We start from the raw sequence: 288,358 nt of genomic DNA on the forward strand, positions 1-288,358 counted from the left end.
GAATGGGGCTCTGCCAGGTAAGAAATAAAGAGCAAGGATAAGGGTGGAGGATGTGTCAGGGGAGGGGTGGGGCGAGATCATCAGTCCACAGAAAAGAATGTGTGCAAAGTACAAAGGCTTGAAACATCACGATAGTTGGGGCAATTACAAATATTTCAGCCTTTCTGGATGGAGGGCAAGGAGAGAGGAAAGATAAAAGGCTGGAGAATCAGGCAGTGGGTCTTCGGGGCCCTGGGCCATGTAAATGTCCAGAATTTTGGGAACCACTAAAGGCTGCCTGATGGGAGTGAGATCTCTGTGGCTCCAGGGTGGACTGTTGATGGACAAAGGATTATCTGGAGACAGAGGAGGCTTCAGGAATCCTGTCCAGGGATAGGAAGCCCAGAACCCAGGAGACCAGGGGACAGAGTCAGGAGTGTAGAGAGATGAAACAGTACAACTGTCCTTGCCATGTCTAAAAAACAGGTTGCTCCTGGTGTAGGCATGTGCTCTTCTAAAGGAGGCAGAACTAACACAAGTACAGGTGTCTTCCTCCTAGGATGACTGTTGGTCTTGGGGACAGCAAGAAAAGAGGGGCAGGGGAAAGTGAGGGGAAATGTGCTAGGGTATAAAACAACAGCTTCCAGACAGGTAAGAGGTAAAACATAAAGACTAAGCAGACTGAGCAGGATGAGGGTCTGCGGAGCTTTAGCATTGGAGATCTCTGAAAGGAGAGACCCAGGGAGTGGGTTTCCTTGTCCATGTGCCAAGAGCTGGTCCTGAAGCTCTCCGACCTGGCCCTTCTCTGCTGAGCATGATTTGCTCAGTAGAGCCCCTTGTGGCCATGTTCTGTTCCTGCAGGTTGGTGCTTGAATGAGGGGAGCCAGGACCCAGACTGAGTCACAGTCATCCTTTCCCTTTGTCACACCACAATTTGCCTAATGCTGATTCACTGATCATCAGCCCATCCCTCAGGGACAACCTAGCCTGCATCAGATGGCCAGAGGTGGGAGCTAGTAAGGAGGATGTGTCTCATGCAGCTTGCAGCAAGGTCCTACCCCCTGACAGTGTGGTGGCAGCACATGGATCAGCCATAAGACAGGTAGGACCCCTAAGAAGACAGGGATTCTGACTCAAGGGGACAATGAGTAACCACCCAGAACAGAGGTGGGAATGAGGTTAGCCTATAAGTCATTTGAGAAACAGTTATCAAGTGCCTCCCCCCAACACACACACACACACACAGAGTAATACAAACCAAGGTGGGGTGGTGGCCCTCAGGGAAGTGTGTAGAAGAAGGCTTCATGGGGAAGAGGAGGTCTGAGCAGAGAGATGACAGGCTGATCACTCTTGGTACAGACAATGGCATGACAAAGAAAGGGGTTTGGGAGATTAGGGCATGTTCGTAGATGAGGGGCAAGTGCAGCAGGTCCTGGGAATAATGTGTAATGGCCTCAGGGTATGAGCAATGGGAAGGGGAATGAATTTTGGTGGAAAACAAGGATAGAAGAAAAGATCATGACATAGAGGAGAGGCCCAGAATGCTGCATGACTCTCCAGAACCCCCCAATCTTCAATACTATGTAAGAACTATAATCCAGGCGTGAGGAGTTTACACAGCTGGGTTCTCCAGAGCAGAAGGGCAAAGGAAGCCCAGACTCTTCCTCTTTGCCAATTTAGAGAATTTGAAATGCATGATGGAGGCCATGTCTTCCCCCACACTAAGTAGGAGCTATCCCACAGGTATGCCGAGGTATTGGCACCCTTCATCCTGGGGACAGCTGAGGGATGAGGTCAGTAGGTGTTGATTGCCAGGAGCCTCATCCGGTGCCCCAATGTGCCATTCCAATGTTGTCATTTTCTACATGTGCCATGGTCTCTAAAAGGCTAGGAAGCATCTTTTCGGACAGGCATACACATCAGGACGGTGCTACTCTGCTTTTTTCCCCCCACTGACATAATGCAGTGTGCACTGATTCTAGCAGAAGTCAGAAAAAAATGGACAAACTCTTCATAAAACTTCATAAAGCTAAATTTGTTCTTTAATGTTTTATTTTGCAGCATAACATACATGCAGGAAAGTGCATGAGTCCTGAGTACACCACTCAGTGTTATTTCAAAAAATGAACACAAAATGAGCCTCTGGTTAAAAAAAAAAAAAATTAGAACATCCAAACTCCCCATCACGTTCTCCTTCAATCTCTACCCCTAAGGACAACCAGTGTCCTAACTTCTAACACCATAGTTTAATTTTGCTTTCTTCTTTTTTTTAATATTTATTTTTTAGTTGTAGTTGGACACAACACCTTTATTTTGTTTACTTATTTTTATGTGGTGCTGAGAATCGAACCCAGGGCCTCACACGTGCTAGGCAAGGGTGCTATCCCTGAGTCACAACCCCAGCCCCAATTTCACTTTCTTTTCAACTTTATATAAATGAAATTACAAAGTAAAGTATGCTTTTGACTCTGGTTTCCCTCAACATCATGTTTATGAGATGTGTCCATGATTTTTCTGGAAAGTTCTATCGATTGTGTGAGAGTACTACAATTCTTCTATTCATTCTATCCTTGATGGATATTTTTGTTTGGTTTCCAGTTTGGAGCTATTAAGAATATTACTGCAGGCTGGGGTTGTGGCTCAGGGGTACAGCTGCTTGCCTCACATGTATGAGGCACTGGGTTCAATCCTCAGCATCATATATAAATAAATGAATAAAAGAAAGGTTCATCAACAACTAAAATAAATTGTACTTATGAACATTTTTAAAAAATGGAAAAATGTTCATTAATACCTATTGGGTATATACTTAGGAAAGGAATTAATGATACATGTACTTTCAGCTTCAGTAGATACTGCAAAACTATTTTTCCATATGCCATTTACACTCCTACAAGGAACGAATAAGTGTTCTTTCTGGTTGTTCCACATCCTTTCTGACACTCGATGTTGTTTATCTCTTGCATTTTGGTCTTTATGAGGGAAGATAATGGCTTGCATTTTTCTTTCTTTTCTCCTCCTCCTCCTCCTCTTCCTCTTCCTCCTCTTCCTCCTTCTTTTTGGTGCTGAGGACCAAACCTAGGACCGTGCTCTACCACTGAGCTACAAGGTTGAAGATAATGGCTTTTATCTTCTTCTTATGATGAAATGTGTTTTTCAAAATATACGACACTCAAGACCCTAAGTTCAATTCCCAGCACCAATACCAATGTGTGTTCGCATGTGTGCGTACCTATAGAGTATGGCAATTTTGTTATAATGCCCCTTATGGACAAAATTAAAAGTTGGCTTCCAAACTAGTTTCAAAATATCACATATATTCTAGACAATTTTTATCACTATTTGAAACAATAGTTTTTTTGTTTGTTTTTAAAACTTCTACTATCCTGTTCTGATACATTTTATTTGATAACAAACCATTTATGGAGGGTTAGGATGGATTGTTAGTGGAGGAATTGAGTGTGGGGTTGTACTATATTTTGGAGGGTCTTTTTTAGATTTAATAGTATTTTTAATTTACTTAGGAGGTATATTAGTGGTGTTTGGTTATACTACGGCTATAGCAATGGAAGAAAACCCAGAGACGAGAGGATCAAATGTAGTGATTTGAGGGGTTTTACTATTAGGATTTTTAGTGGAGTTCTTAATTGTTATATTTTATAGTACTGTATGATGAGGTAGAGGTTGTAATCGAGTTTGAGGACTCAGAGAACTGAATGATGTTTGAAGGGGATGAGTTAGGGTTAATTCGTGAGGATTCAATGGGAGTGGCAGCTATATATAGTTATGGAAGTTGATTAATGGTTGTAGCTGGTTGATCATTATTTGTTAGTATTTTCATTGTAATTGAAATTACACGTGGAAATAGAGTACGGCTATGATTGCTAGAAGTGTTGAGGTTAGGAATGATAGAAAATATAGTTTGATGAGGCCTTTTTGGTTTGAGGTTTTAATAGAGGCTGTAGAATGGAGGTTAGCAGTAAGTGTGGGGATAGCTTTTTCTAATCAAACTAGGTCTAGTAGGGTCGATGAAAGTTTTTGACTTATGATGAGGTTGAGGTAGAGGTTTGAGCGGTGGATAACAGTAGGGAAATAACCTAGAAGGTTTGAAAATTTTGATGCCTTTGAGTACATTTTAATTTTAAGGTAGAGAGTTATTGAGTTGAGTTCTATGGCGATAATGAATCCTAAAATGGTTACTAATGGTGCTGTAAATTTTACTCCAAAACTTTGTGACTTACAGCAACAATTGTTTTCTTATATCTCAAGGATTCTTCTACATCAGGAATTTGGGCAGGGCTCAGCGGGATGATTCTTCTTCTTCATGGAGTATAAAGTGAGGTTGCTCAGTAGTACTTAGTTGGATCATGGGCTGGTCTGCATCATTCATTTCCGGACCCTCAAGGGAAAGGTCTAGAAGGGAGACTCAGCCTCTCCAGCACAATGGTCTCAGGTAGTCCCAAGATAACCAAGGGGATGCTGCTTCTGACCAAGCCTCAAATTCACCTGGAATAATTTCCATCACATTTCCTGAGTTCTTTAAGTCGTAAGAGTCATAAGGTTGGACTGCATTCCTCTTGATAGGGAAATAGAAAGATCACATTGAAAAAAATAACATGTAAAAGATAATATGATCATGACTCTCTTTGGAAAATACAGTTTGCCACACACCCACTACCCATCCCCTACCTAACAAAGTAATCTTGGCCATGGTGGACCCAAAGAGCACTAAGCCAGGTCAGCCACCTCTATGATTTCCACTTTCCCTGTCCTTATCTCTCTCTGTCCTTCTCTCTCTCTGTCCTACAAGCTTTACTTCATTCACTTCACTCTTCACTTTATTTTCTCTTTCCCCTATTTTCTCTTTCCCCTCTTTGCCCCATGCTGTCAGGTAACTAAATTCACAAGGACTCCCACTGGATGTTTCTTATCCCTTCCTCCCCACCTCTTCCCACCTGTTGTCAAACTCTTTGATCCCTGGGAGTTAGAGAGACTCTTAGGACACCTAGACTCTAGCACGTCAAGCCTGGTTGTTGAAGGGTGTTGACTGATCCCAGATGTACTTTACATATGAGGAAGTTGAGGCCAAGAGGAGGGACTTTCCCAAAGTCCTACTTCAAGTAAATAGCAGAGTTCTAGTTAGCAGAGCATAAATCATAACCTATAGCGTCTTAAAGAATATCCACAGCTTCCTTTCCATTTCTGTCTACCTGAAACTAAAGCTGCTTGTTTCTCTGTTTTCAATTCATCACCTCACCATCTCAGTGTCCTTAGGACTCTTGGTCAAAGGGCAAAAACCAAGGCTGGCAGGCCTCCATGACAGAAAGGCCTGTCCCATCTCTGGCCCCAGTGCCATTCTTTAGAGATGGATGAGTGGCTTGTGGATGGAGCAAGTAGAGAGGAACAATGCCCCTCTGGCCACACCACTGATCTCAGATGTAGCTACTTTTTTTTTTTTTTAATGATCCTGAAGTCCAAGGATTTGCTGAATTCTGACATCAACATGCAGCTTATAGACCAGTTTTGAAATATCCAAGCATCCAGGGAGGGTGAATTTAGCTGACGACCACTGAAGTCAGACTGAGGATAAACCTGGGATCATATGAGCCAACAAGACATAATTCTATGACTGATCCCAAGAGACAGAAACTCTATTATACTAAAATTTATTTCTTGGGATAACACCTCCAAACACGAGGAAACTAGGGCCCAGAGTAAGTATTCCAAGCTGAGCCACCAAATGTCCCACGGCATCAACAGCTGGATTGTAAAGGAAAGAGCAAGGGCAGGAGGAACAACTGGGGGCTGGCACGTTACCGTGGGGTCTGAGTAGTTAATAATACAGAGAATGATCCACGAAGGAGCCTTTCAGAACTTTTTAAAATTCACCAGTTCGTTCCTTCCAGCCACAAGATAGCAGCTGTGCAAATAGGCTAAGTGTGACACAGAGGACTCTGTGGATAAGAAATTGGTATGGCTGTAACCTCCTTCAGGAGGGCGGCCATGTCTTATTGTTTCTGGGTCTCTGGAAGGTTGAGAGCTTGGCAAATATTGGAGGCTTCAGAAATGTTTGTTATAAGACAAGCATGGTGCAGCCGGGCAGTACTGATCTGTCCTGTGGCATTCGATCCGTCCATACATCCTCTTCTCCAGGACTCTCTCCAGCAGCCCCCCACTGTCTGAGTGGGAGGCTCAGAACAGGGAGAGACACCACTAATGACATTTAGTCCTTCCTATCCACAAATTCAAGACTAACAGACCCTACTGAAGGAGCTGCCGTCGGAGAATGACAGAACAAACTATGAAGGGTCCCATGCCTTTCTTCTTGCTGGGCCCCTGCCTGCAACCCTGTATTCCCTTCTGCCAAGAAAAGAGAGGGGCGGTTTCTTTTCCTTAGACTCCTCTTTTTGGGGAGGGTGGATTCTGAAAAGGAAAAAAAAAATTATTGAACCGGAAGAAACATCATCGGTTTATGCTGCCATTTCCCAGCCTGTGGTTGGCCAGCACCCACGCCTGGCCCTCATCCACATAGCCCACTGCTGTGGCCGCAGCAACTTGAGTTGAAATTATAAGAGCAGCTGCTACACTGGGCACAGAGCCAAGAAGTTGGGAGCCCATCTGTGTTTCTCTCCGAGCTCTGCAAGCTTTTCAATGCCTCTTATTTGGGGCCACGATGTCTAACGTTAGTAGTATCCGTTGAGTGCTTCCTCTCTGCTGGCTACTGTTCTAAAAACTCCATAGGGATTCTGGTGTTTTGTTCTTGCGCTACAACTGAGAAATAGGCATGATTATTCCCATTTTACAGATGAGGAAACAAAGGCACAGAAGAATTAGAACTTCTCCTAGGCCCTCCTTGGTGAAGCCAAAATTAAATCCAAAGGGATTTACACTGGAGTCCATACTCCTGTCCCCATCACTGGCTGACTCTGTAGAGAGCGTGGCCTTAGGAGTTGTCTGGCCTACACTGTGGCATGTGGCCGGTCTACAGTCAGTAGTCAGTAAACTCCATGTCTCAGAGCATGGGGTGCTGCAATAGATAACCACCCTGTCCTCAGGCTGTGGGGACTACCTCACTTCTGCCCTAGCTTTCAAACTTTTTTGTGACACTCTAGACAGTCCCAGGACAGACCCATGAGGTGACTAAGTCCCAGCAAGAAACCCCAGTCTAATACCTGCCTGGCCCTGGGCACCCCAGCTGGCCACCCACTCTCTAACTTTGACCATTAACTTCCTCTATAACCACACCCCTCTCTGTTCTCTGGCAGCCTGGCAATGCTTACCCATCAACTTGCCTCTACTTACCCCCGGCTTTTGCTCCTCTTCCCTCTCCCATCTCTCTTCTTTTCCTTCTCCGGGCCTCCTCTTCCCATGGACTGCCTTGATCTCTAGTCAGATACTCAACCACTCGCCTTCCATATCTGCTCCACCCTCACCCCCAGCTCTTTCCCTTTTTCCCACTGTCTACTCCAATTCCTTGACCCTTTCCTTTCTCCCTTGTTCTCTACTCAGACCTCAGGATCCCTCCACACCCCAACTTCTGTTCTCCCCAAGCACAATTTCCACACCCATCATGTGATTCTAATCCCTCTCCTAGGTTCCTAGAGTCCAGAAAACAGAGGACCGCCTGATCCACTAGTGGATCTGCAGGCTACGGGGATGACAAAAATCTCTTGCCAAAAAGTCAGAGCTGTGGCTCTCTCTGGGACGGGGCCTGCCTCCCTCTGTCACTTCCCAGGGGCACAAAGACTTGAGCTTATTTGCATTCACTCCCTGGCTTGCCTTGACTCAGAGGCCAGGACTGGGTGGCATGCTAATGTATTCAAACTAAATGCAAATGAATATAGAAAACTATGTGACCCTGGATTTACTGGAAATCAGAGGCTCCCCTGACGGGAAGACTTGGGGAAATTTTGGAATCTACTTCCCAAGAGAAATTTTAAAATAGAGTGGCCTTCAGCTGGTGTGGGAGATGTGGCTGGAAGTCATTAGAGGCAGGCCCACTGATGAGGTTCCATGTCCATCTCTGAGCATCTGGTTGCCAAAGTTCCTCCGTCTCCTCTCCTAGCTCTGAGCTCTGGTTCATCTCCAAGTCCTGTCAAAATCACCCAGTGGAACATGCTGAAGAGCTCAGTACCCAGCGTTACTGCCTTTTTGGAAACTAGTATTTTATTTACATCTCATTTCCCATGTCGGCATTCAGCCCTCTTGGGTATGGTTGATCAAAGGAACAGAATGTTCTGGCCCCAGGCCTGGTGGCTAGGAGATCTGGATATTCCTATAAGGAAGATCTCAGAGGATAGCTCTGGGGCATAGCCACTCAGGCACAATGAGTTAGGCATCTTATTTCCTGAAGCAGGGAGAAAAAGGCCTCTCCAAAAAGAAAAAGAGAATAAGGTGACCCTAGAAGCCACAGTCCTTTCTTCTGACCCCAAACAGAGATAGATGGGCTGAATAACCCCAAAAGGCAGAAACTAATCTTTTCTTAAAGATCTCAAGGGAAGGAAAGATTCTTCCAAAATTTTTTCCAAGAAAGAGACTTCTAGTTCCATCAGAATGCTTTTACTTGTATTAACCTAAATTCTTGGTTCTACAAAGGAAATCATTTTATTCTGGTACTTTCCTTCAGGTAACTAGAGAAGAGCTGCTCCTGGCCATTTAGGTAAAACAGAAAACCCTTAACACATGCTGTGAAAAGACCTGAAGACGAATTCCTCCAAGATGCAGGGACCACATCCTCACTCCCCTGAACCCTCTACTCCCAGGTGATGGGTCCTTGTAGGTACTAATTTGTGTTCCCCTAACCAAAGAGAAAGGTTGCCAAGGGCCAAGTTTCAGCTAGTCAATACGTAGGGTTGCCCACAAGAAGGAAATTGTGTTCCTCTGTTCATTTAAATGGGAAGTACACATGGCATCTCAAGCACATTTTGAATACTATCTCTTTTCAGTTTCACAATGATCCCATCAATATGCATTATTCCCATCATACAAACGAGGAAACTAATGCTGAGAGTTAAAGTCATTCGTTCACAGTCACATGACTGCCATTCTACCAAATATAAACTAATATTGACCATAGTTTAAGCATGGCAGAAATAGCTCAACGTCATTTTTAGAAGAGGAGACAAAGAATTATTGATAGGAAGAAAGAAGGAAGAGTTACCTAAAGGCTTGTAAAAATTTTCTATTGAGTTAGGAAATCTTACCAGAATAATTTTCAGGAGCTAGGAAGCTCTCTTCTTTTCTCACCAAACTTTTCCACAGAGGTTCTATGCTAGACAGTTAGCTATTGGCCTTGACACTTTGTAACTGCTGAGCTCTCTGGAAGGGTAATCACAACTCTTACTAATCAATTGTACATTATTGTGCCGTAGGACTTGATGGAAACTCATTTATTGAGTCCTTACTATCTGCCAATCACAGTTTCCAGATATTTCAATACATTATTTTATGCAATTTGTTTTTGTACCAGGGAGTGAACCAAGGAGTGCTTAATCACTGATCCACACCCTCAGCCTTTTTTTGTATTTTATTTAAAGACAAGATCTTGTTGAGTTCCTTAGGCTAGCTCTGAACTCACAATCCTCCTGCCTCAGCCTCCTGAGCCTCTGGGATTACAGGAGTTAACCCTGGCTCTGCCACTGTATTCAATGTTTACATTTTACAGATGGGCAAGTTGAGGCTCAGAGAAGCTTAGAATAGGTCATGGTCACATCAGCAGAAGTTAGATCTGAACTCAGCTTTGTGTGATTGCAAAGCCTTTGCCCACTGCACTCTGCCAGTATTTCAAAAACTAGTTGGCTCTTGGGGATCAACAGGGTAGTTAAAAACACAGATACCTGGATCTGGCTGCAGAATTTCCTGAATCACTCTCCTAGGGTCAGAGCTCAGCAGTGTGTTTTCTCAAGTGGTGATGATCCATGTTTGGGACACCAGTTTGCTGATTGGTGGGAAAGAGAAAGGGTAAATCAAGCAAGGATGCTGAGGGAATAAGAGGGGGCAGGGATAACAGAAAGGGGCCTTCTACAGTGTTGCTTAGGGTTGGCCCTGTTCTAGCAAACACCGGCACCTATTTCTGAGGAGTTGAGACCCCGACTTTGGAATATGAAGAAACCTCAAATCAGCCAGGCATGGTGGTGCACCTGCAAAGTCTGCTACTTGGGAGGTGGAGGCAGTTGGATTTCAGGAGTCCATGAGCATGAGGCCAGCCTGGACAACAGCAAGGTCCCATTGAAGGAAGGAAGGAAAGAAGGAAGGACCAAGCCTTTGTTCTCATCTGCTGTTTCCTTATTCTTACTTCTACTATGGAAAAGGGACAGGGGACAGATGGGATTTGGCTGCAAAGAGGCATCAGCCAGAACTATTTTTATTTTTTTATATTTATTTTTTAGTTGTAGTTGAACACAATTACTTTATCTTATTTATTTATTTTTATGTGGCGCTGAGAATCGAACCAAGGGCCTCGCACGTGCTAGGCGAGGACTCTACCGCTGAGCCCCAGCCCCTGCCCCAGAATTATTTTTAAATTCACCAGAAATAAAGAAGGAAAAGCCTGTAAGCCTGTCACCTTTCAGAACGTGTTAGTCATTTTCCTGTTTCAGAGCAACAGCCCCGGTTGATTTAGTGCTCACTGCTTCCCGTGACCACCTAGCACAGCTGGAATGAAGCTGCTGCTTCATGAAGAACAGAGTCAAGGTGGACGGGGCGGGGGGTCATTGCTCAGCCACAGGAACCAAAGGGGACAATCCCTTGTCCACTTTCACCATACAATTTGTCATCTAAACTGCTCAATTTTGAAAGTGAAAGTGGGTGGAGGGTTATCAGTGATTTCACCAAAACTGAAGGGTAGTGGGGCGCGGTGGTGCTCGCCTGTAATCCCAGGGGCCTGGGAGACTGAGACAGGAGGATCACAAGTTCAAAGTCAGCCTCAGCAAAAAGCGAGGCACTAAACAACTCAGTGAGACCCTGTCTCTAAATAAAATACAAAAGATAGGGCTGGGGATGTGGCTCAGTGGTTCAGTGCCCCTGAGTTCAATCCCCAGTAACCCCCCCAAAAAAACCCAAAAACAAAAAACTGAAGGATAAATCCTAAACAAACTAGGATATATGATCTCCATATTCATCCAAAACCCTGGGGCCAAATATGTTTCAAATTCAGATTTCTTTGGATTTTATAAAGGCAATACTATTTGTGTGGGGGGGTGGTGAGGGGGGGGAGAGTGTGAGTGTGAGTGGGTATGCCCATTTGCTTGCCTATAAACACCCGAGGGTGGTCTGCAGCAGCACCTCATAATCAAACACGTATTTCTGCAGCAAATGCACGAATATCAACACCAATGGAGCCGTATTTAGAGGTGGGACCTGTAGGAGGTGAGTAGGCTGTGAGGGTTCTGTGCCCTCCTGAGTGGATGAAGGCAGTTATTTCGGTAGGAGGTGCGTCATCATCTCAGCAGTGGAAGGGATGTCATGCATGGAGCATAGACCACTTTTACCTTCCCATCTCCTCCATGTGCCCCACACACCACACCTGAAATCACACAAGCAGCTAGTGTGAACCTTGATCTGGGAGAAAGAAACCACCAAGGGAAGAAGAATGGGGATCGATTGAGGGGCAAGGAACACCTTGCCTCCATGATGGTGGGACAGAGAGATGGGGCTCAAGGTCTAATGGGGCACATTGTCAGGAAAGGTTATCCTGAACACGGTGGTCCAGAGGCCAGGCGGGGTTTGGCAGGCAGATGAACACAGCTGTCACACCTGGGCAAGGAAGAGTCTGTGATCTGGCCAGGGAGGAAGAGGGAGGATGCAGTGAGCACACTGAGTGAAGGTGTATGAGATCAGCAGGAAGATTTGGGCTGAAGGAGACTGAGGTACAGAGGGACCAGATGGCAGAAAGGAGAGGGCAGCCTCCTCCCCATCCTCCTACTTCCTTTTCATCATGTCCAAGGCTCCAGAGCTGTCTCCAGCCTAGTGGTCTGATCACCAAAGGTCAATTCCTCTTTTGGAAGGAGGAGCCTCTGAAGATTCCTCCAGGAATGGCTTAGGGGGTTATTAAGTGGACCTGATAACATGGGAAAATTTGTTGTTGTTTTAAAGAAGATGATTAAAATTTCATAGTGACTGGATGTGACTATTCAAGAATGAGTTTAATTCATAAGAGAATTTTTTTTCAGTTTTTCTACATTTTAATAGTAGAATTTTAGGGAGTTTTGTTTTGTTTTGTTTTGTTTTTTTTAGGTCTCATCAGCAACATCAAACAAAAAGCGTCTCAGTACTCTACAGGGTACAGAGTGCTGCCAAGCACCTTAGAAAGTTTACATGACAGGAAGAAGATAAGGTTCTTTCCTTGAGAAGTTTCCAGTCTGGAGATTTGACAACTCAGAGTTTCAGTTGAGTAAACATTTTATTAAGGCAAATTCTTCCTTTCCTAGAAGAATTGTAGACTGAATTATTTTAGCATCTGGAACTAACCCAATCAAGATGAAAGACAAGACTAAATCTGGTTGAAAATTCTTTCAGGCTCATATAGTTTTTATTAACACTCACCTAGTAAACAGAATTGACCCAACAGACAATTGAAAATAAAGACCAGGATCTCTTGAAGCGCAAGAGCCAAAACAACTGCTACTTGGTTGAAAAAGCAAATATTGGAAGGTATGACTAGGGTTTACACTAGTTTAAAAATAGGCCAGGTATTGACACTGCATTCCTCTCATGCATTGTTCATTTAAAATAGTGAATATTAAACTATGTGGATGCTATAGCTAACAGATATTTTTTTAGGCAGTGCAATAATTGCCATTATTGGGTTCTTTGCCACTGTTCGGTGTGTACCAAAGGAAGGAACTTACATTTATGACCTGCTTGAATTGTAACAGTTGTAGGCGAGGAGTTGACATTTCTCACATGATGGCTCCTTCGAGGTTCAGGGTAGGAACTTTTGCTGTCAATAAGTGTACGATTTGAGCTCTACCCTGAAGTCTCCATCACAGATGTCACTTAGGACCAATTAAAACCCACCTCAAGGTCTGGGGTTGGGGCTCAGCAGTGGAGCGCTTGCCTAGTATGTGTGAGCACTGGGTTGGATTCTCAGCACCATATAAAAATAAATAAAGCTTTTTAAAAGTCCACCTCAACAGAAACTGTGTCTTTATTCTTTCTAAAGTCAGGAGCAGCTAGCTTAGAGCTTTCAACGCTCACTGGCCTGGCACCAGCTTGGGTCTCCCCTCACGTTGCCAAGAGGGTAGCCTTGCACACCTGCGCTGCGTGCCCTGTGTGTGCGCATGCGCACAACTGGCCATGCGCTGCACTACCTCATCCCTATAGCTACCACCCTGGACCAGCCCCACCATAGGTCCCTGGGTTCGAGGCTGATGGGACTGATGTGTGAATATATGTTCGATTCATTTTAATCGGAAGTGGTGTATATGACCAGGTAAGTTTTATTTTTTTTAAAGTTTTGCTCGAATAAAACAACTTGCAGAATCCAAGACACTGGCTTCTCCTTGCCCAGCCCATTCAACCATATCCAAATCTCACTCTGCTCCCATCAGTGTCTTTCTGGGGGCCTCCCTCAAGGACCACCCCTGGGAGGTAGCTTCTGGAGACAATGTTCCCTCTGATGTTGTCTTTAAAAAAAAAAAAATCTATTAAAATTTCTTGAAGTTGTAAACAGCTCAACGCACCGCAAATTTGGCTGATAAAACAAATGTTCCTGTTGTAATCAAGTTAAATTTATACAAGTTAATAGACTTGCAAAATGATATGAAGCAGAGTCATGACCTTGATCTTGCTTCTTGGTTATTAAGCATGGGGACACAGATAAGCTCAACCACTGCCTCCCCAAATACTGTTTGTGTGTTTTGTTTTTTCCAAGCCACAGGCTTAAAAAATTCAAATTTCTGGATAGTAGCCAGGTAAGGTAGCACACAGCTGTAATCCCAGTGCCTGGGTGTGGGGGGAGGATGAAGCAGAAGGATCACAAGTTTAAGGTCAGCCTGGGAAATTTAGCAAGACTTTGTTTGAAAAAAAAGTAAAAAGGACTGAGGATGTAGCTCGGTGGTAGAGCATCCCTGGATTCAGTCCCCAGCTTAATTAAAAAAAAAAAAAATCCCCGATATTCGCCGGCCTGGCTTTGTTGCCTGGCTCTGTTTCAGCCGTGCTGCCTCCAGCTGCTCTTTCCTAGTGGAGGGGGATCTCCTGGGGTATGAGGTCTTGGTTGGTGGCCACTTTGGGGTCTGGAAAGGCCAAGTCCTTCTCTCTGCACCCAGGTATCCAGGTTATAGGTGTGAATCCCACCCTGGGCCACTACCACACTTCTGTCAGGACTTTAATCTTGAACAAGTGACACAGCCCAGAGGCACCAGAATTCTTCTGGGTAATGAAGAATTCAAGCTGGCTGTTCTGGCCCAGAGGTATTTATTGTGCTTCCTGTGTCTTCCTGCCTGTTTCCTCCAGACTCACTCCATATGTCCCTTTCAATAAACTTCCTTCCTGTTTACAACAACCGGACACACTGTTAGTTTCTTGCTTCTGAAAGCATTCTCCCTGGCTGAGACAGGCACTGTCGGTAACCCACCCAAGAGTGGCTTCCCTTTCCCTTTCTTGCTTACAGGACCCCACGTTTTCATTTGTTCAAATACCTACGTGGCAGAGTATGTGAATCATGTCTGTTCACCAGTCCCCTCCCCTTGTCTAGTAATGGATCTAAAGTTTGGCCTGAGATCCAATTTTGGCCAAAGAGACCTGAGGGGAAGCTGCTGGAAGCTTCTAGAAAATATTTTCCTCACAGATTGGGTCTCTGCTCCTTGTCCTTCTGCTTGAGATATTGCCACGTGGAACTTGGAGCCATTGTAGCCATTTTGCTACCAAGAGGGAAGACAGCGGCAGCCCTGAAGAAGGCGGAAAGAGATCATGGACGTGCTCATGCCCTCAGTGATCTCTCGGAACCACCGTACCAATCCTGGAATCACCTCCCTCTGATCTGCAGGTTTTCTGTGCTGAGTTAGCCCTTAACGTCTAGTTATCTTATGCTTTTGTAGCTGAAACATTCTGATAAATTGATTGTTGAATTTCACAGTTTTTCCAAAAATAATTAATTATATTGTTGGAGAAAGAAATCTGGAAAATCTGAACGCCCAAGGCAGGGGGCACTGGTGGGAAGCCATGGGGATGGAGCCTGGCGCCTGGCGCCTGAGAATCATGGACAAAAGAACAAATCAGCACCTTTACCTTGGGCTCCATTCACAGCCTCCCAGGGTCTCTGCAGTCTCCAGTGTCCCCACTGAGGGGACATGGGTAAATACTCCTAGTTGTTTCTGGTTGGTTTCATGTCCTGTTTTTTTTTATGCCACTTCACAGTTTTTCTTTTTTCTTTCTTTATTTCTTAGTTTTTGGTTTTTTTTTTTTCTTTTTTTTTTTTTTTCACAGTTTTTCTTGCAGCTGTGCCTGAGTCAAAATGAGCTTGGGGAAAGACTGGCAATGAACTGTAGTGCTTTACAAAACTTAAAAGAGGGAACCAAACCCAGTGAGAACTGTGGTCAAGGACAGCAGCTGGCTGCAGAGGTGTCAGTGTGCTTTGATTTCTTCAGAATAGTGCTTCCTGCCCCAAATCACAATTCCTTTACCGGAAGTCAGTGCTCCAAATTCCACAATTGGAGACGCAATGTAAATACTCCTGGGAGACAAAACTCCTCGTATGCTCTTTAAGGTGAATTTTTTTTGGGGGGAAAGGTACTGGGGATTGAACTCAGGGGCACTCAACCACTGAGCCACATCCCCAGGCTTATTTTATATTTTATTTAGAGACAGGGTCTCACTGAGTTGCTTAGCACCTCGTTGTTGCTGAGACTGGCTTTGAACTCATGATCCTCCTGTCTTAGTCTCCCGAGGTGCCGGGATTACAGGCGTGCGCCACCGCACCTGGCTTAAGGTGGATTTTTAATGATCCTTTTGAGAGGGCTGACATTAAGAGAAATCAGAGGAGAAAGGACCAGGTGGGTTGAAGGCAGCAGCAAGTACATTTTTTTTTTTTAATCCAGAGTAGACCCTGCAAGTCTGTTCTTGCAAGAGGATAGTGGGGACAGTTATGTCCCTTCCAGAAAGAAAAGTAGGGTGAGGGAGAGGCCAGAGAAGAGAGCATCCAGGTGTGTCAGGTCATACTGTGGAGGATCTGGAGCACCCAGAGAGCAGTGTATAGTCATTGTAGTAGTAATGACCACTGGAGGTACCCGAAGAGGAAAGTGACACAACCCAAATACAGAGATGACAAAGTAGGTCTTTTAGAGTGGCTGGGACTGCCCCCAAGGAACTTTGGATAAGGAGAAAGGGCAGAGAAGCACTAATCTTTGCTGAGTATCCTTAGGCAAGTCACCAAATTGTCACCTCGCGTCAGCCTTTCAGCAGACCGCTCAGAGCAGTTCCCCTATTCCACAGGATCTGCAGGGTTCCGAGTTGGGGTGGACAACCCACCACAGTGGCTCACTCACTAGGCAGTGCCGGGTGACCCTTCCCTGAGCGTGAAGGAGACCACTTGCTCCTCCTACCCTCTAAGCCCAGGCTCTGCTCCCCGCCCCCATCAGGACTTCTTTTCGGGTTGTAAGTCATGAGGCAGGACTTCACAACAAAATCCGGACAGTGGACAGAGAGGTGGGATGGAAGGTGGAAGAAACAGATGCAGGGGTAACTGTACTTTTCAATTATTCCCCAGGTGCTTTGGACAAGAGTCTGAGAAGGGGAACCCTCGAGGAGATGATGGAGGAGAAGAGACAGGAGGTGGAGGCAAAGAAGTGAGAAATAAAGGCCTGAGGAAGGGGCCCGGGGGCCTTCCACACTTTCCCAGTCCTCACTTTTATCCACCCCCCCCCCAACCTGTGCTTCTTGATTCTCTTTTTATCTCCTAAACAAAAACACTTAAAACCAATTCAGTGCTCTCCCCTGCAGGCCAGCTCTGTCTGAGGAGCCCTCTCTCTGTCCCCCAGGGTGGTGCCTCCTCCTCCTTCATCCCACATCCCTTCAGGAACCCTGTCCAGCCTGGCCAACCTCAGGAACTTCCTCACTATTCTTTCCTGTGGTCCCAGAAGAGCAATGAGTCTTGGGAACTTGCAGGAAAGCCCTTTCTCCCCTCCTCCCACTTCATTTAGGCCCCAGAGTTATATCCTGACCTCTAGCTGTTTGCCTGGGCCCCAGAGTCCACAGCAAAGGACAAGGCTCTCAGGGTCTGGAATACATGAGGAGGCCCACCCTTCACAAGCAGACTCGGCTCAAGCCCTCTAGACCTCAGAAGGTGGGCAGAGGGCACCGCTTCTTAAGTCTTTTTTTCCCTCCCTGCAGGCCTCTATTCCCAGAGCCCAGCACACCCTGGGTTCCTGGCCAGTGTTTATAGAGTGGAGAATGAAGGGACCTATAAGGAAAGGTGCTGAGATCAGGGAGGCTGTTGGGTGCAGGAGACTCCAGCCTCTCTGGCCAGCACCTCGGTGAGTCATGGGGCTCTCTGCACCTCCAAGGCAAAGCTACAAAAACCATTAGCTCTGACTCAAGCCCAGCTGGCATGGGGCAAGTTTTAGTCACCCTGGCTGCAGAGTTCACACACTGGGCACCCGTCCCTTAGACCAGCAGCCTCGCCTTCTGTCCCAGCTCCCGAAACCAGACAGTCTTCGGCCTTCCTCTGTCCAAGTAGGGCAAGGCATGGAGTGGAAGCTCTTATCCTAGGGACTTTGACTTACCCACCTGGGTACCCCCAGGGACAAGTTCATAGTAGTAGTTGCCTGGTAAATGTCAAAGGAAGGAAAATGGAGTTTTAAAAAAACTTTGTTATGGTATGAATGTCTATTCCCCTCTGTATGTTGAAATCCTAACCTTGGTGGTATGAGAAGGTGGAGGAGATTAGGAAATGAAATCCATGCCCTTATAAAACAGATCAGAGACTCCTCAGGCCTTCACCGTGTGAGGTCACAGGGAGAGGGCAGTCCTCACGAGACTCTGAATCTGCCAGCATTATGATCTTGGATTTCCTATTCTCTAGACCTATAAGAAATAACTTTCTGTTGTTTCTAAGCCTACAGTCTGTAGTATTTTGTTCTAGCAGCCCAAATGGTCTAAGACACTGCTCAAGAGTGTACCTATTTTTAAAACATAGATGTCACTCAAGCCAAATAGCAGTCTGGAAGGCAGGTCCTCCTGTGCGGATTTTGCTGATAAAGAAAGTAACACAGAGGAGTTAGAAGACTTCCTAAAGATCATGAAATATTCTGGTAGCCCAAACATGGTGTGGTTTTTCATATCTGGTCTTTTTTCTCTAAAGGCCCTGTTTTTGTTCCACCAACCATAAAAACCCAAACAGATCTGGGGTCTGAAGGAAGGACCCAAGGAAGGGAACTCTGGAGTTTCAGAGCCCACCCAGAGTTAGTGTTCTTCCCCTCCCCCTACCCAGGAAGGGCAGAAGGTGAGCTCTGGGCAGGAAGGGAGGCAGTTTCTTCTAGCTCACCATTAAGGCATGGCTAAGTCTGGGTCTCTGTGTGGCCTCTTACATGCCGGGGTTGGGGAAGGGAGCATTCTTCTGAGGTCTAGAGGGCCTGAGTCGAATCTGCTTGTGAAGGGTGGGCCTCCTCATGCTATTCCAGACCCTGAGAATCTTGTCCTTTACTATGGACTTTGGGGCCCAGACAAACAGCTAGAGGTCAGGATATAACTAGGCTCTAAAAGGACCAAGTGTCTCCTGGATGAGAAGAGAGGCACTCAGTGATCCTGGCAGGGAAAGACCAGCCTGTCGTTGACCCCAAAGCCAGTTGAATGGGTTAAGAGAATGTGCTCAGACAAGAAATTGGTCAAGACAGAAGCCTGCAGAGGGCAGGGCCCAAGGCTGATTCACAGCACCTACCAGCCTCCACAGCATGCTCAGTATCTGAGAGGCAGCTTGAAAGGGCCCCAGTCAGTCAGGAGACTCCAACTGAGTCTATGCCCTGGGTCCTGGGGTCACTTACTTTTCTGAAAGTGTCTTTCTCATTTGTAATCTAGGGGTCATTATACATGTCACTAGATTGTTATGAGTGTCTAATGGTGTGTTTGAGTGAAGCACTGTTCAATACAGCGTATAGAAGAAATGGAAAGAAGACATTTAATTCACATTTATTAACATTGGACAGTTGGTGTGACTGGCTGGATGTTAGGTTCGCAGCTTTCATTTGACTGAATTTGGGGATATATATTCCCTAAAGTCTCCTTTTTCTTTTTGACTTGGGTGGCTGGGGAATGACAATAAATGTTAGCTGAAAATCTAGTAGGTGCTAGATTAGTTCTTCTCAAAATTTCCTCCCTGGACAGATTGTATCAATATCATCATCTCCTGAGATGCAAATTAGAAATGCAAATCCTGGGCTGGGAATGTGGCTCAAGCGGTAGCGCGCTCACCTAACATGCGTGTGGCCCGGGTTCGATCCTCAGCACCACATACCAACAAAGATGTTGTGTCCTCTGAGAACTAAAAATAAATATTTAAAAAAAAAAAAAAAAAAGAAATGCAAATCCTTCAGCTCCACTCCAGACGAACTGATTCAGAAACTCAGGGTGAAGCCCAGCAACTAGTATTTGAAGAAGTGACCAAATTATGCAGATGCACACGAAAACCACTGTGCAGAGCATTTTACATGAAAAACCTCATCAATTCTATAACGGCCTAAGGAGGTGAGGTTAATGTCCCTGATTTACAGAAGAGAAACATGGACTATGGAGAAGTGAGTGGCTGCCCCCAGCTCCTCACCTGGTAAGGGAACCCCAGGCCTGTGCAGTCCTGCACTGCTGCCCTTTCCCCCTTACTGATGCCTCCCAGGTGTTGGGGGGATTTGTTCCAAGAAGGACAGAAGTGGCAGGCAAGGGTTGCTGGTGATAATGGAGCATTCTCCTCTGTTGGTGGAACAGCCAGCAATTATTCTGTGGTTTGTGAGACCAGCTGGAGTATTATCATTTATGAAAATAGAAAACTATTTAGCACTGGGACTGTCACCCTGTTGAACTGCAGCTCAGAAGGCATTAGTAGTTTGCCATATTCCCAGGGCACCTGCCATCTGCCAAGCAGGAATTTCAGCAGCCCACAGGCCCGTCCTATTTCCTGACCATGATGATGCATCATCGATGTGTGGCTGAGTTCCTATTACTTGAAGGTATTGTTCTAGAGAATTTGCAGCATATTCCACACAGATAAGAACATTGATGCCTAAAGAGGCTTAGGGACGAATGCTTCTAAGCAAGTGGGCAGGGCTCTGGCCTGCCCACTCTGAGGATGATTGCTCCTTTTAAGCTATCCCGTGAGAAGCCAGGAGGGCATGGGGGAACAGAGTTTCCTAAACCAGGTAAATCTGATCCTGACCTGAGATCCAGCATCCATGCTTCTTCTCCTCTGGGCTCCCTACCGCAGGAGAATGCTCACTGGACCCACTCGCAGGTGGGGTCTGCGCCCCAAGCCCTGAGTAGAAACCCTGTGGCCTCTCCGCAGAGCAGAAAGCGCTGAGAGGCCAGTCAGTGGCCACAAGATGGCGCTGTGATCCAAGCGACTCCCGGTCCTGCCGATACCCTCTCCCGGGACCCAGGACCGGGACCCCGGAGCGCATCCGGACCCTGCAACCTTTCAAAAGAGCCGATCCGAGGACTCCGACCACAGTTGCTGAGGGCGCTCCCCACTCCCCAAGGACTTGTCTCCGCTCTCTGCGGGTGCTCCACCAGGGGCCCCGCTCATGGTGGAGGCCGCAGCAACACGGAGCGCTGGAGCCCGGGGCAGCTCCCAGGCAGCCGGGGAGAGCGGCTTCTCCCTGCCCGGGCCTCCCTTCCTCGTTTCCCGTGGCTCCTCCCCAGCCCAGCCAGCCAGTCCCAGCCCTCTGCTCTATATCACTGTACAATGTGAGCACGCTCACCACTTTAGATATGGCCCAACTAAACAGCAAAGATTCAAGTTCAACTTCTGGATTTACCATTAAAGGTGTGAAGACACCGAGCAAGTTCTTCAACCTCTTTGAGTCTCACATTTCTCTCCATCAAATGGGACTAATACTAATACAACCCCTTGGATTGTTGGAGAAACTAAATACCTTCAAGTTGAATAAATGAAATACCTTTAAATACCTTAAAATGGCGCTTTGATACATAGCAAGTGCTCAATAAATATTACCGTTATTATTTCTTTTTCTCTGACATGGGGTGTATCAGTCATTTGGCACTTAATAGGACAGCCTTGTGTTTGCTGGTGGCTGATTTCTCATATAGGAGGTCCCATCAAGGAAGGCAGTCTCTGGAATGTTTGTACACTAATGCACCCACCACAGGCCCTGGACTGGTATGTGGTAATGAGTTGGCTGTAGTATCTGACCCCAAACCTCGGGTTGCAATTCTGCTTTCATCTTGTCTTTCCTCCAGTGGTGGTTCTTGCACAGACCTGATCATTGTTAAGTGAACCCTTCTGCTTCTCTGCATCAAGCAGGTGGTGCCTAGTTTTGAATGGCTAGAGCTGTGAGTGGCTTTGTTCTTCTCTAGGTCAAGGAGCAGCTTTGGGAGGTGGGGGGGCAGGGATATGGTGGAGGGGGTTGATACTCTAGCAATATGTTTTATTTTCACTCAGGATATAAGAGAGACTGATCCATGCTGAGGCCTCCTTGGGCAGAGGAGAACCTGGCTCTAGAACCTTATCCTGACCCAGGTTAACAGGGTACGTCTGACCCCACAGGTGAACAAATCGGTTTTAGAGTTGAAGGGTTTCTTAAGGGATTTTATTCATGTCTTTTCTAACTTTTCCATTTATAAGAGTCAGGTCTTTCCTCAACATCTCTCTATCTCGTATGACCCCAGTGTCTAGGAAGGCTTTGTGGTAAGTGCACGATCATGGGATGTATGTTGACTTGACACCCTGACATAATGGCTCAGGGGCACTTACTCATGTTGAATCTCAGTCAGATCTTTCAGGAAGCTGCCATCCAACTCATTAACTTTCATCAGAGGGCCCTGCTGAAGCTCTGCTCAGATCACTCAGATATCATTAAAAAGCTAACCACATATGCAAATGAGAGTATGGGAGGTGTGAGGCCAGCATAGGGTAGAAAGTGCTTCTGGTTCATCTAGGAAGGCTTCCTGGTGGTGGGGGTGGGGCTGCCGAAGTTGGCATTGAAAAAAACGATGCAGTGTGACCGAGACCGAGTGGGAGGAGGGTGTGATTTTAGGCTCTAACCCACCCTTTCCTGGTTCAGGTCCTCACTTGAGTCATTCCAGAGTTCCCCTGGCAGCCACACGGGGACCATTCCAATGTGTGACATCTCTCGGGAAACAAACTGAGTTCCTGGAAAACATTATCCACAGAAAACAAACCTACCACCTCCACCCCGAAATCTTTCTTAGAAATTCTACCTGCCTACAGCTGGGTATGAATAGAATGGAGGTCAAGGAGTAAGAGATAAGCAACACCAAGACAGGGAGCCCTGATTACTATCTGGTTTCCAATCAGGGACCCTTAGTGACTTCTGTGCTCTGGGGGAGGACAGAGTCAAAAATGAGAAATATGAGTTGAGCCCAGAGGAAAGGATGGAAGGGCCAGGGGACACCCTAGCCTCTTGCTTAGCTGGCAGAGTGGGGCTAGCACAGGATTCTTCTCTTTCGGGACTTGGAGAAGGAAATCTAAACCAAATGTGTCTGATTCATTTGCTGTGAATTTGTCAAGCTGATGTTTGGCAAGAGTCCTTGGAGGTCTTGGAAGAACTCTTGATTTAATTTGATTTTTTTTTTTTTGTAGTGCTTTCCCTTTGAAATAGAAAGTCTGTTTTTGCCAAAAATAAACTGAAAGAAAAAAAAAAACTAGAGTGATGTTGGATCAGAGCATAAGAAGAAATTAAGATTTTTATCCTTTGAGTTGTCCTATTTTTAACTTTGCAATACAAACAAGTAATAACTGACATTTAATCCTGTGAATTGGGCTCTTTTATTATACCCATGTTAAAAATTAGAAAATTAAACCCAGAAAAATTAAGTAAATTGCCCAAGTCCACATATATAGTATCATATAGTGGTATCCTTATAGGTGTGCATAGTGCTAAGGGTTCATAATACTTTAAGGAGCTTATGGAAATATTTTAATTTCTTTTAAAACCATAAAAAAATAAATTTTAGGTTAAAAGAAACTGTTTTGGTATATAATACTAATATATTTGCCTTTCCAGCAACACAGCCATATAAATTTTTTTTTTTTTTTTTTTTTTTAGAAGAGGGCTCTGGGTAGAAAGAGAACAGCAACAGCAAGTATTGGGTCCCTTGTGGAGGTAGACCACAGTCTGCAACGTGGCTTGGACTCCACGTCAGCCCCTCAGAGCGAGCCAGACCTCTGCCCTAAGATTGAGCAGACTGTGTTTAATAAAGTGCTACAGGGTGTGGACTAGGTAGGTCACATGAGGCTTCATGAAGGAGCTGGGGTTTGCAGAGAAAGAGGGTTCAACACAGAGGAAGGAGATGAGAAAGGGGAAACAATTCAAGGAACAGGGAATTTACTGTATGGGGGGGGGAGATTATTAACATTCCATTTCAAAATTACTTTTGAACTTTATTCTTCTAATTTCCCTCCAAAGACCCACATTTAACTATTGCTTGTTTTCATTCTCTCTGTAGCCATTAAAGCCCAACTCTTACTTAAGCTCACAAATGATTGTCTTATATCATCCAAGGGTAAATGGGACTTTTGTTTTTGTTCATTGTTCTTTCCTGTTAGTGATTAACTCCTATCCATTCTTGAGCCATTAATGTCCACCAGTGACAAGGAAATGGTCCGAAAGGTCGAAAGAAACCCTCTCACTTCCTTATTCTCACATCAAAACAATCCACCAAGCATCACAGTGTGGTTGCCATGGAGAGGACTGATAGTTTACAAATACTGATAGCTCCACAGAACTACAGCTTGATGGGATGTCTCAAGAGGCCAGAAGGAAAAGGGGCCCCTCTGACAAAAATTAATTTTTAACTTTTGTCATAAAAAAAAAAAAAAACTTCAAGAAGAGTCAATCACTGGAGAGACTAGTTTACTTATTTGTTCTCTGTCTATTCCAGGAATAACTTTAGGTTGACTACAAAAACACATGCTGCAGCAAAATTAAAAAACAAAAATAAATAAAACAAGAAACAGATGGAATGAAAAACAGTCGTAGGAAAAGTCAGACATCCCCTGGGTGAGATTCATGTACCAAGACGCACAAGGGGGAACTGGGTTAGGAGGCCCAGGCCGCAGCTTGTGGGCACAGTTCACAGGAGGGTCATGTAGACACATCCATCTTCCATCTGAGGAATGAGATGATGTTCTGGACGGGGCCTTGAACTCTCTGTGAATGCTTCTAGAAATTTAATGTGAGTAATTTGGAGGAATTGCTTGACTTTGGACCAGCATCCTGCCACCATGTTTATTCTTTGCTTTCCACAGGAAGTGTAGTCTCTGCCTGTCCCCAACACCAGCCATCCTCAGCTCTCGGGTCACACATCTTCTCCTCTCACCCTACACATTCCAGCCACTTCCTATCAAAAACCTATCAAAAAGAGATAACAACCTCTGGGTGCGGTGGTGCACACCTATAATCCCACTGGCTCAGGAGGCTGAGGAGGGAGAAGCACAAGTTCAAAGCCAGCCTCAGCAACTTACTGAGGCTCTGTCTCAAAATAAAATACAAAAAGGGCTGGGGATGTGGCTCAGTGGTTAAGTGCCCCTCAGTTCAATCTTCAGTACTCCCCCACACACACAAAAAAAAGAGAGAGAAAATGCGAGCTAAAACCCAAAATTTCACAGCCAAAGATCTCTACTAAATAAGAATAGTTAACATTTGCCTCATATTAACTCCGCCAGGCACTGTCCCAAGTATTGTATGTGTGTTAACTCCTTGGATTCTCAAACCACCCAACGATGCAAATACTATTATTACCTGCAATTGACAGATCAAGACACGGGAGCATACAGAGATTAAATATTGTTCTCAAGGTCATACATCTGGGGGCAGAACTGAAATCTGAACTCAGTTTGGCTCTGTGCTCCCTCTACTTTGCAAAGTAGACCCAATTGTTAACCTTACAGCCTTCTAGCTGGGGGATGAGACATTCAGCTCCAGAGGCTGAAGTCCAGGTTTTACCTTGAGCTCTACAGCTACAGCCTACTGTCCCCTCCTGGGGGTCACAATTGGCACCTTGCACTTTGTCCAGGCACTCATTGATGTTGTGGGTCCCAAAGAAAATCCAAGACTTGAAGGAGTGAGGAAGCTTAGGACAAGTCTTCCTCACAGTAGAAAACATGGCCAGGAATGGGCTGGGGCTGTGGCTTAGCAGTAGAGCGCTTGCCTAGCAGGAGCGAGGCCCTGGGTTTGATCCTCAGTACCACATACAAATAAATAAATAAAATAAAGGCATTGTGTGCAACTACAACTAAAAATATTAAACTATTAAAATTAATATTAAAATTATTAATATTAAATATTGATATTAAAAATATTAAAAGAAAACATAGGCAGGAAGCTAAATATTCTAGGTAGCATCTTGGCTGGTCCATAGTTTCATATTATTAGCAATAATAATTATTTATGCCTATTCTAGGCTTTCTACATTCTCCTCATCTACATTCTCATCTAATCCTCAAGTTGACATGCAGGGTAGGTATCAGTCTCACTATACAAGGAAGAAATTGGGACCCTGAGAGTATGGCTGGTTTCTCTCTGAGCCCCCACAGGGCCATAGCACCCCTGTTTTCTACATGGCCACCATCCATGTGCCCTTGTGCCCCTGAAGCTCTTTGGCACAGATTAACAGAGAATCGTCCTTTGCTTCTGTCTCTGTGTCAAACTGTTGCTTCCTTGAAAACCAAGCCTGTGTTCACTGTTTCTCATTATGTCCTCCCCCTCCCAAGGCCAGGCCCCACCTGAAGTCCACTGTAGGTGGACCCTAGCTAGCTGCTCCAGCTTCACACTCAGGGCTGCCTTAAACAACTGGCAAACCTGGTGGAAATGCAGAGACAGGGAACAGTCCCAGATATGGTCCCTGCTCCTTCGCCATTCCCCCCAATCCCTCACTGAATGTCCAGAGGGCATGGATCTGCCTAACACCCCAGAAAAATGCCTGCCCAGGGGCCACTAAGACGCAGCCATGTAAATCATCATGCAAATAGGATGGGAGCTGTGGGACTGGTTGCCAGAGCCCTGTGAGTCCTCTCACACCCACAGAGAGCCCAAACCCTGGCAGGAAACCGCCCCCCCCCCTCCCGGCTCCTGCAGCCTCACCCCTGCCTGATGACTCAGGGAGAAACCAGGCAGTAATTCACCCAGCGGCTTCCAAAGGCAGCTTCTCAGCCTTCTCTGCCAATCTTCCTGCGCTCCACCCCCACTCAGCCCAGACGGGGAAGGTGATAATACTCAGGCTGTCCTTGCAGGGCAGAGAGAATGATTGCTCAACACACATCCAACCCGGGAAATCCTTGGGCCTGAGGGGTCTCCGAAGGAAACTTGTGACGGTCCTGGCTTAAGACTTGGGGAGGTGTCCCCGTCGGGATAACTCGCAGACTTTTGACAACTTAGAGATGGGGCAGAAGTTTCCTTTTGTACACCAACGAGGGGACGAATTTGTAAGCAAACAGATTCAATTATTTGCTCCATTATTCAATGTATACATGAGAACACACTGAAGAAGAGCTAGGGAAAAAAATCCTAAAAATGGCCCACAGGGGTGTCTAGACCAGCCTGGGAGAGAGTCGGGCATTTCCAAGTTTTTTGGGGGGCCTTAACTTTTAGCGGAAAAACAGACTGGAACTCTCAATAAGTCTTATTCTTGATTGAAGCAGATTCCTGGGATCCTCTTCCTGTCAACCTTCTGTTGTAATAGGGATGGCACCTTCTGGGAAACTGAGGCAGTGAGAAGATCCCCCTCCTTTGAACTCTGATTCTTGCAATCAGTCGGAAATGTTTCAGACATGTTGCTGAGAGTAATAGGCACGAGTTTATTGAAGGAATAGCAAAAAGGGAAAGGGGACACTCTCAAGGGAGAGAGTGGGTCCTTTCAGAGAGTAAGGGACAACGTGCCTCTCCTGCACCCCAGTTTTATTGGGGATCCCAGAGAAGTTTGGACTCTTAAGTCCACCTCTTGACTTTTGACTGACAGCAGGGTGACGTCAGACTTTCAAGTCCCCACTGCCATGACTCTGGCCCATGCTAATGGGTTCTAATTGGATTCTTAGCCATAAATTCTTGCAGATTTTATGGTTAGGAGGAATTATCCTTATCTCCCTGAGTGTGGGGATCCGGTCTATGAAAAAGTTCACAAAATCTCTCCCTTCAGAGTAACTCTTATCAATGCTATTTCCTGTCTGCATTTCCCTTGCAGATAAACAGGTTGTTTGCTGAGGAATGTGACATATCCTGTCCACTTAGGCCAAGCAGAGCTGCAGGTAAATTGCTTCTTGGAAAAGCAAGCAGGGGTGGGGGATCAGCAGAATGGACCCATTTTGTAGGATTATTCCCTCATATCTCCTATTATTGCCACCACTCATATCTGTCTCTCCCCATCACTGTCACTCCTGTCATTGATAACACACATCCTTGAAAGAAATAGAAGTCCTAGGGCTTTACAACATTTAAATAATTCACTTTTTCAAAAACTCAAACCACCCTCCCTACCTCAATTGTTGCATATTAATGAGATGACCTCAACGAAGCACTTCTTAACAATGTCTTTGGCTTTGGAATGTATTGAGTCCTGTGCTCTCAAAGTCTGGTCCCAGCCAGCAACGTTGACATCACTGGGGGCTTACAGAACCGCACAGCCTCCTGCTGGGGGTCTTCTGGGCCAGGAACTGCAGTTCAGCCAGACCTCCACACTTCCATTTGCATCAAAATCAAGAAGCACCCGTTCACAGAGACTAACTTTCCTTTCCGAGTTTTGCTTTCTTCTCAGGGATGCTCGCGGGGGGCTGGTTCTCTCTGAACATGCAGTCATGTTCTGAGGGCAGCCACTGCTGGACCTGGTGGAGGCTGGGGGCAGGTCAACCTGAGGCCTGCAGGGACACATGGCACAGGTAGGGGCACCCACCATGACCTTGGCAGCTGGCCTCCAGGTTGGGAAGAGCATGGGAGTACTGTTCTGAGAGTCCTGTTGAAGTCCTCTCTTCTGACTTTAGGGGAAGGAGGAATCCCTCTCAAATCCTTTAAGAGACTCCTCTGGCTGTACCCTTTTGTATTCTCAGTGTTGCTGAGAGATCCCAATCGCCCTGGAACCAGCTCTCAGCCTCTTTTGTGGTAAATTTTGCAAGCACTTCCTTTGGAATGCATGCATTTACTAACCTGGTAGCTGAGTCAAAAATTCAGCATAATTTCTTGTAGAATATGTACTAGGAAAAAAGAAACCAAGAAAACTCTTTGTGTTTATCAGTATTGGTTCAATAAATTACAGTACATCCATACAATGAAATATTATGCAGTAGGTAAAAAAGAACGATGTCTGCCTCGATGTGTGAATGTAGAGGATATTAAAAATGCATTATGTGAAAAAGCAAGTATCTAGTATTATCTCCTGTGTCTAAAGGAGAGGAAAAGATCTTCAGATATATTTCTTTATGTGCATATAATATTTCTAGTTGTATATAATAGAAACTGGACTATTCACTGCTTCTAAGTAAGGAACTTTAAGGGCCAGAATTGGGGGCCTGGTAAGAATTAATTTTACTGCATATTGTTCAGAACTTTGGAATTTTTTATAACTGCATCTATATGTTGTATTTGAAATTCCCAAATAATTATACAGTCTTTTGAAATGATTATGAAGATTAATGAAGCAAGATGAAAAAAAATTTTTTTTTGGTTTTTGCAAGATGGAAAATTTTTATGACGTAAAGTGAAAAAGCAAGAATCAAACTGAGTATATGCATTTCAATTTCAACTAAGATAAGCAAATAAAAGAAGACTTGAAGGAAATGAATAAAAATTTCAAGTAGTTTTATTATAGTGCTGGGACTTCCTGTACTTACAGAAATCAACTATATTGAGGTCTACTTGATAGCCTAAATACAAAAAGACGTCCTTTTAAAGTGTACATTTGGAAGAATTTTGGCGAATTTGCCCTCCCATATAAGCATAATACTTATTCCCCGTCATATTAAATCCTGATCTGCAAACAATGATGTGTTTTCTGTCACTCTAAATTAGATTTAGTTTTTCTAAAATTTCATATAAATGAAATCATATTATATGTGCTCTTTTGGGATCCCAGTTTCTGTTGCTCAGCAGATTTACAGCCATCCTCTCTGTCTCCTTAGTAACAGAATCCTAGGCAATATACTTAATTCTTCCTAGCAACTGGATGGATGGTCATATAATAAAATGATGGCCAATGAAATACAAGTCAAGGGTAATTCATGTGGCTTTTCTGGAAAAGCCTCTGTAAAAGTGAAGAAGAGATAACCCTTTTTCTTTTCTTCTCCTTTTGAACCTGCTGTTGGCCTGGAATACAAACCTAATGGATGGATCTCCAGCAGTCATCCTGGAATAGGAGGTGACCTTAAGAATAAACAGAAAAAGAAAATGAGTCTGGTTTCTAATGACACAGTGGAATGGCCCTACCGGCTTGACTTCCAACCTCCTAGGTTGCTTTTATAAGAAAAATTATATATCTTGTTTTATGTACAAATATTTAGGGGAGGATTTTTGTTGTTTATAGCTGAAACTTATCTAATTGTTCCATAAGCTTTCTAGCACTACCTATATATATTATGTCTATATTTAATTAAGAATTAGTTTAAGGGGCTCCGTTGGTAGAGTACTTGCTTTGCATCATAAGGCCCTGGGTTCAATCCCCAGCACCAGAAAAAAAAAAAAAAAAAGAATCCTAGTTTAGCTTTTAAAATAAACCTTCACGCCAAAATTTGAAGAATATAGATGTGGAAATTCTTAGCAAAATATTGGCAAATTGAGCCAGGTGCTGTGGCACACTCAACTCAGGAGGCTGAGGTAAGAGGAGTTCAAAGGCAGCCTCAGCAACTTAGCAAGGCCCTAAACAATTTAGTGAAACATTGTATCAAAATAAAAACAGGCAGGGAACATGTTAATTTTACCTGGGTACAATCTCTTGTAACAAAATTTTTTTAAAAAATGGTAAATTGAATCCAGCAATATCAAAGAGAATGATACATAGTACATGACCAAATGGAGTTTATCCTAGGTAAGGAAGATTGATTCTGCACTCAAAAATCAATGTAATTCATCACATTAATAGAGTAAAGGATAAAATCAAATAATCATCTCAATGAATACAGAATTCAATGTTCCTTTCATGATAAAAAAAAAACTCTCAATAAACTAAGAATAAAAGAAAACTTCTTCAACCAATAAAAGGTGATGCCGGAAAAAACTATACTTAAGCACGTTATCAACAGTGAGCGACCAGATGCTTTTCGTTGTAAGATAGAGAGCAGCCCATCTACTAAATACTGTACTGGAACCCAGCAACATATGAGGCAAGACAAGGAAATAAAATGCTTCCAGTTTGGAAATAAAAAAGCAAACCTTTTTTTCTGTTTCGAGACAGCATCATTGTGTACACAGAAAGTCGTATGGAATCTAAAAAAACGAACGAAAGAACCCCAGACCTGCTACAAGTGACTTTAGCCAGGTTCAAGGACAGGAGGCCCATCTACAAAATGCTCTGATTAGGACATGGTTTGCAGGTGTCTCCCCAGGGTTCGTGTTGGAAGCCTGGTCCTCAGAGTGGCCATGCTGGGAGGTGCGGGACCTTTAAGAGTGGGAGCCTGGGGAAAGGTGACTGCAGAACTGCTCTGGGAAGAAATTAACCTACATCTTGAAGGACCCTAGTTAGGTCCCTCAAGAACGGGTTGCTATAAAAAAGAGCAATACTGGTCCCATCTCAGTCTCTCTAGCTTCCTACCTTGCCATGAGATTGCTCTTACATGTGCTCCTGCCACTGTGATGCCATGGGCCAGGGGGCCCTTGTCAGAGCAGATGCCTGTGCCATGAACCCAGGACCTTGCATGTGCGAGACGAGGGCTCTACTGCTGAGCCATAACCCCAGCCCCTGTGTTTTATTTTGACACAGGGTTTCACTGAGTTGCTGAGAGCCTCACTGACTTGTTGAGACTGGCTTTGAACTTGTGATCTTCCTTCCTCAGCCTCCCAAGCCACTGGGATTATAAGCATGTGCCGCCGTGCCTGGCTCTCTCTCTTTTTCATTTTTTGGTGCTGGAGATTGAACCTAGGACCTTGCACATGCTAAGTACACACTCTATCACTGAGCTACAACCCAGTCCAAATCTTTTTTTCTCTATCAAGTACCTAGCGTCAGGTACTTTGTTATAGCAACAGAAAATAGACAAATACCAACAAACATACCAGCAAAGAACAGGTGAAAAATTAAAACTTTATAAATCCCATTTACAACAACATCAAGAAAAGCATAACACACTGAAATCTGTGAAAACCTCTACTCTGTGTATTACAAAACATGACTGAACAAACTAAAGAATATTTCAGTAAATGAACAGAGGTATCACGTTCTTGGATCAGAAGACTCAGTCCCATCAAGATATCATCTCTCCCCGAGTTCATCTGTAGAAGTAATCCTGTTTTAAAAAAAGAGGGGTTTTTAGATGTTGACAAGCTACGTGAAATTTATGTAGAACTTTTGAAAGAGTAACAGTAAATCTAAAATAGAATACAATGAGACCACTCCCGTGACAGAGACACACAGGGTTCTACAACACACAGAGGAAGAAAGGAGAGTTGTGATTGGGTGACTCAAGGGAAGCTCCTCAAAGGAGATAATGTCTGAGCTGGAAGTTGAAAGATGACTAAGAACTTACCAGATGGAGATGTTGAGGAAAGAGATTGACCGCCCAGGCTTCGCTGATCACAAGGAACGAAAATACATGCCACGTAGTCAGATGAGGTCCCTGCCTGTGGAACTGCTCAGGAGAGAGCCTCATGGAAGCCCTGGGTGGGACCTCACAGGTCCTGGGCCAGGAGGGCTTGCATTGTCAGTCTCCCCTCCTGGACTCGGCGGCAGGAACCCCTACATCCTTAACGCCCATCCCCTTACGCCTCCATCCTGTCTTGTCTCCTCCCGCGGTCGGCTTCATGCCCTTGGTCTTCCAGATTTGTGCTGGGAGAATAGGATAGACTAGAACCAGGTGGGGTTCTTTGGCCAGGCAGGGTTGGTTTTCAGCACCACGGCCACAGAAGATTTTTAAGCAGGGGAGAGACACAATCAGATTTGACTTCTAGACAGACAATCTGGAGGTGGGTGGAGAGACCAGAGGGTGAGTGAGATAGGCCAGGGAAGAAGGCATTCCCAATAAGATCCAACAAAGGTCAACATCAGTGGTACTCAGGGAACCTGGGGACGATAGAGGTTTTGATGAAGGGATGATTTAGAGAGATGTGGGCCAGTTAGGGACCCAACAAGGGATGTGGAGCACAGGAGGCGGTCAACATGTGGGCCTGGAGGGGCGGAGGGCGAGGGTGGGATTCCTGGGGCCGATGGAAACGGGCTGGGCTCCAGGAGAAGCTGTGGTCCTGGAAGAATGTGGCCGCTGCCAGGCAGGGAAAGGAAAGCAAGAAACACCCCACAGACTGCTCCCTCCTTCCACCTCCCAGTCTCCTGCGGGTGCCTCCCACAAATGCCATTTGGAATCCAGCCATCAGGGGCAGGCACATGGGAAGAGAAGGGTAGAGAATGGACGATGGGTGTGGTCTCCAGCAGGACCACATCTGGAACACCTGGCGTCAAGCCGTGCCGGGGTGACTGCATGGAATGGTAGGAAAAACCACAGCACAGGCAGTCAGGGTCCCGGGATCCCTGAGCCTGTGCACAGTGACTGTCCGGAGGGGCATACCTCTAGCATCTGGGGTCCCAAGTGCTCCAGCTATAAAAGGAACAGCTTGAACCATGTGAAATGCAAATGCTTCCAACAGAGGGTCCTTGTCCGTTGGTGAGCTTGCCCTCACCCAGCACAAGCTGGGACTGGGCCCAGGCACACAGAGGGTGCTCCAGATACGGGGAGCTCCAGAGATTGACAGGACAGGCAGGCATCTGGGATGAGACCTGGTGCTCCCCTCTTCTAGCGAACCCATGGGACGTGCAGAGTCAACCAGGGACTTTCTTAAACGTATTTTTCACTGTGGTGAGGTACATTCAAAGAGAAAGAAGAGTGTATTCATCTCCAGAGAGCAGCAGCTTCGCAGGCCTGCACTGCTGCAGCTCCGAGTCCCGTTGCCCCCCGCTCAGTTCCTGATAACTGAAGATGAAACTTGAACAGCAAAAGGGAAGTCTCCTGTCTCCTGCAGGGTATCAAATCCTGTTTCTAGATGGTTTCAGTTCTTAAAGACACAGGATTCCATATTTTCTCACCCCATGAGCTGGAGGCAAAGGGCCGTCAGTAACCACCAACCGCATTTGCAGGGACCTGGGGTGAAAGGGAGGTGTACCGCAGAGCCATTCTGAAATCCAGGTTTGAAAGGGGGGTCCCGATATTTCTGATATGTATCATCTTTCTTCTTATAAATGTAGAGAACTGGCCTGGGTAAGTGCACAGATTTGCTCAGTCTGCTCTGGGCCCCTGCACGCCTCTTGTGCTTTTACTTTCTGAATTTTCTGTGGGGGGTTAGATGACTCAGCAGAGTGCAAACGCCCATCTTCATTGGAGGAGAGAAGATGCATGCCCATTGGCTTCAGGGTCACCCTCAGGTTGGCCTCTGGGAGTTTTGGCTCCCTTTTGAGGGTCATGCATCCTCTCTGGTCACTGGGAAAGCAGCCAAAGGTTGGGGCCTTGCTGCCTTCCAAGGATTTGTTCATGAATACTGGTCGGTTATGTGTTCTGCAGTTGATTAAAGAGGATAGAATAGAGGAGGGAAACATGACAAAGAGAAAATTAAGAAAAAGAAAAGGTGAGACAGGGGTTAGTGAGAATGAATATATACAATAAGGAGAACAGGTGTTATGTCCCTGGGAGAAGAAGAAAGGGAAACATTTGCACAAAGATTTCCTTTAAGTCCAAGTTTTCTGAAGCAGACCACAGAGCAGGTGCCTCAAGATACTATGGAATCTTCCACATGGGGAGCCTGTCATTTTCTTTCTTTCACTTTTTTAGCTGTCGGTGGACACCGAACCTTTATTTTGTTCACTTGTTTTTAATGTGGTGCTGAGGATCAAACCCAGTGCCTCACACGTGTTAGGCGAGCGCTCTACCACGGAGCCACAACCGCGGCCCTCCAGTTATTTTGCTATGCATTCATTTTCATGAGCAATGACAATGGATAGGATGACATAGGATGCACATCATGACTCACAGGCAGAGTCATGGGAAGCACAGGGGGAAAGCTTCTCATCAGATTTGCCAGGGGGCAAGAAGCCTTTGGTGAAAGTAACATTTAACATGTGACCTGAAGGACACTTAGGAGTTGGAGAGAAAATGAGGGGGATGAACAGCATATTTGAGAACCTGATTCAAGGTACCATTCCCCAGGAGAGCAGAACGGGTAAGTTGTCCCCGAGACCTCTGCTCATGGAAATGTCACTCATCATCAATAACACTGCCTGAGCCAGGTGTGGTGTCGCACACCTGTAATCCCAGCAGCTTCGGAGGCTGAGGCAGGAGGATCACAGAGTTCAAAGCCAGCCTCAGCAACAGTGAGGCACTAAGCAACTCAGTGAGACCCTGTCTCTAAATAAAATACAAAACAGGACTGGGGATGTGGTTCAGTGGTTGAGTGTCCCTGAGTTCAATCTCTAGTACTCAAAAAAAATTTTTAAAAAATAAAAATAACACTGCCTGTTTTTTTTTTTTCTGGGTGTTTCTTTACACATGGGAGTAAATTATGATCCACTAATGTCACTGAGATCATTTTGACATTGTTTAAAAATAAATTTAAGAAAAAAAGGAGGCAAAATCTTGGCTCTTTTCAGATAGAAAATGTGTAGGTATCCATGTTTTCATCAACAAGGGAACCAGGTAGTTATAACCAGCTCAAAAGAGAATCTGAGGGACAGGCACATTTACACACTTAGTATGCAGAAATGAATGGGCAAAGGGAGACAAGTTGGTTTTCCTGGGGAAGATGAAGGGAGGAGAGTTAATTGACCTATTTGCATGTATACAGATAAGAATTATTTTGTATTGTTATCAATCAGTTACAATTTACAGAGTTATCCAATAGCTAAAGGACACTGAAAGTCTATGATCAAATAACCTGTGTTCTGGACAAGCAGAGTTTCCCCTTGAACTTGTCCCCTGCAAGGCCAACCTACCAAATTCTCTGAAGTCCATCCATTCCTGCCCTGACCAGGACTCTGATGACTTGTGTATCCAACACCTCTGTGTGGTACACAATAAATCAGGTAGTTCTAAGTAAATATTAAGGATGTAAATAGTAATCGTTGTAGAACAAATAAAAATGTGGCAATGGTATTTACAATATTTCAGTGGAATTCAAAATACAATTAAAGAGATTTGTGTCCTGTATTTTTGGTCTCACGTGTCCTTTGTCATGAAGGATCTGTTTTCACATTCATCATTACGATGACCACGAGGCCTTTCTTAAGCAACTTTACCACTGATTTATGGGAATTCCTAATTTACAACAGGCACACTGACCCATATGAAGGACGGTAGGAACAATGGACCACGTAAATCATTAACAGTAAATCATTAGATTTCCTCTGCTCAGACTGAGACAGATCTGGGGGTGGAGAGTTCAGAAGTTCTCTGCTAAGGGACTCCTTAAGGTGTGTGTATGGGGGTGTTTTTCCCTATCTGATCTTACTCCCTCCCCTCCTCACAATAGGTATTTAACCACTAGTTGTTTGACTGGTAGTTAATTTGAAAATTATAAATAAGTAATAGTTAATTTTGTTTATATCTAGAAATGTTATTTTAGTATTTATTTTTATGAAAATCTATTCATTTGTTTTTGCCTAAGAAATTAATTATTAGAATGGGGCATTGGAAATAAAAATTATTAGACATTAACTAATAGTTCATTCACGTGTTTGCTGGGACCGTTGAAGAGCTGTGGTGAAGTACATTCACTTGTTCTTCCCATTCTCTAACCTCAGGACACTGGCCATCACCGGTGTTTCTCAAACTTACTTGCTTTCTCAATTTCAAAAAGTACTGCCTGGTGAATTGAGCCTTCTGTGGGTTTGCGACATTCTGGAAGGTTCTTTTTTGCCTTGCCACTGGCCTGGAGGAAAGACTTCTATGAAGCTCCGTGAATTCTCACAAATTTGGATCCTGCTTTCTAGGCTTCTGGGCAACCAGTGTTCCAGTGCTCAAGAACTAGTCTTCCCCAGATCAGATGGTACCAGGCAAATTCAGAGCAGAGAAGGTTATAGACCCTATCCAAGGCAATTGCAAAATCTGTTCCAGAAATCTTGATAACGTATGGATAGATTAGGTAGCAGATTGTTCAGGGAAATCAGGGAACTTCCAAGAGCATGTCTGGTCTTTCAGGATGCAAACACTGGACTCTCCCTAGCACTTTCCCTCAGGGCTGTGGTCAAAATTCTGGGTTAGTAGTCTTCAGTTCTGATCTGTGATGACATTTCTGATCTTCTGAAGAATATTGTACCAGAAAGGGTCATGCTAGAACACCCCAAAGAGCTGGTGAACTGTCTCAAGGGGCAGAGGCTTTCCTGAACACAGCCAGGACTCAGGGTATGAGCCAGTCAAGCGTGTCCACACCAAGCACACCACCACCTGCTCAGTGCAGACGTTTGGTATGGGCCACACTAATGATGATGATGTTCGTCATGGCAGTGGTGACCACACCAGTCTCCCCACGGAGAGAGATAGGGTGGGAGAATTTCATCAGGATGGGCAGTCTAGAAAAGTTCATTACTGGGGGGCTTCCTACGACACAGCGCCCCTGATCAGCATAACATCTTCAGGAGAAGGGATGATGAGGTTCAGAGCACAAGGGTCCCCACTACCGTCTTCTCTTTCTGTTACCCTCCCTTCCTCCTTTCCATTCTCCCTTCTTGCTCTTGCTCCCTGGGTCTCTCTTACAAGCCTCCTTCTTGCACAAGGGATGACTCTGACAGGACTTCCTGGGTACTGAGGGAGGGAAGGCCTGTCAGTGAGAGTTAGGGCTGCCCCTTTTCTTCTAGCTCTTTCTGGGGCAAAGCCCACAGCCTGGTGTCAGTAAATATACGTGGGTTTGTGGAGACCCCAGCAGTGATGGGAAAGAAGAGAGGGGCTTTTAGTCTCTCGCTTTCCAGTCTGTTAGAGTCATCATTCTTAACCAAGGTTTGGGGTCAAAATTTGGGGCCCCAGTTTTAGTGATGGAAACCCCAAGCTTCAAGGCTAGGCTGGTGCAAAACGGGGCAGGATAGCGGACAGGAAGTGGTGTGGCTGTGTGGGTGTGAAGGAGGGGCTTCCTCCCTCTGCGACACTTTCTATGCTGAGAGGACCTGTCTCAGTGCCTCCCCTCACCCCAACCCAGCAGACAGACACTCTGGGGCTTCATTCAGATGTTTGGAACAAGCAGCAGTGTGCATAGAACCAAGAAAATACAACCCTCAGCACAAGGGTCCCCCACTACCTTCTTCCCTCCCTTCAACTTGTCCACATCTCTTGTCTCTCCCAGAGAATAGTTTCTCAGGTGTATATGGAATTGTTACTTTTTCAGGGAACATTTGGGTTTTGAAACGTCTGTCCATCTCCAGTTATCTTGGAGGGCACTTGACCCCCAGCACCCTAGGTTAATCTATTTTTGGTTCACTGCTTCTCAATGTACGGTTCTAACATCAAAAGTGGAGGCAGTCTTGGTCCTTCCTAAATTCAAGTTCAACTTCAATGAAAACACAGCCAGAGAGGGAGGAAGTCACCGAAGTTCAGCAGCTAATTTGAGTAAAGTTCTTGAGAGCAGACAAAGCAATTAGCATATTAGAGCTAAGTGGGTGGATTTGGGGGATATTGACAGGGCTTGTAGATTAATTTGGGGACTGAAGGAATAAATCAATTTCTGAGCAGCTGGATGATGGAGGCTTTTGTTATATAAAAACAACCTGAGAAGCATCTTTGAAGGGAAGATGGTGAATCCCTGTCAGAGCTTAGAACATGCTGAGCAGGACACACTGTGAGACATTCTGTGAGGTACTTCCTGGGGATCTGGATGTACAGTCTGTCCTTAGGAGAAAGACCTGGGTTCTGGGTACAGAGGTAGCAGTTAGCAGCATAGGGATAGTGACTGAGGGTACAAGAAAAGGAGCCCCTTTATCCTGAGAAGAAGTAGGGGGAGAAAGAGGAAGGACCGTAGGAGCCAGCAGTATTGGCTGTTGGGAAGTGAAGGAGATAAAGGTTGAGGTATGGCCATTAGGCTTAGAAATCAGAGCTTACTGGTGACCTCCAAGTGGGGAATCTCTGGGAAATGGTGGAAGTGAAGGCTAGATCTTATGCCAGAGACTGAGAATCACCAAAACCAGTTCCTTCCCCCAGCCCCCTAGCACTTAGCCAAACTCCATGTGACTGAGTTCTGGCCAGAGGACTATGGTGGCCATGAGAGGAGAATCATGCACTGTCATCTCTAGGATGCAGCCCTCACCCATCCTCTATGCACACTCTCCTCCCTAAATCTCCAGTCAAAATATAAGAGCTGGTGGGGAGACTCCAAGGTCTTGGGGACACAGGTCACAAGGCTCAAGAAAAATCAGTCCCATGGGAGCATGGACACCTGGGGTTAGCTGTGAAGTGGGAGAGTAGCCAGTCAGTGACAGAAGGGATCAGAGCAGGTCAGCAGTCAGAACAGATGAGTTTTAGAAATCAGGTCAGCTAGAGGGATCCTCAAGAACAGGCAAATCCTACCAACCAAAGTTGACAGCCAGTGCTTCCTGCAGGGCCTGCAAGTGCTGGGGTTGAAACAGCAGTACCAAAATGCTTGCTGCACAATGCTAGCTTTATGTGTCTATTCTCACAGCCACATTGGCCCCTGGGACCTGGCTGAGTCCACTCTACCCAGATGGGTTGTTCACCTGGACTGTACGGTCCTGGCCAGCCTTGAGCCAACACATGCCACATTTGAACACCAGCAGAACAGGATCCGCCCTGACTCACATCCTTTTTGCACAACTCAGCCTGACTCTATTAGCTCAGCAGTCAGACCACGGGTGTTCTCAGCCTGGTTCTGCAGCTCTCCATGAACGGCCTTGAGCAAGTCCCTTTCCCTCGATGCACCTGAATCCCTCATCTGCAGAGTGAAGGGATAGACTGGATGACTTTCGTGTCTCTTGTACTAAAAACATGCACCATGCACCTGAAACAGTCGAATTCAGGAAGTTTTGGTTGGTGCTTCCAGTAAGCATTAGCCCTGTTCTCTGGCATCAGCCTTCCAATGCCTAAAGAGGGGATTTTGCAGCCTTGAGCTTATGCAAGTTAAAGGCGACCAGGCAGACCTCCACCAGAAGGGGGAGCCTCCCAGGAGAGGAGGGGGTGTTGATAACCTGCATGTCTGGAGCTAGCAATTCCTTTACCTTGGGAGGGTCTGCAAGGTGTTTTTCCTCCCTTTCTACTTTTGTAACCATCTACATTTATAACAAAGCATTTTCCTTTCTGTTCTCATTTCTTGTTCTGGTTATGACAGGATAGCTCCACCCTCCACATCCCCCTTGAAGAAGGTTGGGGACCACCTTCCCAGATTTTCTGGGTTGACTTGGTTCTAACCTTTCCTAAGAGAATAGAGTTGGACAGAACTTATGAGAGGAAATTGTTCCTTGCCTGGCATGGTAGCACACTCCTGGAATCCTAGCTCCTCCAGGAGGCTGAGGCAGGAGGATCACATGAGGTTAGACTCAGCAACTTAGCAAGATTCTGTCTCAAAAAAAAAAAAAAAAAAAAAAAAAAAGGACTAAGGAGATCACTCAGTAGTAAAGTGCTCCTGGATTCAATCCCCAGTATCAAAAAGAAAAAAAAAAATATTCCTCTTCTCATCTCCCATCATAAATTCCTCCCCATCATAAATAAGGAGACAGATTTCCTTTTCCAGGGATTCAGGCTAATATAAAGTAAGTTTGTCCTCTGATCCTATACCTACTTACAGAAGGGAAAGGTGACCTGGGAATAGACACAGCAGTTGGGAAAAAAAGTCCTGGAATAGAAAAATCTTACATGACAGTCTAGCATGGGTGTGAGCTGGCCAAGATGTAGGGCCAGCTGGGTCAATGACTTCTGAAGACGCAGGGGTGCAGCGAAATCCTGCCCATTTACACTTTGCCACAGCCCCCACAAGGGTGCCTCGGCCAACTATCAAGGATGTGGCTTTGGAGGAGATGAACGGGAGAGGGAAATAAGACCCATGAGCTATGAAAGGACACAGGAAAGATGACCACCCCAGAAAGAGGAACTGTACCGTGCTCCTAAATTCCAACAACTTGGAGAAAGGAGAGACTATATCCAATTTTATTATTATCCCAATTCTAGAGGAAATGATCCTGCAGAAACCTACTAGCTGCCAAAGCAGATGAGAAGTGACTCCTGAGGGTGGCCTTTCAGCTGGTGGCCTTTCTGCTTGCTGCTCCAGGACGAAGAGTTCGGTGCCTACAGGTTGCCACCCTGAGCCAGGCTGCGGAGGCCACGACTGGCCCTGGAGCTCCCGGCCACAGGTGACCCTGCACACAGACGCAGAGGGAACCTCTTCCCCCAGGTGTGGAAATGATCAAGGCTCCTCGCTCAGCAGAGGAGGGGCGTCCTCGGGCTTCATCGCGGTAGACAGCTGGCCACTGGGTCCGGCCGAGGCACCTGCACAAAGTTCATGGGGCAGAGCAGCAGCGGACACATCTTCTCGTGCTCCTTCAGCGCCTCGCTCAGGTGCCGCAGCTCCTCCGTCAGCTTCCCGATCTCCTTCCGCAGCATGGTGTTTTCCTGCTCCAGGCACTCGTACTCCTGTGGAGGAAAGGCAATAGGCAACTGGGTTCTGAGCCTGCATTCCCTTCCTCCGGCCTCCCAGCAGCTCTGAAGCCCACCGCGAAGCTCACCTCCTGCCGGAGAAAGCCTTATCCTGGACCCCTGTCCCCTCCACCGCTCGCATTTATTGGCTTACGGTATGTTGGCTTATGTTTTCTTCTCCTCCTACTAGGATGAAAGGATCAGAGCTCCCCCCCCAAGCAACTCTAGTGAGGAATAATTCATTTAATCAATTCAATAAACTATGTTATTTTTTATTTCATGTTTTTGAGAGAGGGGTTTCACTATGCTGCCAGGGCTGTTCCAGCATCCCACTACTCCTCCGTTAAGGAGATTTGGCTTGCTCTGCTCCTGACCCGCAGGGGTTCTCCCCTTCTTAGGCAACCTGGTGATTCCACTGCGGAACTTGTTGCCGATGCCGATGCCCGTAGTGAACTCCTAGGCTCAAGCCAGCCTCCTGCCTCGGCCTCCTGAATAACTGGAACTGTAGGGGGAGCTACTGAGTCCCATCAAAGAAACATTTATAAAAAATAAAATGCATCTATTTTAAATGTGTATTTCAATGAGTGTTGACAAATGTATATGCCTATGTTGATCAATAACACATTTCCACCACTTCAGAAAGTTCCCTTAGATCCTTTTGTGTCAGTTCCCTCCAAGACTGGCTGATCTGCTTTCTGAAGGTCTTTGCTGGATTCGCACTACACCCCCAGCACCTACCCCCAGCACCCAGAACAGACTCAGAAGGTAGCAAATGTTTGCTGATTGCCCAAATCAAAGCATCAATGCATGTGGCTTTGCTCCGGCACTATTCTGTTGTTTCCACCATATCAGAGTTCACAGAGGCTTAGAACTGCAGGGAATCAAAGAGTACCCTTTGCACAACCCACACAATGTAGAAACCTTCCATAGGTAACTAGCCCCCGCATCTATCTTGGGCTGGGCAGTCCCACCTTCAAAGGATAGCCCTTGTCATTTCTGAGCAGCTCTATTATAAAAAGCTGTTTGTTGTAGCAATCCCAAATCTCCCTCTTCTTCAAACCCACCTATTGGGCTGGGTTCCACCTAATGGAACCACATAGAGTAAATCTAATACTTTTTTTCAACATCACAGTTCTTGAAATGGTAGGGACAGCCCCACACCACTTCCCCTTAGGTATTCTCTGAGCCCAACTGTCTCAGGTTCTCTGAGTTTCTTGTGGCAGGACTACCAGTGCCTCTGCTCTCCTGAACATCATCCCTGACACACATTCCAAGTTGCCAGAATCTCTGAGAAAACATCACTTCTTGAATGCAGTGCATGATTCTGGGGATCATGCAAAGGGAAAATTCCTGGCAGAGGCCTCCTGTGCACCAGACCTAAAATGCTGGGGATTCTCCACGAGCTTGCAGAGAGCTCCGTCAGCATGTGCTGTTTTTCTGTCTCTACTTGGGTGATGATTGATATTCTGGACCTGAAGGTTACAGCTTTACATCTTTCTCCCCTGAATTTCATTCTGTGCATTTGAGCTTCTTTGAGCCAAGCAAAATCTATTGGAATCATAATTGTTTCATCTCATGGACTACTTTAAGCCATCCAATAACTTGATAAGCAGTTCTTTCTTTTCTTCATCCAAGTCATCAATAAGTTCTCCAACACCAACTCATGACAGAACCCTCCAGCATGCTAACAGCAACTATCTCAAGGCTGACAACTGTATTTAAATTTTGCTACAAAGTAGTTTTCATTCACATGTAGCTTGATTTGTATGATTAGGCTTTGTTGCCCCAGGCAGATCCTGAGCTGGGGACCCCCTCTTATTACCCATCACACTTCTTTCTTGATAGTGATCTTTAAGAAAAGTATCACTAAGGAAGTCTTATCTGATAGCCCCTAAAGAAGCCTGCAAGTTCTCATCCCTGCCCCTTTGCTCATGAGGTTCTCCTCAAGTGGACCACCTTCCTCTTTTTCCCATACAGGCCCACTACCTCCAGGAAGGTTTCTCTAATTGCAGCTTCTATAAAATCGACATCTTTTACTATGAGTTCTATTCAGGTCTTGTATCATCTTCAATCTCTCTTATAGTAAATAAAATCTCTCCCCAAAGATCAGAAATGCTTAACACCTAGGATCTTCTGCTACCCTCTTCTCTACCTCCACTCCATGCACCACAGAGCCAGCATCTAGAAGCTCAGCAACTCCTTAAACCTTATCCTCTGTCTTCTCTTGCCCTTCCCTCCCTTCCTCCCCACTGAGTACCTGCCTCCCTTTCAGAACCAGGGCCCCAGAGGAGTGGCACACAGAGATCATCTCAGCCATTCCTCCACCTCCTGCCCATGATGGAAAGGTTGGCAGGGCATTCCAAAATACTGCCCAGGACAGCAGGCCTCATTCTCCCTGCTCCTGAACCAGGCTTCTCAGAGTCAGTTTGGCTTTACTAGCACATTGGGCCCATTCTGCCCTCAGTCCCTCTCCTTGCCCACCATCCCCAGTTCTTTGTGATCTTTTCTGACCTCTGACCAGCTCCAGACCTGGAGTCAGAATTCAGTCCATAAACTCAGCAACAAGCCCTTCATGGGCAAGGGGAGGGTCTGGATGAAAAGACAGGAATAGAGACTGGCATCACGGGGAGCTTGCATGCATCAGAGAGATGAAAGAGGTTGCACATGCCCATTCACACACACACACACACACACACACACACACACACACGCCACACACTCACACCACACACAGGCCACAATAGGCCACACACACTCTACTCTGTGACTGGAACTGCCCTTCACCTTCAAGTAAAGTTGATGGTAGATCTGAATGGTTCCAATGAGATAACATTTTAACTAGATTCCAAAGAACAGGTAGTTTTCTTCCTCAGGCAGAATATCTCAAAACTGCCATTTTACGGTTATTTTTTTTTTCTCTGAGTTTCTGAGCTTTGTCTCTGGAAGCCACAAGAAGCCCTGAGGCCTAACACCTTCCTGAGGTACCACTACTACGTTCCCCAAACCTCTGCTCGGAAAGTCTTCAGAGCTGCCTGTCACAAGCCACCAAGCAGGCCCCTCGTCTGCCTTCTCCACAGGGACTTTCTCTTCTGGGATTTAGGTTTTACTCATAAATCTGCTGAGGGACTTTTACTGAGCTGAGGGAATAAGGAGAGAAAAGCAGTGAAAATCTTCAGGTGAGACCAGTTCTATAAAAATGAAGAGAAGCCGAGAAAGGGAGGAAGAAGGGGCCGAGAAGACTGAATGGAAAGAAAAGGGAAAGAATGAAAACCCGCTTCAGCAAAGAAGAGATGACTAGATTTAACATAAATAAGGAATGAGAAGAAAACATTAAACTCATGTGATTTCCAAAGAGAGGATCCGTCCAGCTTGAATCCTGGTGACCTGTGAACCTGTTGCGGGAGGGACGTTTCAGGTCACTGTGCTGCCGCCCTGGGAATTTGCCAGGTCATAGCTTCAGAGCAGAGACCTAAAATTAGAGGCAGTGAAATCACTGCAAATCCCAGTTCTGCCTCAGAAATTAGGCTGCCTAAGGCAGTGGTTCTCAGCTGGGGCAATTTTGGCAGTCCCCAGTTGAGGACATCTGAGAAAATTTGCTGATGTCTGCAGACCGTTTTGTTTTTTCACAGATAGGGGAGGGAGGTGATATGCATCCAGTGGGTTGAGGCAGATGTTGCTCCGTGTCCTACGGTGCCCAGGACAGCCCCCCAAACAGAAATTGTCTATCTCCAAATGTCAACAGTATTGAGGCTGAAAAAAACTCAAAGAGGTCGAGTGGGGAACTGTCTGGGGGTTGCCAGGGTTCAGTCTTCTAAGGAAGAAGATGGAATTGAGATTGGTAGAGAAGCTGATGTGAGTACCAAGGACCAAAGATGATAATTCTAGTGTGAAAGAAAGGAGGGGTAGGAAAAGACCACCAGGAGGATACAGCCAAACACAAACCCAGTTTTCACAAGTGAGCCAACTGAAGCTCTGCGAGGCACAGTGACATGTCCAAGGTCACATAGACTTGGGATCAGATGCCTATGTCCAGGTCAACTGCAACTCTCAGGCAGCATCAGCAATTTTGCTCTTGGTTGGCAGCGGCTGGGCCTGAATTCCCCTGTGGTGGTTACCAGAAGTAAGAGGCCATGAGATTTCAGGACTTTACAATTTACCCCTTCCCAAGCCTTAAGCTGATGCACTTCCCAGCAGATGCTGTGTCATCAGCAAGGACTGTACAAATTAGTGTCATAATCAGTTTCTGAACCAACTGGGTACTGACATGAAACATTCTCTTAAAACATGCAATGTCTGAAAAAACCATGGCAACACATACCACAACGGTATTGCCCAAGTACTTTGTCAGTTTTGTGACATTTAGGGCTCTTGGGGATGGCATTGCTGCCTTCCTTTTCTGACTCAAAATTCTTTCTCAGTCTGACATGTTTGGGTGCCTGGTCAAACCAATCTGACCCATTTCTGAGCCATCTTCCAGCTCTTCTCAGAGAGCCTGGCCCATCACTTGGGTTCCACTTGTGAATGTGGATTCCGGTGTGCGCCAGATGTTCAGAGATGGATGGAGGTCAAAAGCCCACTGAGAGGCGTAAGCGCCGTGAAGGGATGATTTGAAAACGGTGAACAGGGAGGGTCACAGACACCTGCTGGGAACTGCTTCTCATTGCCACAGTCCAACTGCCAGCCACTGACCCATGGCCTGGGGGACACTCTGAGAAGTGAGCCCAGCTTTTCTCTCCCTGGGGCTCCCCTGGCCTATCTCACTTTGATGGAATCATCTGGCTTTCAAGATGGAGAACTGGAAGCAGAGGGAAATGGCCAAGAAACTCAAAACAGTGGAAGCCGAAGGAATGTTTTCAGGTTGCTAGAGGTGACAGGGGCTCAAAAATAACTGGGTGTGTGAGTAAGGTGAACAGAAGAGAAAAGTGGGACTTTTAAACAAAGCAGGCTCTGATCATTACCCGTGGAGGTATTCAAGAAAGGCAAGTGAAGAGTCTGAGCTACTTTGACACCAGGAATTCCACCCAGTGCTGGGATAGGGGAGCCAATGAGGAAAGTCCTTTTGCGGGACTACTATCTTTAGCAGGGACCAAGCAGCTTCCCGAGCCCCCGAAAACCTCCCAGTGATCTGGCGGGTTTTGCTCTCATTGACTCCTTCCTGGATGTGACCTGGGAGCCCCAGGTGTCTCCAGGGGCTTTCTGCTGTGACCCACAGAAGTGGGCTAAGTGTTCTGCCCTCAGGTCACTGGAGCGGAGTAATTCTTTACCACATTCTCTCTACAGTCATCTGCACCTCTAGTAGGTAGATGTAGTCATTTAACGTCCTACCACTAAACTGCTGGCCATACAGAAGAGGGATTCCTGTAATCACGAAGCCTTCCTGGTAGGAGGCCGGGAATCCTCAGGGAAGGGATTTTTCATGAGGAACCTTTTGGTCCAGAGGTGATTTTCCTCTCATTCTGTAAAATGTTTGGGATGCATTTTTACTTTCCTAAGCCAGTTGCTTACCCCCTGATATCTTCTTTGTGTGTAGCTACTGAGGTAAGGTGAGGGGTACTTTTGGGGTCTGTATATAGAGGGAGCCACTGTCCTGACTTTGACACTGTGTTTCTCAACAGGGCTGCCTTGCTGAGGTGATGGGCCAGTGGTGTATATTCTGACGTATGCCTCAGGCCACACTGAGGAAGAGGAGAAGGGGGTGTTCTTTCCTGTAGGGACTGGGCTCCAGATCAAGCCACACCAGTTCTGGAAAGGACAGAAGCAAAACTGTCAGGCAACAGAGTCTATGGGTAAGAGGACAGGCAGGGGGGCCCATGGAAGGCCTCATGGTTCAAGAGGGACCAGAAAATAGCAGCTCAATTCACAATAGCTAAACTATGGAATCAACCTAGGTGTCCTTCAGTAGATGAATGGATAAAGAAAATGTGGTATATATACTCAATGGAATATTATTCAGCTTTAAAGAAGAATGAAAATTATGGTATTTGCCAGTAAATGGATGGAGTTGGAAAATATTATGCTAAGCGAAATAAGCCAATACCAAAAAACCACAGGCCAAATGTCTTCTCTAATATAAAGATGCTAATTCACAATGGGGTGGCACTAGAAAAGAATAGAGTTACCTTAGATTAGGTAGAGGGAAGTGATGGGAGGGGATGTGGGGACAGAAAGGATTGTAGAATAAAACAGACATTATTACTTTATGTGTAAATGTGAATGCATGACCAATATGCTTCTGCAACACGTACACTCAGAAAAATGAGAAATTATATCCCCTGTATGTATGATATATCAAAGTACATAAATGCATTCTCCTGTCCTGTGTAACTAATTAAAACAAATAAGAAAATTAAATTAAAGAACTAGAAAAGAGGGAATATAAAGGGATAAATGTGGTTCCCAGGCACCTGGTTCACTTGATTATCAAGTCCAACAATGTTAGAGATTGAGAGAGAACCCATGCTTCATCTGGGGGTCTTTTTTTGGACAATGTAATAGAGCCAAATGAATATTCTTCTTTCTTTTTTTTCAGTGCTGGAGGTGGAACCCGGACCTCTCAAATGCTAGGCAAGTGTCCTACCACTGAGCTACATCTCCAGCCAATAAGCTTTATGAATATTCATTCCACCTTCTGTGGTAGATGGAATAATGGCCCCTCAAAGACGTCCATATCTGGATCTCTGGAACCTGTGTCTGTGTCGCCTCACATAGCAGAAGGGACTTTGCAGATGCAATTAAGCAGAGTAAAGTGAGAGATTGTCCTGGATTACCTAGGCAGGTATAATGTGATCACGAGGGTCAAAGTTGAAGAGGCAAGGGGATCACAACCTGAGGATCATGGAAGCCTCTAGAAGCTGGAAAAAGCAAGGAAACAGATCTTCACCAGAGCTTCCAGAAAGAATGCAGCCTTGATGACATCTGGCTTTTAGCTCAGGGACAGGCATCTCAAAAGGTCCAACTACCAAAACTCTAAGATAGTAAATTTGTTGTTTTACGTCACCATATTTGTAAGGATTTGTTACAGCAACAGTAAAAAAATTAACATGCTTTCAGTGGGAAATCTTGCGATTCCCAAGGAGAGGAATGAGATCTTCTTCTTTTTGTGACCCAAAAGTAATGTCTTGCCCACAGGAGTGCTTAATAAATATTTGTAGCCTAGATCTACTTGACCTACTCCCTGAAAGATCTTGTTCAAGACACTTAGCCACCACTGTATACATAATCTCTCAGGACTTACAATTGATAATGCAGCTGACTTGGACTAGAAACTTCTCAAGGGCTCTTGTTGTCCAGCTGTTAAGACCAGTATACATGGTCTGAATGAAGGACCATGCACTAACTGTGAGCCACAAGCCCCCTCTGGGGGATATTTGGTAACACGAAGCTAGAACCACAATTGCCTCAAGAGCAAGGGGGAAGGAAGAAAGGAGGCAAAGGGTATTGCAATTCTTCTGCAAAAATTTTACAGAATAAAGGATAGAAAGGCCTTCCCTGACTCTAGTCTGGACACTCTAGTCTCTTTATAGGGCCAGCTATCCTACTCAGGAAAGAATCTGACATCTATAACTTTGCCACACTGTAAATTTACATTGGTGTGTCTTGTCTCTCTGGGATATGTGCATTCAGAATTTGTTCTCTGTGCACTGCTAGAAGACTTTTTCAGAAATTTTCTTCTCCTTCTCAATTATACATGAGTGTCTGTGCTGTCAATGTTCCAGAATGTTCTTGCTGAATCAATCTATGATGAGAAAGCTTGGCAGGAAATAATGAAACTAAAATCTTTAATTAAGCACATCTACTCCATGCAGAGACTGCCAGGAAATTCCTTGGATAGATCTCAAGTGCTTTTGAGGTCAGTTCCTGGTATGCACAGTTGTCATTCCCAGCCATGGGATTCCATGGGTTTATGCTTAAGGATTGAGGAAAATGAAATAGTTGAAGATAAATCCCAGTCTGGGGTCTGCATGTGCCCACTGAAAAGTCATGTATTGGAAACTTGGTCCTATATGCAGTAGTGTTAGGAGGTAAGACCTTTGGGAAGTGATAGGATCATGAAGGTTTTGCTTCTGTGAAAAGATTAATCTATTAATGGGTTATCATAAGAATGGCTTTTTATAAAACAAATTCTTTTGGTTTGTTTGCCCTGTCATCATGTGATACCCTCTGCCATGTTTTAATGCAGCAAGAAGGCCCTCACTAGATGCAAAGCAATGATGGCATCTTGCTTTTTGAACATCCCAGACTCTAGAACTTGAGCCAAATAAACTATTCTTTATAAATTACCCAACCTGTGGCAGTCAGTTATAGCAACAGAAAACAGACTCAGACACCAGGCTTCTGATATGAATGATAAGAAAAGTAGCTGGTTAACTATAATGTGAAGATCCTGTGAAGACAGTCTCAGAGTGAACAGACTTGACACTCCATTATGAATGTGGTTCATCCCAGGAGCCTGCAGCAGACCCTCTGGAGACATCTAAGCAAAAGGTGTGGTTTGGGTCTTGGGCATTTATTAATGTTTGAAGCTGATGTTCTGAAGAACAGATTAGTAGAGAAATAAATAAATCTTCCAGTGTGAGATTAAGAAACAGCAGAGTCTGAAGCCCTGATCAACACCATCATTTAAGAAAACAAAGATAGAAAAGTTAACAAAGAAATTTAAAAAAAAAGATGAAGAGGATCAGGTTAACTAGGAAATGCAGTCTTTTAGAGGCAAGAGGAGAAGCTTCAAGAAGGAATGAGTGAAAGGTGTCAAAAGTTTCAGCAAGATCAAGGAGGATAAAAACAGGATGAAGCTCCTGTTGGCCTCCAGGACAGCAACTTCTGCAGGGGTATATGTGTCTACATGCATTAGGTAGAGGAAGGAGAAGCAGGAATAAAATCATAGAAGAGGAATCAATAGAAACCAAAGGCACAGAGACAGCAAGCATAAGCTATTCTTTTTTTTTCTTCTTCTTCAGTACTGTAGATGGCACCCAGGAACTTGCATGTGTGTGAAGTAGGCACTCTACCCACTCTACCACTGATCTACACCCGCAGCTAAAAGTGGATACTGTTTTTAAGAAGAAGAGGTCCGCTTGGTGCGGTGGCATACACCTGTAATCCCAGCGGCTCAGGAGACTGAGATAGCAAGATTGCAAGTTCAAAGCCAGCCTCAGCAAAAGTGAGGCACTGAGCAACTCGGTGAGACCCTGTCTCTAAATTAAATACAAAATAGGGCTGGGATGTGGCTCAGTGGTTGAGTGCCCCTGGTTCAATCCCCAGTGCCAAACAAACAAACAAACAACCCCCCCCCCAAAAAAAAAAAACCAGACAAGTGAAGGAAGAAAAGAAATGGAGCAAGAACTTGAAAGGCAATCAGAATCAAGAAGGGGAATTTTGGGGGGCTGGGGTTGTGGCTCAGTGGTAGAGCGCTTGCCTATCATGTTAGAAGCCCTGGGTTCAATCCTCAGCATCATATTAAAAAAAAAAAAAAAAAAGAAGGGGCACTTTGTCTTGTTTTATAATGCAAGAAACTTAAATGTGAGAGGCACCCAGTGGACTGGGGAGAGATGAAGAGGTCCACAAACAAAGAATCAGAACACTGGGCTGGAAAGACCCAGCAGAATCAGATGTGTGCAGAATTTAGTAGTGACAAGGACAGTGTTATGGGCAGAGCATGGCTCCTCCTCATGGCTCTCATGTGGTTCTGCCTCACCACGCAGTCTCACCTCGTGGAGTTTGTCAGCCTTCTGGGTCTGCTTCTTCCGACTTCTCTGAGCAGCAACTCGGTTTTTTTCTCTCCTTCGGACCTTCCTGTCATCATCCTCAGGACTCTGGGGGATGACATTTGGGGGGGTGTGATGTCGAAGCCCCTTGCCTTGCCTTTCTCTGCCCTCTTTCTTCACTCTGAACGTCACTCACCGAGCGCCAGCATTTCCTTTATTACTGATGTTGCTCCATCAGCGGGCTAATGATAGCTTTTAAGGGGCACTCACTGCATGCTGGGCCTCTGCTTAGCTGTTAGTCCCCAAGACTGCCCTGAGAAATGTGTACTGTGGCTGTCATTTAAAAGATGAGCAATAAGAGGGCTGGAGGTGCTAAGTGTGGGGTTGCACACCTGAAAGGCTGAAGTAGGATGATTACAAGTTCAAGGCCAGCCTGGGCAATTTAGCAAGATCCTGTCTCAAAATAACATTTGCAAAAGGTTAGGAATACAGGTCGGCGGTAGAGTGCTTGCTATCATGAATGAGGCCCCGGGTTCAATCCTCAGTACTAGGGTAGGGGAAGGTAAGTGCTGCAGGCTGAAGCTGTAGCTCAGTAATAAAGGGCTTGCCTAGCATGTGTGAGGCCCTAGATTCTATAAAAGAAAGATGAGGAATAAGAAACTCAGATAGGTTAAGGAACTTGCTCCAGGTATCACAGCTAGTATGGGGGTAAGTGGGAAGTGGAACTCAGGTCTGTTGGTCTCCAAACCAACGTTCACAAACCTCTATCCCACAAAGGCGTAGGCCTGGAAGAGTTGTGGTGTAAGTGTTGCTCATCTGAGCCTGGGAAAACTGGAGGCCATCTGCTCTCTGGAACTTGCTGTGTGTCAGCTCTTACAACACCACACACTAGCAGGTACTTTTGATACTATGGGCAAATCATGGTTACATACTTGTAACTGATTGCAACTATATAACTCTTCCAATGCACACCCCTAACAATGTGCTCATTTGAACAATGCCTCACTGATATTTTGCTTTGGAGGTCAGAGTAAATAAAAAATCAAATCCATGATATGTCCTGAAAGCCTTGCTATCAATGAGATTCAGCCAAATGGAGTCAAATCCTTCAAGAGGTACTGTGAAACAGGCAGGCAGAATAACACACTTACCATGGTAAAGATACTTCATTCATTATAGGAAACATGAAAAAGAACAGCAATATTTGCTTTCCAGAACCCCATGAGAAGATATCAAGGGAGAAAAAAAATATTACCCTTAAGGGTTTTAAAAAACAAGAGGTGAATGGGGTACAGATCAAAGAAAGCTCATCAATTATTACTATTAATGAAAGCAAATATCAAAAACACCTAATAATGATATTTTCAGTTATCATTTTATTTAGTCTTATATTCTGAATAAGAAAGACACACCATCTCTCCAATTACTGAAGGTAAGAATTTCCAACATATGCAAAAATAAAAGGAGAAGAATAAACAACATACATAATAAATAGAAGTGGCCTGGGGACAATGCTGCAGGGTACAGAGATGGTGTAAAAATCACAGGGCAGGGACATGTGGTGTAGAATATGGAACTTTAGCATAAACTTTACAATCTCACTGATCCTAATTTTGTATTATCAATAAGACCTTGGGTAAATGGTTTAAATTTTCTGAATTTCCAATTTTCTCATTAAGTGTGATACATTCATTCTTTCAATAAATATAACTGAGTATCTACCATGTGCCAGGCATTCTCCTAGGCACTAGAAATACAAGCCCAGAACAACGGGTCATTGACCTCTGCTGCTTTCTGCCAAAAGGCCTGAGGTTTGGGGCTAGTGTACCATGCAATTAGACTTTGTCCTAAAACTCCCTATACACAGTATGCTCTCCAGCAGTTACTAGTCTTTGTTGAGGTTGTTATTTTTAATTGAATCTCCGACAGTGCTTGTCACTAAATCATGTCTTTCTATTTTCCATAATAAAAAAGGCATAGGACACACAGGATTGACATGCATCCTACATTTAATTAAGGCAGAAAGGTTTGCAAAGTCAGGAAGTTAACAATATCTCATTTAGACCTCATAAAAACCCTGAGATGTTGTTATATTTTTTATAGGTGGGTTAACTATGGCTTGGAATCATCAAATTATCAAGATTACTGAGCCTGCGTGGCCAAGGTGAGACCCAAACTCAGATCTCTGTGACATTCTAGTGTCACGCGATGACACTAGGTGCTTGGGAGGGGGCAGCCATAAGAATGAAAGACTCAATCCAGATCCTAAAGCAGCTGGGTGCAATGCCTCCTAATGGCCATCTCGGCGGGAAACATGATTTCAGTTTCCTGTCTGGCGCAGTTGTAAAAGTTGCTGGGGACAACGCAGAGGACTGACTGGATGGGCGTAAGGGGTTTTCACCGGCTCTGGGGTGAAATCTGCTCGCGGAGGGGTCCCTATCGCATACTGCTAGCTGAACCATCCAGTTCCCCATATGGGCGGCAACAAGGAGGCTGGATGTGGGGACGTGGGGACGTGGGGACGAACCGCAGATTCAGTCTTTGGACCGAATTCCCCCACCTGGCGCTCTAGCTCATTCCTGGAGTCACCGGTGAGAGCCAAGCACGTGAAAAGTGGAGTGGGAGCTGATCGCCACGCAGGACCCGGGCTGCGCCAGATGCCCCACGTGCGGGTGAGCGCAGGTTGCCGGGCCCATGTAGGTATAGGCGCCCTCAGGTCTTCACGGTCGGAGGCACTGAAGCTATCCTAGGCGCCGCGGACACCGAGCTTGAGCTGGGCGACCGGACACATGGGGGGGGGGCCTGAGTCCTCCCCCACCTCCCGCCCCACTCTCGGTTGTCCGGTGCTAGGGGATGCGCCCTACACCCCCGCACCTTAGCGGTCACCACCCGGAAACTCCAGCGCCCACCTCCTGCTTCCCCGCGGCGTCCCTCGCCCCTAGCCCAGCTAGGCATCAGTGCCCTCGAGCCCCTGAGGTCCTCCCTGCGCGCCTCGTCCACTACCTGCGGCTGCGGCTGATTCCCAGGCGCCGCGACGCTCCTCTGCAGGACGCTACTGTCGGTCAGGAGCCCTTGCGACATGCCGGGCGCTCCTCTGCTCCGCCCCGCCCCGCCGAGCAGCCTGGCGGAGCAGCGGCCGCCCGCCCCGCCCGCGGCGCCCTGCACGCGGGGCACTGCCTACCGGTGCTCTCGCGCCCTCGGCATCCTCGCGCCCCGGCACCTGCCGGCCGTCGGCCCTCCGCCCCGCCCCCTCGGCTTCCCGCTCTCCCGGCTCCTCCGCGCACCGCGCGATCGCGAGGCCACCCCACCCCTCCCCCAGGCCCAGCACGCTGTCCTTCCCGTCCCCAAGTCCGCCCCGCCCCCGCTGTCTCCCACCCCCGCCTGATTTCCTCCTCTCCCCGCCCAGTTGTGGCACCTCGGGGTCCCAAATCCCACCCCTGTCGCGGCTTTCCGCAGCGGCCCCTCGCTTCATGGAAGTCACGTGGTGGCTCTGAAACCCAGGGGGGGGGAACGCGAAGCCCACCCACAAGAGGTGACGCCGGGCGAGTGGGGGTCAGGGAGGCACGGCGCAGCCTTTGGGGTCCTTCGAACGCTCTAGAGGAACTCGAGTTGGGAAACTCAAGTGGGTGGATTTGGGGTTGGTGGTTTTTTTCCCCAGTCTCATCACGACATCTTCCTGCGCATGGGCCACGCCTCCCCGCCACCCCCTAGCGCGGGTCACAGCCTCGGGGGGACTTTCTCCAGGGCGATCTGTCACCTGGGAGAGCCACTCTCACTCCTTCCGCAGTCCCGGAGCCGCTGGCGGGAGGCGGGGTCAGCCCGCTTCACAGAGTCCCACTGCACACCCCAAAGCCACGGGCGTCCCAGGGCTTTTCTGCGGAGAGCACCTATCCTTTTTCACCTCGTCCCTCCCGACTGAGCCAGAGAACTAGGCGGGGCGGCACCTTGGGTGAATTCCCTGAGTGGAGGGTGAGCAGGGGCAGAAATGGTGACAGGCTTTTCTGAAAGCAAACCTGCCGCGTTGGACGTCACTTGACAGATTCGGGGATGTGGGCCCGCCACGCTAAGTTTGAAAGGACTAGATCTTTTTTCAGATTAAGGTGGCAGGTGTGGCAAGACTAGGTGTGTGAATGTCACTCTCATTCCATACTGGACACGGGTAGAGGTATGGAGTGTTTGCCTCCATTTGCCTACCTGTTAAAAATAAGAAGCCAAGATGATTGTATTCAGCAAAGGAAAACTAGTGGTTACAAGTTTGTCTTTTACTTGCTGTGAGCATCGGGAAACAAAGATAGCCTCGAATCTGGGTGGACCGGTGGGACCCAGTTCAGAAGTGCCTTCTGTGGTAGTCACTTTGGCCCTGGGCGCAGCAGTATGTGGATAGTAGACCGGTCTGTCTGATTTCTAGTGTACACGGCTCTCCGCCAGGATTTAAGACCCTCCCTTTGCTAAAACTTTCAGAGGAGCTTGCATGAACTTAGCTGCTTGGCTGCTGGCAAGAAAGCTAGTGGAGATTCATTCTGACAGGGGCTTCGGCCAACCGAGGACAGAGGAGGAGGTGCGAGGCAGAGGGAGGACAGAGAATGGTCGCAGCACTATAAACATCGTGCTGCACACAACACTAGCAAGGTTGCAGGACTGAGCCATTGTACCCCGGGTTTTCTGCCTAGGTTTCTTTTCTCATCTCCGTTTTATTTCTTCACTGAACTTAACTCATGGTTGCCTTGGGATATTACTTTTGCATCTCACTCAGAACACACAATGTGTCTAGCACAGCGCTCTGCACACAAGCGCGTGCAGTAGTCAACTGAGAGTCGCCTTTCTTGAAAAATTCAAAGACTCTAAAATAACAAGAAAACCTCTGTTGCAGATTTCATAATGTTCAGAAGTGCTTTCATTCCCCAGTGTTGGTTATGAAAGGAAAGGGCAAGGTAAAAACCCATTGGACATTTAAGTGAACTTCCATGCTTCATTCCATTACCTTTTCTGTTCCTGCTGAACAACACCACGTTCTAAGTTCTTTGGAGCCACTCCTTCCCATGTCTCTCCCCTTGGGTCCTGGGACTATGTCCCAGCACAAAAGAACTCTTCATATAGGATGAGGGTTCTCCTTGTGTTATGCTTAATGGAAGAGATCAATTTGATATACATATCATACATCAGAATTAGTGGATTAAATAGATACAGAAATAAAAATCAGGGAGAAATAAGTCCATATTAATGCCCCGGGATTAGGACAAGGAGAGGATTTTCTAAAACTATGCTTGTTAGAGAAATTACATTGGTAAGATCTGAACTATGTAAAGTGTTAAACTCTTTTCAGTGGAAGCATAACTAGAAATTTAAAACAAATTGGAAACATATCGTGCTTATGATCAAGGATGAAACTATTAAATATAGCCCATGAAAAGAAATCAGAAAGGGGCTAAAGTTGTGGCTCAGTGGTAGAGCACTTGCCTAGCATGTGTGAGGCATCTGAGTTTGATCCTCAGCACCATAAATAAATAAATAAATGTTCATTGACGACTTAAAAAAAAAAAGCCTTTATACGCAGTCATTCCCATCATTTAATAATAAAAAAAGAAAGACAAAGGAATCAGAAAAATACTGAGACAACCCCACAAAGGTAAATTGCACCAGGGACAATGAACTAGCATTTCCCAACAGAGAAAATAATCAAGGAAAATAGAGAAGAAAATGCATGTGAAAATAAGAATCCTTTTAAAATATTAAATTGGCAAAATATCTACTGGAAATTAGTAAATAGTTGCCGGCATCATTATAAATCAGTGCAAATCTATTAGAAAGCAATTGTATGATAACTTTTAAGAACTATAAAAGTCATCATTTGACTCACTTTTCCCACTTCTTTAAAATCATCCCAGGAAGATCATTGAATATACTCAGGAGAAAAATACTCTATTCACTAAAAGTTCATAACATTTTAAGAGTGAAATTTTGTAAGTAATATGAATGTGCAGTTATAGTTGAATAGCTTACCAAATTATCTCACAGTATAGAATATACCCTTAAAAGTTACAAGAATGTGGACAAATTTGTTATATGGAAGATTCATTTGAAGTGAGGTAAAGAGAGGGGGGAAAAAATGAAGATGCCAAAAATCAGAAAGGGACTGAAGTTGTGACTCAGTGGTAGAGCACTTACCTAGCATTTTTATAAATGTATAACATGTATAAAAATCTATGCATATGAAAAAAGATTGGAAGAAACCATACCAAGGTGGTAGCATTTTTTTCTTGTTAGAGTGAAATATTAAGTAATTTCTTTTGAATTCTTCTTGAACTATTAAGTAATGTCTTTTAAACTTTTTTGGAAAACTGTTTTGTGTTCACATCTTCAAACATTTCATATTCATAAGTAATACACATATGTTCATATTATTCCCTTCCCGGGTACTAAGCTCATTTGCCACATGGGAATGCCAGCACTTCTCTGATCAAGAAGAATATGTCCTACCAGCCTGTTTTTCCTGTCTTTCTGTAATATTTTCTGGTTCATTTCATCCCTCTTAAGTCAGAAGGAGAAAGAAAAATGAAAACAAAGAAGAAAAGAGAAACAAGAAAAAAATTCAAATGTCTCTTTTACTTCTTTTTTTATTTATATTTCTTTTCTTACCCTTAGAAGAGAAATGATACAATTTGGCAATTTTCTATTAATACCACAGTGACCCTGGATTACATCTTTGGGGACAGGAGAAGGAGGTACAGGAGGTTTATAGTTCAGTGGTCAATACCACTGGTGGTGAGTCACTTCACAAGAAGTCAGCTCTTTATGAAAGCAAGTCACTCATATGCTAGAAAATTCTGTCACTAGTTCACTTTTGCTTTTCTCTTAGGGAAATCGACCTTTTGGTAATTGTACTCTCACTGGTCTTTCTCAGAAGATGGTCTTGTCGGCTTCTGGTGTGGCTAAGGAATAAGAGTTGAAGGCAGAGATCACTGTGTTTACTAGAAAGAAGCCAGCCACTGTGTGTTGGTTCTAGGTGCCAGAATATGATAGTGAAGAAAAGAGTCATGCTTCGGGAGGCCCACATTGTAGAAGAGGGATACAGACCAAAAAAAAAAAAAATGTAGTGTGTTAGGTGGTTGGGAAATATGTTTTATGGAGAAATATGAAACCAGGACAAGAACTAGGGGTTAGGGGTAGGGTGAACATCAGGGAGAAGTGGGCCAGGCTGCACCTACAGCAAATGCAAAAGCCCAGTGGAAGCATGCCTGGCCATTCAGGAAACTGCAGGAGGTTCATGATTCATGTGTCTGCAGTGGATCGAGGAAGGTGTGGATACCAAGAAATGAGGTCAGAATGACAATAAGAGGCAAGGTCATGCAGAGCCTTCTGGACTGCGTGACTTTTACTTAGGGTGAGATGAGAAACACTGGAGGCTTTTGAGCAGATATATACCATGATCTGGTTTAAGTGTTAATAGACAGAAAGGGGCAAGGAAGACACAGATATTGAAAAAAGCACCCTGGTTAATCCTGTCGCAGATAATTCTGTTCAGGATAATGTCTCTTGAGCATCATTGCCAGAATTCCCATCTTCATCCCAGTGCCGGTGAAGACTAAGATAAAACCAAATTACAGCCTTTATGATAGCTATCACAGTAAACTGTATAAACTGATGCATCAATGAATATAACTCAACAAGTAATGCTCAATCAAGAACTCGATTTACTTTGGGAGGAAATGGACATACTGATAGACTCCTCTGCTTTGAACTGCTTGCAGAACTTGCCTGGACTATATATCACTTGTATGCATTGTGAACTATCGTTTGGTGCAGCGAATTGTGTTAGTGCTGGCATATCTTTGCTGATGGTGTCACCAGTGATGCAATTTTTCCAAAGGAGCCATCAATTGGCTTGGTGTTGTAGCGTTTCTGTATCCTCCTCCCTTCTAATAGTGATGGTCTAAAATTTGGGGGCCAACAGAGGTGAGGCAAAGAACCTCACCCCTCCACTGGCACCAAGGCTAAATTTGGGGGCCAACAGAGGTGAGGCAAGAACCTCACCCCCCAACTGGTGCATAGGCCTATCCACAAGTATGGCTCATAGTGACGGGTATGAACCAATTGCAGTGGTATCAACCTAAGACAGGAGGCTGATGCCTAGAGGTCAGTTTTTCCCATGACGGGTAAGAACCATATGTTGAATTGGACAACCTACCAGGCACGGTCCTTAAGCCACATTGCTTGTTGTTTAATTAATCAGAAGGGGGGAGATGCTGAGGGCCATTGCCAAGTAGGAATGACACATGGAATTTCCTTGCCAGCATACCCCACATTGCTTAGAGGAAGGACTTGTGGAAATGGATTTGCCTTGGACATTCGCTGTGACATTGCATGTATGTTTGAGAAAGGTGACCCTGCTCAAGGACCAGGGTGGATCCAGGTTTAGGGTGTATCCTGCAGGTTTTAGGAAGTATCCTGCTCCTTGGGTTTAGGGCATTCCCGGTTTAAGACAATCTGGGTTTAGGGCAGTTCCAGGTTTAAGGTTATTCCTGCTGGGAATAGGGCGTATCCTGCTGCCTGAGTTCCCGTTGAGTTCTCGTGGAATTCAGAAAGTTTTTGGGATTAAAAGCCTGGTGGAGTACGTGAATTGGGGCAGAACCTGAATTTCCCCAGAACGTGTGTAGAGGCTGGTGTGAATTAGGGAATAAAGAATTGCTGTTTGAATCTACAAAGCTGTGAGTGGCTCGTGATCTTGTGCCCAGCCAGACTGCGGCAGGTGATGGCAGTAATCCAGGAGACTGGGTATGGAGTTCGGACGATATTGGCAAGAGCAGAGGCTGAGGCAAATTTGCTGGAAGTTAGTGAGCTTCAGTTTCACAATGTCTCACTTGGACAGGTCCTTGTCATGGCCCAGAAGGGAACTAGCAATGTGGGCACAGGGTAATGAATTTTAATAAAATTTGCAAAAATGGGATATTTAAACCTTCATGGTTACGGTTACTGTTTGTTTTCATCTCATCACTCACTCAGTCTCCTCAGTAGGAGTCACTATAGGTATTTGGGGGACCCTGCATAGGAGAGCATATTTGCACATTAGGGTATATACATGTGGTTCCAGTACCTTCTATCTGAAGTCACATTTTTGCTAGTTATATGGCCTCCAGGAATATTCCCACCACTCACTGTGCTAAACCACCCAACACTATATATATTTGTACCGAGAATTGAACTCAGGGGCACTTAATCACTGAGCCACATCCCTATCCACCTCCCCACTTTGTGTGTGTGTGTGTGTGGTGCTGGGGATTGAACCCAGGGCCTTGTGCATGTGAGGCAAGCACTCTACCAACTGAGCTATATATCCCCAGCCCCAGAAATTTTTTATTTCAACATAGCATTTCACTAGGTTGCTTAGGGCACCAATCAATTGCTCAGACTGGTCTCCTGCCTCAGCCTCCCCAGTTGCTGGGATTACAGGCATGTGCTACCACACTCAGCCAACAATATATTTTGTACTAAGACATAAAAATATCCTATACCGCCAGAAATATGTGGGTGGTGAAGGAGAAACCACATTTGAAATGTGCAGTCCCAGTAGGTGTACATTTGAAATTCTTCACATCATCACACATGTAGGATTGTAAGCAGAGAATTCGGTTCTTGTTTACATCTAGTCAAAACAGAATTCTCTTCTTTCAGGAATGAAATCAACAATACAGCTTATACAATTATGAATGTAACTTAGGGGTTTTTTTCTTTCTTGTTAACAGGAGTGATACATTTCATAAAGCTTGAATTTGACACTTTACCATTTGAAAATATGTTGTAGAGCATCTCAATAAACAAGATAGAATTACAGACTTGTTCACAGATGAATAACACCATTTTTTATTATCTCTATATTTATTTGTAAATTCAAAGAACTGAAAAAAATATACAGAATTCAGTAAATGTGAAAAGCAGATAAGGATAAGCAATTGAAATAATGAGAAAGTTTTCTGACATTCATAGGCAAATTATAATAACAAATTTCCCAGACTATACCTGAAGCAATAGTTCATTCAGAGGAAAAGATAAACATCAATTGGAACCAGTGCATAGGTGTTTGAATGGTTTGATGATCCAAAAATGAGGTTGTACAAGCACAAATAAATACTGACTTTGGTAACAATAATGCCAAGCTCATAATAAGCCATAATAATGAGGGTAAAATAATGGGGGTATCAGTGACAAATTGTTTAATGAGTTTTATCATTTATAAGATTTAAGATGAATTACTGGAAAAGAAGACATAAAATGCCCTGAAAAGTGCCAACTCATGTATTTTTAAAAGTTAATAGATTTTGGGGCTGAGGTTGTGGCTTAGTGGTAGAGTGCTTGCCTAGCACATGTAAGGCACTACTAGATTCAATCCTCAGCACCACATATAAGTAAGTAAGTAAGTAAATAAATAAATAATAGATTTCCCCAAATTTGACAACTCTAAGAAAATTACATGATATTACTAATAAATAACATGTAGTAAGGCTGAAAAAAATTATCTGATTTTTTTTTTTTTTTGCATTGGTTAGGGATTGAAATCAGGGCCTCATGCATGCAAGCACTCTACCACTAAGCTACATTTCCATCCCTCAAATATATATATATATTTGGTTTTTTTTTTTTAGTTATAGGTGGAAACAATGTCTTTATTTTATATTTATGTGGTGCTAAGGATCGAACCCATTGCCTCAGGGATGCTAAGGCAAGCTCTACCTCTGAGCCACAACCCCAGCCCCCTCAAATATTTTTTAAACTCTAATTTTCATTCACTATGTGAAAAGTCTAACTATCTTTTTAGTCTCTCTAGAAAGAGAGGATCTAAAAGTAGCTCAGAAATGCAAGGCAAAGTATTATGGAAATTAATAATAATATAGAATTTTCTTAATTTGGGGGACTTGCCATCTTTTAAAATTTGTAATTTGTTGTGGCTTTTTTTAGAATAAAAAAAATAATTTCATCCCTGTTATTCAATAGTCAGTGACATTTAAGGCAATAGCTAGCTAGCTGGCTAGTCAGCTATTTAATTTTATAACTTTTAATATTTTTGATACTTGGTCACATATAATAGTATTTAGAATCAATTGAAAAAATTATAGGAGATAAAGACTCTCCATAATCCAACCACCCACACAGAGATAAGTAGGTTAATACTTATCTTTTGGCATTTCTTGCTTTCCCACATTTTTCTATGCACATGTGCATGTGTGTGTGTGTATTTATGTGCATGGAATCATATTCAAACCTACTTTTTCACTTAAAAGCATCATAAATATCTTTCCAACGAAAATAAATATACATCTACATCATTATCACTTTGTTGCTTTTTAAAAATTAAACTTTGTGATTTTGAGATATCCATAGATTTCTTGCCTTGAGACCTAGTATGTCCTGTACTCAGTTTTCCCCAATAGAAAATCTTGCAAAATTATAGCCTGGTATCAAAACTGGGAAGGATATCAACAGTGAAAATACAGAACCTTCCATCACCTAAGGAGCACTCATGTGGCCCTTTAATAGGCACAACCACTTCCAACCATGCTTGCCCTACCCATTCCTCAACCCTGGGCAATCACCAATCTGTTTCTCCATTTCTGTAATTTTGTCATTTCAAGAATGCTGCATGTGGGACTGGGGTTGTGGCTTAGCAGTAGAGCACTCGCCTAGCACATGTGAGACATTAGGTTCGATCCTCACCACCATATAAAAATAAAAAAAAATAAAATAAAATAAAGGTATTGTGTCCAACTACAACTAAAAAATATTTTAAAAAAGAATGTTGCATATAAATGCAATCTTACAGTATCACCTTTTGAGATTGGCTTCTTTACACTCAGAATACTTCTCCATACAATAAATATAACAAAGTTTATCATTTATTGTTAAGGACATTTGGATGATTTCCCAGTTCTTGGCTAGTTCAAATAAAACTGCTACAAACATTCATAATACAGGATTCTGTCTAAACACAAGTATTTATTTCTCTGAAATAAATGCCTGGGAGTGCAATGTCTGGGTCATAGAATAGTTGAATGTATAGTTTTTAAAGAAACTGCCAACACGTTTTCCAGGCTCTGTTTAAATTCTCACCAGCAATGTATGAGTGATTTCCATTTCTCTGAATGCTCTCAAACATTTGATGTTATCACTTTTTAAAAAAAGTTTTAGTCACTCTGATAGGTGTTTAGTGATATCTCATCAAGGTTTTAATTTGCATTTCCCAAGTGGTTAATGATGTTGAATATCTTTTCATCTTTGCCATCCATATATGCTCTTTCATGAAATGCTTCTGTCTTTTGTACATTTTGTAGTTGGGGTTTTTTTTTGTTGTTGTTTCATTATTGAGTTTCAGGAGTACTTTATATATTCTAGGAACCAGTCCTTTGTCAGATGTATGGTTTGCAAATATTTTCTCCCATTGTGTTTTTTAAAAAATTTTTTCTAGTTGTAGTGGACACAATACCTTTATTTTATATATTCATTTATATGTGATGCTGAGGATTGAACCCAGGGCCTCATACATGCTAGGCGAGTGCTCTACCACTGAGCCACAACCCAACCCTTTTCCCATTCTGTAACATCCCTTTTCATCCTTTCAACAAAGTCTCTCATGGAGCAAAATTTTTAATTTTGATGAAGTACAATTTATCAGTTTTTCCTTTTATGGATTATACTTTTGGTACCAAATCTAAGAACTCTTTGCTCAGCACTATACCCTGAAGATGTTTTTTCCAATGGTGCTAGGAATTGAAGCCAAAATCTTGTGTGTTCCTTTTTTCTTCTAAAAGGTTTATATTTTTGCCCTTTATACTTAAATGTGAGGTCCATTTTAAGTTTATTTTTCTATAACTGGGTAATTAGGTTGATGTTTATTTCTTTTACATATAAATGTCAAACTACTCAAGCACCATTTGTTGAAAGGCTATTTTCCTCTGTTGAGTTGCTTTGGCACTACTGTCAAAAACCAGGTTGTCCAAATTTGTGGGAGTCTGAGTTTTCTATTCTGTTTCATTGATTGATGTGCCTGTTTCTCTGCCAAGACTCTACAATCTCTATTACAATAGCTGTATAATGTGCTTAAATTGGATAGTCTGATTTCTTCTTTTTAAAAGATTATTTTAGCTTTTCTAGTTCCTTTGCCTTTTCATATAAATTTTAGGACAATCGTGTATACCTACAGAAAATATTTCTGGGATTTTAACAGGAATTTTGTTTAACATGGATAGTCATGTACCACTTAGTGATGTTTTGATCAACAACAGACTGCATTATATGACAGTGGTCCTGTAAGATTATAAGGAGATGATATCATGGGGAGACCCTCTTTAATAAAACTCGTTCAAATGTAGATATTAAGATTAAAATGTAATTAGCATGAGAAGATCGCCTACTGAGTTGTGGCCATTATATGGCAGCATATGACATTACTCATGTGTCTGTGTTGATCTGGTACAAACAAACCTAGTGTGCTTCTAGTTGTATAAAAATACAACATATAATTATATGTAGCACATAATGCTTGATAATAAATGGACATGTTTTGGTAACACTATACTATTGTTATTATTAGAGCTTTATAGTTATACATAGAAGTTGGGTTCATCCTGGCAAACTCATAAATGCATGGAAATAGATTTTAGTTTGTGATTCCCCCCGTTTTCCCTCCCCCTTTTCTTCCTGTTCTCCTTCCCCCTCCCGTTTTCCTTCCCCTACTCTACTAGACTTCCTTTTGACCTATTAATTAGTTTGCATTAATTTAATTTGCATTTGATTGGTTCTTTATGTTATCTTATCCTTCTCTTCCTCCTTCCTTTGTTTTTCTCTAGCTTCTGCTCATGAGAGAAAACATTTGACCTTTGAGTTTCTGAGTGTGGCTAATTTCCTTTATAGCGACATTCTCCATTTCCATTCATTTACCAGCAAATGCCATCATTTCTCTTTAACGGCTGAGCAGAACTTCATTGTATGAATATACCGCAATTTCTTAATCCATAGATGTATTGACTGGCATCTGGGTTGATCCCATGATCTAGCTGTTGTGAACTGTGCTGCTATAAACACTGATACGGCTGTGCGGCTATAGTACGCCGATGTTAGATCTTTGGGAAAAATACCAAGGAGTGGGATGTCTGGGAACACTATACTTTTTGATCATTGGTTTAGAGTGCATTTCTTCCAGTTATTAAAAAAGTTTACAGTATAACAGTGTGCTATGTTAACAGTAGCAGCCTTATACATCTTGTATTGATCACATTATTTTCTGTTATGGTTGATTTAATCATGTGTATGTGCTATTTGATCTTTGAGGTGTGTGTGTGTGTGTGTGTGTGTGTGTGTGTGTGTGTGTGTGTGTAAAGTCCCCTATGTGTGTAGTAGGCTAGACCTCCTAAATGTGTGTAAGTACATTCTGTGATGTTTGCACAATGATGAAATTACTTAACACTGAATTTCTCAGAACATACCCTGATCATTAAGCAATGCAGACTGTATATAAATCTGGGGAGAACTGACCAGGTTGAGTCTTCGAATTCATGAACACAATAGATGTCTCTATTTATTTCTTTTATTTCCTTTGTCAGCATTGTATAGCTTTTAGCATACAAGTCCTACTCTCATTTTATTAGGTTTACAACTATTTTTTTTTTTTAGTTTTAAGTGGACACAATGTCTTTATTTTACATTTATATGGTGCTGAGGATCGAACTCAGTGCCTCAAGCATAGTAGGTGCTCACTCTACAACTGAGCCACAACCTGAGCCCCACAACTAATCATTTTTTCCCACTGATTACAAACGGTGTTTTATTTTTAATTTCAGTGTTGCATCTAAAGATGTAATTGATTTTTGTAGGTTTATCTTGTATTCTGTGAGCTTACTGCACTCACTAGTTCTCTAAGAGATTTTTTTGTAGATTCCTTGGGATTTTCTATGTAGTCATACTATGTTTTTATTTCCAGACTTTCTGTTCAAGGTTTTTTGTTTGTTTGTTTGTTTAATTTTCCTAGAAACCAATATTAACCATGAATTGTTTAGAAGAGTGCTTAGTCTAAGTGTTTGGAGATTTTCCTGCTATCTTTCTGTTACTGATTTGATTCCATTATGATTCCATTGTGATCAGAGAATATGATTGGGATAATTCTAATTCTTTTTAACTTGTTAAGGTTTATTTTATAGCCCAGGATATAGTCTATCTTAATTTATGTTCCACAGCCACTTGAAATGAATGTGTGTTCCTTTGTTGCTGAGTATAGTGTTCTATAAAATCGACTTGATCCTGTCAGTTAATGGTGTTGAGTTCTATATTCTCACTGCCTTTTTGCCTAGTTGTTCTATCATTGTGAGATATGTTCATTTTTGCTAGTAGAGTACGTGTAAAATGTCATCCTACTCTTTGCATTTTCCTGAGTTCTAGTGAAATTAATCATCATATCAAATGTTTTCTTTCCTCTCTAATTGTGCGTTTTAAAACATGTAGTTGAATCATTATCAAATATTCAAATCTTATGTTTTGGGATTTTTGTTGTTGCCGCTGATGTTTTTTGCTGCTGGGGATTGAACTTAGGGGCACTTAACCACTGAGCCACATCCCCAGTTCTTTTTATTTATTTATTTGTTTATTTTGCAACAGAATCTTGCTAATTCCTTAGGGCCTTGAGAAGTTGCTTGGGCTGGTTTTGAACTCTCCATCCTCTTGCCTCAGCCTCCCAAATCCCTGGAGTTACAGGCATGCACCACTGTACCCGGCATCTAATTCAGTTTTTTTCCTTTTAAATTTTATTTATTTATTTATTATTTGTATGTGGTGCTGAGGATCGAACCCAGGGCCTTGCACGTGCGAGGCAAGCGCTCTACCACTGAACCACAACCCCAGTCCCTAATTTAGTTTTTTTTCCCTTGTTTCTGTTTTTGTTTTGTTTTTGTTCTCATTTCCACATATGTGATGACCTCTGTTGATTCATCTGAATAGAGAAGTCATGGTATGTCTCTGCATAATTCTCCTTGTATATCTCCACATGACACAGGGCCACAAGCAATTAGACACACACTTAGGTCAAAAACTTCAATTACTCTTCATTTTCTGACACATAAAATTTTAAAAATTTAACATAACATTCAAGGCCTCACTGGGATTCTTCTGATGGAATGAATCCATCCATGTCAGTACCTGGCTATTTCCCAGCTAAGCAGTTCTTGCCTGTACACTGTGGGCCATGACACACCTTCTACCTAAAATGCTCTTTGTCAACCAAAATCCTATTTGTGCTAAATGTGTCTCAAATGCTCCCTTTTGTGGAGGCTTTCTTGATTATCCCACTGGAAGTGATTATCCTTAACTAAGAAAGCAGGTGATGGATGCATGACTTGATTAAAAACTGAACTATAAATTTTGAAGCCATATAAGACTAGAAGGGAGTTTTAAAAGTAAATGTTCTTAAATTACTATTAAAATGAAACACAGCAGGGCACACGCCTGAAATCCCAGTGGATTGGGAGGCTGAGGCAGTAGGACTGCAAGTTCAAAGCCAATCTCAGCAAAAGTGAGGTGCTAAGCAACTCAGTGAGACCCTGTCTCTAAATAAAGCACAAACTAGGGCTGGGATGTGGCTCAGTGGTCAAGTGCCTCTGAGTTCAATCCGCTGTACCCGCACCCAAATAGATAAATAAATTAAATTAAATGCATTATAGGAAATTAGAAAAAGCTACAGAAAATAGCCATGAAAAAAAAAATATATATATATATGGGGTGGCACTGAGGATTAAACCCAGGGGAACTTAATCACTGAGCCACATCCACAGCCCTTTTTATTTTTATTTTAAAATTTTGAGACAGAGTCTTACTAAGTTGCTAAGGCTGGCTTTGAACTTGCAATCCTCCTGCCTTAGCCTCCCAATCTGCTAGGATTATAGGCATGTGCCACCACGTGCAGCCATGATAATAATTCTTGATAATTAACAATTTATGATACATTCAATTAACAAATAGTTAAAATATACTGTAACCATCCATAATCTCTTTACCCAGAGATAACTGCTGATCCTACAGAGAGATTTTGGAGAGATTGCTCTTTTTATTGCTGAGTTTAGGCAGGACCATACCTGATACTTTCGTTTTGTTAAAGACTCTGAAATGCCTTCAGCTTTCCAAACTTAATAGTGCTGATGGTCAGCAGTTCTTTGTGTTTATTTTTGGTTCCACATGCTGTTCTTCAAACCCATTTCCTCTTATTCTCTCTCCAGCAGAGGCAAAGAAGCGGTGGCCTCTCACCTCCGCCTACAGAACCAGTGTATCTCAACCCACTCTTCCCAGGGGCCAGTCAACCGAGTGTCTATCTTGGCCTTCAATTCTCATTTTCCAGTTGTTTCATCCTTTTCCAGCGGTCCTTGAGGCTGAGAGCAAGGCATATTTCCTAACAACTAGTTTCCTTGGTTATTTAAAGTTCATCTCCCTGAAAGCCAGGAGATGAGTCGAATTGGCTTGGGGGACTTCCTTTCAGTTCTGAACTTGATGTTCCTCCTCTCTGGACCTGACTTAGGATTCTGCACTTGGCAAATATTTAGTGAGCTTTACTGGTTGTATGACTCAAGAGTGGGTTCCTAATAAGAGCCACAAAAAATCAGTAAGGACAGTTCCAGGAATTTGCTTGTTACTCAGTGGTGGTGGATCAAGGAGGGAAAGGAATGGAGGCTTCCTGTCCATTTCCCAGCCACTTCTCCCCACATACATCTTGAAAGGGGTGGCCACAAAGAACAGCGTGAGGGGCCCAGTGCCCCTGGCAGTATGTTCTCCTACGTGGGATACGTCCTGGGGACTGTGTACTTCAAGGAACTCAGCTTCTTAGGCACTGCTTTTACTCCACTGGGTAGCTCTAGATAGTAGAGGATCACCCAAAATGCTACCCATTTCCTTGTTTCTTCCCAAGGAAGCCACTTTTAAATGTGGTAGCATTGAGATGGTGCACTGTTGCACCAGAGTACCCAGGAACCTAAGAGATACAGCCATGTTCTCCCCATGCCTCAAACTCAACCTAACCAGAAAGCCTCAGAGCGGGAGGGAACCCTAGGCATGGAGCGACAGTGCAGAGATGCTCTTCTGAGCTCAGGCTCCTCATCAAAGGCTCAACCTAGGCAGAGGCACTGCCAAACTTTTGCAGGAAGTGCCTGGGCTACTCATTCAAACACTGACCCAGATTGGCCCTCCTTTCTTTGTCCCCCCCCCCCATCTCATTCATCTGCCTTTTGTGCCTCTGACATTTTTTAAAGCTCATAATGCTTGCCCATGGCACTCCCAGTCAACCATTGTCTTCTCCCATCTTTCAGAGGTTTCTGAAACAGCCTCTTCTGGAAGAGGAAGACTGGAAGAGGACCTCCCTCCACACTAACCACTCCCCTCAGAGAATTTCTTATAAATTCTGCAATTTATTAGTTCAATATGTGTTTTGAATAGACTCTCAAAAAACAAAAAAGATTTTAGGTGTTGACTTCTGAGAAGTAGGATGGCATCTACTTTGATATGGAAAGACCCCATCATATCAGAGAAGCAAAGACTGCCACTCTCAGTGTGACACTGCAGGTAGTTGCTTCAACTTTGACTTCAGAACCTGAACGTCTACATTTCCACTGGTGCTTTTTATATGGGCAGCATTAGCCAGATGCTTCAGTAATATTCAGTCAACAAATGTTTGCTGGGACACCCCCACCCCATCCCCAGTATGAGCCAAACATTGTGTTAGGTAGGTACTGGAGATATCGTCCCACTGAAAGTACACTGGGAATAGTACCAGGGGATGGCTGGGTAGACCCATCAATTCCTCTAAGTATTCATGTCCTTTGCATGTCCCCTACCCCAGCCCTGCTTGAATTTGAGCTGGCTGCAATCTGCTGAATTAAAAGTATATAGTAGAAGCAACGTACCAAGTCCCAGCTTAAGACAAGAGGCCTGGCAGGTTCTGCTTTTGCCGTTTTGAAATCCCTGAGCTATCGTGAAGATGGCTGAAGAAATCAGGTGGAAGGGGAGAGGCCCTGAGGCAAAGAGAAAGGAAGGGAAGCTCAGCCATCCCCTGGTCCCTGCAGAACCCAACTTCCAGCCACCTCAACTGCATGCAGCCACATGGGTGACCACCATTAAGTCCAACAGACCAAAAATCAAGGAAACAGGACCAACTAAGCTCACCTCACATTGCAGAATTGTGTGCAAACAACAATTTGGTTGTTGTTTATGGCCACTATTTGGGGGATATATTGTTATATAGCAACTGGTAACAAGGGCAAACAAAAACAAAATCAAACTCCTAAAGACAAGAGAGGAATATACAACCTTCAAGAACAGCTTCAAGATACTTTGGTAAACCAAATATTTACAAATCTAAAATCAAGCTGAGTCATGGTAGCAACAGAACTTTTTAAAAAACTAGGCCTCTATCATGTTCTTGTATAAGAATTAACATATCCACCCTCCCTAAAATAAACTATAAATTCAACGTAATCCCAAAAAATTACTCACAGGAATTTTTTAACATCTTGGGAAAGTTGATGGCTCAAGTTCACGTGGGGAAATAAATAAGCAAAAGTAACCAGGAACTTTGTAGAAAAATAATCACGAATGGAGAAAGATACTCTTAATAGAAAATAAACATATCATGATTTTATAAAAATTAAAGTGGTTATGGTATGGGAATATGAAAAGAACAGAATAGGAGCAGACCCAAATACATATTAGATTTTATTAGCTGAAAATTGTGGCATCTCAAATTAGTGGGGACAATTCAATTATTTAAACAAGTTTTGGAGAGATAACTCTGGCTCTGTTGAATGACTCAGTATTTTTCAGAATCCTTTGCTCCTTACCAAGATAGCAATTGAAAGGGGAAGGAGTGCTGGATCTACCTGTGCAGGTTCTTGTGCCCTTCTGACCCCTCTGATTTCCACACTGATGTCCCTATCCAGCTGGTCTCTGGACATATCTGATGTTACGTGGCTAGTTTACTGGATTTGATTCAGGCTTGTAGGCCCCACTGACCACTTGGCTTAACCAAGGGCACTGCATTACCCTTAAAGTGGCTGTCACTCCCCTGTTGTGTCTAGACTAATAGGCCACTCTGCAGCCCTCAGATGCAGGGTGCTTCTGTCCCTCTCCCTGATGTCCTGGAAAGACTGCTGGTCACCCCAGTTGGCTCCTCCCACAGTCCCGCCCCTGGCTATGGAGATCTCTAAATGCCTTCTGTGCACAGGCAGATTTCAAAGGCCAGACGCTGCCCCTCTCCCTAACCAACACAACATGTCCTGTGTTGTGATGATGGATGAGTGTCACTGGGAAATGTGCTTTCTGGATGGGTCTCTCAGAGTCCCTCTGGTCTACTCCCCAGTCTCAGAGAGGCTCCAAGTCTACCAGCTTCATTCTAACCATCTTCCCTTAGTTCACCTACTGTCCTGAGAGCTAGTCCAGTAGGCCTGGGTCTTCATGTGCTACATGGGGCCAATGGACTTTAAAGAACCCCTTTCTCTATAAACAAAATGTGGCTCTCAAGGCATGCCCTGAGACTTCTTGTTCTTTCATTCCCTTTGATCCAGGCAGGGCCCAAGCTCCCCTTCCTCAGGGGCAGTAGGCCTCCCCACTCTGAAGTCAGGAGGGAGCAAAGTTTAACTGGGGAAATAAATATAACTCAGTTTAGCTGGGCTTGGTGGGGCACACCTGTAATCCCAGTAGCTAAGGAAGCTGAGGAAGGAGGATTGTGAGTTCAAAGCCAGCCTCAGCAACTTAACAAGGCCCTAAGCCACTCAGTGAGATCCTTTCTCTAAATAAAATATAAAAAAAAGGGCTAGGGATGTGGATCAGTGGTTAAGTGCCACTGGGTTCAATCCCAAGTACCCCCCCCCCCCGACACACACACACAAAAAAAAAACCCCACATATACATATATGTCAAATAAATAAATATGTGTTTATGTACACACACACACACACACACACACACACACACATATTGGTTTAATAGTTTTATGTTTCCAAAACATCCTTACAACAGGTGCCACATAGATTTAGGAAACTGATGATTTCTAGCAGTAAATCACTAAAATAACTTCTTTAATAATTTGTGTTAATATTGCCAAAGAACAGTGAATCAAGTGTGTGACACATACTTCTAAAAACTTTGTGACTCAGTTGTCTGGAGGTTGCTTTGAAACCTTATTAATTCACAATTTACCAATGGATCATTTCCTATGACTATAATCCCTAAACAGTGAGGACCATTTGTGTCCTATAATAAAGGATGCTTAGAGATGATGATTGATATTTCCCAAGCAGTTAATAACAAAAGTGCATATTTAACCTCATTGAGATAACTGGTTTTGACAACTTTGAGTGTTTTCTTAGATGTTGCTATTACTTTGAAATATTAGCTATTCATGAATTCCTGGGAAATTTAGAAATGTCTGTTGTTACTATATCATGGTATGTGTCATTGGGAAGGAGGAGGAGGAGGAGGAGGAGGAGGAGGAGGAGGAGGAAGCTGTGATATAATGGTGAAGGCATCTAGGATGGGCTTGGGCCTGGGCTGTGAGCCAGAAAGCCTTATTCTTCTCCTGTGGTCTGCAAACTGCTGGGAAGGGGAGGCTCTCATCTCTCTCTCTTCATCATGACAATGAAGGTGATAATAACCCTACCTCAAGGGCTGTTTAGAGCATCAAATGAGATGATGCATTGAAGCTCTGAGCACATAGGGAGCACTCAATGCATGGTAACTACTGCAATTTGCTGTTACCTTTAGGAAACTAGTTGACAAAATTATACTTAAATGGTTATAAAAAGATTTTTTTTTGTACAATTCTGGATACATAGTGGATCCTCTATATGCTGCTTTAGCTGAGAGTGGTGGTACATGCCTATAGTTCGATACTCAGGAGGCTGAAGTAGGAGGATCACTTGAGTTCAGAAGTTCAAGGTCAGCTTGGGCAACAGAAAGACTACATCTCAATATGTGTGTGTGTGTGTGTGTGTGTGTGAGAGAGTATATATGCTGCTTTATACAGTTCTATAATTCATACTATTTATTAATGATCTTTCACCTGGTTTTGCTGCACTTACAGATGTGGCTTTTAATCTCTTCCTTTTCTTTGGGTAATCTTTTATCTTGAACTACCAAGAGTGGAATGAAGGGTGACCTCATGTAGCTAAAACAAATTTGACATCCTGGGTTTGTTTCAATAATTTTTTCAAGTCAGATTTACAGGGAGATATGCAAAAAAAAAAAAGAGTTTTGTTAGGGAAAAAATAATGGTTTCTGAGAATTCAGAGGCTCTGATATATGACACAGTGAAGGGAACCACAGGTTGATTGGCACGTCACAGGCACCACTTGCTGAGCCCTCTGGAGGGAGGGTGGTCACCATTCACAGCAAACAACCCAGTATACCCAATCAGGTCCTCCTCTGTGGCTGCATCTCAGTGTGTCCCTCTGATTCCTCTTTGTCTACTCTGACAGCAGCTCAGGGTCCTCCAGGGAAGAGCCCCTCAGAAATGAAATCCAGTGTTTCTGGAAGGGCAGGCCTGGGGTTCGGGCTGGGGTCACAGAGTCCATCAGCCCTCACCAGGGCAGAGAGTAGTATATGTTTACCTTTTGGAACTTTTATTTCCTTTGTGTACAAACGGCAAAAGAAATGAGAAGTCATTTTAAAAGGGGGTATTTCTAAAGAAGCAATCATCTGTCAAATCTGAACATTTTTTTTTTAAGAATTGTTGGGTTGGGCTTACAACAAAAAGAAATTGCAGTAAATATTTGCCAGTAAATTACAGGAATTTCTTCATGCTCCATCACAGTTTCTACAGACAAAAACATTTCTTGCAAGCAGCTAATTCCACAGAACTCTCCAAACCCTGAGTTTCACTCTCATGTTCCCCCTAGGAGCCAAAGTGCAGGGCACTTGGGCTCCTGAGTGTTCTCAGCAAAGGGATCCCCAGCGACTGTCACTCAAATCTCCCATGACTGATGGTAAATTGCTTGTGAACAAGGTATGCGCCTTGGTTTGCTTGCATATAGTGTAGCCTCACAACTGTTAGCACACATTATTTGGAGTCACTGAGTATTTGTGGAATGAAAATAGGCATGGTGATGGGAAATGATTTTCAAATATTGTTTGGGATGCAGTTGGGAAAGATCATGAGACTCTGGAGTTGGGATAGATAGGACCTGGAACAAAGGTGTCCTGCAAGTTTTTATTACTCTGCCAGTGTCCCCCTACCTTCTACCCCATTGCAGATCAGAGATGGGCAAACAGGCCACATAGAGAATAAAAGCAAATCAGAGAGGATTCACCTTATTTTTACCATTTGAGCTCACCCAGTTTTTATCAGAGAGGGAAATGAAGCAAGATACCAAGGTCAAAGATTTCCTTCTTCTCCTTTTTCCTACTCACTCTTCTGGCAGAGATGCTTAGCTGTAAAATGGCTGAAAAGAAAGTTTCCGAAATCAGAACAAAGGAGCCATACTGTGGGAAAAGCACCAAATTCAGCTGGTACTGCAAAAAAAAAAAAAAAAAAAAAAAAACAGAGATGAGAGGATTAAAGGATTGGGGAGGAGATCCAGGCAGCCAGGACCCAAGTGAGAGGATAGTCAGAGCTGACAAATGAAGGAAACAAACCTCCAGAAGAGTTGTGGGTGTTTTTTTTTCCTTGGGGGCAGGGGAGGGGTACTGGGAATTGAACTCTCAGGGGCACTTGACCACTATGCCACATCCCCAGCCCTATTTTGTATTTTTATATAGAGATAGGGTCTCATTGAGTTGCTTAGTGTCTCACTTTTGCTGAGCCTGGTTTTGAACTCATGATCCTCTTGTCTCAGCCTTCTGAGCTGCTGGGATTATAGATATGTGCCTCAGCACCCGGTTCCAGAGAGTTTTTTTTTTTTTTTCCGATACCTGGAAGTGAACTCAGAGACACTGAGCCACACCCCCAGCCCTATTTTGTATTTTATTTAGAGATAGGGTCTCATTGAGTAGCTTAGGGCCTTGTTAAGTTGCTGAGGCTGGCTTTGAACTCAATCCTCCTGTCTCAGCCTCCCAAGCTGCTGGGATTACAGGCATGCACCACCATGTCCGACTTTTAGAGGAGTTTTGAAGGAAGAAGAATCAACTGCTCAAGTCTGATACTCATGGACCAGGAAGAGGTGCATGGAGGAGGAGATCATGGTGGCATTGGGGCAGAAATGGGCAAAGAACTCCAAACCCATTGTAGCAGAAGGTACAAGCTAGGGAGCCACCTGAGTAGGCATCAGGGGAAGTCTTAAAATCTGCAACTAGGCATGTGCCCAATGACACTGGAGCCTTTTTCTGAATGAGGTGGTCAAGGTGATGATACAAATGCTTAACCTTCACAGACTGGGGAAGCAGCTGGAGTAGAAGACCAGGAGGAGATGAGTTTTCTTATCTGGCTACTCCAGGCCTCCCAGAAGTCAAGGAAATGTGTCCAAAGGAAAATAGCAGCAGAAAGCACATATACCTTCTAGTGCTATAGAGTCATCTGAGGGGTGTGAGTAGCAACTTTTGCTTTGATATCCTGCAGGGACAGGGGAACTAGACTTTGGTTCTAGGAGTCAAAAGAGTCCTCTTGCAGGCGAGTTTCCCAGTGATTTGCCCTAAGACTTTTATACCTCCTTTCCCTCCTTATCAATAACCAGCTCATTTTCTAGGCACCATTAATAATGAATATGAGATTGTGATCTACGGGAACCAGCAAGTTAAAAATCAGCAATACGGAACCATTCTTTCAACTAATATTAGTGAAGGGCCCACAGGGTGCAAGCAATATAGAGAAACAGCAATGAATTACGGGGAGATTCTTCACTCTTGAAACTTCAAATGAATATTAGTTTCTTCTTATCCTTTTGTATAAAATCCCCAAGAATGTTTCAGTGGTTCTCTAGAAAGATATTTTTTCCCCTTCATTTTTGCATAAAGACTTGATAAGAGTATCTGTTTGTAAAACAAATAGTTAGGAGTAGGGGGAAAAAAACACTCCATAGAAACCAAAATTAAACCTCATCCAATAAGAGAGTACAAATCTTACCAGAACTAAACGGAGATAATGTAACTGAAACTCTGAAATAGTCTTTGGAGAATAATTTATTTCTTCTTAAAAATATGATGAATCATAGATAATATAGAAGATAATTCCTGTTCACCTATATTTGTCATAATTTTCAAATAATTTTAAAATCAAATATTTAAACCCAAGTATTATTTGCACATAGTTTTAAAAATCAAATCTGTAAGGCATAAAAAGAGAGAGAGCAAGATCCAGAGAGAGACAGAGAGACAGACAGACCGTGGCCTACTTCCCCCTACCTAAGTTCATCTACAGTTAACACTTTCCATTCTTAGCTCTTTATTCTGGTATCTACTAAATGATATCCATATTGAGCAGCTACTTAGAGATTATCCACTGACATCCAGTGGCAGTGGATGAGAGTTTCACCCCCAGCATTCCCATTTCAGGGCTGATACTTGATGGTCACACTGGGACAATCTTATTAACTATTCAAATATGGATATGTTATCTCTGTACTAGTTGGTAAAGGAGGCTTCTCAGTGTCCCTACCCCTGTCCCCCGGCTGTTCCGGCCCATCTGGAACACTGGTTGTGCCTAGCTAGGCCCAGTAGCTATAGGGGTTCTCCAGAATCCAGCTTCAGTCTTTGACCAATGACAATTTGCCTGTCGGTGCCGGGGCTGTACTGATTGCTAATACCCATCCTCTCAGTCCTCCAGTATAACTGTCCCAATTCTTTATTGACTTCAGATTCAATGTTTTTATTATGTCTGTATAAATATTGTTCACCATGGAACCAACTGTTACTATGATTACGTATCTTTTCTTGTATGACTTTCTGGCTTTACTGGAATAATTTCCTGACTTTTTGGTTTGTTTGTTTACTTGATAGTATATGAATAATACTATAAAATATCTCCTTTATACACTCTTTCAGGAGGTCAAGACCATCACTTTTGTTGTTGGTTATATTTTCTCCTTCTGAAAATCTCTTTTGGAGTCCTATAGATTCTTCATTCAACCTGGCTTCTCGTGACTGTTCTCCAGTTCAGTTGAGGAGTTAGTTAGTGCCTCCCTTTTGGGGCCTCCATTTCCCAGATCCCATGGCTACTTCTTTTCTGTTTACTCTTTGTAGTAGACCACAATCCTCAGTAGTGTCCCCAGACAGGAAGCTTTGGAAGTAATTTTTTTCTTTTGAGACTTTGTGTATCTGAGAATGGCTTTTGGAACATTTGATAAGTCACATTTGGTTATTAGCATGGCTGGGTATAGAATATTAGGTTACAAACCGTTTATGCTGAGAATTTACAGATTGTGATGCCTCAAAGGCTTCTAGATTTTAAGATAGTTATTCAGTTGATGCCATTTGAATTCTCATTCATGATCGCCCCTCCATCCCTACCCCCAATGGAAGTTTGAAGAACTTTATCCCCAGTGGGCTTTTCATTTTTCTGTTTATTTGTGTTTTTTTGATGGAACCCAGGGACACTTAACCACTGAGCCACATCCCAAGCCCTTTTTGTATTTTATTTAGATTCAGGGTCTTAATAAGTTGCTTAGGTCCTCGCTAAGTTGCTGAGGCTGCCTTTGAACTCATGATCCTCCTGCCTCAGCCTCCTAGTCCTCTAGGATTACAGGTGTGCACAACCATGCACAGCCTATCCCTAGTGTTCTAATATTTCTTAATGATGTGTCTTGGTGGGGTGATTTTATTTATTTATTTATTTGGTCTTTCTTCATTCCATGCACTGAATACTGAGGGGGCCATTCCATCTGGACACATGCTGTTTTCTGTTGTTATAACAAAATTCCTGAGGCTGAGTGATTATTAAAGTTTACCTTGTCTCAGGTCTAGAAGTCCAAGAGCATGGCAATGGTATCAGCTTGGCTTCTGGTGGGGGCTACATGCTTCTCCATGTATGGTGGTAAAAGTGGAAGAACAAGTTGGGGTTCATGTAAACACATCACAGGGCAAAAGAGGAAGCAAGAAAGCAAGCCAAGGAAGTCAAACTCTCTTGATAACAACCCCTTCCCAAAGGAACTACATTAATACCTGTCCTACCACCTCTGAGTGCTGTTATGTTGAGGATCAGGCCTCAACATGAGTTTTGATGAGAACAAACCACATCCAAACCATTGCACTTGGTATTTGTCAGTTCTGGGAATGTTTCTTTTATCAGTTCTATTTCTCTATTATATTTTTAAGATACCCTTTACATGTCATTCCACTCACTTTTTTAAAGTGTGATGGTTTTTAGTATATTTGCCCAGCAACCATCACTATCATTTTAGAGTATTTCCATCACCCTCACCCCCTTTGACAGCAATTTTCTCTCAGAATTAGATTTGACCTTTTCGTGTTTATTTTCTGCTGATTTTGTTGTTATTGGTGGTGGTGATGGTGGTAGTACTAAGAATTAGATTCAAGGTTTCGTGCAGGCTAGGCAAGTGCTCTACCACTAAGCCACAGTCTTAGTCTTGAAAGAGAATTTTAAGACTTTATTCAGTCCAGTCTACTTTTTGTAACACAGAGAAAAAATTTTCACTGTTTTCCTTCAACCTTTCCAACACGTCCTATAACTACTGAATTTCTTGCTTTTAATCCTCTTAGCTTGCTAGTGTTTGGCCTATGAAGAAATGTAATTTCTCTCTCTTTCTTTACAGTGTTGAAACATTGATTTTATTTTTTTCCCACATTTTTATTGGTGCATTATAGTTGTGTATAATGATGGAATTTGTTGTTACATTTGTGTGTGGACATAATATAACAACATAATTTGGCCAATATCATGCCCCAGCACTCCCCCCATCTCTCACCCCTTGTTCCTCTATTGATCTCCCTTTTTTAGGAGGTCCACACCCACCTTTCTTTTCCTTTTTCTTCTCTAGCATCTGCATATGAGAGAAAACATTCAGCCCTGGACCTTCAGAATTTGACTTACTTCACTTAACATGATGGTCTCTAGTTCCATCCACCCATTTTCTGGCAAATGATCTAATTTCATTTTTCTTTATGGCTGAATAAAACTCCGTTGTGTATATATACCACATTTTCTTTATCCATTTATACACTGATGGACACTTAGGATGGTTCCATGGTTTAGCTATTGTGAATTATGCTGCTATAAATGGGTATGCCTGTAATCACTGTAGTATGCTGATTTTAATTCTTCAGGATGAATATCAGAAATGGTATAGCTGAGTCATATGATGTTTCCATTCCTTTTTTTTAATATATATTTTTTAGTTGTAGATGGATAAAATACTTTTTTAATATTAATTTTTTGGTTATAGGTGAACACTGTATCTTTTTTTATTTTTATGTGGTGCTGAGGATTGAACCTAATGCCTCACACACGCTAGGCAAGTAATCCACCTCTGAGCCACAACTCCAGCCCTAACATTTATTTATTTTTATATGGTGCTGAGGATCAAACCCAGCACCTTACATGTGCTCAGCAAGCACTCTACACTGAGCTACAACCCCAGTCTTCCATTCCTAGTCCTTTGAGGAACCTCCACTCTGATTTCCATAGTGGTTGTACTATTTTACAATCCCACTAAAAGTGTAAAAATAGTCCTTTTTCTCCACAATCTCTCTAGCATTTATTATTTGCTTTCTTAATGACTTCTGTTCCGACTGGTGTGAGATGAAATCTCAGTATAGTTTTGATTTGCATTTCCCTAATTGCTAATGATGTTGAACATTTTTTCATGTATTTGTTGGCCACTGTATTTTTTCTTTTGGAAAGTGTCTGTTTAGTTCATTTGCCCACTTATTAATTGGGTTATTTGACTTTTTGGTGTGAATTTTTTTGAGTTCTTTATATATTCTAGATATTAATCCTTTGTCAAAAGAGTAGCTAGAAAAGGTTTTCTTTAATTCTGTAGGTTTTCTCTTCACATTCGTAATTATTTCCTTTGCTGTGCAGATTTTAATTTGATACCATCCAATTTATTAACTCTTGACATTATTTCTTGGGCTTTAGAGGTCCTACTGAGAAAGTCGTTGCCTATACCTATGTACTGAAGTGTTGATCCTATGTTTTCTTCTAGGAGTTGCATAGTTTTTGCTATAATTCCTAGGTCTTTTGACAGATTTTGATTTTTACACAGGGTGAGAGATAAGGGTCTAATTTTATTCTTCTACATATGGATAACCAGTTTTTCCAGCACCATTGGTTCTTTTTTTTTTTTTTAGAGAGAGAGAATTTTTTTAATATTTATTTATTTATTTTTTAGTTTTCGGTGGACACAACATCTTTATTTATTTTTTTTAATGTGGTGCTGAGGATGGAACCCAGCGCCCTGTGCATGCCAGGCGAGCGCGTTACAGCTTGAGGCACATCCCCAGCTCAACAACATTTGTTAAAAAGGCATCTTTTCTCCAATGTGTTTTTGGCACCTCTGTCAAGGATCAGATAATTATAGATTTGTGGGTTTGTCTTTGGGTCTTCTCTTCTGCACCACTGCTCTGTGTATCTGTTTTTATGCCAGTTTTTGTTACTATAACTCTGCAGTACAGTTTGAAGTTGGGTATTGTAATGCTCCCAGCATTGCTTTTTTGGCTTACAATTGCTTTGGCTTTTCTGGGTCTTCTTCCAAGTGAATTTTAGGACTATTTTTTTTCTAGATCTGTGAAGAATAGTATTGGTATTTTGATGGGGTTTGCAATGAATCTGTATATTGCTTTTGGAAGTATGTCCATTTTGTTGATATTAATTCTGCCTATCCATGAACATGGGAGTTCTTTCCAACTTCTGAGGTCTTCTTCCATTTCTTTATTCAGTGTTCTATAGTTTTCACTCTAGAGGTTTTTCACCTCCTTGGTTAGATTTATCCTGAGGTATTTTAGGGGTTTTTTTATTTTGTTTTTTTGAGGCCATTGTGAATGGAATTGTTTTCCTGATTTCTTTCCTGGCAGAAAGCTATTTATTGACTTTTGTATGTTGACTTTGTATGCCAATCTCTCTTCTTAACAGTGTATACTTCTTCAATATTATTGATAGTCATCTTTATCTTAGTTAATAATCTAAAACACTGTCTTTTCCAAATGGTATTTCTATATTAAACTCTACTATAACTGTATAGTGAAACTTGGGCTCTCAAGATTTCAAGCCTCAGCTGTCGGTCTAGAGCTAGATTTTTTTTTAATTTAATTATAAACATTTCCAGGAACAAAACTAGAAAGATTATAAACATCCATCACACAGATTCAGCATTACCAAGATTTTTACCACATTTGCTTAATCTATTTTTTTCTTTGATGAAATTTTGCAGAGCAAATTCAAGACATTCTATGTATTTCAATATTTAGCCCTTAAAAGGTGGGGCACTTCCTTACATAATTAAAATGAAATTATGTTATATAATCTAATAAACAATTTTTGTTTCTGCTTGGGAATTTCTGAAGTGAAACCAATCATACAGAATTTCAATACTGATAGGGTATAGCCAGATGTGAGTGGTGGGAACATGAGGTTAAGGGAATAATTCTATAAAGCCCACTATGCTGACCCTCACATGTTTCTTTTTGTTTGTTTGTTTTGGAACTGGGGATTGAACCCAGGGGCACTCAACCACTGAGCCACATACCCAGCCTTTTTTTCCTCCAATTTTTTTTAGTTGTTGATGGACCTTTATTTTATTCATTTATTTATATGCAGTGCTGAGAATCAAACCTAGTGCATCACACATGTGAGGCAAGTGCCCTACCATTGAGCCATAACCCCAGCATCCCCAACCCTTCTTTATATTTTATTTAGAGACAGTGTCTCACTAAGGTGCTTAGGACCTCACTAAGTTACTGAAGTTGGATTTGAACTCACATTCCTCCTGCCTCAGCCTCCCCAGACAGTGGAATTACAGGCATGTACCACCACTCCCAGCTACATGTTTCTTTTTAAAAAGCATTTACCTGCATCCCTGCCTGGCTTAAGTTGACAGGATATGTTGCATTCCTTAGCAAATAACCTGTATCTGCAGGAGAAATGCAGATCTGAGATGCTAATAAAAAGAATACAAGGGCTGGGGTTATAGCTCAGTGGCAGAGTGCTTGCCTAGCACATGTAAGGCATCGGGTTCGATCCTCAGCACTATACCAAATAAAATAAGGCATTCTGTCCATCTACAACTATTAAAAAAAGAATATAAGTCACCCTGAAAGGGGTGAAGGGGGGAGGATTTTTGTGACCCTTATACTGACCAGATCCCAGAACTCAGGGAGATCAGGATAATTCTCTCTAAACATAAAATCTATAAGAACAGGTTCTAATTAGAACTAGTCAGCATGGGTCAAAGTGACCTACAGTTGTCATAACAGTGGGAACCTGAAAGTCTGACATCATCTTGCTGTCAATTAAAAGTCAAGAGGTGGGCATGACTCTCTGGAAATTTCATTGGGAGCCCTCTCTGGGTCTTCCTCCAAGTGAATTTTAGGATTATCTCCCAATAAAACTGGAAAGTCAGAGCAGCATGCCATTTCTCTCCTGAGAGGACCTATTCTTTCCCTTAAGAGTGTCCCCTTTTCCTCTTTTCTATCCCTTCTAATAAATTCATGCCTGTTACCTTGAGTGACATGTCTGAAATCTTTCTGGCATGACCACAAGAAAGGTCTCTGTGCTACATCAGTCTTGCAGCAGGCCTCTACCCAAAACAACAGTATGAAGTTAGCACTGTAAAAAGAGCAATATTCTATAGCCTCAAAACAATTTTAAAGTGAAGTTTAATATCTTCTGAAATGCAAGGTGCTGACCTGCAATTCAACTAAAGCTGAGCTCAAGAACACCCACTGAAAACTCTTAAAAATACATAGTATCAAGGTCAGTCTTTGTACATTAGGTTAATTAAAAACATTATATACAAATATACAGATATCAAACTGTAACATTAAAACATAGAATGTAAAAATGCAATAAAGTGACTTTATAAGTTTTCTTCACAGAAACAGGCTTCACAAATCTAGACATTTATGATTATTAAGATATTATGAGCAACAGATATATAAAAAAATCTAAGCCATGATTAGTAAATTCCTTTGGAAGTGGAGAAATGTAGTATACATATCAAAAGGGAAACATGGTAAGTTATATGGTCCCGCCTACTTTGCATATTATAAGAGGCATCAAAAGTGCTATAGGAAACTGTAGTTAAATGTTAGAAATATATATAATACATTTTCTCAGGCTTCCATCAATGATTATCTATTTGACTTACAAATATCCTTAAATGTAAAATTGTTCAGTATTATTGCATTTATTGTACAATGAAAATTTGCCAATTAATCTGATATATACTTTGAGCTGAAAGAATTTATGTATAATGAAATAAATGAGGGCTGGGGCTGTAGCTCAGTGGTAGAGTGCCCGCCTTGCACGTGTGAGGCACTGGGTTCGATCCTCAGCACCACATAAAAATAAAGATACTGTGTCCAACTACAACCAAAAAAAAATACTAAAAAGAAAAAGAAAGAAATGAGGAATCCTAAGAAAAAATTATTAGTTTCCAAGTCAAATTATGTTAAATATTCATGAAAAATAAAATTATAGGCCAGAAACACTGGCTACTTGCCAATGTTCATTCTGAATAATAATTCTTGCACAAATAATAGCCATCTTTGTCTTTTGAAGCAAACCCAAAAAAAGCCTAAAATTAATCCCACAAATACAAATTAACCGATTTTAGAATAACAAATTCAAAGCCAGTATTGTCATTTGCACATTAGGTTGATATGCAACTCTAGCTGAGAGGTAGAGCACAGGTGTGGCATGCACAAGGCCTTGGGTCCCAACCCCAGCACTCCAAACAAATAAAATCCTACATATAAAAAAATGCATCTGCTCCTGTATAGAACTAATTTGTTTTCAGCACCAAATGAATCATCACACAGCCTCCCCCTCTTGTTTTAAGGAAAGATATACATCAAGGAAATCAATAGAATACATTACTTATACAATTCCTCAAAAGCAGCAAGGCAGCCAAGAGTTGATGGCATTTAAGGAAAGTAAAAAATTTGCACTCTTAATGTCCACTGATGTGATTTGTGCCAACTTCAAACAAAACAAACCAAAGCCCCCAAAAAACCACCAACAACAAAAATAAAACCCAATCTAAAAACACTTTTCACCTAGTATACGTGAAATGAAATGATAAGAAACACAATATTATATCATATCCTAGCACAGACTTACTATGTTTGTATCAATGACTCACTAGTAAGAATTATTTGTTGTTTAAATAAAGTCCTGTCTAGGTAGTAGATGGTAATCTAAACACTGACAGCACCTATAGTCTCAAACAAAAGAGCTTATGAATCCAGATTAATTCTCTTTGGCCGCAGTGGATACCATTTTCTCTGGGGGCAGTCCTTAGTTCGCTTTCTTTTCAGTACCACATCAGAGGTTTTCCTGGGAGCAGTCTCCACTGGTGTGGTTTCTACTTGTGTTATAATGCTCTCGGGTTTAGCATCTGGTTTTCTACAACTGGAAAAGATTTCTTGGTGGATCCTCTGGAGCTGAATGATAGGTTGCATCTTCAAAACTTGGGAAAATCCATCTCCTTGTTCAATCAATGCAGGGAAAGCCTTAAAAAAGTAACAATCAACATTAATCTCAGGTTGTAATACAAACATATGGACGCAGCACTATCTTCAGGTCAAGGCTTTTTTGAGACCTAATTTCTTGGAATTATGGATATTCTCCTTTTATCTTCAAAATAACAGTTTAAGCTGAGGAATTTTTACTAAAAGCTAAGACTAGAAAGATTTACTCTTATCTTACAATGTTTGGTATTAAAATTAAATTCAACAGAATAGAATAACAGAATTTCAGAGCTAAGGATCTAATGTCTGAAATTCTGTATTTTAGGATTAAGGAGTACTTTGCAAAGCTTAATAATCAAGAAGAGGGATCAGTACATTTTTCTTGTAAAGGACCAGACAGTAAATAGTTTTGTTCTGGAGGTTTGTGTCTCTACCATAGGAATGCAATTCTGCTGTTGAAATGTGAAAGAAACCTCAGAAAATAAGTGAATGAATGGACATAGCTATATTTTAGTAAAACTTTGTGGCTCAAGCAGTAGCGTGCTCGCCTGGCATGCGTGCGGCCTGGGTTCAATCCTCAGCACCACATACAAACAAAGATGTTGTGTCCACCAAAAAAAAAAACTAAAAAAATAAATATTAAAAATTCTCTCTTAAAAAAAAAATGGGCTAGGCTGAATTTTAGCTTGGCCTACCCTAATTTGCCAATACCCAATCAAGAACATGCTGAGAGAGAGATAATTACTAGAAAATTATAGAATCAATCCAAACCTCAAAAGAATATTACAGAAAATTAACATTAGATCAGGGGAGATTCTGAAGGAGTTTAAAAATAATTTTCGTATACTAGAAATCCAAATGTTTCCTGTTTGGATAAAATAAATATCAAACCATAAACATTTTCATTATAATAATATTAAGATTCTCCAGTTGGAGGAGTAGTATAATATAGTGATTAAGAGTATAGATTCTAGGTGAGGTGTGGGGATTGCTCAGTGGTAGAGTAAGTCCTTTTAGCATACGCGACGCGAGGCCTTGCATTCAGCTGCCAAATACTACCAATGAGAGAGAGAGAGAGAATATATCAATTCTAGAGCCAAACATTCACGGTTTAAATCCTGGCTTGGCTACCTTAGCATCTCAGTTTCCTTATCTGTAAAATGGGGGAAATATAGTACCTATAACATAGAGTTAGTATAAGGATTAAATGAAGTAATAAATGTAAAGCAGTTATATGGTGCCTGATTCACTCCAAGTAGACAATAAATGTTAGCTAGTATTATTATCCAGAACCATCTAGTGGGCTGCTAATACTCAGCCCATTAGATGATTCTGGATAATAATATCAACCTTTAATATACCTTTAATGTGCCTAATAAAGTGTTCTGAATTTTACTGTTGCTTGATACATTTACTAAACATCTATTTATTTATTTTTAAATATTTTTTTAGTTGTAGAGGGACACACAATATCTTTGTTTATTAATTTATTAGTGCTGAGGATAAAACCAGTGCCTCACACATGCTAGAGGCAAGCACTCTACCACTAAGCCCCAGCCCCAGCCCATTAAACATCTATTTAAAACTGAGAATTAAAACACATATGGATGTTGGGAGTAAATAAGTAGTCATACATTTTGTTCACTTTACACTTTTTTAATCACATAGTTTTTACCTTCATGGCTTCACTGATCACCTTAGCTATGGTTTCCCCTCTGCATTTCAGACTTTCCATTCGAGAATCTACAAAAACATCACCAAGCAATATTAGGTTTTTCAATTAAACAGCAAATCATAGAAGCATTCAGATGCTATCTGGACACAAATCTGTTAGGACCATTTGCTTTAACTTAATCTTCCTTAGATTGCCTTGTAATCTATTAAAACAAACATCCTAGTAAATTAATTTGGATAAATGAAAAGACTATAAGAACATTAAAACAGTGAAGTAAAACTAAAAGTTAGAGGCATAAGTAGTAAGCAAGATTCTACCATGAGCAGTCCTAATAGTGTGTGCTCCTAGAAGAGAGTGTAATATTCATTCTAACATCTCTGAACACCATCATCATATTTTAGAATATAGGTTAATACTTAAGCAAAAGATTTTTTGAACTTCGATATACAATCAGGCTATGGTGGTTATACTAATATCAAACAAAATAAACTCTAAGTCAAAAGTTGTTATCAAAGAGACTTTATTGATAAAAGGAAGGCAATCAATTCAGAAGCTCTATCAATTATTAACACAACAAGAGCTCTGTTTTGGTTACTGTTTGCATGGAATATCTTCATTTATTCTTTCAATTTCAACCTGTTCATGCCTTTGGATTTCAAATGACTCTCTCTAGATGGAATATAGTTCAATCATGTCTTTTTTTCTCCATTTGCCAACTTCTACTTTGAATTAGAGAGTTTTTAGTCTATTTATATTTAAGGTAATTTCTAATATAGAAGGACTTTTGCCACTTTGGTATCTTTTTTTGTATATTATTATACCATTTTTGTTCCTGGGTTCCTTTGTTACTGCCTTCTTTTTGTTTAATTTTTTGTAACATACCATTGTTGTTCTTTTTTAAAATTTTTTTGTTGTTGATGGACCTTTATTTTATTTATCCATATGCAGTGCTGAGAATTGAACCCAGCGCCTCACACATGCTAGGCAAGTGCTCCACCACTGAGCTTCAACCCCAGCCCCTATTTTTGTTCTTTTCTGTTCATTTTTAGTATATTTTCTAGATAATTTGTTAGGTTACAACTGATAACTAGTACAACATGAAAGCAATTTTCAAATCAATATATTAAGGCCTATGCTAGGTGAAAATTAAAATTCTCAGCAAGTGCTATAGTTTGGATCTTTAATGCCCCTAAAAACTCGTGTGTTAAAGGCTTGGTCCCCAGTTTGGCACTATTAGGAGATGGTGGAAATATTAAGAGGTGGGGTCTAGCAGGAGGGCTTCACACAAGGGGATTGTGGAACCCCAGTACCTTCCTCTTCTCTCTTTCTCTTACTAGCCATGAGGTGAGAAGTTTTATTCTGTTGCACATTCCTGTCATGATGTGCCAAGATAAGGCCAACTGATCGTGGACTGATACCTCTAAAACTGTGAGTTGAAATAAACCTTTTCTTTTCATAAGTTGATTATTTCAAGTATTTGTTATAGTAATTGGTGAGTAATACAGTGATTTATTTTTAAATATATGCAGGTATTTCTTTGCAACTAAAACAAACCTCATTTAAAATTTCAAATATATCTAAAGATATGATGCCATGTTAAACTTTCAGTTTTTGACTGAGCCTTATATGATACACTAACAATATCAAGTGTTGGTAAGGATATGAAGCAAGTGGAACAATTACCATGCCTGCTTATTGAAATGTAAACTGAAAAACTTTCTGCAGTAGCTATAAAGACTAAATATATGCCTATCACATGACACAAAAACTATTTCTAGATTTATATCCATAAGAAATGAGTACAAAACCAATATATGAATATTCAGAGTTGCACTACGCATATAGTCCAAATCTTCAAACAATCCAAATGACAATTAGTGGAAGAACAGAAATAAACTGTTTATAGACACATGGTAGAATACTACACAACAATGAAAAAACCTTTTTTACTACTCTTAAGACATGGATGAAATCTCAAAGAAACAACTCAGAGCTAAAGAAGGCAACACAAGAGTACATAACTGTACAATTCCATTTATACGAAGTTCAAGAACAGATAAAACAAATCTATAATGATGTAAGTCAGAAAAGTGGTCATCTCTAGTAGAAGTAGAATACTGACCAAAAAGAGGTATAAGGAAACTTTTGGGGATACTGGAAGATACTGGAATGTTACACCGAGTGTCTATAAAATTAGGAAACAGGATACACATGTGTTAGTTCCATTTTCAAATGATATGCTCAATATCTTTTTAAAGCAATAGGCCCTATTGTTAATCTAAAAAAATGTAACAAATACACTATTTTACTTATGCTTTCAGGTTCTTTTGATACTCCAAATTATATTTATTGCATAATTATAAACATAATGGGAACATTATTTGAAAATGCAGAGCTTAAAAATAAGTATATCCTTCTTTCCAACTATGCAGACACTGAATACCTAAATCAAGGTGGCAGGTACAAGTACATATGTGTATAAATTCACCAAGCTGTGCACTGCACGTTATACCAACATACAGACACACACACACAATGAACACAATATATTTTAGCATTTACTGTAGAAAGTTATCTTACTTTTACTTATATAGTAAGGCAATCCTAATCGTCTTCATTGTTACTGCATGGTTTACAAAATGATCTATCACCTGAGTGATTCTGTTCAATGTTTTATTAACAGTACCATAATTATGTTCACCAATTTGTGAAGCCTTCACTATGATTCTCTAATTGGAAGATTCTTAGAGACTAAGAACTATCAATGACTAATGTAAAGAATTCCTAAAACACCTCATTACTTTTTTGGTCTATAAACTTATATGTTGCTGAACAACAAAGCTTTCCATCTGTTACACATGCAATGCAAAAGTATATTGGGCTTGTATACAAAACGTAGTTAGGTCCTAAGTTTGAATAAAGATTGTCACACATGAATGTCTAAAGGGATATGCTAAAGTTGTGCAGGACATATAAGACATTTGTATCCCTGGCCTGAGTATGAAATGCCAGCTATACCCTTCTCGTTACTATGGTAACTCAAAAATGTCCCCCAACTTTTTAAAAAGGACCACTAGGGGGCAGTACCTGTTCCAAGGAGAACTCTAGTATTCTTTATCTTCTAGAACTACTTTGGGAACAGGAACCTCATGCTCTCATCTTATGATCTCTGGTGTCGAACACCTAACATGTAGAAGTGCACAATAGTTATGATGGAGCTAGGCTATATAATAGAGAATACTATACAGGCACAAAAGGGAGAGGTCAATCTAACAGGAAAACTGAAGGGAAAAGAAAATCACAGGTGTTGTAAGAGAGCTGCCTTAAAAGAGGATTTGGTGCTTTGAGGAGTTTGGGGACTATAGGGATAGGAGGTGGGTGGCAGAGGATATGCTATACCAAAACAAGGGAATAAATCAAGAAATAGGAGAAAACAGGAACCAGGAAATGTGATCCAGAACAGGAGACAAGTAAAGGAAATTCCCAGAATGATAATGAAAGGAACAGATAGGATGAAAGCTCTCTGCAGCAGGCTTAGAGAGTACCCAGTCCAGATTTGGAATAGGAAGGTGGAATGTTCCCAGAATATTTCCAAGAAAAGAAAGGAATTTAAAAGTGGATTTGATGGATAACCTGAAGTGTTTGGGAAAGAACGAACCAAAAAGAAAATTAAAGCAATTATCCTTCCAGAAGGGAGCAAAAAACTATTCAAGAAAGAAATACACTCATAGTAATAATTACCTGACTCAGATTGAAGAACATTTATACAGTCATAACAATATAAATACTAAATACTACTGATTTTTTTTACAAGAATGACTGAGATTTGGTTAAAACTAATGCTTGTGAGATGATTCTATTAAGAAATCTGACAATGAAAGGGAAGATTTCAGGAAAGAAATACCACATGAAAGTTTTCTTTACTTGTTCCTACTTAGCCCATTCCTACAATAGTACACATTGCCATGCCAATCTACATTATGTAATTTTAGTAACCCTGTAAGGCAAGCAGATTTCATTTGCCTTCTTTTATAGGTTAAAAAAATTATCTAATCTACAATTGAAGAGAATTAGAATTTACATCTCCTAGAATCCAAAGCATGTACTCTTCTATATTCTATATGTAACTTTCCCAAATACCACTTTGCCAGGAATTACACTATTTTCAGAAGAACAGAGGTTATGAAATATTTAAAAGTTAGCTCAAGCAAGGGTGAGGATATAGTTCAGTGGTATAGAACTTGCCTAGCATGCACAAGACACTGAATTTGATCCCTAGCACCACAAAAAGAAAATTAGCTCCAACATAATGAAAATATCTTGAAATAAAAATAATCATGCCTAATAAAGAATTAAAATAGCACAATTATGGAGTTAAATGTTTTAACTATTAACTTTATAATATTTTTGAGTTAAGTAAATTAAATTCTTTGCATTTAAAAAACTAAGCAGTATCAATAATTTTAAGAACAGAACTAAAGATTTTTAAAAAGAGACAAGGTAGGAGGAGATACATTTAAAAAGATCACTAAATATATGACTATGCTGTCTGATAATGGAATAATAAATAATTTCCAACATTAATATCTGTTTAGGAAATTTCAAAATATACAAACATCTCACTCCCTCACTCACGATTACTCTAAGTGAATTTTTCACATTTTTTAACTGTGAGAGCATATACAAAATCCCAATACAAAATCTAATTTAAGAATGTCTCACATGTAGATGTCTGGTCCATGCCATGCGGAATATGGAATAGGCAGAAGCATTCTCAATAGCCTCAATGAGACAATTTTGCCAGGCATAATGGCACAAGCCTATCATCTCAGTGACTCCAGCAGCTGAGACAGGATAGCAAGCTCGAGGCCAATCTCAACAACTTAGGCCCTAACCAACTAAGCAAGACCCTGTCTCTAAATAAAAAATAAAAAGGGCTGGGGAGGTGGTTCAGTGGTAAAACGCCCATGGGTTCAATACCCAGACTAAAACAAACAAACAAAAAAACCCAAATCTTCATGGCACCACTACTTACCCTCTTTACCACAAACAATGGTGGAATCCAAAGTTTAGGGATCTAGACTTTGCCCTGAAAAAAATCCTACCTAAACATCACATAGTAAAAATTATGCACCTGAAATGTGATATTCCTAATATCTTTTATCACCAATGTGTAGTATTTCAGCTACATTGGTATGTTCAACAAGCCTTTAAGGGGGAGCCTAAAAACTCACTCATTTCTAATAATTTTCAATTTTTTTTTTGTCAAGGGGGAATGTATTTCTAATTCCAAAGCCCAGACTTTGAACTTATAAAACATAACTACTTATAAGTGCATGGCTACCTGTAAATATTGTAGCCTAAGAAGAACAGCATTGTTAAGAAAGAAGAGGAAATGCATTTAAATCTCCTGCTTGTAGAGTTAGTAAAGAACTGAAGTATTATTAAGGCTGCTGTATGAAACTTAAAATAGCTCCTTGCCATCACATGTTTAATGAAGAACAAAGAAAAAAAAGAAGAAGAAAGAGAAAGGGGGGAGGGAGGGAGAAGGAGAGGACAGAAGGGAGGGAGAGCTCTTCAAATTAATTTCAAGGACTTTTAAAAAAAGGGCAAGATAGAGGCAATTATTCATTATACTAGTAGAATTATAAAAGGTTGTTACTGACAAATGAGAACCACATTTTATTGGTAGACAGTTAAGTTAATCAGTAGATATCTTCAAGGATATTAAAAAATGTTTGTCCTTAAAAATGTGGAAGTTAAGCACCCTTGAGAATGCTGCCTTCCCTAGCTGCTGCTTTCTAAAACACAGGGAAATGAAAAAGTAGAAATGAAAGATTGAGTAATCAGCCTAGTTTTGCTTTCGGGTTATCACAGTGACTAAAGTAGGAAACATGAACTTCCAAAGCAGGCACAAATTCAGGAATTCAGCAAAAATGTATTAACTGACTGTTTGTTTTCTATTTCCAATGTATGTTATGCATATGAATAAGCAAGATCACATAACACAGGATGACTGGTTTGTAGTGGTTTCTGAGAATACAACTAAAATCATTAATTAGAACCATGAATAGGAAAACAGCATCCCTGGTAAAAATGAAAACAAAAACTAAGCCATGATTTATGATTTTCTAGAACTTAAAGAGATCTGCTTATTGGACATAATCCTCCACACCCATTCCCACATATACCTTGCCACTTCCTTCAGCACCGTGAAGTCTCTCTAAGGCATTGTTAAACCCCTTACCCTCACTCATTTTATCTGGCCTCAGAGAAATCGCTAATCTTAGCTTGTAAAGTTCTTTCCCTTTGTTCACTCCACTGTATTCAGTGGATTTTATTCCATAAATACCTAAGCTCATTCCTGATTTAGGAACTTTGATCTAGCTCTTCCCTCTGCTTAGAGAGCTCTTCCTCTTGATGGTCACCAAATAAAATTCCTTCCTGTTACTACCACAGAAATGTGTTTCCTATCACTTAAACACATCATCTTGGCACTGATGTCACTAACTTATTTTTGTATATATTACTTTTTCCTCCCACTAGAATGTAAGCTTCACAAAGCAAAGACTTTGTGTTGCTGCTCACATTATGTCCTCCATGCTGGGAACAGTTCTGGCACACAGTAGACATTCAACATGTATGATTAAATGGACAAAGGCATAATAGTCACACACTAAGTATTTATGAGCACGGTGCTATCACACTGGCTACATATAATGTAAATATACTGGAAAAAATTTCATAGAACTTTCAGTTGTATGTGTGAAAGAGAGACTATAAATAAGGAAACCCACAAATAAATTATAACAAGTAGTATTAAAGAAATAAACATGTTATGATAAAGATCTAGGGAGACATTTTAATTAGGATGGTTAGGAAAGAACTCTGAGAGGGTAACATTTATGAGAAAGAAAACATGGGAAGAGGAGGGGAAGCATGTGTGAAAGTGAGACACCTTCAATGAACTGAAAGATGGGTAGGCAATGGGGGGCGATAGCCAAAGGAAAGTGCCTGAAATGGATTTAGAGAGGCAAGTAGGGGTCAAATCATCTAAGGGAATGCAGAGAAGTTCAAACTTTATTACATATATATGTATGTATATTTTTTTAAAAATATTTTTTCAGTTGTCAATGGACCTTTATTTATTTAAAATGGTGCTGAGAATCAAACCCAGATCCTCACGCATGCAAGGCAAGAGCTCTACCACTGAGCTACAACACCAGCCCTGTATGTATATTTTTATATCAAAAGATTTAGGAATTTTAAGCAGAGGAATGCAAATTGATTTGTGTTTTTAAAAAGTATCCTAGATTTCTAGTCAAGTGATCTTGGAAGTTCATAAAACACCCTATCTTTGCCTCAATGTTGGATACAAAAATCAATCAATCTATCTATCTACCTACCAGCACTGAGGATTGATTCCAGAGGTGCTTTACAAACACTGAGTAACACCCCCGATCCTTTTTGAGACAGGATCCTGCTAAATTGCTGAGGCTGGCCTTCAAACTTGTAATCCTCCTGCCTCAGGTTCCTGAGCTAATTAATGGGATTACAACTGTGGATCACATCCATGCCCATGCAAGGCAAAAGTAGCCAGAAATTTGTCTCCTACAAAAATGAAAAGGGTTAAATGTGTTCCAGAAGAGCAGGAAATGGAAAGTGTCCATTTCACTTTTGAAACCAAGGGCTGAGGTGAGTTTTCCCACCTTGAAAAACAGGCTGGGGGAAAAAAAAAAAAAGCCTGCCTTCCACCACTGTCAGGATCTGAAGCTTACTTAAATCTATAGCAAAAACAATGAGAAACAAATAATGCCTCAAGGCCTGGACCTGGACCAGGCCATATGCCGACTGACTGGCTCCAGTATCAATAGTGGGATATGAGCCAATTTAAGATATGGTTCTTATATGGGATTGTTGAGACCAAATGAAGGCAACCACAAAAATACTGGACAAGGAAGGGTGAAAGCAAAAACAGGAAAATAAGCACAAGAAAAATTCTATTCAAGAAGAGCATGAAAAAATTCTAACACGTGAAGAAATTAAAAACATGAAAGATGACTGATATAACTAATGTTGGGGAGAGGAACCTCCTGCAGATGAAATTAAAATACAGCAACCTGATGATGACTTCAAAAACTATTTGAGACCCCCAGGTGCAGTGGTGCACACCTGTAATCCCAGAGATTAGGAGGCTGAGGCAGGAGAATCACAAATTTGCAGCTAGTCTCAGCAACTTATCAAGGCCCTAAACAACTCAGTGAGACCTTGTCTCAAAATAAAAAAGAGGGCTGGGGCTGTAGCTCAGTGGAAGAGCATTTGGCTATCATGTGTGAGGCACTGGGTTCAATTCTCAGTACCACATAAAATAAGTGAAATAAAGGTCCATTGAAAACTAAAGAATATTTTTTGAAAAATAAGATAAAAAATAAAAAAGGGCTGAGGATATAGCTCAGTGGTAAGGTGCCTCTGGATTCAATCCTCAGTACCAAAAAAAGCAAAAAAAAAAAAAAAAAAAAGTTCTGGATTCTCCAATAGCTAAAGAAAATCAGAACACACATCACAAAAGAAAAAAAATAATAAATTAAAAACAAGTGTAATATAAAAATAGAAAAACTGATTAGCAAAATTGAAAGACTAGGATAAAGATTTTCTAGAAGATGTGAAAGTATATAGGCAGATGTTAGTGGAAGATGGGAGGAAAGAGGAATCAAGGAACAAAAACAATTTTTCAAAAAAATTCAAGAACTATGTGTATATAATCCCATTTAAATAAAATTGCCTTGACCCTTACTTCACTATATTCATAAAAATTAAGATGGATCATAGATCTAGAAATAAAACTAGAACCTAAATAAATAAATAAAATTGCCAACAGGTGAAGAAATTACCAATTAAAAACCATGAAGGTAAACTATATATTGTTGAGTGAAAAAAACATTGACAAAACACAACGTATTATGTAATATTTATATAAGAAAGCAACTTAAAAACTTCTGTGCTATCTGTGTACAAATGCACTAATAAAAACATAAAATTGGATATACCAAACTCCTAACAGTAGTTGCCTATTTGAAGGTGTATGCAATCAGGTAGCCTTAGGAAAAGAGGCTATGGTATATTATCATTTCCTAATTGTTTAAAATTCTTAATTATGTTAATTTTTAGGATAAACTTATATTTATTAAAAACACAAAAACTAACTATAGAGCCAGGCATGGTGGCACAGGCCTGTAATCCCAATGACTCTAGAGGCAGAGACAGGAGGATTGCCTTTGAAGTCAGCCTTAGTAATTCAGAGAGGCCTTCAGAAACTTAGCAAGACCCTATCTTAAAAAATAAAAAGGGCTGGGGATGTAGCTCAGTGGTAAAGTGCCCCTCGATTCAATCCTATTATCAAAATAATAAAAACATAACTATAAAAATATTTAAAATACAACCACAATTTAAAACCAAGTTAGATCTATGCCAGTTCAACCGGAGGATTTCCACCATAAATTTGAGTTAGAAGACTAAATTGTAGATAACCTGATGTATGAATCACTTTTATGTAAAATAAATTATGCCCCCAAATTATCCAGTTTATACATGCTCCTATAAAATTATATGTGCAGAGAAAAATGGTCTCATACCAGCTTAACTTTCAATATCTAAAGGAGTGGCAGATGAGAAGGGAGAGAGGACACCAAAACAAAAAGAAAAAAAAAATAGAACAGTATCCTTGATTTTAAAAGGAGAATAATATGAGCTCATCTATACAAAAATTTTTGCATTAATATTTCTTGCATGCACTTGATCTTAGTGTTGGAGCATGCCCCCTTAGCCTTGAGTAATGGGGGGTGGAACTGGCTATGGGAGGCAAGTGGGCCTCACCTTGGCAAGGAAGTGTAACTCAGGATTTGGGCATCACCCAAGGGGACTGGGCTACATCCCCGTTTGTTGTAACACAATCTCTTGCCTTATTTGGGTAGAATTTTCTATCAAATGTCTTTCCCCTAAATAAAAACAGGGATTTTTTTTTGGGGGGGCGGGTGTGCTTGCTCTCTTGCCTCTTGCTTCCCTTATTTTCCTTGCCCTCCAATGTGGGAGCTGACACCTGAGGTCTCAGAGCCGTCCCTGATCCCCGAAAAACATATTTCTTGTTTGTGTAGTCTTTTCGTTGACAGCCCAATTCACACAGAGGGACCCTGACTCCATTGCCTGCGCAGGACATGGGCAATAGTTGGCGCCTAGAACAGGGACATTCTTCGTGAATTTCAGGCATTTGGTAGGTGTGGCTTTCTCTCCAATAGTAAGAAGTGTGTGTATATTTGCAGAGTATTGTGGATTGGTTTGTGAAAGTGAGAGGAGGGAGGAAGGTAAGTGGACATAAAAAATAAAATAAACTATGGGGAATTCTTTGTCTTCAGAGAGAGAAATCTATTTTGCAACTCAGAAGACAATCAAGGGAAGGTGAGGCCCACTTGCCTCACTGCATGTGATTCCACACCCCCATTACTCAAGGCTAAGGGGACATGCTCAGCTCCTATTCAGGGCAGCCTGACAAGTTAGGACATAGAGAAGTGAGAGCTTAAGATATGGGAAAAGGGGAGGGGCAACAATAATAAACAGAAGTGATATCAGTAAGTGGTAGACTAAAATAAAGCAGGTGGAGGTGATAGAATATGACCATAAGGGTCATAAGGGAATTTGACACAGACTCTCTGGGAAGATCCTCTGATGAGGTGATAGTTTGATAGAGAATTTAAAGAAGTGAGAGAGTTGGGCAGATAGTTTCAGAGAGAAATGTGTTTCAGGTAGAGGAAAGCAGCAAGCCTGAAAGTCACAGGACTACGATGAGCTTGGAACATCCTGGAACAGCAAAGATGCTATTGTGATTGAAGCACAATAAGCAAGGATAAGAGTGAGAAAAACACCAGGGTCAGAGATGATATCAGAGAAGCAGCCAGGGACCAAATCACTGGGGATCTCCTAGAACAGGTGAAGTATAATGAAAGAAACTGGAGGGTTTTTAAGTAAGAGGTAACAACCTGATTTTGCTTTAAAAGAATTCTCTGGATATGGTATAAAAAAATAGGACTGAAAAAAAAGAAAAAAAAATAGGACTGAAAAGGAGACTAGTAAGGAAACTATTACAGTAGTCCTACTAAGAGAATATGATGAGGGCTGAGGATGTAGCTCAGTGGTAAAGTATTTGCTTAGCATACTCAAGGCCTTGGGTTCAATCCCCAGAGAGAGAGAAAGCCTATGATAAATAGAACAAAAGTATTAAGAGGTAGATTTGGTGAGTGGCAGCTGATTTGGAATGTTTGTTTCAAGATAAACCTCCAGGATCTGCTGGAGGTTTAAGGGTGTAGATATCAAACAATTTTACTTCTAATTCTGGTGACATGTTAAAAATGTGATTTAAACTATTTTTGCTTGTTAATGTTTTCAAATATGCATACATTATTTATATGATTAAGAAAAACAATACATTTTCCAAAAGATATACACTAATTAATCCTTTCCTTACTTTTGAGATTAGAAGGATATGACATGGAAGATTTTTATACTAATGCTATGTAACCAGAATGTTGGGAGTAAAATCACATACACCTTCAAATGATCCTTTAAGTAATCTGTATTCCCTCCTAGATAAAAAGGTTACCAGGTTTCTTTAGATGAAAATTAACTGTATCTAAAAAGAGATACTTCAGTATATTTTAAAGAAACAAATTTCAGTTACTGTTTTTATGCTGTGCAAAATCAAAACAAATACATGTCAATCACTGTATTTGGAAACTACTCATATTTGATGAACCATGATAATTGATTAAGCATTAAGTTCTAGGTCAGTTTTTAAAAGTCAAACTGTGAATTTTGTGATTTTAATCAACTTCAGAACAGTTTCTAATGCTTGTACTTGTCCTTCTCAGTTTATCCTGCTGGTTTAGGAGATTTGGGAAATTGGGGAGGGGAGAGAGAGGTATGAAAAAAAAGAGTTCAGAATTCAAGACAGGGTATTTCAAGCCATGAGCATAACTATTTCAATCAAATAAATCAAGGGTTTTGCTAGGTTCCCCCCCCCAATAATTGTTCAGAAATGGCATTTTTGAGTGCCAAAGGAAATTTCAAAAAGTCTGTTAGGAAGATTGCTAAACTTTTAAAATGTGAGAATAGACATTTAAAAATATGCATGACTCATATTTTTAGCAATGTCAGCTCTATTGCTGCATTTCCATGTTTGTTTGTATTGATTTTATTTATCTGTGTTTTAAGGGAGACATCTAAGTGGAAATAAAACTAGGTTCAAAGGTACAATAAATACTTATCTCTTAAGTTCAATGTAACTTTATTTATTAGATTTTATTTTGTAAACAAGGATAACTTTGTTTAATAGTATAACTTTGACTGTAATGCAAAGAACAGACGGTAACAGCAATTAGAGACAGGGTTATTATAATAAAATTAGAAATGGGCATGTGTTATAGTAATCTAGGTCAGGAGAAAGCTTTATAAAGTCTAGATTCCTGGGTCCAGCCCTAGAGATTCAAAGACAGCAGGTTTAGAGCAAATTCTCAGAACTCTGAATGAAGAGTAAAATATGAATGACTGGTAGTTAAGTTTAAGTATCAAAGGAAGACATCTTTGATGCTGTACCTTTAGAAGAACAGCAAGAACTTAATAAAAATCACAAGCTCATGCTTCATTTTTACCATAAATGAACACTGTCTTACCTGAATCAGGATCATATTTTAGATCCAATGGAGATACAACAGGTCGGTACTGTTTCTGCAAATAGCATAAATAAAACAGACAATTTAATCATATAATGTCTCACGTAATGTCTTTCAACTAATGTAAGAAAATATACTATGTAATCAATAATACCGTTTTTTAAGGGGGAAAAATATATTTTAGATCCTGAAATCTGTAGGAAAGGGAGGAAAAAAGGTGAGGTCAGGAAGTCCAATTTATATCTTTTATAGTACTGCCACCTGCTGCATACACTAAGAAATAGCACCATAAAAACAGGTATAATCAGAAAAACCAATCAAGTAAATTAAAAACAGAGACTGAATGTTTTGTTTAAGGTACAGGGCAGTCTCCAAATAATGAATAACTGCATTTCAAAAGTTCATTTAGGAAAACTCAAAATTCGTATTTCCACAGAAATGCCATTCTAAATGATAGTTGAGCTATCATATCATCACACTAAAATCTATATATCCTATGTTAACACTTGAACTACTTTAGAACTATTGGTAATTCCACAGTTCAGGCAACAAGAAAGAGGAAAATATTTCTTCTTATTCCTGCCCAAAGCCAAAAGGAGCAAAAAGAGTTTAAAAAAATGTAATAAAGTTTAAAAAAGAAAGAATTCTTTAGTATCTTCACTCCATCCATTTTACCTCACTTTTAAACAAGTACAGTGGGTACATCACCTAGGCAAGGAGGGAGACAGTAGAAAATACACATGCTTAGAATGTTTTTCTCAAGAAATTTTAAAGTGGTAACGGATTAGGTATTTGAAGAATAACTGCTATGGAAGAAAAAGAGAAACGATCTCCTTATAATTTTTTTTTCATAGAATGATGACTAAAGTGTTTTAAAGTTTTAAGCCCAGTCTTTAATGCCCTAGAACAATCCCTGAAAGGGAAAAGACTAGAAGACTTACATGCAAAAGTATGCTGATTTCAAATACTTAAGGCAAATAGTATAGAATAATCTAAAAGCAGCAAAAATTTCGTATTCAATGGGCAATGCCACTTCCAATAAACCTTCCACAATCCCTAAGGTAACATTTAGATCTAATTTGCTTTGTGGACTTATTTTGTATTTATTCCAGTCCTAATAAATCTGAAAGATGAAGGTATAATACAGTTAATACTAACATTTACAGTAATTGGAAGAAGCAAGCCTATCATTCTGCCTATCTAAAGAAATCAGTCTGAAGGAGTTGACTTCCTGATCTTATGACCCAGATGGTTGAGTTTTAAAGCAAAAAAAAAAAAAAAAATTATACATAATTCATAAAGCAAATTTGGAATTTCAGCGTTATAAATAAGTACTCAAAATAATTTTCTCCACCAATTTAACTAAAGGGTTATTCCAAAATACACAACCATATACAAATAATATTCCAAATACAAATAAGAACTAGAAAACAGTTAGAAGATAAATTTCCTTTCCCTTCCTGGTCTCAGAATCATTAAGTCATCATCAGGCTTCCATCTCCAATTTCAATTTTAACATCACCTGTGTTCCACACTTCATACGACTTAGATCAGGAATAAGTCTTAAGAGACAAATAGTACTGATTAAGACAGGAAAGACAAAGAGAACAAAATATCATCTATCTCCATGTGGTTCACATATTTTATTTTTTTATTGTGGTAAAATATACATAAAAATTAAATAAATCATCTTACCAGAGCTTCATGTTGTGCCTTTAAGGTTTTGATGACACATTCAAGGATCTTTCTGGGATACTGCTTACGTTTTGTTGCTATATCTACTATGACTTCATCAAACTGATCTTCAAGTATTTTGATGTCAGAATCTATTTCAGAAAAAAATAATAACTAAAAGAAGTTCTTAAAACTCACTATACATATTAGTATGGAAATTGTTATAAGTAAATTAAATTTAGAAAACACAAATAACTAAAGAAAACATATATGGCAAGTTAATAGACACTCCTACTTTGGTGATTAATTAATTTACTCATTCAACAATCCTTTTTTTTTTTTTTTTTCTTAGTACCAGGGATTGAACTCAGGGGCACTTGACCACTGAGCCATAACCCCAGTTCTATTTTATATTTTATTTAGAGACAGGGTCTCACTGTGTTGCTTAGCATCATGCTTTTGCTGAGGCTGGCTTTGAGGCATGTGCCACTGCACCCAGCTGAACAATCCACTTTTGAGCACCAATAGGAAGTCAGGCCTAAACCAGAGAAATATAAATGTTAATCTAATATGATCCCAAGAAACAGATAACTGCAATTGATAAATCAACAGAGGTATTAGTAAAATATCATCAGGACACAGAAAATGAAACACTAACTATATCTGGAGTTTAAGACTTTTAAAAAGAAGTAATATTTGAGCCTGGCTCAGTGGTACAGTTTTGTTATTCCAGCAACTCAGGAGACTAAAGCAGGAGGATTGTGAGTTCAAGGCCAGCCTTGGCAACTTAGCAAAAAAATATAAAGAGCTGGGGATATAGCTTGGTGGTAGAGCACTCCTGGGCTCATTCCTAATACAAAAAAGAAATAACATTTGAGCTCAAAATATAACTGTAAATCCACTGGATAAAAATGGTAGGGGGAAGGCTGAAGATATAGCTCAGTTGGCAGAGTTCTTGCCCAGCATTCACAAGGCCCTAAATTCAATCCCCAGAGCCAAAAAAAAAAGAAAAGAAAAAAAAGTAGGAGAAAAATGATAAGGAAACGCATTTTTGGCAGAGGAAAACAGTACTTGTAATAGCACAGAGTCTTGAGAAACAGAAAAATTCTAAATGCCTGCAGAATGAACTAAAGGTAAAAAGGATGAAAAATATTTAAGAACTAGACTGTAGGGCTGGGGTACAGCTCAATGGTATAGCAAGTACTTAGCATGCAAGAGGCCCTGGATTCAATCCCCAGCACTAAAAAGAAACACAAACAAACAAACAAACAAACAAAAAAACCCTTAGACTATAAAGGACATTTAGTAGCAGAGATATCCACAAGTTATTAATGTGATTATCCTCACATAAAAATAAAAAAAAAATCTTAAAGAGTTATATACCACATAAAAATAAATTAATAAAAATAAAGGTATTAAGAAAAAAACTTTTGCAGAACTCATAATCAGCTTGTCCTTATGAGTGCAAAAATTTTGATTCAGGATGTACATAGAGCTCAGAAATGACATTCTACATGAAATAAGTTCAGGTGCTGATCAACTTTATTCTGAAAATAATTTTGAAGAGTAAAAACACTAAGTAGTTATGAATCCTAAAAAACTAGGTCCTCAGCTTACTTGGTTTACATTAGATGTGTTCTGTTGTGTCAAAATCTGTTAAAAATGGATCTATTTGGGGCTGGGGTTGTGGCTCAAAGGTAGAATGTTAATCTAGCATGCATGAGGCACTGGGTTCAATCCTCAGCACCATATAAAAATAAAATAAAGGTATTGTGTCTCTCTATAACTAAGAAATAAATAAAATTTATTTTTATTTTATTTATTTTTAAAAAATGGATCTAGGGGCTGGGGTTGTAGCTCAGTTGGGAGAGTGTTTGCCTGGCATGTGTGAGGCACTGGGTTCGATCCTCAGCTCCACATAAAAATAAAATAAATAAAGGTATTTTATCTGTCTACAAAAAAAATTTAAAAATGGATCTATTTATTTTATTAAGCAGAAACTTTGTTATAAAATTTGAAACAGCATGTATATTATTTGAAACATTCTGAGAAACTGCTGATATATGTCAGCATATACATCCATATCAGGTAAAGATTAATGAAGAACATCAGGTATGCTCTTTCATTCATGTAATGAATATTTGTTGAATCCAAATAAATTACTTCTTTAGAGAGTATTATGAGAGAGACATTTCTTACTTAGAATACTTATTTATAAATAAGCAGCTCTAAATTTTAACATATCCATTAAAAAAAGTTAAATCACTAACTAAAAAAGAATAATGTACACAACCAGTTTAAAAAAAAAAAAAGTTTCCCAGCTAAACCTTTGTACGGAAGGAAAATGGTCTCTTAATGCCACCTAAGGATAAAAAAGCTGCAAAATTGAAACATATAAACAAATTTGAACAGAGAATTATTCATTAATTTAACAAACACTTAACAGGGACCTATAAGGTGCCAAGTTGAAAAAATATGAGGAGAAAAACAAATATAATTCCTGCTCTCAAGGAACTTATGTTCCAAACATTAAATCTAACTGATCCTTCTGTAACTAAGTCAACTCAGGGTAGTAACAGAGGAAGGGAAGAGGTTGGTTTCACTTATATATTCATTCATTCATTCCTTTGTTCCTTCACTCATTTACATAAGGATCTCAAGTGCCCGATCCTAGAAATCTTAGTTGCCGGATCTTAGAAATCGTAGTCAACAAAACAGACAAAAAACTTCTGCCCCAGGGGCTGTGGTTATGGCTCAGTGGTACAGCGCTTACCTAGCACCTGTGAGGCAATGGGTTCAATCCTCACCATCACATTAAAATAAAGGTATTGTGCCCACCTACAACTGGAAAAAAAAATAATAAACTTATCTTGCTAAGGGTTGCTTTAGCTATTCTGGATCTCTTATTTTTCCAAATAAATTTCATGACTGCTTTTTTTATTTCTATGAAGAACGTTATTGGGATTTTAATAGGCATTGCATTAAATCCATATAACGCTTTTGGTGGTATGGCCATTTTGACAATATTAATTCTGCATATACAGGAGCATGAGAGATCTTTCCATATTCTGAAGTTTTCTTCAATTTCTTTCTTTAGTATTCTGTAGCTTTCATTGTAGAGGTCTTTCACCTCTTTTGTTAGATTCTCAGGCTGGTTTTTTTTTAAAGGCTATTGTGAATGGAGTAGTTTTCTAATTTTTCTTTCTGTGGTTCATCGCTGATGTATAGAAATGTATTTAATTTGTGGGTGTTGTTTTTATATCCTGCTACTTTGCTGAATTAATTTACTAGTTCTAGAAGTTTTCTGGTGGAATTTTTTGGATCTTCTAGGTATAGAATCATGTCATCAGTAAATAGTGATGAGTTTGAGTTCTTCTTTTGTCTAATTGCTCTGGCTAGAGTTTCAAGGATGATGTTGAATAGAAGTGGTGAAAGTGGGCATCCTTGTCTTGTGCCAGTTTTTAGCAGGAATGCTTTCAATTTTTCTCCAAGTATAATGATGTTGGCCTTGGGTTTAGCATATATAGCGTTTACAATGTTGAGGCATGTAAAAACTACCAACCCTAGTTTTTCTAGTGTTTTGAACATGAAGGTGTGCTGTATTTTGTCCTGTGCTTTTTCTGCATCTATTGAGATGATCATATGATTCTTGTTTTTAAGTCTATTAATATGATGAATTACGTTTATAGATTTCTGTATGTAGAACCAACCCTGCATCCCTGGGATGACTCTCATTTGAATGTGGCGAACTATCTTTTTATATGTTTTTGTATGTGATTTGCCAAAATTTTTTTGAGAATTTTTGCACCTATGTTCACCAGGGATATTGGTCTGAAGTTTTCTTTCCTTGGTGTTTCTTTGTCTGGTTTTGGTCTCAGGGTTGTATCAACCCCATAGAATGAGTTTGGAAGGGTTCCCTCCTTTTCTATTTCATAGAATACTTCAAAGAGTATTGGTGTTAATTCTTGTTTGAAAGTCTTAAAGAACTCAGCTGAGAATCCATCTGGCCCTGGGCTTTTCTTGGTTGGTAGGCTTTTTTTTTTTTTTTTAAAGAGAGAGAGAATTTTTTAATATTTATTTTTTTAGTTTTTGGCGGACACAACATCTTTGTTTGTACGTGGTGCTGAGGATGGAACCCGGGCCACACACATGCCAGGTGAGTGCGCTACCGCTTGAGCCACATCCCCAGCCTGGTTGGTATGCTTTTGATGGTGTTTTCTATTTCATTACTTAAAATTAATCTGTCTAAATCATGTATGACCTCCTCATTCAGTTTTGGTAAGTCATATGTCTCTAGAAATTTGTCAATGTCTTCAATATTTTTTATCTTATTAGAGTATAAATTTTCAAAATAGTTTATAATTACCTTCTGTATTTTGGACATGTCCATTGTGATATTTCCTTCTTCATCTTTTAGTAATTTGAGTTATCGTTTTCTCTTCATTAGCATGGCCAAAGGTTTACCTATTTTATTTATTTTTTCAAAGAACCAACTTTTTGTCAATTTTTTTCAATTGTTTTTGTTTTGATTTCATTGATTTCAGCTCTGATTTTAATTATATCCTGTCTTCTACTGCTTTTGGTGTTGATTTGTTCTTCTTTTTCTAAGGTTTTGAGATGTAGTATTAGGTCATTTATTTGTTGACTTTTTATTCTTTTAATGAATGCACTCAATGCAATAAACTTTCCTCTTTGTACTGCCTTCTTAGTGCCCCAGATATTTTGATATGTAGTATCAGTGTTCCCATTTACCTCTAAGAATTTTTTTATTTCATCCTTGATTTTTTCTACTATCCATTCATCATTCAATTGTGTATTAGTCTCCATTTGTTACAGTAGCTTCTATTTTTTTTTTAATATTTATTTATTTATTTTTTAGTTTTCGGCGGACACAACATCTTTGTTGGTATGTGGTGCTGAGGATCGAACCCGGGCCGCACGCATGCCAGGCAAGCGCACTACCGCTTGAGCCACATCCCCAGCCCTCTATTTTTTTATTTTATCATTAATTTCTAATTTTATTCCATTCACAATACCCAACCTTAAACTATACTACAGAGCTATAGTAACAAAAACAGCATGGTATTGGCATCAATACATTCTATACTATTGGTCTACATCTACTATGTAGACCAATAGTTCAGAATAGAGGACACAGAGACAAAACAAATACGGTTTTCTCATACTAGACAAAGGTGCCAAAAACATTCACTGAAGAAAAGATAGCCTATTCAACAAATGGTGCTGGCAAAACGGAAATCCATATGTAGCAAAATGAAATTAAACCTCTCTCTCTCACCCTGCACAAAAATCAACTCAAAGTGGATCAAAGACTTAGGCACTAGAACAGAGACCCTGCACCTACTAGAAGAAAAAATAAGCCCATCTTCACCACATCAGTCTAGGATCTGACTTCCTTAACAAGACTCCTAAAGCACAAGAAGTAAAATCAAGAATCAATAAATGGGATGGATTCAAATTCTCAGCAAAGGAAACAATAATGTGAGGAGAGAGCCTACAGATTGGGAGAAAATCTTTACCACATGCACCTCTGATAAAGCATAATCTCTAGGATATATAAAGAACTCAAAAAACTTAATACCAAAAAAACAAATAACCCAATCAATAAATGGGCTAAGGAACTGAAGACATTTCACAGAGAAGAAATACAATTGATCAACAAACATATCAAAAAGTATTCAACATCTAGTAATAAGAGAAATGCAAATCAAAACTGCTCTTAAGATTTCATCTCACTCCAGTCAGAATGGCAATCATCAAGAATACAGGCAACAATAAATGTTGGTGAGGATGTGCTGAAAAGGGTGCACTTATACATTGCTGGTAAGACTGCAAATCGGTGTAACCACTATGGGAAACAGTATGGAGATTCCTCAGAAAATTGGGAATGGGGCCATCATTTGGCCCAGCTATCCCACTCCTTGGTTTATACTCAAAAGACTTAAAATCAGCATACTATAATGATGCAGCCACATCAATGTTTATAGCAGCTCAATTCATAATAGCTAGACTATGGAACAACCTAGGTATCTCTCAATAGATGAATAGATAAAGAAAATGTGGTATATGTATACTCAATGGAATATTCCAAAGCTTTAAAGAAGAGTGAAATTATGGCATTTACCAGTAAATGATTGGAGAATATCATGCTAAGTGAAAAAAGCCAATCTCACAAAACCAAAGGCCAAATGTTTTCTCTAATATGCTAATTCACAATAAGTAGGGCGGGGCACTACAGAAGAATAGAGTTGCCTTAGATTAGGTAGAGGGAAGTGATGGGAGGGGAGGGGAGGGAATGTGGGAATAGGAAAGATAGTAGAATGAAACAAACATTATTACTGTATGTATACATGTGAATGCATGACCAATATGATTCTACAACATGTACACTCAGAAAAATAAGAAATTATATCCCATTATGTATGATATATCAAAGTGCATAAATGCATTCTACTGTCATGTAGAACAAATAAAAAATTTTTTAAAAAAAACCACCTCTGCCCTTGTAAAGCTTACTTAGTGCTTCTATGTTCTACATCAAAAACAAAACAAATCCTATTAATTCTATTTTCTGAATCTCTCTCTTTTCTGGGGGGAGGGTACTGGGAATTGAATTCATGGGTACTCTATCACTGAACTATATATATTCCCATTCCTTTTTTTATTATTATTTTTTTATTTTGAGATAGGATGTTGTTAAATTGCTGACATCAGCCTTGAATTCACAATCCTCCTGCCTCAAACTCTGAGCCACTGGGATTATAAGGGTGTGACACTACACCTGGCTCTAAATATCTCTTGAACCTATCTTTTTCTATTGTTTTAGTGCAGGTCTTCACCTTTTTTTGCTGCACTATTGCAATTAACTCCCTATGGGCTGACTGCCTTAAATTTCTCCATTCTCCAATCCATCCCTCAGACAGCCAGCAGTTAGTTTTCTAAAACAGAATCCTTTGCATGTAATTCTACTTTAAAAAACTCATTGAAGCTAGTCAATCTTTAAAAAACAAATACCAAATGACCCCTTTGATATAAGGGGAGTAAACAAGGACAGGGTAGGGACAAAGAGCTTGAGAAGAAGATTTACATTAAACAGGGATGAAGGTGGGAGGGAAAGGGAGAAGGGAAATCTCATGGAAATGGAAGGCAATCCTCAGGGTTATACAAAATGATATATAAGAGGAAAGGAGGGGTAAGACAAGATAATATAAATGGAAGAAATGATTTACAGTAGAAGGGGTAGAGAGAGAAAAGGGGAGGGGAGGGGAGGGGAGGGGAGGGGGGATAGTAGAGAATAGGACAGACAGCAGAATACATCAGACACTAGAAAGGCAATATGTCAATTAATGGAAGGGTAACTGATGGGATACAGCAATCTGTATACGGGGTAAAGTTGGGAGTTCATAACCTGCTTGAATCAAACTGTGAAATATGATGTATTAAGAACTATGTAATGTTTTGAACGACCAACAATAAAAAAAAAAAAAAAAAAAACTCATTGAGGGCTGGGGGTGTAGCTCAACAGTAGAGTGCTTTCCTGACACAGATGGGTGAGATCCCCAGCACTGCAAAACCAGACAAAAACCTCACTGCTTCACATTGCCTGCAGGATAAAGTACAAATTCCTTAGCATATCCTTCAAGGCTACTGGAGATTTAACCTCAACTTTTCTTTCTGGCCACATCTGCCATTTTTCCCAATTCACTTCTGATATTTTCCAAACACATCACTCCTGTGTGCTTTTGCACATGCTGTTTTGTTTCAGATATCCTTGCTACTTCCTAACTAGCACACTCATTTATTTATGCATCTTACTTAACAACAACCTACTGTTAGGTCTTCTCCCACTTTCCAAAGAGCATAGTGATTCCACACCCATTTCCTTCCATAGCTGCACCATTGTTTGGGGTATATATATTTATGATTGTTATGTCTTGTTGGTGTATGGTTCCATTGAGCAGTATGTAATGTAATCTTTATCCTTTTTGATTAATTTTGGCTTGAAGTCTACTTTATTTGATATGAATATGGAAACCCTTGCTTACTTCTGTAGTCCATGTGAGTGGTATTATTTTTCCCAACCTTTTTTGCCTTCAGTCTGTGTAATGCCTTTTCCTAACGGATGAGTCTCCTGTAGGCAGCATATTGTTGGATTCTTTTTCTTAATCCAATCTGCTAGCCTATTTCTTTTGATTGGTGAGTTTAAGCCATTAACATTTAGGGTTACTATTGAGACATGGTTTGTATTTCCAGCCATATTGGTTTATTTTTATTATTTAACTTGTTTTTTCTCTTTGATTATTTTTTCCTTTAGTGTACTACCTCCCTTTGCTGGTTTTCATTGTTGTTTTTCATTTCCTCTTCATGAAATGTAGTTCTCGTTTTCTAGCTATAAATTTTTTTAACTTTTGTTTATCATGGAAGGTTTTTATTTCATCTTCAAATCTGAAGCTTAATTTTGCTGGATACAAGATTCTTGGTTGGCACCCATTATCTTTCAGAGCTTGAAATATATTGTTCCAGGATCTTCTAGCTTTCAGGGTCTGTTCAAACGGAGATCTACGCTGATAGCCACACCTACCAAAAAATGGTGAGAAAGGTTTTCCAAAATGGAGTCTCTCTGCTTCCAGCGCTGGGGTGTCTGGTAAAGTGGGAGGAGCTGGGATGGTCTTGTGCGATGGCTAGATTGCAGTCATGTGACTGGAAAACAGAGGCTCTGATTTCTGCACAGGTGGTCACAGCTCTCCATTTTCTTCCATGAATGATTAGTTCCTAAATGTCAGGACATGTCTGTTCCTCAGTTTTCCAGCATTTGGCATAAGACCTAGCATTTACCAGGTACCATGGAAGAAGGTGAAAGTATACTGTAGCTTTCTCAACTACCTCTCCTCACAAGCTTGCACCACCACATTCAGCAATTGTTTTTTTCATTTTAATGTATAAATAAAAAAGTGAATTTTGGTAACTTTGAAGAGATAAATATTATAATCCTAAGGACAGTAAAGTCTTCAGAGCGAAGTATTACCTCAATGTTGTGAAGAAAAATTATAACCACAGACAGTTTTGTGGTATGGCTGTAGTCAGCTCAAGGGTATGAACATAAAGCTATGCTAGTGACTTCAACTCAATAATATGAACATAAAGCAGTGACTTCAAGCTATGCTAGTCAGATCTGAGTGACAGCACCATGAGAACATACTAGTCTCTCTTGTCAAGGTAGCCCTTCTCTGGACATTGCTGTCCTGGCAAGGGGAATTCTGCCTCTCTTCTCACACTGATAATTCCCTATTTTTTTTTTTCTACACTAACCATTCTTTCTCTTAAAATTTTTGATCTCTTTAGATACTTGTTAGAGTGTGTGTATACATACATATGTATATAAATGATTATATATATATATATATATATATATATATATATATATATATATATATATATATATAATCAACTCTGCTGTAGGCCAAGAAAATATTCTTTTTAAGGAGTCTTCTACAAATATATGACCTCATCCTTTGCTTGGTACTAGTATACTACTTCTAAGGGTGCTTCAGTATCCACTCTAAGGATCACTTGCAAAAATAAAACTTGTTTTATAAGGAATGAATAGGAATCGTCTGGGCCTGTTTCTTTTACTTTTCTTTTTTTTTCCCCAATATAAGTGAATTTATTTCATGTTAGAGTTGTCAAATCTGACAACAGAACCATTTGCATACATAGTATTCTGGTGTTTTGTCTACTACAGTATAACAAATCTCCTGTAAACAAGTGGCTTAAAAGAACTGCTGCTTAAGTATGGAGATTCCTGGGAAAGCTGGGAATGGAACCACCATTTGACCCAGCTATTGCCCTTCTCGGACTATTCCCTGAAGACCTTAAAAGAGCGTACTACAGGGATACTGCCACATTGATGTTCATAGCAGCACAATTCACAATAGCTAGACTGTGGAACCAACCCAGATGCCCTTCAATAGATGAATGGATAAAAAAAAAATGTGGCATTTATACACCATGGAGTATTATGCAGCACTAAAAATGACAATATCATGGAATTTGCAGGGAAATGGATGGCACTAGAGCAGATTATGCTTAGTGAAGCTAGCCAATCCCTAAAAAACAAATACCAAATGTCTTCTTTGATATAATGAGAGCAACTAAGAACAGAGCAGGGAGGAAGAGCAGGAAGAAAAGATTAACATTAAACAGAGGCATGAGGTGGGAGGGAAAGGGAGAGAAAAGGGAAATTGCATGGAAATGGAGGGAGACCCTCAAAATTACACATAAGAGGTTGTGAGGGGAATGGGAAAATAAACAAGGAGAGAAATGAATTACAGTAGATGGGGTAGAGAGAGAAGATGGGAGGGGAGGGGAGGGGGGATAGTAGAGGATAGGAAAGGTAGCAGAATACAACAGTTACTAAAAGGGCATTATGTAAAAATGTGGATGTGTAACCGATGTGATTCTGCAATCTGTATTTGGGGTAAAAATGGGAGTTCATAACCCACTTGAATCTAATGTATGAAATATGATATGTCAAGAGCTTTGTAATGTTTTGAACAACCAATAAAAAAAATTAAAAGAAAATTAGAAAAAGAACTGCTGCTTATCTGCTCTCTGTTCATGGGTAGAGGGTGGTAGAAAAAGCTCATCTTTGTTCTATATAATATGGGTTGGTGGCTTGATGGACCAAAGGACCCATGATGGTTTCAATCACAGGTCTGCTGCCTTAGCTGGGATGGCCAGAATGGCTGGGGGGCTGGCAGAACTTCTCCTCTCCTTTTATAATCTCTCATTTGCCAGAGCAACTACCTTCAGCAAAGTAGTCAGACTTTTGTGATAAGTTAGCTGCCCTCTAACAGAACATTTTGGTCTGAACTATAACCCTGTAAAATTCTTATGAAGTATTAACTCTCAGAAAACCTCAGAGATAGACACTTAAAATGAAGTAATATGGAAAGGTTCTAATCCAGTATGACTTGTGTAATAAGAAAAGCGGCACCACAGACATGCATGCACAGTGAAAAGGACACAGTGAGAAAGGACACAATGAGAAAGTGGTCATCTGTGAGCCAAGGGCAGAAGTCTCAGGAGAAACCAGCCTGCTGACACGGGCCTGTTTCTTCATCTGGGGATAATACTACAGTATTTTCCAATAAACTTTAAAGATTAATCAGATGAAATCCTGTTTATAATACTAGAGAGCATATATGATGGATCAAGGTAACTACTGTGTTTCCTCCAGATTATGACTTCAATAGTCTTCTATATTAGTTTCCATTTTTATCCTCATAATTCACATAAAGAATTAAAAACAAGTGATAATGAAAACTGGGATTTAAAAGAAACATTCAAAATAAAATTAGCGACCAAAAAACAAAGAAATTAATGACAGAAGAAAAAGTTATGACACGTACCCATAAAACAATTATCTGAAGCTTCCTGCCATGCTTGCCCATTAATGCTGACATTCTCTTGCACAGCTGATTCAAAGGTCTGCAATAAATTCACAGTAGTCAAGTCACTGAAAAATTTTTTAATGCCAAATCCAAGCATTTTGTCAAAATAATTTCAGATTTGTGACCATGTACATAGAAAAGTTAGAGACTAGCCTATTAGTGCATTTATTCTTTGCAATGAAGTAAAATTCCATTTTAGTCACTGAGATGTACTGATAACAATTTTAGCTATGATAGCCATTATGGTACCTGTGAGAAAATTTGCTGCATAATTTTAGAATATTCTTGTAAACAAATAAATAAAAAAAACCTGTATATGAAATTAAAAATAAAGGCTAACAATTTGGACTCAATTGAATCCCAGGTGTACTAGTGATACACATGCTGCAGAATGAATGCCACTGTTAACAAGAGGGAAAATAAACATCTTTAAAATAAACTAAAATTAATTTCTACTTTATAAATAACAATATTGGGGGGGGCTGGGGATATAGCTCAGCTGATAGAGTGCTTGTCTCACATGCACAAGGCCCTGGGTTCAATCCCCAGCACCACAAAAAAAAAAAAAAAAAAAAAAAAGTTTTTTTAGGGATGCAAAGACCAGAAAGACCTGAGATTTGCTTTAACACAATACAAAATAAAGAACTAAAGGAATTTGGTAGTGCCATTAAATTTTTAATGCATATTCCCTATTACCCAACAATTTCACTTATAGCAATATATCCAAATGGATTAGTTTCATTAAAAAAAATTAAAGAGGATGGACTCTTTATGGTACAGAATGTTCATTTCAATACTGTTTGAAATATGAAAAATTAAGGGGAAAAATAAAATTCAATTTAAAAATCAGGAAAATTGATAAATATCCACACCAGATGGTACTTTAAAAGAATATCATCTCTATATAACACTGACGGGGGCTTGGGCTGTGGCTCAGTGGTAGAGTGCTCGCCTAGCATGTGCGAGGCTCTGGGTTCTATCCTCAGCACCACATATAAATAAAGTTATTGTGTGCAACTACAACTAAAAAAATAATCATACATCTTTAAAAAAATTGACAGGTAATAGTCAAAGACATATTTAGTTTTTTTAAAAAAAGGCAAGTCAATAACAATTCATCAGCATGACACTATTAATGTAAGCAAGCAAGCAAAGAAAAACAGAAGGGGGAGTAAAACCATAAAAGGTGTGTGGGGGGGTTTATTCCCCACCAGGTACTCTCCAAATAGTTATCTCCAGGAAGCTTTGAAGAGGGATAAGGAAAAGAAATTCAAAGCAGAATTTTGCTTAAATTTAAGCAAAGTAGAATTGCTTAAATTTAAATGCTAGTGTTTAAATTTTTAAAAATGAGTATGTGTTTTGTAGCACTTTTATAATTAAAAATAGGCATAAATCAAATAACTGACAATTATAAAATGTATATTCTACAAGGATTTTATAAAGTAAAATTTAGGTTGAAAATGTTCATAACACAATACAAAATATGTATGGGCTTGCAAGAATTTATGTATGGACTTGCAAGAATTACCTAAGAATACAAATTGTCTTTGTAATACTCACTGCAGTCCTACCAATACTATTTTTGTAGAATAAATGCTACTATATTATACAGTTTTAGATGAAGAGCTACATCAATATAATTAAAGCTTATTTAAAATGAAACACAAGTTAATTTCCTTGGTAGTTAGTCTAAGCCTTCAAAAATTTATCTTGTTGATTCACTTTAAGATCTCACTAAAGAGGATATAAGATGTTAAGCCACATTCTGCTTTTTACATATGGTAATTAAGTGTTTAAAGTACCTTAACATTTCCTAAGATCAGAGAAACTATTATTATTGCAGTCCTCTTTCAAAAAACTACTAAAAAAATGTTCTGAGGTATACTTCTATTCTTGCCTTTCTTACAAGAGGGAATAACATGAACCACTGCATATAAAACTGGAATACAAATTAGAACCTAAGGAGTTTCTCTCTCCTTCCTCCCCCCCCCTCCATGAACCACTGCATATAAAATTGGAATACAAATTACAATTACAATTTAAGGAGTTTCTTCTCTCCTTCTCCCTCTCTCTTCTCTCTCCTTTCTCTCTCCTCTCCCCTTTCTCTCCCCTCTCTTCTTCTCAATCTCTTCCTCTCTCTCTCTCTCTCTCTCTCTCTCTCTCTCTCTCTCCCTCCCACCCTCCCTCCCTCTCCCCCCCACCCCCAGCAATACTGGGGAATGAACCTAGAGGCACTCTACAACGGAGCTACAGCCCCATCCTTATTATTTTTGTTCTGAGACAAGGTCCCCACTAAGTTGCCTAGGCTGCCCTTGAATTTGTGATCCTTTTGTCTCAGCCTCCCAAGTACCTGAGATTATAGGCAAGCACCATCATTCTGGGACCCAAAGAATTTTCTTCATTCTTTTTCCATTTAACCTCTATTTTAACTCTTTGCACTGTGATCATTCATATTCACCAATGTGCTGCATTATAAGCTATAAGTTATTTTTCTTGCACAGATTGTGTGTTTCCTTATGACAGGCACCAATTCCTCAATTTATTTCCTTTTTCCAACAACTACCATCTCCAGGGCTTTGCAAAATATCCGAGAAAGGAAAGGAAAATGTGTTATAAGGACTAACTTTAACATTAATGAAATTTATAAGCAACATATGTAACCCTCTTCACTTATTTTAGACTTATAAAGAAAATGTTTTCGATCTGCTTCTAAGAGGTTCTAAAACGCCAAAAGGCCAAGACCAGGTGACTTTCCAGGATTACCCTTTCTTGGAGAATTCCTCAGAATGTATTATATGCCTGCTCCGTTCAAAAGAGGAATCAATAGACACGTAGAAAGGAAAGTTAACACGTTCAGTGTATCATTACTTTAAGTGGTAAAATGGTACCTTGAGTTAAAGAAAACATTTTTATTTCAATTAATTACGCCTGTTTTTTCTTTTATATTATTTATGAAGGTTGCCTTACATTTCTCCCGGGTCAGCACTGGTCCAAGTAATTAATAATACCCAGCTGATACTAACATCTATTCGTTCTCCCCTCGCCTTTCTCAGGTTGCTTCTACAGCAGCCTGGGCACCGTTAATTCCGCTGAGGCCTGGAGTAGGGTCTTTCTTAGCCCGGAGACCCGGAGTACTAGGTAAGGAAGTGTTAAACAGGCGGCAAACTTAGTCCGTACCCACTGCGCATCTCGCAGCGCGAGCTCCCGAATCTCCTCTGGCAGCGCGTCTCCGAGCTCTTGCACGAAGCGGCGGCACAGTTCTACCAGTTCCGTCACAGCTCTCTTCGAAGTGCAACGCACTCGGAAGTCCTCTCGGGGGTTGGCTGGGCCTGCGGTCTGGCTGTCTGTCCCGGCCACTATCTCTTGGTCCTGCGAAGGGGCGACAGCCACTGACTCAGAAGCCCCCGCCATTTTCCAGTTTGAACTGCAGGCGGGGACCCTGGGACCGGAAGTCCGAGTTCCAACTAGTGGAAGGAGCACACGTCCCGCCTGAAACTCGAGGGGACGCAGCCTAAGCGTTCCGGCTTTTGCTTCGCTGTGCATGTTTAGAGAAGTGGCGGCTGCAGAAGGGACGATGGGCGCAGTTGGCAAGGGGCTGGTGGATTGTCACTGCCACCTGTCCGCTTCGGACTTTGATAGCGTATGTGAGAACGAGGCGGGGCTCGGGAGAGTGGGGAGGTTCTCGTCTTTTCCCCGCAGATTATCTTTCTCTCCCCTCTTGGAGTGAAGTCCCCAAATCCCAGGCCTTGCCCGGGTCCCTGAGACTTGCCCGATTTCCTGCTTCACCCCAGTCATATTGATTTTTCTTTCTGGATTACAGTGAACTCTCCACAAAGCTTGTGTTTGCCGTTTCTGGTTCTTGAAGTCCTTTTTTCTACCTTCCCTGGACCGTGCTGCTTATCCCATATTCTCCGGAACACCCCACCACCACCACCACCACCATCTGACACATCGCATGCTCCAGTTCTAATGAAGCAGAGAGGCAAACTAAAAGATTAACACTCACACTCACAAAACCAGTTTATAAAGTGTTTTGCTCGCTACGTTGGAAACGAGACTGCTAACAGAGAAGGAAGAACAGGTGTCTATTTCAGGGGGCAAACTTCTTAGGAAGTGAGGCTTATGGCTGGGAAAATAAAAGAGCCAGCCAAGGCAAGGGGCTGAATACATGGCAGTTTAGTGGAGCAGGCAGGTTGCAGGTCCCCAGGATAAAATTTAGCGCATTCCATTTACCAAAAAGCTGGATGAGCCTGATGAGCTAGAAAGAGGGAGGAATGAAGCTAGACTGAAGAGGTTTGTAAGAGATGGGTAAGGTAAATCATTAAGGAATTTGAATTGCATTAGATGCACAATTTTAATTCTATTAAAAGTGGGTTTGGGAATTTAATAAGGCTGATCAAATCAAATAGCCTCTTGAAGATCATTTTGCTGCTGTGACAAATAGATGGAGGTAGAATACAAGGTAGATCAGTTAAGAGACTTTTACAGTATACAGACAAGAAATGATGTTTAGTACTGTAACAATGATCTACTTTGTGCTTTGAATATAGCCCTTGCTGCTCTGCCACTGAGGCTTATTTTAAAATGGACATGTTTCTTTCACTTTCTCTCTCCTTCCCTTTCTCTAATCTCTCCCTCTCCGGAATTTTCCCCTCCCTAATTTCAGAGCCATCAGGATTATCTTTCTTTCCCATCCTAGGCAGTTATCTGGCCTTGAGCACACACTCAGAACAGGAATAGAATAGAAGTGATTCAGACTTGGGGGATCTTAGGAGATGACTAGCTCAAGTGAATTACAATTCTGGACAGAAAACTACAGGAACTTAGCCTTTGAATCGCCCTTTTTTAAAAAAATTATTAATATATTTTTATGTGGTGCTGCCTGAGGATCAATCCAATGCTTCACATGTGCTAGGCAAGTGCTCTGCCACTGAGCTTCAGCCCCAGCTCCCTGAATCACCTCTTTAAAACTCTCCTATTCCAAACATCTTGCTGAGTAGAATATAAAAGTTAATGTAAAGTTCTTAACTATAAAGGGTAGTCTTTTAAAATAGATGCATTGACTTGTCTGTAAATTTTGAAAAGGTCAATTATGACACAACGTATGCGTAGCTAATCACAATTTAGGGTAACACTGGGATTTATGGATTATGAGATTTTGGATTCTGGAGCTTTTTCTGAGTACCTAACACTGGTTTTTTAATATTTTGAGGTTTCTGATAAATTTCTACTGTTTTATATTAAAATATGTAATGTTATATAAGGGCTTTAGTATTCCAGATAATGGGAGTGGCTTTTTCATGGTATATTGTTGTTTTACTTAATCAAAGTATTTTTCTAGTTTATTAGAAATATAAATAAACTACCCTCTCCCATTCCCCCTGATGAACAGAATCACAGCCTCTGTGACAGGAGTCCCTGGTGTTTTCTCCTTTGCTAGCAAAGCAATGAAACTTTGTTTTCCTTTCTTCTCAAAACTATGCCCTCATTATTGGATTGATATCAGAGACAAGGACTGAGCTTTTGGTAACAGTACTATAATGATAGTGGAGGAGTCTGGAAGGAGTAGATGTATTCAAGAAATATTTTAGAGATAGACTCTATTATACTTGCTAAAGAATTGGATGTGAAGAGTAAGGGAAAGGGAAAAATCAAAGTAGTCTCATATTTCACTGTAGGGAGAATTGTGGTGCTGCTTACTAGGATTGGTGGGGAGGTAAACAAAAGAAATTGGTTTGTGGGAAGAAAAGAAAGATACTGGGAACAGGTTGGAAAGCCTGATCCGTCCAAGTGGAGCAGTCATATAGTCAATTTTAAATATTGAATCATGGGTTCAGGAGAGATTGTAGCTTCAATAAAATGATTTTTTATTTTTTTTAAGTTACAGATAGACATAATACCTTTATTTTATTTATTTATATGGTGCTGAGGTTCAAACACAGTGCCTCACACCTGCTAGGCAAGTGCTCTACTACTGAGCTAAAACCTCAGCCCCAATAGAATGATGTTTAAAACTGAAAACATGAGATCCCTTAATGCACGTGGAGAAGGAAGAGCAGAGGGAGAAATCAGGAGAAGGAGGGAAGCCAATCATGAAACTAACAAGTAGCTGCCAGTGAGAAAATGGTGGTTGTGCAAAGCAAGAGTGGAAACTCTTTCAAAAAGGAAAAATTAGACAAATGAGGGGTTCCTAGTGCTGCTGAGAGGTAGAGTAAGAAGAGAACAGAGAAATATCCTTGATGTTTTTCTTTTTTAGTGCAGTGACAAAAGAAGCCAGACTTGAGAGTAACAGGAGGTGGGTCAGTGTAGGCTCCTCACTTTCCACCATCCTTTTCCTTGCTAACATTGTCATTCTTTATGGTTACTTAACTGCATCAATTTACACAGCCAAGGAGTCATTACTTATTCATCTAATTGTGATAATCTATGCTTATTTTAGGATCTGGACGATGTGTTGGAAAAAGCCAAGAAGGTAAGTCAGTACCTATAATTGTCTCTCTTGTTCTTCTTTGTCTTTCCTGCTAATCTCAAACTGTGACTAATTTCAAGCTGAAACAGTTTGAAGTTTAGATATACTATGTTGATGTTGTTTCAGTAGTTAATAATAAGTGGCATTTGTACAAATGCTTACTCTATGCCAGGAACCAAGCTAAGCCCTTTCTGAATTTTATCTTACTTAATGTTTTATAACCTTCTGAGGAAGTACTATTTTGTAGCCAACCATTTCCCATTTGATAGATGACACAGTTAAGGCCGAGAAATTAGTAATTCTAGTTCAAAGACACATGCTAGTGAAGTGATAGAGACAGATTAGTCTGAATTCAAAACACATTCCTGAAACCACCATTCTTACTAGTCTTGTATAACAGAATGGTCCATCTGTAAGTTCTTAAATTCACATTATTCTAGAGATATATTATAGAAGTTTTCTGAAACATTTTTATTTCCTAGAAAAATTATTAATTTTTGGAAATGTTTATGAAATCCATTATAACTAGCCTTTCTCAGTCTAATCAGAAAGTGGTAGAGTCTGGGTGTGGTGGCTCATGCCTGTGATCCCAACTACTCAGGAAGCTGAGGCAGGAGGATCATGAGTTTGAGGACAGCCTGGGCTACTTAGTGAGACCCTGCCTTAAAAAAGGCTAGGAAAAAGGGCTAGGGATGCAACTCAGTGGTAGAGCACTTGCCTAACATGCCTAAGGCCCTGGGTTGGATCCTTATTACTTGGGGGGGGGGGCTGGGGGTCGGGGGAGAGTAATAAAATTAGAAATGATTGCCATTATCTTTTTACATTCAGCCTAATTAGGTGGGTGCGCTTTAGAATCCCACAGGCCTAATGACCTATTTAAGCTATTTGACTGTATTCAAAACTCTGTCTACTGATCTATACAGTGGATTATAACAATACATACCTCCTAGGTCTGTGTATATTAAGGGAGATAATATTTATATTAACTGAGCCTGGGGCCTGAAACAGTAAGTACTCAGTGTTAGCCATTATTATTATATTAATAATAAAATTCTGAGTAAATAAAAATAACTAAATTTAAAATTTGAATTTGAATTAAATGTGTGATGTGTATTGTTTGGGACCCTTAACTATTCTATTTTTTTTTTCAGGCCAATGTTATGGCCCTTGTAGCAGTTGCTGAACATTCAGGAGAATTTGAAAAGATTATGCAACTTTCAGAAAGGTACTCCTTCTAATTAAAATTTTAAAGAATTGCTATTAAGGACACTTATATCAGTTATATAACATCAAATATTTATTTTTAAAGAGAATTGGAGGAAAAGTATATTAAAATAGTCCTAAAATTATATTCTTTTCTACTTTAGAGTGACACTGTAGTTGCCTACTCTATATTCCTGTGTTCTTAATTTATTCTACATTTTTAGATACAGCGGGTTCATTCTGCCATGCTTGGGTGTTCACCCAGTTCAAGGACTTTCACCAGAAGACCAAAGAAGTGTTACATTAAAGGTAATAGTCATATAAAACAAGACCCATAAAAATGATAATAACTTTTAAAAAAATTTTTTTAGTTGTAGATGGACATAATACCTTTATTTTATTCATTTATTTCTGTGTGGTGCTGAGGATCAAACCCAGTGCTTCACACATGCTAGGCAAGAGCTCTACCACCAAGCTCTACCCCAGCTCCTGGTAATAACTTTGACCCAGTTATCCTCCTCTTTCTAATTTATATTCTAAGAAAGTAATCCATTTTTTCACAAAAAAATTTGTTATGACATTATTTATAGTAGAGAAAAATAGAAACAGCCACAAGGTTCAGAAATAAAGGAATCATTAACTGACTTGTAGAATGTTAATTATAATTCAGTTATAGAAAATGAGAATTATGAAGTTATTGTAGCACATGAAAAATGTTTACTATAATAAGGAGAAAAACAATACCAAATAGTTTATTGACTATTAGTAACATTCATGTAAAAACATATTCCAAGCCGAGCACCGTAGTGCACACCTGTAATCCCATCGGCTTGGGAGGCTGAGGCAGGAGGATTTCAAGTTCAAAGCCAGCCTCAGCAAAAAGCGAGGCACTAAGCAACTCAGTGAGACCCTATCTCTAAATAAAATACAAAAATAGGGCTGGGGATGTGGCTTAGTGGTTGAATGCCCCTTAGTTCAATCCCCAGTACCCCCCAAAAATAATAATAATAAAAATATATTCCACAAGGAAAAGACTGGAAAGAAAAACACAGAAATGATAGTAATTATGATGGTCTGATAGAATTATAAATTACTTTATTCCACATTTTTTTGTCCTGTAGTCATATTTTTTTGGGAAAAAAAAGTGATAGAATATATCTAGAAAAAGAAAGATACAAAGATTCACAGGTATAATGTGAATAGGTGGGTTCTCTGAACATGAAAGCACCTCTTCAGAATTGGTCTTAAGCTATTAAATTGCGTTGATATTATACTCTCTCTAAAAACATCCTATCCACAAGGTTTTATGACTCACAGTATTCAATATGTGTTATATTTCATGCTTGTCTCCTGACTCAGCATCATGAAGATGCACAATTTTTTGAGTTTTTTTATTATATAATGGAGTTGATAGATCATTTCAAAGAAGTAATTACCTTTTGGTTACCTATGAATAAGTTATAGGGCCATCGACTTTTATACTAATGAAAGTTATTTAGTATATTCCTACATTAAAGATGGTGACAAGGTGTGATTTATATTTTTAAAAGATCCCTTTGTCTACGGTATGAAGAATGAATTCTGAGGAGGGCAAAAAAGAAAAAAGGATAGTTAGAAGGCTATTGCAGTAGTCCACGTGAGAATAATGAAGGGTTGAACCAGAGTGATAGTAGTACAGGTAAAGAGAAGTTAATGAATTTGGCATATGTTTTAGATGGCTTTTCACCACTATGACCAAAATACCCAGCAAGAACAACTTAGAGGGAGTAAAGTTTCAGAGATTTTCATCCATAGACGGCCAACTTCATTGCTCTGGGTGAGGCAGCACATCACAGGGAAAGGCCCAGTGCAGGAAAGCTGCTCAGCTCATGATGAGATCAGGAAGTGGAGAGAGAAAGAGGAAGGGACTACAAGTAGAACAGCCCTTCCAGGGCATGACCCCAGTGAACCACTTCTCCAGCCAGGATGGACTGATTAGGTCTCATAATCTAATCATTTTACATTTAAATACTCCTGCATTAACAGGAAACTTTGGGGGATACCTTATATCCAAACCATAACAGCAAATATTTTATTTCAAAATAAAATTGCTTTGCTAGGCATGGTGGCACTTGCCTGTTATCCCAGCATCTCTGGATGCTGAGGCAGGAGGGTTGTGAGTTCAAAGCCAGCCTCTGCAATTTAGCAGGGTGCAAAGCAACTTAGCAAGACCCTGTCTCAAAATAAAAAATAAAAAATTTTAAAGGCTGGGTATGTGGCTCAGTGAGTTCAATCCCTGAGTACCAAAAAGAAAAGAAAAGAAATTGCTTTTAATTCACTTCAGGTAAAAATGCTTATCCTCTTGTCCTCCTGAGTTGTTGAGTATGATACAATTAGCTAAACTGCCAGAGAATCACAATCCAAAATGTTGGAAACCAGAGCAGGACAGCACTCCGAAGGATCTCTACTATTTATATAGAGGTCTATTACCATAAGTGTTCATTTAGTTAACCAGTGTTTACTGAGCACCTACTATGTGCCAGCCCCTGCTCTGAGCACTAGAGACCTGACAATGAATAGAAGCCCTCTCATGGAAGCTAGATTTTAGATGGGACAATCATCAATTATATAAACCAGAAAACTTTCAAAGCACTAAGTGCTTTGAAAAAAAATTAAAAATGATTATTTGAAAGGAATTTGGATGGTGTTTTGCTGTTGTTGTTTAGTTTTACTTTATATTTTTTTGAGGTACTGGGGATTGAAGAAATAGAAGGCTGATATGGCTAAAGGGATAGAGAAAGTGATAATGATAGAATCAGAAGAATTGTACAAGCTATCTCATAAAGACCTTGTTTGATTTTAGTTTACATGTAATGAAGGATGTAAAGTGTGGAGTGACAAGACGTGATTTATGTCTTTAAAAGATCCAGTTGGCTATAATAATCCAAAATTTTACCAAATTATACTTTCTAACTAACTGCCAGGAAATGTCTGTAAACAGAGGGCAATGATTAAGTGGGACTCTTCGTTGAAAAGTCATATTTTTGTAATCTGAATAAGTATGGGATAAGTTTCTACTCAGACTATAGGCAGAAGTACTCACAATTATAGAAGGGTTACTATTCTTAGTTCACTAACTGGTTAAATACATTAAATGTATGTAAAGTATCGGCATAGCATAGAGCCTAGCACTCAATGTGTACTCATGAAATAGTAGTTCCCTTCTTCCATTTTAACAAATTTACTTTTTGTTCTCTCAGGATTTGGATTTAGCTTTGCCTATCATCGAGAAGTATAAGGATCAGTTGTTGGCAATTGGAGAGGTAAAGACCCATTAGCTGATCAAATAACTTTTAATCTAGACCTCCAAATGATATATGATAGGTGAAAATAATCCTTATTTTCATATCGGTGATTATAACTGACTTGAATAATTATGTTCACTTCATTCAGCTGAATTTGTTGATAGTTCCTCAGTAAGCAAGAGAGCATGGGAATGAAAGAATAGAAAACCATAGGCTTATATTAATAAGAGAAACTATTCTAATAGCATTTCTAAATACTTTGCTTTTTTTTTCTCTCTCTCTCTTTTGCTTAAACATGGGTCATTGCTTTGGTTAGTTAAAGTAGTGTGTGTGTGTATCTCTTCATAAGTAATTTAAAAGCAAACTTTAAACAGGGTATAGTTTGTAACAGTTTTATTTAAATTATTTATAATGCTAAAATATTTTCATCACCTATTAATAAAGTCCATTCCTTATTCAAGATAGAAGAATAACACTCAAACTTAGAATATAGATAATATAATGCATGCCAATATAGTGTCAAAGGAAACAGTCATCTATAATCTATGCTGTCCAGTGTGATAACCACATGTAGCTGTTGAACATTTGAAATATGAGTCCTCCAAATTGAGATGTATAAAACACATACTGAATTTCAAAGTCCAGTACCCCCTCCCAGAAAAATAATATAAAAAGTTCAGGTTTTTGTACATGTTAAAATGATATTTTTAATCTACTGGGTTAAATAAAATAAAGTTTGTTATTAAAATTAATTTCACTTGTTTTTTTTCAATATTTTTAATGTGGCTACTATAAAATGTGAATTCCATATATGGCTTATGTTATGTTTCTACCACATAGTACTAATTTATAGAATCTCTTTGGGGATTTATAAAGCCATAAATATGTAATTTCCTTTATTTTTCTGTTACAGGTTGGACTAGATTTTTCTCCCAGATTTGCTAACACTGATAAACAGAAGGAAGAACAAAGACAAGTTCTAATCACACAGGTCCAATTAGCCAAAAGACTAAATTTGCCTCTGTAGGTTTACTTATCTTTCTGTATTAATAGCTATAGAGCAAATTAAATAATGAACAAAGAATCCTCCTGAAATGGAGTTCTGGATCTCTTTTTCTCTGAATTATTGAACAAAAATAATACTTTCAGATTTCCAAGTATTAAAAGGAATTTTGTTGTTTTTAAACAGAAATGTTCATTCACGCTCAGCTGGAAGACCTACCATCAGCCTCTTGCAGGAACAAGGTATTTAAGATTCCTGAGAGAAATGTGTCTAATCTTCAAGTTTGACATTTCTAGTTCATAATATCATAGAACAAGCCACGTTTTGATTTGATTTCTTAAAGGGAAATGAATGAAGCAAGAGCAAAGATAGAAATCAACTAAGCTGATTTTGCAAGTCAGGGTACTTTTTACAAAGGCTTCACACAATATATTTAACAGGACAAGATAGAGCAAATGAAAACTTGAATCATTTATATTCCTTACTTTAAAAATCAGTAGCTCCAGTTTGGTTTCTTTTTTTTTTTTTTTTTCTTTTGGTACCAGGGATTGAACCCAGTGGGGCTTAACCACCAAGCCACATCACCAGCCCTTTTTTTATATTTTATTTAGAGACAAGCCCTCACTGAGTTGCTGAGGCTGGGTTTGAACTTTCAATTCTCCTGCCTCAGCTTCTCACTGCTGGAATTACAGACATGCGCCACTGCGCCCAGCAGCAACTTCAGCTTCTAAATCACCATGAGTAACATGAAAGAAGAAAACAAGGCAAGGCAGGGCAATCACACAACAATCATCTTGGATCAATGTTTTATATGTTTTCTGTCTATTGCTTCACAAAATGGTACTGTACTGATTGTGGCCATCATACATAAAATGCACTGTCATCTTCACGGTTGTCACTAAAGTAAAAACATCTTATAGCATTATTGTTTTTAAATGCCATCCACAGTAAAAAATTTTCTTTATTTTGAGACTCATATGCACATAAATAAAGCTAACATTTTTCATAAGCAGCACATACATGTGTATTTGTATGTAAATATATTTACTTAGCACTCAATGTGTACTCATTGAGTTTAAGTGTATGCAAGCCCATGCTTGTGGGTTATCACCTACTAAAATTGATTTCATAGCCCATTTATTGTCATAACCCATAAATAGTCACACATACCATTTGAAAAAACACTGTCAATTAATGAAGCAGATGTAATTGCCTGCAATTAAACATTGTATTTCTCTGTGACGAATATTGAACCCTTCTGAAATCACTGACAACAGGATTTTTTACAATTTTTAAATTTTTAGTTCTAGATGGACACAATACCTTTATTTATTTATTTTTATGTGGTCCTGAGGATCGAACCCATTGCCTCACGTACAAGGCAAGTGCTCTGCCTCTGAGCCTCAACCCCAGCCCCCTGAAAACATGATTTTTATGTTGACTGAGCAACTGTCCTTTAAGAACTAGAGTTGATTTTATGAAGCCAACTCTTAACTGTTTAATTTGTGTGTCATCTAGCTCTCCATTTCTTCTTTATTAGCATTTTTTTAGGAAAATAAATGTGCCTAAAAATCTTCTATTAGGGGCAATAATTTGACAATTCAAAGACTTCTGGAAAAAAAATCTGATGGTATAGGCAGTTTAAAAATTGTTTTTAAAATTGTTTCAATTTTATTTAAAAAGAATTTATTTTTAATATTTATTTAGTTGTAAATGAACACACAGTATCTTTATTTATTTTTATGTGGTGCTGAGGATTGAACCCAGTGCCTCACACATGCAAAGCAAGTGCTTTACCACTGAGCTACAGCCCCAGCCCAAGAATATTTTTTATTCTATTTATTGAATGTTGTATTTATCTACCCTGAAGTCATAGAATCTTGCCTTTATATCGCAGTAACCAAGATTTACTTAGAATTTCAAATCTCTGTTGTTCAATTTGACTAAAGAGAAAAACTTTTCTTAAGGAAACAAAGTGGAACACTAATTTATCTTTAATTTTGGAAGGTGCTGACAAGGTACTGCTGCATGCGTTTGATGGCCGGCCATCTGTAGCCATGGAAGGAGTAAGAGCTGGGTACTTCTTCTCAATTCCACCTTCTATCATAAGAAGTGGACAGGTAAATTTTTTCATTAAAAATTATCATCCGATACTTTGTGAAATGTACTTTAAAATATAGGCTTTGACAACATACTTATGATACTTTTCTAGTTACATTTCAAAAGTTAATATATCTCTCATATATATATATATATATATATATATATATATAATATATATATAATATATTACAGACCAAAATATAAGAGCTAAAATTTATAAAACCCTCAGAAGAAAATAGGTCTAAATATTTTGACCTTGGTTTTGCAATGGTTTCCCTAGCTACAACAACAAAAACATAAGCAACCAAAGAAAAAATATAGATATTAGACATTATCAAAATTCACAACTTCTGCAATTAAAAAAAAGAGACATATACTTCAAAGCATACTGTCAATAAAGTGGAAAGACAACCCACATAAAGAGAAAAAATATCTGCAAGTCATGTATCTGATAAAAATTCAGGTAGAATATGTAACATACCATTACAGCTCAATAATTAAACAAAAAAACTTGATTTTAAAAATTGGCAAAGGATTTACAAAGATATTTTTCTCAAGAAGACATCAAGTGACCATAAGTGCATAAACATGGCCAACATTATTCTCCATTATGTTAATGCCAATCAAAGGCACAGTGAGATGCTCTAGTACCCAACTCAGTTTAGTAGTTCCTCAAAAAATTAAAGGTAGATAGAAAGAAACACTGAATGTGGCAGTGGTGGGCCAATGACGGAATTCTCTTCTTTGGGTCTTTCAGAAGATATGTGATATCAGATATTTGAATTTCTTGGGACTGGGGATGTGGCTCAAGCGGTAGCGCGCTCGCCTGGCATGCGTGCAGCCCGGGTTCAATCCTCAGCACCACATACAAACAAAGATGTTGTGTCTGCCGAAAACTAAAAAATAAATATTAAAAAAATTTTCTCTCTCTCTCTCTCTCTAAAAAAAAAAGATATTTGAATTTCTTGATGGACATACTTCATTTTTGCTATGGTTATAACTAGAAGCTTAGTTCCCCGGAAGCTTTGAATAAGTTTGTCAATGAGTGTTAATATTTTAACAATAACTGTTAATAGTGGAATGATGTGAACATAGTAGTCATCCAGGTAGTATTTATCAATTTACTATTAAAACCTGAATTTTAGTTTCTTCTGGAATGATGCATGTCGGTTTAATATTTTATCTGTATTTTTCACGTTTTAATTTATTGGCTTTCTCTTTTCTCTAAGAAGCAGAAACTTGTGAAACAGTTGCCTTTAACTTCGATCTGCTTAGAAACAGATTCACCTGTGCTAGGACCAGAAAAACAGGTAAATGATTTTTCAATTTGAATATTATTTAGGTTGTATCTTTCATGTTAGCTGTTTCAGTTTAACTATGTTTTTCAGCATAGTGTAAATACAGTGGAATCCTAATGCTAGGTTGGTTGTTTACATTGAGTTTTTTAAAATTATTTTTAGTTGTCAATGAACCTTTATTTTGTTTATTTATATGTGGTGCTGAGAATCAAACCCAGTGCCTCACACATGCTAGGCAAATACTCTATCACTGACCAATTCCCCAGCCGTGTATTGAGTTTTTTTCTAAATACAGCTGTTGTGCTACATAGAATGTAATTTGTTAGGGAGCATGCCCTAATTTACACAGTGTCTAGAACCAGAAAGATTTGATTCAAATTTTGTGTCTGTTGCTGACTAGATAACTTTGGGTAAGCTTTTTAATCTCTCTGAAACTGTTTTTTTTTTTCTTTCATTTATAATATGTGGGCAAAATAATACTATACTTTAAGGATTATGGTAAGGACTACATGAAGGTACGTGAAAGCACCTAACAGTAGCTGGTATATTGTAGGTGATCAATAAATATTCATTTTTCTCCTTTTAATTAGCTTGTTATTATGTATTTCTTTCATTACAAGTATTGATAGAATCATAGATTTGTGTATCTGACCTTTGCTATAGTATCTCATTTTGTTATTGTAGACCACAAAGAATCACCTTTTAAATTTCATACTTTCATATTGCTATATTGGCAATATATTTATTATATAGCCAATTATATAGCCAAATTATATATAATTTTCTGAAAGGAAGTCATAGCATCTGCTTTTTATTTGCTTTAAATAGTGTCTGTTACAGTCACCTCATAATGTACAATTTGATAAGTGCTTGTGATGTCCATTAGATCTGTGTCTCTATACCTCCCAAATTCAGAGAACTGTCCCTCAAAATTTGGAGGTCTAGAAGCAGCAGAAATCATTATGTGATTATTAACAAATGATGATTATTTGTGATTGTGACGTGAATTATACTAATTAATATCCAATTAACTACATTTTTAGTGGAGAGGGTACTGGGGATTTCACTCAGGGGCACATGGCCACCGAGACACATCCCCAGCCCAATTTTGTATTTTATTTAGAGACAAGGTCTCACTGAGTTGCTTAGCACCTCACTTTTGTTGAGACTGGCTTTGAACTTGTGATCCTCCTGTCTCAGCTTCCCAAGCCAGTAGGATTATAGTCGTGCACCACCGTACCTGGCTAATTAACTACATTTTTGTAAATCATTTTTTATCAGAGTATAAAAGCCAGGAATGAGAAAGTAGAGGATCATAACTTCTTTTTTCTATTTGAGTATAGGTCAGAATAGTATAGAATTACTGTCCTGACATGTTAAATGAAAGAAAAGGATCTAGCATTTTTCTCCTAAACAAGAATAAATTTTGAATGCTGTTATAACTCAGTTTTTTTATTTGTATTTAGATGATTTAACAAAAACTGAGTTTGTGGCATAGTGCCTTGTACTAAGTAGGTATTCAATAAACATTTTTTGTATGTATGTATGTATATAGATGTGTGTGTGTGTATGTGTGTGTGTGTATGTTTGGTGGTGCTGGGTATCAAACCCACAGCCTCACTAGCCAGGGCTCTACCACTGAACTACATCCCCAGCCCTAAATGTTTATTCTGGAAAGTTAGAAATAGGGAAGATCATGAACAAGAAAATAAAACTATCTGCCATATTATAATTGTTACAGGCATAAACTCTAAAGTCAGATTGCTTGGGTTTAACCTCAGCTGGCCTTCTTGCTATCTGTGTAGGATGTTTTTTTACCTACTAAAAAAAGAGGTACTACTAGTAATCCTACCTGCTGCATGGAGTTATTTTGAGGATTAAATGAAATATTTCATGAAAAGTTTAGAACAGAGAGTCATCTATAAAAAAAAAAAGCACTAAATAAATGTAAGTTCTCTGTCCTTCCAGACTTTTTATATCCATGTATGTATATACATACATATATACATATATACTTTTTATATACATGTATGTATATACATATATTTCATAAAAATAGGATTAGCCTGAATGTATTATTTCATAATTTCCTTTTATGTGTGCACTTCTGCATATATTAACAAATATACTTTCCATATCATGTTTAACAACTATATAATATTCCAGTGTCAAAAGTAAATATGCAATCAGTTACTTGAAAAATTGTGCTCTATATGTGTAATATAAAATGAATTGCATTCTGCAATCATGTATAACAAATTAGAATAAATAAATAATTTAATTTTGGGCTGGGGATGTGGCTCAAGCAGTAGCGCACTCGCCTGGCATGCGTGCGGCCCAGGTTTGATCCTCAGCACCACATACAAACAAAGATGTTGTGTCCGCCGAGAACTAAGAAATAAATATTAAAAAATTCTCTCTCTCTCTCTCTCTCTCTCTCTCTCTCTCTCTTAAAAAAATTTAATTTTTTTAAAAAAGTAAATATTTGGGCTGGGATTGTGGCTCAGTGGTAGAGCACTCAGCATGGGCAGGACCTGAGTTCGATTCTCAGCACCACATAAAAATAAAGGCATTGTGTTGTGTCCATCTAAAAAAAAAAAAAAAAAAAAAAAAAAAAAAAAAAAAAAAAAAAGATTCATTCTCTCTCTCTAAAAAAAGTAAATATTGGCTGGGTGCAGTGGTGCATGCCTATAAACCCAGTGGCTTGGGAGGCAGAGGCAGGAGGATTGTGAGTTCAGAGCTAGCCTCAGCAAAAGCTAGGTGTTAAGCCACTCAGTGAGACCCTGTCTCTAAATAAAATACAAAATAAGGATGGGGATGAGGCTCAGTGGTCAAATGCCCCTGAATTCAATTTCTGGCTCAAAATAAATAAATAATATTAACCATTTAGATTGTATTATAAACAATGTGAATAACATACTTGAACATAAATTTTTGTGCACATTTTTTATTGTGTTGTTAGGCTACATTAATTACTAAGGTTTTTTAACTTTAACAATTAATTTTATTCCTCTGAATATTATCACCATGAGTAGATGCTTATTAATAACAGTAATTATTTATTTCATCAAATCTAAATGCTACTGATTATAGATACAATATGTTAAGAAAAGAAAAACACTGTGTGTTGTACTAAGACATGCCACTGAGTGTCAGTAAAATATATATATATATATATATATCCATTTCAGAGATGTTAAGATGGGGTAGGAGGAATGCATCTTGGAATCAGTGAAATTCCAGTACATAGGCTATCTGGTCTTTCCAGATAGATGGTGTTTTTCTTTTAGTCAAACTGTCATATAACCTGTGAGGTAAGAGGCCAAGCAATAGCTCCTTTTGGAGCAACTTACGCAACAAACTAAAGAACAGTTGATCCATCAGACAAGCTAGTCTCCAAGTGTTCACTACTACATATTGCTTCATATGCTAGGAACTGGGACTTTAATTGTTAATACCCCAAGGCAGGAGCATAGACTTAGAATCAATATTGCAGAGGTACCTTTTCTCCTGCCTTCATCAACTTATTAAAAAAAAAAAATTTAAAAGTAAATCAATTTAAAGGAAAAAAACAAGATGATCTTATCAGAAAAAAAGATTTAATCAGTTGTTTTTTATTTGTTCTTTTTAGGTATATGTGACAGAGTATATTTTGACATTATACAAGGATTGGAACTTATTCTAATTAGGTTCCCATTCTTGTGGTTGTACACAATGTGGAGTTACTCTGGTCAAGTATTCATATATGAACATAGGAAAGTTATGTGGGATTCATTGTACTGTCTTTCCTATTCCCATCCCCCCATCTCTTCCCTTCATTCCCCTTAGTCTAATCCACTGAGCTTCTATTCTTCCCTCCCCTACTCCTTTTTTGTGTGTTAGTATCAGCATATAAGGGGAACATTCAACCTTTGCTCTGCGGGGATTGGCTTATTTCACTTACCATGATAGTCTCCATTTCCATCCATTTACCAGCAAATGGCTGGGTAATATTCCATTGTGTATATATACCACATTTTCTTTATCCATTTATCTGTTGAAGAACTTATCAGTTGTTTTTCACCAACTCATTTTTTTTTCTGTTTTATCTACGGTCTCCAAGGATCTGCTTCCCTTGAATTATGTTTGAATTAGTGCCTATTTTTTTGTTTCAGGTACGGAATGAGCCCTGCAACGTTTCTATTTCAGCTGAATATATTGCCCAAGTGAAGGGGATCTCAGTGGAAGAAGTGATAGAAGTAACAACTCAGAATGCATTGAAACTCTTTCCCAAGCTTCAACACCTGCTCCAGAAATAGCTTCAAAACCATTCATTGCATAATCAAATCATCTTCAGGGGACAACATTTGAGAAAAAGAAATGTACAGATTAAGAATCTGAACTGAGGCTGGGTGCAGTGGCACATGCCTGTATCCCAGCGGCTCAGGAAGATCACAAGTTCAAAGCCAGTCTCAGAAACTTAGCAAAGCCCCAAGCAACTTAGCAAGACTCTGTCTCAAAGTAAAATATCAAAAGAGCTGGGAATATGGCTCAGTAGTGGCAAAGTGCCCCTGGGTTCAATCCCCAGCACACAAAAAAAGGGGAACTGAAGAAACCATTCCACAGGATACAGGTGTAAATTCTAGAGGAATATTTCTCTTTTAAGGATAACTTGACTTGCGTCCTGAAACCCTGGTTCTGATTCCAGCCTTGTGCTCCTTTTCAGTTAGCCAAGTGCTAGCAGAAAGTTGAGTAAATCCTATTGCTGTACTTTACCTTGCCCCACTAAATAGAACTACCTTCTGAACCCAAACCATCACTTCTAGGAAGGGGTTCTCCCACAGGTAGGAAGACATCAGCACCAACATGAGGAGGGAATGGGTTTGATGCCTCGCTACTTGTTTTGCTTCAATAGAACTGAACAAGTGAAAGGAAAGTCTGGTTTTTTGTACCATCAGAAATATCTTTCCTGAGTTTGTAATACTTAGTACTTTGAATTATTTCTCCTTAAGAGCACAATGTATAAGGTTTCACAGTGATATTAGATTTTGACTTCCAAGATCTCTGTTTGACAGTCACTATTAAATAGCAAGCCTAAAACTTGTGCCCCTTGGCACAAAAGTTGCGTTAATAAAACAATTTAAAGTTACAATCTGAATTTTGTCATATTTAAAATGTAAATGACTTTCTTAAAAATGTATCTGGCCTTTTTGGTGTGTAATAATATTTTGTTTTTACATTTTAAAAAACTGTAGGGGCTGGGGATATAGCTCAATTGGTAGAGTTCCTGCTTGCATGCACAAGGCCCTAAGTTCTGTCCCCAGCACCATACACACACACACATACATCTTAAGTGTAAAAACAATCCTGTAGATAGGTAGGTGGTAATGTTCATAACAACAGTGAGTGTACCCAATGCCCCTGAAATGTACACTTCAAAATGGTTAAGATGGTGCATTTCATTTTATTTGGGGGCAGTTTTATAAATTTATTTGCCAGTCAGTGGTTTGTTCTCATCCACATTGACTATCTGCAGATTTTTGAAAGTGTTAGCAGAGACATAAGTTACAAGAGTATATAGAACTTGTGTGGTGAATCTTCATCCTCATTACCTCTCTAGATAACAGCATATGGATATGGTATGGGACATTCCCTATTCCTTTGGCTCGGACAGCTTTGTTGAGCCTGATATCAAAGCACATATCTGGAGTCTCCATCTTCTTCATAATACATTTTCAGATTGTGAGTGCCCAAGAGGCACAATTTTGAGTCTATTCCATGAATGCACTTGTGAATAATGATGGTGTATTCTCAGGTCACTGCCTCATTGATGGCAAAAAGGCCCTTCTCGTTACCCTTCTTTGTGGGAGCCATTCTGCCAGGCCCAGGAATGGACAAGATGTGAAGCCATCTTTAAAATAAATTGTGAAACCACTATTTAAAAATACAAATTTACTCCTATGATTTATACTAAAATTGGGTATTCAATTTTGCTAAGCATCAAATGCTAGAAAAAGTACTTGTCATAGAAAAAAAACAACTTCCTAAAAGGCAAAATAATTTCATGTAAGGAATCTTTAGTAGATATTTTGAGGTAAATTCATTTTCAGAGAAATCAAAACTAATGCTAGGGCAGATTGTCCAAACTAAAGCAGAGTAGCTAAGAAACAGAATAGGGTATTTTATGAGTGTGTTAATCAACCTCCCATTATTCTAACAAGACACCTGAAATGATAAACTTATGAAGAGAGTATTTTGGTTCACAGTTTCAGAGGTTTCAGTCCATAGTTAGTTTGTCTCATTGTTTTGGGGCCTGTAGCAAGGCAGCACATCATGGTGACTAAATGTAATGGAACAAAGTCACACATCTCATGTCTGGGACTTGAAAGACAGCAAGAAAGGAAGAGACTGGGTTCCCACAGTCCCCTTCAAGGGCACACCTCTTTGAGGACATGATCCCAACATCTCCCACTACATCCTGCTTCTTAAAGTTTCTGCTACCTCTTACTAGCAGCAAAGGCTGGGTACTGAGTCTTCAGCACATAGACTTTAGGACGACATTTAAGATCCAAACATGGTGATGTACACCTGTAATCCCAACAGCTTGGGAGGCTGAGCCAGGAGGATCCCAAGTTCAAAGCCAGCCTCAGCAATTTAGCAAGGTCCTAGGTATCTTAGCAAGACCTTGTCTCAAAAAAGAAAAAGCATTGGAAATGTGACTCTGGTTAAGCACCCCTGGGTTCAATCCTGGGTTCAATCCCCAGTGAAAGAAGCAGCCACTCGAGACAATTCACCAGAGAAAGTTCCACTTTATTGCAAAAGGCTGTGGGCTTATATAGATCTAAAGAGAGATGACAGGGCTTAAGATAAATGGCGGGCCACCCGTTTATTGGCAAGTTCTTCCAGATATCAGTTCCGGAGCCCATGGAATTAGTTCCTATTGGGGCTAAGTTTCCCCACCAGCGAGATTTGAAATATTGGCGCCTGCGGGAGAGTTCACACCCGTGGTAATTTTTCGCGCTAGTGGAAAAAGGGGAAAGCAGGAAGAGAAACTCCTCAGGCCATGTTGGGTTTTTTTCTGGGGTGCGGCTGCCATTATACTTTTTCCCAACACCCAGTACCAAAAAAAAAAAGATTCAAATGATAGCAATGAGGTATGTAACTATTCATCAGCATTAATATACACAAAATTTCTACATTTAACAGGAGCTTATAGTAAAACCAGACTTCAGAGCTCTTCCAACTCTGTTTCTTTTTCCTGTTTCCTACCTCCTCCTGCCCACATTTCTTCTGTTAAACTCTCATCTTAATGTCCAACATAAATTACTGCATCTTATTCACTCACTCCAGCCAGGCATGATCCCCACCTTCATGTTGTTTAGTCATTTTTAAAATTTATTTATTATATTACTTATTTATAATATTCATTTCATGTATTCCATAAAGTTATTGCGCCCTTCTATAAGTGACCCACTAGATGATGACCAGAGGTTACAAAGAGGAATAAGACATGTTCCTTGTTCTCAGTTCTTGTTTTAATAAAAGAGGTAGCCAAATGGACAAGTCATTTCAAAGCAATGTGAGAAATGCCACAATAATGGAGCTCAGAGTGCTGTCAACCAGTCTAATGAAACATTCCTTTATTTTTTTCAGTACTGGGGATTGAACCCAGATTCTCCTGCATCCTGAGCAAGTGCTGGACATTCTCAGCCCCCTTTTTATTTTTTGGAGATAGGGTCTTGTGGGAGGCCATCCTCACACGTGATTTGAGTTACCTCCCTGGCTGGGTGAGAGGCGCTTGGACACAGTGGTGTTAAAGCCATCCCACACCCTTTCCCAGGTCCGAGGGCTTGTCCATGCAGAGGCGTGCCTGGCCACTGACCTGAAGACCCAATCGCTGGCCCTGACCTTCATTGGATGGGATTTTCCCTTGAATTTTTTGTTCCCCAATAAAAGCTCACTCCCTGGTGTTCTCTCTCTCTCTCTCTCTCTCTCTCTCTCTCTCTCTCTCTCTCTCTCTCTTCTCTTCTCTTCTCTTCTCTTCTGCAAATCTTGCCACCGCATTAGGTGGCTGGAGGCGGGAGCTAGGAGAAGCCATCTCAGAGCTAGGGTTTAAAGGTAAATGAGAGTCTGTCTCTTTAATTTAAAACTCACTAGCAATTTCTTATGTATCAAACCTTTTATGAAGCTTGCACTGGTCATGTGGCAGAGGGTCTCACCAAGTTGAGCCAGCCATCCTCCTGCTTCAACCTTCAGATTAACTGGAATTACAGGTGTGCACCCCACACCCAGTTTATATTCCTTTTTAGTATAGTTGTCTTGTGTATGTTTTGCACCCTGAGAGGTTGTAAGTCTTTTTTGTTTTCACCTCTTTTTTTGTACTGGGGATTGAACCCAGAGGCACTTAATCACTGAGCCACATCCCCACCCTTTTATATATATATATTTTGAGACAAAGTCTCATTAAGTTTCTGTGACTGACTTTGAACCAGGATCTTCCTGCTTCAGGCCCCTGAGTCACTGGGCTTTCAGGCGTGCGCCACTGAGTCCAGCTTTGTCTTCGCATTTTCTACATGGACTGAAAGAGGGGAAGGAAACATGTGACAGAGGTAAGGATTATGATAGGAGTGAGCAAGAGAAAGAGCAAGCAGCAAAGTGCATGATAATGAAAGAATGAATATCTTACAAGAATGATATAATTTCATCTGATTATTACTAAAACAACAAAAAAAAGATAAGAGCTAGAGTGAAAACCTTTTCTTTCAGTAAGGGAAGTCACCAGGGAGGTAGGGAGACATTTTGCCTTTTAGCCAAGGCAGGAGGAAGCTGTTTCCAATTAGGACTTCTGGAAATGAGGAAAGGAATAGAATTGGAGGTTAAAAATAAAACTAAAGACAGGTAGAAGATGGAGGAATGTTTTATAGCTATGCCCAAGTTATCAACAGAGGCATTTTGGGGTTACAAATATGATTACATATCCCAATGCTGCTGATAGAAGAAAATAAAAATTATTCTATCTGAAATAAAATATCTACCCCAACCTTTAAAAAACCTTCACAGAATAATATTCTCAGTGAACTTCAAAACAAAGCAGCAACCTTTTAAAAGCCAATCAATGAAACTTGTTATTCATATCATATATATCTGACTAGTTGTATCTTCCTTGAGCTACAAAAGTGCATATTTTAGGAAATTTTAGCAATTGGTAGTAAAGAGAGACTTATTTTTAATCCTAAGGAAAAAAAATTTGGTCACCTAGAAGAGTAAAAAGTAGAAAATAAAATTTTCTTCAACTCTCTTAAGTTTGTGTGATGGACTCCTGAAACAGAAGAAAGATTAATAAAATAAAAGCAAGAAAGTTTATTAATGCACTTTGTATGGGAGAAAAGTCACTCAAGGTAGTGGCTTAGAAGACTGCCTTAAATAGTATTTCCACAAAGTATTTTAGCAATTGGTAGTAAAGAGAGACTTATTTTTAATCCTAAGGAAAAAAAATTTGGTCACCTAGAAGAGTAAAAAGTAGAAAATAAAATTTTTTATTTTTATTCCTTTGTCTTGTTACTTCTCTAAGTCTTTTAGAGAAGTAACAAGACAAAGGAAAAACAATCCCAGGCTTCAAAGGAGGAAAACATAGAATGTAAATTTATGGACCGAAAATTGGCTCACTGGTGCCTGTCTCTGAGCTGATAAGCAAGTGTTGTAAAGAGGAATTTATATCCATTCTGTGGGTGGGAAAAAAAGGAAGGATGTAAAAAGACCTTCTGAATTTGTGAATGCTATGGTTTGGATCTGGAATGTTCCACAAAGTCTCATGTGTTGAAGGCTTGGTTCCCAATGCAGCAGTGTTCAGAGGTGGGGCAAAAAGGTAATTGAGTCTCTGTGTTGATTTTGATCTCACTAGTTAACTTCTATGCTACGAACCTCTTGAATGAAACCAGCATGCTGGTCGTGCGGTGGACTCAAGGGCTCTGACCTCATCAGTGAATTAGTCCATTAATGGGTTAATAGTTTGATGAAATTATTGGAAGGTAGTAAAAACATAGGAAATATAAATTCCAGGGGTAGTCAGCCAGCATGGATGAGGAAGAGGGACCTGCAATACAAAGGGGGCATAATATAAAAGAGCTTTTTCATTAAAATCCCCAAAGGAAACATGCAAATTTGCTGGTCTCTGCTCTTCCTCTAGGACAGGAAATGGACCACTTCACCCACCCATCACTCTAGAATAACAGAAAAGTGCAGATTTGAGTAAGGGTTTTACACCTAGGTATATGTCACCTGCCCACCCACACCACTTCATTCCATATCATCACAATCCAGCCCTCATAGGTCCTTCTTGTTCAGAAGGCCTTAAACAGTTGTGGACTGGCTATTGAAGTTTGGCTTCTGGCTCCTGCCTGGTTGTCCCTTTGGACACATTGCAGGAGCGACTTATGGAAGAGGCATTGGCTTTCTGTGGCTGCAACTACAATGGTAGGCCTAGCTGGTCTTTTCCAGACATCCCTGGTACTTGAGAAAATATCTCAGTATGGCCCGCTGTCATTGTTGCATTAGTGGGATTGACTGGGGCATTCCACTGCAGGCAGCTCTGCAGGAAGCCAGGGCTGAAAAGGAGGAGCTGTCATCAAGTGTTTACCGAGAAATCACAAGCACCTAGCAGGACAGGTAAAGGGTGAAGCACTACTGGGAGGCAGGGCGAGGGTGGCTTGACTTCCTGCCATTTCAAGTAGGGTCAGAGTCCATGTTATTTTGTGACTTTTTGAGTTTCTGATTTTAGCTTGAAGCTCTTACAAGTTCTTACAAGTTCTTAGAGGAGCACAGAATAGAAATGTGTAATGGTGGGGGTAGGGTGAGGCAAGGCAGCTTAAAGGAGGTGGTATTTAAATTAAATCTTGCACAAGTTGAAGTTGGAGAGGTAGGAGAATATGCTGAATTCAGAGAACCACAAGCAGTTCCATAAAGCCAGAGGTATATGGTGAGACAACAGGATAGGGCCATAGAGAAATGAGGACAGGGAGGTTGTTCATTGTATTGGGTAGAACCTGATTTGCTTATCTTCTCTATTTACCTTGGATTGAGCCAAACAATAGTACTATATTTGATGATCTTTATTTGAGCTTCTGTAAGTGTTAGAAGATAATTTCCCATGGCTCTCTCCTGTTTCAGTACACCAAGGGTCAACAGCACTGATAACCCTTGTTCCTGTCCTTTTGGAAGGTAGAGATATGGTTTCTTTCTGGAGCAGAGGGCAGGCTCTGGCAGATAATGTCTCCTTCCCGGCAAAGGTCAGGTTTCTTAAGCTCAGGAATCTTCCCCTGTGTGACAAAACTTCTGTGTGTGTGTGTGTGTGTGTGTGTGTGTGTGTGTGTGTGTGTGTCTACCTGGACTGCTCCCTGTTGGTCCAAGGATCTTGAGGTGGTGGGGGAGGGCAAGGAGAACCAGCCCCAGCATGAGGCTTGTGCTGCTGCTTGTCCTTTGTAAAGCTCTTTGGCTCTGAACCAAGAGTCTCATTTCTTCTGCCAGTGCCCAGAAAACTGGCAAGTCAACTCTTCATGGTTTTTGAAACTAGGTATTTGTCTTTGGGGAAGCAAAAATTAGATCTAGGTCTGGCTAATTTTTTACATACTTCATAGTTTTATCCACTCTGTGCCTGAGAAAAGTCTAAGCTGAGGCAGGGTTGTAGGCCAGGCAACTTATCGACGTCCCTTCCTATGTCAGAATACTTTGACTTTCTGTGAATCTGAGCTTCCATTGGAGGCAGAGAGAAACCATAAACAGTGCCAAGAAGAGTCTGCGTTCCAGGCCAGTCAGCACTCAGCTTGCCATTTGGAATAGGCGCTTAAGTACAAAAAAAAAAAAAAAAAAAAACACCAAAAAACATAAGCCAAGTTAAAAGTCTGAGGTACTGCGCCCAGAGAAGAAATGAGAAGAAGGTGACAGCAGCCAAATAGGATTTGGCCACAAGAAAATTCTAAGAAATTCTCACTTTAGGGATGAGCAATAAAATATAACAAAAACTTGAACTACATACATGCACCTTATTTTACTTCTCAAGGAAAATCAATCTTATTTTACTTATAAAATAAGATTTTATTCAAATCACCAAAACTGTAGGCTTGACAGAGTAAGTTAAGGTAATTGGCAAGTACAAACAAGTGTTAATTTCAAGCGATTTTAGCCTTCCACTGACCAGTGGCGTTGGTCAACATATTCCTCTGATTTATAGAAACAAATATAGACTAAAATTTAAGCATTTTAGATTAGTAAAGGGGACGTTGCTATAAAGTTTAGGTCTTTCATCTTTGAAACTGTCTTTAATAACTCAGATCCCCTGTTCAAAACATCTAAGACTAAGTGGTGGAATGGAATGAGTGAAGAAGATGTAGCATGTTTTATATGACTCAAAAATTTGGGGTGTTTTAGCTAATAATTTTGTTTAGCTTCTTTTGTTTGTTTTTGTTTTTGGTGCTAGGGAATTGAACCCAGGGCCTTGTGCATGCAAGGCAAGCACTCTACCAACTGAATTATATCTCCAGCCCCTCTGTTTAGCTTCTTTTATAATTAATTTCTAAATAATTCAGGCAAACATTGAAGAAAGATCAAAGAGAATGTATTTGTGTGTCTCTAAGAGATGCACTTCATCTTCATCCAAATATGCCATTATCTGAAAAACAAAAACAGAAACAAAAAAATAAATAAATAAACAAAGTACTTGGTATATAAATTATAATGCATTTCAAAGTTTTCAAAATAACCTGAAGGACAGAGAGGATGAATACCATTCTATAGCTGGACACTAATGCTCAGAAATATCACACGACGAGAAGCATGAGACTAATTAATGAGAGAGGCAGACCTTGAACCCAAGTCTTCTGTTTTGTTTTTGTTTGTTTTATTTTGTTACCAGGGATTGAACCCAGGGGCACTTAATCACTGAGCCACATCCTCAGACCTTCTTTATATATTTTATTTAGAGACAGGGTCTCTCTGAGTTGTTAGGGCCTGGCCAAGTTTCGGAGGATGGCTTTGAACTCCCAATCCTCCTGCCTTAGCCTCCCAAGCCCCTGGTATTACAGGTGTGTGCCACCATACCCATCCAAGTCTTCTGTTTTTAAGGCTGTACATTTAAGTAACACTGCCCATCTTTTGGCCTCCACATCTCCAAGTGAATGACTGAAGAGAAAACTTGGAGATCTCTGTCCAAGAAAACTCCTTCCCTGGTCCTCACATCACTATTGACAGGAGCCCCCAGAACTCTTGAGCACTTTTAGCAAAATCCTTGACCTCCTTCTCCTTCTACTCTCAGGGTTCCTGGGGATCTGGAATGTCCCCCAAGGCCCAGGTGTTAGAGATTTTGTTCCCAAGGTGGCGTTATTGGGAGGTGGTAGAACCTTTAAGAGATAGGGCCTAGTAAGAAGTCTTTAGGTCACTGAACACAAACCCGGGAAGGAAATTTTGAGATCCTCGTGCTTTCCTTTCTTTGGCCTCCTAGTCATAATTTGAGCAATTTTGCTCCACAATGCTTTCTTATCCTTGCTATATGACACCCCCTGCCCACCAGCAACCTAAAAGCAATGGCTTTTTCTGGAATCTCTAAAACTGTGAGCCAAAATAAACCTTCTCTCTTTATAGGTTGATGATCTCAGATATTTGTTATAGTAACAGAAAGCTGACCAATACACCTCTCCTCACCAGTTTAGACCACCACCAGGTTCAACCATCAGGACCAATTTTGTTCTATGCCTTGGGTAATAATCCTTGAATAGTTCTTTAGACAGCAATGAATCCTGGCTCAAGCAATTCCTATCCCGCTGTATCACTTCTTTATGTTTCTCCAAATATGTAACCGTTTATCAAACTTCTCTTTTTTTTTTTTAACTTTAAACAAGTTTCTGATTTGTCCCAGAAGAGGAAGAAAGCAAAACCATGGTGGTTCTGTGGAAGAAGGCCAGGTTGAATAGAGGAGATGGGTTGAAAAGATACTCTGGGATTGTTCATGGGGCACCAGGAAGCACAGAGAAAGGAGCATGCATCTGGCTGTACCCAATAAAATCTAAACTTTTTGAGGCAGGGGTTTTTATTCATTGCTGTACTGATGAGCATCTAGAACACTGCCTAACTTGCAATACACATTCATAAACAATGTTGAGTGACTAAATAAAAAATAAATGACTGTTTCTTCCTTTATAGAGGTATCCAAAGGAAAAGAGTACAATGTCTTCTAATTTTTACTGTTAATATTGAGCAAAATTGGGGTTAGGGTTGTGGCTCAGTGATGGAGTGCTTGCCTGGCATGTGTGAGGCCCTGGGTTCGATCCTTAGCACCATATAAAGATAAATAAAGGTACTGTGTTCATCTACAACTAAAAAATATTTTTAAAAAATATTGAGCAAAATGTACCTTGTAATTTTCTTCTTCCACTTCTAAAAAATATTCTACAGCAGCCTAATTCTAAGTTTTGGGGCCATCACTCAAGAGCATGATGATTGGTCTTAAGGGAATGAGGTAAGAGCCACCACTACTTCTAGAAAAGCATATGCCATGTCCCAGTCAGTATTGATTCAGTCAGCCAATATTTTCTGAGTGCCTAATTTGTGCCAGACACTGTTATAGGGAATGAGGATAAAACAATGAAAACCCACATATGATCCCTGCTTTCAAGGAGCTTAGCATTCATCAGACATTGATAGAGACATCTGGACAGGGTTGTCAAGTGGTAAGGAATGCTATTTAGACAGGATGATTTTTGACAAACTGAGGTCAAGCAAAGGTCCACATAAAGACAGAGAGAGAGAGACCCCCTGGCAGAGGGAACAGCATGTGGCCATGTTCCTGAGGTTTGTCCCAGAGGAGGAAGAAAGCAAAGCCATGGTGGCTGCATGGAAGGAGACCAGGGTGATAGAGGAGATGGGCTGAAAAGGTAAACTCTGGGACTGTTCACGGGGCACCGGAAGCACAGGGAGAGGAGCGTGCACTTTATCCTAAGTGTGGGGTGGAACCTTGGGTGAGTTTTGAACAAGTGACCTCTGTAACATAAGATCTGTAAAAGTCACTTAGGTTGTTGTGCAAAGTAAACACAGGGGAGGGGACAGCAAGAGTGGAAGCCGGGGACCCTCAGAAGGCCTCTGCTATCCTTCTAGAGACAGATGACTATGGATTGGATCAGGGTGGTCACAGTGGTTGGACTCAGGGCTGATTTCAAAGATGTTCACAGGACTTAACAGAGTGAGTAAGGGACATGAGAGAAAGGAGAGGAATCAGAGGCTTTCCTTGGTCTCTGGCCATTTTCTGAGATGCAGAAAATGAGATTAAGTGGCAGTGAGTGTGTGAGTTTGGGGTGGGGAACAGGAATTCTAGAAAAGCATATGCCATGTCCCAGTCAGTATTCAGTCAGCCAATATTTTCTGAGTGCCTAATTTGTGCCAGACACTGTTATAGGCAATGAAGATAAAACAATGAAAAACCACATATGATCCCTGCTTGAGCAGGGAATTCTGTGTTAGCCATGGTAGATTGGAGATGGCCTCAAGTGCAAGGGGCAGTCTGATAGGTGCAATCTGATATGCAAATAAATCTGAAAGTTAGAAGAGAGATCAGGGTCAGAAATAGAAAATGTGGGTGTCAGCAGACAGAGATGATATTTTAAGTACTCTTACAGGTTAAGTTCCACGAGCTATCTCGGTCAAGATCACCTAGAGATGTTTGGTGTTTTGCTGTTCTTCAATATCCACAGGACAGGAGAGGGTCAGTTTCTCTAAAGAAGATGTTATTTGGTTTAATGAATGTTTCTTGGGAGCCTACCACAGTAATATGTCTATCCAACTTTAGAGGTAACATCCCAATTCTTCATTGGTAAAACGCCTCTGCTGGTCTCCTGGAGGGCACTCTCTTATGGGTTCTCAGTCCAGTAGCAGGTCTGAAGTTCTGTTTCAAGATGGGGTAAATTCCCTGTAGGGGCAAGTTGGCCATTTGGCTGCTCTTTAGCAAATTCCTCCAATACAGATTTTTTTTTTTTTAATAAGGATGCCAACAGTTTTACCTCTATTTCTCAAGTGATCTAAACTCAGTTTAGGAACAAAGAAACCTTAATAGTATTCAGAATAAAGTAGGCACTAAAAAGATTTTTTAAAAAAGTAGCATGCCTTTTTTTCTTTAGCCCAGGTACTTTCCACTTGTGGAAATAAGAAAATAAAATGTGTTGGCCATGGTGGTGTGTGTTTGTAATTCCAATGACTAGGGAGGGTCAGGAAGAAGGATTGGAATTTCTAGACCAGCCTCAGCAACTTAGTGAGACCCTAAGAAACTTAGAGAGACCCTGTCTCAAAATACAAAGGTCTAAAGGTGTGGCTCAGTGGCTAAGCACCCCTGGGTTCAATCCTCTGTACAAAACAAACAAACAAACAGTTTTAACCTTGCAGACTCCTGAAAAAGACTCAAGTACACAAGGATCCCTGAGCCACACTTTTGAGAAGGACTAGTTTAGATTACTAATACAGATAATGTGTTAGAGTCAGCTTTTGTACGGCTGTGACCAAAACACCTGACAAGAACAACCTGAGGAGGAAAAGCTCATTTTGACTCACGGTTCCCGAGGTTCAGCACGTGGGCTGTTGACTCCATCACTCTGGGCCTGAGGTGAGGCAGGACATCATAGTAGAAGGGTGTGGTGGAGGAAAGAAGCTGAGGAAATGGCTGCCAGGAAGCAGCTAGAGATCTCCACCCACCAGGGACAAAATATAAACCTCAAAGGTACACCACTAGTGACCTGCTTCCTCCAGCCACACTCGGCCTGCCTACAGTTACCATTCAGTTAATTCATACCAGTGAATTAATCCACCTATTAGGTCAAGGCTCTCACAACCTAATCATTTCACCTCTGAACATTCTTTCGTTATCTCACGTAGGAGCTTTGGAGGGACACCAAACAGTAACACCATGTATTTACATGCCAAATTTCTATCATTTAAATTAGGTCTATACTTATCTTGTATCCATACACCATAAAGTTAAATTGCTGTTTAAATCTGTTTAGTTAAAAGGGGCAAAGATTTTTTTCTAAAATATTTAGAGGGTTATTTTTTAAAATCATTTTACTTACCTATTTTTAAAATTTTTGGTACCAGGGATTGAACCTACGGGCATTAAACCACTGAGCCACATCTGCAGACTTTTTCTTTTTCAGTACCTTTATTTAATTTTTTTTATGGGGTGCTGAGGATCAAACCCAGTGCCTCATACATGGTAAGCAAATGCTCTACCACTGAGTCACAACCGCAACCCTGGGAGTTTTTTTAATGATCTAAGATTTTTGGCTTATAAACTTTATACCATAAAACTTGTTTATGTTTACATGTGTTAAATTATGTATTGTAAAAAGCCATGTATAACCATGTAAAGTCGTATACTATGTTTGTCTTGGAGGCAGATTTTTCCCTCCACTATCAAACTTGTGACAATTAATTCATAGTAGCTATGAATTAATTCTTCTAGTTCCAAATAATTCAACCAGAGTAAAAGATTATGCTTTTTCTCTTAGAATGAGCAATACTCTTTGTAAAAGTATTTTTTGAGTAAAACATGGCTGGTGCACCTCAGCTTGAGAGGCTGAGGCAGGAGGATCACAAGTTCAAAGCCAGCTTCAGCAAAAGCAAGGCACTAAGCAACTCAGTGAGACCCTGTCTCTAAATAAAATATTAAAAAAAGGACTGGGATGTGTCTCAGTGGTTAAATGCTCCTGGGTTTAATCCCCAGTACACACCCTACCCTGCAGGAAAAGAAAAACAGGATTGTTATAGATTAATTTTAAAATACAATGCATCCTTTTGGCTTTCTATGTCACACTGCATCACTTCCCTATGCCACTTACTAAGAGCTCTGACCAAATGGAAGTCACAGTCACATCAAAAAATTAAATCTCCAATGTGGTCCATTCTTTAGCTTCTGAACTAAATAAAGCATTGGTTGTATTAAATATAATTACATATGTACACTTCTCCCAACCCTCCACAATTGAGAAAATATTACCTGTTGACTGCCTTGACTAAGAAAGAAGTTAATATTTATAACAATACCAAAATAATTGGCATTTATGACTTCTTCTTCCTGAAAAATAATACCACTACCCCATACCATTGCCTTCCACCCAACCTCCCTCCACTTTTTTTTTAAAATTATTGCTTTCAGGGCTATTGTGTGACTTTTATCATCAAAATCATTTTTCCTTTGCTTCAATTTTGTACATGAAATGTTTGCAGAAGGCAACAGAAATTGGTGAGATAGGGGGTCTCTGAAGTTCTTGGGATCTATCACAATTATGTGTAACAACTTTTTTTAAAAATGTGGTCCTAAGGTCATCAGCATCACAATCACCATAGTCTTTTGAGAATCCAGATTTCAGGACCCAGACTAGAGCCTATTGAACGAATCAGCCTGGGTCTGGGATTCTGTATAGGCCCAAGAAGCTGAGGGTCTGAACTCTGGTGGATCTTATACAAACCAGCCTAGTTTACTGATACTTTTTCCTTCAGACAGATTAAAGTATCTCAGGGTAATACCTAGTGTGTTAGTCAGCTTTCCATTGCTGTGACATAGTAGCTATGACAAAATACCTGACAAAAACAACTGAAAGAAGAAAAGGTTTATTTCGCTCATGATTGCAGAGGTTCAGTTCATGGTTAATTAACTTCATTGCTCAGGGCCCAGGTAAGGCAGAACAGCATGGTGGAAGGGAATGGTGATAGAAAGCTGCTCATTTTATGGCAGCCAGGAAGAGGGAGAGAGAAAGAGAGAGAGGGGATGGGAAGGGAAGAGGCACCTCATGAGAAGCCAGGGACAAGATATAATCCCCAGTGGCATGCATCCAATAACCTACTTGCTCCAAACTCACTCTTTCTGCCTATAGTTAACACTCAGTAGTCGGTTTCAAATTATTAATCTACCATATGGATTAATTCACTGATGAGATTACAGATTTCATATCTAATCATTTCACTTCTGAACATTGCTACATTGGATATCATGTTTTCTTTTCTTTTTTTTAACTATCTCTTATTTATTTGTTTATTTTTATGTGGTGCTGAGGATCGAACCCAGTGCCTCACTCATGCAAGGCAAGTGCTCTACCGCTGAGCCACAGCCTCAGCCCCGGATATCATGTTTTTAACACATGAATTTTGGGGGAGACACTATATATCCAAACCATAATATATAGGAACCTCTTTTGACCCCAGAATTTTTTTCCTAAATTTTCTTATGAATTCTTCCTATGAAGAGTAGGAATTCTCCCATAACATCTTACTTTTTGGTTCAAAGTGCCTTTTCTCTGGGTGAACAAAGACACTTGGTTGGACCCAGGAGCTCCTGCTGCTGTCAGGAATACCTTCATTGAAATGGGTGAAAACACATGACTGATGGGCACCACTGAAGTGCCTCTTCTGAACTCTCAGGAAGCTGACTTGATTGCTTCTTTCCACAAAACAGTTGGTTTCACGCTTTTCATTTATCTGCTCTAGGAGACGTTGTTTGCTTATTCTATTTTGATTTATTGTTTTTAATCTGTTGATGGATGACATGATAACAAATAAACTCTCAAGTCGTTCTTGCTATCCTGCAAATGAAAAAAATACTATCAGTTGCCTGCCTGACCTAGAAGCAGTATTCACAATTATATTTACGTTCCTCTTTCTCCTTCTGCAAAATATTCCTACTACCACCATGTCCCCAACCCCACATCTCACCCCAGTTTTTGCTATTGTCTCCTAAGGACTTTGTGGTTTTGGGTTTTCTTCAGGGAGAAAAAGACCAAAAAAAGTATATAGGAAAAGAGTATATTTTGTTTTTTAAAATACTATGCATTGGTTCTGATTATAATGATATTGTTACTTCTGATTTAATATGCAATATATATGTACATATATATGTATGTATATATATTAGAAAATTAAGGAAATACAGAAAAGTTTAAGGCAGAAAAGTTAAAGTCACTTTTTTTTTTGTGGGGCGAGGGGTTATTGGAAATTGAACCCAGCGGGGCTTAACCACTGAGAAACATCCCCAGCCCTTTTTATATTTTATTTAAAGACAGACTCTTGCTAAGTTGCTTAGAGTCTTGCTAAATTGCTAGGGCTGGCAATCCTCCTGCCTCAGCCTTCTGAGATGTTGGGATTACAGGCATGTGCCACCACACCCAGATTAAAGTCACTTTTGATTCAGTGGTCACCAACATTTCGGGTGTTACAAATATCCAAAATATCCAAAAGTGATTTCATTATAAAAAGTACTGAAAAAGTCATTAAGTTGCCTATGGTAGAACATAGATTTGAAAATATGTGTTAAGTACTTTGGGATTTTTTAAAAAATATTTTTTTAGATGTTGATGGATCTTTATTTTATTCATTTATTTAAATGCGGTGCTGAGAATCGAACCCAGGGCCTCACATATGCTAGGCAAGTGCTCTACCACTGAACCACAACCCCAGCCCCACTTAGGAATGTTTTTATTTGTTAAGGCCATAGATTTGTCATTTCAGGCATTTGAAGTGCTTAAAAATCAAATGTGTGAAATTTATAAGGGAAGTTTATATTTAAAGGACTTGTATTAACTAAGTTTTAAATGGACTGATTACTTCAGGGTATCTAGTCTTCTCAACTTGAGTTACTTGAATATTAGCAGAAAAAAAAGGGTTATTCTTTTTTCTTATTTTATAGGATTTGTTTATTTATATATATGTTTTATTTTGACAGTATTGGGGCTTGAACCCAGGACCCTGAACATTAAGGTCAAGTGCTCTACCACTGAGCTACATCCCTAGGTAAAGTTTATCATTCTTACTGTAAACAAAAATAACTCAATTTATAAATAGAATAACAAAAACCATACTGAAATCAAAAGTTGGCAAAAGGATTGTACAATTTTTACTTTAGAAAATTAGCATTAATTTGAAATCCACATAACTATAAAAAGTACTTTCTACACACAAGGACTGTGCTCAGACATTTAAGACAAGCTCACGTTAACATTTTTGTATACATGAACAGAATTTAAGAAGCAAATGCACAATGTGGGACTGGAAAGATTATTTTCTTTCTTTTCTTTTTCTTTTGTTCAGGGGATTGAACCCAGGGGCACTTAACCATCGAACCACATTCCCAGCCCTTTTTAATATTTGGTTTAGAGACAAGGTCTCTCTGAGTTACTTAGGGCCGCACTAATTTGATGAGACTGGTAATCTTCCTGCCTCAGCCTCCTGAGCCCAGGATTACTGGTGTGTGCCACCACACCTGGCGTGAACAGACTTTCATTGAAGTGTCTGTGATGAACTATTCACACATATCTCCCAGTGAAAACTGCCAAGAAGTGTGGGGGAATTTTCTGTTTTCCAAATTTTTCAGTGAAGAACTAACAAGAGAGTTAGGAACTATCAGGCCCCAGACTACAGAAGGCAAGAACCAGAGAGGACAGGCAGCCTGATCCCAGGAAGGTTAAAGGAGTTTTTCCAGCCTTTATAAGAAGGGGCACAAAAACCAAAGCCCAAGGCCTGTGAACAGTGGGGAGTCTAAAGAAGACTTTTTCACAAGTTAGAACCCCCCTCCATCACCTCCTCAGGGCAGCAGCAGTGAAGCAGAAATAAACTCTGCACTCAGACCAGCTCAGAGTGGAAACCCCTCCAGGGAAAGTTCCTGTGCTAGGATCCTTGCTTTGTGCTTTCAGCCCAAATTCACAATCAGGGTGTTAACCAGAAACAGCAAGCTGTGAAGCCAGGGTGGGTACAAAAAATGTCAAGGTCAGAATTTAGCTGCAGGGGATCCAGACGGGAAACACCTGTGTGTGCTTGCCTGCTGTGTGTGTACGTGTGTGTAATAAAAAAATATAAAAAGAAAAGAACCTTTTCCCCCTCTGAACTGTAGTATAATTTTTCCATTTCTGCCGTGTGTACTTTTCCCATCAGTCTCCCTTGGGAAATCCTTGAGCTTAGAATCCTTTTTTTTTTTTCACAATAATTTTTGAAGTTTGAACTCAGTTTAATGGAGGAGCCCAATAAGAAGTGGCTGACTTCTGAAAGATAAAAATCCAATAATGTTTGTTCATAAACATACAACCCTCCTGAAAATATCCCGTTGGTATTCAAGTGATTTAAGTAGACATCTTTAGATGTCGATTGAAGAAGTGAGAATATTCCTTTTCAACATTGGATCTAGTGAGTTTAACTTGAAGGAAGACAGAATGTCTTACACACTCAACATTAAAGAATTATATTGGCCTCCATAAAGCAAACTATGCCAATCATGAATGAATTATCCAGTATAATGAAAATCAAGACTAATATGGATGAAATAAAAATCTACATTTTTTATTTAATTAGATGTATTAAAATATCTCATTTTTATCATTAACTTAAAATTCCTTTTACTAATGATAAGAGTTCATCAGAAATCAAACTTTTTGAATTCTATCTCCATTGATACTTTATCATCTGCTCTGGGGGATGTATAAACAAAATGGAGACCTGACTAAAGGAAAGTAAAAAGAAAACAGAGCAATTATTTTTGATGTACTTTTGAGTTAATTTATATTTTATTAAAAGCCCATCTTCTAGGCCTACTGCAAGTGAAATGGAGATGTCTTAATTGAAAGTTCATTGAGATTATCACAGAATTCAAACATTTATAACAAATTATCTAAAAACTGCAGCTCAATAAAATTACTCAGCTCTACAAGTTAGTGGTAAGATCATGGATTTGGGGGTTATTTGTTTCAGATGCTAACTATGTTACCCACTAACTTCTTTGGGCCTCAGTTTCTTTATATATTCAGTGGAAAGAACGTCCAACTCTTAAAGTATCATAAGGACTAAAGGAGTTAAAATCTATGAAGAGTCTGCTATTGTCATCCTCAAAAAATGGTCACTTTATTATATTAATTAGGTACTTTGTAAAAAAAGGATTCATTCAGTTTATTAAATAGATGTTTTTGTTTTTTCTCTCCACTTAAATCTGTTTGTGTGTTGTGACACAAATTGACACCTAAGTGTAGCACTGAAGTGCTAGCGATTGTTCCTAAGCACAAGAAGGCTGGCATGTACCTGATGGAGAAACGTCTGTTAGATAAGCTTTGTGTAGGCATCAGTTGTAGTGCTGTAGGTCATGGGTTCAATTAATCAAGTGTTAATGAATCAACAATATCTATTAAATTAAGCAGTAACAGAAACCAGACATGGTCGTGAGAGCCTGCAGCTACTCAGAAGGCTAATGCTGGACATGGCTTGAGCCCAGACGTCTAGGCCTGCCTGGACAACAAAGCGAGACCCTCCCTCCCTTCTAACATTCCCCTCACACACATAAAAATAAACAAACCATACAAAAGATTACATAGTGATTGTTTGAAAAAATATTGTGATCAGAGGCTCATGGGAACCTAACTTCCCTAGGAACAATGGTTCAGCGTTTGCTAATTTTACTGTTTGCTGTGATTTTTTTTTTTTAGAACATAACTACTAAAAGAATGAGAATTGATTGCCTATAGAGAGAAAATATATTACTGTTTCTACAGATTCATTATTATCAATTACCTTTTATTTATTTTTATTTTTTAATATTTTTTTTTGTCAATGGGCCTTTACTTATTTATATGCTGTGCTGAGAATCGAACTCAGTGCCTCACACCTGCTAGGCAAATGCTCTACCACTGAGCTACCAACCCAACCCTCAATTACCTTTTATATACAGCAATTCAATGCCAATTTGAAATCCACCTGGGAGGATCAGCCCACTGGGATGTTACCCTGGTGATGGAATGTTCTCATCTGGGCCATCCACCCTTGTTCTATTCATAGAACCCTGGTTAAGAAAAGTTTTAGAGTAAAAGAGACTATTTATTTACTTGTCATATATCTTTGGATACATTATTCCATCTTGCAATATCAATTTCTTCACCTATAAAATGGGAATAAAGATAATGTTAATATTTCATTAAGCGGGGTGTTTGTGAGTGGTCCACTGAGGAGAGGCTGATGGGATTAAATGAGGCAGCTATGCAAAGCTCTGTGTGTTGTACCTACCATCAATTTTTATACATATTTCTTGAGCACCTATTCTCTGCTTGGTGCTATTGTGTGTATTAGGGGCAAATACTTGTCCCACGGAGAGTAGCTCTAATCTAAGGGTTTATTGGAGGTTCTCAGTCAATGGTAGCTATTTTTATTAATTTTATTAAAATCTCAAGCCTAGCATGGAGGTGTACCTAGAGTCCCAGCTACTCTGAAGTCAGAAAACAATTCTGAAGAATTGTTTGAACCCAGGAGTTTGGGACCAACTTGGAAAACATAGTAAGACCCCATCTCAAAAAGAAGAAAAAAATTCATATTTTACACAGAGAATTATTTTATTCATTTATCTGTTTTCTCAGAAGAGGAGGTCTCCATTTAAAAAAAATCTTTAGAAATAGAAAAATCAGCATTTGTATTTCACAAATACAAATATAGCCCTCATTTCTTTATAGGAATTAATAATAAGGAAAAGAAAATAATTATGGCAGAAAGTGTTTCACAATGCCAGACAAATCAGTTCCCTAGAGAGCACTTGATGGGTTAGCAGCAAGCAGCATACCAGGCCACCCAACTTTGAGGGCCCTAGAACACAGAATTGAGAGGACCAAGGCAGGACAGTTACCAAGGATAAGAGGGCATTTTTATTCATTGTTTTGTTTTGAACAAAGTTCCCCAGATAAATGCAAAGTGTTATCCAGAGACCCAATCCACTGGGTCTGTCCTGGGCACCTGTGGGACTGGCCATTCTCTTAATTTTAGTCTCTGCCAACTAAACACATTCACTGAGTTAAGTGCATTGCTTCTCTATGACATGAGTTGCTAAGAGAAAGCTTTGTAGGTACTGAGGGGAGTATAAAAGAAAATATAAGACCCAGTCCCTGGCTTCAAGAAGCTCAGATTCAAATAAGGAATAAAACAGGTGAAGGAAGTCACATTGCCAGAAATTCAGTGAGTTTTTGTTTGTTTGTTTGTTTTGATAGCAAGGATTGAACTCGGGGGCACTTAACCACTTAGCCATATCCTCACCCCTTTTTTTATATATTTTATTTTGAGAGAGGGTCTCGTTGAGTTGCTTAGAGCCTTGCTAAATTGCTGAGGCTGGCTTTGAAATTTCAATCCTTCTACCTGAGCCTCCCAAGGTGCTGGAATTACAGGTGTGCACCACCACACCCGGCCAGTGAGTGGTCTTGAATGTGCTATCAGGGTCAGAAGAGGTAGAGGCCTCCTAGATTCCAGACATGGAGAAAGACTAAGGAAAAGAAGTAGGAATTGAGTTGACCTGGACCATAAAGGATGGGCAGGATATGGCTAAACTGAGAGAAGACAGGTAAGTGTTCCTAACAGATCACCTAAGGAAGACTGCAATCTAGAAATGCACAGGGCGTGCTGGAGCTATAGAGTGGCCCAATGTGGTCCAGCTCCTTAAACCTTCCTGCCCAAAGAGGCAGTGTATTAGCAACCTCTTACTCTCAGGCCTGGAGATCAGGAATTCATTTTGCTGTAGTAGTTAACAAATATCTACTACTATCCTAATCATAGCATTCATGCACTGAATAGATATTGAGCATTATTTTTTAGATACAATGCTAGGTGCAGGATATTCAAAGATGACTTAGGCAGTTGCTGCCCCAAGAAGCTCATAGTTGTTTGGGAGACAAATACACATATGACTAATGCAAAAAGCAGTATTGTAAATGTAAATGGGATTGGGCCAAAGAGAATTATACTCACAATGAGTTTGCACATGTTTCCCCATGAGTCACCGCAAGTCATTTTGGAAATAATTCAGAGTTTATAACATACCCATTCTCTTATAATTGTTATACTGCTGATTCCCACAAATTCTTGTTGGAATAATATGGGGTGTTCAGTAAACCATAGGTAAATATATGTTGTGTGTTCGTTCCACTCGAGGGCTGCAAAGGCCTAAGGCATACTGTTTACCAGTCCCAAAGAGAGAACCTAGAGGACCCAAAAGAGAGATTTTGGACATTTTATTTCTTACTCCTCGGTGGTGGTGGATCAGGATACAATGGAGGGCTTCGATGTGCCTATAAGCTGGGGGAATGTATAGGATAGGTGCATGCCCACTGTGCAGGTGGCTTTCTTCAGATGCTTCATTCCTTTACTTTACAACCAAGGTCATTTGTGTAGATAGTCTCCCAAAGATTGGAGATAAGGGAAATGGCAGGCTCCCCCTCCCCATTTCCCTATTTACCACATTCTTTTGGAGACCTTCTTATCTCACTGCAAAATTTCCTAGGCACTGATTAGTGTTTAACCCAACAGTGTTATATTGCTTACTAATAGGTATTTTTGCCCTTTTTATTTATACTGGGTCTCACTAAGTTGCTGAGGCTGGCTTTGAATTTGCAATTCTCCCATCTCAGCCTCCAGAGCCACTGGGATTACAGGTCTGTGTCACTGCACCGGCTTCAATTCATCTTCCACAATAAGATATATTTTTATCATTCTACTTCTTCAGACAAGAGATTTCAAAGCCTTCTTAATGTTTAGAAAATAAAACTGAGGTTCCTTAACTGAAATTCAAGGCCTCTCATGATTTGGCCCAGCCCACCCAGTTTTTATTGCAGCCATACCAGTTCTCCTCCCCCATGCCATAGCCACTCTCACCTGGATGCCTTTTCTACCATCTAGAGTGTCCGTCCTCCCCTTCCTCTCCAACAACTGAACCTATTTTGTTTTCTTTCCCATGGCCCGCTCCAAATTCACTGGCTGGTCTAGCACAAGATACAATAGTGAAGTAGGTGATGTCTATTACTGACTGCTTTGCTACAGGTCAGTCTCCAACTCCACCTCTGCCACCACATTCCCTCCCTTCCAGAGCTGCAGGGACCTTGATCCACAATCTGCACCATGGAAAGAATCTACACCATGGAAAGTCTGTGTGAAAGTGTGTGTGTGTGTGTGTGTGTGTGTATGTGTGTGCGTGCGTATGCGCATGTGTGTGCGTATGCGCGCGCCCAAGGGTTTACCACGACTTTTTTATTGACTTAGAATTGCTCACTCCATTCCCTACCTTCCTTTCAGACCTGCTATCTTAGGTATCTGCTTTCTGGGCCTCATGCATGTTCTCTCCTTTATCTAGGCCTCTTTGGATCAGGAGCTTGACTTCCAGTGGCTTGGTTCCATCTGGCACATCTCTAGATACCATTTCCAGGAGCTATTTGTTCTCTCAACTGGAATCAGATAGTCCTCTGGAGTAGATGCTCCACACTGGCATAGGGAGGGAGACTGAAGGTCTATTTTTGGCATAATCTCTTCATCACTACTTCAGTAAATGAATTCCAAAGAACTAAAGCAACAGGAAGGTTGCACAATCTTTCTAGTATAACTCTAGCAAAGAAGAAATTAATTGCTTTAGGTGGGAGGGGTGAGCAGAGGCAGATTTGCTGTGAAGTTAATAAAGCTTAAATTTCAGGGTGTCTTTGAAGGTCTTGCATATCATTTTGTATTTTAATTTTGATGTCAGTTTCTTAAAAATTTTCCCCAAGATAATTTAAAAACCTGGCCCAACCCCAGGGTGGAGGGTAAAGAGCAATGATGCAGGTTTCTATTAATTCCAGTGAGCCAATTAAATTGAAAGTGAAAGTAAGAGAAAGCGAGGGTTTTTAAAGTGCTAGAACTTCAAGAAAGGGCTTTTTGTGCTAACCCATGACTTGGGAGGAATCAGCTTGGAAATATAATGCTCAGGTCCTATGTCACTAAGTCCTCTGGTCATATACTTAATCAAACTGAGAGAGCAAATCATTTCCTTTACTTGGATAAGTAACTTTACAAGAAAATGAAGAAAATCAAACATAATGTTATTTTACTTTTGATTTTTTTTGTAATCATCATAACAATCAGTGTGTTATCTAAGATGTTTGAACATTTTAGAGACCTTGGTATATTAGGGAATCTGACTGATTTGACTTTTAATTTTAAATTATATTTAATTTCACTTGTAGTTTTTATTTGGAAGGTCTGAAAGAATTTGCTTATGAAAAGCATCTTGTTGTTTTAGAGAAATTTGTTTCAATCTAAAAGTTTTGACTTATTAAATTTGTAAGTAGTATCTTACATGCTTTGGATGATATGTTAGCCTTCCATTGTTACAACAAAAAATGCCTGGGAAAATCAACTTAGAGGAAAAATTTATATTTTCACTGTATCAGCGGTTTCAATCCACGTTACTTGGCCCCGTTACTTTGAGCTTGTGGTGTGGCAGAAGGGTGTGACAAGGTAAAGCTGCTCATGGCATCCAGGAAGCAAAGAAAGAGAGGAGGGGGTCAGGGTCCCAACATCCCCTTTAAGGGCGCACCTTGGATGACCTAACTTCCTTCCACTGGGCCCCACCTCCTAAAGATTCCCCCATCTCCCAACAGCACCATCTGCTAGGGACCAAGCCTTCAACACAGGAGTCTTTGGTGGGGACATTTAGATCCAAACCATAACAGATGATTTGTTTGTTAACATTTTAGCAGTGTCATACTGGTAAATGTAGCATTTGTCTATTTCCATTGTATATATACTCTCATCATAGATGATTTTAAGCTACCAATGCTGATGTCATTGAGGGTGGAAAGAGATACACTCAATCAGCTCTCTCAAGCCTGTGCCCAACATACCACTACTTATAAGTTTGCCTTGTTATAAATGCAATGCTGTATTTCAGAATCACCAGGGGAAAATAGGTATGTATATTTAAGTTTAAATGATATTAACATGTAATTTGAAGAGACAATAATGATCTCAGAGCTGAAAAATTTCTTGTGAACTTCCCAGAAAGGCTAAAGTAATGTGAAGTAGTCAGCCCTTTGCAACTCAAAGGTCTAAAAAAATGGCAGAATCATCTGCTTTCATGCATCGGTTTGGTTTAATTGCACTGATAACCTTAACTAGCATCAAGGACAAGAGGAAGAAAAATAAACAAAAAACACACAAGAGGGAAAATCCTGGGGCTTTTTATCCCTTCTAGGAAGGCAAAAGATGCATACAAATAAAATGTCTCAATGTGGGGAAAAAGTACACATGGGAGAATTCAGCATGGTCTGTGCTCCTTAGGAGGACAGAATGTGGTGTTAGTGGTCCAAAATCTACCTCCTCATATAATGTTACCGCTGTTGACCGGTGATGAGTCCTTGTTTCCCCGATGTTGAAGAATAACACCAAAGAAGCACACCGAGGCAAGGTCAGAGTACAAATTAGAAGTTTATTAAAGGACAGCAGAAAAGACTTCTCCCGGAGGAAGAAGGGGACCCAAGAGGTGGAATCCGTGGAAGGGCTGTTGTTTCCCCTTTTTATAGTTTTGGTGATGGAATGTAGGTCGGAAGGCCCGAGGGGTGGGATACAGGTGGGCTTAATTATCACCTTCTGGGATGGGATTATCACTTCTCTGGGATGGGCTATCTCCAAATCTGTTGGGGCTGTTGGTTAACACTTCTTTGAGGTGGACTTTGGCCTAGGGCCTTTTCGGGACTTCATTAACATTCCATGAATTGTCCTGTGTTTTCCCTGAGTCATTCCCAGCATGGCCTCCATTTTAGATTTCACTCGATATTAGACCCGATTTATCTAACTTCACTGACTACCTAATTTTAAATCTGGCTTCAACAACATCATGGATAGTGTTATTCTAATATGCATCTTATCCTCCAAAGTTCTTAGATTATAGGAGACCTTTGCTTCAGAACAGCCACATCACTCTTAATGGCATCTTGAACCTTGACTCCTAGATATTCAGATCTCTTATCACTGAATGATTACTCATTCAAATCTCTGGGAATTGGCATTCTACACTAATAATATAGTTCAATCTCATCCTGATTCCTAGCCAAGTGGTGCTCTTAGTAGTGTCCTTTCTGACAGAGATTAAGGTTCATTTTATGTTATACATGTAAACACATAATATGAAGTGTGATTCATGCCTAAATTGGTTAATAAATATCTACCACTGATACCATAAGAGAAAGGAGACAGTTTAAGGATTTAGAATGACCTTTCAAGAAATACTGCTGAGTTTTCCCCTTTTCTGGACTCCATTTTTAACTCTATGGAATTTGTTGAACTTTATGAATTTTTTCTAATTCTTCCATTAGAAATATCTTTTTCACTTTTCATAAATTCTTGCAACAAAGTCAGAAGAAATCTTAAATCTCTCATAGCTCAATTTTCCATGAAATTTAGAAATCCTATTCACAACATACTTGTTCTGACTAGTTGGTTGCAGTGTTTGTTGGGGATGGCATAGGATCGTCTAGATATGTCCAGATGATATGTCACAAGATAGTCCAATTGTTGACCATCTGTGATGATAAGGAAATTGCCTCTTATTAGACCAAGGATCATTAGGATCATTAGGATCAAGCCACTGTGTGTGACCCTTTAGGTGCATCCGGAGAGCACCCTCCAGGAATAAACAACTGTAGAAGAATCCAAGCAGGTTTACATATATAAGACAGGAAATTGAACCTGAGTCAATACAATGAGAATGAGATATGACTATGAGAAACACAAAGATATGAGTTAGATGAGTTGATAATGATGATAAGTAATGAGTGATTTACTGAATATTAGCATAGATAAGAAATCAGGCCCTGTTTAAGTGCTTTACATTTATTAGCCATTAATTTCTTACAAAGATCTCATGAAGAACATTGCCTTCATTTTACAGTGTGTGAGTGCGCCCGCCCATGTGCTCCCGCACACACAGTAGCTAGTCAAAGGTCATGCAGCTAAAAAGTGAAAGAGCTTGAATCTGAACCAAGGCCATTTGGCTTCAGAGTTGGATATTTAGCCATTACAATAGATCAACTTACTGACTATAAGAGAATGCCTGTCATTGTTCAATCTTTTAATCCTCATAGCAATCCTACAAAGCAGGATTCTGTTACTCTATTACAAACAGCTAAGTAACTTGCCCAAGGTCATACAGCTAATGAGTATTAAAGTTGGGATTCAGTCCTAAGTAGTTGGTCTCTAGATCTGATGCCTTTCCCCATTACTATAGATTCCCTATATAGTAGACTCCAGATAGATGGTAATAGCATCAGATACAAAGCTTTGTCATATGCAGGGAAGGGAAATGGTAAGGTGGGCAAGAATAGGTTCCAGCAAGTAAAACATGGAGGAAAATTAGCTGCTGACTGGCTGTGCAGGACACCCAGGGAACTCTCAACCCAAATGTAGAGAAGACAAATGATCTTTAAAAACCTTCCGCATAGGAGTACATTCCGGAAGCTACCCCATGCAGAGAGAAGTTATCTACGAATCTGGCAAGAGATGATCTCCAGCTCTCACTGATAATAGGGAAATGAAATTGAATATAATTTGCCTGTTTGGGTTTCAAGAAGGGGGTGAGAATTTTGCAAATACCTGAATGTTTACTATGATTGTTTAAACAAAACGGTCCATTAAAATTCAAGCTGCTGGGCTGGGATTGTAGCTCAGGGTAGAGTGCTTACCTAGCATGTGTGAGGCATTGGGTTCAATCTTCAGCATCACATAAAAAATGAATAAATCAATAAAATAAAGGTATTGTGTCCATATTCTTAAAATAATTTAAGCTGCTGTATTCCCTTTCTTAACAGATTTTTTGTTTGTTTGTTTGTTTGTTTGTTTGAACACAGGGTCTCCCTATGTTACCCAGGCTTTCTTTAAACCTCTAGTCCTAAGCAATCCTCCTGCTTTAGCTTCTGAACAGCTGGCTCAGTAACAGGCAGGTACCACTGTCCCCGGCTTACACAGCTTTTTTAAAAGCTGCATAGAAAGTTTCATGGTACATAAAAGTATTAATAAGATGTCTGTGATAATTTGTGCTGAATATTAAGCACAGTAATTATTGTCTTTCAAAATCCATAAAATAAAGTTTCAAACTGACGCTTAAATTCATTGGATCTGATGTTATAGCTATTTTCTTTTATTCATTAAGTGAACATTGCTCAGTAATCTAAAATAATCTCCAAATAGATGCTCAGGAAATTATGCTGGGGGTGGAGTTATAAGATTTTTAATATATACATATTAATTCATTTACTAAGCAAGCAATTTTTAAAAATATTCAACAGTAAATTCTGTGCTAACTGCATTGATTCAGTAAATCTTTATTTTTATTTTTAATTAATTAATTATTTATTGCTTTTTAGTTATACACAACAGCAGAATCTACTTTGATACAATTATAGAAGCATGGAATATATTTTATTCTAGTTGGGATCTCATTTGCTGGGGTACTGGGGATTGAACTCAGCGTCATTTGACCACTGAGCCACATCCCCAGCCCTATTTTGTATTTTATTTAGAGACAGGGTCTCACTTAGTTGCTTAGCACCTCGTCATTGCTGAGGCTGGCTTTGAACTCCAGATCCTTCTGTCTCAACCTCCAGGAGAAAGCCACCTGCCCAGCGTAGGCCTTCATTCTTATGGATATACATGATGGTGGAATTCACTGTGTTGTTTTCAAAAATGTACATGGGGAAATTATATCATATTTATTCCACCATCTTTCCTTTTCCTATCCCCCTCCTTCCCTTCCATTTCCCATTATCAATCTATTGTACTTCTATTCTCCGCCCTCTACCCCCATATTGTGGGTTAGCTTCCACACATGGGAGAAAACATTTGATCTTTGGTTTTTTGGGACAGTCTCCAGATCCTCCATCCATATTTTTACAAATATCATAAAGTTATTCTTCTTTAGGGCTGAGTTTAATACTCCATAGTGTATATATGCCACGTTTTCTTTATCCATTCATCTGTTGAAGAGTGCCTAGGTTGGTTCCATAGCTTAGCTATTGTGAACTGAGCTGCTATAAAAATTGATGTGGCGGCGTCATTATAGTATGTCGATTTAAAATCCTTTGGGTATATATTGAGGAGTGGGATAACTGGGTCAAATGGTGGTTCCATTCCAAGTGTTTGATTCAGCAAATAATGAACATGCACTTTGTGCTAGATTCTGACATACATTCTCAGAAAACAGTAGCAGCGAAAAGTAACAAATTTTCAGTCCTGCCTTTATGAAGCTCACATTCTAGTGGGGAGGGAGAAAATAATCAGAAAAAAATATAAGTAAAATATAGGACATTTTAGATGCTAGTAAGTGCTAAGAAGAAAAATAAAGCAGGGTAAAAGCATGGGTGGCGGAAGGCAGGTAGTAATTAAATTGGGCAGCCAATGAAGACATTCTAATGCACTACTTATGGAGCCAGATTTTAGGATAGGTAGTTAGTGTACTTTGGTAAATCAGGTCTAATATCGAGTAAGATAAAGAAAAATGGAGGCCATTATTGAGAATAGAGTCCAGGAAACCAGAGCAGCTCTTGGGGAAATTGAAATGTTGATGTCCTCAAGGCCAGGAACCCATCCTAAGGAACTGTTAATGAAACAGCTCCCAGCATACAGAGAGGTGCTAATCCAAAACCGCCCCAGGCCCTTACTGCCCAGATTACTCCTTCAGCCCACCCATCTCCCACCAGTTGGCCTTTCCACCTGCATTCTATCACTGCAGGATTAAGGGAAACAAAGGACAGGAGTGTGGGAAGACTAAAAGATTTTAGCTATAAAAGAGGGAAGACCTCCCTCTTCCATGGATTCCGCCTTCTGGCCCCCTTCTTCCTCCAGGGAGAAGTCTTTTCTGCTGTCCTTTAATAAAGCCTTCCACTTTCCACTCGCCTTGGTGTGCTTCTCTGGTGTTTATATACTTCAGCATTCCCAGAAGCAAGGACTCCTCACTGGTAAACAGCAGTAACACTTAGGGCTGCCTGATACACTTTTATAGATGCCCAAAATAATAATGTAAGAGACAATAAAAACGTGTACAGGTTTTAGGGTGCTAGATATGGACACTTTTTAAGTCTATAAAAGGATCCTAGGGCTGGGGTTGTAGCTCAGTGGTAGAGTGCTTGCATAGTACGCGTGAGGCACTGGGTTCGATCCTCAGCACCATATATAAACAAGTAAGTAAAATAAAGGTATTGTGTCCATCTACAACAAATAAATATGTTTAAAAGGATCCTAGATATACCTAGTTTTAATTCCATTTTAATAGTAAATACTTAGGGTATCATTTTTTTTTTCAAATGTAGTTTTCCAAGGAGTGGTAGGATTCACTTTTTCTCCACACCAGGAAGCCCCCAAGGTCCTTTTTACTTAGGAGTAAATGAACTATGTCTCATTTTAATGATTTCACTCCCCACAGCCTGTAACTGGCACACATCGTTCAAAACAAGTTTGGTACCTGGCACCGACGGAACCCACTGAAGGTGCAAGTCCACTTACTATTAACCACAGATTTGGGTCCTAGAGAACGAATGAGCAACAGGGTCTCCCTTCTGCACAACACGTCTCAGTCGCCTAATGCAAACCAGCGTGGCGGAGGTGGGGGAATTCCAACTTCGCAAGGACAAATTTCTGACGAAATCTCTTGAAATCTTTTTCTCTAATCGGACTGGAACGCTTTCTGGCCTTTTTCTTCTGCCGAAATAGAACGAACCTACAGATCGTGGTCTAGAGCTTGGGTGTGGGGGCGAGAGGCCACAGCAGAACTCCGACCTCAGGAAGCCCCTCTTGGTGGCGAACACGGTACCTGTCCCTGGGTCGTTTCCCTGCTTCGACCGCCCTCTCGTTCCGGGTCCGGAGCTGCCCAATCCGCGGGCCACCTCCCGCCTGCCCAGCCCCAAGAGCCAGAGGACCCCCGGCACCCTCCCCATCCTTCCTGGAAGGAGAACACTCTCAGCAGGGTCTTCCTCTCTAGCCTCCGGGTACGTTTGCAGCCCGCCCCGCCTTTCCCGGCAGATTCCCTATTGGCTCTCGCGCCGGGAGAAGATGCCCTCTGATTGGCCGGCGAGCCGCTACCACTTGGGACGCGGCGCTCTCGGGGCGGGGCCTGACATGGAGTGACTGGCGGCCCCGAGGAGTGGGGAGGACGCGTTCACCTGCGCTCTCAGGCAGGGCTAGTGTGCGCACCACCCGGGAAGGGTAGCCGGAGTGGGGGACCCAGGGGGTGGTGGGGCTGGGGTGCCGGGAGGGACCAGGGTACAGAGGTAGGGAGGTGGGCTGGGGCGCAAAGCAGCAGCGGGGAGCACAGTGACATGGCGCGGCCAGACGCTGAGGAGGGGGCGACGGTGGCTCCCGGGCACCCTCTTGCGAAAGGATACCTTCCGGTCCCGAAGGACGCTGCGTCCGGGAAGGTGAGCGCGGAGCAGCAGAACGGGCCCAGAGCTGGCTCCCTGCTCCTGAATGGGGTCCCCAGAGACAACGCCGCTGACCTCTCCGGAGCGCTTGGCGGGCCGCAGATTCTGCTGGCGCCGGAAGAGGAGACCCAGGCCCGGCTGCTACCCACGGACGCGGGAGAGGAGACCCCGGGTGCCGAAGGGACACCGCTGCCCCGGACCGCGCTTTCCACGCGGCGCTTTGTGGTGCTGCTGATCTTCAGCCTGTACTCGCTGGTGAACGCCTTTCAGTGGATCCAGTACAGCATCATCAGCAATGTGTTCCAGGGCTTCTACAGCGTCTCTTTGCTGCACATTGACTGGCTGTCCATGGTTTACATGCTGGCCTACGTGCCTCTCATATTCCCAGCCACCTGGCTGTTGGACACCAAAGGCCTGCGACTCACCGCCCTGCTGGGCTCTGGCCTCAACTGCCTAGGTGCCTGGATCAAGTGCGGCAGTGTGCAGCAGCATCTCTTCTGGGTCACCATGTTGGGCCAGTGCCTATGCTCCGTGGCCCAGGTGTTCATCCTGGGCTTGCCCTCCCACATTGCCTCAGTTTGGTTTGGGCCCAAAGAGGTGTCCACGGCTTGCGCCACCGCCGTGCTGGGCAATCAGGTAAGGACGTGAGTGAAAGAGAAAAGTCGGATCCTTAGAGGACCAGAAAAAGCCATAATCCATGTGAGCTAGTCATATAAATGGACCTCGGGAGGCATTTGTCTATAAAATGAAGATGAGGAGATGAGTAGTTGTAAAATAAGAGGCAGTCTTGTATTAAAGAGGGCTTTTAGGCTCTTTTGTAAGGACAGAACTTTCAAAATCAGCTTACAGTGACTACCTTGTCGTCTTGCTTTGAAAATTATTTATATTGGCCTGTATGTGCTTAATGTCATAGAAAACTTGTCAGTGCATTAATGAAGTAAACTTGCATAGGTGTTATGTTTGTCACCAGTGTGTTCTTTGCAAAAGGGAGGTGGTGGATTCTGGGGAGTTTGTTTTCATTTAGAGTGGTCATTGTGAACACTATTTAATTTTATATATTAGTAGTCAGCACAGAGCTATGTATTAATGACTCCTAAATCAATATTCTGGTGATAAAGATTTCAAGGCATTACTGAGTCCAATTACTTACTTTTAACAATAAGACTATGCAAGACAAATCACTGATTGTGGAAAACATTGCAGAAAGGATGGTTTTTTTGCTAAGTCTCCATTAAGAGTCCAGATTGTAATGCCATTAGCATTTCAGAAGCATTGTTAGGTAGAATGGTTTTTGTGTGTGTTTTTAAAAACTGCGGACTGATTCTCATTATCTAAATTATGTGTATGGGATCCTATGATACTTTATGTAAACTATATCGAGTGTTCATTCAGCTTGAGAATATCTAGTTAAAAACTGGTACACCAAAACCTCCACATCTCTATACTTATATTGCCATATGTAACTATGTAACACAAGAATGTTACTTTCTCACTTCAAATCTCACACTTGTTTCAAGATCACAGGAATATTTATTTAAAATACACAAAGACTGACTCTACATGCTGGTTGCTTTATTTCCTTTTTCTACAAGTGCAGAAGAAAGAGTAGCTTGAAATATATTTGTATTCAAAATAATTTATGACTGACACTTCACTTGGTTGCTTCTGCATATTCAATGGGAGCTGTTTTCTTAAAGTATTTTACATTTAAAAATTATATTCAAGATTAATTCTTCATTGAGCATGATAAACATATCAACTCCATTTACTTATAGGCAGTCTTCCTTTTAACCACACACTTGTGGATCATCTTCCTACTCTCCTTGTGTTCTCATTCCTTCCTTGGCTCCAATAGTTGTACCGTTGCTCATTATTCCCAAGTATGCACTTTCAGCCTAGTTTATGGAATGTCCATTCATACTCAGCATTGTTGAGCACTCACTAAGAGGCTGGCAACACACTAAGTGTTTCACATGCATTATGTCATTTAATTTAATACTATAAGATTGGAACTGTTAGTCTCCTCATTTGATAGGTGATAGAAACTGAGACTTGAAGTAATGAAATTATTTTGTAATGGTCACATAGCTAGTTAGTGGTGTGTGACCACACTCAAGTCTGTCTAGTTCTTGAATTCCTAGCTTTTAATTTCTGCATCTGTACTGCAAGTCTCTAACTAGAAGACCCTTTTAAAACATAGATCAAATTATGTCGTTGCCCTGCTTTGAACTTGCCAATGATTTCCCATAGTACATAAAATGTAAACTCTGCTCTAAATGACAGAAACTAAAAACAACAACAACAAAAAACCCACCAACTTATATATATGTCTTCTTTGGTTCCTTAAACGGCACTAAGCTTGTACTTGGTTAAGGGTCTTTGTAGAAGCATTCCCTTTGCCTGGAATGTTCTTCATTTTAGGATCATGTGATTATATTCTTAGTGTCACTCAGCTCTCTGTTAAAATTCATTCTAAATATCCAGTGGCATTTCTCAATCCCATTTAGAGTTGCTCAGTCAATTTTATATATCATTATATTGTAATTCTTCATATTACATTTATCACTCTCATATTTATTATTTATGTATTTATATACATACATGTTCATTGTTGTCTATTATCCATCTCCTTTCCCCTTGACTATAATGTAGATTTCATGACAAGCTATATGGTGTGAATACACACAGCTCTATCACTACACTACTATATTATTATCATTACTGTATTTATTATAGCACCTGGCTTGTTGTAGGCTCTCCCTGAAAATATGATGAGTGCATGAAGGAACTTCAGACTCATTGCCACTGGAGTATTGCCATATCTCTTTGGAACCCACCACTCAAAATTATCTTGTGGTTCATTTCTTTTCACCTCTATTGCTTAGTTTGGCCACCCATGGTGCTTACCTAGACCATACTAACTGATCTCCTTATCTGCAGCCCTTGCTGCCTTCCCTCTGTTCTTCACAGTCTTCCTGCTCCCTAATGTGCCGATCTCTTCAGAGCACTCCCTTGGCCCCTGCAGTGACTTCCATTGTCCTTAAGATAAAACAAGACCCCCTCTAATGTGACTTGCAAGATTTTTTGGATCTGCCTCCTACCAGCTCTTTATCTCACTCCATGCCCCCCTCCCCTTTTCCGCATACACAGTCTTTCTCTGCTTTGAGCCAGACCTTGCATACTGACAATTTCTTACAAGGTCATGTTGTCCCCTTCCTGGCCTTTGTACATAATGCACTTTAGAACACTACTTCTTGTTCATTTGTCTAGCTCCAACTTCTTTCAGCCCTTTGTTTCTCCAAAAACTTTTCTTAAGCCCAAGTCTGTACAAGGTGCTCCTACAAAATATTCTACTACCTAGAATGAGCACATGTCTCAGTTTACCTGGCTTAGTCTGGGTGTACCTCTGTTGCTTGGTATAATTGCTATTGAAGTTTGTTTTACTCTGAACAGTGTTCTGATTTGGGTAATAAATTACACAGTCTCTCCAGTCTTAGAACTCTCTAATTCTCCATCACGGTACTATATTACCACAATCTGTTAGAATATCTTTTTGATTGTCTCTATTCGGCTTTTTGGAAAGAAGCAAGTGAAATATTTGTTAAACGTTATTCTTCCTACCTCAGCCTTGAAACATTTCTTGGGCCCTTCCCAATGTCCAATACCACGAAGTAGTCACTCCCCTCCCTCCTTCCTTCTAATCCCTAGTAATTACTAAACTGCTTTCTCTCCATATGTATTTACCTAGTCTGAATGTTTCATACAAACAGAATTATACAATATATGGCCCCATTTGTATCTGACTTCTTTCGCTTATCAAGTATTCAAAGTTAATGCATGTTATAGCACTGTATCAGTACATCATTTCTTTTTGTAACTGAATAATATTGCATATACCACAGTTTGTTTATCTACTCACTCACTGATAAACATTTCAGTTATTGCCATATTTTGGATATTGTGAATTATGACTACTATGAACATTTATATATAATTTTTTATTTGAATACCTATTTTCAGTTTTGGGGGTATATACCTAGGCATAGATTGCTGTTTCATAGAGTAATTTTATCCACAATGGCTGTATCATTTTATACTTATACTTTTATACTATACTTCCACCAGCAGTATAGGAGGGTTTTAATTTCTCCATATTCTTGCCAACCCTTGTTATTTTATTGTTATAGCCCTTCTAGGGGTGTGATGTGGAATCTCATTGTGGTTTCGATTTGCTTGTCCCTAAAGATTAACGATATAGGCATTTTTTAATATGCCTATTGGCCATTTGCATATATTTAGGAAAATCTCTATTCAAGTCCTTTGCTTATTTTAAAACTAGAACATTTGTCTTTTTGTTCTTTAGTTGTTAAGAGTTCTTTATTTTGGATGCTAGTCTCTTGATTCTTTCTCATTCTGTGGGTTCTTTTTCTTAATCCTGTTTATACATATTCTTACTCCCCTTCATGATTGTAAGCATAAAAGTGTAAGGACTATATTTTACATTACTTTATAGCAGAATCACTCAGAGTAGAAACTCATTATATGTTTTTTTGAATAGGAAAGAGATTTGTTGGAAATTTTCCTTTAACAATAATACAAGGACATTAGAACATAGTTTTAGAATTTATAGTATACCTTTATAAATATTAGCTCTTCTGTATGTTCTGTTAAATGGCAGTATTTACCTTTTTCTCTAATGATATGAGCTGTTAACAGGACTATTCATTTTACAGCTTGGAACCGCAGTTGGCTTTTTGCTACCACCTGTTTTAGTGCCCAACACACAGAATGACACAGTTCTCCTGGCTCATAATATAAGCATCATGTTTTATGGAACATCAGGTGTCGCCACACTTTTATTTATTTTAACAGCAATTGGTAAGTGAATTATTTTCTTTAAAGATTAGATAAATGCATGACAAAGAGATGAGAATAACTAACCCTGAAAATTTTTGTTGATACTATCACAAATGCCATTTGCTCGTTTTATTCTAAACGTGTACTATGCTCAGATAATGATGGTACAACCCTGGGTCCACTACATGGTATTTTACTATCGTAAAAGGTTTGACGACTAATCCATCTCATTTATCTCCCTACTAACTTTTCTTTCTGATAATTTCAAATATATTACTTGCTTCCTTCCCATATTTGTCTACATGGTCCGCATCTTATGCCTACCTAGCCAGGAACAAGTTTTTGTCATGAAATGAGTCAAGTAGGCTACCATCTTTCTTTTAAGATAAGTCCTCCCAAGGATCCCCAATTTTAAAATTAACTGGATCTAAAATGTTGACCAGTGGATGATCCTGGGCAGCAGCAAGCCGTTCAACAGAATTTCAAACTGTGGCAACTATCTGCTTGTTAGGCCACTCCAGCAAAGCACGGCTGCCACCATTCGTCACTGAGTCCTCTCGTCTGGGCCTGTCTCTTGAAGCAGTCAGTCAAAAGTCAGCTGCAAGCAGCCATCACCAGTTTGGAAGAAGCTTTGGGAAGGTCTGCTTTTTAAAGTTTATTTTTAATGGGAAACAATTTTAATTTCAGGGAAAAAAGGTAGTGAGGTATATGTAAGTAATAGAGCTGTTAACATAACTATAATAATGCCCCTTGGCACTCTATACCTTAAATGGAATTGGGGAAGAAAAGAACTATAAAGTTGAAAAGCCCCCTTTTCATCATTGAAATGTATAATTAAATATAATTATAGGCAGAAGTTTTAGATCTATATATTAACTTATAGCATACCCTTAATAGTAATGAAAAATTCATATTTTATGATCTCCAGATGTGAAATCCTCAGTTTTCAGAGAAATGTGTGCTGAAGACTCTAGAGTGTTCCAATAGAGACTGTCTTGGTAGATGAACTGCAGGATCCAGGTATAGGAAGCTCAGCCCACATGCTTAATTTCTTTTTTTAAGATGATGAACAAAGTGTTCTCTTGGTAGCATAATAAGTATTCTGACATGTCCGATCTGCTTGAGGTTGGTTTTTATATTTTCAGTTAATCAGAGAGTGGCATATTTGCAGTGTGCTAATTATTGAAAAAAAGACAAATTATCCCTGTACTATTTTAGCACTTAACATGGTTTTTAAAACATTTTAGAAGTAAAAACTCTCTTAAATTTGCTTTTTTAAAAAATATTTTTTAGTTGTTGATGGACCTTTATTTTATTTATTTGTATGTGGTGCTGAGAATCGAACCCAGTGCCTCACGCAGGCTAGGCAATCACTCTATCACTGAGCCACAACCCTAGCCCCTAAATTTGCTTTATCTGGTAGCCATATTTGATTTGCTAGTTGGGATAGGAAATATTGTTTTTACATGTTTCATTAGTAATAGAGATTTTTAAGGCATAAAATTCTCATTCCATTGAGGGGCTTGTGTAAAAGAACATAAATTCCAGTTTTCCTTTTTATATCATTTTCAGTTAGTTTTCTATTTGGAAGAGCGTAGTAAACTACATATCAGATATCCAAAAATATGAAATTATTATATATATGATATGTGTGCATAAATAAGATTTTTATCTAAGGAAGAACAATCATAATAGGTACAACTATCGGCATATTACTCTGTTTTGTTTTCCTCGTGTCCAAATTTTTGCTCAAGGCTCCTGAATTACTAAGATATGACCCTCCTTCCCTCTGAATTCTACTCATGATTATTTTGAAAATCCAGCCAACATGGTGTACTGAATTGGTATTCAGCAGTCTTCCTAAAATACTGTCTTGAAAGTTCAGGCCATAGAACCCTATTCCCCTCCCTCGTGGAGCATATGTGTGAATGTAGTTCATCCAGCATTTCCACTGAATTTCATGCTGGAAGAACCCCACTGTAGCCTCTCACATTTGGTTGCTGATGTGTGCTAATCATCCCTTTGAGGAAGGTCCTGTTACCATCACTCCCATTTTACATACAGATGAGGAAACTGGGTCATGTAACTTGATATAACTTTAAGTCGCCCAAGTTCACAAAGTCAGGTTTAAGCCTAGGTAGTAAATCCATATATAAAATGTTATATTCAAAATAGATCATTTTAATTTTACTTTACCTCATTTTATTTTTAATTTAAATTCCTCTTGTATAAGTGGTAATATTGTTGTATTTAAAGTCTGTAGAGCAATAAATTTGCCATTTAGCCCAAATATGTCAATTAAAATATTTTCCTGATTCATTAATGTAAGTGGATGACAGAAACCAAAAGTAATGCTAATAAAAACATTTAATACTAATGTATTTAAACACAAGTGTATGTAGCATGTAGGCATTTTACTTGTGATTTTCTTTTTTTTTTTTTTTTTTTTTGATGGTAGTGGGGATTGAACCCAGGGCCTTCTGCATGTAGACAAGCACTCTACCAACTGAGCTATATCCCCAGCTCTTACTTTTGATTTTTCTATTAAAGATATGCTTGGACTAGGCTTGTAGCTCAGTGGTAGAGTGCTTGCCCGGCATGTGTAAGGCACTGGGTTCAATCCTCAGTACCACATAAAAATAAATAAATAAAGGTATCATGTCCATCTACAACTAAAATAATAATAATTATTATAATAATTATAATAATTTTTAAAAAGATATCCATATGTAAGCTATAAACTTTTAACAAATACATTTTATTTAGGCTGTAAGAATTTCAAGCCACTAAGGCAAAGGCTCTGATTTTGTAAAATAATGTTTCTAAAAGGACAATATATTTTATATTTTAATAATTGCAAAATTCTTTTAGATATGTCATATCATGTGATCCTTTAGAGCTTATTATTGTTAATTCTGTTTTATGAAGGAGAAAGCAGAAACTGAGGGCTGGGGATGTAGCTTAGTGACAGAGAGCTTTCCCAGCATACATTAGGTCCTATGTTCAATCCCCAGCATTGCAGAAAAAAGAAAAGAAAGAAAGAAAATAGCAATTCAATGTAAACAAGGTCATACACCCTTGGCTTTTTGTTCACCTTTTTTTTCATGTAATCTTAAGTCTGACTTTACTATAGGGTATAGTTTTTAAATACAGACTAGATTTTGCTAAGAGAGAGTTTATCTGAACTAAATGATAACACTTATATTCAGAAAATAAATCTAGTGGAGTTAAAGACTGGTGAAAAATTGTAATCACCTCTTCGTGAAATTTAACTTCAGATTTGGAACATTTAGACTTCTTTTTATCATAGTGAATAAAAACCTAAGTAATAGACTTAAAACACATTAAATAACCTGCTACCTTGTAAGCAAAGTTTTACAGTCTTAAATTTTTACAACTGTGAGTATTCTGTACTAACATTGTTAATAAACAGATATCTCCTATCTAACTAAGACACAAAAAGACTTTCCGGAAAAGATGCCAAACATCCTAACAGATCAAGGATCGGATAGGGTAAAAGGAGGAAGAAGAATTGCAACAACTTAAACATTTTAATCTCCTAGTCTTTCCAAGTAAGGATATTAAGTAGTAAATATTTATGTGCTATATCTCTTCTTGAATTAGTTGTGATATCTGTAAAAAATAGATATTTCAGTTTGATACATTTTGATTATATCATAATTAATGTTTTGACCAGCAAAAAAAACTTATTTTTTTTTTTTGTTTTTTAGCAGCAAAAAGGAGAATTGGAGAATTGCAGTATTTTGCAGAAGTTATAAGGGATATTTTTTCCTTTCTCAGTGATTCTCAAACCCAGATGGCTATACTGATAGCATTTGGGGAGTTTTTTTGTTTACTATAGATTTTATCATGGAGGTTCTCATTATTGAACTTGGATAGAATCTCAAAATATGTATTGTTTTAAAATGGTTTCAGTTGACAGGTTCATCAGTTCTAACCCACTTAGAATAGGTCTCCCTTGTTGGAAGAAAGAAATTGTCACAAAAGAACACGAGGGAGGGAGAAAGAGAAAGAAAAGCAGAAATTTAGAAAATTTCACTAAAGAGGGGGAAAAAAGAAAAGCAGAAATTGTAATCTTCCAGAAATGTTACTTTTTTTCTGAATCAACTTACCTTCTTTTTTCTCTTTGAATTTACTCTATTTGATTAAATGCTAAGGTGTATGTTTTCATGAAATCTCTGAAGTAAAGGTGCCTTTACTGATCAATGATGTCTAACATTTGTGGTAATGGAGACAAGGTTGTGTGATAACCTGGCAAGGTCACTGAGTGCAAGCATCTTAGATTTAATGATACAGACTTTTCCTTCTGTTGTAGTTAAATTTTTTTTTAGTGAATAGCTTAAAATTTTGAGGGACTAAAAAGAGTAGATTTTAATTTCTGACATGCCAAATTTTAAAATGCAGATTAACTCTTTTGTCACTTAGTCATGACTTCTAGATAGCCTGTTAGTTTTCTATCTCTATAACAAAATACTTCAGGTAATTAACTTATAAAAAGAAAAAGATTATTTTAACTCATAGTTTTGGAGGTTCTAGTCCATGATTGGGCTTTAGGCCTTTGATGGGCTTGCTGAGTGGCCATGGCACAGAGAGCGTGATGGAGCAGATGGCTCACATGAGTCAAGAAACGAAAGAGAGAGAAAAGGGTTGGGGTCCCACCATCCCCTTCCAGGGCATGCCCCTGGTAACTTAAAGGCCCCCCACCAGGCCCCATTTCTGAAAGGTTCCACTTGGAGAATCTTTAGCTTCCCCAGGGACCAAACCTTTAACACATGAACCTTTAAAGGACACTTATCCACACCATACCACTAACCCTATAGAAATCTCTCCCTAGCCATCTATTGTGGGAAATTGGTAGATCCTTCCCTGCCTAGCCAAAGGAAGTCTTTAGATGTCTGGCTAAGAATGCTGTGAGATCTCTAACTAGAAACAGTACTTAAACTGTAGAGCATCAGACACCATATGCCACACTTTCCTGTCTGTTATTTCTACCCCTAGATTTTCCATGTGCCACTCAAGTAAGTGAGCAAGAAATACAGCCTGCTCCCATGAAACCACCTGGACTTCCTCAGTTCCAGATGTGTCCTTGAATCAGATGATGAACTCTGCATCAAATTGCAGAAGGAATAGTTACTAACTCAAGACAGTCCTCTCAATGTTCAGTAGTTTATCATCTTGTTCATACCCGAGGCTTACCTCTAATTACAAATTGAACTAAATTTAAAAATAGAGTCCTTGATATAGTAAAAATTAATGTTGATCAACTAAAATGAAATAATTAGTAGGCAAGATGGTGACATATTAATGATGGTTTTGTAGCTCAGATAAGTGAACTGGCCAAATCTCTTGAGTTTTAGTCAGTTTCAGAGGGCTGAGACGATAATACCAAACTGTTTTGCACTTAGAAGTCACTGAAAATGAAAAACCTCACCATAAAAGACATTCACTACTTCCTTAAACTGATTCTGTCTGCTCACTAAGAGAGATATAAATAATTATGTATTTTTACCCGGGCAATTTATTACACTTATGTTAATTACATATAATCCTTCTCATGTTCATTCCCAGCATTCAAAGAAAAACCTCCATACCCACCAAGTCAGGCTCAGGCAGCAATTCAAGACAGTCCCCCTGAAGAGTACTCTTACAAGAAATCGATAAGAAACCTGTTTAAAAATATTCCTTTTGTCCTTCTGTTGATCAGTTATGGTAAGTGGCTTTCTTGTATTTTCTATGATGTCTGTGTAAACCTTTGAGCACTGTGGATTCTTTTTATTTAACCTGGTGGTTTAACCTTAATGAAATTGGTTAGTGAACTCCATAGCATAATCACGGACTTAAATGATAAACTGGAAGCAAAAGAATCCATGGTGGATCATTTTACATGATTTCAAAATAAATAGATCTCAAAGAGAGAAGTGTTGTTTTCTTGTGAGTTCTCCTAGAGTGCAGGTCATTGATGAACTGTCATTATGACCACATGCAATAAGCATGTGGGAAGTGCTGTCAGTGGCTCCTTTCTTACACCCTGTGCAAACTGGCACTTATTTTTAACTGTTCTGTCAAAACTAGACATTAAGAAATCATATTACAGTTCTAACTTAAAAACAATTCTGGCTGGGCGCAGTGGCAACTTAGGAGGCTGAGGCAGGAGGATCGTGAGTTCAAAGCCAGTCTTAGCAGATTAGCAAGGCACTTAGCAACTCAGTGAGACCCTGTCTCTAAATAAAATATAAAAAAGAGCTGGGGCTCAGTGGTTAAGAACCTGGGGTTCAATTAAAATTCTGGTTCTTCTAAAATTTTCAAGTTAGCTGACAGTTACTTATCCTATACACTGTAGCTTTGACTGCAGATACCAACACTGGTTCTTTTCAGGGTTTTCTGACAGTTTGGTTTTTTGTTTGTTTCTTACATGAACACTATCCACATTGTATACTAACACTCCCTGATTTGTGTTTTTCTTGCCTTCGGAAGTTACTTGCTACTTCTTTTTTTTTTGTGGCCTGATTTGAACTCTCACCCTTTCAACAGGATTAGTTCCTCAGTTTTTAGTGGAAATTGCTAATCATGAAAGAGTGAGATATTTAATCTAAAGAACTCCATGTACCCGTCACTATGTAGGCTGTCACCCAGCTTCAACAGTTACCAACATTTTGTCATTCTTAATTTATATACTTCCTCTATTTTTTCCTAGAATTTTATATATATATATATACATATATATATATATATATATTTTGAGATGGTGTCTCACTGAGTTGCTTAGAAATTTGCTAAGTTGCTGAGGTTCGCTGTGACCTTGTGATCTTCCTGCCTCAGCTCCTGAGCTGCCGGGATTACAGGCGTGTGCACCACACCTGGCTTCCTAGAATATGTTAAAAGGGAATTTCAGAAGTGTCATATCATCTCATCTTTAAATACTTTAGCATGTCATAATTCCTTTCCTTAATTTTACAGGAAACCTCCCTTTGTAGTTAAACCTAAAATTTTAAAAAAGGAGGTAGAGAAATACAGTGGCTCAATAATATTAGAGCAAATTTATTTCTTAAAGCTGTCATTTAAGAGAACTTTTTCAGGGCTGGGGATGTGGCTCAAGCGATAGCGTGCTCGTCTGGCGTGCGTGCAGCCCGGGTTCGATCCTCAGCACCACATACAAACAACGATGTTGTGTCCGCTAATAACTAAAAAATAAATATTGAAAAAATTCTCTCTGTCTGTCTGTCTGTCTCTCTCTCTCCATCACTCTCTCTTTAAAAAAAAAAGAGAACTTTTTCAATACAAATTTGTATGTTTTCCAATACAAAATTTGCTTTTCAGACAAACTTAAGACCAACTCCAATACAGACATACACACAGAATTTCTCCACATGTACGTACACTCTTCATTCCAGTCTCTTCATTTTGTGCCATTATTTCCTTTACCTGAAATGTGTTCCTACAACACCTACCTTAATGTGTACTTCACTTATTGTTCATGTTGTTATTCATTTGTAATTTATTTCATCAAAAGCTATAAATACCAACTAAATATATAACAGTGCTCTAAATGCTTTGTGGGCTAGAATGAAGCATGGTATAATTTCTGCCCATAAGTAATTTATCATTAGTTGTCATGACCATTTATTGTTATCTCCCAAGTGGGGAAGATAATTTAAACACCTGAAAAGTAAACAACAATGTAGGAGGGATTTATTAAAAAAATAATAGTAATATGAGAGGTTGCGTTGTGAGTGCATGCTACAGGCCTTCCTGGTTAGGAAAGGGTGAATGAAGGAAGGGCTGTGGGTGGCAGGGAGGGCATGTGAAGAACATGGGGATAGAGTTCATTGCGCAGACAAAGGGGAAAAGGAAATGGTGTGAGCCAGGGCCTGAGATGGTACCCTCTCTGAGTACTCTGACTTCTGTGGAGTTTTGATCTCTTTAGGATCATATCACTTGGTAGTTAACTTGATTGTACACAAGTGGTTATTAAAATTATGTTTAAGGGAGCCAGAGTTGTGGCTCAGTGGTAGAGCTCTTGCCGGACATGTGTGAGGTCCTGGGCTCCGTCCTCAGTACTGCATACAAATAAACAAATAAATAAAAAATAAAAGATCCATTGGCAACTAAAAAAATATTTTTAAAAAATTATGTTTAAAATCTGTAAAGGTGTGGGGCTGGGGTTTTGTCTTAGTGGCAGTGCACTTGCCTGGCATGTATGAGGCACTGGATTCCATTCTCAGCACTACATATAAATAAATAAAGGTCTATCGACAACTAAAAGAATCTTTTAAAAAAACGTATAAAGGGCTTTCATATGTATTTAATTCTTCAAGTAATTATTTTTGAGATGGAAAGAAGACTTGATTTCTTTTTTCTTAATTTTAAGTTTTATTTATTCATACAAACAGATAATACATGCATATAGTATCAAATTCATAAGGTACCATGGGTGCACAATGGAAAGTTAGTGTCCCCCATCTCTTTTCCTGGGTCACCCACTTTCCCTCCCAAAGGCAATTACTGTTATCATCTTCAACTTGTAAGGCTATTGTAACCTTTATAATCAAAATCAGATAAGGATTGTATAAGGGGGAAATTATTAGTTAATTTCACTTATGAATGTAGATAGTAAAAAAAACCAACTAAAATACTAGGAAACTAATTTATAAAAATAATAATACATCCCGACCACATTTGGCTTATCTCAGGAATGAGAAATGTTTTAGTAGTCTTATAATATATTCATATAATTTACCACAGTAATGGATCAAAGAGAAAAATTAACCCAATTGCTGAGTGAAAGCATGTGATAAAATTAATTACCCATTGATCAAAGACTTGTAGCAAACTGTGAATACAAATGAACTTTCTGAACCGGATATATCAGGTTTGTCTGCAAAACCCCAACAGCACACATCATATTAAAGGCAAAACCTTAGAACCATTCTATTTAAGAATCAATAAGAAGAATCCCTTAGATAAAATACCTACTGTCACTTTCTATTCAGCATCCAACTGGGAGTCCTGGCTGTCTCAGAAACATAGGAAAAAGAAAAAAACAATATAAGAAACAGAAATAAAGAAGTTATTGTTTGTAGGTAACATGATTATGTAGATCAGCAGTCAGAAAACAATGGCCCTGAGCCAATTCTATCTGTTGCCTGTTTTTATAAAAACAGTTATTGCACAGTGTCTTTAGCTATTTCTGGGTTCCAAGAGCTAGTTGAGTAGTTGCATCAGAGACAACATGGCCTGCAAAGTTAAAAATATTTACAAATCTATTCCTTTACAGAAAATTTGCTGATCCCTCATCCATTAAAATAATGCAGAAGAACCTAGAGACAACTATTAAGCTAATGAATCATTGAGATTACTAGATAGATAACTGACGATTCGAAAACATTCATTGCATTTCTCTTTATATTAGCAACAAAAATATATCTTGAAATAAATAACCAAAAGAACTTTATAAAGAAAATTATAAAACATTGCAAGGCATAAAAGAAGACCTAAATGGAGGAATATACCTTTATGTACAGAGAGAACTCAAATTGATAATGACGCCAGTTTACGATGCAGGATCACTGTATTGATGAAAGGGCCAGACACAGAGACTGCTTGGGAAGCTAATTTGAGTTTACTCTATTGAAGGAATATAAGGAGCAAAGAGTTAGGAAATACTGTGAGGAGCGCAACGTCTCAATCACAGTTGGAGAAATTTCTTCGCCCACTAAACAGATACAAGTTAAGGATCATAATGTTGAGTGAAGATCAGGTCACATCTTTTGGATGAATACTTGTCACCTCCACGCCTTGTATTCTACACATAAGATTGGAGCAGTCTTGCACATGGAATAGTCTGGATAAGGAATAGCACTTCTAGGAGAAATTTTTAGAATTGTATATATACTCGGCACCCAAATGAACTAAGGAAAGCATTTTTGAGGTATGCTTTATTACTATCCCAAATATTGCCCTCTGTTACATGAAACACAGATATACCATACTCTAGATTCAGGTGACATAGCATCCCTTGCTATTAGTATTCTTATAATATATTCATATAATTTACCACAATAAAAATTAACCCAATTGCTGAGTGAAAGCATGTGATAAAATTAATTACTCATTGATCAAAGACTTGTAGCAAACTGTGAATAAAAATGAACTTTCTGAACCGGATATATCAGGTTTATCTACAAACCCCAACAGCAGACATCACACTAAAGGCAGAACCTTCGTACCATTCCATTTAAAAATCAGTAAGAAGCATCCCTTAGATAAGATACCTACTTTGTAAATTTATTTATTTGTTCTAATCGGAAGTCTTTGTCTAAACACTTGCTATCCTTATTCAGATCTGGAATAGATAAGATCACCCTTGGGTGCAGTGTAGTAGAATACACTCAGCCCTGAGCATAGACCTCATTTTATCCTCTGCTTTCCCAGGCAAATCCAGTCTGGCCAAGGGGCAACCTTGGACTCAATGGGAAGCTGAGTAACAAAGACCAGTTACCCAGGTGTTTTTGTTTTGCTAACAGGTTTTAAGACCAGCTTTAGGCTTTATCCTGAAATCTTATTTAAATAGGGATTATAATAGAACGTAACTTATTCTAAAATTCCTATGAGAGAAGTAAGGATCAAGAACAACAAAAGATAATTTTAAAATTATTAAAGATAATTTTAGCAAAGAACAAGATGAGGGACTCATTCTTAGCTACCAAGATTTATAAAGCTATGGTAATTTAGATGTCATGAATAGCAACAGATAGATGGTTAGATCACTGGAAGAACAGAGAGTCCCATGGTCTACTCCTATCTTGATGGAAGCTAAGTTATATTACCTCAATGAAACCCTTGCAGAAAATATTTAGTGGCCTGTCAAATTAAAGTTTATTCCTTGGCATGCTCCATGTTCAGTGTGAATTAGCAGCAAGGTTTTGCTCATGAAAGTGACTCAGATTCAGTCTGACATTTCTCTGCCTGCTTCCACAGCTAGTTGGGTGGAAGACAGAGTGTTACTTTTGCTCATATTTTAAGTCACGTGGCCACTCTTGGAATAAATAAAACGAGAATATTTGCAAATAATTAATGACTAGCACATTATTCATATATAAAAACTTGATGTTTGACAGAAATTATTTCATCAATTGTCCTGAGATAACTGATTATCTCGATCAAGGTTGAGCATCACATACAATAACATACACATACATAATGCCATCTGGTTTTCTTGAGATTGTTTTTTTCTTTTTCTTTTTTTTTTAAAGAGAGAGAATTTTTTAATATTTATTTTTTAGTTTTCGGAGGACACAACATCTTTATTTTATTTTTGTTTTATTTTTATGTGATGCTGAGGATCGAACCCAGCACCCTGCACATGCCAGGTGAGCTTGCTACCGCTTGAGCCACATCCCCAGCCCAGGGATTGTTTTTTTCTGATTGGTTCATAGGAGTTATTTTTATAGCAGATACTACTCCTTTGTTCTCTTATCTTTCTCAAAAGATGAGAGATAGGATTGTGGAAAGTCTAAAAATGAATCTGAAGTACAGATGATGAAATGTTAATGTTCAACAAAACTAGGTCTTAAATAAGGATATTTGCTATAGAATTTCTATATTCTTTATATTCCTGAAATATTTAATAATATATATGGAGAAATAATAAGCTTAAACCTCAGTAACATTAAAATCTCAGCTTACAAAAATTCATATAATACATTAAGATATACTAGGGTTTATACCTACTCATATGATTCCTGATAACCAGCTCTTTTTATATGTCTCTTTTTAAGTATTCTTTCATTAATGTTGATTTGCAAATTGCCTTGTAAATATTTTGATACAGGAGTAAGATCTTTGAAGTAAGATCTTTTAACATTCATTGGCTATAGTGCATTGTAGATGCTAAGTAAATGATCCATTGCTTATTGGTTGCCATATACAGTGTTGTATGTGGGGATATGATTTATGGTCAGAATATCTGAATCTAAATAATAATAGTGCTATGACAGAATTTTGCTATCATATTCTATTAGTCTATTTTCTGTTGCTATAACAAAATACCTGAGGTTGGGTGCTTTGTAAAGAAAAAATATTAATTAAACTCATAGTTTTGAAGGCTGAAAGTCCAAGAGCAGGTTATTCCTTTTGTTCTGAGGGCTTCCTGACTGCATCACAATGTGGGAGAGAGGAGAATGGGAAATGGCCACATGTGAAAGGGACCAAGAGATAGGATCAACTCACTTTTTAACAACCTTGTCTTGTGAGAGCTAATTCTCTACCATTATTAATCCCTTTCAAGGGTTTAATTAACCTAATCACCTTGCTCTAGGCCTCCCTCTTAAAGATCTCATCACCTCAATACCAGCATACTTGGGATAAACTTCCAAACCATAGCACTTCTCTCTAGTAAATTTAGGTGTTAAGTTAATCAGTCCACATTTTGAAAGGGGATGGCAGTAGTTTTTTATTTCATCAACAGTGTGGGAAATACATTATATTTTCACAGCTGTTACCTGGTATTCTGTGTTACTTCATGAACTGGAAAATGATACATTTATAATTTTTTCTTCATGTAGGAATCATGACTGGAGCATTTTATTCAGTCTCAACATTATTAAATCAAATGATATTGACCCATTACGAGGTAAGCTTCTGCTTTCATCTTATTGCATGTCTGGCCAAGAATTTTTCTTCAGCCGTCTGATCATAAGTTCAAGAATTAACACTTTGTTGCTGTAGAAGATTTACATTTGTTTTAACGGAGAATACATTTGTTTTTAAAAAAAAAAAAGAAAATTTTAAGGGTCTAATTGAATGAAGCAGCATCCTATCGGAAGATCTAGAAAGGCCCTCAACTGAGCAGAGGAGGTGAAAGGACTGAAGAAAGGAGAAAAAAGGCACAAAAGAGGATTGGTCATTTGGGGGGTACCTGGGATCAAACCCAGGGATGCTTACCCACTAGGTCACACCACCAGCCCTTTTTATTTTTTGAGACAGGGTCTCGCTAAGTTGCTAAGGTGAGCCTCGAACTTGCTGTCCCCCTGCCTCAGCCTCCTAAGCTGCTGGGATTACAGGTGTGAGCCACCGAACCCAGCTCTATAGTTACTTTACAGGGTTAAAACAGCGGGAACCCAGCTCCTGATTGGTTGCTGTGCATCTCTAGCCCATTTTAAAGTCAAGTTCGATTATGTGGCAGCTAGCAGGAATGACTCCATTCTGATTTTAGTCTAGTCTGGTGGAGTCTGTCTGGCCTAAAATAGGAGCTCAATCTGAAAACAATGATCTCTTTATTTATTTATTTAGGTACCAGGTATTGAACTCAGAGGTGCTTAACCACTGAACCACATCCCCAGCCCTTTTTATGTTTTATTTTGAGACAACATCTCGATAAGTTGCTTAGGGCCTCAATAAGATGCTGAGGCTGGCTTTGAACTCACAGTCCTCCTACTTCAACCTCCCAAGTCACTAGGATTACAGGTGTGCGCCACCATACCCAGTGATCTCCCATAATTTTCATCAAACCTATTAAATCTGACTTATAAAGCATACAATGTTGGAAGCAGAAATTATTATCTCTATGACCATACTTTACTAATGTTATTGGGTATATGGAAAAAGACAAACTATTTTAAAGGGAAATCAACATAAACATGGAGAAGTAAATATTAAATTCTAACTGACCTCTCTGCTTTCCAAAGGAAAACACAGTTGTAGTCTGTAAAAGCTATTCCTTTTTAGATATGTATAAATTACATAAGAATCCTAATAAAAATCATTGTGCTTCTAGCTATGGAGGGACAAGGAAATTTTTCCTTTTTTATTATGTCTCTTAGTATTGAATCTTCCTTCTGTGTGCTTAATTTTATCTGATTGTTTCCATGGTCTGGATAAAGGTATGGAATATGAAGGATATATTTGAATTAAAAATATTTGATTAGTTTCTTCTGCAAATTGTTTTCAGGGAGAAGAGGTGAATGCTGGAAGGATTGGGCTAACACTGGTAGTAGCTGGAATGGTGGGCTCCATTCTCTGTGGCTTGTGGCTGGATTATACCAAAACATACAAGTAAGTGAAAAATAGATGTGTATAAGTGTTGTTTTTTCTGGGGTGGGGGTGGGTTATCAGGAATTGAACCCAGTGGTGCTTTACCTCTGAGACACATCCCCAGCCCATTTCTTAAATATTTTATTTAGAGATAGGGTCTCACTGTGTTGCTTAGGACCTTGCTAGGTTGCTGAGGCTGGCTTTGAACTCGCCATCCTCCTTCCTCAGCCTCCCAAACCACTGGGACCTAAAGGTATTTTGATTTTGAAAGAAACTTTACTTTTTAATCTTAAGGGATTTAAAGTGTTACTATTACTTAAAGACCTGAGTTCTAAACACTTGTAGGTTCTTGTCACTTAGCAAATGTTTCAATAATCTAGGTATTGCTATATTTTATTGATCACATTTATTTTATCTTTGAGAACGTGGACACCTGATGAACTTCTTTCAATTTAACAATATGTATATATTCTTTTTAGAAGGATTCACTTCTATCTAAAATAGGTCCTTCTTTTATTTGTTCTTCTTAGTCTTACATGACAGTAGAGTGTATTTTGACATATTATACATGCATGGAGTATAACTTATCCTAATTAGGTTCCTGTTCTTGTGGTTGTACATGATGTGGAGTTTCCCTGGTCATGTATTCGTATACAAGACTAGGAAAGTTACATTTGATGAATTCTACTGTCCTTCCTATTCTCCTTCCCCCTCCCCTCCCTTTGTCTAATTCAATGGACTTCTATTCTGCCCCTGCCCACCCTTCCTTGTTGTGTGTTAGCATATCAGAGAGAACATTGGGCTTCTGGTTTTTTGGGATTGCCTTACTTCACTTAGTATTATAGTCTCCAGTCTATCCATAAAATAGGTTCTTTCTAGAAACATTTGACTTTTGACAGACTTTATCTTCTTCTTTCTTATGTTACAGGTTTGAAAACAATCAAAAAGCTGTTCCATCAAAAACATTTGCCTTTTTTAAATCTTTTTTTTTTTTTTGGTAGTTGTAGATGGACAGCATTATTTTTTATTTGTTTATTTTTATGTGTGCCGAGTATCTAACCCAGTGCCTCACATGGGAGAGGCAAGTGCTGTGCTACAGCCCCAGCTCCATTTGTCTTTTTTTTTTGTGATAAAAATTTTTGACTAAGATGTTTCAACCATAGCACCACTTAACTATTATAAAATGTGTAATATAAAATTGCTGTTCATTTGCATCTATTTGGAACAGCAAAATGCTAACATAAAAGAAAAAGTGAGAGACACTAATTGGGAAACCAAGAAAGGCTTTCAGAAGCAGCATCTTTTTCTGGAGGCCTTAAAAGAATTAATAGGCTAAACCGTCTCTTGTCTGCTTGGGAGGATGAATGAATGGACCTGTGAGTGAATAAATGAATAGAATGAAATAAACTGAATGAGTGAATCAGAACTGTGTCAGATATGTCTTTAAGGCCCAATGTATTTATATACTATTATCCTAAACCCTTCCAAAAGTATCTTTGACCTTGGAATTCTCCAAGATAATTCTCTCACAATTTAACAATGCACTTTTTATGGTTTCACTACTGTAAAATTATATCTTAGGGTAAGACTCATTTAATTTGTAGAGGAAGAGCTCATGTGTAAAGGGCTTCCTTTCTTTATAGTCTTTAGTCCACAGTATGTTTAGAAAACTTGGTAGGCATAGAAATGCGTTCTGGTCACCCTGACGTTCTTCTCAGGGTAACTCCCGTTCCTTCTCCCAACTCCTGGTGTGTGTATCCCTTTTGGCTAGGAATTACAGCAAGCGATATGTGATCCCTGTCCTTGAGACACTCATCATCTAAATGGAGCTATAAGACATCCACAAAAGAAACATTAAATGATAATATAATACACTAAAATTGATGTCATAAGTGCCAGTTGTGTAGGTGTAATTGATAAGGGGATTTAAAGGAGGGAATTTTGTGAGCTGCAGTGGTTAGGGAAGGCATTCGGAAGAGGTGAGATTTGATCTGAATCGTGAAATATGAGCAGGGAACTCTTCTGTATGGTGGCGTAAAAGTTATTTTGTCTATGTGAGTATCCCTTCCTATCTAAGCACTGGCTATGGTGTGAGTTTTTTTCCTGCTGTTGTTGAATCTTAAATTTAATCTTGAAAGCCCATGATTTGGTGGATAACATTTTCTACAAATAAGAAGAATGGGTGAGTTTTTTTTTTTTCCCCTTTGGTACTGGGGATTGAACCTAGAGGTGCTTTACCACTGACCTGTATCGCAGCCCTATTTATTTCTTATTTTGTGACAGAGTTTTACTAAGTTGCTTAGGATCTTGCTAAATTGCTGAGGCTGTCCTTGAACTTTTAATCCTCCTGCCTCAGCCTCCCAAGTCACTGGGATTATAGGCATGTGCCTGTGTACCTAGCTAGAATGAACAAATTTTGAAAAACAAAGATTTATTACTATTTAGATAGCGCAATGGCTAGCCACATGATTTTTATGTGCCTATGATGATCAGGAAAAAAATACTAACGGTTTTGTTGTTTTGTTTTAGACAGACAACTTTGATAGTTTACATTTTGTCTTTTATCGGAATGGTTATATTTACTTTCACATTGGACCTTGGTTACATTATCATCGTGTTTGTTACTGGAGGGATACTTGGGTAAGTGTCAAATATAATAAAGACAAATGATACCATGTTATTATAATTCTGAAGTCTTATTACTCTGGCTTTTAATTTTTTAAAGGTCATCCCAAGCTTCTATAATATTTTAAAGTCTGGAAGATTCATCCACTGCTTACTGTGTATATAAATGTGAATTATAAAAAATAGTTGAAAATTGGTTTTTGTATACTGTTGGTAAAAAATGGATAATCCTTACCTAGTCCAAGTAACTTTAGGTATAAAGATAATTGGCCTAGAAAACTAGATGCAATTTTTTCTTAGAAACAAACTCAGGAATTGCTTTGCTTCCCAATTCTTGTGAATTGGCTGGTTAATCAATAATAATAGTTTCTTACTTTCACATAGCAACCTCAAAATATTCACTTATAGAATGCTTGCATCAATGTGTGACATTGTCCTGGTACTTTTTCCCCCATAATTGTGGCTTTGTTTCCCTAGGTTTTTCATGACTGGTTACCTTCCCTTGGGTTTTGAATTTGCTGTTGAAATTACTTACCCTGAATCTGAGGGCACTTCGTCTGGTCTTCTCAATGCTGCTGCACAGGTGGGTATTCCTCAGCTTTCTCTTAAACCCTCAATGATTATTTTACCTAGTCATCTAGTGAATATTAAGTTTGACCATAGTTTTTCTTTTAACAATCTCATTTTTCAGAGACTATTTCTAGAAGCCAAACCATATGAAGAAAATGAGTTAAAAAAGTTCTGGGGAAAAAATGTACTTTTTTTTTTTTTTTTGGTGCTAGGGATTGAACCCAGGGCCTTGTGCATGCAAGGCAAGCACTCTACCAACTGAGCTATATCCCCAGCCCCAAAGTGTACACTTGAAGGAAGCAAACTTATTATTTCTCTTATTTTATTTTAGGTGTTTGGGATTTTGTTCACATTGGCTCAAGGAAAGCTCACAACAGACCATGGTCCTAAGGCAGGAAACATTTTCCTTTGTTTCTGGATGTTTTTAGGCATCATTTTAACAGGTAAATTAGGGTGTTATATTGTGTTTTTAATTAAATTTTCATGTATATTGCTTCTTAAGGGCTTTGCAGAATTCAAGGGTTAAAAATGAGATAAGAAATCAGGAAATTATTTTCTTCTAAGTATATAAATGTATTAATTTGTTTTGCTGGGAGTGATGGCGCATGCCTGTCATTCCAGAAACTCTGAAGGCTGAGGCAGGAGGATCACAAGTTCTAGGTCAGCCTCAGTAACTTAGCGAGACTGTCTCAAAATAAAAAGGTAAAAAGGATTGGAGATGGGGCTCAGTGTTAAAATGCCCCTGGATTCAGTCCCTCCTCTAAAATGACAACAGTAAAATCTGTTAATTTAAATTTTTCAAAATCAGTATCGTTACTGTTCACAGAAAACAAATCCATTTTAAGAAGCACAGAGAAGACCTGGAGTTGAGTCAAACCCCCTTAGGCGTTAGTTAACCTCTCCAAGACTCTAGACAGGAAATCCAGCATCAGCTCAGACTCTCCTATGCACATTCACAGCATAGGTCACTGCTGTGACCGTAGGAGGGGGTCAGATTTCTTCCTACCAGCAACCAAGCGGCTCAGCAGTGAACAGCCGCTGGGAGCCCTCTGAGACCAGTTCTGACACTCTCTACCTGGGGAGAGCATAAGAGCTCACAGGTTGAGGGTTCAGTCCCCCGAACTCTCCCTACTTAAACCTCATCACAGATCTGCTTTTCCAGAACCTTATGACAGTCAGGGATCTCCACAACCCTCCCCTCAAATTCTACTAAGTTCCTAAGACAGCTCACAGGACTCAAGAGAAACACTAACATTTACTGAGTTAATGAAGGATACAAATAGGCAGCCAGATGAAGAGATATCACAGGTCTGGAAGGGTCCTGTGCACTGGAGGTGGTGTGCCACCCTCTTGGCTCATGAGTTTTTATTTGTCTTCCTGTGACTCTCCATATGAGCTTTCTGAAGCTCCCCAAATCCTGTACCTTGAGGGTTTTATAGAGCCTTTATTGTACAGCCATGATTCTAATAGTCTGGGTAGGGAAACCCAGCAAGGCCTGTCTGTTCAGATTCTTCTTGGCCTTTCTTTGTACAGCAGTCCTCCCTCTAGGACAGGAGCCCTCTGGAATGAGGAAGGTCAATGACTTATTATCAAGGGTAGGTCAGAGTCAAAGTCAAAGGGGGGGGGCGGGGAGATTAGGGTTTCTCTGATCCACCTTGGGGAAGAGAAATTCTAGTTTCTATGTCCTGCCTTGGAGAGAGAGTTAGGTACCAGAAACCATGGTAAACAAAATAAAACAATGCATAGATAGAGATATGAATATATAGACATAGATTGCTAGATCCATCTCATAATATTACAACCTCTCAAGTCCCCCTTTTCTCATTCATATAGGAATAGGGTATTGAAAGCCTGCAGTGTAGGGTCACTGTAAGGATTAACTAAGGTGGTTCATGAGAAGCTCCCAGGAGGGCGTCTGACACCTAGAGAATGCCTTATACATGTTATTGTAATGTAGTAGCAGTGGTAAGAATCATGGAAGTTGTAGAAATGATATCAAATGGTTGGCTAGTTCTTTGAGGTTTTTAGGTATAACCACAGAAACATGTGCAGGAAAGGGAATAGTGTCCCATTTCCAGAGAAAGAGAATTTAAAGAACTTTTATCCATAGCTTGCCCGGGCACATAACAGATGTGATGGTAGCTTTGGAAGCAGACCTCATGTTCAGCAGTATTTCCTGGACCAGGTTGACTTTGACTGTTATTTAACTTTGTGAATTTCTTCCTGTATCCCTTTACCAAGACAAGAAACAGTGGCTAAGGATAGTCAAAAAATTACAAACAATTTGTTTGTAACTTAATTTGAGGATATAATCTCATGAATCAAAGTTTCTTTTTATGTTTGTTGGCATACCTGATCATTCTTTTTGAAAGCTTCAGTCTGAAGTCTTACCTGTGGTAAATATTTATTTTGAATATACACAACCACCTAAGGTCACTATCATTCAGGTGTGCTCAAAGAGCATTTTCTCAAAGAAAAACATTCCTATTACACAGTCCCCCCCCCATTATCCCTTGTTATCTTCAGTTAATTAACATGAAATATCTGTTATAAGTGATTCCTTATTGGTTCTTAATTTCCAGACAAGTACCATGCATCTATCAAATAGAGTGCATGAAAAATAATTTTGTACTCCCTTTGACATTTTTTTTGGTAGATTCATGAATGTTAATTCAAGCAAATCATGCCTGAAAAATTCATGTAGAAATGACAAAACGTCTTTGAAGTCAGTTTTACATTAAATGCCTTTACCATCTAATGTGCTAATTAATTTCTCTCATGTGTTGAGTATTTTAAAACTGGAGAGACCTTGATGGGCTTTCTAAAATATTGACACCAGTAATGAAGCAGGATGAAAAGGGACAGTGTGGATTTCAAGGCAAACACCGGACTTCCAGTTTCTAGCCTGACATGTGAGAAATTTGAAGGTTGCATCTGTACACTAACAACAATTTAAAAACTGAACAAACTGAAAAATCACGCTCTTTGGATCCATTAAGAGAAGTGAAGTTATCATGCAAACCATTGCCTCCAAAATTGGAGAGACCAACAGACAATTAGAGAGAACTACGGTTTACTCAAACGGAACCCTGGAGCTGAAACCATTGCTGGGGAAGGAAACCAGAGCTGGGGTTGCTGAGGTGCTGGAGGCTCAGTGTGGACAACTCTGAGATCCAGTGGGAACCTACTCGTGAGGCCTACAGGCTTTTGCAATTGTACTCCTGCTTCTGCAAGAGGAGAGAAGGAACCATTTTGGAAAACACCTGGAGCATTCTACTCATAACAAGATATGCCCTCAGAAGGAACTGCTGTAATCTGCTGGGATTTATCAAAGAATCTGACAGACCTGGGGAGAGGTAAATACCCAAGTCCTACTCACTCCTGCCTTCCCAATGGAAGAAGGAAAATATGCAACTCTAGACCTCCTCCAGTCATCCTGTCCTACCTAAGGTAGGGATGGTGAGAGGAGGATTGAGCAACATTTGTGAAGTTCACAATCCAGAAGCATATGCTCATTATAGGAAAACATATGCTTCCCCTCCCCTGCACCTTACCACCACATTACCACGGGTCTTTTACAGCCACCCTTTTGAATCCAGTTTTTCACGAATGACGATGAAGAAAAAAAATCAAAAGGCACTCCAAGGCAAAAAGCAACTTGAAGCCGTGTGCAGTGGTACACGCCTATAATCCCAGTGGCTCAGGAGGCTGAGGTAGGAGAATTGAGGTTCAAAGCCCTCCTCAGCAATGGCAAGGCACTAAGCAACTCAGTGAGTCCCTATCTCTAAATAAAATACAAAATAGGGCTGGGGATGGGGCTCAGTGGTCGAGTGACCCTGAGTTTGATCCCCGCTACCCGCCTACCAAAAAAAAGCAACTTGAAGAAACAGAGCAAGTATTGCCATACTCAAATACAGTGTGGATGTGGAATTAATCAGAGTGGGAGGTTAAAACATGTGAGTAATATGCCACAGACCACAGTGGGTGAAGTCGACAGCGTGCAAGAACAGGTGAGCATTATAAACGCAAAGGAGGACATTCTAAGAAACCAAAATATGCTAGAGACTGAAAACATGGTGACGGAGTGAAGAATGTCTCTGGGGTTATCATAGACTGGATACAGCAAAAGAAAGAATTTCTGGATTTGAGAATATGTCAGTACACACCTTCAAAACTGAAAAGCAGAAAGACCAAAATAGATCTTTTATTGACTTCCTCCTTGAGGTTATGAATTGTTTTCCTGATTTTATTGAATTGTTTGTATTCTCTTGTCTCTCTCCGAGCTTCCTTCAGATCGTTCTTTTGAATTCCTTTTCAGATACTTGATGAATTACATTTTCTTTGAGGTTTATTACTAGAGAATATTAAGCATCCTTGAGGGTTTCACGTTTCCTTACTTTTCCATGTTTCTGTGTTTAAATCTCTGTCACCCCGTTAGCAAGTAGAGTAGCCTATCACTTATCCCCTTCACAAATAAGGACCATGGCAAATAATAAACAGCTGTACTCCAACAGGAGTGATTCAGGAAGTGCACCGAAGTGGCAGCACAGTGGAGGGTCACTGTGGAGTGGGAGAAAGAGGACAGCGCCGCCTCCTGCCTCCCTTACCCTGTCTTATCTGCCCAGATGGACTTGGAGCCAGGACAGACTTACCTTTATTGGGAAAAGATAAGCTCGAGAACCTTATAGGTCCCCATTGTTCCTGCAGATGACTCCTTCGGACCTCACAGACTCTGAACAGAGTTTAGAGTTGCCATAGTTCACGTGGCTGTCTTGCCACACGGTTACAGCCAGTGTTGTACACCTTCCAACCCCGTGATCCACCCTGCTACAACTTGGCACCATCTTGAACCTGGACCCACTGCTAGAGTGCATCCCACCCTGAGGGTGAGTCGCCATAGCACACCTCCGTTCTTGAGACTCCTCTGTCATTTCACCAGGCTGGCACTGTGGGGTCATCATGGCAACAGCGGTGCCAAGACCCAGACACCTAAACCCATGCAGTGCCCCATCCCCCAGGGAACAGACAGACTAGCACAGAAAAAGCCAACACAAAGCCTGTATCCTCCTGCATCTGCCTGCACTTATGCCCAGCCCAGCAACCAGGCAGATGGCAGCCCAACCACTGAAGATCAGATACCATCCAGACCACACTGCCGCAGCACTTTGCCACACTACCACAGTATAAGCACCTGCAGCCTCGGCCACAATACAGAACCACAGACATGGCTGACAAGGAATACAGCTGAAGAAACTGCACAAAGAACACTACTGAATCTGCCCAGAATCAAAGCTGACACATACCCGATTGAAACCATAGCATCCACCACACGAAAAAGCCTCTCCCTAACAACAACACGATTCCACAAAGTTGGAGGCAGCGACTGTGGCTCTAGTTGCACAGATATAAACACAGGGACACAAGAAACACGGAGAAGCAAGGAAACCTGAAACCCTCAGGGGTGCACAGTAGTTCTCTTGTAAATAGACCCCAAAGACAAGGAAATTTATGAAAATGTCTGAAAAGGAATTCAAAATAATGGTCTGAAGGAAGCTGAGCGAGAAATGGGAGAATACAAACTAACAGTTCAATAAAATAAGGAAAACCATTCATAGAAGGAGAAATTCACCAAAAAAGATACTGTAAAAAAGAACTAAACAGAAATCTTGTAGCCAAATAATTCAATGGATGAAATAATAAATATAGTTGATAGGCTAAATGAATCAGAAGAAGGAATTTCCAGACGTGAAGCTAGACCTTTAAAACTAACTCATTCAGAAAAACAAAAAGAATGAAAAAGGGCAAGGAAAGCCCACAGGACTGATAGGTTACCGTTAAGTGAATAAATGTCCCCATTATGGGAGTGCCAGAGGTTGGAGAAATGGAGAGGGGCCGAGGAAGCATATTTAACAAAATAATTGCTAAAAACTTACTAAGTCTTAGGAAAGAGATGGACATCCAGATCCATGAAACTCAAAGGAAGTTCAATTAGACAACCCAAAGATGTTCACGGATTGGAAGAATTCACATTGTTAAGTTAAAATGTTTATACTATCCAAAAAATCTATTAATTTAATGCAGCCTATCAAACTGCCAATAATATTCTTCCCAGAAATGTGGAAGGAAAAAAAATGCTTCTGAAATTCATATGGAACCCTAAATAGCCAAGGCAACACTGAACAAAAAGAGCAAAACTGGAGACCTGACTTCAAACCATTGTACAAAGCCATGAAAACTAAGCAGGGTACTGGCATAAAAATAGACACGTAAACCATGGAACAGAATAGAGAACCTAGAAGTAATTCTGTGATCTATAGCTAACTGAATTTCAACAAAGGGAGTAGGAACATACAGTGGAGAAAAGAAAGTCTCTTCAATAAATGTTGAGAAAACACAATGTCCATATCCAGAAGGATGACAGTAGAATCCTCTCACCATATACAAAAATCAACAAAAGGTGGATTGAAGTCTTAAATTTAAGACCCCAAAATATGAAACTATAAGAAGGAAACACTTTATGACATTAGTCTGGGCAAAGATTCTTTGGATATGACCCCAAAAACACAGGCAGCAAAAAGAATTGACAGGTGGGATCACATCAACTAAAAGGCTTCCTGTCCAGCAGTGCTTACAGAATGGGGGAAGATATTTACACACTGTTGATCTGACAAGGGATTAATGGGCAGAAGGAACTAAATTCAACTGCACAATAACAATCCAGTTTTTAAATGGGTAAATGATTAGAATAGACATGTCTCAAAAGAAGATATATAAATGGCCAAGTGTATGGAAAAAATGCCCAGCACTGGTCAGCAGGGAAATGTGAGTTAGTACCGTAATGATAGGCCATCTCACCCCAGTTGAATGGCTTTTATCATAATGGCCCCAAAAAAATAAATAAATAAATAAATAATGTGGACAAGGATATGGAGAAAAGAGAACCCTCATGCATTGTTGGTGAGAATTAAATTATGGAAAACAGTATTCCTCAAAATAATAGAAACAGAACTACTATGTTGTTCAGCAGTTCTGCTTCAGAGTATATATCCAAAGGAAAGGAAGCCAGTGCATAAAAAAAAAAAAAATACCTGTAGGTTTATTACAGCACTATTCACAGTACCCATGATATGGAATCAACCTAGGTCTCCACCGTAGATGAGTAGATAAAGAAAATATGGCAGATATACCACGTGGGATATTATTCAGTAATAAAAAGAATGAAATCCTTTTGTGGCAATATGGAGGGAACTGGAGGACATTTTTAAGTGAAGTAAGTCAGGCACAGAGAGACAGATAGCTCATGTTCTCTCACGTGTGGAAGTTAAAAAAGTTGATCTCATTAGTAGTAGATTGAGAGGCTGAGGCAGGAGGATCACAAGTTCAAAGCCAGCCTCAGCAAAAGCAAGGTACTAATCAACTCAGTGAGACCCTGTCTCTAGATAAAATACAAAAAAAAAGGGCTGGGATGTGGCCCAGTGCCCCTGGATTCAATCCCCAGTACTCCCCCTCAAAATAGAATAATGGATGCTGTGAGGGCTGAAGTAGGTGGAGGAGGTTAACAGGTGCAGGGTGTACCTGGACCGGAAGAGTTCTGTCTAATGCTCCATAGTACAGTAGGGCAACTGTGGTTTACAACATTTAAACATGTATTTCAACTAATGGAGGTAATTTTATATATGTGTGTGTGTATATTTAACTTTAATTTGTTATATATGATAGCAGAATGAATTATAATTCATATTACACATATAGAGCACAGTTTTTCATATCTCTGGTTGTACACAAAGTAAAGTTGTGTCTTCATACATGTACTTAAAGTGGAGATGATTTTGCATGAATTTTGAATTTTTTACAGGCATGTACCAACTGTGCCTGGCAAATCCATTTTTAATACGAAGACACAGATGAAAAGTAAATTGATGCAGAAAGATATCAATGGAAGCATTGGGCTAACTTTTAGAGCACTGAAAATAAAATAATCTTACCTTCATCTTTTATTTCTACTTTGACTAGTGAAATTACTGAACTGTCACATACTTTTATCTTTTTTCTTATTTTACATTCTTTTTGATTAGTCCATGGCTTTTACTACCACTGTAACACTAGTAACTTACAAATCTGCATCTTCACTCCCTGACCACTGTTGTATTTTAGGTCAACACATCCAATCACATCGTCTGACCTCGACGTACCATGGACGTCTTCTGCTCAACTTTCCCAGAACTGAATTTACCTTCTTCCTATCACACCGATTCTTTTATTTTTCAATTTCCATAACTACAGCTGTCATCCATTTAATAACAGAAGCAGGAAAACTCTAAAGTCACTCAATCCCCCACCTTACCACCATTTTTTATATCTTAAAAAATATCTTACTTGTTCTTTTCTTTCTCTTTTACAATATCTTTATTTTGTTTAGTTAGTTCTTTTTATGTGGTGCTGGGGATTGAACCCAGTGCCTCATGCATGCTTAGGCAAGTGCTCTACCACTGAGCCACAACTCCAGTCCCTTACTTGTTCTTTTCTAAAATGTCTCTTTAACCTATCCCTAATATTATCATTCTTTCCATTGAGGCAGTTACTGCCTCTTGGCTGGCTAACCTCTTGGCCGGCTTCCTGCCTCTTATCTTGTTGCTGATTATAACAGCCTTCTTGTTGCTGTCCGGTTGTGCTCCCTAATGCACAGGTCTGGTGGTGCCACTGCCCTGCTCAGATGCAATGTGGGCTCTTCACACGGTGTACCTGACACCTATCATATCCTCCCACTCCCTCTTGTGCTTGATTTCCCAGTGATCCCAAACTACCTGTGGTGTCCAGAATAGGCTGTGCTCTTCCTACCCTGCTCCCTTTATTTATGTTGCTTTTATGCCTTCCTCTCCCCTTTGTGTGCTTGACAAGTTCCTGCTGATTTTTCAAGATGTAATTCAAGGGTGTCTCCTCTGGCAGGCCTTCTGGTTTCCTGGGACTGACGTGGGAACATTTTCTCCTGGGCTTTCCCTCTCCCTTGTTTATTTCTGCGACATCACAGTAGTCATGCAATGTTATGGTTATGTACATGTCAATATTTCCTTAGTTCAGAGAATCCTTTAGGAAAATGAAAGTTCTTTTTATCTTTTGTTCCTCAAATCCCATGTTTTATTCACTAATGAATGACTTATTAAATAAGCTAAAGTCTTAGCTGTTTTGTCAGGATACAAGGATTTTATTGACTATTATGGCATTAATATTGTGCTAAATATTTTGATAATTAATTAAGGTATTAAATTTTTTGATAATGCCCCAAAAGACTGTGTTGCTTGAAGAAAAATATATTCACAAAAAATTTGTTGTAACTCCATTGATGCTCCTCTGTTTCAGCATTAATCAAGTCTGATCTGAGAAGACACAATATAAATATAGGAATCACGAATGTTGAAATTAAAGCTGTAAGTAATATTCATTATGATTATACTATAGAGAAGAGTGTACAGAGAATAAGTGTGAAACTATTTTTATTTAGACAATCAACTGTTGATCTGCTGAAATAGCATATGCCAGGTGCTATACATTTTTTATATTCTGATTCTATTTACAGGTGCCAGTTGATAGTCCCGTAGATCAAAAACCAAAAACGGTTATATTATCCAACCAGCCAGAATCATCAATTTGAAGTTGAAAGAAAAAGTTACTGTCCCTCAGAAATTGGGATACAGCCTGATGATCTTTGGAAAGATACATGGACAGTAAAGCTGGGTTTATTAGTGGTGGAAATGGATATTTACTTGAAAATTACTGTATGAACTGTGAACAAATGGTTGTTGTTTTGCTGGTTAATTTAAGTAATATTTTGCTTAAAATATTTTTGCTCTGCATCATGTTTAACACTACCATTTACCTAACTAATGTCCATTTTCAGTCATACATCATGTCTGAAAGTAAACTTCTTGACATTTATTCTTTCAAAAGTGTTTTTCTTGTAAAACATGGAAGCTTAAAAGAGTTTCTAAAATGATAATATGGGAGTCTTGTCCTTGTAATGCATATAAATGTACATATAGTTTATATAAAAAATATTCAGTGGGACCAAATACACAATCTGTTCCTAACTAGCTACCTTTCTACTGTGCTGACCAGCTATCCGGGCCACCACAGTGAATGCAATATACCAACATGATGCTCCTAACCCACTGAAGGACAGTATTGGGATCTGGCATCCAGAAGACTGCTAAGATCTCTTCCCATTTCTTATATTGTTACAAAGTGTGTTGTAACAGTAACTGTCAATGACCATAAAAACTGTTCCGTGTGCAGATGCTACCATAACCTTGGTCTAAGAATCATGCTCTAATTAAGCTAAGGAGTTCAGACACAGGCACATTGAGTTCTTTTCTGTGCTGCCTTCTTATCATGAGTAAATGCTGACACTATATTTTTTAGTATCCCTTGAAACAGAGTAGTTTTATACCCAGTGTCCTTTTTTACTCTCTTCTTATTTTCAATATATAACTTTCTAGCAAGAAAATTTTATCATATGTGTTACTGGTTATCTCATGATTTCTTGTATCACATCCTATATTTTTGCCTTGAAGATTCCTAAGATAAGGAAATCTATAATAACTTCAGATAGCCCGGGTATCCCCGTGTCGTGGAGACCTCTTAGATGCTAACAGCTCTAATTTTTCAGTGTCATTTTTGTGATCATTCTCCTTTGAGGAATACTGTGCCCAGGCACACATTCCATTGATGTGCTGAGGGAGCGGATTCTTTTCTCCATCACAGAGTGTGGGTAGTCATCACTCTGTTGAAACAGTCTGCTCTTTTACAAGCTCAGGGTAAGGAGAATAGGACCAAATGTGTTTCCACAGTGCCTACCACTGTGTTTTGTTTACAGTGAGAGTTTAAATGTTGTTGATGTCCTGACTCAAGCTTATAGGGACTGTCTTTACAGTAATGCCATTTATCAACCATAATTTTTACATTATGCCCATATACACAAAAAAAGCTGATCATGTGATGAATAGGCTTGAAGTAATAACAGTTTTGATTTAAGTGAAATATATGCATTGGTTTATGTTCTCTGTAATCAAATGACTATGAATTGTGTGGAATCTGACCTGAGAGAATGTGTTATCAAAACAACATAGCTAAGAATCAAAAACTCTGGTTCTGTGTCCCAGATCTGCTTCTGTTTGTCATTGTCACTCTGGACAAGTTGCTTAACATCTCTGGGTGGCATTTTCCTGATCCATGAAATGAATGTGTTCAATTTGATTTTTTTCTTTTTTCTTTTTTTTTTTTTAAGAGAGAGAGGAGAGAGAGAGAGAGAGAATTTTTTAATATTTATTTTTCAGTTTTCAGTGGACACAAAAATCTTTATTTTTATTTTTTTTATTTTCATGTGGTGCTGAGGATCAAACCCAGCACCCGCACATGCCAGATGAGTGCGTTACCGATTGAGCCACATCCCCAGCCCTCACTTTGATTTCAAAGATCTTTTTTAAATATTAAATATCATTCATCGTGGAGTAAAACAGGTCTAACCAGAGAAAAATGTCTTTGATGATTGTTGGTGGAAACAAGAGACTTTCAAATCTCTTTTTAGCCTCTTTAGTCAGTCTGCAGTAGGTCAGGCAGAATATTCCTGATCAGTAGCTCCTTTTGATATTTACATCATAGGTTAAAATTGCCAAAACTATTTTAGGATACCCACTCCCAAATGATTGTTTCTATTTTGAAATTGTCTGTATTTAAAATAAATTTACTGAGTTCTGAGGTTTTGAACAAATTATTGATAAAAGTTGGAATACTTTCTTTCTGAAAAGTGTACACATATGTGTTGTATGTTTTTTCCTTGTTTAGAAAAGGGGCAAAAAAAGATGTGATAGAATCCACAATGAATTGATAGTTTTTCTGTGTTTTGAGTGAAAATTTCTAAGACGTGTCAAACGAGAATGTTATAATTTTGCCTAATGAAATAGGTGATCATCATCTGTATAAATTTCACTCAAATGATTTTAGGAAAAAACTGATGGTTTCAAAAGCTGTGGTGTTTATAGATATTGCAAATATAGCTTTTGCCTTTTCAGAATGTTGGAGAAATGTTTTTGAAAATATATTTGCGTGTAAAAATATGTTTGTGTGCAATAGCTAGAAGAATGCCTGTGTTTTATGTCATTATTCATGTTCTAATTTTTGCTCTTTGTACAGTTTATCTGTTTGCTTATTCTTCATTATTTCAGACTCATAATAAATTTATTTTTTTAATGTTCATGTTGTTTGCCTTTTTAGAAAAAAAGTTCTGGTGCTAAGTTATTCACAAGGAGTGGAAAGAGATTATAAGATTTCAGGGTGGACTGAGGAGGGAAAGAGGTAGTTTATGGAACACGAGGAAACAAAATCCTCCAAGTTCAGGACTAAAACAAACCAACAGATTTTATTCATTTACAAATAACTTCAGAAAATGAGGTCAGCAAGATGGCAGAAGAGGAACTTTCTATTGTCATCCTCCTGCAAAAGCATTGATTTCAATAACTACCCATGGACAGGAGTAAATTTGTGGGTATCCAAAAGTTCAGTGTAGAGATTTAACACAGAGTTTGAGCAAAAGATCTGAGAATAGATGCATTGAAGAAAGTAAGAAGAACAATTTCACGTTAGCCACAGGACCACATCCTCTAAGTGGCACAACTCAGTGCCAAGAGAAACTCACTCTGGGATTTCTCTCAGGAAAATGAAAGCATGAACACTTGTTTCCCCCAGCTGTATGGGATGCTTTCCAAGAGGGCTAATTATTTCTTGTCCCAACCAGAAGACTGAGGTGATTAATATGGCCCAGTGTTGGGAAAAGCCAGACTCAAAGAAGAAAGGCCATGGAACACATTAACCACTCTGCACATTAATCACTATACACACAAACCACTTGGGAGGCTTCGCTTTGGACCACCCTCCTGCCATGTAGACTAGGGTCGCCCCAAATACTGTGTACATCTCACCCTCTATTCTCCCAAGGCCGGCTCCCTGAACATACCCCTATAAATAGTGACTGCAGATATCTTCTGCAGGTCGTGGCTCGGCTCTGCAGCATTGGGAGAAGAAGGCACTTGAAATTTTTAAGGAGCCACCCTAGGGAAAACAAACAGGAAATTCTGAGCACCTCGCCTGGCTTTGCAGGATTAAGGGAAGACGTACAATCTTGAGAATAGGTGTAGAGCAGGCAAATCCCTAGCAAATGTCTGAAAGAGTCACAGAATCCCTAGTCAGGCTGATTGGTAAAGGCATTTCTCTCCCAAGATAGTAAAGACTGAAGGAGTGATTACCTCTTCAAACGCAGAGACAGCAACTAAGACTTCCCCAAATCAGGGAAACAGATATCACAAAAGAACACAATATTTCAGTAACAAACTAAAGAAATTAAGATTATAAAATTGCCTGACTGGGAATTAAAAATGGTTGTATTTATATATTTAGGGGTACTAGGGATTAAACCCAGGGAAAAATAATTGTTTAAGGAAACTCAGCAAAGCTACATGAGGAGACATGCAACTCAAGTCTAAAATGGAATAAGTAAAACAAGATGTTTCACAGATAGAAATCATTAAAAAGAATAGAATTTTGCAACTGATGAATACAATAGAGGAAAGGAAAAATGTCATATGAGTGTCAACATCAGATTCGACCAGGCAGAAAGAGAGCAAAAAATATGAAAAGGAATGACAAGAAGCTACAGGATTCATGTAACATCTTCAAAAAGGTGATTTTTTTTTCTTTCTTTCTTTCTTTTGGGGAATTATAAAGGAGTGGAGAAAGAAAAGTGGTTAGAAAGCTAATTATTTAAAGAAAAAAAGTCTGGAATTTTTCCAAGTGTGAAAGAGTTATGGACATCCAACTATGTGAAGCTTAAAGGTCCGAAATCAGGTTCAACCCAAATAAGACTTTGCCAAGACATATTGTACCCAAACTTTTAAAAAGAATTTCAAAAACAGTAAAAGAGGCTTATCACAGACAAAGGAACTTCCAGAGGCTGTTAGATTTCTCAGCAGAAGCCTTGCAGGCCAAGAGAATGGAATGTTCTTTGAAAATGTGAAAAGTAAAAAAACAAAAACAAAACAAACAAAAACTGCTCACTAAGAATACTTCATCTGTATTGAAGCTGAAGGGCTGTCGCTCAGTGGCAGAGCACTTGCCTAGCATGTGTGAGTGAAGCACTGGGTTTGGTCCTTAGCACCACATAAAAATGAAACAACTACAAAAATAATTAAAAAAAAATACTTCACCCAGAAAAGCTATCCTTCATAAATGAGAAATTAAAAGAAGAAAGAAAGAAAATCCCAAGTAAAAGTTGAGGGAGTTCAACTTGAAGAGAATTCTTCAAGCTGAAACAAAAGCATGCTAACTAATCCCTCACATGAAAACATAAAACTCACTGGTAAAGGTGAACATAGAGTCTAGTTCAGAATATCTTAATAATGTCTCGGTGGTGTATAGTATGTTTTAACAGTAAGATGTTCTATTCAAACCTCATGATGGCCACAAAGCAAAAATCTATAGTAGATATAAAACAGGTAAAAAGAAGGGAATCAAAGCATACTACTAAAGAAGATTATCAGATTTTTTAAAAAAAGGCAGTTAGGAAAGAGGGAAGTAACAATGGATCTACAAAATACCAGAAAACAATGAACAAATTGGCAATAGTAAGTGTTGGCCCCTAAGTAATTACTTTGAATGTAAACTGATTGAATTTTCCAATCAAAAGGCACAGAATGAATGAATGGATTAAAAAATAATAACTATCTGCCCCTATAGGAGAATCACTTTGGCTTTAGGAATACACATACTGGAAAGGAAGGAATGGGGAAAAAAATCATGTGAATGGAAAACAGAAAAGTAGAATTTTAAGTAAAAAATTGCATCAAGCTGGGGGAGGGGGACTGGGGTTGTGGCTCAGTGGTTAGAGTGCTTGCCTAGTATGTGTGAGGCACTGGGTTCATTCCCCAGCACCACATAAAAAAATAAAAAATAAATAAAAATATCCAAAAAAAAAAAAACTGCATCAAGGGACAGAAAGGTCAGTATGTAATGACAGAAGAATTAGTACATCAAAAGCACATTGCAATCATGAGTGGTCTTTTACACTTGGATAACCACATGTTGAGAGAGGAGACTGGCCGTTGTCTGGATGGATTGGCCTGTGGGAAAAAAGTGAGAGGGAAGAGCAAGGGAGGGTTAAGGATCAAAGGACTCTAATGAGGAGACAGGAAATATAAAGAGCTACTGGAGACAGAGAAGGAATCCATTGGACAGAAAGCAGAAAAATTAGGGGTAGTTTTATTAGTGAAGCCAAGGAGAAGAGAAAGGGTAGTTGCAAAGGAATTGGCACAGTGAATTTTTATACCACATAAAATTGAGTCTAATATAAGAGAGGGATTTCTGTACAGTGAAAAATCCTGAATTCTTCAAAATCCATTCTCACCCAAACTGAGACAAATAAGCTCTGGGTCATGACAGCTAGGACCAGATTTATTGGTGGACAGAATTTTCCATTGCATAATCCAGAGTGTGGGGTTTAAAAAGCTGTCCTTGGAGAGGATATAAAAATAGTGTCCCTCTCTCAGATGCTGAAAGAGAAGAAAACAAATCATTCTAGTCCACAGCACTTGATCAGTGTTTGTTCATGTGCAAGATGAGATGGGAGCCCAGGGAGGACAGGGGGGTTCCCCTCCTGCCCAGCAGACACACAGGCTGCTCTGGTTGGCGCAGGCAGGGCTTTTCTCTTCTACTGAGCAGAGGACTGGAATGCCAGGAGGCCCCCAGGTTCATTGTTTTTTTGCCTCTTATGCCTCTGCTCACCCCAGCCCTCACCTTCACCTCGCTCTTCAAAACCTTTCCTCAACATCCATCTGACGAGTTATAGAGGACCCGTAACAGCCTCAAATGTCACCTTGACTGTGTTTGCATTGTAAACTGGTTTAAGCTACATGAATAAAGACGATAGCTTCAATTGTCCAGTAAGAAACTGAATGAGGCTAGTGTCCTTTTTTGTGTCCCTGAAGTCAGTCTGCATTACATTAGTGCCTCATAACCTACAAGAACATCTGCCTTTTCCTAAGCACTAAAAATCTGGCAGCTAGACCCTTGTCAGTCAGGCACAGTGCCAGGGAGAGCCATTTCCACTCCAAAAAAATGGGGAGAGCATGCCCTCTACTGGCCATTTAATGAACTGTTTCAGAGTAGTTGAAATTTCAGAGGCTTGTGGAAAAGAGACATGTCTGACTTGCGCGCGCTCGTGTGCGTGTGTGTGTGTGTGTGTGTGTGTGTGTGTGTGTGTGTGTGTGTGTGTGTATTTGGTTGTAGATGCTTTGTGGAAGGAACCACTGATTTAGAGCCAGTCCTCTGTGTGTGTGTTTGGGGCCATCCATATGTCTAACAGGTTTGGAGATATGGCTGAAATAAACTGACATTTCCTTGACCCCAATCCTCAAAACACACACACACACACACACACACACACACACACACACATACACTGTGTTAAACAACTGAGTGGCCACCTGCACCCGGCCCCTGGGCAGCATAGCATGAGGGAAACATTAGCTATCAATGACCTTTTGGGTTTCTAGGTCACATTCAAGCAAAATAATGGGATGATCGGTGTGGCAAACAGCCCAGGGACCAAGCCTAACCCGGATGGAAGTTTGCACAGGACACAGCTTCTGCGAATGGAAGAGTGTGTGGTGTTTTTCACTGTCTGCTCCTCTGTGGAACCCCTCCAGTGCCCCTGGCCATGTTGTGACAGGAGGGGGAACTTGCTTACAGTACACCCTCAGCTGGGCCCACCGGCTTTTTCCAGTTCCCAGCTCTGCTGACCAAAGATCAAGACATTGAGGACCCACGCTGGAATGTGACAGACCCGTGCTGGCACAGGACTGGACTGTGATGGTAGCCTCAGAGCCAGGTTACTTGGGAATCCATGAAAACAAGCTCTCCAGGCTGGGTGGATGCTGACCTCGCCCCGGGAAGACTGAAAGCATGCCCCCATAGGTGACATTGCTCAGCATTTCTCCCTGTCATTCCCTGGGAGAAGAGGATGTTATTTTCACATAGGAAGGGGGACTATTGGCACAACACACTGGGGTGAACCCCTGCGGCTGCCCTGCTGGAGGCCCTGGGCCCTGCTTCCTTACCCAAGGCTGAGCTCTCACTCCCACACCACACCAAAGCCCAGGAGTTCTCAAACGTGCAGATGCCTCTGAACCTCCCAGAAGGTTTAATGAAATCGAGTGCTGGACTCTGAGGTTCTAGTTCTGTAGGTCTAGGCTGGGGCCTGAGAATTTGTATCTGTAACAAGTTTCCAGGCAGATGCTGCTGGCCTGGGGATCACACTGTCAGATTTCCCACCCTAAGTTGCTGCCCCCAGCCATGCCCCACCCTGCCACCCACTGGTGTCCAAGAGCGCATGCTGGCTGTCCCAGGGTCCCCTGGCAGCCCCAGAAGCCCCACTGCTGGCCTGATGGTATACATGACCTGGTGTTCTTTTCTTTATCGGGATGAGTGGGTTTTGTATTTCCCCCACAAAGAGGAACAATGCAGAGATTTGGTTTCTCAGACACCCCAACAGTTCCCATCCCTGTGGGTGCATCTGTGACTGGGGAGGAAAGATCCCAGATGGAGCCGCCAAGCTGTCTCCACGCCTTGTGAGCCACTGGCAGCTGCTTCTGAGGGGAAACAAACTCCAGCCCCCGCGGCAACCCCGAGAGGAGCAGGCTGTCTCCTGGTGTGCCCGGCTGAGGCTCGTCTGCTGGGTTCTTCCCTACTACGTGTCCATCTTCCTCCCCTCCCCTTTCTTCTGGACCAATTCAGAAAAGGGAAAAGGTGGGTTGGAGAAATAAGCCAAGGATGGCACTGGGTGGAAGGGAGGGGGTGGAGGAACCATCCTGTAGGGAAAAGCAGTTCCCTCCCTGGTAAAGGGAGAAGCCAGCCACACCCTCGTCTGGTTTGGAGAAGAAAGAGCCAAGGAGAGAAGAGGCCCCAGCCTGGAACTGCACAGGAAGCCCCCCACTTTGAACATGGGAAATTTCCTAAGGATCCACCAGGGCACTCTTTCCTCTGAGAGAGTAAAGGAGGGAGAGAGACTCAGTCTTGACTTCTGTATCCTAAGAATCACATGGAGGCCCCAAGACTGCTATCCTGGGTCCCACACACACAGGACAGGACTACCCTAATTTATCCACTTCTAGAATTGTCTATCAGGGGTTCCCCTCACTCTTCCTCTGCTGTATCATTTAGAAGATTATATGATAAAGACCTCTTTTATCTTCTTTAAGTGATCTCTCTCTCTCTCTCTCTCTCTCTCTCTCTCTCTCTCTCGTGTTAGAGATTGAACCTAGGGGTACATAATCACTAAACCACATCCCCAGCCCCTTTTATTTTTTGTTTTGACACAGGGTCTTGCTAAGTTGCTGAAGCTGGTTTTGAACTTGTGATCCTCATGCCTCAGCCTAGAGGCTGGTATTACAGGCGTGAGCCACCGCACCATGCTTTAAATGATCTCTTCAAATTCAAAATTTCCTCTGGGTTAATTGACAAGTTAATTGTGGGTTTTTTTTTTATTCATTTAACAAACATTTGACCTTTTGGGCAGCAGGTTGAAGTTGCAGAACCAAACAAGGACTGATGCTAGCTGGAATCACCTAGTGAGGACAGATGGAAATTTAAAGGGTCTGTAGAGAAGGCTGTGACACATGGGTGACTCCTGGGATGGGCATGTGTGGTGGGAGGGAGCCAGTGAGAGGAGAACATGGCAGGGGTCATGTTGGAACTGATTGACAGGGACCTCTATCTATTGTCCTAGTGAGACCTCCTCTTGTTTTCCACATGTTACCAAACAGAAATGTCTGCCCTTAGCAAAAGCTCCATGTGCATTTACACCTGATCTTCCCAGTTATTTTGTGTATGCCTATATGTGTGTGTGGTATCAGGGGTTGAATCTAGGAATTCACTGTCACTGAGCAATATCCCAAGCCCTCTTTTAAAATTTTATTTTAAGCCTGAGTCCTGCTAAGTTGCCCAGGCTGACCTTGAACTTGCCATCCTCCTGCCTCAGCCTCCCCAGCAGCAGCGCGGACCTCAGGTGTCTGCCATATCCAGCTCCCCAGTCCTCCTTTTTATCCCAGGTTTCCTCCTGCATTGTTGTGGCTGGCGTTTGATGCTTCCTTTCACTTCCTCGCCCTCTGGGGACAGATGAGCTCTTTCCAAGTGGGTAAGATTCTCCAAAATTTGAGAACTTGTCAAGAAGTCGTTCCTGGGTAGGGGACCAGATCCCCTGATAATTCCTTCCCCAAACTCAAATGTATTGTGTACAATAACCAGAGGTGCTTGTGATTAAAAAAAAAAAAAGCAACCCCCCAACACACACACATATAAGTTGCCAAACCCATTCTGCAGAAAAGGATTCCCTAGACCCAGGCAGAGACCCTGGAATTTCATCTGTCACCAGCTTTGCATGTGTTCCTACCATAGTTGGGCAGTGGCCATCTTTATTTTATTTTATTTTTTCTTTACCAGGGATTGAACCCAGGGGTGCTTAATCACTGAGCCACATCCCCAGTCCTTTTCTTTCTTTCTCTTTTTTTTTTGGGCGGGGGGAGGGATTGGGGGAACAGGGTCTCACTAGTTTACTTACAGTCTCTCTAAATTGCTGAGGCTGACTTTGAATCTATGATGCACCTGACTCAGCCTCCCAAGCTGGTGGGATTACAGGCGTGTGCCACTGTGCCCAGCTTAGCGGCCATCTTTTGAGGACCACTGACCCACCAGAATGAAGCCCCGGAGCCTTGAAGGTTCTTAACACCTATTTGGAGAACTGCCTAGTGCGGGAGGGTCTCATAAGAACACGTTCTGGAGAACCTGACGTATTAACCAAGGCCTTGACTTAGGAAGGAGCCCCAGACAGCCCTCTGGAGCATCCTCCAGGGCTGAGGAAAGTGTTCACTGGTGGCTCTTCTGCAGAAGGGGTCACAGGGAAAGGAAATAATCCATTAGTAAGCAATGCAGGTCAGGCTTCCAACCAAAGGGCTAGGGTCTTACTGCAGGAGGGAATAATGAAGTGCCCTGTCTGCAGAGAGCTCTACGTTTTCCAAAGGGTTTCATCCATGTTCTCTCATTTAACCACTGCAACCAATCCCATGGGGGAAGTGGCTTTGACCCACATAGTGGCAGCACCAACCAATAGCAGGGAGGGGCTTCAGTATTGCCTGGCTCCCAGTTCTTCATGGCACCTCTAATTATCCTAATAATCTAACTAAAAACAGTGTGTCTGTGCTCCTGGACCATTTCCCGGCACTCTATACTTACTGCTTCTTTAAGAGCACATGGGTGTCCCAAGTGCTTCTCATAAAACATTCTGGAGCTTTACTAATCGCAACCATCTGGCATGAGAGTAAACTCAGGCCTGGCCTTGCCAAAAGTTGCATAACCAGAAAAGAATGGAGTTGGAACTAGGGCCCCACTCTTGGGGCTCCCAGTGCAGGAGAGAGTCTCTGGGACAGGGAAGGTCAGAGCAGCATTGAGCCGGGAGCAGCTGGCAGCAGCCCCAGCCTCAGGCAGGCAGTGTGGACCTTGTCTATCCTGTGACCCTGGGGGTGACTCCAAGGAGGAGTTGGCACTGATTACCAGCCTGAGGGGAATTGGGTGCTGCCAAACACCTGGCGTGAATCTGCCATTGGTTCTTCTGTCTCCTGGTACCTAAGATGCTTGCCAGGATTGCTCTATGGCGCTGGGTCTTGTGACCCTCAAAAAGGGAGGTGTTCTGAAGCCAGTCTGTCTGAGCAACTGCCCCTGATTCCCTTGAGGCTTTGCCTTTTCTGTGCCCATCCTCAGACCCTCACAGTGAAGATCTGGGTCAGTGATGGGGGCTGGGAAGAGATGCCAGGCGTATAGAGGCAGACGCTCTGGCTTGTCGTAGGCCCCTGGGATTGTTTGGCAGAAAGTCCACCTCCTCCTCCTGAGTCAGTTATCCAGAAGGAGTATATATGTGAGGCTCTTTGATGATAATTCTGTGTTGAATAAAGTTTGCAACTTTAGATCCGTTTACTTTTCTCATGTTTATTTTAATGACTTCTGTACTTTTAAGTCTGCAGAAGCAAATTCATCTTTAAAAACTCCCTTAGTTTTGAGTGATCGGTACCATGTGATAGCTGTGGTCCACATGGTCCACCCAGGAGACAGTGGGCCATCTGGAGACCAGCAGCCCAGACTCAGCTGGGCTGAACAGCTGCACCTGGGGTTCCTGGCAGTGAAGCTGCTCCATGCTGCACCAGGGACCCCATCTGTCCCACCACTGGAGGAACTGAGCAGCTGTTTGGCTGTCTCCTCCACCCCCAGCTGGAAAGCATTGAAGGTGGGGTGAATACCTGGTCCAGAGAGGGGGCGGCCTTTCATTCCCTCAGACCTAGGGGCACAGCCAGTGTCTCTGCCTCCTAAGGTGGCTGAGGTCTCCTTCCTTGTTAGAGCTGCTGTTGAGCCATCAAGGAGACCTGGGCAAAGGGATGGGGGAAAAGCATGGAGGCTCTCTCTGTTGTCATCAGACCTCAAAGCTGTAACTGTCCAGAGTGATAGCCAGCCCAGAGTGGCCATGCAGGGGAGGAGTGGGCAGCAGAGAGTAGGGGACAGAGCAAAGGCTTTGGTGGTAGATCTTACATGTTTACTCTGCCTCTTCCTAGTGGGGCAACATTGGGCCCATTACTAACCTCTCAGCCGTCTTACCGCCTGCATGCTAGGAATCAGGAGCGAGTGCATTAAATGAGAAGTTGACTGCGAATTCCCAACAGAGCAGGATGCCTTGCAGGTCCTGGTGCCTGTGCTTTGGACAGGCCAAGTAGTTGTCAGGACCAATCAGCTGACCTAGCAAGCTGGGCATCTGTCTGCCTTGGGAATCCCACAGGTGCCAGACCCTTCTGTAAAAATGCAAAAACAGGGGCTGGGGCTGGGGCTCATCGGTAGTGCACTTGGGTGGCATGTGTGAGCACTGGGTTTGATTCTCCACACCACATATAAATAAATAAAATAAAGGTCTATCAATAACTAAAAAAAAATTTAAAAATTATTTTTAAAAGTGCAAAAACAGAGCCAATCCCTAAGAGTGCTTATCCCCTTGCTGTGTCTGAGAGAAGAGGGAAAGTCACAAGACAAATGGCCTTTGTCTCTGGACATCCCCTTCTCCTTGAGCTCAGACTTCTCTGTGCAGTGCCTGATTACTCAGGAGGGAGAGGGCTTGACCTGAGGGATCATCTCATTTTCTCTTCTCCTTCTACTTCCCTGACCTAAGGTACATCTGCTCTGAGAGGGTCCAAGTTAAGCTGCAGAGCCTCAGTGGCTCATTGGCAGGATCCCACCTGGAGTCCTGTGCTCTCCCAGGGAAGAGGGCACTCTGCTTCTTCTGGCTTTCCTTGAGGATGGAGGCAGCACGTTGGAGCTAATGCCCAATGGGGTCCCACATCCTGTCACAGAAGCTGCTCCTAGCCAGCTGTGCTGGTCCCTATGAAATGTAAACACAGGTGCCTTTGCCCTTCTGAAAACAGCCTTTGGAATTGACTCTGGTTCAAATCTTAAAAACCACCCATTGGCAAACCTAGGTTATTCCCATGCTGCACACTGAGGATTTCCTATGCTTCCTGATCTTAACAAACAGTGCTGCCTCTTCAGTCCCAAGTTTGCCCTCAGCCTTCAGTGTTATTTCCTCTGGGGCCACCAGGCGGCAGTGAGGAGCACTTCCCTCACCTCACCTCCTGCTGGGGCTTCTTCATCCCTACCGCCATGACTCTCAAGAGGGCGCAGCAAACACCTTTGTTCTACCTCCAAGTAGCTGTGTGACTTTGGCGAGGTTACTAACACTTCTGAGCTGAGTTTCTGATTCACCAGCTCTGGGATGTGGATGAACATTTGCATTTCTAACAAGTTGCTAGACAATATGGTTGCTCCTGTTCAGGGGACAGTGCAGGGGCTATAAGCACCCAGCAAGCTGGACATCTGTCTGCCCTGGGAATCCCACAGGTGCCAGATCCTTCTGTAAAGAGCCCTTCAGACTCTTCTAGGACCCAGAAGACTGGAATTGTGCTCTCCTGAACTTTACAGGAAGAGATGGCCACAAGCCCTCCTCTCTGGAATGTTCCTGTACCAGCAGACCCCTTCCCCAACATCCCTTGTCACTAAATCCTGACACTACTCTCCATCAAAGGCCTTGAGAGCCAAACAATCAACCTTTCTTTAACAACAGGAGCTCAATACAGGGAAGGTGCCATCGGAGAGAACAGGAAGAAGAGAAAAGTAACTGGAGAAGGTCAGAGAGGAAGGGGACAGAGGCGTGAGCCCCATGTCTGTCCTAGACAATATAGCCACTGTGAGTGCTGAGTGTTAACAATAGGGAGCTGAAGCATTCCCAGCTAAGAAGACCCTGGAGGCTGGGTGCTGGAGGCTCCACCTGCACTCCTCCCGGGCACCTTTCCCAGGTGCCTGCAGGACACAACTGAGCTCTGGCCAGCTAAATGTGGGTAGAAGTGGTGCCTTTTGCAATTTGGCCACAAAAGCTTCCCTGGTCCCTCTCAGTTTATGTTCCATTTAATGTGCAAATCCTGGACTGCCTTGGGAGCCACACCTCGGAGATGATGGTGCCATGATGCCTCTGGTCCCATGATGGCTGCATAGGACAGGGCACTCCATCCCCAGGCCCTGCAGACTTTAACATGAGAGAAGAATGAGCCCCTATTGAATGAAGCCACTGAGTTTTGGGACTTACTTGTTACAGCATCTGCCACCACCCTCACTAATACATCTGACGCCTGCTCTGATGAGAAATGAGAAAGAAGGGACACGGCCATACACTAGCCGGTTCCTCCACAAGCTTCCTCAGATTTAATATCTGGATTTAGTCTGATCTCTGTGTGATCTTCTTCATATTGAGCATCTGCCCCAGGCTTATAATAGCCAATGCCAAAGGAATGTTCATTAATTGCTTTGTTTTCATTCATTTGTTTACTCCCCACAATACTCTAAAAAGCAGTAAAAGGGGGGAAACTATTATAGTCCCTCTTGTGAAGATGCAGGTCCGAGGAAGGTCAAGTGTTGTGTTCAAGGTCACTGATAGACTCTAGTAAAAACAGAGCCGGTATTTGAAGCCAGCCCTCTTGTCTCTAAGCTACACTACCTGCTTGCCAAAGACTCAAGGGCAGTTGTCAGCTGGGAGGAGTTCACGACTGAGTTGAAAAGACGTGAGTTCTACTTGAGAGAATGGGACAGAATGGGATTGTTTGCTAAATCCAGATAGTTAAGACCCAGAGTGGAAGGAGAAGGAGAGAGGAACATGGGATGAATGCAACAAGGTCACGTCCACAGTCACTCTAGGGGGTTGGGGACGTAAATGTACGAATTCCACAGATTCCCAACCATCCCTTCCCTTCACTCTGCCCCAGCTTGTACCCTCCTCTTCAGACTCCTGGCTTCAGATCTGTTCCAAGAGTTGAGCACTGGAGGGGGTCTGATTTGTGCTGTGTGGGATCCTTAGCGCCTATAACAGTGCCAGGCACATAGTGGACGCTCAATAAATATTTGTGGAATTAATTAATAAGGATAAACTTCAGCAAGATCTGGACTTGGCAGTGGGATTCTGCCACTTGGGGTCTCAAATCATTGGTTTTATGGACAATGGAACTCTCAAAAAGTCACCTGGTCCATGTCTTGCTTCTACTGAGGACTACCTGCCTTACTCTTTTCAGTAAAGACTTAATGAACGTCAAGACTGATCAAGACCTTTGGAAACCATCTAGTTCTGTGGATTTCAGACCTGACAGTGTATAGTCCTCTAGTGTGTGTACCCTACTTCTAAAGATTCTGATTTAGTTGGTCTGGGTGGCAGCCTGGCAAAAACAGAATTTTTAGCTCCTCAGGTGTTTTTAGTGTGTGTGCCCAGGATTTAGAAATAGGGATCTAATCCAACCCTCTCATTTTATATACCAACCTCAGAGAGAGGAGGGACTATATAGTGAAGAACCAAGACCCAAATTCATTGAGCCCTCTTCTCCACTCAAAATGCATCTTCATCATCCGTTTAGAAAATGTATTTTTGGAAGGGAGGAGCAGAAAGTTCTTCCTAAGGTCATACCCTTTCAACATTCCCTTTATCTGCTGAGTGGGCTTAGATTTAATGCAGATGAGAACACAGCTCCTCTCCCATCCCCGCCTGGTCTGTGCCAGTCTCCTGTTACAGACACGGGCACTGATTGGTTCCGTTTCCTGGGAAGACCTCAGTGCACCTCCCTAATGCCTCTCCTTGCTGTCTGTCTGTCCCTTGCCAGTTTGTTTCTGATTTTCCTTCCTCTTCTTCCACTGGCTTTCCACCCACTCCTGGCTAGTCCTCTGCAGATCATTCCTGCCTGGCTGAGTGGCCCCCCAGCAAGATCTGGAAATAAGTGAATTGTTGCCTCCTCCTTCGTCCTTCTCCTTACTCGTGAGTCCCCTCCAGCTCTGTAGGGGAAGGGCTGGCCCCAGAGGACCCTGCTGTGTCTTCCCCACAGCTGGCAAACAGTGGAACTTGAGTCATGGCCTTGGAACACAAATAATCTGCTTTCATTTGTTTAAAAAAAATCACTAGCGGCCAAAAAAACATACTAATAAAGGCTTGGAGAAAGATGATCCAGAGCAGATAAACAGTCCCTGAATCAGCAGTGCAGTAAATAAAAGGCCATGCAGGGAGCCTCACTGAGAGTAGTTTAGGTAGGCTGTCTGGAGAGTTTTAACTCTCCTTAGCCCCAGCTAACAATGGACACCTTAGAATTTTCACACTCCTATGCTGGGTGTAGAACTTTCAGGGCAGTATTACCAACACTTCTCTTCACTGTGCCTCCCAATCCCTTGTGAGCACAGGAGGCCGTTTTGTTCCTTCCTGTCTTCCAGGGGTGAAATCACTGCTGCTCCCATTCGCTCCTGACCCTTCTCCACCCTCCAGCTGTGGCCCTGGACTCCACAGAGCATCCTCTGCTGCCTTCTAGAACCTTGCCAGTCATTTCCAATTCAAGCATGTGACAGCCAGTAGAACCTTCAGTCCTGTACACAGAAGGAGCTCAAACACTTAATGTTGAGATACCTCATGATGTGCGGAAAGCATGAACACAGTGTCTCTGATACATAGCAGGGGCTGTGCACAAAGCTAATTCATTTTACCAATTGCACCATCTCATTTAATCTGTACAGAACTTCTGTGAGGTGTGTGTAATTGGACCAATATTCAAAAGATGGAATAGACTTAGAAAAACCTGGCTGAGTTGGGTCTACTGGTTTGCACTGATTTTATCTTCAAATAATTATAGGTGATTTGGGGGCTCATTTTCCTGAAGGTCAGGGGCTTAGAGCCTGCATATAACAATGCTGCCCAAGGCAGAAGATCATGGCCAGAAGTACAGAGTTGGAAAAATCATCCAGGCCAGAGAGGATGACCCAACACAGCACGCCAAACATCACCATGGATATGTCTGAAGAGGGTCGTCCAGTGTTTCATGATGGAATTTACTGCCAATATTTCAAAGACCAGAACATTTCCCAACAATATTTAGTCTTTGAAGTTTATCTTGAAAAATTATAGATCTGAGAACACTAACCACTTGGCCAACAATTGGAGGAAGCTGACGGCCTCTTTCCTAGGGGGGCCTGCTCGCTCCCTTTGCCAGTCTCCTCTCAGTCAGCCTCACCTGCTCCTGTTATCTGTCTGTCTCTCTTGACATTTGAGCTTATGGCCCCTAATCTATTTCCACCCACCCGCTTCCTGTTAGAAAAGCAGGACCCTGAGAAACAAGGAGACCAAAGACACAGGCAAAAGGGGGATCTTGAGCAAGCTGCCTAGCTTCCCTGTGCTGCCATTTCCTCATCTGTAAAATGAGAATATTGATTAGTGCCTGCGGTTGTCTGCCTGGGCTGCCACAACAAAACCCACGGACTGAGCGACTTACACAACAAACACCTAGCTCCTCCGAGTTCTGCAAGGTAGCCCTCTATAACCAAACTGCCAACCAATTTGGATTCTTGGGAAGGCTCCCTTCCTGGCTTGCAAGAAGAGAGTCACCCCCTTGCCATGTCTTTACATGGCCCTCTCGTTGGTGTGTGAACTTCAAGGGGAGAGCATGCAAGCAAGGGCACCAATCCTATCCGATCAGAACCCCACCTTTATGACTCCATTTTATTTTAATTACTTCTTTAGGGGCCTCATCTCCAAATGCAGCCACACTGGAGCTGTGGGAATCATAAACACTCAGTCCACGGTGGTGCTTATTTCCTAAACTGGCCCTGGAAGGAGGGAATGGATGCGTGAAAAGCACTCAGAGCAGCATCAAGAGTGTAGCAACAATATATGATGCTGATGATGATGACGAGGGTATAGGGCTCCTCTTCAGATTTTTATAGTACTCTCTCTGCCAATAGATGTTTGTTATGGGGACCTGCTCTGCTCCCGAAAAGCTGCCATCTTGCATTAGACCTAGGAAAGTATTACAGTTAAGAAAGGAAGAACTGTTGGTATGTTTCCGACTCCTTTCCTCAAATAGGGTATTCAGGGAGCATCAGGAAGAAAGTAGAGCCACCTTCCTATACAACCACGGGCTCAAGTATCTAGTCAACATACCCAGGAGGGATAGTTGGCCTCTGAATGTGCTTATGCTGATGGCCTGACTGCATGTCTTGTTTCCCCCTTGTTCAAGGTTCTTGTTACGTCTTATCTGCTTTTCCCTTTCACCTCCATGTATTCCCCAAAGGGGGCATGTGTCAGCACCCTGAAGATGGAGGGTACACTAGGCAGTCTCTGTTTGTCCCCCAAATCTACTTTCTCTGCCCCCAAATATTGCTTCAGTGGACCATGGGCTCCCAAGGCTCCCGTCCTCACTTGCATTTCCTCAGTTGGTGGTAACAGCTTGCTAGTCCTGGAAATGTCACCATGCCTGGCGGGACAGGTCCCTCAATCCTGCCCACACCTCGGTCAATAGTCCCTTTAAAAATTCATTTCACTTTACTTTCTCACGAGTTCCACATATTTTCTTCTTGATCCCTGACTGATACAGAAAAGTCTGGGATCTTGCTTTCTGGGGGAAAGTGGAAAAGACTGAACTCAGAAAGCTCTTCAGGCAAAATGGGTGTGCCCCCCCCATCCTGCTCACGAAAGAGTATCCAGCTCCAATCCCATGAATAGTCATCAGACACATCCTGTGGCATTCACCAAATACATAGGGAGTGCTAGGCCCCACCCAGGATGGTCCAGGCAGCACTAAGATTAGCAGGTGGAATTCCCTTCACATCAGATGGCTTCCTGGATCTTCAGAATCTCCCTGATGCAGCCTGTATCATCCCAGTCGTGCACTTCCATGGCAACTACTCTAGGTCTGTCCATCCAACAAGACAGGTCTGTTCAGCCTGTTTCCATATTCCTCTGAGACATAGATGCTTTATTGCTAAGCTCACTTCATTTTTGTCTTCCTAAAGTGCTGGGAAGCCAGAAGGGGAGCTCCCCTACACAACCTAGGTTATCCCAAGTCATCTCAACCACTGTTCCTCTCCATGTGAATCATTTTTTGTTTGTTTGTTTTGGTGTTTTTTTTTTTTTTTTTGGTACCAGGGATTGAACCCAGGGGCCTTAATCACTGAGCCACATCCCCGCCCGCCCCTTTTAATATTTTATTTAGAGACAGAATCTCACTGAGTTGCTTAGAGCCTCACTCAGTTGCTGAGGCTGGCTGGCTTTGATCCTTCTACCTCAGCCTCCCAAGCTGCTGGGATTACAGGTGTGCACCACTACACCCAGTGGAAAATTGATTTTAAAAAGCCCTGCAGAGAGCAAATTCAAGTATAGATGATCTGCAACTTACATGGTTCAACCTATAATTTTCCAACTCTAAGAGGGTACAAAAGTGATATATGCATTCGGTAGAATCCAAACCTTGAAATTTGAATGTTGCTCTTTCCCCAGGCTAATGATGCAATATTTTCTTGTGATGCTGGGCAGTACAGTGAGCCACAGTTCCCAGGTGGCTGATCACAAAAATAAACAACCAATACTCTACAGTGGAAGGACAGTATAAACTATATAAGATAGTCAACACTTTATATTTTATGTTATAACATGGTATTTGTGTTAGGTGATTTTGTCCTATTGTAGGCTAACGTATGTGTCCTCAGTACATTTAAGACAGACTAGGCTAAGTTAGAGTGTTAAGTAGGTTAGTGCATTAAATGTTGTTTTTGTTTTGAGGGGGGAGGGGGGTTGTGCTGAGGATGGAACCCAGGGCCTCACACACGTCAGGCAAGCACTCTACTACTGAGCTACAACCCCGACCCTATTAAGTGCATTTTAACTTAACGTTTTCCATTTATGATGGGTTTACTTAAGCCCAGGGTGAGTTGGGGAGCTTCTGGGGTTGCAAGGTGGCTGCTTTCCAAGGAACAGGTGGGCACAGAGCCTGCAAGGACACCGTCAGGAGGGGGACAACAGGCTTCTCATAGGCTGCCATTGTAAGAAAAGGCAGTCATTTTACAGCAGATGATCCTCTTCTCTGAGCAAAAGGGAGCTGTCATCCAAGAAAGTCTTAAATTTCTGCTCCCTCTAGCCAAATGTCCTCAAAGCACCTCAGCACCCTGAACCTCCAGGAAGGACCATTATCCAGGGCGCAAGCTGTTGCCAGTAGATTATTTGGACCTTACTTTTGTCCTTGTCCCTTGTCTTGGTCATTAGTTTCTAATGTTCTTCCATGCTGCCTCTTCTCCAGCATCCTCTCTGCATGGTCTAGGTTAGAGAAGTAAGTGAATCTGTGTTTCCAGATCCATTCCTGGAAGGTAAAAGCTTGAAGCAACAGGGCAGTAACTCCTAGATCATAAGGATGTCCGAGAAGTGTCTGCAATTACTATTTAAGTTCTCATTGTTCTTGCTTATTAAAAAAGGAAAGGGAAAAGAAAAGAATCAGATTAAGGGAATCTAGATTCAGTCCCCACTTCTGACCACTTACTAGTTTTATCTCCTTACACAAGTTACGTAACCTTTTTAAACCTCAGTTTCTTTCTTTGTAAAATGAAAATAATAATATCTATCTCACAGGGTTATTGTCGTGGATTTTTATTATGTTTTCTGGTTACCCATCCCTTTCCTTTTAAATTTTTTCATTTGTAAATAATTTCAAACTGACAGAAAAGTGGCAAAAGTAAAATTAGTGCAAAGGACACCCATATGCCTTTTACCCAATTGCAAATTTTTATGGTCTTTTCTTTCATATACTTTAGTGTATATTTCCTAAAACCAAGGCTATTCTCTCTTACATCACATTATGCAATTAATATTTTCAGTGAAGTAACATAGATACAGTATTTCAATCTAACATCTATATTTCAATTTCATCAATTGATCCAGTGATATCATTTATACCACCTGTCTCTCTTCCCAGGTCAAGATCTAGCCTCTTTATCATCTATCATGTTCTACTGTGGTGTCTTTTTAGTCTTTTTCGATCTGGAATGTTTCTATAGCTTTTGTTTTTTATTGCATTCACAGTTTGAAAGTTATTCAGTTTTTTTAATTGAACTTTCTTAGTTTGGATTGGTCTGGTGTTTCATCATAATTAGATTCGTGTTATGAATTCTAAGCCAAAATACTGCATAGGAGATGTTGTGTCCTTCTCAGGATATCACTTCAGAAGACTTGTGATGTCCATCTGTCCATCATGGGGGATGTTAATTTTAATCAGCTGGTCAAGATGTTATAAATTTGACACCAAATAGTTACTACATTCCTCCTTGCAACTGTTAATAAATCTGGAAGAAGGAACTTTAAAACCATGCATATCCTACTTCTCATCAAAATTTCTCCCTGGATTTAACATCCACTTATGTTCCTGGCTGAAGTAGTCTTTACTGTGATGGCTGCCAAATGATGATTCTCTAACTCTAGCACTCTGCACATTGCCATTACACTGTGAGCATGAGTCTTGTTTTTTACCCCCTTTCTTTATTTATAATCTAACATAGACTCATGGATTCACATTTTTCCCCAGTGGTTTGTAGTTCATTACTGAAGTTAATTATTTTTGTACTGAAATTGACCGTTGACCAGTAGGAGCCCTTGAAGCTACCTTTTCATCCATGTATCCTTGTGAAATTCCCTCATCACTTTTTTTTAAGCAGTTGCTTTCTGACAATAATTGTCATTGTTAATTTGGAAGGGAAGTACCAGGTATTAAACTCAGGGGTGCTTAATCACAGAGCTACATCCCCAGCTCTTTATTTTGAGACAAGGTCTTTCTAAGTTGCTGAGACTGACCTCAAACTTGCAATCCTCCTGCCTTAGTCTACCTAGTTGCTGGGATTATAGGTGTGTGCCCCTGCACCAGGCTCTGATGGTCAATTTTATGTGTCAACTTGACTGGGCTAAGAGTTGCCCAGATAGCTGATAAAATATTATATCTGGTATGTCTGTGAAGGTGTTACAGGAGAAATTAGCATTTGAACTGGTGAGCTGAATAAAGCAGATGGCCCTTTCCAGTGTGTGTGTGTGTGTGTAGGGGGGGGCATCATCCAATACATTGAAAGCCTGAATAGAGCCAAAAAGTAGAGGTAGGTGAGATTGATTTCTCTGCTGGAGTTGGGGCACCCATATCTCCCATCCCTATGTGCCAATGATCCTGGTTCTTAGGCTTGTAGACTCTGGAAAGGATTTCACCAATCATGCAGGTGAGACATTGGTTCAGAACAAATGGTAGGGGAAGATAGGCTCTGCACTAAGCATCCATTTTTCTAGTAAGAGTGAGTGATGGCTGAATAAACTGGATTTCAGAATTCACTGAATGTGTTAGGTTGAATTCTACACAGAAATGGAATTGGAGGTGGTATCAAGAGCCTCCAAAGTCACATGGGAGGCAATGCAAGCTGTATGGGCTAGCATTAAAGGCAGGAGGAGAAATTCCTCATCAGTCCGATTCTGGAACATGTTTCTGCATAGTGACCTTGGAAGCTTAGCCTTAAGCCTAGTTCTCTAGTCCTCCCAACAATTCTGTGAACTATTCAACATCCTTTAATAAGTGCTTTTCTCTTCATGGGCAACCAGAGTCAGCTTTGGTGCTCATTGTGAGAAATTCTATCTTATCAATTTTCCAACATCCTGAGCCATTTTGCTATACTCTCCTATAAAACTTCTACATATCATTTTCATATTTAGAAAATTAATTCACCCATACATTTTTAACTTGTTTTTTTCTTAAGGTTATGGCTTAACATAGGTTTCCAAAACTTGCTTCCCAAAGTGTAATCCTCAACTAGCAGGATCAGGGGGAACTCGTTAGAAATGCAGAACCTCAGGGGCTGGGGATATTGCTCAGTTGGTAGAGTGCTTGCCTTGAATGACCAAGGCCTTGGGTTCAATACCCAGCACCACAAAAAAAAAAAAAAAAAAGGAAGAAAGAAATGCAGAATCTCAGACCTCACCCCAGATCCACTACAGATTGTGATTCAGTGACTACCCTAGGTGATATAAAATATGAGGACCACTAAAAACAGAGCCTGAAGCAAGGATTAAGGTGCTGATGCTTTATTGCAAGAATAAGAAAAATACAGAAGTGAGACAAGGGGCTGGACAGCAAAGCAAAGGGGACAGTTTCTACCCTGGCCTCTGCTTTATAATAAGCCTTAAAAAGACACTGCAGTTTTCCTGGCAGGCATGAGCACCTGGCCATGTGGCAAGTCTTTGGACAGGCTCTGTGGAGAAACCCAACAATGGAGGCAAACAAGAGAATTTATCCTCATAAACCACCCATCTCCTATTTCCTATTGGTTACTGCAGAGGAAGTTAACCCCTATGCTTCTGGATTATATCACTCATCCTATTGGTTCTCTTTCAGAAGCCAAATTTCACATGACATTGTATGGTGTTCCATCCAAGTCTGAAAGTGGCAGGAGGGGCCACAGAATACATCCAATAACTGGTCACTTTGGCTACACAACAGCAGTGGAAGGAATGGGCTGAGGCAGTGGAACCGTGTGGGACTGTTTGATGGCAACAGCAGAAAATATGAGGGAATCTGAGAAGGCATCGTAATATATGTCCAATACGACCTTCCCATTCACCAATATGTCCAATATGACCTACCCATTCAACAACCAGAAAAGTTGTGCGGGGTAACATGTTAGTGGATAAGACATTCTGTAGCCCTCAGTAGTAGTGCTGGTTGAAGCCCTATGGACAATTAAAGCTAACTGATTCTGGTAAAGGCAGAAAAGTGTGGCCTTCCATTACATGGCTCCCATATTAGAATATGGAGCCCCCATTCTCTTTGCCTTTTTTTTTTTAAGTAAAACACCCTCACCTCTATTCCAGGGGAGTAAATACAAACCTATTCAGTTACAAAGATCCTTTCAAGGTATTGGCCAGTTGCAATCTCCCAGAAGACTTCATGGAAAAAGCTAATGAATAAAGCTACAAAAGGCTTGATTCAAGCTCTGGGGTCTGATCTGGAGATTGTCGTTGATATTGATCTTCTACCTTCTCCATCATCCATTCTAGACTTCCCTGACTCTTGTCCAACATTTCAACTGGTTTATCTAGATTCGTTGCCAATCTAGATGATCCTCATACTTCAGGGTGAAGTGAGGTCTTAAGCTCTTGGTTGAATTGTCCTTATTGGGTTGTAATTGCTATCATTGCCAAATTATCGCATCAGGTATTGAAGCACTGAGAGAGATTCCATTGAATCACCTGAGCTCTCTGCAATCAGTAGAAATAGTCCAGGCTTCTCTAGGAGATTCAAATATCATACTTTACCAGTATGCCCACTGGCCTGAAGCTACCAAAGCAGCCAGGCAGCAGTCACAGCTTCCAGGTCAGTGGAATCTGACTGTGTTCCCTGGCAGAGATACCTCCCGGGAAACCAGAATCTCTAACATAACAAGAGTCCAAAGTTTCAGAGACAAAAAGTACAAATTCCTTAAGTGGTCACTGAGTGTTAAAGTAAAAGGAGTCACTTCCACTTCCATCCCTGGGTTTCTGGATTCATTCTTTTCAGCTATTGAAGATTAGGACCATGTGTAGGTCATTAGTTCAAAGTGCATTATAACCTGGAATTCTGTGCCCCAAGGTGTTGTCCCCTAGCTTTGCCTTACCAATATTCCAACAGGTATTCCAATATTAACAGATCAGCTGCTTTGGGGTATGTGGGTATAGTAAGACCAGTAGTTCATGGTCATGAGCCCACTGTTGACCCCTCTTTCATCATACGTTGTTCTCAGGAAGTGTTGTTCAGGATAACGTGCCAGTGGAGAAGGCACTCCATAAGCTCTCAGATGGTGGTACTGACTGAAGTTCTATGGGTAGAGAAGACAAACCCATTTATTATGTTTATATCAATGCATGTGTTTCTATCTCACTCCTTGATGGGGTGGCCCTAGATATCAATTTGACAGAGACAGCCCTGGTGTTTACCCACTGTCCCCATGTAATCATCCCTAGCATCTGTCTTCACTCTCAGAAGTATCCTGATTGGGACAATAAATTCCATAATCATCCTTCTCTTAGGAAGAGTGTGATCTATTAACGCTGCACAGAATCGTCCTGATTTCCCCTCACCTTGCTGTCTACTGTGGAAAGGATCTCCATCTTATTCTTTATGGTTAAATGCTCCCTCGGGCCCCTGTGATTTTGGGATTTAAAAAAAAAAAATCATCTCCACTAACAGCAAGGGACTCAGTTTCGCAGTAACTTTCCCCATACCATCAACTCGGGCCATTACCAACTCCTAAAAATCTTCCTCACTATCAGGTATGGTGAAGCACACCTATAATCCCAGCAACTCAAGAGGCTGAGGCAGGAGGATTGCAAGTTTGAGGTCAGTTTGGGCAACTTAGTAAGACTCTGTCTCATAAAATAAAAAGGAAACTAGGAGTGATAGAGCATGCCTATAATCCCAGTGGCTCAGGATACTGAGACAGGAGGCTGGCAAGTTCAATGCCAGCCTTAGCTACTTAGTGAGGCCCTAAGCAACTTAGCGAGACTCTGTCTCAAAATAAAAAAAATATAAAAAAAGGGGTCTGGGGATGTGGCTCAGTAGTTAAGTGCCTCTGGGTTCAATCCTAGGTAAACAACAACAACAACAACAACAACAAAAACAATTAATTAATAGAGCTGGAATGTCGCTCAGTGGTAGGCTTTGGGTTTAATCCTCAATACTACCAAAAAAAAAAAAAATTCTCTTGTTAGCACATTCTTTTTTTTTTTTTTTTTTTTTTTTTTTTTTTAAATGTTTTTTTTTTTTTTTAAAGAGAGAGTGAGAGAGGGGGACAGAGAGAGAGAATTTTAACATTTTTATTTATTTTTTCTTAATTCTCGGCGGACACAACATCCTTGTTGGTATGTGGTGCTGCTGAGGATCGAACCCGGGCCGCACGCATGCCAGGCGAGCGCGCTACCGCTTGAGCCACATCCCAGCCCCCAGCACATTCTTTTTTATTTTTACTTTAGTGAAAAAAAAAAGGGTGCTTTGGGGTGGCCCAAGGAACTAGAGAGGTGGCAGGTTCTTGAACCCTACAGAATAACCCCACAGAATAAACCCTCTTTCTTCCTGAGTCTTCTGAATTCTTTCAACCCTTTTAAGCCTGGCTACTCCACTTTTCTTGTTGTCATAGTTGAGATCATATTCAAACAGTCTTCGCAGCAAACTATTAGAACAAATCCCAGGCATCCTTGCTAACAGTAGATGCTCAATTTTGTATGAGTATTCTCAATCAGTGAATCCTCCCCATTGAGCTTTCTGCCTCACTGTCCCTGACATAAAATATAATATCTCCAAGGCCCACTCCCATGCATGTTTCCACAGTTTCTGCCCCGACAAGTCCCACGATCTCCCTCTCTGGAGCAGGGCTTGGCTTTTCCAGTGCAGTGCTACAACCTGACTGTGGATACTGATGGAGGCAGCGGTTGGTCAGGCCAGGCCTGGAGGAGAACACACAATGGAGCAGGGGGTCCTCACTGACCCAGAGGATTCAGAGGATGTGAAGTTGCAAGATGTTCATCCATCCAGATATCCCCCTCCCACTCTATAGTCCTGTTGTCCCTATCAGGGCTGTGACTTTGACGGGGAAGTTTGTTCAGTCTGCTTTGCTGTTCTGCTACTCTGTAATCAGGTCTTGGGCTTGATGTCAAGAGTCTATCCTATGGCTACAGGAAACAGGCTGTCCCTTGGAGTTGCCCTAGAAGCTCTCTGGCTTTCAGATCATTTTATAAGTTGTTCATTAACTGCTCTGACCTTGTCATTTTCTGTTTTCCAGGACTCTAGTACCCTACTATTTTTTTTTTAATTTTGAAAAAGATACATAATAGGATTAGCCAGCTGGATTCAGTTCAGATGATCCCAATCTTGTTGGCAATAGCCAAAGTGTGATAATCAGGAGTTATTCAGACCCATGCCTTCTCTCCATCAATCCTGATTAGGGTGTTAACACGGGGCACATCAGTGTCAAAGAGCTGCTTGTGTGGTGCCTGTTGGCCTTGACATCCAAATGAACACAGGTGTGCTGTTGTGTTCTGTCTTCTTGCTGGCACAGTCATGGTTGGGGGAACTAGATGGTGGCATGGTGGTGAAGTTTGTCTCTCCTGGGGATGATCTTCTGTGGATATTTGGGCAACATAAGAGTCGCTGTGTCTTGGACTTCCAGAAGTGGATGATGTGTAGATTCTTTTTGTATGAGGTTATAGACCCCTTTCTGCATTGCCTTGACCTTCAGAGTATTTGCTTTGGCTTCAGCTTTGGGGGAGAGACAGGAGCTTCCTTCTTCACTTTAGGCACCATCTTGGTGAGAAGCCTTTCTGGCACCTTCTAATGACCTCTGTTTCCAAACTGATGAAATGCAATGTGACGTGATCCTAATGCTCTCAACTCCAGTTTTATCTGTGGTGCCAGAGAATGTGAGGTGGGACAGGAAATGGGTCAGATATACCTATTAATAGGTGACTGGACATCAGGGTTATTACCATCCCTCTTATTATTAGCAAAGGAGTCTGTATTGGTTTCAGATAGGAGGACAAAACAACCCCCAGTCCATTTTGAAGATTTGGATTTTTAGAACTACTTGTGGAAACAGTTGTCTTAGCCCTGTTTCCCTAAGAAACAGAACCGGAAGCAGAGATTAAATGCAGACTGGGGAGACTGCAAGAATGAGTGAACAGGGAAATGAAGTTGGCTAGGATGAGAAGCAATGCAGGTGGTATTTTATGCAGTTACTTCACAGCCATCTGCAGAGAGCCATGGCACATTGCTCAGTAGGCACATCTGCTCAGCCATACCGGACATCTCAGACAGGTATTGGAAAATCATCACTCAGAACAATCTCTTAAAGGGAAGAAGAAATAATTTATCCTCCCAGTTCCCTCCCATCTCCTGTTTCTCATGGTCAAAATGCTTTCTGTATTGAATGATTCCCTAGGTTACATCTGCCAACACCTGTGATGGTTGCTCAGAGAGCAGATCCCACATCCTCAGGGTGGCATGTCATCCGAGTCCAGCAGTAATGGAGGATCAGGGACTCCAGACATGCAGCTGGCCGGTCCAGCTGTGCAATAACAGACAAAAGGGAGAGCTCAGAACTTCTGGGCAAGTGCCTAGTCAGCCCCAGGTGGCAGAATGCACAAATTTGGCTGACATGATGGCAGCTATTGATTTTAGGAGAAAGGCAAGTTCTAGAGAATGTTAGGTGGAACATGAGATGTATTAAATAAACCTATTAATAGGCTATTAATTCAGAGCATGTCTTTGCTTTATATGTAAAATTTCAAACATAAAAATTGAGAAAATCATTTCATGACTCCCTATACTCATCTTTCAGCTCAACAATTATGAACACTTTGCAGATTTTTCTTACCTCATTGTTTGTTGTAAAGCAGATCCTAAACATTGTATGACTTCATCTATACTCTATTATGCATCTCCGATAAGATTTGTATATAACCACTATCAAACCTAACAAAATGTCACTATCCCATACGAATGAAATGACAATTCTTTAATATGATTTGAATGCCCAGCTCCATACTCACATTGCCTTGGTTGTCTCACACAGATTTGGTTTTGGTTTTATTTATTTATTTATTTTTAATTGTCAATGGACCTTTATTATTTTATTTATTTATATGTGGTGCTGAGAATCAAACCCACTGCCTCACACATGCTAGGCAAGCACTCTACCACTGAGCCACACCCCGAGCCCATGGTTTTGGTTTTATTTTACAATTGTTTATTTTATATGCATCATATATATGTCTGGACTATAAGAAACTTCCTGTACATACTTCTCTTCCTTTTTCCCCTTCTAATGGCTGAAATAAAGATGATGATCAGGGAAATCTGAAGAGCCACATGCTAAATATGGAAGAGCCTGTCAGTGAGTCTCTGAATGATTAAGTATAGAAAATTTGCCCACCAACTTATTCACCTTCCCAGTGTAATCAAAAAAATATCTTGTTGAAACTAATTGTTATAGCAATTATACACAATTAGTTATACACAATCTAATAAACTTATATATATATATTTTTGGCACTAGAGATTTAACTCAAGGGGTGGGGGGCTTTATCACTGGGTCACATTCCCAGACCATTTTTTTTTTAAAAGTATATTTTATTTTGAAACAGGGTCTTACCAAGTTGCAAAGGGCCTCATTAAGTTGCTGAGGTTGGCCTTGGAATTGCAATCCTCCTGTCTCCACATCCCAAATCACTGGGATTACAGGCATGCCCCATCCCATTTGGCTCCTCCTTTAGTTTTGTAAAAATTTTAAACATTTTATATTCTGCATACGATTTCAGTGTAATGTTCTTAGAGGTTTAACTAGTTATTTATGCTGACTCTTTGGTTTGGAGGCTTGTTTCCTTGTGACTTGGTAGTTTTTAAACATGCGTTTTTGTTTGCCTGAGTCCTTTAGGATTACTGGTGGGCTGGGGTTGAGAATGTATTTCTCCAGAGAAGATGTGTATTTGCTGCTTCTGGGCCTCCAAGGACATTGTCAACCTGGCACCACTCAGACTTATTTTTCAGCTTGAGTTTTTCTGAATTCTCTGTTCAGTTTAAGGTCAGTGCAAGAACAGATATGTGGTTACAAATTCTTGGAGTATCCTTTCTTATTACGATGTGTTTTTCCATTCACAACAGAGGCTCAAATAGACAAATTATTTTTGTGTTAGCTTTTCATCAACTATAACAAGTACCTGAGGTAATCAACTTATAAAGAGAAAAGGTTTATTTTGTCTTACAGTTTTGTCTTACAGTCTCTAATTGGGCAAACACTTTGCTTTTAGGTCTCTGGTGGGGCGACAGCAAATCAAGGAAAGCAAAAATCACTTACCTCCCTCATGGCTGGGGAGCAAAAGAGAGAAAAAGAATACTGGGGTCCTATAATCCCCTTGAGAGCATTCTCCCAATGACCTAAAACCTCCCATGAGGCTCTACTTTCTAGAAGGTTCCACCACCTCCCAGTAGCACCAAACCAGGCATTATGCCTTTAACACATGGGCCTTTGCGGGACACTTGAGTTCCAAACCATAGCACTTCCTTCTGCTGGTTGGACCTTGGGCAAATCACTCAAACTTCCTTTAATTTAAGACTTATTATCACTGATTTCTTGTAGGCATTAAGTAACATAATACAAATGAAGTGCTTAAATTGTGCTTTGCATAAATTAAGTACTGGATACATGTTACTTCTTGTTTTGTAATTTCTATGGCAAGACCTATATCCAAAATCATCAGGGAATGATACAAAACAGTGTATAAATAAATGACAATTCATGTGGTTCAGAGACTGTCATGGAACATACAGAAATATTCTTTGAGGGAAGTGAGAGTTGAAGAACCTATTCTATTTTCAAAGAAATCCCCTGACCCCAGAAAGAGGTATAGTCCTTTTATTTGGTGTTTTCTTCTGTTGTCCTAAAATAAGACCAGAGTTGTTAAATCTCGTAGCTTACAGAATATTACTGTTGATATTTAGTGAAAAGTCACTACTTCAGCAGAGTGATAACTTCCCTCATCAGACTGATCATAGACCCTGAACACTTGGGTTGAATCCATGGACATAAGCTCTATTTGGGGTGCATATTTGTTTGCTAAAGTTGCCAGAACAAAGTGCCACAAACAGAGTGGTATAAACAGAAATTGGCGGTCTCATACTTCTGGAGCTGAAAAATCTGAGATCAAGGCGTCAGCAGGGCCATGCTCTCTCAGAAGGCACTTAGGGAAGCATCTGCTCCTGGCCTTTCTCCTGGCTTTGGGGAGTTCTTTGGCTGTGGCAGCAGGACCCCCATACTCACATGGTATTCTTCTATGCACATGTCTGTCTCTGAGTCCAAAATTTCCCTTTTTATAAAGACATCAATTATATTGCACTAGAAGCTCAACCTCTCCAGTATGACCTCATCTTAACGAATTACATCTGCAGTGACAATATTTCCAAATAAGGTCTCATTCTGAGTTGCTAGAGGTTAGAACTCCAATGTAAGAATTTTGTGGGGAGGGCGACACAATTCCACCCGTAACTGGGTGGGTCTTCCTCTTTGTTGCCAATGGAGGCAGAAAGAAGCTGCTAGTTCCTGTGTGCCAAAGTTCCTCCTGCTCCCCCCTAGCTTTTTCCTTCCCCTCTTCATACAGCCATGGCTTCTTTTCAATGTATGTCCCTTTCCCTGGCAAGGGATATGACTTCTCTTCTTGACTCTCAGACAATGAAACATGCTGGGAACAGATGTCTCCAAATCTGTTTCTGCAACAGTCTTGGATTCAGATGAAGGCCCAACCAATATCTCTGAGCTGCTTTGCATGTGTTTTCACATACCTTGCCTCTCTGAATCCTCAAAATTCCCCTCTAGAGTAGTATGATACCTACTTTTGAGGAAAATAAAGCTAAGACATTAAGTAACTTATCCAAAATCACACCATTCACAAGTGGTAGGGCTAGAAATACAATCCATCTGGATAGGATTTTGTCTTATCTTTGTGATTCCAGAAACTGATACTGAGACAGTATCAGCAGCTCTTCTCATTCCAAACCTTTCCACTGCGCTTCTCTGCTCTACCAGTCACTGTGCCAATGAATGGAAGTGACTGTGCTCTTAGAGATTGAGCATCTAGTTACAGGTGTCACAAATTGGTCTCATCCCACCGTGTATATACATAGTTGTGCCAAGCTAACCATTGGAATTTTCAAAACCCCTAAATCAATATGGCCTGAGTTCACTTGAGTGTCCTGTTGATCAAATACCCAAAGAAATGAAAAAAAAATTGGATGTAATCTAGTGCAACTCTCAAGTGCCAAGGAACTCTGAACAGGAGTCCTGACTCACAGTGCCTTTCCTGGGACAGCACAATCCACCTCCATGCCACCATGTTGGAAAAGTAAAAATCTCAAATCTCACAACTTCATATGTTTAGGCCCTTGGCTCTCCACCCATCCCACCCATGGGAAAGAAGAAAACACATGACCTGAATATTAGAGGCTAACAATAAATGCTCTCCCTGTCAGCTGTCAGAAAATCCAAGGTGCTTTGAGGCAGAAAGATGAACAAACACTCCCCTTTGGCAGGATACAGGCCCTGGCTTAGTAGTTGTGGTCATTAGCTCCTGCTTGGAGAAAGTGTTTCCCAGGAAGGCAACCTGTGCTGTTTGATGTTCACTGACTGATCTGGTTAGGCTCTGAATATAGGACCTCATCCTGAAATTCTAGTCTTCTGGAGAGGGGTATGGTTTGAGAAATGAATGCATAAAGAAGGAAGGATGTTCAAAGAGAAAATTGAGTACTCTCTGAGGCATGTTTTCCTTTAACAGTGCAACGAAAACTGAGGCAATTATAAGGTGAGAGGATGATTTTATTTCAATTTCCTGGTTTTTTTTCCAGGTGTGCTTGTTCCACTTGAATTATATTTCATAAACTGACCCATTTCCTTTGTCTGTATGGGCCTAAGTCATCACTGTCATTATTGAGTCTGGAAAGTCCTAGAGCACAGTCTTTGTCTCAGGGCTAGGTCAGGGTTAGGTCCAGAATTCAGGTCTCTTCACCCCAGTCCTGGCTCTCAGCCACTCCCCAGAAGCCTCTGCTGACACCCATATCTCACCATCAAAGACCCAGTCCCCACCCACCAGGTCACTCATAGGGTTGAGCATCCTTAAAATGGATCCTCTGTCAGTGTTCCTTCACAATCCCATTGCCAGTACTGCTTCACTCTCAAAGCTGGCATCCTGGCCTGGAGTTCAAAGAGAAAGGAATTACAGCCGGGTTCCTAAGTCCACAAAGAGCAAGTTCTGGAACCAAAGAACCTGAGAGCCAGAACTCTGGGAGGGTGAGAAATCTACTCTCTTCTTTTCAGAAAGAGCAGGAAAGTGACTTGTCTAGGGTCACTCAGCTTAAAAAGACAAACCTGGACCAGCTTAAAAAGCCATCCCATAGATCAGTAAATCTGGTCCTATTCCCACCTCATCTTACTCCTTTCTTTCTGACTGGGAGAGAGGGAAAGAGCGGAGAAAGAGAATGAATGAGAGAATGAGAATCACCTTTAAGGAAAAAGTGTTTCAGCCGGGAGTGTGGGAGGGCCTCCCACTTCACCCTGGTTTTGAAGGATCTCTCCAAACCCTTCTCTAACCAAGTAGCTGTGGCAGAACAGTGGGGGCCTGGCTGACATCCTGGGCTTCAAAGTCCCATATCAACTTGCGTTTTACAGGGACTTTATTATCACTAATAACAGAAAACCCAAAGCTGCGCCCATTTGTTAATTCGGGAGAAATTTGTAGCGCTTTAAAAAAAACTATTGAATTTTGTGCCTACATATAAAGAGCTCCTTCCGGAATCACTCATCATCAGTATGACTGTCCAGCCTTTTTCAGGGAATGCTGTTCCTACAACCCCTTTCTCTATCTCAGGGTGGCTTCTCTACTTGGGGAGGTTTTGCTTCTCCTATGCTTCCCACAGTTGCAAACCCTCACCTTACCCGAAACTAAATCTTAAGTTCCATGGACAAATGCTCCAGCCCCGCGGGGCTCCTGGACACTAGAGAGATCGGATTTCGCGTGGCAGCCCAGCTTCCCTTACTTCGCTTTCCTCCCGCCTGAGAAGCGCTGGAGCCAATCAGAGCGTCGCCGAGCTCCGGGTTGTAGAGTCCCGAGCCCGGGACCCGCCCCTCTTTGTTGCGGTGGCCAATGGACGCATTCGGAACATCGGCGGCTGCCCGGGTGACTCGGTTATATGTCACAGAATAACATTCGAGAATGGGACATGGAATGAGGCGACGACCGCAGCAGCCCAAGCAGCCCCAGTCCCAGGCTCGGCAGCAGGCGCCGAAGCAGCAGCCCCCGCCGCCCGGAGAGGCTCTGCAGCAATGAAGCCCACCGTCCCGAGGTAGGTCCCGGAGCGCCGCGCGCCCTTTCCGAGCCCCGCCTGCGGTCAGTCGCTCCAGGTCCCTGGCGCTGGAATTTGGGGTGCGGGAGGCGGATGCAGCTCCTTCCATTGGAACATAGGGCTAGGGGCGCCCCTTCTCCTGCCGGGGTCCGGGAGGGTTTCCTGGAAGAAGCGGGGCTGCCTTTGCAAGCGGAGGCTGCTGCAGCGCCCTCGCGTTAGCCCTGGGCGCTCACGTGTCGGCACGTTCTGGGCTCGGCTCGTCTGTCGTCCACTACTGGGGACCCAGGAAGGAGTGGAGCCTTGCGGGGACCTCCTGTGTCTTCACGCTCCACGGGCTGTCTTTCTTCTGCCTACACGGTCCACTCCGCATCCCCCATGCTCCTCGTTTCCCCCACACCCTGGTGTTTAGGTGTGTGTGAAGCTTTGTGGCAAATTCAAGCTGCCTTTCTGTGTATTTGGAAGGCTGAAAGCTCGTATTCAATTCCTTGGGGGAAGGGGGGTCTTGTCAGCGTGCAAGGGGCAGTGGGAGGTGACGTGGAGACACTCCAGGGCTCCCACTCGGTTCCTCTGGATGTCCACTTAGCCGTGGTGTCTGCTGTCTCCACTGATTTCAGGCACGGCCCGTAAGCCGGGAGCCCGGCCGCCTCCGCGGAGCTCTCGCCGCCGCTACCCCTTGGCGCGTCCTGCCGCAGAGAGAGGCATGGAAAAGGCCACCCCCGCGGGGCGCTGATCCCCGCGCCGCGCCCGCGCGCACACGCCCCCCGCTGCTGCTGCTGCTGCCGAGCACCCTCCACACCTCGCCCCCCGCGCCCTCTCCCCACCATGACCGGCTCCGCGGCCGACACTCTCCGCTGCCCCCACCCCAAAGGCTCCAAAGGCACCCGGTCCCGGAGCAGCCACGCACGGCCCGTGAGCCTCGCCACCAGCGGGGGTTCGGAGGAGGAGGACAAAGACGGTGGGGTGATGTTTCACGTTAACAAGAGCGGCTTCCCGATCGACAGCCACACCTGGGAGCGCATGTGGATGCACGTGGCCAAGGTGCACCCCAAGGGGGGAGAAATGGTGGGCGCTATCAGGAACGCCGCCTTCTTGGCAAAGGTCAGTGGCTTCACAGGAGAGGGTGGGATGGGCAATGATGGGACCATTTCAACCAGAACAGAGCAAATAGAGTCAATCTCCATGTCATTGGTCCTGCTACAAACTCCCTCCTCCCAATTGCTCTTGTCAGCCCTTTTCCTAATTGTCATGTTTGCCTTGGAAGCCTTATAAATGGGGGAGGGACCGGTACGAGGAGCACCATCCTGGAACTATATGATAGGATTGTGGCAAGGTTTCTTTGAATCCCAAACTGTTATTTACTCAGTCCCATGTCCATCCCCCTTCAGCAAAGACTAGCGCCACCAGGTAACATCAGCGATGCCAAAAATGCATGGACCCCAAGGATACCACTCTACTTGTCCTCTTTGGAGTTTCTCGCTCCTTCCCCCATCCTCCCAGCCCCCCACCCCCAGCAAATGATTTATTAAGCTTTGAATGAATTTGCAATCAACCAGTCAGTCTTCTCAGTGTGAATCATTTCTAGACTTTTTGCCAATTTTTTTTTTTTTTTAATGACAGTGACTTTCACCTCTGAAACTTGCAAAACAGTGAACTGTCTCTTTCCAGCTTATATGGACTCCAAGAAAAAAAAAAAAAGGAAGAGTTTTGGCTGTGGCTTAAAAGGGACTTTCCAGTACACATGATGAATTAGTCTCACTGGATAAAGAAAGAGGCTCAGGAGTGAGTTGACTGGGCTTGAGGGCCAAGGATATTGTGTCAGAGGGAGGAAGATGTTCCCTGGTGGGAATAACAGCATTATATAAAATACCAAAATGAAACTGGAGAGAAATGCTGCAGAGCTTGGGAGTTACTACGGTGGATAGTTTCCCCTGGATCTTGGGGACACTGGTATGGCTGAGCAGATTCTTGAGTAGGTCTAGGTATACCAGACCAGAGTCCTAGAGGGCCATCTGATAGAATTTGGTGATAGCTGAGCATGTGAGCCTGCAGGCTAGAAGGCTGTGTGCCCTTGGGGGGTGTGACAGGGCCTCTAAACTTCCTGCAGCATCAGTTGGAGTATTTTATTCCTCTTCTGGTCAAGGAGATCTTCAGTATGCCCACCTAGAACCTGTCCGCATGAGTGTCAACCAAAATTACCCATGTTCCATTCTCTTAAACAGTCCTGTTTCTGGTTTATTTTTACTTTTTATTTTGAGACAATTCTGACTTCACAATTTTTCTTTACTTACTTGAGAAGCTAGAGCCCTTAAGCCTAGAAGATGAGGTCACAGGGAACAGAGGCTAGATGCAACTGTCCTGGGTTGCCTTTCTAACTTGCACACTTATTACTGTCTTGGTCTCTAATTGTGCATTCTTCTTCCATCCTTGTAGTACTTTTCCATGTAGGAATCATGGAATCTTAGTAGGTAGTCTCCCATCTCACTGAACCCCTTCCCTTCCTCTTCCTGAACACTTACTTGTCACCTCCCAGGGCAGGTGATTCCAGGACTGGCCAGATTTGAATGTGGGGAAGCTCTTTTCTTAGACTAAACAGAAATCCACCACCACTTCAGTCACATTTCACTATGGACTCTTGTATTGCCCTTTGAATCAGTGTGCAGTGTGTTGACTTCCTTGCTATTATTCACAGCAACCCTGAAGGCTACAAGGCTCTTATGGTGGAAGGCACTTGAAGTAAAAATTAGGGACCAAATTCTAGTCTTGGTTGTGCTAGCTTTGTGACCAGGTCACTCACTTAAAATCTCTGGGCTTACTTTTCTCATCTATAAAATAAAAGTAGAGCTGATTTCATGTAATGTTCTTTGCAACTCTCAAATTCCATGATGTCATGATCCAGGAGTCTGCAGGTCTCTAATGCTGACCTGTGTGACACTAGAGGCCCACTGGTTGAAGAACCCTTAGAACTGTGACATTTCACATCATTCTTTAGTCCTCTGTGTCTATTGACAGTGCCTTTTACCTTTTCTTATGTGTCATAGTTCTCAGACTAACTCATTCTTGTCCTCTTTCTAGGACAATTGCTAGCTTGTCATCAGTCCTCTGAAATAAGCACATGTAAAATACAGTATCCTCAATATTGTCTGAGCAGTTTCGAACATAGATTTCTATTTTCTGATATCTGTACCTAATACCTACTATTATAGCTGAAAGCTATGCTCTTAAAAGAGAATGTTTCTTTTTACTTTTTCTTTTATTTTTTCATACTTGGGATTGAAACTGGGTGCTTTACCACTGACCTTCGAAATCCCCAGCCTGTTTTATTTTTACTTTTTATTTTGAGACAAGATCTCACCAAGTTGCTTAGGGCCTCACTAAGTTATGGTGGAGTCTGGTCTCAAAATTGCAATCCTTCTGCCTCAGCCTTCCGAGTTGCTGGGATTACAGGCACCTGGCTCAGAATGTTCCTTTTTTTATATGTCAGCTGCATCATTACTGTACTTTTATAAGAACATGGAAACTGCAGTTAAGCCAGGACTCTGCCAGCCCAAATTCGGGCAGTTGGTCTTTGAACCTAGGGAAAGGGCTTAACATTTTTCTCTCTCTCAGCCTTACCTCTTAATGCTTGGCTCTCTATCTTCAGTGGTCAGATGGTATCTCCCTGGGCCCACCTTTCTGCAAACCCTGACCCCTGCCCAGTCTCTGACATGGGAATGATGTCAAAAGCTCCTGTGCTCCTCTTGGATCAGGGGCAATTTCCTGTGCTTAACTTGGCAGACTCTCCTCTGGGGCCAAGTCCTTTCCTCCTTCCTGCAAATCAAAGTCCCCCTGAAGCATGAAAGAACAGTGGTAGGGTAGTGGTTGTGGAGAAAGGTCGGAGAATTTCAAGGCATTTAACTATTTTGTTTTGCAATTGAAGATGCACTAACAAGCAAAAAGAAGTGGACGGGGAAAGGTTTCAAGGGCCTAGGAGGAGGAATGAATGACAGAGCCTTCCTGTCTACAGGACGTTCCATTAGTGGCCATGGTCAGCTCTGCCTGAGAGTCCAGATGTCTCCTCTTGAGGGAAAGAAGAGTGTTCACTGAGATCCTTCTTCCAAATTTGTGACTACAGGCCTCTTCTCTGGTAGTTGCTGAGTCTGAAGTTAGCACTTGAACAGGTCAAATCCAAGGTTTTTCAGGGATAGTTTGAGCCATTGAGTTCTGAAGTCTTCAATTCTGTGAGCATAATAATTATTTCAGAGTTACTACAAGTGGTATAATTCTTGCTCAATTTATGTATTTATACGTGTTCCACATGTGAGACAGTGGGACAGAATGAAGGAAACAACAAGAATCATTTGGAGGTTTCTAGAAGATGGGAAGGCAGGGGAGGAGAAAGTGGAAGCACTCCTAGCACTTCTGTCTGCCTGGGGCTGGCCCCACTCAGGCAGGAAACCAAGATGGATTCAGCAGGAAACATCCGGTGTTTCTTGCAGCCCTCACACGTTTGTTTCTCATTCTCACATTGATTCTAAACCGGGAAAGAATTCATGTTTAGAGGTCTGAGCTTTGCCTCAGCCAACAAGTTTGAGTTCTTGGGACTTGAGACTTTGCTACGTCGGCCCCCAGAGGCCTCACACGGGCAGTTAATTCCCTCCTCTGCCCTGGATTCAGAACTGTCTGTCTTGTCTGTGCACCCTGCTCTGCCCAAGATTGTGACCCCAGGACCTCTGTACCAAGCCACCATCAACAAATTTAAGGTTGCTCCTGATGCAGAGCCCTGGGCCGCACCCTGAGATCATGGGTGCTGATTGCTCTGTGCTGCTTCTCCCCAGTTGCCAGGAAGATTCTTCTGCCTGGTGCCTGTGCAGTATATTTTTCAGAGCAGGGAAGACAAAAGCCTTTGCTTACTACTCATTCTTGTCAAAGATTGCTAGTGCCTGGGCCTCTTGCTGCCTCTCTGGCTCCTTTCCTGGCCTCCCCCTCTCTCTCCACCATGATAGTGCCAGCTACACACCTGTGCTCATCCACATCCCTTCCCCTTGCTTTCTCCTGACAGATTGTGTTTGGCAAGAATGGAGTCGAAGAGAGGCTGTCTGCAAAAGTCTTGCCTATGGTTTGTCTCATTCTTCTTCTTCTTGAACAACAGTTTTCCTGCCCACTCCCCTTCCCCTCTTTCCTGTCCACTAAACCTCCCAGGGCCCTTGTCTGTGGCGAGGTTAGTTCTGAGCTGTTCCCTCTAGATTCTGCCTTCATCAACTCAGCTGTGGTTTGCTGAGCAGGATGTAGGTGGCAGGATATGAGACCCTGGGGGGAAAGAGCCATGGAAAATCAAAGTTGGAGTATGATGAAATCTGGCAAGGAAACAGCATGAGGAAGGACCCTTCGGACCCCAGTCAGGGAGAAGAAAAACCATGTGCCTTGGGCTTTTCCTGAAAAGGTCGCACCAATTTATGTTCCATTATTGCTGGGTGAGAGCATCCTCACCAGCATTGGGTATTTGCATTTCAAAATGTCTTTGTTATCTAGGGAAGAGGAAAATGACATTTTGCAGGGACTTCGATTTGCATTTCTTAAATTATTAGCGAGCTTGAATGTTTTTTTCAAATATTTATTCCTTCTGCATTTCTTCTTTTGCAAGTTGTCTTTTTGTGATCTTTTTATTGTGATAAGCCTATAGAACATAATTTACCATTTTAACCGTTCAAGGTGCACAGTTCTGTGGCAATAAGTACATTCATGTCACTGCCATCCGTCTCCAAAACTTTTTCATCTTCCTCCATAGACACCAGTACACATTAAAAACATGATCATCTCATCTCCTTCTCAACCCAGCCTCTGGCAGTCTCTACTTCCTATGAATCAGGCAACTCTATAATCCTCATTCAAAAGAAATTATACAATATCCCGGCTTCCCCCCCATCCCCAGTACTGGGGATTGAACCTAGGAGAGCTTTGCCACTGAGCTTTACCACGAATTGCCAGTTCTTTTTATTTTATTTTTTTTAATTTTGAGTCAGGGTCTCAATAAATTGCTGAAACTGGTCTCGAATTAGCAATCCTCCTGCCTCAGCCTTGAAAGTGGCTGAGATTACAGACATGTGCCACCATACTTGGCTCAACATTTGCCCTTTTATGACAAGGTTATTCCCCTACCAAATGTCTTCAAGGTTCATTCATGTTCTAGCATGTACTAAAATGTCCTTCCTTTTTAAGGCTGAATAACTATCCACGGTACGTACGTGCAACATTGTGCGTATTCCTTTCATTCATCCATAGACCCTTGTGTTGCTTCCATCTTGTGGGGGCTCTATTTTTTTCCATTGAGGCCTAAAGAGTTTTCTTATCGTTCTGTATGAACTCTTCATGAATTAAGGATATTAATTTATTGTCGCCATGCATCCCCAGGGGAATGTGGGTGTTTTCATCTTCCATTAGGGTGAGAAGGCATCTTCGTGATTCCAAGTTCTGAGTGTCTTGAGAATTCAGGCCCCTGCTGATTCTGTTTTCAAGTTCTAGAAAGGTGCAGACTCTACCGGCCTCCCTGGTCTAGACCCCTGAGAACCTGTGGTTGATGAGTCATGGCAGTTGAACACCTTTGAATGTTTACACATTAGCTCATGTAAACCTCACAACCAGCCTGGAAGGTTTAAAACAGGTAATGATATGATTCCTCTGTTATCAGGAAGAAAAGTGGAGACTTAGAGAGGTCATGCAGCTCCAAACAGGGTCCACAGCTGGTAGGTGACAGCAGAGATTTGAAACTGATTGTGGGTCCTGTGATAGCACCCCAAAGAGCCCACCCAGCCTTATAGTCCAGGTCCCGTGGGAACCCTGGCAGCCTAAGGCACCAGCTGGGAACTGCCCCCCTAGTCTGAGCCCCCGCCAGTTCTCCCAGACATCGGGTGAGTTGTAGCCGATGACATCATCCCCGCAGCAGTCTCTGCTCCTCTCCCCACCACAGCTCAGCTCCCTAGTCTGGGTTTGGGGAATGTGTCTACATTTGTCCTCCCGACTGGGAGCAAATGTGGCCGCAGCCCTAGGACTCTGCTCACAGCCGGGCGGGCGGAGGTAACCATGCAGCTGTCTTGAAAAGCCCTTGGGCGCCATTGGGCTGTTATTCTGAGGACCAGCTGTCGCCTGACTCCCACCCCCACCGTTCAGCCTGTGGAGCTTCAGGGGAGTTGAAATAATTTGGTGGTCAGCCCTGCAGCGAACTCTGAACCATGTCACGGGCCGTGCACAGTTGGCCAAGAGGTTTACCCTCCCACTTCCCCACATTTACCAACTTTTCCATGAAGTAGGTACAAACAGCACTTGCCTGTGGAGAAATGCTCATGGCTTCATAAACTGTAATTTCCCTCCTCCCTTCCTCTGCTCCTGTGCTTCCTGTCCCCTCGGTATCTGGCCTAGAGCTTGGGACATAGGAGATGCTAAGAAAATGTTTGTTCAAATCTCCCCTTCTTTCTTTACTTCTCTGTGAAATTTCTGGCACTTTTTTTTTTTTAACCCAGAATTTCAGGTATGGGTTTTTGCAGATGTTTCTGAAAAGAAACCAAAACAAAAACAGGGATAAGCTTGACACTTCCTGGTGTTTGTTGAGCAGAAATGCAAGTGTTCTTCCCTAACCCTTTTTTTGTTGATACTAGGCATGGAACCCAGAGCCTCACTAGTGCAAGGAATGTGCTCTATCACTGAGCTACATCACCAGCCCTGCCTGTTTTTTTGTTTTTGTTTTTGAGATGGATTCTTGCTATGTTGCCCAGGCTGGCACTGAACTCCTGGGATCAAGAGATCTTCCTGCCTCAGCCTCCAAAGTAGCTGGGACTACAGATATGTACCACTGAACCCTGCTCACTTCTTATTTTGACTCTGTGTGTGTGTGTGTGTGTGTGTGTGTGTGTGTGTGTGTGTGTGTGTTCAAATTGAAACATTTGCTCCTCAAAATAACTCTCTCAGGCAGGAATGTGATTCATTTGAGTTGAGATGTTGTAAAGAAAATGTAGCTTGCATAACAGTTGTGTTTGCAAGTACTGCCACTTAGCCACACCACACACACACACACACACACACAGAACTCACACATAATCCTTAACTGTGAGGTAGAAAGTGTGACTTTCAGCTGAAGGAACACTGGCTGTGAAGTAGGATGTCTCAAGGCCAAGATAGATTAGAGGCAAGATCGGAAATGAAGGTTAAGGCACATTTGCAGTAAATGTAGCCAAAGGGGCAGAAGTATGGAAAGAGCCTGTTGCCCCATAGGAACTTGTCAGGGAAACAGCCAGGAATGTCCTAGGCGACATCTGGCTCTGCTGCCCAGCCAGGCTGCCCAGGGCTGTCCTTGAATCTCTTTACCAGCAACTTCCCCTTCTATCTGCTTAGTATTCTCCTAGGGCTTTCCTGGTCCTGTTTCTCCATGGATGGGACTATCTTTCTTTTAACCAGTTCTACTTTTTCCTAAGAGGCTAAGGAACCTCCTTTCTCCTTCCTGGGTCCTTAGTTCCTCTCACCAATGACTCTACCCCACCAGACAGCAGAGGCAAGGAGACACATAATGGGGAATAAAACAAAACCAAACCAAAGCAGAATCTTAACATGCCAGGCACCCTGTAATCCCAGCATCTGAGGAGGCTGAGACAAGAGAATCACTAGTTTAAAGCTAGCTTCAGCAAAAAGCAAGGTGCTAAGCAACTCAGTGAGACTCGTCTCTAAATAAAATACAAAATAGGGTTGGGGATGTGGCTCAGTGGTCGAGTGCCCCTGAGTTCAATTCCCAGTGCCAAAAGAAATCTAACATGCAAACAAGACAAAACCATGCCCATATGTTGTTCCTTGCTTCCCAGGAGTCGCTTAATTGGACATCTCTGTTTATTCTTGCTCTTGGCCTCCTTGACAGGGTTGCTCAGAGCTGAGTGGGCGTCTTAGCTCTAAATTTCCCAGGAGACGCACTTTCCTTCCCCTTTCCAGTCCTTGCCTGCCTTTGGTCCTTTCTCTCCCTGGCAGGGGTTAGAACTTCATATACTTGAGTGTTGACCAAAAGGTAAACTAGGAAACAAAATTGGCTGGGATGTCCTCTGGGTAAAAGCCCAAGTTCAGGATTTACTCCCGAAGAGCCACTTCTTTTTATCTTGCTGAAGCACACATACATACTTTTACATGCATTCAGGATACATAGATCTTTGGTTCTAAATTATTTTCTGAATTATAGCAACAATTTCAGAGAGCCTCACCAAGTATGGTAGGTTTGCTCATGGTGCTAAAGGACTATGATTTATGAAAGTTACAGGTGTGATATGAGAGGTAGCGTCAGTATTTCCCCAGACACGGGGTGCTAGGAGATTATCCAGAGGTTTGGAGTGCTGCTGTTTTCCTTTCCATGGATTATGAGTCAGAGGAGCTGCACTTGTCCAGGAAGAATCAAGGCAAGAAAAGGAATCTTTCTGAATCCACTTGGTTGTGAGACTCAGGGGACAGAATACAACGGGTGTTACAGGGAAGTATATTGAGAACGGGGCCCTTAGCACTATGTTGTAGGGCACCCTGTACCTGCATTCTGTGTAAATAATGACCTGGAGTGATGACCCATAAACTGGGTCATCATTAGCCGTGCAACAAAAAGTGTCATGTGCCGGGCGTGGTGGCGCACGCCTGTAATCCCAGGGGCTCAGGAGGCTGAGGCAGGAGGATCGCTAGTTCAAAGCCAGCCTCACCAAAAGTGGGTGCTCAGCAATTCAGTGAGACCCTGTCTCTAAATAAAATATAAAATAGGGCTGGGGATGTGGCTCAGTGGTCAAGTTACCCTGAGTTCAGTCCCTGATACCAAAAAAAAAAAAAAAAAAAAAAAAGTGTTTTACAGTAAAAGTGTGGCCATGAATGGAGCACTTCTGTGTCCACCTGGGCCAGGCTCAGTGGGGAGTATATGGCCCCTGGTATCAAGGAGGTGCTTAGGCTCCCACGGGAGAGGCCTCCCACAGGGGGAGCCCCCATGACCCAGAAGAGAGTATGTATAGAGGGAGAACTTCCATGATGCACTGGCAATTCTGGGGAGACCTTGTGGAGGAGGCACCCTTGGAACAAGTGACCATGCCAGGGTGGTTATCTGCTCTCCGGAGCAGCTCCTTCTCTGGTAGTTATAGCTCTACGCCTGCCCCCAGAAGCTGTCTCCTCAACAAAAAGATCCTTCTCTATTTCTCTACAGCCTTCAATACCCCAGGTCCCAAACTACAGGCTGTCGATGACGATTCCAGACTGGCTGCAGGCAATCCAGAATTACATGAAGACACTACAGTATCCTTCCATCTGGCATCTGAGTGGACCTGGCTGGGGGTCTGGGGATTGAAAGTCTGATGTCATGTCTGTCCCCAGTTGGTCTTTAAGGCTGGTGAAGCATACAGGAAGGCCCCAGATGAGAGTCTGAAAATGATAACAGAGGATGTAACTGCAATGACCAGCCCTTCTTCCTTAAGCAGGATGTGGGCAAGGACAGCAAGGGGACAGTGAGCCAGACCCTCTGGCTTCTCTTTTTTCCCTCCCCTTTCCTGGGCTCTCCGTGAGATTCCCCTCTTCCTTACATCTTCTTCTCTTTCTCTGCTTCCTTCCTCTTGGTCACTTGCTTTCCCCTCTTCTTCTACTGCACAACTGACTTTCTTCCCCTTTCCCCCTATTCTTTTTCTTTTATTTCTTCTCTCACTTATTTGCCTTGGTCTCTGGCCACTCGTGATCTCAAGAGACCTACCCCATGCTGCTTTGAGCTCCCGCAGCAACCCAGGCTGGTGACCTTGCTCAGATTCTGCATAAATTGGTTGGGGCTCTGTAGTGGGGCCCCTGTTCCCGACTTGAGCTTGAAGAATTGCTGAGGAACCCTGTGGGCCCAGGCTGGTTCAGACCAGCTAGATTTTTTTGATCTCCATGTCTTCGGCTTGTTGACAATCAAGATTAGATCAGCTCTGAGGGCTCCTCATGAGCAACACTGTGGGAATGAAGGGGCAGAAGTGATGGTCCCCTAGACACTTCTGGGATTTTACCAAGCATAGGTGTCCAATGGGGAGCAGGCCACAGCACATTGTCCGGGAGGCCAAGCTTCTGTTGACCCTTGCCCTTTCTCCATAGACATGAAACTTAGCCTGTGCTGCAAAACCCAGTCACATTACTTTGCTTTCTATTTGTCGGTTCATACCCAGCCTTGAGGCCAAAAGGACTTCAGAAAGCACCAAGCACCTGTCCAACATACTCCAGAAGAGCCTCCTCTTCTCTGTATTATGGTGAATTTTTTTGGGTCTCCTCTAAAGGGATGAAACATCAGCACTTCTCCCATAGGGAGTGTTACCAGATGGAAATAACTCCAATTTCTGCTCATTTAGGTAGAGAGATTACTTGATTAGCCTTAGTTCCCATTTCATGGATCACCAGCTCCCCCATGTGACATTTTCTCAGTGGAGTCCTGCAGTGATATTAGCAGGAGAAGGTGGAAGCAACCTCCAGAGAGGGAGGTCAACAGTTCTGGCCCTGGGAAGACTATGGGTATGGTTGCTGATCCACAAATTGGACCCCCCATGGGGAGTCCTTTATAGTCCAGAAGCACAAACTCCTGCCAGAGTAGACCTGAATCCCAAGAGCTGATTCTTTTCAAAGGTGACCCACTCTTCATCAAATATTCCAAAAGATGACAAATGAGTATGGCTTCTATTTCTATCTAGGACTTAGTCCTCTCAAGGATCACCAAGCCAGAGAGGCAAGAGAATGAGCCTGGGCTGGGATGGCATTGACGGGGGCAAATTGTATGTGCTTTGTGTAGCACTTGCCCATGCTCCCTTAAGCCCTGCAGCATGTACTCAGCTAAGTTTCATTGTTGCCCTGAAGGATCTGCATTTTAATTTTTCTTTTCTTTGAACCTCTATGATGGTCAATTGAAGAAGGTCACTGATGGCAGAGAGGGCAAGAGAAATCACCATGGGGCTATCGGGATGTGCTCCTGGCCTTTGGAGCCATCACGCCAGGAAAGCAAAGCATGGACTTTTTTTTTTTTTTTTTAAGAGAAAGAATTTTTGAGAGAGAGAGAGAGAGAGAGAGAGAGAGAGAGAGAGAGAGAGAGAGAGAATTTTTTAATATTTTTAGTTCTTGGTGGACACAACATCTTTGTTTGTAGGTGGTGCTGAGGATCAAACCCGGGCCGCACACATGCCAGGCAAGTGCGCCACCGCTTGAGCCACATCCCCAGCCCCGAGAAAGAATTTTTTAATATTTATTTTTCAGTTTTTGTTGGACACAACATTTTTATTTTATTTTATGTGGTTCTGAGGCTCGAACCCAGTGCCCCGCGCATGCCAGGTGAGCGCGCTACCACTTGAGCCACATCCCCAGCCCAAGCATGGACTTCTTTTTCTGACCTGATTTTGGTTCAGTTCATTGGGACCCCCTACTACTTTGGCCTGGACCCTGTAGCAGATGTCAGTTCTGGGAATTGCTTGGGTCTAGACCTGACTATAGATGGTCTCAGCTGGCTGTGGAGTCATGAAAAAATGAATCCTGTCTTCCCCTGATACAGCCTCCAAGTGGCAGCCAACTGGTGTGCTGATTTTGCATGGGATTCTAGAAAGAAAGGTGCCTCACTGGCTGTGGTAGATGGAGAGAAATCTTCTGAGGAGCACAGGGAAGAATGAATACCTTCCTCTGCAGAGAGTGTGCTGGGGAGACTATTTCCACCCATTCACTTTCAGGGTCTCAATTATCCATTGTAAAGAACTGAGAGAAGGGTGGTCAGGTAGTTTTTCATTATTTAATTATCAGTTTATCTTACTTTATGTACTGGATGTATACATGAAATATATAAACAGGGAACATTGAGCATATAGCTGAATGTTTTTGCCAATCAAATTCTTTATATTTAATGGGAACCCCACTTTTTGAGTAAATCTTTGGTTCAAGTAAAAAAAAAAATCACTTTAGAATGAGAATATTTAGTCCTTCATTTTCTCTTTTACCTCTAATATTTTGTACATGGTGTTTTCAGAAATGCCACCAAGCCTGTATTGTTCGTGGTTGATCTCACAGCCTAGTCAGTAACTCCCAAGCTGGTGAGTTCGTGAAAACTGTCCTTTGCCCCACACCCTGCAGCTCTGAACTCAGTGATCTGAGTTAGGGTGACTTTGAATGGCAACTATGGTTAAGAGGCATGGCCTGAAATCACAATTTCCAGGGTTGGTGCCTAGAGTCTGCTTTTGAGCTCCCCAGATGGTTGTCACGTGTGCCTGTGTCCTAGAGGCCAAACACACTGTGCTGGATGGGACCCCAGCCCCTCTCAGGAGGTTGTGAAGTGTCTCCTCTGCAGCTGCTTTTTTCACTCAGGGGTGCATCCGTCCCACAAGTCCTTCCTGGGCTGCAGTAGCTCTACGTGTTCCTGCTTCCTTAGTGTCCTCCCAACACGCACTTTTTCTATGATTTGGTTTGAGGCAAAAGAGCCAAAAACACTAAGCAATTTTTCTATAGAGTGAGAAGAATTAAGATCCAGTCTCAGAGAACATTAGGGAATCATTGATCTCCTCCAGAGTCACCTGGTGCAGGTTTACCAGTCCCTGGGAACTTCTGGGTAGCTGGCTAAATTCTAGGTGTGGATTGTGGTGCCATATTTTTAGGTTTAGTAATCAATGTCAAGTATCCGTGCAGCCATGAAAAGAAAGTGATGTTTCTAGAGTAAACTCTGTTGCATTCTGTGTGCAATTAAAAAACTTATTGCCATTTATTTACCCTTCATTCTATTTCATCCATCCATCTGAATCCATCTTCCTTTCCATCCATCCATGTTTCCATTCCACCTATTCCTCCATCTTTCCATCCATCTTTCATCCTTCCATCCGTGCATCCTTCCATTTCACCCTTCTCTACTGACATCTCTTCATCAATCTCTCCATTCACCTATTCATTCACTTCTTCCTTAGTCATTTAATAAAATTTGCTAACTTAAGTATGTTGGGTTTCTGCCAAGCTTTATGGGGATATAAAGATGATAAAAGAACAGTCCCAACTCTCAAAGAACTTGTAGTCTAGTAGGTAAATTAAGATTGTGTGTGTGTGTGTGTATGTGTGTGTGTGTGTGTGTGTGTGTGTGTATAAAACTAAACAGAATTTAACAGAGCTATTACAAAGGTTCAAGGTGCTTTGAGGCCTAAGTTAAAAATTAGATTAAACTTTATGACAGGACAGTGAAGAATTAGAGGCTACTGGCTACTGTCTATTTCTGAAAAGCTCCTGCTGTTTAACCCCATTGAGAAATCAGAATGCATATTTTCCTCTGCTGGGTGACTGGGATCTTTGGAGTTTTCTGTCACTTTTCCTTTACATACTTTACACAGATATAATCACACAGGGACCCAGTTCTTTGAAATTAGGAAAATGAGACCGCTGAGTGGGTAAGTGGTGCATGATCTGTCTCTCTCCTATCAAAAAGAGCTGCCAATTCCCTCTCCCAACCTCTAGTCCTATATCCTGGTGCTCAGATATCCTAATCAGTTGGGGGTATATGTAGAGGGTGCCCCTGAGCCCAGGTTGAAGGTGGGGCTGAGGACTGAGCCACTCTGGCTGCTATGTCTAGTGGTGAAGTCTGACTCTCTGCATGGGAAGCTTATAAGATTCACTTTCTGAGGCCTCATTTGCCTGTTCCACTGGGAATGTACCATGGAATACTGGCACTCACCTCTGGGATGTAACTCTTGGAGAAGAGAGTGGAGAATTGAGGGTTTTAGTTCTGCCAAGTGCAGATACGCTTTGGTGTCTTCCTGTGAATCAAGCTCTCTCTTTCCCCTATATTCCTGCATGGTGCCTAGGGTAGAGACAGGCATGCTGATGGATTGACAGTCAGACTGACTACTGCATAATTAAGTTCTGAGAATCCTTTGCTTTGTTCTATCCTACAGGTTAATGGAAACAGCGAAAGAAATGACCCGAGAGTCCTTACCTATCAAATGCCTTGAAGCTGTCATCCTGGGCATGTATCCTTGAAGTTATGTATGCTTATAGTTAGTGCACAGATGGTGACCTAAGTATGGGGCTTGTTGCGCCTTCAACATCCTTAATTAACCGAGATGATGCCCATTTCTCTTTGAATGAAGGGATCAAACTCTGGTGCTTCTCTTTAGCTTTTACTTTGGGAGTTGAACCAAATCAATGCTTGGCTTCTTAGACCAACAGTAGTCAAAACTGTTAGCTCTAGCTTCTATGAGGGCTGGCTCTCAGGCCAGTGGTTTGCAGGTTCCCTGGTCACAAGGAGAATTCTAACTTAGAGGGACTAGAGAGAGAGAGAAAGAGAATATGGTTCTTTCTTGCATTAATTTGACATTGTCACAGGAAAAACACTCAAGGGAAAGTGGAATCAATAACAAGGGGCTAGTAGCCAAACCTGTCTCCAAGGAAAACGTAATGGCAGATTGTGGAGGAGACCAAGCAGAGGCAGTGTGTTCCCACTTGATGGAACACAGCTGGCACAAGGGTCTGGTCTCTCTCACACTTTCTGTTCCATTTTCCACCATACTCTTGGCTCTTCAACCTGAGAGGAGTACAGTCCAGAAAAACTATGATGACGCTTATTGGTGCTGATGGTAATTGAACATGATCAGAGAGAAGAGCAAAGAAACTCCAAGTTCTCTGGGTGGATAGCTGGAAGGGATGGTGGCAAAGGAAACAGAGGAAGATATGAGCTTGAGAGTTGGGGGAAACCATTTGGGTCCTTGTGTGCTGTACTGAGAATTTATCTTTTCCTAAAAGGAAGTAGACAGCTCAGATGGAAACTCTGAAGCAAAGAAGTGACATGATCATATATACTTTTTAGACAATAGCTTTCTATTTTATTTTATTTGGTTCTAGGGGCGCTTAACCCCTGAGCCACATCCCCAGTCCTTTTTTAAATTTAGGACAGGGTCTCCATAAATTGCTTAGGCTGGCTTTGAACTTGTGATCCTCCTGCCTTAGCCTCCTGAGCTGCTACTATTACAAGCGTGTGCCAGGTGAGAGTAGCCTTCTAAAGGATAGACTGAAAAAGGACAGTTGGAGAAGGCTGGGACTGGATCTGCAAAGCCCATTGGAAGCTATTACAGGAGGGAAGGGTGATGTTTGGACCATGGCCCTGGTGATAGGAATGGAGTTGAGGGGATGGTTTCAGGAATTGGTAAGGAGGCAGAATGTACAGAACTTGGAGACCAGAGGGATGCAGGAGTTAATAAGGAATCAACAATCACAGGTTTCCTGATTGGGTGACAGTGCGTGGAGGATGGGCTGGAGGGGTGAGGGTGACAGAGAAGTGGATACTTCACTTCAGTGCAGAGCTGAACTCAGGAAGTAGCAGTGAAGGAGGAGGAAAGGGGTTGGAAGTGAATCAACACTTGTGAACTGCTGAGAAGTGAAGAGCTAAATGAGAAAGCAGAAACCCTATATTTCTGGCTTGCATAATAAATAGGGTCACACACCAAGGGAAGGACTTAGAGGGAAGGATCAGATTTATGGGGAGCTGAGTTCAGATTTGGACTAGCTGAGTTTGAGGCATTGAATTCAGGATGCAGGATGGGCTGTTTGGAGAGTGGAGCTCACCAGGAGAATCTACACTAGAAATACTGATTTGGGAGCTGGGATATTTGGAGGGGGGGTTGTAGCTGCTGTTCAAGACGTTAGAAGAGAAAATGATCAAGGACAAAAATCTCAGTATTTTTTGGTCTAGTTGGATGCAAAGAACTTATGAGAGAGACTCAAGAGGTGAAGTCAGAGAGGTCAAAGGAAAGGCATAAGAGAAAGGAGCTCTAGCAATCAGCAGGACAAGGGATTGGTCTAGTCTATTTTCTTGGTCTTTGGACATTGTCATGGGAGGAGGAATTTCTTGCTTCTGCTGTCTGTGGAGCACCCGCAGGTCTGATCTGAAACCAGATTGTGCACAGGTGCTTTGGCTGACTTCTGGAAAAAAAAAAAAAAACAACCCAGAAACTTGAGCCTCTTGGAGGCCCCTCCCCAGCTATGCAATGATGCCTGCTTCCAACTTCCCACAAAGGAGATGAAATGTGTGGCTGGGGAGCGCAGCAGGAGGCCAGGGCTGAGGGTCAGGGCAACAGATGGCTGAGGGCCCCAACTCTTTAGTGGCAGGAATGAGCCACAGCTGTTTAGCAGAGCCTCTTGCAAGTTTAATAGGGGCGAACAATTGGCCAGGGATCTGCTGGAGATCAGTGAAGAACACTAGCCCAGGCCCTTTTCTGGATGGATGAGCAAACCTCAGGCTCTGCTGCTGGACATCTAAGTGCACCTGCATATAGTTATTCACCCCTCCCCCGCCCCCCCCCCACTCCTGTACAGTTTTCTGCATCTAAGCTCCTTGCAACTGAAATTATCTGCAATCTTTGGGGATTGCAGGGAATAGATCTGTGACAAAACTTCTGGGCCTGTACTTTTGCTTTTCCTTTGTTCTTACCCGTGTTACATTTCAGAACAGCCCAAGGAAGGTGGGGAGGGTGGAGAGATTGAGCTCACACTGCTGAACTCAGTGAAATCTGACTCTGGGACGCAGACAAGAAACACAGACCTAAATTCTAAAAGTTGCAGCATCTTTGTCTTCTCTTTGCTGTGCGTCAGCATCCCTGTGTCCTGCTTTGCCCTCAGGGATAGTGAAGGATGGCTTGGGCATCACCTGTGTCTCCCGCAGACCCTTGTGCAGGTCCAGGAAAAGACCTGGATGACTCAGAAGCTGTCTATTTGGCTGCATAGAAGCCTGTGTCCCTTGACCTTCTCTGCCTTGTTTTCTTTTTGTATTTTTTTCCCAAGTTCAGGATTTTCTCCCGAAAAGCCACTTTTTTTTTTTTTTTAATCTTGCTGAAGCACAAGATGCGTGAATGCTGGATACATAGATCTTTGGTTCTAAATTATTTTCTGAATTATAGCAACAATTTCAGAGGGCTTCACCGACTGTGGTAGGCTTGCTCATGGTGCTAAAGAACCATGGTTTGTGAAAGTTACAGGTGCGATATGAGAGGTAGCCTCAGCATTTCCCCAGACACAAGGTGCTAGGAGATTATCCAGATGTTTGGGTGCTGCTGTTTTCCTTCCCAAGGAAAAACACAGGCTGCTTCCTTACTCTCACCCAAGGCTTCACTGACTGCCATAATGATGGAACAAATCCTGGAGATCGGTGACTTGTGATGGGGTGGTCTAGTGGTCTCTCCTGTCTCCTCCCCACTCCCACTTCCCTACCTAGCTGACTACTTCTCCTCCAAGACTAATTCCAGTGTTGCTGTGCTGAGGCTCCACTTCTGTCCACCCACAGATTACTGGGCTTGCCTCTCTTACGGCAGGTATCACACCATGTTTTGGTCTTGTTTTATAATTGTAAAACACATATAACAAAGTTAACCATCTTAACTATTTTCAAATATATAATTCAGTGACATTAAGTCTATCTGTAATCTTGTGTGACATTGTTACTATTCATCTCCAGAACTTTCTCATCACCCCAGTTGGAATTGCACACCCATTAAACAGCTCTTGTTGCCTCCTTCCAGCCCCTGGCAACCAGGATCCGCCTTCTGTCTATGAATTTGACTGTTCTAGGCACTTCAGATGAATGGAATCATACAGATTTTGTCCTTTTCTGTATGGCTTATTTTACTTGGCATCATATCTGCAAGTGTTTAATCATGTTTTAGCATATTACAAGATTTCTTTCTTTCTTTTCTTTTTTTTTTTTTTTTGGCTACTAGTAATCAAGCCCAGGACCTCATGCATGCTAGGCAAGCTCTCCACCATTGAGCTAACTCCAAGCCCAGGATTTCATTCTTTTTAAAGGATGAATAATACTGTTTGTCATACAGATACTGCATTTTGTTTATCCATTTATCCATTGGTGGACGTTTGGATCATTTCCACTTTGGTTATTATGACTAATGCTGCTGTGAGCCTCAGGGTACAGATGTCTGGAAACCCTGGTTGCAGTTCTTTTGGGTACCGTGACTAACTGATATCAGTCAGCTTGTTATTGCTGAGACCAAACTACTTGGCAACAATTTAGAGGAGGAAAAGTATATTTGGTTTCATGGTTTCAAGGGTTCAGAACCTGGCTGGCCAGCTCCATTGCTTTAGACCCCAGGTGAGGCAAGACATGGTGGAGGAAAGCTGCTCAGCTCATGGCAGCCAGGAAGGAGAGAGAGAGAGAGAGGGGAGAGAGGAGAGAGAGAGAGGAGAGAGAGAGGGGAGAGAGGTGCCAGGGACCCCTAGTGATCTATTTCTTCCGGCCACCCCTACCTGCCTACAGTTACCATGCAGGTCCATAGTCCTTTCAAATTATTCATCCATCAAATGGACTAATCCACTCATTAAGTCACAGCTCTCATAATCTAATAAGCTTTGGGGTGACAGTTGTAACAGGTATATACCCAGAATGTAATTGCTGGATCATACGTTAATTCTGTTTTGTTTTGTTTTTTAACTTTTTAAAAAATTTTCTTAGTTGTAGATGGACACATGATATCTTTATTTATTTATTTATTATTTTTTTATTTAAAAAATTTTTTTTTTAATATTTATTTTTCTGTTTTCGGTGGACACAACATCTTTATTTGTATGTGGTGCTGAGGATCGAACCCAGGCTGCACGCATGCCAGGCGAGCGCGCTACTGCTTGAGCCACATCCCCAGCCCATCTTTATTTATTTTTATGTGGTGCTGAGGATCAAACCCAGTGCCTCACACATACAAGGCAAGCACTTTACCACTGAGCTGCAGCCCCAGCCCTGGTTATTCTGTTTTATTATTTGATTTCCTCATATCCATTTTGAGTCTGCCTCCCACCAGATTTCCAGAGAAGGCTGTGTTCTTCATCTTTGGCTCCACAGCCCTACCTAGCAGCCCGACAGGCACAGGGCACACTTACTGACAGTGGTTTTTTTACAGTGACTTCAATAACTGAAGAATGCCCTCATTCTAGCCTCAGAGAACTCACCCCAGAAAGCAGGCAGGAGTTTATGTGAGAGACTCAGAGGACGTGACTTCACTTTCTTACTGCCAGTGACCTCACATGATGAAGTAAAGAGAAAGCAGGTGAACATTTTTATACGGAAGAGCCATCTGATTAAACTGAGGGCAGAGGACAAGGCTGTCCTCTGGCTGAGGGCTGGGTTCTGTCAACTTCCTCTTTTTCAGGGCACATGAGATCAGCCCCCACTGAGTGCTATCCTTTTAAATGTTAGGAAGTGTATCCTCCCAATCTAAGGTTCATTCTTTTTGCAAGCATTGAACAGGACCTTCTGTGTGCCAGACCTGTGCTGTGCCCAGGGGTTAATGGATGCCAGACACAACTGCTGCCCTCTCAAGATACAGTTACAGTGCAGGATGGGTAAGCACCAAGTGCTGCATGAGTTCTTGTATGTGGAGGGATCAAGTAAGGGAAAATGCAACCCTCAGGAAGGGAGAGAGGGCAGAGCAGTGAGGCTGTCTCCAGGCGGGTGTTCAGCCTGTGTGAACCCTGGGAGCAGAGGATGCATGTCCACAGCCTCTTATCCTGATTCCCACGAGATCCCAAAGATCTTGGCCAGGTTTGAATCCCCCACAGTATATGACTGGTGTGTAAGTGAAGCCAAAAAGTAAGTTATTACTGCAATAAAAATTCAATGTAGTGTAGAGTTTGTCTAATTTTTTTTAATGATATTATTTTGTCCCATCTCTATAATATAAAGGATCATGTATTGGAAAGATCCTTCAAAAGTCATCTAAATGTTTGGTTATATTTGACTTCATATTATGAGAGAATCGTTGCACTAGGGGCAATGGGCATCCATCTGTGTATTGTCTCAGAGAGAATTCTCCAGAACTATCAAGGGCCCTCCTGTCCATCAGTGTTGTAGCTAGGGTAGGGTAGGGGGAAAATGGGATTGTATAAAGGAGTAATGAGCAGGGGTCAAATCATGGCAGGATGTGGACTATGTTCTGGAGAAGATGAGTCATTGAAAACTTTTAAGTGGAAGAGTGACATATACCAAATTTTGACTTAAATAGGTCATTCTGGCCACTGCATGGAATTGGAGAGGAGGCCAGCATTAGTGAAAACACATTCTTAGAGCGGAGAATGGCACCTGCTATGAACACTGACTATGCACAGGACTCTGTGATGAGCACCTAGATTAGTATTTTCCAAATCTTTTTAGCAGAGGAGTGACATTATATCCCCCCACCTTTCAGAGGAGTTTTCAATAGCCCTCTCCAGAAAAGCTGGGCAGAGGGACTCAGCCTCAGCAGGACTGGTTGGGATTTCAAGATGGACTTGAGAATGCAATGTCTCTTGTCCATCGTTTCTGTACAGGGAGGCAGTGGGACCATTATTTGAAGCTGCACCTGTGGAATTGCTAGGTCAAAACCAAGGTAACAGTAAGAGACTGTTACTAAATCCAAATGGGCCCGTGAGTGGAGAGAGCCTGCCTATTGGCTGGGGACTGAGAGGAGCCTTGGAATTTGGGTGTGGAGGCAGCTGCTCTGCATGGTACCCCAGGAGTACTCTCTGGCATGGGTACTCCGGGACCTGGGAGGACCAGATGAGGTGCATATGTGACCCCTTATGAGGTGCATATGTGACCTCTGGCCCTTGCCACCTAGATCATCCACCTCTCGCACCATCCTGCCTCTCGCATCTCTAGTGCCTGGATTCTGGTTTTCATTTCTCACTTTGGACTACAGTGTATTCTTGGTCTATTTCACACAAGGTAGTCTAGCACATCATTCTGACTGCATAAAAGAAGAAGAAAAACAAAGACACCTTAAAGAGCTCTTAATCCCCCGTAGAGAACCAAGCAAGGAAAAAGTGCCTTTGTGTGTTACATTTTGCATTTTTTTGTTTTCCATTTAATTACTAAAGATGACAAGCTGTTCTCTTTGTCTCATATTAATTCTGCTTTGGTATGTACCATTTAGTTGATACTTGAAGATATCAAGTGGATCCTTTATCAAAAGATCTAGAAAGCTTAGATGTCGGCCTGCTCAGAGGCAGAAGTATAGGCTCATTGACCCCTATGAGTTTGTTTTCCTTTCTTGGGAGTCTGTCCTCTGTGAATTTTCAAGACCTTTGTTCCCTCCTTGACTCAAATCGTCTAAGATACTTAACCAATGGACAGCCTTCCATCGAGCGATTCCCCATCAGCTTTAAAACCTACTTCTCAGGAAACTACTTTCACCATGTTGTGCTGGGGATTTATTGCAATGGCCGCTATGGCTCACTGGGCATGAGCAGAAGGGCTGAGCTGATGGACAAGCCATTGACCTTTCGGACTCTGAGTGACCTTATCTTTGACTTTGAAGACTCTTACAAGAAATACCTGCACACAGTCAAGAAGGTCAAGATTGGGCTGTATGTCCCCCATGAGCCTCATAGCTTCCAACCCATTGAGTGGAAGCAGCTGGTCCTCAATGTCTCCAAGATGTTGAGGGCTGACATAAGGAAGGAGCTGGAGAAGTACGCCAGGGACATGAGAATGAAGGTAGGTGCTGGGAACACAAATTTATGCCTTTTTCCCATTTCCTCTCTCTCCATACCCACTCCTCTACCCCTTTTGCACCAGGCCTCAAACTTCTAGGGTGGTCACACAAGTTTCCTGAGGTTATCTTGCTTGGTGGTCACACTAGTAAATTCAGAAATATAAGTCATTTATTACTTGATAAAGATAATTGAAGTCTCTCTTTGTAACATAGTTAGCCCTTCATACCTGTGGGTTCTGCATCTGCAGTTTCAACCAACCTTATTAAAAATATTTGGGAAAAAATTACATCTGTTCTGAATATATACAGACCTGTGTATTGTCATTATTCCCTAAACAATACAGTGTAACAACTGTTTTCATAGTACTTACATTGTGTTAGGTATTGCAGGTAATTTGAAGTACATGAGAGGACTGTGTAGGCTATATGCAAATACTACACCATAGATTTTGGTAATCTGTGGAGTTCCTAGAATCAGTCCCCTCTAGGATCGAGATTGTTTCTCAAAAATCAGAACGAAAACCAAATTAGATCTTAAAATTAAAGCAATATCTTGGCCTGAAATTTCTTCTATGAAATCAGACGTAAAATGTAGTCATTTCACGTTAAAGCTCTAGTTTTGTTCTGTTTTCACCATACAGTAGGGTGCCCAATCGTTCCAGTGTGCTTGGAACTGAATGGTTTTCCAGGACAGGTTTTTCAATATTAAAACTAGAAAAGGAGGGGCTGGGATTGTGGCTCAGCGGTAGAGCACTCGCCTAGCACGTGCAAGGCCCGGGTTCGATCCTCAGCACACATAAAAATAAATAAAATAAAGGCATGGTGTCCAGTTACAACTAAAAAATAAATATTATTAAAAAAAAAAAAAAAAACTAGGAAAGGAGCCAGGTGCAGTGGCACATGCCTGTAATCCCAGCAGCTCGGGAGGCTGAGGCAGGATCATGAGTTCAAAGCCAGCCTCAGCAAAAGTGAGGCTCTAAGCAACTCAGTGAGACCCTGTTTCCAAATAGAAACCAAAATAGGCATGGGGATGTGGCTCAGTGGTGAAGTGCGCCTGAGTTCATTCCCTAGTACCCAAGCAAAACAAACCAGGAAAGACCCAGGGAAACCAGGAGGAGTTGGTCTCCCTGCTTATAATGTGTTTCAGAGTCACATTACGTCTTTGGTCTGCCATCTAAATTGCAAAGCCCTTTGACATAAAATTCTAATCAGGCGTCACAATAGCCAACGAGGGAGTGTTCACTGAGCAGGCCTTAGATAGAACATACCTATAAGCCTTTCTTCCCTCTTCCAGGTTTCTCTGCAGTGACTTGATGCCAGCTTATCCATGTCCCTCCAGGGCTTGTGGGGTCACTACAGAAAAGCCCCTGCACACACTAAAGCCCTGGGGTGGGGGTTATGCTGACTTCAGGCTTGGTTATGTTCAGCACCTGGGGGCCTGTCATCTTCTCTCTGTTGGCCCTGGAGTGGAGCTTTTGCTAAACTGCAGCCACTCTGTGTACCTGGGCTGGGAGATTCTGAGGATGAACATGCTGGTCCCTGAGGCAGTGCAGCTGAGCGGAGAATCTTACCAAGAGACCAAGCAGCCCTAGGAGGGCAAGGCATTTGACTCAGTTCCCCTGTCTGCCATGGAAAAGGGGATGTGATGACCCACATGGCCCTCTGGGAGGCGGTGCCCTTCTTGCGCAGGGAGAAATGTGTGTCGCTCTGGAAGTCTTCCTGTCGGTGCCTCTGAACTGTGGGATCATGGGTGGGCTGGGGGTTGGGATGCTGTGCTGTAGGAGGATATGGGGTGGGGGTCCTTTAGGAAACAGTGTGGTTGATGCCTCATATCTCTTCCAGATCTTGAAGCCTGCAAGTGCCCGCTCTCCAACCCAAGTGAGAACCCGGGGAAAATCCCTGTCCCCCCGAAGGAGACAAGCAAGCCCCCCAAGAAGGCTTGGCAGGCGAGATAAGTCGTGAGTAATATTCCTCTTCCCCAACACGAGGCTCAGCACACACATTTGTGGGGTTGTCCTGGCCCATGGTGACAAAGCTGTGTCTTGGGTTTGGCATTTGAACAGACGATGATCCCCAAGAGAACTACCCTCATTCAGGGGTCATATATGGAAAAGGATCCACTGGCACATCCCCCCCATTACTCTTCCCCTGCTGATTCTGAGTTGTGTACACACTCAAAGGGCCAAGCCCCAGATGGCCCTAGAGGAACAGCCTGGAAACCAGGTAGAAAGGAAGGAGCACTGGATCTAGATTAGGAAACCTGGGTCTGGAACCAGCTTGGCCACTTAGGCTAAGACATGTGACCTTGGGCATGTCTTATAACCTTTCTGGATATATGTTTTGTCACCCATAAAATGAGATTGTTAGAATTTATGACTTTCCTAAAACTCTGTAGTTAACTGTGCCCAGCAAAAGTATGATTGCCATCAGTGGATGGTGGCATCAGAAATACCCGCAGGCTCATCCTTTTCCTTGGCTAACCCTCCTGTTTTAGCCCCAGGACTAGTAATTCCACACCTACTTCTTAGGTCATAATGACCCACTTAAGATATGACAGATCGGAGCTGCCAAGGATGCCCAGAGTAACCAGCAATAATCCACTGGCAAACACTTGAGCTATAATTATACTGGGAGAAATGCTACTTTTCTTAATAATAGCAGCATGCTGTGTCACATGAACCTCTGGCCATGACGGGGACAGTGCACACAGTCTTGGTTGAGTCCCAGCTCTGCCACAGATTGGCTGTGCAAGCTGGACAGATCCTTGGTCCTCAGGGAACCTTAGTTTTCATCTATAAAAGAGAATAAAAATGCATCCTCGTCTGTCTCACAAGGTTGTTGAAAGGATTCAATTAGATCTTGTGACAAGAGTGACTTGGGAATGGTGAACTGCTTTTATACAAGCCCGTTAATCCTACAGGGTAAGCAGGGAATGGTTTTACAATGTTTATTTTCAGATAAAGATACCAGAAGACAAAAAGTGTTCGTTATGTCCTATTCCCAGTAACTAGTCAAATATGAGCTGGGGCTCCTGTTTGGAGGCTGGAAAGAGACTTGAGAGGGCAGGTATCTTGACTAAAGTTTTAAATAGATTGAGGTAGACGAGGAGGGGCAATTCCCTTCCCATTTTCTTTTTTTCGGGGGAGGGTGGGTGGGTACCAGGGATTGAACCCAGGGGCACTTGACCACTGAGCTACATCCCCAACTCTGTTTGTGTTTTATTTAGAGACAGGGTCTCACAGAGTTGCTTAGCACCTCACCGTTGCTGAGGCTGGCTTTGAACTTGTGATCCTCCTGCCTCAGCTTCCCAAGCTGCTTGGGATTACAGGCGTGCACCAACGTGCCCAACTCCCGTTTTCTCTTAAACCTTGATTTCTGAGTTGCAGATCCAGGGAAGGGGTTGTGGGGCTACTGGATATGGGGAGAAAAAATGGGACATGGATGAGAACAAAAAGAAGGGCTGCCAGAAGCGGGGCGCACCAGAAGCCCACCCCAGGCCCCTCCTTCCCTCTCTAGATGTCAGCTTCTGTCATTGTTCAGACTAGATCCCAGCACATTCTGGCTCCCAGAGTTATGTCTGCAGAGAAACCGCTTCTCTGCTTCTGCCCATGGCCTTTACCAAGCAGGTTTTGCTTTTGGCAAGGAAGAAAGAGACAAGTATGACTATGAGTTAATAAACTCCAGGAATCCTGCCGTGGGACAGTGAGCACCACAGAGTTTGGTGACCTTACTGTGCTGTTATTTCAGCATTACATAATGCCAGCAAGTCAGCTTTAAATGTGTTGGGTACCTAAGGGCAGCGTGGGAGTGACCCTAAGGATGGAAATGAACTTAACAGGCAAGAGGCCCATCAGCTGTGGGGTCCCAGCCCCTGTCTATGAAGGGATAATTTTAGTGGCTTTATATCCCCAGCCATTTCCTCCCTACAGCTGAAGCTACTGAATTCCACTCTATTTTTGCACTTGTCTGAATAATCCCTTTAAAAAGGAGGATCCGTGTCACTGGGCTGACACAGCTGAGTGGGTGGGTAAGTGGAGATGACTGTATGAGCATCAGCTGAGACAGTTTCCAGGGGGAGACGGGGAAGCCCCTCCACCCATGCATCTTTTCTCCTACTCTGCTGCCCCAGGAGTGTGTAAAGTATCTTCTACAGAGAAAGGTCAGTTTCCCCCATGGTTCTTAGAGAGAAAGGGTGATGGAGTTTGAGGTTCATGTATCAAAGGCCGTCTGTGAACCTAACCCAGCTCCTCCCCAGCTCTGGGCCTCAGTGCCCTCATAGCTCTTCACAGAGGGACAATCACAGTGGCGATTTAACTGGGGCCAGCTTGCAAAGAGCAGGGTTAGATGAGCAGTGGGAGATCTTGCCTCTCTGGTGGTAAGCAAGGACACTCCCATTAGGTCTGGGGGACCAGGGATGGTTAAAGCTCTGCCAGGCCCAGGACCACCATGCCCCATAAGCAAGCTTTCACTGCACGTGTCAGTAGAGCCCCCAATGAGCTTGCGTGCATGTTCCCCGAGGTCCTTCCCATCTCCGATAGGTCACAACTCTCAGCTTGCTACCAGGGACCTGGGCCTGGGAGTGTAAGAGGGAGCTGATGGGAGTTTTCTGACTTGGCTGGCTATGTGGGCAGTAGGGAGCACCTCCCATTGGAGTGACCACAAGGGAGAGTCTTCTTCATTGGGGCCAGTGTCCATAAGGACCCAAGAGAACCTCTTTGTTCTCTCTCTCCATATGGCTCCTTTCCCCACCTTCTGTCTCTCCCCTGTTCATGTTTCTTCTTTTATTTTTGTTTCTTCCTTTTTGATTTCCCTCTTTCATCATCCTGCCTGGCATCTGTGGCTCTAGTGGGCTCTGCTCACCCGACTGGAGACCCTCTGGGTCCCAGAGTTACTAAGCCTCACCTCAAGATAAGGTCCCTTGGTCACAGGGTCACAGTTGGACAATGCAAATCCTGCTTCATTCTTTCAGAGAGGATTACACATCTCTAGGCTTCAGGGTGAATGAGGACAGAGGCTATTTATGAAGTCACAGAGAATGAGTTTGATTCTGATTGAAGATATTTTTTTAAATATTTATTTTTTAGTTGTAGTTGGACACAATACCTTTATTTTAATTATTTTTACGTGGTGCTGAGGATCGAACCCAGGGCCTCACACGTGCCAGGCAAGCGCTCTACCACTGAGCCACAACCCCAGCCCACACTGAAGATATTTTGAATAGGATCCTTCGGTGCAGTCATTCTCCTCAGATCCCAGACAAGAAAACATTCCCAGGATAGAAAGAACACTTCCTTAGAACAGAGTTAAAAAAAAAAAAAAAAAAGACGACGACTATGGAGGAAAAGCAAACTTCCCAGATTATGTGAACAGAGCAGTCTCTACTCAAATGACTTACCCATTAGCTCCTCATAGGATTTCATATGACCCGGGGTCCCTAGGGACACTTGAAGAAACCAAGATGGAGCGGTGGGCCTTATCAGGACAGATCAGGTCAGGCAGAGTGAGCCAAGAACCTCTGTGAGCTCTGCAGGGTCACACAGGGTCAGGGTTCCTGGAGCTGGGATTCTGGGTCACAGAAAAGAGAGGTAACATCAGAGCCTGGAAGTGGTGCTGTGGAGTTTCAGACAATGGCCTGTGGCTCTTGAACTCTGGCCAGAGCCTCCTGCCTGGGAAGGGCGTAAGGGATGGGCCCATTCTGTCTTGGCAAGGCCTCCCTGTTTACGTAACAACCTCAGCTGTCTGCCCCATCAGTGGTGCCCGACATCCTGGGAAGCAAGGAATGCGAGGGAGGAGTGGACTGGTCTTGAATGAGGGTGACAGGTGTGAATGGACCTCTGCCCTCCCAGCGTTCTTCCAGCTGACTCCATGTTTCTTCAGGGCCTACTCAGATAAGCCATAAATGCTAAATTGGGGTTTGGCCTGATCTGATTCCTGTCAGACCTGACAGGAGAGGAGGGCATGGGGTTTCTGTTTACACTTGTAAATGCTGGGCCAGTAGCACCCTTAACATGGAGGGCTAAGGGGTTAATGTTAGGGTGCACCTTTACACCATGCATCCCTTCCAGGAATCCCAAGTCTGCATGTGACACAGCGGTACTGGTCCTCTTGCATGTGTGTGTGTGGGTCCTGCCAGCATGTGTGCCATACACAGCCCTTTGTCAGAGGGTAGAAGAGAGACTGGGGGTTCGGGAATCCTATAAGCTTTCCTTCCACTTACTACTTCTTTTTTTTTTCTTAAATATTTATTTTTTAATTATAAGTGGGCACAATATCTTTGTTTTATTATTTTATTTTTATGTGGTGCTGAGGATCGAACCCAGTGCCTCATGAAAGCCAGGCGAGTGCTCTACCACTGAGCCCCAGCCCCAGCCCACTACATCTTTTCTTAAACCCAGCCTCAAGGGGACACACACCTCCTTGTATGTTAAGCCCTAGGATGTGGTGATGTCCCCATAGTCCCCAACATACTGCACTCATTTCTGGTTCTGAGGCCTCTTGTGGCCTCACAGGTAGCAGTACTTAGAGCACACTGATTGGTGTGCAAAGGACTCACTGTCAAAACTCAAGTAGTAGTGGGGAAGAGCAGTCCAGAGGTGCTGTCCACATAATACCTTCTTTGTGGAACCACCATGCTGTCCTCCCCAACCTACCTCCCCCTCCCAGCCTCTGACCTGCTGGCTCCCAGGATGCCGACCCACAGTCAGGGTTAAGGGTAGACCAGATGGGTCAACAGGCTTTTGCCTGAGTTCACCCTACTCACATTTATGTGAGAACAGATGAGGCTGGGCCCCTTGTTCCTCCCACAAAGGGAGTCAAAGCAAACAAGAGTGTCACCCCTTCCCCTTGAAACAGAATGCTGCTCCAGAGCCTTGCAGAAGGGAAATCCTTTGATTCCCTTGCCATGTTTGGACTGGGAATGAGCCTGGAGAACAATGTTCAATCTAAAATAACCCGGGATCTGATGAGAGGTTTTGGGCAAGCACAGACTCAGCTGAATCATCATCCTGGTGTTCGTGTTTCTTAAAAATAACCCCTTGGCAATATTCTAATTATAAATGGGGGAGCACTGGAAGAGGCCTCCACACACACCATAGCTCCCCCAGCTCTGGCCCTGATTTGAGCTGGCGAGGACTGAGCGCTATTTCTGGCTGCACCCAACAGGCAGGTGGCATGCTGTGATAACCCACTTCTATCCTTTGCCAGACCAGGAAGCTACAGTCACTGCCACTGTGAAAGGAAAGGGTTTCATCTCCCAGGCAGTTCACTAGGAATCTCAGCCTCGCTCTTCTTCCACCAGAATTAGGCTTTCTTCCCCTGGATCTGGAGGTCCAGGGGTGGCAGGCAGGGTGGGAATACAAAGGGAGGAGACACCTCGTCACTTTCCTTTAGGAGTATACAAGCTGGCTGTCATTACACAACCGTAGTCAGCTTACTGAGTAGGCAGGTTCCCTACATGACTTTGAGGAATAAAGCCTCTCCAATACAGAAGAAAAAAATCTTCCTACTTGTTAATTCTTCAGATGTTGTCCTGGTAACTTGAATTCCTGGCTTAGGACTTTGTTCAAATAAGATATTACATGATAAAAGTAGCATATGAGGCCCTATCAGCCATTTACACATTAGGTTGGAGAGGTACATACTCAACAGAGGGACTCACAGATGAATTTACTTGGACCCTGCTCTTGATCCTTCAGTTTTCAAGGCACAAGGATCGTGAATCAGCAGGATTCTTGAACAGATGAATCTAAGAAACAGCAAATAGTGAATTGTCAGGAAATATTTCATGGAATAGGGGGCATTTGGGTTGGACCTGTAGGGATGACAAGATATGGGTGGGGAAGGGCATTTCAGACAGGACCAAATAGGCAAGGTGCAGAGGCAAGAGTGGCCATGGCGTCCTCAGGTGCTTTGATTGGGGTGGGGCTGGGGTGGGGCAGCTTGCTCATAAGGCATGGGCTGTAGGTTCTGGCGACCAACCCTGGCCAATGGTGTGACTTTGCTTGAGCAAGTTCCCTAACTTCATTGCTTTCTCTTCTATAAAAGAGACAGTAACAGTATCAACCTTGGTAGGTTATGATGAGAATTAATAAGCCCAACCTTATAGAACAGTGCCTGGCACGTTGTATGTGCCTGATAGATTCAAGCTATTTATAAGTGATTTCTTGGCTTCTGGAAGACACAGGGGAATTGGTGGAAGTGCTAAGGAAAGATCTAGAAAAAGGAGGCCAAAAACTCGCAAACTAAATTTCATCTATTTTCAGATGTGCCAATAACAGAACCTGGATAAAAGGAGAGTGAAATTTTAGGAACCCATGGACTGTGAAAATCCTGTTCCTCAGGTCTGAGGAGCTCCAAAGTGACTGGCCAAAAAGTGACACAGCAAGCCCACAGTTCAGGAACCAGGGGGCAAACTTTGTCTTATTGACCCTGTCCTGTAGCCTGTTCTGGCCACTGACTTCCCAGGAGATGCTGTTGGGCACAGGACTGGGAGTGAACAACCAGTATAGATCTATTTCAATACCTGGAAAATATTAAGCTAGCATCTTACTGGCAGTATTTTCATACATGAAGGGCAACTTATTTAGCTTCAGAATGAGAGGTACATCTTGGTATTGAGGATGATGCCAGGCCAGGAAGAAAGTGTGCACTTGAGCTGGGCATAGTGACACACACCGGAAATCCTGATTATCTGGGAGGCTGAGGCAGGTGGATCACCAACTTGGAGGCAGCCTAGACAACTCAGACCCTGTCTCAAAACAAAATGAAAAGGAATGAGGCTGTAGTCCAGTGATAGAATGCTTGCCTAGTATCTGTACGACCCTGGTTTAATTCCCAGTACCTCAAAAATAAAGAATGTACCTGAAAGGTTCTAGGGCTGGGGCTGTAGCTGACTGGTAGGGAGCACATGCTTACCCTGCTTGAGGCCCAGCTTTCATCAGTGGTAGGTTGGACAAGGACTCTGGAGCAAGGGATTCTCTTGTTAAGCACAGGAACTGCTTACTTTCCAGGGACAACAGGAGACCCAAGGAGCCACCATGACTTAGGTCCTACATTGTTTAGCAGGGTTACAGGGAAGACAACTGACCCTGAGAAGGGAGTGTGTCTCCTGACTTCACTTAGGTACCACTATTTCTCATGAGTGGAATTATAACTTGCTAGGAACAAGTTCTAACTCCACACACGAACCTTCCTCAGGCTGACTCAACACCCATTGTTACCAGCATTGGGTGTGAATTAGCAATTTTGAGTTAATGGAGGGAACTGGTATCCACAAGGATCAGGTTTAGCTGTGGATAATGTGGGGTTGGAGATGGTGACTTACAAGATTCCCTATTACATGAAAGCAGCTCAACAGAAGTGGTATGGGGCTTCTTACTGCTCTGACTTCTTTAGTGACCAACTTGAGGTTCAAGCTCCACATCACTTCCACATTGTCCTCAGCAGGAAGTTAGAGGGAAATAAAAAGATGAAAGGCACATGCCAGTTGTCTAAGAGGAGACCTGGTAGCCGACTGCCACACACTTCCACTTCCATCTCATTGGCCGTGTGTCAGCCAAACCCAGGCTGGCTACAGGAAGACTAGGGGATGTAGTTTGTATTCTAGGCAGCTAGGTGCTCAGCTAAAAGTTGGGGGCGGGGATTTCTCACAAAGGGGAGAGTTAATATGGAGGGGCAACTAAGGCTGCCACACACAGATCATTGAAAACTTCAGTTAAAAAATCATCTATTGGGCTGGGGATGTGGCTCAAGCGGTAGCGCGCTCGCCTGGCATGCATGCGGCCCGGGTTCGATCCTCAGCACCACATACAAACAAAGATGTTGTGTCCACCGAAAACTGAAGAATAAATATTGAAATTTTTTAAAAAATCATCTATTACAAATGTAGTTTCCATTGGGATAAGAAGAATTTGCTTTTTCATAGTTACACCACCAGAAAAAGTGGTGTCCATATTTTAGTTGCTGTAGGAAATGACTTTTATTTATTCCTTCTCTAAAGTAAGGAATTGTATATACATACTTCCAGCTTCTCCCTGGGCAAGTGTATTTTTTATTACTGAATTTTCTTAAGAGTAGAACATGCCAGGAAGATGAGAAGTTGACTTACCTTTCTAAACACGTGTCTTAGGCTGATACTTATGTACGGAGAGAATGCTTTGAGGGAGAAAGTCTCAAATTAGCTGTTTGTAAAGATATCATCTCAGGCAAGGAGACAAAATAGAGGCTTCACTTCAGGCTTTCTGACAAAGTGAACAAGAAATATATGGACCCTTTAAACCTGACTTGTAAGAACCATAGTTCTCTCCACATCAGTGGGCAGAGGACTAGGGCAGAAATCTAAGTTTGAATCCTCAAGCAAAACTGTGTTTCCTTTAGCTGTCAACCCAAGCAGGGCCCTCACTTGGGAACTGGAGGCCACTCTTCAGGCCTGTGGGTAGTGGTCCTATTTAAAGTGAATGGCTGAGGACTGGAAGCCTTGGGCTCTTTGATTTAAAAAAAAAAAAAAAAAAAAGCAAGAGTCTACACACAGTGTTGGTCTTCTACCAGCAGTCACCTGTATTTATTAGCATTGTGGGTGAGCCCCAGGAACCATAAAAGACACAAAGAAGAAGGAGGCATGGATCTTGACTGATAAAGCAGGACATGTGGTCTAGCTGAGAAATAAGCCCATACAATACAGAGAAAATAAAGATTACGCTTTTTGTTTTTTAGTGGGGCCAAGTTCCAAGTCAGGGACGTTTCTGAAGTCAAGTTTCAGAGAAGAAGGGTCATGGACTTAATAAGGTCAAGAAGGAAAGTACAGAATTTGTTGGCAGTGCTTAACGCCATTCATTGAGCTGAGCTGACTGAAGCTGGAAGTTTATTTCTAGTTGAATAAACTGGGCTATCTTCCTGCCAGGGGAAAACCATTTGCTGTTAGGAAAACTTTCAAAGGTATAAACTAAGAAATTTTTTACAATTACATTTTATTTTTTATAATTATGAACAAGGTTCATATGTAACCTAAAAATATTTTTCTTGTAAAAATGACCAAATGTGAAGCTTTTAGATTAGAAATCACTAGACATTAAACATCCCAAAGCTGGTTTATAGTCTTGGTTACTTCTTATCCAAGGTGAGAAAGAGGCTCATTAGGAAGAGGAAAAATCGCAAGATAAACCACAAGAAGGCTTAGGCACTGTTATATTAGAAAGTCACTTAGAAAATGTCTTTAATGACAACAGATGATGTGCTACTAAGTGATTTCTACCACCTCCCCCTAGCTTCAAGTACTTTCTTACATAAATACATAGGCATAGTTTTATATTGATATTGGAAAGTACTTTAGAGAATGTTTCTTAGGAAAGAGACATGCTTTGCCACTGAATAACTTTCATAATGACATGTTCTTTTCAGATAAATTTTGAAAAATTCACCTTGATTTTATATATTCAAGTCTGGAATATAAACCCTCTATCAATGGTAACTGGGATCCTCTCCCAGAATCTGGGTCACCTGAGTCACCCTGTAATATCTGAGCTTCCTTGGAGACACAAACGCTAGGAAATCAGTTTCCAGGAGAATTCCACTTTCAGTCTGTGGCATATGTGACTTTTTAGACAGTTGCAATGTATAGCGGAACTGGGTTTCAGAAGTTATCATGGGACTCCATTGTCTTACAGCTGAAAAAGTTCATTCAACACCCTGAAAAATTTTGATCTCTACATTAAAAGCCTGCTAGAATGTTCCTTAAAACCTATAAAAGCAGACCTAAGAACAAGAACCAGAGTTGGGAGCTAAGGCTGGTGGAGTGGGGGTGGAAGGTGGAAAAAGACAAGGATCAGAAAGGTCAGGAACTCTGAGTAGAGGCCCTTGAAGATGCTCATTATCTTTCTTTGCCCTATCCCCTCTCTCCCACCATCTTCCTGTCTTTGAACTTTAGGCCTGCTCTGCCTGAAAAGAAGGTGGCTGATCTCAGCACTCTGAATGAAGTGGGCTATCAAATCCGAATCTAGCCAAGCCATTCCGGGCAGCAAGAGGGTTTCTGTGGTGCTTCTCTCTGCACTTTACCCAGCATCTTCAGGAGGAACTGCAACTATTATTTATTAAGAACTTGAAAATTTTATTTTTAAGGATTCACCTGGAAACAGAATCTGAGTGGGTGGGGATAATTAGCTTTAAAAACTCTGACCATGAAAAGGCTAAAGTAATAAACCCCACTGGGGCTGGACTGTCTCCCTCACTAAAGATCTCAAGGATAACAAACATTCATAGTAGTTTTATATTTTTCCATTTACTGACTTCCTTTTACTTGCTTTGAACATTATGCCTCACCAGTAGTAAATGTTCATAAATCCTCTCCCACTTTTGGTATAGTAAGGTAACTCAATCAGTATTAATCTTTTTCAGCAATAACAGAAGCAAAGAATGGTGGGTTTTTTTTTAAGCAGTTAATATTACCTCAGCCTTTTGACATTAGATATGCAAACTTAATGGTATTTTGGTTTTTTATATTCTATTTGTATTGTTTCCCCAACATTCCCCATGGGGATCTACACAAGTTTGGAGTTTTTTCCTGGTGCACACAGGTGACAACGAGATTTAAGGTATTTTATGCAGGTGTTTCATTAAAAAGCACTGAAATTCTCCTGGCAATACGGGAAACCATTTTTAGGATCTTGGAATTACTTGTTTCTTAAAACATTTGCTGAGAGCATTTTTTGTTCTTTCAAAACAAGCACAGTCAAAAGCTAGTCTATGTTCTGTCACTAACATTTAAACTTTGCAGAGTCTGGCAAAAAAGGACATGAGGTCATACACTCCTTCCACAAATTTAGCAGTATTGAGATTACAATCTCTGCCAGCAACACACTCAAAGTCAGAGAGACAGGAATGAATCTCAGGGGTCCTGAGAACCTGATAACCTTTTCTCTCACATTTCATCTGATTTTTAAACTCTTAAGTTTTGATTCTGAAGAACTTACCATTGTTAAAGATGTGTTCTGATGTCTTATATTAAGGCCAAATGTGATACAATATGATTCTTTTTTCCAGTTCTTTGCTTTTAGATACCTCTTCATGACAATTTGGAAGTACTTGAAAAAATCTATGGATTAGTAGAACATTTTTCTTTCCTTTTCTTTTTTTTTTTTAGAATGGAAAGTCTTCTGGTACAATGTTACACATGAAAGTGTAATTTAGTCCATGGGCACATAATGCACCTCTGGCTGTATATAACAGTTACGGTGTAACTTCTGGCTGCAGACCAGAGCAGTCCTGAGGGCAGACATGTGTAATCTGTGTTACAAATATCAAGAGCAGAACTTCTATTTCATTTGTTTTATTTTAGCAACCATGCTAACTTGTAAGACCAAAGGACATATTTAAGTCAAGTCTGATTAAGCTTGTCAACAAAAGTGTTAGTTCAGTGTTTCTCCTTTGGCTTTCTTTGACTAAAGGTAGTTGAAAGAAGGGAGTTAAAAAAAAAATAAAGGTAAGAATCTGTTCTGTGATAACTTATACCAATAAAGCCTCTGGGGGGTGTCATAAAAGCACAAGGCATTCATCCTTTAGCTCACTTTACCCTATAAATCAGTATTATTAATGAAAGTAATGCTTTTCTGGAAAAGGAAGTCTAATGTCCCTTAATGACCAAGTAAGTATACATTTCACGCAGACTAAATGCAGCGTGAGAGAAAATTTATAACAGTTTTTAAGAATAGTATTTTTGGACTAGGGATGTAGTTCAGTGGTGAAGCACACTCAGCATGTGCAAGATCCTTCCTGGGTTCAATCCCAAGCACCAAGGGGAAAAAAAATGATGCCTTTTTATCTTTTCACAGTATATTCAATGGCAGTCTTCATGGCCCATGTGTTCTGATGTTCCAAGTAGCCAGTGAATCATTTCATTCTCTCTCTGAAACAATACCAATTTCACCATGTATCTTCTGTTATCCATCTGAAACTTTATTATGTCCAATAAACAGACTGCTCAATCAACTGTAATGTCAGAAGAGCTTAGAATAGCATTTGCCAAGTACTACTTAAGGACTATCCTATCCCAAACACAAAATGTCAAATAGTTGCAGAGCCTCTTGTTTCTCCCAAGAAAAGGTAAAAGAACAGGAATATAAAACTGTTCCCAGTAATGTTGATGTATAAGCCTTAAAATTGCCAACTGGCCAGATGATTCAAATTAGCAACCTAATTTCTTTGACATTCTGTGATTTTTACATTCATTTTTCCTAAGTAAGGGTTACTCACAGCAACATGTAAACTTATTTAAACTGTTCACAGTTGTCATTTTACTTCTATTGCCTACAGAATATGTTAATTTTGAAAAGATATAGGAAAGTCACCAAATCCTAAATTCTAATGTAATAATTAAAAATAATAATATTATGGCAAAAACCCCAAATAAGCAACCAAACAACAAGCCCAACATGTTTTACCTCTCAAAACTGATTTTAAGAATAGCTGTAATTCAAAAGATAAAAAATTTAGTTACAAGATGATTTGGAGTCTAGTTTTTAAAGTTATTATGCAAGAGAAATTTTATGCTTAAGCCACATGGCATTATATGCAAAGTTTAAATGAATGACAGAAATTTTGATCTGAGACTATGTTGTGATGTTTTGAGTACACTTTATTTCAGAAAGTGATATTTAGTATTTTCTATACACACTGAAATCATGAGCATTTCACTTTTTCTAAGTCAATTATTTCATAAGGATTTTATTAATAGATATTGGTAAATAGAACTTTGGAAATCTTAATTCAGTATTCTTACTATACCTGAGGCTTTTGTAAGCTATAGTTTTATGTACAACCTTGTACAGTTTTTTTGACATACTATTGGAATCTTGTTTATTCTCCTGAACTTTGTTCTGGCCAATACATTTTTTTTAAATCTTTTAAGAAAATCTGTGATTGTTTTAGTGGGTATTTTTCTAAGTAAACGAAAACTTGTATAATGGTATTTTAGAGAATGCCAGATAAGTGCATGTTTCAAGTTAATGTTTTTCTCATCACTTGTATGTTTATACATAGCATGGAAATTTAATAAAACCATCCTGGAAACTTAACAATTGTGTTCTCTTTTTTATTCCACTAAAAATATCAGATGGTATAATTTTATTCCTTGGTCCTCTATTTTGGCATCTTAGCTTGTAGCACTACCCCAAGTAGTAATAAAGGCTGAACAGAGTACTGAAATACTTTTGAAGAGGCCAAAAGCCAACTTGTGCAGCTTAGTACATCTACCACAAAAAGTTCAGGCACCAGATGTACAATTCTAATAATTTATTACATAATTTACAGGTACAAAGTGCAAATGACTTGATTCCTTCATTCCCCCAAGCCCTTGAACTCTCTGGCTCCCAAATAACTTTGATTATTATTTATTTTTTTTAAAAAAGCAAAGTGTTTAAAGCAGACAGTTGTTAAATTTAAAAAAAAGAGAAAGACAAGATTTCTAACATGCATATTATCTTGATATTAAAAACACAGAGTAAAATAAAAATTTAATTATTTCACAATCTCCCTTTGCTTGAATAGAATATAACACTTTAGACTGTGAGATTTGGTTTCTGCAATTAACGATTGTTTTTGGCAGGTAAAAATGAGGATCCAGAAGCATTACCAACTCTAGTGGTTAAAAAAAGGAAAGACAAGTGGATAATTACTTTTCAGTGGAGCTTTAAAAGCTTGTGAGAAAGTTATAGTGACCTGTTGGCTTCTGGTCCACAAAATAACACTTCATTTGATAAGTTAAAATAGAAAGCAATTTTATGGATTAACTCTTCTCAAAGTGAAGCACATGAAATGGGCCAAAATTCACAATGTATTTATTAGGATATAAAATTTTCAGAGGTTTTCAGGGATATCAGATTGCTAAAATGACCTACATATAATAAAGTGATTTTAAAATAAATTCATTCAATATGAAGCACTAATCAATGAATTTTCATTTTTATTTCCCCAATACTGTAAAGAGATTCTATTATCATTATAATTTTACAATGATAATTCTATTATCATTATAATTTGATGATGACTATATCTGTTAATCAGGACCTATATTATTCTACTAAAAAATGAGGAAAATCTTTGAACTATAGTTGACACTAAATAAAAACTTAAAAAAGAAGGGCTTGGGATGTAGCTTAGTGGCACAGTACTTGCATAGCACATGTGAAGCACTGGGTTCAATTCTCAGCACCACATAAAAATAAACAAGCAAAATAAAGGCATGCTATCCATCTACAACTATAAAAAAAAAAAGTAAGCAATTAAACATTTCAAAGTATTCACTTACTACAGATTTTAATAGATAAATCTTTATCACCTGCACTTCTTCTTGGAGGCTTTCATCTGGTTTATTTTTAAAAAATAATTATAGCAAATGGTATAGTACAAAAATTTTAAGTCCAAGACTAGTATGTTTTCCAATTGAAGACAAGACATTCTAGGAATAAAATTCACTGTAAAAATGTTTATAATTTAGTGCAAAGTGACTGCTTAGTAAAAATGTTTATAATCCATTGATCCTACTGTTTATAAAATAAAATTTTAACTTTTTATATTTTAAAATTTTTTGATTCAAGGGGCTGGGGCTGTAGCTAAGTGGTACAGTGCTTGCCTAGCACGTGTGAGGCCCTGGATTCGATCCTCAGCACCACATAAAAATAAATAAATAAAACAAAGTTGTCCATATACAACTACAAAAAAAAAATTGTTTAAAAAAATTTGTTTTTGGTTCAAACACGTAGAACCACCTACAGGATTTTATCAGACCTCATAAAAACCTCTTATAATCCACTCAAAAATAAGCACTACCTTACACTGGTGCACCACTATAAAACAAAATAAAGGTGGGCTCAGTAGTACACGCCTATAATCCCAGCAGGCTTGGGAGGTTGAGGCAGGAGGATCTTGAGTTCAAAGTCAGCCTCAGCAACTTAGTAAGACTTTAAGCAACTCAGCAAAACCTTGTCTTAATAAAATATTAAAAAGGGCTGGGGATGTGGCGCAGTGGTTAAGCACCCCTGGGTTTAATCCCTGGTACCAAAAAAAAAAAAAAACAAAAAAACAACACTGAAACTGATGGCTTTTTAAAGAGCTCTTCTAGAGAATTAGGTATCCAAGTTGGTATCTCCCCTCAGAGTTTTACAACTTTCTTAGAACCCTGATAGCTGCTACTTTGTTCTGATGATTTTCCTAATAAAATATAGTTCTACAAAATCAGTTCAGTAAAACAGAATCTCTTCCCTAAATCAGGGATCTTTTCTTTTTTTGTGGGGATCATGGAAGGTACTGAGGACTGAAGCCAGGGGTGCTATACCACCTACCTGTATCCCCAGACCCCCCTTTTAAATTTTTATTTTGAGGCAAGTTCTCTCTTAAGTTACATAGGGCCTTGCTAAATTGCTGAGGCCTCAAACTTGCAATTCTCTTACCTCAGCCTCTGAGTCACAGGCATGTGCCACAGCACCTGGCCCCACAGATCTTTTCTTACAGAAAACAGAAAAACACAAAGAAAATCCTAGGTAAACAAAGGCATAACTCAAGTCTACTACTTTTAGGTCCACCTATATCTGTTATGGGGTGAAAAGAGTAGACTTATAAGACCTCATCCTCTTATGGTGACCTCCATTTCCCAAACCTTTTCTCCAAACTACAGGCATATCACACGGCTCAGGACAATAATAAGAAGGATTAAGCATTCTGTACAATTTTAAAGCATTATTACCTTCAAAAACTAAAATGGTAGGCTGGATACCTGTGAATGATCTGATGATTTCTGAGACAACCAATTGGGACTCAAAACACATAGAGTTTTCCCAAAGAAATCACGCCTATAGGACAGAAACAAATTGTGGTTTGCAAGAACTCAGATATTCTGGATCCACTTAAAGCTTTCCAAAAACATGAAATGAAATTCTTCACTAAACAGACTCAAGAAGATGCACTATATTTTAAAAACATTGTCAACTTTACTAAGATTTAGAATAAAAATTTACACATCTTTTATAATAAAGAGTATTTACATCTCAATTGTCAGGAAAATATTTTTCATCATTAAAAAAGGAAATTGTTGTAAACTTGTTTCTTCCGATATCTGTTTCAAGCACTTGATCTCTTCAGAAACTCCACAGCACAAAAATAAACATGCAAAAGCCGAAGAATAACTTTATAGTCTTTGAAAAAGAATATAACCAGAAATAAAATTATGTATATAATCAAAGAAGAGTCAGAGCTCAAGTCTGAATTTAGCCAATAAAGGCAGATGATCTGAAGAGTTATTTTCATTTGGAAGTCCATTAACAGTCCATAAGTCTTGTTCTGTAAGAAGTGACAGTCTAGCTAGAAGTTTCAAGCCACCACCCAGAGCAACTTCAGCTCCTACATTAAAGAAGCAGATACATGTTTAGTGAAACTGTCAATGAGTTATTGTAAATTAATTACACAAGGCTTTTTTTCTAAACAGTGACAAAGAACTTGAGACTCCTACAGAACACTAATATGAAAGTTTTTAGAAGGATTAATTGTTTTATTGAGTTATAACAATAATTCTCAAACTCACAGCAGTTTCTGATATTATTTGTACTTCAAATACATTTTTCTATTTTAAGTTTTGCAAATAATCTTTAGAGGAAAATATTAATGTAATACATAAAAAAATGTTAAGAGTAATTTCAAATGGATAACTACCCAATAAATCATCCATCAACCATTTTGTAACTGCAATAAAACCAAACAGATCCAACCACACTTATGTAGGAAGCTTATCAGGTAACTGGAGAATAAGTATAATTTACTCCCAGAGAGGCTGCCCCCACAGAAGTAAAACATGACACGCTCTCAACTATGAAGAGATTTGAGAGGCTGATCCATGATACTCTCCCGCCACCTAGTGAACTTTTGTAGGCATGACATCTTCCAGAACCCTATTATAGCAAGCTATTTCATAAAATTGATTTTAGTAGGAAGAGTGTTACTAATAAAGTAATCCCCAGAAGGAAGGGGAGGTAAAATAAAACAGGAACAAAAGGGAAAATATAAAAAGCACACACACACACACACACACACAAAAAGGAAGAGAGCTGGGAATGGTGGCCCACACCTGTAATCCCAGCAACTACGGAGGCTGAGACAGAAGGATCACAAGTTTGAGGTCAACCTGGCCAACTGCCAACTTGTAAGACTCCATCTCATAAAATACAAAGTGCTAGGGATGACAGACAGAGAGAGAGAGAGAGAGAGACAGAGACAGAGAGACGGGAAAAAAAAAAGCTGCCCATATTTAAAACTGCCCAAAGTTCTACTTTATATTCTGATTATTTTAAATTCTCCATTTAAAATCCTTTGATTAATGTATACAACCTGATTTTCACTGAGTCATACAAGGAAAGATGTTATCACTTTTGCTTTTTAGAAACACATAGTCACGCTTTCTTCCTCAGAAAGATCCAATATTCCAAAGTCAATATACAAAACTGTTGTTGGCAGGATAAGTGTGGTCCTACAACAAAGGCAGCATGCCTTAGTAAATCTTAACCACAAAACTGTATGATGACCATTGACAATCTATTCAGTTACTATCAACTACGGATATAATTTTTAAATAATTTCTTTGGAGTACTTTCCTGCTTTCCATCATATGCAGGCAAGTAACTGATTGACACCATCAACTGTTTCTTTCAGAGTATTTTAACTTCTAAATCTGGAACTTTATCTAGAGGTTTAGCTAACTTTCTTAACTTCAGCCTTGGAGTTTTAGCTACTGGGCTCTCTAGCAGAGTTAGGAATACATACAGTTTTTACCTGGGTGCCTAGCAACATCTTCTTTTTCTGCAGAGTAGAAAATATAATCCACAGTTATGGCACTTCGAGAATGACAGGTGGTAACTTCTGGAATTCCAGTGTCAGGAAAGAAATGTGAATAAACGGATGACAAGCTAAAATGGTGCTGTAGGTTTGAAGATAATCTAAATTGAAAAGAAAAAGCATTCAGCATCCATCAAGTTTTTCAAGACTCCTATTTAAAGTACTTTTTCATTCAATTTCTACATTAAGACCAGACATTAGGACAAGTTTTATATACACAGACCATATCATAATTTAGCATTCACTTATGCAGTGATATTCAAAATCCAATATATCAATAACCAACATACTAATGAAACTATGTTCAAAAGCCTTTACTTGATAATTAACATGTATTCTAAGACAACTTAAATTATTTTTAAGAAAGAAAAAGACTTCTGACATCAGAGGGACCACATTTTTCTGTTATTCTTGCTCTGATGTATGAGATAACTTCAGGCTGCATCTGAAGTCAGCTTCTACAATGGCTTACATTTACTATAAATACATGTGATGTTATGGGCAAAGGGTTTAAAGATCATTTTCTAGTAATACATCATAAATTTTAAAGATCATTTATGCCATAAAGAAAAATAAAATCTTCAGAACATTTTGAAAATTCATTCAACAAACATTTGTCAAACATCTAATAATTCTAGGCACTATCTTAGGTGCTGAGGCTACAGATAAAAATGAGGTTTTAATGTGGTTTTGTTTTTGACGAGTTAGTATGCCAATAAATAAAGATAATTCCTTGGAATTGCTCTTAACTTCCAACTTTTAGGAACTTCTTATGTTCAGGAACATATATTTACAGAATTATTAAATGTAAATAGGTTTTCTGCAAATTTTCATCTTACCATAAATTTTTCAGTTTACAGATAAAAGCTGTACATATAAATGCACTGCATTCATGTGCAGATAGTCAACCTATCTTTTCTCATATCCCATCTTATTTTAAAACAATTTAAGAATTACTTAAAATTATTACTTTTTAGGTTAATCTTCTTTATTTTTTTTTTTCCTTTGATACTGGGGATTGAATCTAGGGTTTCACACATGCTAGAAAAGCTCTACCACTGAGCTATATCCCCAGCAGCCACCCTCCCCACTCCCCCACCACCCACTTTTTTTTAAAAAACTTTGAGACAGAATCACTGTCACTAGTTGCCCAGGCTGTGGGTCTTATTAAGTTGCTTAGGCTGCCCTGGAACTTGTGATCCTCCGGCCTGTTGCTGGGCTTGCAGGTATGCACCACAACAGGTGGCTAAATATTCCTTTTTGAAAACCAAAAAACTGCTTCCTTTCTTACTGAGTTTTTATGATGTGAGAATATGTTCTCAAAACAAGGTATACAAAATAAAATTAAGAAAGTAGATAAGGGGGCTAGGATTGTGGTTCAGTGGTAGTGCACTCGTCTAGCATGTGTGAGGTACTAGGTTTGATCCTCAGCACCACATAAAAATAAATAAATAAAAACAAAGGCAATGTGTCCACCTACAATTAAAAAAATATTTTAAAAAAAGAAAACAAATAAAATGTAGGAGAGATGCTCCTAATTAGGTTCCTAAGTTTAAATGTTAAAACAAAAACTTATTCACAACATAAAATAATCAAAATATTTCAAAAATTTCCCAAAGAGATAAGACATAGATCCCTGTCTTGTTATGCTAACATAAATCCATTTCTCAACCACAGACCGAAACATTAATGTTTCTTTAATAAGGAATCCACACATCTTCATCCGCTGATGTTCTTTTCCTATAGTTCAAGATATTATAAAATTTCTCTTTTCTACTGGCATACTCTTTTTTTTTTTTTTGATCAATTCTCCTGTAGACTGTTTTGAGATCTAGTAAGTCAAAGAATACTAAGGATCCTCCTGAAAACTGAAAAATATTTTTCTGCAACCTTGACCTTTGTTTAAATTTCAGGGTACTTGAGCTGGTCTAGGTCCTTTCATAACACCAACTAAGCATTAAACATTAAGCTTTATATATTTTATCTCTGTGAATTCTCACAACAACCCAAATTATATATCAGGAAACTGAACCTCAGAAATGTTAAATATCATGTGCAAAATCACACCACTAAAAAAGCAGCATCAACACTATCTTCCTTTTTTATCCAAGTGTTTTTTTGAGAAATATTTTTTTATTCAACTGAAGTCAGGAAGTGTCCAATTGCTTTCCAGCACTCACTTTTCAGCTGTTTCGAGGACCTCTGTTTTCTCCAGCTGTGTTTGTGTAGGATCTTTATCTGTAAGAACAGAAAAATGTATTAAGCTTACTTACACATTCTTTTGTTCTAGTTTGTCTTAGTCCTCTTACTACAGAATGATATTTAAAAAAACACATCTAGTTTAAATTCTACTCTGCCACCTGCCACCTTATGTGTTTTATCCTGGAGTCTGTTTTGATAGTCTCCAGAATTAGGAAAAATAAAATGCAGGGTTGGGGTTGTATCTCAGTGGTACAGAACTTGCCTAGGATGTGTGAGGCTCTGGGTTCAATCCTCAGCACCGCATACAAATAAATAAATAAAAATAAAGGTACTGTGTCCAACTAAAAAAAAAAAAACAACTTTTTTTTTAACCAACTTTTTTTTTTTTTTAAAGAGAGAGAGAGATTTTTTAATATTTATTTTTTAGTTTTCGGTGGACACAACATCTTTATTTTTTTATTTTTATGTGGTGCTGAATATTGAACCCAGCACCCCGTACATGCCAGGCAAGTGCGCTACCGCTTGAGCCACATCCCCAGCCCTACAACTTTTTTTTTTAAATAAAACAAAATGCAAACATTTCAAAGGCAACATGCAAGTAATCATGCATATGTAATTTTGGAAGTTCAACTTTACAAAGTAAATTTAAAGCTCTTTGAAAAAAGGAATGAGCAAATAGATAAATACTTATCATATATATGAATATTCATCCCTGAGATGCTATTCCTTTAAATTTTTCATCTTACAGCTTCAAAAGGAATACTATTGCCCAGCAGACTGCCAAAATGAACTGCAAACGCTTACCTGTCTTTTCTACTTTTGGTACCTGCTGTACCTCATACACACAGTTCTGTGAGATACCTAGGTTTGGGGGCCAAATTGGAATAGATAAAATTCTTTGTCCCCGTGAAGACTGTTCCTGGCCAGATACCTAAACAAAAATAGTAAACATTACCCATTATTCATTATGTTAAGTAATTATCTGTGCTTATAAAAATCATGTTCAAATACAGTTCAGAAAGTACTTATTTATATGAAAACAAGTCTTTTCCTATATACACATTTTTCTCTAATTTAAACATCCAAACCATTTAACGCTTTGACTAATACTGCCTCTCCCTTTTTGCTACCTGCAATATAATTCCTATTATATCAAATACTAAGAGGATCAACTCTTTAAATTTATGATTACTCAAAACTCCAGGAGTATAGTTTACTTTGGTTAAATATACTGAAGATCACATGATTAAAGCAGAGGAAAGCACAATAAAAATAATAGCACCAGATAAATTATTATAAACTAAAGCATTAAAATATTACTCATTATGTAGAGGAAAATATAATGAAGACTAGTTTTGCTAAGAGTGTTGCCTGTATCCAGCATTCAAAATTCTATCCTGCCACCTTTTGAACAGTTCTTTATTTGTGAGGTATTCATGTCTGGCAGTTTTTTTCCCCCTATTTTTCTTTCTTTCTTGCTTGCTTGCTTGCTAATTCCTCCAAGCAGAATGTTGCCACAGATGCACAGAAAAGATAAAATTAACCAAGTGAATAAAGACTGATTAGGAGTTGTGGAAAATCATCATGGCTTGGTAAAGTGAGATACTGGATCATCCAAGGTTTTCTAACAGCCACAAGATGACTATCCTCACATTACAATGAATGGAGCAACTACCCACCTCTTAACAATGGAAAAGTGAGCACTTACCTTTCCTATGGCAAGTCCTTCATAATTCAATTTTCCTTCCTTTATGAAACTATAGAGTGGAGAACCAGGAACAGAATTAAAGTCACCACACATAACAATAGGACAGAAGCTGCCATCTTTCTGATGTGCAACACTGGAAATCTCTGCCAGCAGCATTGCCAATTGAGTCAGCTTAATATCGCCTCTCCTTGGATTATACAATAGATGTGTATTAGCTACACAGATTGCAGGAGAGGTAGCACATGGAATTTTGGGCTGCAAGAGTAAAACTAATCCAATATTGTCTCTGTCCAAGAGAGGAATATCAGGGCGGAAGAATTCTACTGGATTCACTGATAAGAGCGAAAATTTGGAATGCTTGAAGCAAATGGCACAGCCATCAGGTTTCCTTCCTGTCCGCATCTTATATTCACAGTGATAACCTATAAGAAAGAAAGAAATGTAAAACAAGGAATTGTTTATATATGTCAAAACATAGTTCTTATAATATTTCTCAACAATGTTTAACAAAATGTATTCTGCAGAACATTAGTAATATGGGATGTAAGTAAGTGCTGGAGTCCAAAATGATTAGCACTGGGTTTAACAGATCTCTTTACTGGCTGAGTTAAGTCCTTACTATGCTAATGTGCATCATCACTCTCTCAGTTCCAAGTCATGACAATGACAGTAAGGCTCTATAATCATCTCCTCTCTCTTCACCTCAACTCTAATCTTTTGGCCCATAGCTCTTTCCCCCTTGCTCTGTTCCTATCTCCAATTACCTGTCTTCCTGCTGCCTGGAATGCTCTAGGCATGGCTTGTTCCTCTTTTTCAAGTCTTTGTTAAAATGTCACTTTGATCATTTTGATTAAAATTGAAATCTCATTCTACTTTCCTACTTTTCTCTAGATAAGTATCTCCTGATATATATTATAATTCTAAGTGTGTGCCACCCAAGGGAGGAGACATTTTACCTGTTTTACCCAACTCCACTGTCTAGAACAGTGCATAGTATACAGTAAGCACTCAAAATTATTTGCTGATTAAATAAATATAAAGCAGGTACATTTCTCAATCTATATGACCAAAGATGACCTGTTTCTAGAAGTGGTTATTCATTAAACAGGTTTTTAGCTTTTATCTATGAAGTACTAGAGGCTCTGCTATTGTCATGAACTAGGCAGAATCATCCCTGATCTCATGGAGATCAGAATCTTAGTGTTCTGGTGGTAAGCACAGCAACTGCTGGGAATAGGAACTATTAAACATATTCTGATATACCTATCCCTTTGAATTAAAAGTACATATCAACATTAAAAAGGTTCCCATTGAAATACCTCAAATGTTTTTTTGACCTTCTGAAATAGGTATTTACATTTTCAAAATTAAAATTTTTAGCTTACATCTTACATCTTTCTTAGCAAGTTATGCTTAATAATACACAAATCTCCAAAGTAAAAGTAAATTTGGCTAAAGTAAAAGTTACATTGTACCCAGTGATTCCAAACTTGGCCTGATTTCTGTTCCATAATGATCTTCTTGAACTTCTTGCAAACAAAGTACCTTGGAAGAAAAAAAATAGCTTGAATTAAAACACAGAAATGCAAATATGAATTTTCTGGTGCTTTCACCTTTAAAAGGAGGTTTCATAAATTCTAAACCTGGTGAGAATTGAAAAAAATTACTTAAAATCCTTTTTTCCTGTTATTTTTAGATTTAACAAATTAATGTTTCCCAATTTGACCAATCTCAAAACTCTGGTCTTTAATCTTGGAGCTTTCTTTTTATCCAAGATTGATATTTCCCAAAAGAAATGTTTTAAATTTACATGTCAGGCTCTTTATCCTGAATTCCCATGTTCTTTTGTGCTAATCTTTGGAATCCTTTCTAAGAGAAGTTGATTTTTTTTAATACTATCATTTAGATGAAATTTTTGCATGAACTATTGAAATTTTGAACCGAAGAAAATATTTTCTTAATATGCCAGCTCTTGTTTCAAAACTGACCATACTTACAACTTTTCTGATAATTTTTGAAAAGTTAGATAATTATTTATACAAACAAATGATTCTCTGGAAGTCATGATAACATGTTGAGAACTGTTCCACCATATTTAAGATGTTCTTAAACATCTCTCCTTTTTATCCCCCAACACAAAAAAGGATAAAAATCACTTCATTCACAAATGCACAAATGAAACATTTAACTCAACTCTTCCTTGTGTGAAGAATTTTGGTAATATTTTACACTTACATCTGCATCAAAGTGTTTAATTTCTTTCAGAATATTGGGAAACCTAAAACTCCAGTGTAATACTGGCCGTCGGCAGTGTCTATAAAGGTGTGAATTATCTTCCAATAAATCTTGTGAAAGTATATTATAGGACATCACTGAAAAGTCAAACTTGTTCTCACTGTCTTCACATTGGGGGTCAACATTTTCATCTCCTAGGATCTTCGTTTTTTCTTTTTTATGGTTACATATATATTCCCAATTCCTTTTGATCATGCCTGTTAAAATACATTGGACAAAATAAGAATTAGTAAAAACTTCATTTAAAATGCTATTTAAAAATTCCCATAATGAGTCAAATGTTTTTTCCCTAATGGCCATATAGCACTAAATAACTAGCAGCTGTTATAAAATTGATTGCAAAGGCAGCAAAATGCTATACTAACACATATACAAATTTAAAAGGATCTACAAGACATTCTGAAGGCTAAGAGTACGTGCTAATAAAGTTAATACTATACAGGGGTTGTGGTTTCTTACTTCTCTATGGTTTAGAATAGTTTGCCACAGACAACTATAATGGTGTTTTTGTATGTCACAGTTGGCTTTTCAATGAGATGATTTCACATTATATTTTATTCCCTATTAGTAAAATAAAATCAACAAATGATTAAGTTCCAGAATAACTCTTTAGTTCAGAATTCTGGTATATACATGAATGAAGGTTACATAATGACAATACATGGAAGTAGTACTTAGTATCTAAAACATTGTAGGGGAACAATGAAAACAAAATGAACAAAATACCAAAGCAAAAGCTAAATGTGATTTATGGAAGGCTAGTAGATAATGGCTGGTTGACAAACATAGCATGCAAAAACCAGGAATGTGTTATAGTTTTCATTCCGCAAAGACATAACATACTCTGAAAAAGCAATGAGAGAATAAAAAAGTATGAGATTCTGCATTATAGATAGTCCTTGACTTAAAAATGACCACCATTTATGTAGTGTCCCTCACCACACCATTAAACGGGATACTCTTACTGCCATGGAAGCTATGAAGAAAAATTTGGAACTTTTAGAGATCTAACTATGAGCTCAAAAGGAAGAAGAAATAAATAATGGGAAAAAAAATACAGTAGGAGATGGACTTCCAAGCATGATTAGATTATATGAAAAAACAGCCCTGGAATATCTTCTTCTACTCTACATGAAAGTTTTCACTTTGCTGGATTATAATGCCTAAAATCCTACCAATTAAAAATTAAACTGAGGTTAAAATATCCTATAAATTTATACATGAAGTGAAAATAAAATTAAAAGGAAATACACTAGTATTTTTGTAAATAGTTATCTTTGAGTAGTAGGATTGTGACAGAATTTTCCAAATCTACAATAATTATCTATTTACCTCAAAACACAAATATACCAATAAATACCTTCTGGTAAATTAATATAAAATAATAATACCTTCTGGTAAATTACTTTAATCAGACTGCTTTCCTCAATATCTAAGTATCTGATGCACTGAGGGGATAGAAATGTTGACCGGAGGACACAAGAAGATAACTAGTATGACTAGTGCAGTCTGGAGGGAACAAAGGAATTGGAGACTTATGATTTCATGAACATATTAGGAGAAGGGTAAAGGAAAAAAAAAAAAAGAGGAAAGAAACAAAACCAAACTAAATGAAAGTTCTCAAGTATTCCATAATTTTACATGGAGCTTGTCCTATGCACAGAAAAGGGAAGAAAATTATTCCTTTCTCTATCCTTCACCAAACATGCAGAAACCTACCCCAAAGGGCTCAGTACTAGGGCTAATTATACTACCTCCACAGAGCTACTTAGAGATTTACAGAACACTATTCATAAACTGGGGTTAGTCTATGATGGTTTTAGCCACCAATCAGTCTTCAAATGTATACAAATGTATATGAGATGGAAAGGGTCTAATCATGCAAACAAAATGTAAGCTACCGTCATAAATAAAGCACTATCTTGGTCACTGCCATATGAAAATATGAAAGATGAGGGTCTAAAAAATGTGTTTGCAGTTCCTTATAAAATATATGCACATAATGGCATATAAATGCTTTAAGATTTTTATAGTCCTGGTAATCAGTTTGTAAATCAACTTTTTTTTTCGATTTTACTTTTAAATAACCAGGACCATCCAATTATCTGATTAATACAGTGGCTTTCAAACTTTGTAGAACCTTCTGTCATTATTTTTTGTCATAGAACACCAATCTCTGGCATAATGGGACTGGGAATGTGATGATAGAGTAAACACACATTTTATTTGATTTTAATAAAAATACATAAATGTGTTTCAAGTGCTGGGGTTCCATGGAAGACAATTTGAAAACCACTGACAGAGTGGATAGTCTTCGACCTTCATATACTTCACAACATAAATTCACACTGCAAAAGCTTATATACCTTCCATGTCAGGAGGAACAAGATGATCACAGCAGAGAAGATGAATCAAAGAAAGTAAGCAATAGGCCTGATCAGGTTTTTGAGCTGCCTAATTAAAATATCATAATTGTATCACACAAATCCTTCAAATACCACTTTAAAGTGATAGGCAAGTTAGCAATGCTGTTCTCTTGATTGAAAAGTATTAGTGAAATATCGGAAGTCACAAATATGGCTTAACGAAGAGCCTTTTCCTTATTCACAATACCTAGGAAGAATGGACATATAGAGAGTCAGGTTGCAATCAAAGATTATCAGTATGTAAATGTAATTCCCCATCCATTAAAGGGAAAACACCACCACAGTTTTCTGAGTACCTACAATGTAGCCAACAGTGTGGTAGGCACTTTGACATGCCTCATTTCTTCCACAACAGACTTGCAAGGTAAGCATTACCTTACACTAGGAATCTAAGGAGCAAGGAGTTTCAGTAATCTCTCCACGTTCACACAATCAGTGGTAGAGTAGAAATGAGGGCAGGGAGTGGTATCTAAGTCCATGCTAATGTCAGATGTCACTATGCCACTGCTCTGAGAGCTCACCAAATTTATAAGAGGATAAACAGCAGAGAAGTGTATGCTAACCTGATAAACAACAAATAAATAAATGAAAAGCAATTCAAGGTCATCATACAGACCTGGACTTAGATAATGATCCATTCTTAGGAACCTGATTCTAATGCCTTTAAATATGCCTTCATTCATTCAAATAAATATCTCTTTCTCGCCCCCCCACAAGTAGGTTCTTTGCAACTCTATGATAACAAATTATACATTTGCTTGGATATTAGCTGGACCTAGAATCCAGCTTAAGCCTGTATTCTGCTTTTGTGTAATAAGGGCAGAGAGAACTCAAAGAGTACTAACTAATCAATTCTTCTAACCCCGATTTCTGGGCAAGACTCACTCAATGTCTTCCTCTGAAAAACTTGTATGTCATCTCCTTCCATGTTAACACCCACACAGGCCATGTTCAAATATCTTCAAAGGAATTATCTTCACTGAAAACTATGGTTCAATAAGAAAGACAATTCCAAATTCTACTTGACACTTCCTTTATATTTTCAGGAGGCTGGAGTAGGGTTAGGGTATGTGTAGGGCTGGTGACAAAGAGGGAGCCTAGTGAATTGTTCAGAAGAAAAAAAATATATGAGAAAAATAGACCTAATCAACGTATTTGAAAAAAATGTTTCCTCAGAGTTGCATAAGATAAAATCCCTTTCTAAAAGATATTTCTGACTGACTCAATTTTATAGATCTGTTTGAGAAGTACAGATTTAATAAACTAAAACCTCATTCTGTAAGAAACTGTCTTTCACTTACAATTGTTTCCTTCCCCCCTTCCCCCCATACTAGGGACTGAACCCAGGGAAGTTCTACTACTGAGCTACATCCCCAGACCTTTTGATTTTTCAACTGGAGATAGGGTCTTGCTAAATCGACCAGGCTGGTCTCAAAGTTGTGATCCACTTGCCTCAGTTTCCAGAGTAGCAGATATTACAGTATATACCACCAGGCCAACTTCACTTTCAATTATTTCTTCTTAAATATAATCTTTTTATATTTAAAAGCTAGTGTTAAAAATGAAAACTAAATTTTTGTTTTTAATATCTGTGACTTCCAAGAATACACCCACCAATTTCTAATTCCTGAAAGGCCTTCTGTTGCAAAAACACTGGATGTGAAAATTATTCTTAAATTAAACTTAGTGTTTTAATCTATTTCTCTACTCTTTTCCAACTGTATTTTGTCTGAAATTTCTTCTATTTTTTTTTCAGCCAGAAATACACAAGTAATTGAAAAGAAAAAAAAAACTTCATTGTAAAAAGATTTATTTTTTTCCTAATAGAAAATTACTGACTAAAAATAAACACCAAACATCTCTAAAATCTATAGGAGTTTTAAATATTACAAATGAAAGTGTCAACTTAGTCTATAATAATTTATATCTATTCCTTCACCAAGATAAATGTCACCTTTACCTTGGTGTTTTCTTCGTTTTGATGAAGGCTCATCTCCCTCAGAGTTCATGATGTAACTAGAGAGATGAATCAAAGAGGTCTGGCTCAGGTTGTCAGGTCTCCAGTTACTGTACTGAAACTGAGTTCTAGACTCAAATAAACAAGGTGGTCTCCAATTTAGTGAAAAATGCCTACTACTGAAGTATGGGTAAGGAGCACGAGAATAATGTCCAGGCCACCTCATACAACTAGAAATATGTCTGTTCCAGCAACATCTTTGCAGATTCTCCCACGGTGTAGTCCAGTCTCTGCCCAGACTCTTCGGGTGATGGGAAAACATGGGGTATCTAAAAGAAATAAATACACTCCTTGAGGCACCACTTTTTGTTCAGCTATAGTACACAAAATCTAAACTTAATTCCTCAAGGGAAGATAACATCTACTATTTAAAATCTGACTTCTATATCTGTGAAGGATGAAAGGAAAAGCACGCATGGTTTAGCTATGAGCATCAATACCTCAATACTTTCCCCCTAAACAACCATGAATGGTATTCTAAATACTTAACAAGAAAATGCAACCTCAGCTCCCAAAACGCCACAAACGCTCCCAAAATGTCCACAGTCCAACTAAGAGAGTAATCAACCATCAAACTAGAATTCAGAGTAGCTCTCTGGCACCAAACTCCATAGAAAAATAAAATCCACAGCAAACATAATACTTAATCATAGATGGAACACATATTAGACTGCAATTGAAGCAAATCTCTCCTCCAACTTGGATTTGGAGAAAAAAAAACATGTTTCTGAACAGGTTTTTATACTAAGGTAGATTTTTCCCAAATACTTGTAAAGCTAAGAAAACAAGCCTATCACAACCTTACAAAACTACTTGCCTTGCACATCAGTGGGTGGACAATTTATTTTTACATTCTTTTTTCTTTTATAAGCATTCTTCTCCTTGGGGGAAATTAAAGAGGGTCAAGATCATGTACTAGGAATTCACTCAACAGCACTTCAAGCCCAACAGCATCAATTTAACCTATCATCCAAAGTATCTCCAAAGTAGTGCTAAGATTATCTTTGATATGTTGCTCTCAAGCTCTCAAAAAAACCACTGGAGCCTAAATACCATCTTCTTACTCTAGTAAGTTAAAAAAAAAATGTTAGGATTCAGAGGATTTCTATCCTTGCCTCTGGAATTCATTATAAGTACATTTCTCAAAATACTGTCAATAATATTGACTTTTATGTTATTTTTCATTTTAAGAGCATAAATGCTGTTTATGTGGTCGCAAACTGTTCTCTAACAATCAACTTAATTATACATCTTTAAAGACTTGACACACGTGCACTCTGTCCTGTTTTGTGGTAATTTTTTTTAAAATTTTTTATACTTATTTTTTAGTTGTAACTGGACACAATACCTTCATTTCACTTATTTGTTTTATGTGGTGCTGAGGATCGAACCCAGGGTCTCGCATGCGCGAGGCGAGTGCTCTACTGCTGAGCCACAACCCCAGCCTTGTGATAACTCTTGAAAGCCATAGGTATTTGGGCACTTGGTCTCTGCATTTCCTACCTCTCTAAGCTACTCTAATAAAACTTAAAACTTGGACTACAACATGTATTCTCTGTATTTTTAATTATTTAACGCCTTTTTCTCTTAAGATATTGAGCTCCTTCAGAGCCAGAATCTTCTTACTCATTTTTAGGCCGGTATCTTCACAAGTGCCTAGCACAGTGCCTGGCATACAGCCGGTACTCAGGAAACATTGTTGAACCGAATTGCCATCAAGTCCCAGGCCCACAGGAGTTAACACCAGACCCTCATGACTTTTGTGATAATTAATAGTGATGTGCATCCCACGCATGGTACACAATTAAACCTCCTGATTTGCAACTTATTATTTTAGTTTATTAGGAATAAAAGTAATCCCAGGATGCGGCGGGCACGAGTAAGGGCGTCGCTAATGTAAGTAGCGCCTACTTCAGTGCTTTTTAAATTGTTTTTCTTTTAAGTACGTCAATTGAAAGAAAACATCCAGTCAACAGCACGGCTGGAACGAGAACTTGGCTATAACCGTAAAGGTTGGTATGAAAGCGACCCAAGTTTGAAAGATGCTAACATACCAATAACCAGCCACCCCCCAGGCGTGTGCTACGCACCGCCTCCCTGGAGGTCAGGCCCGCCAGGACCTGCTGCAGCCAGGCTGCCAGTCCCGGGTCGGGCCGCGGCGTCCGGGGAGGCCGAGGCCGGCTTGGAGGCTGAGCCGGGGAGAGGGCCGGGGCGCCGAGGCCAAGCCGGGTTCGGAAGGCCCGCGCCTTCCCAGAAGGCGGCCGACGCGCTCGGCACCCGGACCCGGAGGCCAAGCGTCCCGCCGGCCTGGCGCCGGGTTTACCTATCCCTTTGGGTCTCCAGAGGAACCGTCCCGGCCGCACCATCTCCCCGACCCTCTTCCTCCTCCGCCTCCCCAAGCCCGCCCCGCCCCGGGCTAACCTGGGCCGCCCGCCCCTTCCTCCTCCCTCGGGTCACCCAGCCTTACTGACCGGCCTCTCCCCACCACACAGCGGCCGTAGCCCCTCCTCATACAACGCCAAGCTTCCATCTTCTTTTCTCAGCCGTCGTCCGATTCCCAGGCCCAGGGCTCCACCTGAACCTTTACGAGCCACTCGGCGGCTTAAGGCACCACGGGGCCCCCATCACTCGAAGTCCCGGTTCCCGGCCCGGCTGCAATGCATGCTGGGAACTGCAGTCTCGCCGCCGGCCATGTCTCCATCCTGCCCAGTGAAGCCCTTAAAGCCTTACACGCGAATTGTGCTCAAGGAGCATGCGCAGAGGATGGAAGCTTTCCCGGCCATATCCGAACAGGGCAAAATTCCCGACGTCCGTCTTAAAGAAACACAAAGAAAGAAATGACTGGATCGCTTTATTAAGACCCGTGGGCAGGTGCACCGTTGTTACTGTATGAGAGCTAAGAAGGAAAATAAAAGTTATTTTATCGTATTTTTAAAATGTAGATACTCAAAAGGTGAATGCCCAAGTTGAGGAAATACCCTCTTAGTTCCCATGGAAAGAGGGTACCACAGATTTTTGGCAACTAATTTTGTGGAAACACACCCACATAACTATAGAACTCATTTTTAAAATGTGTATGTGTGTCTTGAGTGCTCATCTGTATCAAATATAGTAGGATTCTAGATTCTTGGAAAACATGAAAAGAGATTGAGAATAAAGTGGGAGAAAGGAGGAGAAAGGCATACTAGAAGGTAAGATCAGTGGTGTTTCATAGGCTGTTGAAGTTGTTTCTTGGGAAACTTTTTTTTTCTTCTTGTGTTACTTTGGAAGAATAATTTTCCCTCAGTATATAATTGATTCTCATCACTAATAGTAGTTAGATTCTATCATCAATTTGCACAAACACTGAATTAATGTATACTATGCCATTACTATTTAGGGAAATACAGGGTTAGGTTTCTGTGTGACTTCAATTACATTTTCATCAACTAATCAATACCTAATCTTGTTTTATTTGTGTTTCTATTTAAAGATCCTTATTTAATATTGTTAATTCATTAACACTGAATTAACTCAAGGCCAACAGCATTATAACTCACCCCTAAACAAAGTTTATCTAACAGAAATACTTTCTCTGTAAATTATATCACAGGCTTCTTGCACTTAGGAAAATTTGACCGTGAAATCTGCTAAGGCCTACACACACAAGGCCATGAGTTCCTTAACTTGTCTTCATGTAAAAGCCTTCAGGGCATTCATTAATGATTATTGTTTGGAAGCAGCTTTTCAAGAATGACCTGAGCTGAAAGCCAACTCCACCATCAGTGATATCCCTAGCACAGACCATGACTTCCACTGAAACTGAACTGGCCCCTTCTTTTCATCCAACCCACAAGCAGATTTACCCCTTTAACTTTCTATAAATCCTCTCATTACCAATAGAGGGAAGGCAGATTTGAGCTCTCAGCTCCTAACCTCCTTGCCAGTTGGCTGCACAATAAAGTGTCTTCTTTTTGCAAAAACCTGGTGCCACAGCATAGGCTTCTATGCATGTAGGGCAACAAGCCCATGCCCAGTAATAATAGCACTAGCTTTGGGGACCATTTTTTAACAGCGTATTTTAATCAATAAAGATGTGGAAAGGGCGGGGATTGTGGCTTAGCATAGAGCACTCGCCTAACATGGGCAGGATCTGGGTTCAATCCTCAGCACCACATAAAAATAAAGGCATTGTGTTGTGTCCATCTATACCTAAGAAATAAATATTTAAAAAAAGATGTGAAAAAATGGCACTAGATAGACTGTGATAGGACACTTGTTTATGTATGAGAACTGAAATAAGAAGGCAGAGTGGGCCTTCTTCAGTCGCAGCTAGGAACAGGCACTTTTCACTGATCTGTATATGCCTGAGAATAAGTGCAAAAGCACTTTGAGTGTTGATTTTGGAATTACAAATAAATTTTAGGGTAGTATACATTTGCAAATACAGAATCCACAAATAATGAGGATCAAGTGTACTTCTGTTTCATAGTGTCCTATTTTCTAATTATACCCACAATTTTGCTGTTCATTACCTTTGAGTAGCGGTTCAGTGTAGCCACATCCCCAGCCCCCCCCCCCTTTTTTTTTTTGTATTTTACTTAGAGACAGGGTCTTGCTGAGTTGCTTAGAGCCTCACTAAGTTGCTCAGGCTGGCTTTGAACTCACGATCCTCCTGCCTTAGCCTCCCGTGTTGTGGAATTACAGGGATATGCCACCATATCCAGCTAACATCACTTTTAAATAAGAGCCATGACCTGCTATTTTCAAAATTTATCTGACTTAGTGCTGTGCTAAGAGCTCAAGATGGTAGACAAAATATTCTTGAATGAATGGTGAACACTGAGCGAGAGTTAGAAAAGACTTGTGAATAACCAGAATTTTTTTCCTTTAGTACATCCTAAAACCTCTGGCTTATTAGGTTGGTTGTTTGTTTTTGTTTTTGTTATTTGTCAACTCAAGAATTTAATGCTTTCTGGGAAAGAGAACACGTCTTTGATATCTAGACTGGTGAATTTTTGTGTATTGTCTTTACACTTGATTCATGGCTGAAATTGTACACTTGAAGCCATAAACTCTTCATATATCTGTGTGTGCCTGTAATTCATAAAGAACTTTCCCCTCATTATATGAGTGTGGGATGTTGTTACACCTCTGGAAAAAGTTACACACTGTATTTTACTAAAGGAGCTCTGTTTGTTCTGATTGACTTGTAGAAATAAATAAGGATTTATATAAATTTAATGCCTAAACTTACCTGAAAATAAGGGAGTAAAATTTAAATGTAATTTTTTTTTTTGGTGATGCTGGGGATTAAATCCAGGGCCTCATGCATGGTAAGCAAGCATTCTACCACTCAGCTATTTTTATTTTATTTTATTGAGACAGGGTCTGACTAAGTTGTCCAGACTGGCCTTGAACTTGTGCTCTTCCTGCCTCAGCCTCCCAAGTAGCTAGAATTATAAACATGAGCTGCTGTACCCAGGCTTAAGTGTGATGTGATGCACTTTAAAGAAAACCATATTATTCTTATAGAAATGGCTCAGAAATGTTTTATGACCCCAAGTTCACATAACTAAGGTCAATCTCTGATAAATAGGCAATTTCTTTTTTGATATAGTTTAATGTTACTAAGAAATGCATTAGGAAGAAAGATTGATACTTCAGAATACCATCCCTCCATAATTGCACACTCAGCCAGGAAATGAGGCAGTGAAGAAGGGTCATCAATTAAACCTCAGAGCTCTACTAAATGGAAACTATGTGTTTTGGACAAGCAAATAGAGATTCATCTCGTACTGAAGAGATTGCTTAAGAGTTTATGAACTTGAGTCCACTGGACTGGGGTATAAGTAGCCAATATGTCTACGTATGAGTTAAACACACTTCATCGTGTCTTTCATCCAGAAGGGCTGACGATTGAAAGGAAATGGAAGTATTCCAGAGCTCAGATTTCTATGAAACACAGACATCCTGGGTAGCCTGTGGGAGTTGTTCTTGGCAAAAACTAAAGTAGGTAAAACTGTCCTCTCTTACCTGGAACTTCCAGGGCTGATTATGGAACAGAGAGGAGGCTGAGAAATGCAGTGGAATGAATTCAGTGTCTCCCTTCTTGAGGGATAAGCCACTAGGGGAAGCAATTTTCAGAGTGTGACAAAAGTATAAAGAACCTCATTAAGGAACTATCAGAATGTGGCAGAAGAGAAAATAATGCTCAAAATATGAATTTGAGCAAATCCAAAGAGACTTACAATTTATCTGAAAATTGCTTTTCAAATCCCTAAGCAGGAAAGTGATCATCTCAGTTGTCTGGTTTGGGACATCCAGAATGGATCAGCAAACAAGGCAGAGGCAGGATTATGACAGAAAAAGAAAAAAAAAAATCAGAGCATATGCAAACAGAAATATTTTACTTTGACGTACTTGCATAATGTCTTCATTAGTTTCTAGAAGGAAATAATCATAAGGTAATGCCATATCAGAGAATAGCATTTGCAGTCCCAATTTAAATAATCTAGATATTACAGTTCCATTTCTATACCAGGTGGCCTCCAATAACATTTGTAGTCGAGAGTCACTCATTTGATAGCATTACTGGGTTCAATCCTCAGCACTACATAAAAAATAAGTAAAATAAAGTTATAATAAAAAAGATTCATTCACTCAACCTTACTTATAGGCCTTATGTTCAATCTCCAGCATTGAAAAACAAGAAAGATTAATTTACTCATTCATTTATTCACTCTGTAGAAACAGTGACATTACTGACTTAGCTTGCTTTGTCCCATTGTATGAACAGCATCCAAGGGAACTTGGCATGCATGCAAGGTAGCAGCTTTCTACAGGTAGCGAGAACATGCCCTAATTCCCAGTGTACACGAGAGAAAGTTAGTGTCCTTCAAGAGAAAAGTGTCTGGACATTCTAGCCCAGACTCATGTACTTGATGAGGTTCTTGGGAACAGAGAGGGGCATTTCAGGAACATGGTGTTTTACTGTCCACCTTTTCTCCATCCCCCCATTTCTCCAGGTGTACTTACTTTACTAAATTTGGCACTCTTTATTTTCACACATTACATTATATGTTCTTATGTAGATAAGTATTCCAAATATATATAATGTTTTTGTGTAACATTTTAAAACTATCATATTCTGTATCTTTTATCAACATGCTTGTATTCTCAACATTGTATTTTAAAATGTACCCATTTTCTACTTGTTATTCTGGTTTGTACATTTTTCAGTATTCTATAGTATTTCAAATGCAAACCATAAACTAGAGATTGAATACAAGGGCATAATCTCTCTTCATGTGGTGTCACTGCTAATATCTTTATGTTGGTTTTTCTTTTGAGTGATAATTTAGTCTTTAGTTTTGTAACCTATAGTTATTTTCAGTACAGTTTTTGAAATATTGTTTATCATGTTCTATCATCTATTATTACTGATTAAAAGTCTGCTATGAGCCTAAATGTCATTTCTTGGCAGACAAATTGTCTTTTATTTTTTGTTTGTTTTGGTGTGTGTTTGTTGTGTGTGTGTGTGTGTGTGTTTTGTGTGTGTGTTGTGATTCTAGGGGTTGAACCTTGGGCC

The 288,358-nt window shown here is 40.7% G+C and overlaps 7 protein-coding genes and 1 pseudogene across 25 annotated transcripts; 3 read left to right on the top strand and 5 right to left on the bottom strand.

The window, feature by feature from the left end:
* Nucleotides 1–40,395: 40,395 nt before the first annotated feature.
* Nucleotides 40,396–53,891, bottom strand: Batf3 (basic leucine zipper ATF-like transcription factor 3). Of its 2 annotated transcripts, XM_078022783.1 has the most exons (4): nucleotides 53,605–53,891; nucleotides 53,162–53,347; nucleotides 50,605–50,709; nucleotides 40,396–40,894 (listed from the first exon to the last, which is right to left on the bottom strand). In XM_078022783.1, the coding sequence occupies exons 1-4, from the start codon at nucleotides 53,680–53,682 to the stop codon at nucleotides 40,709–40,711; spliced, it is 555 nt and encodes a 184-aa protein (XP_077878909.1). In that variant the 5' UTR covers nucleotides 53,683–53,891; the 3' UTR covers nucleotides 40,396–40,708. The 2 variants fall into 2 exon arrangements, with proteins under 2 accessions (XP_077878909.1, XP_021584929.1); XM_021729254.3 differs by lacking the exon at nucleotides 53,162–53,347 and having other exon boundaries at nucleotides 53,605–53,877.
* Nucleotides 53,892–75,705: 21,814 nt separating this feature from the next.
* On the bottom strand, nucleotides 75,706–115,139 carry Nsl1 (NSL1 component of MIS12 kinetochore complex). Its single transcript, XM_005329425.5, has 6 exons — nucleotides 114,906–115,139; nucleotides 111,687–111,765; nucleotides 100,276–100,406; nucleotides 98,581–98,635; nucleotides 85,862–85,929; nucleotides 75,706–84,228 (listed from the first exon to the last, which is right to left on the bottom strand). The coding sequence occupies exons 1-6, from the start codon at nucleotides 115,137–115,139 to the stop codon at nucleotides 83,953–83,955; spliced, it is 843 nt and encodes a 280-aa protein (XP_005329482.1). The 3' UTR covers nucleotides 75,706–83,952.
* A 94-nt stretch (nucleotides 115,140–115,233) lies between these two features.
* On the top strand, nucleotides 115,234–132,219 carry Tatdn3 (TatD DNase domain containing 3). 5 transcript variants are annotated; one of them, XM_078022784.1, is made up of 11 exons: nucleotides 115,234–115,368; nucleotides 118,168–118,200; nucleotides 119,349–119,422; nucleotides 119,625–119,709; nucleotides 122,640–122,702; nucleotides 123,598–123,707; nucleotides 123,874–123,929; nucleotides 125,695–125,807; nucleotides 127,020–127,100; nucleotides 127,580–127,603; nucleotides 131,243–132,219. In XM_078022784.1, exons 1-11 carry the CDS (start codon nucleotides 115,270–115,272, stop codon nucleotides 131,384–131,386), a joined length of 882 nt encoding a protein of 293 aa, XP_077878910.1. In that variant the 5' UTR covers nucleotides 115,234–115,269; the 3' UTR covers nucleotides 131,387–132,219. The 5 variants fall into 5 exon arrangements, with proteins under 5 accessions (XP_077878910.1, XP_077878911.1, XP_005329479.2 ...); XM_078022785.1 differs by having other exon boundaries at nucleotides 127,023–127,100; XM_078022786.1 differs by having other exon boundaries at nucleotides 115,254–115,372.
* A 336-nt stretch (nucleotides 132,220–132,555) lies between these two features.
* Nucleotides 132,556–133,095, bottom strand: LOC101962591 (large ribosomal subunit protein eL31 pseudogene; annotated as a pseudogene).
* A 5,065-nt stretch (nucleotides 133,096–138,160) lies between these two features.
* Spata45 (spermatogenesis associated 45) lies at nucleotides 138,161–162,214 on the bottom strand. Of its 2 annotated transcripts, none has more exons than XM_040276950.2 (3): nucleotides 161,701–162,214; nucleotides 146,366–146,674; nucleotides 138,161–139,731 (listed from the first exon to the last, which is right to left on the bottom strand). In XM_040276950.2, the coding sequence occupies exons 2-3, from the start codon at nucleotides 146,637–146,639 to the stop codon at nucleotides 139,712–139,714; spliced, it is 294 nt and encodes a 97-aa protein (XP_040132884.1). In that variant the 5' UTR covers nucleotides 146,640–146,674; nucleotides 161,701–162,214; the 3' UTR covers nucleotides 138,161–139,711. The 2 variants fall into 2 exon arrangements, with proteins under 2 accessions (XP_040132884.1, XP_040132885.1); XM_040276951.2 differs by having other exon boundaries at nucleotides 161,394–162,214.
* Flvcr1 (FLVCR choline and heme transporter 1) lies at nucleotides 161,982–196,658 on the top strand. 3 transcript variants are annotated; one of them, XM_005329420.5, is made up of 10 exons: nucleotides 161,991–162,943; nucleotides 167,041–167,185; nucleotides 172,754–172,894; nucleotides 179,749–179,816; nucleotides 181,134–181,237; nucleotides 183,746–183,856; nucleotides 184,319–184,424; nucleotides 184,743–184,854; nucleotides 193,769–193,836; nucleotides 193,986–196,658. In XM_005329420.5, exons 1-10 carry the CDS (start codon nucleotides 162,206–162,208, stop codon nucleotides 194,058–194,060), a joined length of 1,668 nt encoding a protein of 555 aa, XP_005329477.2. In that variant the 5' UTR covers nucleotides 161,991–162,205; the 3' UTR covers nucleotides 194,061–196,658. The 3 variants fall into 3 exon arrangements, 1 of the variants encoding a protein (XP_005329477.2); XR_005730397.2 differs by lacking the exons at nucleotides 183,746–183,856; nucleotides 184,319–184,424; nucleotides 184,743–184,854; nucleotides 193,769–193,836; nucleotides 193,986–196,658 and adding an exon at nucleotides 167,676–167,803 and having other exon boundaries at nucleotides 161,982–162,943; nucleotides 181,134–181,230; XR_013426543.1 differs by lacking the exons at nucleotides 179,749–179,816; nucleotides 181,134–181,237; nucleotides 183,746–183,856; ... (2 more) ...; nucleotides 193,769–193,836; nucleotides 193,986–196,658 and adding exons at nucleotides 167,676–167,803; nucleotides 168,093–168,184 and having other exon boundaries at nucleotides 161,982–162,943; nucleotides 172,754–172,839.
* Nucleotides 196,659–227,598: 30,940 nt separating this feature from the next.
* Nucleotides 227,599–265,339, top strand: Vash2 (vasohibin 2). Its single transcript, XM_005329417.5, has 8 exons — nucleotides 227,599–227,814; nucleotides 228,429–228,912; nucleotides 237,992–238,080; nucleotides 242,142–242,198; nucleotides 242,703–242,777; nucleotides 249,895–250,276; nucleotides 252,117–252,232; nucleotides 262,195–265,339. Exons 2-8 carry the CDS (start codon nucleotides 228,637–228,639, stop codon nucleotides 262,265–262,267), a joined length of 1,068 nt encoding a protein of 355 aa, XP_005329474.1. The 5' UTR covers nucleotides 227,599–227,814; nucleotides 228,429–228,636; the 3' UTR covers nucleotides 262,268–265,339.
* Nucleotides 265,340–265,538: 199 nt separating this feature from the next.
* Angel2 (angel homolog 2) lies at nucleotides 265,539–283,525 on the bottom strand. Of its 11 annotated transcripts, none has more exons than XM_078022790.1 (10): nucleotides 283,112–283,173; nucleotides 281,606–281,669; nucleotides 280,732–281,057; nucleotides 276,286–276,542; nucleotides 275,526–275,595; nucleotides 274,051–274,472; nucleotides 273,147–273,273; nucleotides 272,321–272,378; nucleotides 270,078–270,241; nucleotides 265,539–268,655 (listed from the first exon to the last, which is right to left on the bottom strand). In XM_078022790.1, exons 3-10 carry the CDS (start codon nucleotides 281,048–281,050, stop codon nucleotides 268,504–268,506), a joined length of 1,569 nt encoding a protein of 522 aa, XP_077878916.1. In that variant the 5' UTR covers nucleotides 281,051–281,057; nucleotides 281,606–281,669; nucleotides 283,112–283,173; the 3' UTR covers nucleotides 265,539–268,503. The 11 variants fall into 11 exon arrangements, 10 of the variants coding, with proteins under 10 accessions (XP_077878916.1, XP_077878915.1, XP_005329472.1 ...); XM_078022789.1 differs by lacking the exon at nucleotides 283,112–283,173 and adding an exon at nucleotides 282,415–282,869; XR_002484426.3 differs by lacking the exons at nucleotides 281,606–281,669; nucleotides 283,112–283,173 and adding exons at nucleotides 269,637–269,775; nucleotides 283,260–283,525 and having other exon boundaries at nucleotides 268,562–268,655.
* Nucleotides 283,526–288,358: the final 4,833 nt, after the last annotated feature.

The sequence above is a fragment of the Ictidomys tridecemlineatus genome, chromosome 10 (genome assembly GCF_052094955.1).
Source record: "Ictidomys tridecemlineatus isolate mIctTri1 chromosome 10, mIctTri1.hap1, whole genome shotgun sequence".
Taxonomy (NCBI): domain Eukaryota; kingdom Metazoa; phylum Chordata; class Mammalia; order Rodentia; family Sciuridae; genus Ictidomys; species Ictidomys tridecemlineatus.

Bases quoted from the DNA above. Each gene is read 5' to 3' on its own strand.
- Batf3 (XM_078022783.1), bottom strand. From the start codon at position 53,682: ATGTCGCAAGGGCTCCTGACCGACAGTAGCGTCCTGCAGAGGAGCGTC. The intron at 50,710-53,161 runs GTGGGGGAATTC...GTCATCCCCCAG, and splicing joins GGAATGAGCTAGAGCGCCAG to AGTCCTGAGGATGATGACAG. The intron at 40,895-50,604 runs GTGAGACTGCGT...TTTCCTCCACAG, and splicing joins AGGCTGACAAACTCCACGAG to GAGTACGAGTGCCTGGAGCA.
- Nsl1 (XM_005329425.5), bottom strand. From the start codon at position 115,139: ATGGCGGGGGCTTCTGAGTCAGTGGCTGTCGCCCCTTCGCAGGACCAA. The intron at 85,930-98,580 runs GTAAGACAGTGT...ATGTTTTTGTAG, and splicing joins AAAATATGATCCTGATTCAG to ATTCTCGAATGGAAAGTCTG. The intron at 84,229-85,861 runs GTAAAAACTATG...TACTTTTTTAAG, and splicing joins TGATCAGTGAAGCCATGAAG to GCTTTCCCTGCATTGATTGA.
- Tatdn3 (XM_078022784.1), top strand. From the start codon at position 115,270: ATGTTTAGAGAAGTGGCGGCTGCAGAAGGGACGATGGGCGCAGTTGGC. The intron at 119,423-119,624 runs GTACTCCTTCTA...CTACATTTTTAG, and splicing joins ATTATGCAACTTTCAGAAAG to ATACAGCGGGTTCATTCTGC. The intron at 125,808-127,019 runs GTAAATTTTTTC...CTTTTCTCTAAG, and splicing joins CTATCATAAGAAGTGGACAG to AAGCAGAAACTTGTGAAACA.
- Spata45 (XM_040276950.2), bottom strand. From the start codon at position 146,639: ATGTCATCCATCAACAGATTAAAAACAATAAATCAAAATAGAATAAGC. The intron at 139,732-146,365 runs GTAAGATGTTAT...TTTGTTTTTCAG, and splicing joins AAGGCACTTTGAACCAAAAA to ATAATGGCATATTTGGATGA.
- Flvcr1 (XM_005329420.5), top strand. From the start codon at position 162,206: ATGGCGCGGCCAGACGCTGAGGAGGGGGCGACGGTGGCTCCCGGGCAC. The intron at 172,895-179,748 runs GTAAGTGGCTTT...TTCTTCATGTAG, and splicing joins CCTTCTGTTGATCAGTTATG to GAATCATGACTGGAGCATTT. The intron at 184,855-193,768 runs GTAAATTAGGGT...CCTCTGTTTCAG, and splicing joins TTTAGGCATCATTTTAACAG to CATTAATCAAGTCTGATCTG.
- Vash2 (XM_005329417.5), top strand. From the start codon at position 228,637: ATGACCGGCTCCGCGGCCGACACTCTCCGCTGCCCCCACCCCAAAGGC. The intron at 242,199-242,702 runs GTAAGTGGTGCA...TCTATCCTACAG, and splicing joins AAAATGAGACCGCTGAGTGG to GTTAATGGAAACAGCGAAAG. The intron at 242,778-249,894 runs GTATCCTTGAAG...AAATCGTCTAAG, and splicing joins GAAGCTGTCATCCTGGGCAT to ATACTTAACCAATGGACAGC.
- Angel2 (XM_005329415.5), bottom strand. From the start codon at position 283,318: ATGGAAGCTTGGCGTTGTATGAGGAGGGGCTACGGCCGCTGTGTGGTG. The intron at 273,274-274,050 runs GTAAGTGCTCAC...ATTTTTGTTTAG, and splicing joins AAGGACTTGCCATAGGAAAG to GTATCTGGCCAGGAACAGTC. The intron at 268,656-270,077 runs GTAAAAACTGTA...TCTTTAATGTAG, and splicing joins AGATGTTGCTAGGCACCCAG to GAGCTGAAGTTGCTCTGGGT.